At 39.6% G+C, this 244,550-nt stretch overlaps 118 non-coding genes across 118 annotated transcripts; all 118 read right to left on the bottom strand.

Moving 5' to 3' along the window:
* Positions 1-5,141: 5,141 nt before the first annotated feature.
* TRNAG-UCC (transfer RNA glycine (anticodon UCC)) lies at positions 5,142-5,213 on the bottom strand. The gene has a single exon. It is a non-coding gene; the product is annotated as a tRNA-Gly (tRNA).
* Positions 5,214-5,309: 96 nt separating this feature from the next.
* Positions 5,310-5,381, bottom strand: TRNAG-CCC (transfer RNA glycine (anticodon CCC)). The gene has a single exon. It is a non-coding gene; the product is annotated as a tRNA-Gly (tRNA).
* A 16,283-nt stretch (positions 5,382-21,664) lies between these two features.
* On the bottom strand, positions 21,665-21,736 carry TRNAG-CCC (transfer RNA glycine (anticodon CCC)). The gene has a single exon. It is a non-coding gene; the product is annotated as a tRNA-Gly (tRNA).
* A 2,771-nt stretch (positions 21,737-24,507) lies between these two features.
* On the bottom strand, positions 24,508-24,579 carry TRNAG-CCC (transfer RNA glycine (anticodon CCC)). Its single transcript has one exon. It is a non-coding gene; the product is annotated as a tRNA-Gly (tRNA).
* A 1,183-nt stretch (positions 24,580-25,762) lies between these two features.
* TRNAG-UCC (transfer RNA glycine (anticodon UCC)) lies at positions 25,763-25,834 on the bottom strand. Its single transcript has one exon. It is a non-coding gene; the product is annotated as a tRNA-Gly (tRNA).
* Positions 25,835-27,184: 1,350 nt separating this feature from the next.
* On the bottom strand, positions 27,185-27,256 carry TRNAG-UCC (transfer RNA glycine (anticodon UCC)). The gene has a single exon. It is a non-coding gene; the product is annotated as a tRNA-Gly (tRNA).
* Positions 27,257-28,606: 1,350 nt separating this feature from the next.
* On the bottom strand, positions 28,607-28,678 carry TRNAG-UCC (transfer RNA glycine (anticodon UCC)). Its single transcript has one exon. It is a non-coding gene; the product is annotated as a tRNA-Gly (tRNA).
* A 1,350-nt stretch (positions 28,679-30,028) lies between these two features.
* On the bottom strand, positions 30,029-30,100 carry TRNAG-UCC (transfer RNA glycine (anticodon UCC)). The gene has a single exon. It is a non-coding gene; the product is annotated as a tRNA-Gly (tRNA).
* Positions 30,101-31,449: 1,349 nt separating this feature from the next.
* On the bottom strand, positions 31,450-31,521 carry TRNAG-UCC (transfer RNA glycine (anticodon UCC)). The gene has a single exon. It is a non-coding gene; the product is annotated as a tRNA-Gly (tRNA).
* A 96-nt stretch (positions 31,522-31,617) lies between these two features.
* On the bottom strand, positions 31,618-31,689 carry TRNAG-CCC (transfer RNA glycine (anticodon CCC)). The gene has a single exon. It is a non-coding gene; the product is annotated as a tRNA-Gly (tRNA).
* Positions 31,690-32,872: 1,183 nt separating this feature from the next.
* On the bottom strand, positions 32,873-32,944 carry TRNAG-UCC (transfer RNA glycine (anticodon UCC)). The gene has a single exon. It is a non-coding gene; the product is annotated as a tRNA-Gly (tRNA).
* Positions 32,945-33,040: 96 nt separating this feature from the next.
* TRNAG-CCC (transfer RNA glycine (anticodon CCC)) lies at positions 33,041-33,112 on the bottom strand. Its single transcript has one exon. It is a non-coding gene; the product is annotated as a tRNA-Gly (tRNA).
* Positions 33,113-34,294: 1,182 nt separating this feature from the next.
* Positions 34,295-34,366, bottom strand: TRNAG-UCC (transfer RNA glycine (anticodon UCC)). Its single transcript has one exon. It is a non-coding gene; the product is annotated as a tRNA-Gly (tRNA).
* A 1,819-nt stretch (positions 34,367-36,185) lies between these two features.
* Positions 36,186-36,257, bottom strand: TRNAG-UCC (transfer RNA glycine (anticodon UCC)). Its single transcript has one exon. It is a non-coding gene; the product is annotated as a tRNA-Gly (tRNA).
* A 2,772-nt stretch (positions 36,258-39,029) lies between these two features.
* Positions 39,030-39,101, bottom strand: TRNAG-UCC (transfer RNA glycine (anticodon UCC)). Its single transcript has one exon. It is a non-coding gene; the product is annotated as a tRNA-Gly (tRNA).
* A 96-nt stretch (positions 39,102-39,197) lies between these two features.
* TRNAG-CCC (transfer RNA glycine (anticodon CCC)) lies at positions 39,198-39,269 on the bottom strand. Its single transcript has one exon. It is a non-coding gene; the product is annotated as a tRNA-Gly (tRNA).
* A 1,182-nt stretch (positions 39,270-40,451) lies between these two features.
* Positions 40,452-40,523, bottom strand: TRNAG-UCC (transfer RNA glycine (anticodon UCC)). Its single transcript has one exon. It is a non-coding gene; the product is annotated as a tRNA-Gly (tRNA).
* A 4,663-nt stretch (positions 40,524-45,186) lies between these two features.
* On the bottom strand, positions 45,187-45,258 carry TRNAG-UCC (transfer RNA glycine (anticodon UCC)). The gene has a single exon. It is a non-coding gene; the product is annotated as a tRNA-Gly (tRNA).
* A 96-nt stretch (positions 45,259-45,354) lies between these two features.
* TRNAG-CCC (transfer RNA glycine (anticodon CCC)) lies at positions 45,355-45,426 on the bottom strand. The gene has a single exon. It is a non-coding gene; the product is annotated as a tRNA-Gly (tRNA).
* A 1,183-nt stretch (positions 45,427-46,609) lies between these two features.
* Positions 46,610-46,681, bottom strand: TRNAG-UCC (transfer RNA glycine (anticodon UCC)). The gene has a single exon. It is a non-coding gene; the product is annotated as a tRNA-Gly (tRNA).
* A 96-nt stretch (positions 46,682-46,777) lies between these two features.
* On the bottom strand, positions 46,778-46,849 carry TRNAG-CCC (transfer RNA glycine (anticodon CCC)). Its single transcript has one exon. It is a non-coding gene; the product is annotated as a tRNA-Gly (tRNA).
* A 2,604-nt stretch (positions 46,850-49,453) lies between these two features.
* TRNAG-UCC (transfer RNA glycine (anticodon UCC)) lies at positions 49,454-49,525 on the bottom strand. Its single transcript has one exon. It is a non-coding gene; the product is annotated as a tRNA-Gly (tRNA).
* Positions 49,526-49,621: 96 nt separating this feature from the next.
* On the bottom strand, positions 49,622-49,693 carry TRNAG-CCC (transfer RNA glycine (anticodon CCC)). Its single transcript has one exon. It is a non-coding gene; the product is annotated as a tRNA-Gly (tRNA).
* Positions 49,694-50,876: 1,183 nt separating this feature from the next.
* Positions 50,877-50,948, bottom strand: TRNAG-UCC (transfer RNA glycine (anticodon UCC)). The gene has a single exon. It is a non-coding gene; the product is annotated as a tRNA-Gly (tRNA).
* A 1,514-nt stretch (positions 50,949-52,462) lies between these two features.
* Positions 52,463-52,534, bottom strand: TRNAG-CCC (transfer RNA glycine (anticodon CCC)). Its single transcript has one exon. It is a non-coding gene; the product is annotated as a tRNA-Gly (tRNA).
* A 1,183-nt stretch (positions 52,535-53,717) lies between these two features.
* Positions 53,718-53,789, bottom strand: TRNAG-UCC (transfer RNA glycine (anticodon UCC)). Its single transcript has one exon. It is a non-coding gene; the product is annotated as a tRNA-Gly (tRNA).
* A 1,351-nt stretch (positions 53,790-55,140) lies between these two features.
* TRNAG-UCC (transfer RNA glycine (anticodon UCC)) lies at positions 55,141-55,212 on the bottom strand. The gene has a single exon. It is a non-coding gene; the product is annotated as a tRNA-Gly (tRNA).
* Positions 55,213-55,308: 96 nt separating this feature from the next.
* TRNAG-CCC (transfer RNA glycine (anticodon CCC)) lies at positions 55,309-55,380 on the bottom strand. The gene has a single exon. It is a non-coding gene; the product is annotated as a tRNA-Gly (tRNA).
* A 1,351-nt stretch (positions 55,381-56,731) lies between these two features.
* Positions 56,732-56,803, bottom strand: TRNAG-CCC (transfer RNA glycine (anticodon CCC)). Its single transcript has one exon. It is a non-coding gene; the product is annotated as a tRNA-Gly (tRNA).
* Positions 56,804-57,986: 1,183 nt separating this feature from the next.
* Positions 57,987-58,058, bottom strand: TRNAG-UCC (transfer RNA glycine (anticodon UCC)). Its single transcript has one exon. It is a non-coding gene; the product is annotated as a tRNA-Gly (tRNA).
* Positions 58,059-58,154: 96 nt separating this feature from the next.
* TRNAG-CCC (transfer RNA glycine (anticodon CCC)) lies at positions 58,155-58,226 on the bottom strand. Its single transcript has one exon. It is a non-coding gene; the product is annotated as a tRNA-Gly (tRNA).
* Positions 58,227-59,408: 1,182 nt separating this feature from the next.
* TRNAG-UCC (transfer RNA glycine (anticodon UCC)) lies at positions 59,409-59,480 on the bottom strand. Its single transcript has one exon. It is a non-coding gene; the product is annotated as a tRNA-Gly (tRNA).
* Positions 59,481-60,998: 1,518 nt separating this feature from the next.
* On the bottom strand, positions 60,999-61,070 carry TRNAG-CCC (transfer RNA glycine (anticodon CCC)). Its single transcript has one exon. It is a non-coding gene; the product is annotated as a tRNA-Gly (tRNA).
* Positions 61,071-62,552: 1,482 nt separating this feature from the next.
* Positions 62,553-62,624, bottom strand: TRNAG-CCC (transfer RNA glycine (anticodon CCC)). The gene has a single exon. It is a non-coding gene; the product is annotated as a tRNA-Gly (tRNA).
* Positions 62,625-63,807: 1,183 nt separating this feature from the next.
* Positions 63,808-63,879, bottom strand: TRNAG-UCC (transfer RNA glycine (anticodon UCC)). The gene has a single exon. It is a non-coding gene; the product is annotated as a tRNA-Gly (tRNA).
* A 1,350-nt stretch (positions 63,880-65,229) lies between these two features.
* On the bottom strand, positions 65,230-65,301 carry TRNAG-UCC (transfer RNA glycine (anticodon UCC)). Its single transcript has one exon. It is a non-coding gene; the product is annotated as a tRNA-Gly (tRNA).
* Positions 65,302-65,397: 96 nt separating this feature from the next.
* TRNAG-CCC (transfer RNA glycine (anticodon CCC)) lies at positions 65,398-65,469 on the bottom strand. The gene has a single exon. It is a non-coding gene; the product is annotated as a tRNA-Gly (tRNA).
* Positions 65,470-66,817: 1,348 nt separating this feature from the next.
* On the bottom strand, positions 66,818-66,889 carry TRNAG-CCC (transfer RNA glycine (anticodon CCC)). Its single transcript has one exon. It is a non-coding gene; the product is annotated as a tRNA-Gly (tRNA).
* Positions 66,890-68,982: 2,093 nt separating this feature from the next.
* TRNAR-UCU (transfer RNA arginine (anticodon UCU)) lies at positions 68,983-69,054 on the bottom strand. The gene has a single exon. It is a non-coding gene; the product is annotated as a tRNA-Arg (tRNA).
* A 1,011-nt stretch (positions 69,055-70,065) lies between these two features.
* Positions 70,066-70,137, bottom strand: TRNAG-UCC (transfer RNA glycine (anticodon UCC)). The gene has a single exon. It is a non-coding gene; the product is annotated as a tRNA-Gly (tRNA).
* A 439-nt stretch (positions 70,138-70,576) lies between these two features.
* Positions 70,577-70,648, bottom strand: TRNAG-CCC (transfer RNA glycine (anticodon CCC)). Its single transcript has one exon. It is a non-coding gene; the product is annotated as a tRNA-Gly (tRNA).
* Positions 70,649-71,488: 840 nt separating this feature from the next.
* TRNAG-UCC (transfer RNA glycine (anticodon UCC)) lies at positions 71,489-71,560 on the bottom strand. Its single transcript has one exon. It is a non-coding gene; the product is annotated as a tRNA-Gly (tRNA).
* A 438-nt stretch (positions 71,561-71,998) lies between these two features.
* TRNAG-CCC (transfer RNA glycine (anticodon CCC)) lies at positions 71,999-72,070 on the bottom strand. The gene has a single exon. It is a non-coding gene; the product is annotated as a tRNA-Gly (tRNA).
* Positions 72,071-73,250: 1,180 nt separating this feature from the next.
* Positions 73,251-73,322, bottom strand: TRNAG-UCC (transfer RNA glycine (anticodon UCC)). Its single transcript has one exon. It is a non-coding gene; the product is annotated as a tRNA-Gly (tRNA).
* A 1,516-nt stretch (positions 73,323-74,838) lies between these two features.
* Positions 74,839-74,910, bottom strand: TRNAG-CCC (transfer RNA glycine (anticodon CCC)). The gene has a single exon. It is a non-coding gene; the product is annotated as a tRNA-Gly (tRNA).
* Positions 74,911-89,047: 14,137 nt separating this feature from the next.
* On the bottom strand, positions 89,048-89,119 carry TRNAG-UCC (transfer RNA glycine (anticodon UCC)). The gene has a single exon. It is a non-coding gene; the product is annotated as a tRNA-Gly (tRNA).
* Positions 89,120-89,215: 96 nt separating this feature from the next.
* TRNAG-CCC (transfer RNA glycine (anticodon CCC)) lies at positions 89,216-89,287 on the bottom strand. Its single transcript has one exon. It is a non-coding gene; the product is annotated as a tRNA-Gly (tRNA).
* Positions 89,288-90,636: 1,349 nt separating this feature from the next.
* On the bottom strand, positions 90,637-90,708 carry TRNAG-CCC (transfer RNA glycine (anticodon CCC)). Its single transcript has one exon. It is a non-coding gene; the product is annotated as a tRNA-Gly (tRNA).
* Positions 90,709-93,480: 2,772 nt separating this feature from the next.
* On the bottom strand, positions 93,481-93,552 carry TRNAG-CCC (transfer RNA glycine (anticodon CCC)). The gene has a single exon. It is a non-coding gene; the product is annotated as a tRNA-Gly (tRNA).
* A 2,603-nt stretch (positions 93,553-96,155) lies between these two features.
* Positions 96,156-96,227, bottom strand: TRNAG-UCC (transfer RNA glycine (anticodon UCC)). Its single transcript has one exon. It is a non-coding gene; the product is annotated as a tRNA-Gly (tRNA).
* Positions 96,228-96,323: 96 nt separating this feature from the next.
* On the bottom strand, positions 96,324-96,395 carry TRNAG-CCC (transfer RNA glycine (anticodon CCC)). Its single transcript has one exon. It is a non-coding gene; the product is annotated as a tRNA-Gly (tRNA).
* A 1,352-nt stretch (positions 96,396-97,747) lies between these two features.
* Positions 97,748-97,819, bottom strand: TRNAG-CCC (transfer RNA glycine (anticodon CCC)). The gene has a single exon. It is a non-coding gene; the product is annotated as a tRNA-Gly (tRNA).
* A 5,108-nt stretch (positions 97,820-102,927) lies between these two features.
* On the bottom strand, positions 102,928-102,999 carry TRNAG-UCC (transfer RNA glycine (anticodon UCC)). Its single transcript has one exon. It is a non-coding gene; the product is annotated as a tRNA-Gly (tRNA).
* A 10,327-nt stretch (positions 103,000-113,326) lies between these two features.
* Positions 113,327-113,398, bottom strand: TRNAG-UCC (transfer RNA glycine (anticodon UCC)). Its single transcript has one exon. It is a non-coding gene; the product is annotated as a tRNA-Gly (tRNA).
* A 96-nt stretch (positions 113,399-113,494) lies between these two features.
* On the bottom strand, positions 113,495-113,566 carry TRNAG-CCC (transfer RNA glycine (anticodon CCC)). The gene has a single exon. It is a non-coding gene; the product is annotated as a tRNA-Gly (tRNA).
* A 1,182-nt stretch (positions 113,567-114,748) lies between these two features.
* On the bottom strand, positions 114,749-114,820 carry TRNAG-UCC (transfer RNA glycine (anticodon UCC)). The gene has a single exon. It is a non-coding gene; the product is annotated as a tRNA-Gly (tRNA).
* Positions 114,821-116,168: 1,348 nt separating this feature from the next.
* TRNAG-UCC (transfer RNA glycine (anticodon UCC)) lies at positions 116,169-116,240 on the bottom strand. Its single transcript has one exon. It is a non-coding gene; the product is annotated as a tRNA-Gly (tRNA).
* A 97-nt stretch (positions 116,241-116,337) lies between these two features.
* Positions 116,338-116,409, bottom strand: TRNAR-CCU (transfer RNA arginine (anticodon CCU)). The gene has a single exon. It is a non-coding gene; the product is annotated as a tRNA-Arg (tRNA).
* Positions 116,410-117,591: 1,182 nt separating this feature from the next.
* Positions 117,592-117,663, bottom strand: TRNAG-UCC (transfer RNA glycine (anticodon UCC)). The gene has a single exon. It is a non-coding gene; the product is annotated as a tRNA-Gly (tRNA).
* A 96-nt stretch (positions 117,664-117,759) lies between these two features.
* On the bottom strand, positions 117,760-117,831 carry TRNAG-CCC (transfer RNA glycine (anticodon CCC)). The gene has a single exon. It is a non-coding gene; the product is annotated as a tRNA-Gly (tRNA).
* Positions 117,832-120,435: 2,604 nt separating this feature from the next.
* TRNAG-UCC (transfer RNA glycine (anticodon UCC)) lies at positions 120,436-120,507 on the bottom strand. Its single transcript has one exon. It is a non-coding gene; the product is annotated as a tRNA-Gly (tRNA).
* A 96-nt stretch (positions 120,508-120,603) lies between these two features.
* On the bottom strand, positions 120,604-120,675 carry TRNAG-CCC (transfer RNA glycine (anticodon CCC)). The gene has a single exon. It is a non-coding gene; the product is annotated as a tRNA-Gly (tRNA).
* Positions 120,676-121,857: 1,182 nt separating this feature from the next.
* TRNAG-UCC (transfer RNA glycine (anticodon UCC)) lies at positions 121,858-121,929 on the bottom strand. Its single transcript has one exon. It is a non-coding gene; the product is annotated as a tRNA-Gly (tRNA).
* A 96-nt stretch (positions 121,930-122,025) lies between these two features.
* Positions 122,026-122,097, bottom strand: TRNAG-CCC (transfer RNA glycine (anticodon CCC)). The gene has a single exon. It is a non-coding gene; the product is annotated as a tRNA-Gly (tRNA).
* Positions 122,098-123,279: 1,182 nt separating this feature from the next.
* Positions 123,280-123,351, bottom strand: TRNAG-UCC (transfer RNA glycine (anticodon UCC)). Its single transcript has one exon. It is a non-coding gene; the product is annotated as a tRNA-Gly (tRNA).
* Positions 123,352-123,446: 95 nt separating this feature from the next.
* On the bottom strand, positions 123,447-123,518 carry TRNAG-CCC (transfer RNA glycine (anticodon CCC)). The gene has a single exon. It is a non-coding gene; the product is annotated as a tRNA-Gly (tRNA).
* Positions 123,519-124,600: 1,082 nt separating this feature from the next.
* On the bottom strand, positions 124,601-124,672 carry TRNAG-UCC (transfer RNA glycine (anticodon UCC)). The gene has a single exon. It is a non-coding gene; the product is annotated as a tRNA-Gly (tRNA).
* A 96-nt stretch (positions 124,673-124,768) lies between these two features.
* Positions 124,769-124,840, bottom strand: TRNAG-CCC (transfer RNA glycine (anticodon CCC)). The gene has a single exon. It is a non-coding gene; the product is annotated as a tRNA-Gly (tRNA).
* Positions 124,841-125,111: 271 nt separating this feature from the next.
* TRNAG-UCC (transfer RNA glycine (anticodon UCC)) lies at positions 125,112-125,183 on the bottom strand. Its single transcript has one exon. It is a non-coding gene; the product is annotated as a tRNA-Gly (tRNA).
* Positions 125,184-127,947: 2,764 nt separating this feature from the next.
* Positions 127,948-128,019, bottom strand: TRNAG-UCC (transfer RNA glycine (anticodon UCC)). Its single transcript has one exon. It is a non-coding gene; the product is annotated as a tRNA-Gly (tRNA).
* Positions 128,020-130,955: 2,936 nt separating this feature from the next.
* On the bottom strand, positions 130,956-131,027 carry TRNAG-CCC (transfer RNA glycine (anticodon CCC)). Its single transcript has one exon. It is a non-coding gene; the product is annotated as a tRNA-Gly (tRNA).
* A 2,602-nt stretch (positions 131,028-133,629) lies between these two features.
* On the bottom strand, positions 133,630-133,701 carry TRNAG-UCC (transfer RNA glycine (anticodon UCC)). Its single transcript has one exon. It is a non-coding gene; the product is annotated as a tRNA-Gly (tRNA).
* A 2,429-nt stretch (positions 133,702-136,130) lies between these two features.
* On the bottom strand, positions 136,131-136,202 carry TRNAR-UCU (transfer RNA arginine (anticodon UCU)). Its single transcript has one exon. It is a non-coding gene; the product is annotated as a tRNA-Arg (tRNA).
* Positions 136,203-136,473: 271 nt separating this feature from the next.
* TRNAG-UCC (transfer RNA glycine (anticodon UCC)) lies at positions 136,474-136,545 on the bottom strand. Its single transcript has one exon. It is a non-coding gene; the product is annotated as a tRNA-Gly (tRNA).
* A 97-nt stretch (positions 136,546-136,642) lies between these two features.
* Positions 136,643-136,714, bottom strand: TRNAG-CCC (transfer RNA glycine (anticodon CCC)). The gene has a single exon. It is a non-coding gene; the product is annotated as a tRNA-Gly (tRNA).
* A 1,181-nt stretch (positions 136,715-137,895) lies between these two features.
* TRNAG-UCC (transfer RNA glycine (anticodon UCC)) lies at positions 137,896-137,967 on the bottom strand. Its single transcript has one exon. It is a non-coding gene; the product is annotated as a tRNA-Gly (tRNA).
* Positions 137,968-138,062: 95 nt separating this feature from the next.
* TRNAG-CCC (transfer RNA glycine (anticodon CCC)) lies at positions 138,063-138,134 on the bottom strand. Its single transcript has one exon. It is a non-coding gene; the product is annotated as a tRNA-Gly (tRNA).
* A 2,603-nt stretch (positions 138,135-140,737) lies between these two features.
* On the bottom strand, positions 140,738-140,809 carry TRNAG-UCC (transfer RNA glycine (anticodon UCC)). The gene has a single exon. It is a non-coding gene; the product is annotated as a tRNA-Gly (tRNA).
* A 439-nt stretch (positions 140,810-141,248) lies between these two features.
* TRNAG-UCC (transfer RNA glycine (anticodon UCC)) lies at positions 141,249-141,320 on the bottom strand. Its single transcript has one exon. It is a non-coding gene; the product is annotated as a tRNA-Gly (tRNA).
* A 1,351-nt stretch (positions 141,321-142,671) lies between these two features.
* On the bottom strand, positions 142,672-142,743 carry TRNAG-UCC (transfer RNA glycine (anticodon UCC)). The gene has a single exon. It is a non-coding gene; the product is annotated as a tRNA-Gly (tRNA).
* Positions 142,744-144,092: 1,349 nt separating this feature from the next.
* On the bottom strand, positions 144,093-144,164 carry TRNAG-UCC (transfer RNA glycine (anticodon UCC)). The gene has a single exon. It is a non-coding gene; the product is annotated as a tRNA-Gly (tRNA).
* A 1,351-nt stretch (positions 144,165-145,515) lies between these two features.
* Positions 145,516-145,587, bottom strand: TRNAG-UCC (transfer RNA glycine (anticodon UCC)). The gene has a single exon. It is a non-coding gene; the product is annotated as a tRNA-Gly (tRNA).
* A 96-nt stretch (positions 145,588-145,683) lies between these two features.
* On the bottom strand, positions 145,684-145,755 carry TRNAG-CCC (transfer RNA glycine (anticodon CCC)). Its single transcript has one exon. It is a non-coding gene; the product is annotated as a tRNA-Gly (tRNA).
* A 1,183-nt stretch (positions 145,756-146,938) lies between these two features.
* Positions 146,939-147,010, bottom strand: TRNAG-UCC (transfer RNA glycine (anticodon UCC)). The gene has a single exon. It is a non-coding gene; the product is annotated as a tRNA-Gly (tRNA).
* A 96-nt stretch (positions 147,011-147,106) lies between these two features.
* On the bottom strand, positions 147,107-147,178 carry TRNAG-CCC (transfer RNA glycine (anticodon CCC)). Its single transcript has one exon. It is a non-coding gene; the product is annotated as a tRNA-Gly (tRNA).
* A 1,351-nt stretch (positions 147,179-148,529) lies between these two features.
* TRNAG-CCC (transfer RNA glycine (anticodon CCC)) lies at positions 148,530-148,601 on the bottom strand. Its single transcript has one exon. It is a non-coding gene; the product is annotated as a tRNA-Gly (tRNA).
* A 1,182-nt stretch (positions 148,602-149,783) lies between these two features.
* On the bottom strand, positions 149,784-149,855 carry TRNAG-UCC (transfer RNA glycine (anticodon UCC)). Its single transcript has one exon. It is a non-coding gene; the product is annotated as a tRNA-Gly (tRNA).
* A 94-nt stretch (positions 149,856-149,949) lies between these two features.
* Positions 149,950-150,021, bottom strand: TRNAG-CCC (transfer RNA glycine (anticodon CCC)). Its single transcript has one exon. It is a non-coding gene; the product is annotated as a tRNA-Gly (tRNA).
* A 1,183-nt stretch (positions 150,022-151,204) lies between these two features.
* Positions 151,205-151,276, bottom strand: TRNAG-UCC (transfer RNA glycine (anticodon UCC)). Its single transcript has one exon. It is a non-coding gene; the product is annotated as a tRNA-Gly (tRNA).
* Positions 151,277-151,372: 96 nt separating this feature from the next.
* On the bottom strand, positions 151,373-151,444 carry TRNAG-CCC (transfer RNA glycine (anticodon CCC)). The gene has a single exon. It is a non-coding gene; the product is annotated as a tRNA-Gly (tRNA).
* Positions 151,445-152,626: 1,182 nt separating this feature from the next.
* TRNAG-UCC (transfer RNA glycine (anticodon UCC)) lies at positions 152,627-152,698 on the bottom strand. The gene has a single exon. It is a non-coding gene; the product is annotated as a tRNA-Gly (tRNA).
* A 96-nt stretch (positions 152,699-152,794) lies between these two features.
* TRNAW-CCA (transfer RNA tryptophan (anticodon CCA)) lies at positions 152,795-152,866 on the bottom strand. Its single transcript has one exon. It is a non-coding gene; the product is annotated as a tRNA-Trp (tRNA).
* Positions 152,867-154,048: 1,182 nt separating this feature from the next.
* Positions 154,049-154,120, bottom strand: TRNAG-UCC (transfer RNA glycine (anticodon UCC)). Its single transcript has one exon. It is a non-coding gene; the product is annotated as a tRNA-Gly (tRNA).
* Positions 154,121-154,213: 93 nt separating this feature from the next.
* Positions 154,214-154,285, bottom strand: TRNAG-CCC (transfer RNA glycine (anticodon CCC)). The gene has a single exon. It is a non-coding gene; the product is annotated as a tRNA-Gly (tRNA).
* A 3,791-nt stretch (positions 154,286-158,076) lies between these two features.
* On the bottom strand, positions 158,077-158,148 carry TRNAG-UCC (transfer RNA glycine (anticodon UCC)). The gene has a single exon. It is a non-coding gene; the product is annotated as a tRNA-Gly (tRNA).
* Positions 158,149-158,243: 95 nt separating this feature from the next.
* Positions 158,244-158,315, bottom strand: TRNAG-CCC (transfer RNA glycine (anticodon CCC)). Its single transcript has one exon. It is a non-coding gene; the product is annotated as a tRNA-Gly (tRNA).
* Positions 158,316-159,654: 1,339 nt separating this feature from the next.
* TRNAG-CCC (transfer RNA glycine (anticodon CCC)) lies at positions 159,655-159,726 on the bottom strand. The gene has a single exon. It is a non-coding gene; the product is annotated as a tRNA-Gly (tRNA).
* A 2,258-nt stretch (positions 159,727-161,984) lies between these two features.
* TRNAG-UCC (transfer RNA glycine (anticodon UCC)) lies at positions 161,985-162,056 on the bottom strand. Its single transcript has one exon. It is a non-coding gene; the product is annotated as a tRNA-Gly (tRNA).
* Positions 162,057-162,325: 269 nt separating this feature from the next.
* TRNAG-UCC (transfer RNA glycine (anticodon UCC)) lies at positions 162,326-162,397 on the bottom strand. The gene has a single exon. It is a non-coding gene; the product is annotated as a tRNA-Gly (tRNA).
* Positions 162,398-162,493: 96 nt separating this feature from the next.
* Positions 162,494-162,565, bottom strand: TRNAG-CCC (transfer RNA glycine (anticodon CCC)). Its single transcript has one exon. It is a non-coding gene; the product is annotated as a tRNA-Gly (tRNA).
* Positions 162,566-163,912: 1,347 nt separating this feature from the next.
* On the bottom strand, positions 163,913-163,984 carry TRNAG-CCC (transfer RNA glycine (anticodon CCC)). The gene has a single exon. It is a non-coding gene; the product is annotated as a tRNA-Gly (tRNA).
* A 2,770-nt stretch (positions 163,985-166,754) lies between these two features.
* On the bottom strand, positions 166,755-166,826 carry TRNAG-GCC (transfer RNA glycine (anticodon GCC)). Its single transcript has one exon. It is a non-coding gene; the product is annotated as a tRNA-Gly (tRNA).
* Positions 166,827-180,713: 13,887 nt separating this feature from the next.
* TRNAG-CCC (transfer RNA glycine (anticodon CCC)) lies at positions 180,714-180,785 on the bottom strand. Its single transcript has one exon. It is a non-coding gene; the product is annotated as a tRNA-Gly (tRNA).
* Positions 180,786-183,375: 2,590 nt separating this feature from the next.
* TRNAG-UCC (transfer RNA glycine (anticodon UCC)) lies at positions 183,376-183,447 on the bottom strand. Its single transcript has one exon. It is a non-coding gene; the product is annotated as a tRNA-Gly (tRNA).
* A 96-nt stretch (positions 183,448-183,543) lies between these two features.
* TRNAG-CCC (transfer RNA glycine (anticodon CCC)) lies at positions 183,544-183,615 on the bottom strand. Its single transcript has one exon. It is a non-coding gene; the product is annotated as a tRNA-Gly (tRNA).
* Positions 183,616-197,922: 14,307 nt separating this feature from the next.
* TRNAG-CCC (transfer RNA glycine (anticodon CCC)) lies at positions 197,923-197,994 on the bottom strand. The gene has a single exon. It is a non-coding gene; the product is annotated as a tRNA-Gly (tRNA).
* A 1,340-nt stretch (positions 197,995-199,334) lies between these two features.
* TRNAG-CCC (transfer RNA glycine (anticodon CCC)) lies at positions 199,335-199,406 on the bottom strand. Its single transcript has one exon. It is a non-coding gene; the product is annotated as a tRNA-Gly (tRNA).
* Positions 199,407-202,010: 2,604 nt separating this feature from the next.
* On the bottom strand, positions 202,011-202,082 carry TRNAG-UCC (transfer RNA glycine (anticodon UCC)). The gene has a single exon. It is a non-coding gene; the product is annotated as a tRNA-Gly (tRNA).
* Positions 202,083-203,600: 1,518 nt separating this feature from the next.
* Positions 203,601-203,672, bottom strand: TRNAG-CCC (transfer RNA glycine (anticodon CCC)). The gene has a single exon. It is a non-coding gene; the product is annotated as a tRNA-Gly (tRNA).
* A 2,604-nt stretch (positions 203,673-206,276) lies between these two features.
* Positions 206,277-206,348, bottom strand: TRNAG-UCC (transfer RNA glycine (anticodon UCC)). The gene has a single exon. It is a non-coding gene; the product is annotated as a tRNA-Gly (tRNA).
* Positions 206,349-207,866: 1,518 nt separating this feature from the next.
* Positions 207,867-207,938, bottom strand: TRNAG-CCC (transfer RNA glycine (anticodon CCC)). The gene has a single exon. It is a non-coding gene; the product is annotated as a tRNA-Gly (tRNA).
* A 2,773-nt stretch (positions 207,939-210,711) lies between these two features.
* On the bottom strand, positions 210,712-210,783 carry TRNAG-CCC (transfer RNA glycine (anticodon CCC)). The gene has a single exon. It is a non-coding gene; the product is annotated as a tRNA-Gly (tRNA).
* A 2,429-nt stretch (positions 210,784-213,212) lies between these two features.
* TRNAG-UCC (transfer RNA glycine (anticodon UCC)) lies at positions 213,213-213,284 on the bottom strand. Its single transcript has one exon. It is a non-coding gene; the product is annotated as a tRNA-Gly (tRNA).
* A 2,767-nt stretch (positions 213,285-216,051) lies between these two features.
* On the bottom strand, positions 216,052-216,123 carry TRNAE-UUC (transfer RNA glutamic acid (anticodon UUC)). Its single transcript has one exon. It is a non-coding gene; the product is annotated as a tRNA-Glu (tRNA).
* Positions 216,124-216,219: 96 nt separating this feature from the next.
* Positions 216,220-216,291, bottom strand: TRNAG-CCC (transfer RNA glycine (anticodon CCC)). The gene has a single exon. It is a non-coding gene; the product is annotated as a tRNA-Gly (tRNA).
* Positions 216,292-217,472: 1,181 nt separating this feature from the next.
* TRNAV-UAC (transfer RNA valine (anticodon UAC)) lies at positions 217,473-217,544 on the bottom strand. The gene has a single exon. It is a non-coding gene; the product is annotated as a tRNA-Val (tRNA).
* A 96-nt stretch (positions 217,545-217,640) lies between these two features.
* TRNAG-CCC (transfer RNA glycine (anticodon CCC)) lies at positions 217,641-217,712 on the bottom strand. Its single transcript has one exon. It is a non-coding gene; the product is annotated as a tRNA-Gly (tRNA).
* Positions 217,713-236,393: 18,681 nt separating this feature from the next.
* On the bottom strand, positions 236,394-236,465 carry TRNAG-UCC (transfer RNA glycine (anticodon UCC)). Its single transcript has one exon. It is a non-coding gene; the product is annotated as a tRNA-Gly (tRNA).
* Positions 236,466-244,550: the final 8,085 nt, after the last annotated feature.

Genomic DNA, 244,550 nt, shown 5'->3' with positions numbered 1-244,550 from the left:
CCAAATTCCCCCTAAAGACCTCTGCCATTTTTGGCATTTTTAACACTAACTCTAAAGTCAGAGGAGTTTTTGGAATCAGTTATGTAGCTTTTCCACCTCTGCCTACAAATTCACTCAATTAGCTTTGCTTTATGCCCACTAAGGTAGCTAAAGTGTTACCAAGAAAGAAATAAAAGCATAAGCCTTAGCACAGAAAGTGAAAAAGATTCCAAACACCACCAAATGCAAAAAAACAATGAGTTCTTCAAGAATTAAACTATGGCCTATTGTTTTAAAAGCAACTACACCCACCAGCATAACACCAATGTCAACCCTGACATTGCTTTCGTATTGGAGACTAACCCTACAAAGTATTTAATCAGCAACTGAAGAGCAGAAGATCAGTTAGATGAGACAGTTGAAAAAAAGCTAAGAAATATTCTCTTCAATTTTTTTCTCATTTTCGTGGTTGCTAAACTCTAAGAAGAAAGAAGAGCCTGAGACTTAACACGAAAAATTAAAACAGTCTAAAAGCATCACCAAATGTGAAAAACAATTCATGCGTTGGCTGAGAATCGAACTCAGGTCAACTACTTGGAAGGCAGCGATTCTTACCACTATACCACCAACACTTACAGAAGCCATGTTTTTTTCTTACATTTTCTGCACTAACAATACGAAATTATTAGTAAAAAGTAAGACGTGCCAGGAAAAAAAACCCCACATAAGTATTGCATTGACCAGGAATCAATCGCAGGTCAACTGCTTGGAAGGCAGGTTTGCTCACCACTATACCAAAAATGCTTAAGGTACCCAGCATTTTTTTCACATTTTCTGCACTAACCCTACAAAATTGTTAGTAAAAAGTATGACGTGCCTGAAAAAAAAAAACACCGATGTTTTGTATTGGCCGGGAATTGAACCCGGTTCAACTGCTTGGAAGGCAGCTATGCTCACCACTATACCACCAATGCTTACAGGGTCAGCTTTTTTTTTTACATTTTCTGCACTAACATTACAAAATAGTCTGTAAAATGTATGATATGCCAGAAATAAAACTACATAAGTATTGCATTGGCTGGAAATCGAACCCGGGTCAACTGCTTGGGAAGCAGCTATGCTCACCACTATACCATCACTGCATGAACCCACTTGACTGGTTTGGGATTTTGGCTGTTAAATCTGCTAAAGTTTTACTTAAAAAAGGAGGACTGAATATGTCTTGAAAGAGCCAATTACTAAAAAGTTTAAAAACAAGGCAAAGCATTGTCCAAAACTCAAAGATGAATTCTTGTGAATCAGCTTTGTAGCTTTTACACCAATTCTTACATTTCTCTCAATTATTTTCACTTTTTTGCCTATAAGGTAACTAAACTCTTACCAAGAAAGAAAGTACACTATGAGCCTTAGCTCAAACAGATTACAAAGATTCAACAGCAGCACCAAATTCCCCCTAAAGACCTCTGCCATTTTTGGCATTTTTAACACTAACTCTAAAGACAGAGGAGTTTTTGGAATCAGTTATGTAGCTTTTCCACCTCTGCCTACAAATTCTCTCAATTAGCTTTGCTTTTTGCCAACTAAGGTAGCTAAAGTGTTACCAAGAAAGAAATAAAAGCATAAGCCTTAGCACAGAAAGTGAAAAAGAGTCCAAACACCACCAAATGCAAAAAAACAATGAGTTCTTCAAGAATTAAACTATGGCCTATTGTTTTAAAAGCAACTACACCCACCAGCATAACACTAATGCCAACCCTGACATGGACTTCATATTGGAGACTAACCCTACAAAGTGTTTAATCAACAACTGAAGAGCAGAAGATCAGTTAGATGAGACAGTTGAAAAAAATCTAAGAAATATTCTCTTCAATTTTTTTCTCATTTTCGTGGTTGCTAAACTCTAAGAAGAAAGAAGAGCCTGAGACTTAACACGAAAAATTAAAACAGACTAAAAGCATCACCAAATGTGAAAAACAATTCATGCATTGGCTGAGAATCAAACTCGGGTCAACTACTTGGAAGGCAGAGATTCTTACCACTATACCACCAACAATTACAGAAGCCATGTTTTTTTCTTACATTTTCTGCACTAACAATACGAAATTATTAGTAAAAAGTAAGACGTGCCAGGAAAAAAACCCCCACATAAGTTTTACATTGACCAGGAATCAATCGCAGGTCAACTGCTTGGAAGGCAGGTTTGCTCACCACTATACCAAAAATGCTTAAGGTACCCAGCATTTTTTTCACATTTTCTGCAGTAACCCTACAAAATTGTTAGTAAAAAGTATGACGTGACTGAAAAAAAAAAACACCGATGTTTTGTATTGGCCGGGAATTGAACCCAGGTCAACTGCTTGGAAGGCAGCTATGCTCACCACTTTACCACCAATGCTTACAGGGTCAGCTTTTGTTTTTACATTTTCTGCACTAACATTACAAAATAGTTTGTAAAATGTATGATATGCCAGAAATAAAATTACATAAGTATTGCATTGGCTGGAAATCGAACATGGGTCAACTGCTTGGGAAGCAGCTATGCTCACCACTATACCACCAATGCACGAACCAACTTGACTGGTTTGGGATTTTGACTGTTAAATCTGCTAAAGTTTTACTTAAAAAAAGGATGACTGAATATGCCTTGAAAGAGCCAATTACTAAAAAGTTTAAAAACAAGGCAAAGCATTGTCCAAAACTCAAAGATGAATTCTTGTGAATCAGCTATGTAGCTTTTCCACCAATTCTTACATTTCTCTCAATTGTTTTCACTTTTTTGCCAATAAGGTAACTAAACTCTTACCAAGAAAGCAAGTACACAATGAGCCTTAGCTCTAAAGGATTACAAAGAGTCAGCACCAAATTCCCCCTAAAGACCTCTGCCATTTTTGGCATTTTTAACACTAACTCTAAAGACAGAGGAGTTTTTGGAATCAGTTATGTAGCTTTTCCACCTCTGCCTACAAATTCTCTTAATTAGCTTTGCTTTTTGCCAACTAAGGTAGCTAAAGTGTTACCAAGAAAGAAATAAAAGCATAAGCCTTAGCACAGAAAGTGAAAAAGAGTCCAAACACCACCAAATGCAAAAAAACAATGAGTTCTTCAAGAATTAAACTATGGCCTATTGTTTTAAAAGCAACTACACCCACCAGCATAACACCAATGCCAACCCTGATATTGCTTTCATATTGGAGACTAACCCTACAAAGTGTTTAATCGACAACTGAAGAACAGAAGATCAGTTAGATGAGACAGTTGAAAAAAAGCTAAGAAATATTCTCTTCAATTTTTTTCTCATTTTCGTGTTTGCTAAACTCTAAGAAGAAAGAAGAGCCAGAGACTTAAAACGAAAAATTAAAACAGACTAAAAGCATCGCCAAATGTGAAAAACAATTCATGCGTTGGCTGAGAATCGAACTCGGGTCAACTACTTTTAAGGCAGCGATTCTCACCACTATACCACCAACAATTACAGAAGCCATGTTTTTTTCTTACATTTTCTGCACTAACAATACGAAATTATTAGTAAAACGTAAGACGTGCCAGTTAAAAAAAACCCACATAAGTATTGCATTGACCAGGAATCAATCGCAGGTCAACTGCTTGGAAGGCAGGTTTGCTCACCACTATACCAAAAATGCTTAAGGTACCCAGCATTTTTTTCACATTTTCTGCACTAACCCTACAAAATTGTTAGTAAAAAGTATGACGTGACTGAAAAAAAAAAACACCGATGTTTTGTATTGGCCGGGAATTGAACCCAGGTCAACTGCTTGGAAGGCAGCTATGCTCACCACTTTACCACCAATGCTTACAGGGTCAGCTTTTTTTTTTACATTTTCTGCACTAACATTACAAAATAGTTTGTAAAATGTATGATATGCCAGAAATAAAATTACATAAGTATTGCATTGGCTGGAAATCGAACCTGGGTCAACTGCTTGGGAAGCAGCTATGCTCACCACTATACCACCAATGCACGAACCCACTTGACTGGTTTGGGATTTTGGCTGTTAAATCTGCTAAAGTTTTACTTAAAAAAAGGAGGACTGAATATGCCTTGAAAGAGCCAATTACTAAAAAGTTTAAAAACAAGGCAAAGCATTGTCCAAAACTCAAAGATGAATTCTTGTGAATCAGCTATGTAGCTTTTCCAAAAATTCTTACATTTCTCTCAATTATTTTCACTTTTTTACCAATAAGGTAACTAAACTCTTACCAAGAAAGAAAGTACACTATGAGCCTTAGCTCAAACAGATTACAAAGAGTCAGCACCAGCACCAAATTACCCCTAAAGACCTCTGCCATTTTTGGCATTTTTAACACTAACTCTAAAGACAGAGGAGTTTTTGTAATCAGTTATGTACCTTTTCCACCTCTGCCTACAAATTCTCTCAATTAGCTTTGCTTTCTGCCCACTAAGGTAGCTAAAGTGTTACCAAGAAAGAAATAAAAGCATAAGCCTTAGCACAGAAAGTGAAAAAGATTCCAAACACCACCAAATGCAAAAAAACAATGAGTTCTTCAAGAATTAAACTATGGCCTATTGTTTTAAAAGCAACTACACCCACCAGCATAACACCAATGCCAACCCTGACATTGCTTTCTTATTGGAGACTAACCCTACAAAGTATTTAATCAACAACTGAAGAGCAGAAGATCAGTTAGATGAGACAGTTGAAAAAAATCTAAGAAATATTCTCTTCAATTTTTTTCTCATTTTCGTGGTTGCTAAACTCTAAGAAGAAAGAAGAGCATGAGCCTTAACATGAAAAATTAAAACAGACTAAAAGCATCACCAAATGTGAAAAACAATTCATGCGTTGGCCAGGAAACGAACCCCGGTCAACTGTTTGGAAGGCAGCTTTGCTCACCACTATACCACCAACACTTACAGAAGTCATGTTTTTTTCTTACATTTTCTGCACTAACAATACAAAATTATTAGTAAAAAGTAAGACGTGCCAGGAAAAAAAAAACCCACATAAGTATTGCATTGACCAGGAATCAATCGCAGGTCAACTGCTTGGAAGGCAGGTTTGCTCACCACTATACCAAAAATGCTTAAGGTACACAGCATTTTTTTCACATTTTCTGCACTAACCCTACAAAATTGTTAGTAAAAATTATGACGTGCCTGAAAAAAAAACACACCTATGTTTTGCATTGGCCGGGAATCGAACCCGGGTCAACTGCTTGGAAGGCAGCTATGCTCACGACTATACCACCAATGCTTACAGGATCAGCTTTTTTTTTTACATTTTCTGCACTAACTTTACAAAATAGTTTGTAAAATGTATGATATGCCAGAAATAAAACTACATAAGTATTGCATTGGCCGGGTATCGAACCTGGGTCAACTGCTTGGGAAGCAGCTATGCTCACCACTATACCACCAATGCATGAACCTACTTGACTGGTTTGGGATTATGGCTGTTAAATCTGCTAAAGTTTTACTTAAAAAAAGGAGGACTGAATATGTCTTGAAAGAGCCAATTACTAAAAAGTTTAAAAACAAGGCAAAGCATTGTCCAAAACTCAAAGATGAATTCTTGTGAATCAGCTATGGAGCTTTTCCACCAATTCTTACAATTCTCTCAATTATTTTCACTTTTTTGCCAATAAGGTAACTAAACTCTTACCAAGAAAAAAAGTACACTATGAGCCTTAGCTCAAAAAGATTACAAAAAGTCAGCACTAGCACCAAATTACCCCTAAAGACCTCTGCTATTTTTGGCATTTTTAACACTAATTCTAAAGACAGAGGAGTTTTTGGAATCAGTTATGTAGCTTTTCCACCTCTGCCTACAAATTCTCTCAATTAGCTTTGCTTTTTGCCAACTAAGATAGCTAAAGTGTTACCAAGAAAGAAATAAAAGCATAAGCCTTAGCACAGAAAGTGAAAAAGAGTCCAAACACCACCAAATGCAAAAAAACAATGAGTTCTTCAAGAATTAAACTATGGCCTATTGTTTTAAAAGCAACTACACCCACCAGCATGACACCAATGCCCACCCTGACATTGCTTTCGTATTGGAGACTAACCCTACAAAGTATTTAATCAACAACTGAAGAGCAGAAGATCAGTTAGATGAGACAGTTGAAAAAAAGCTAAGAAATATTCTCTTCAATTTTTTTCTCATTTTCGTGGTTGCTAAACTCTAAGAAGAAAGAAGAGCATGAGCCTTAACACGAAAAATTAAAACAGACTAAAAGCATCACCAAATGTGAAAAGCAATACATGCATTGGCTGAGAATCGAACTCGGGTCAACTAATTGGAAGGCAGCGATTCTCACCACGATACCACCAACACTTACAGAAGCCATGTTTTTTTCTTACATTTTCTGCACTAACAATACGAAATTATTAGTAAAAAGTAAGACGTGCCAGGAAAAAAACCCCCACATAAGTATTGCATTGAACAGGAATCAATCGCAGGTCAACTGCTTGGAAGGCAAGTTTGCTCACCACTATACCAAAAATGCTTAAGGTACCCAGCATTTTTTTCACATTTTCTGCACTAACCCTACAAAATTGTTAGTAAAAAGTATGGCGTGACCGAAAAAAAAAACACCGATGTTTGGTATTGGCCGGGAATTGAACCCAGGTCAACTGCTTGGAAGGCAGCTATGCTCAACACTATACCACCAATGGTTACAGAGTCAGCTTTTTTTTTTTACATTTTCTGCACTAACATTACAAAATAGTTTGTAAAATGTATGATATGCCAGAAATAAAGATACATAAGTATTGCATTGGCTGGAAATCGAACCCGGGTCAACTGCTTGGGAAGCAGCTATGCTCACCACTATACCACCAATGCATGAACCCACTTGACTGGTTTGGGATTTTGGCTGTTAAATCTGCTAAAGTTTTACTTAGAAAAGGAGGACTGAATATGTCTTGAAAGAGCCAATTACTAAAAAGTTTAAAAACAAGGCAAAGCATTGTCCAAAACTCAAAGATGAATTCTTGTGAATCAGCTATGGAGCTTTTCCACCAATTCTTACATTTCTCTCAATTATTATCACTTTTTTGCCAATAAGGTAACTAAACTCTTACCAAGAAAGTACACTATGAGCCTTAGCTCAAACAGATTACAAAGAGTCAACAGCAGCATCAAATTCCCCCTAAAGACCTCTGCCATTTTTGGCATTTTTAACACTAACTCTAAAGACAGAGGAGTTTTTGGAATCAGTTATGTAGCTTTTCCACATCTGCCTACAAATTCTCTCAATTAGCTTTGCTTTCTGAACACTAAAGTAGCTAAAGTGTTACCAAGAAAGAAATAAAAGCATAAGCATTAGCACAGAAAGTGAAAAAGATTCCAAACACCACCAAATGCAAAAAAACAATGAGTTCTTCAAGAATTAAACTATGGCCTATTGTTTTAAAAGCAACTACACCCACCAGCATAACACCAATGCCAACCCTGACATTGCTTTCGTATTGGAGACTAACCCTACAAAGTATTTAATCAACAACTGAAGAGCAGAAGATCAGTTAGATGAGACAGTTGAAAAGAAGCTAAGAAATATTCTCTTCAATATCTTTCTCTTTTTCGTGGTTGCTAAACTCTAAGAAGACAGAAGAGCATGAGCCTTAACACGAAAAATTAAAACAGACTAAAAGCATGACCAAATGTGAAAAACAATTCATGCGTTGGCTGAGAATCCAACTCAGGTCAACTACTTGGAAGGCAGCGATTCTCACCACTATACCACCAACACTTACAGAAGCCATGTTTTTTTCTTACATTTTCTGCACTAACAATACGAAATTATTAGCAAAAAGTTAGACGTGCCAGGAAAAAAACCCACATAAGTATTGCATTGACCAGGAATCAATCGCAGGTCAACTGCTTGGAATGCAGGTTTGCTCACCACTATACCAAAAATGCTTAAGTTACCCAGCATTTTTTTCACATTTTCTGCACTAACCCTACAAAATTGTGAGTAAAAAGTATGACGTGCCTGATAAAAAAAATCACCGATGTTTAGTATTGGCCAGGAATTGAAACCTGGTCAACTGCTTGGAAGGCAGCTATGCTCACCACTATACCAGCAATGCTTACAGGATCAGCTTTTTTTTTTACATTTTCTGCACTAACATTACAAAATAGTTTGTAAAATGTATGATATGCCAGAAATAAAACTACATAAGTATTGCATTGGCTGGAAATTGAACCTGAGTCAACTGCTTGGGAAGCAGCTATGCTCACCACTATACCACCAATACATGAACCCACTTGACTGGTTTGGGATTTTGGCTGTTAAATCTGCTAAAGTTTTACTTAAAAAAGGAGGACTGAATATGTCTTGAAAGAGCCAATTACTAAAAAGTTTAAAAACAAGGCAAAGCATTGTCCAAAACTCAAAGATGAATTCTTGTGAATCAGCTATGGAGCTTTTCCACCAATTCTTACATTTCTCTCAATTATTTTCACTTTTTTGCCAATAAGGTAACTAAACTCTTACCAAGAAAGAAAGTACACTATGAGCCTTAGCTCCAACAGATTACAAAGAGTCTACAGCAGCACCAAATTACCCCTAAAGACCTCTGCCATTTTTGGCATTTTTAACACTAACTCTAAAGACAGAGGAGTTTTTGGAATCAGTTATGTAGCTTTTCCACCACTGCCTACAAATTCTCTCAATTACCTTTGCTTTCTGCCCACTAAGGTAGCTAAAGTGTTACCAAGAAAGAAATAAAAGCATAAGCCTTAGCACAGAAAGTGAAAAAGATTCCAAACACCACCAAATGCAAAAAAACAATGAGTTCTTCAAGAATTAAACTATGGCCTATTGTTTTAAAAGCAACTACACCCACCAGCATAACACCAATGCCAACCCTGACATTGCTTTCATATTGGAGACTAACCCTACAAAGTGTTTAATCAACAACTGAAGAGTAGTGTTGAGCCACCCCCGTAGTGTTTGAGTTCGGTTCGGTTCGTCGAACACCTTCGAACACCGTTAAAACCAATGGCAGGCAAACAAAAACACATAGAAACATATAGAAAACACCTTCAAAGGTGTCCAAAAGCTGACAAACTGCTCAGAAGACATAACTAACACATGGAAAAGTGACAAGTACATATAGTCATGCGAAAAGAAAAGAGGTGGAGGAGTAAAAGGAGGGGGAGACACAGATATAGGCATGTCATGCCCTTCTAAAATCCAAAAAGTGGGAAGCCGACACGGCCAGTCCGCTCCTGCCCGTGCCACCTCCGTGTCGCCGGGTTTGTGCCAGAGCCGCGGTGAACCCTGATGGCCAGCCCCCCTCTCCCAATACTGGTGCCTGTCCGCTGGTGGGTCGAGCGAGCCCCCCTGTGGTGGAGGCAGCTCTAAGCTTTTTAATTTAAATTGTCTCTCTAATTTGAATGAATACACTTTAAATCCATTTACAAGGATCTATTGGAGGGCAAGTCTCATGCCAGCAGCCGCGTAATTCCAGCTCCAGTAGCGTCCACTAAAGCTGCTGCAGTTAAAAAGCTTTTATAAGGATCGAGCTCGGCTGTCCACCGCAAGGCATCCTACTGCCAGTCCCAGCCCCTATGCCTTGGGGTGCCTCCTGATGCTCTTCACTGAGTATCCCGTGGTCCCGAAGCATTTCCTTTGAAAAAATTAAGTGTCCAAACTACAGGTGATGTAGCTTGCTTAACAGCCGGGATAATCCGCTGACTAGCAGACACTGCTACTAGGCACAAAGTATTTCCTGGGCTAGATGCAGTTAAAAATTTGTAATTAGATACTCTCGTTGGATGCTGAGAAAGCATTGCATAGAGTCTCCTGGCACGCCATATATGATTCTCTTAAAAAGCTTGGGGTAGGTGTCTAGGGGACCCTTTTATAGCCAAAATCACGGCCCTGTATCACAATACGTCACCTAGGCTGAAGATAAATGGAACTGTAGCACCCTGAGGGCTCGGTTGCTACAGAGGTATTGCACCTCACCCAGAGGTGTGATATCTCACTCTCAGGTAAGGATGGAGTGTGGATCAGGACCCGACACCTGCATGCATTACACCACATTGCCGTGGGGCAGGGCGACCAATATGCCCCTGAGATGGGCACGACAGTCCCTGTCCCTGGCTGGAGTGGGGGGAGAGAACACTGAGGAAGGGGAACCCTGTAGTGCAGGAGCAGGGAGGAAGCAGTTACTGGGTGCATTGAGAAGGGAGTATAAAAGGTGGGCACCATCTTAGTTCAGTGCAGAGAAGTCTGAGCAGAAGTGGCAGGGAGCAGGGGCTCTGCATGAGCTCTGCTCCGGAGGCGGGCCTAGTAACAGAGGCCCAGGCCTGGAAGAGGGAGAAGGAAGGAAGAGGAGCGGAGAAGGCTCCAGGAACGAGGAATGAAGGGATCCCAGGGGTGCGGACGGGCGAGTCACCAACGCACGCCCGAATCCACCTGCGTGGAGGGGTCAGGCCAAAGGGGGAGACCGGTCCCCGAACTAGTGGAGGCAGGAAACGACCCTCAGCTAGAAACCGGAGGCTCTGACATTTTATGTGGCGCAGCCCCTCGCTACACCCGCTAGGAAGGCACCACATAGGGTCAGGGAAACTGGCGCCAAGTTTACCAAGAGGAGGCCCGAGGCAGCCGGACAGAAGTGTTGGTAAGAAAGGCCAGACAAAGGACACACAAAGGGGGTCCTGTGAAGCGCTCCAAAGTTATCTGGGAGTTGTCTGAGCCCCTCACCTGGTGAGCACAGTACGACGTGGGCAGCCGTTACCTGCAGACGTGGTTTGGATAATAAGAACTGTGAGTAAAGGCCCTGAACTGCATCACTGACTCCGTGTCGTTACTGCTGCTGCCCTGCACCATCACCCCCATCCTCCGCATACACTGCCTTGAGGCTATACTCCTCCCGTGGGGAGTTATGCTACGCTCTGCTGCACCCACAACACCAGCCTCAGCGGTCTGCCCTGTAGCGGCAGTTCACTCTGACCGCAATCCACGGGTGGCGTAGTCGGACATTTAAACATCAAAACCACATAAATAGTTCCGCCACTGGTTTGACCACCCTGAGCCACGGAACCGGGTCACCGCCACGAAGACTACAACCACCAGCATCCACCAAAAAGGGTCCGGCTTCGGGTGTCCCCAAGGCCCAGGGGTGCATCAGAACATTTTCATCACCTTTCACAATCACCAATGGGACAAGGCAGGGAAGTCCTCTGTCCCCTCTCTTATACATCCTAGTGACGGAGCACCTGCTCTCATCAATTTGCCATAACCCCAATATTAGGTGGATTGAGGTGGGAGGCACCGAGTACAAGTGCTCTCTATTTGCTGATGATGTCCTAGTATATATCACTCAATCACATATATCCATCCATGCTGTTATGGCTGAAATAGATCACTTTGTTACATGGTCAAATTTTAAAATCAATGCAGCGAAGTCTGAGGCCCTCGATGTCTCCCTCCCCAAATCCATATAGGATTCCATCCAGTCCAACTTTCCCTTTGCCTGGCCCTCACAGGGTATCAAATACTTAGGAATTCCTATTCATAGAGACCTCTCCCATCTATGTTATCTTAATTTTGGGCCCTTTATTGAACAACTCCATACAGACCACGGTTGGCAAGTTAGAACTGTAAGATTCACTACGTGAACCACTGGTGTTTTGTGGAAAAGCACATGTACACTGTGTTCCAAATTATTATGCAAAAAGTGTTTAGGAGTGATAAGGGAAGAATTTGTTTGTTTGTCAGTTAAACTCATTGATGGTGATGTGTGTCAGGGCTCTTTATATCACTGTAAGCAATTGCAGACACCTGTGCTAATTAGTTTGGCAGGTGTGTCCATTGAAAGGCAAGACTACTTAAGAAGGCTCTCTCACATTATTAAGCAGCCTACATTTTCTGCCAAAATGGGAAAGAAAAAGGATGTGTCGGCTGCTGAGAAGCAACAAATTGTGGAGTGTTTAGGTCAAGGCATGACTACAATCAACATTGTGCGATGATCAGGATGAAGTGTCTTGGCAATCAAGAAGTATGTAGCTGATTCACAGTACACACGTGTGCGTGCTGATAAGGGCAAATTGAGGACTCTTTCCTACAGGCAATTACGTCAGGTTGAAAGAGCAGCGGCAAAAAAGCCTTGTCATAGCAGCAGACAAGTTTTTGAAGCTGCTTGTGCCTCCAACGTCCCCCGAACAACAAGATGCAGGGTCCTTCAGAGGTTTGCAGCTGTGCATACGCCATCCTGTCGACCTCCTCTATCCACTTCACACAAGCAGAAACGGCTCCAGTGGGCCAAACATTACATGAAGACTGATTTCAAAACTGTTTTGTTCACGGATGAGTGCCGTGCAGCGCTCGATGGTCCAGATGGATGGAGTGGAGGATGGCTGGTTGATGGACACCCCACGCAAACACGGCTACAGCGCCAACAAGGAGGAGGTGGAGTAATGTTTTGGGCTGGAATCATGGGGAGAGAGATTGTCGGCCCCTTTAGGATCCCTGAAGGCGCTAAAGATGAACTCCATAATGTATGTGGATTTTCTCAAACAGCACTTCCTGCCATGGTTCAAGAAGAAGAACCGTGTATTTCACAGCAAGATCATTTTTCTGCATGATAATGCACCATCTCATGCTGCACATAAAACATCTGCATCTCTGGCTGATATGGGCATAAAAGGGGACAAACTTATGGTGTGACCCCCATGCTCCCCTGACCTCTACCCCATTCAGAACCTTTGTAGCATCATTAAAAGGAGTGTCTATGATGGCGGGAGGCAGTTCACATCTAAGCAACAGCTCTGGGAGGGTATTCTGTCCTCATGCAAAACAATTGAAGCAGAAACCATCCAAAACCTGACAAATTCAATGGACGAGAGAGTTCAGAAGCTCCTTTCGAACAAGGGGTCCTATGTGAAAATGTAACATCACCTAGAATAAAGTTTTGAGTTGAAAACTGTTTGATTTCAGTTTCTAACAACCTGCTAATGCTTATAATTTCAAAAATGACCATTTTTTTGGTCTTTATTAAAATGAAAAGGTTGATCGAAAAGTTTGGGGGATCTAAGAGTGTGGCAACCCAGTAATCATGATTACTTCGAATTCTGACAATATGAGGGTCATGCTGCAGGTAGTGCAGCAAGAAGGCACTTATGTGTCTTGCGCATCTCGGAGCCCCAAAATTATTTTCCGGGCTAGATGCAGCTAAAAATTATTATTAATTTTAAATCTGGTGAAGCTTTAGTATAGATGGCCTAATAGGATCAGTGCTGCACACTGCTACAAAGCCCAAATTATTTTCCAGCCAAGATACAGATAAACATGATTAGTAATTTGAAAGCTTAAAACGGTTGGTAGGGTGATTTTAACCAATCATCAAGCTTTTACTCTCCCCAGGATGACACAGGGGTAGAAAAGTCGTTTCGGATCCATGATTTGTTCATCTTTATGAATGTGAGTCTGTCTACATTATCAGTGGAGAGCCGCGTGCGCTTATCTGTCAGCACACCACCAGCAGCGCTGAACACACGTTCAGACAGAACGCTGGCTGCGGGGCATGACAAGATCTCCAAGGCGTAAGTGGCTAGCTCCGGCCATTTATCCAGATTGGAAGCCCAAAAAGAGCAAGGGTCCAGTGACACAGTCGTGGCTTCAATGTTTACTTGGAGATACTCCTGTACCATCGTCTCTAGGCGTTGACTATGTGTCAGACTTCTTGTCTCCTGTGGCCTTGCAAAGGATAGGCTAAAAAAGTGGTGAAATGATTCCGCAAAATTGATGTTACCAGCAGATACTGTGGTTCTGTTACGGTTTGAGTGCTGAACACTTGACGGTCCCACGGTTGGCAAGTTGGAACTGTGAGATTCACTACGTGCACCACTGGTATTTTGTGGAAAAGCACATGTAAGATTCTGCAACAGTCTCTGCTGATACTCCTGCATGCGTGCATCCCTTTCTATGGCAGGAATAATTTCTGCAAATTTACTTTTGTACCGGGGATCTAACAGTGTGGCAACCCAGTAGTCAGGATTATTTCTAATTCTCACAATTCGAGGGTCATGTTGCAGGTAGTGCAGCAAGAAGGCACTCATGTGTGTTGCGCATCCAGGAGCACCAAGTCCCTGTTGTGTTGGTGGCGAGGTAACAATCATGCTTCCTTCCTCTGTCCTCTCCCCCCAACCTCGCACAACAAAAATGTGATCAAGGTCTCCCTCATCTGATGAGTCTTCCATCAGTTCGTCCTCCACTTCTTCCTGGGCTCCTGCACCTTCCTCACTAGTTTGGCTGCTACCATGCGCCCTGGTAAAACCATCTCCCCCACCCTCACATGCCTGCCGCCTTGGTGCTGCCGACCGTCTGGACCTTGCAGATGTTAGCCCTTCCGCATACAACTCCTCCTCCTCTACTTCCTCCACCTCCTCTTGTGCCACCACCTGACTCCAAATTCTGTTTAACATGTGCTCCAGCATGTAAATCACCGGAATAGTCATGCTGATAATGGCATCGTCAGCACTAAACATCTTCGTCGCCATTTCAAAACTGTGCAGAAGGGTGCATAGGTCCCTGATCTGAGACCACTCCTCCAGCGTGATTTGCCCCACCTCTGGATCTCGTTGGCCCAGGCTATACGTCAGAACGTATTGCACCAGGGCTTGTCGGTGCTGCCACAGTCGCTACAACATGTGCAGAGTTGAATTCCACCGGGTAGGCACATCGCATTTTTGCCGGTGAAGTGGCAGGCCCAACGACTTCTGTAGAGATGTAAGTCGCTGAGCTGTGGGCTGCGAACGGCGAAAGTGAGCACACAGCGACCGTGCCCTCTGCAGAAGGCCATCTAGTCTGGGATAGTGGGCTAAAAATTGCTGGACAACCAGGTTCAACACGTGAGCCATACAAGGCACGTGTGTGACATTGCCCCGGCGAAGGGCCGCACCCAGGTTTGCAGCATTGTCGCACACGGCCTTCCCTGGTTTCAGGTCCAGTGGAGACAACCATTCATGAAATTGGTTCTCCAGAGCTGACCACAACTCCTCAGCTGCGTGACTCACATTTCCCAGACATTTCAATGTAAAAACCGCCCGATGACGTTGAGCCCTACTGCCAGCATAGTAAGGAGGTGTGCATTATCCCTTCTGCGCAGTTAGAAAGCTTGTGGCATGACCAGACAGATTTTGGGTGCAGGTGGAAGACCGAGAGGAGGTTGAGGAGGCAGAAGCAGTGGAGGAACTTTGACATAAAGAGGATTGACGCACAACTCGTGGGGACGGCAAGACTTGGACAGCAGCCCCTTGTCCTGCTGTCACCATAGTTACCCAGTGCCCAGTCAGCGACATGTAACGCCCCTGTCCATGCCTATTCGTCCAAGTGTCTGTGGTGAAATGCACCCTGTCACACACAGAGTTTCTCAAAGAAGCGGTGATGTTGTGTGCGACATGCTGGTGGAGCGCAGGCACACCTTTCTTTGAGAAGTAGTGCCGACTGGGCATCTGGTACTGGGGCACTGCGACGGACATAAGGTCTCGAAAATCCTCTGTGTCCACCAGGCGGAAAGGCAGCATTTCTGTAGCCAAGAGCTTGCAGATGGTGAAATTCAACCTCTTAGCTTTCTCATGGCTAGGAGGAAATGGTCTTTTACTTGTCCACATCTGAGGGACCGAGGGCTGGCTATTGTGCTTAGACGGGGTTGATAAGGGTGTCCCCGGCAAACTGCCGGTCTGTGAGGAAGATGCAGGCGGATATGTTAGTTTGCCTTGATCCAAAGGTGGTGCTATCGATGTCGGACAGCACTCAACACCAGCTGGTGTTACCACCTCCAAAGAAAATGATGACCTGCCAATCACGCTGGCTGTTGCGGGTAAAGAGGTGGCAGGTGTGCGCCCCAAAACAGGTGTGACTGCTGTCCCCCCAGTCACAGAGGATGAAGAGGCCGTGGATGCACAAGATATGGCAGACGGTGGTTGGCCCGGCCGGCTAGGCCGCATTGTAGCACACTGAGCTTCCCACTGCAACTTATGCTTCATGTCCATGTGCCGGTTCATGCATGAAGTACTCAAACTATGTATTTTTTGGCCTCTACTTAGCTTTTGCTGACAAATGTTACAGATAACACGAGTTGGGTCATCTTTATCGATCTGAAAAAATGCCCAGGCTATGCAAGGCTTAGCACCCATGCGACCTGAAGAGCCACCACGACTTGTGGTGAGAGGCAGAGTTGTGTTTGAGGATGCAGTTGTTGACGTGCTTCCAGTACTATGTCTCTGTCCAGGAAGGCGCAACCTGACCTCGTCGTCACTAGCATCTTCCTCCACCTCCTCTGCTGACCTCATCTCTTGGCTGACTGTGGGTTGACAGTAAGTGGGATCTCCAACCTCATCATCATCACCCTGTGCGTTATCACACCCGTCGTCCTCAGAGCCAACCTGTTCCTGCCCTGACAAAAAACTAAAGTTGTCGCTCCAATCAGGTATTTGAGTCTTATCATCGTCTTCCTCATTGTCTCCACCAACAGGAGTTACAGTTTGGGAATGAGGGTCTACATTATGGTCAGAACCTTCTGCGTCTGGTCCTGTATCCGACTCATAAAGATTCTGGGCATCAGTGCAGATCATTTCCTCGTCTGGATTCACAGAAGCGCTGGAGTCGACCTCTGATTCCCAGGCTATAGTATGAGTAAACAGCTCTGCAGACTCAACCATCTGTTCTACCTCATACTCAGACGGGCAGCTGGAGATTTGGGAGCTGTGAGGAAGCACGTGCGATTGGGGTGACACCTTTGAGGACTGGAGTATTTGTGATGTTGAAGTTGATGTGGAGGAGAGCCCACTTAAAGGAGCACTTGATATCCGTTGAAGCACCTGCTGTTTTTGTGCCTCATCTGGAATTTGTAGCAATTGGCGTGGCCGTAAGAAAGGGATCTTATCACATTGTCCGCTAAAAGAAGTAGACATTTTAGTTTGGCTGGAAGATGGTCTTTCTTCTGCAGATGTTACTGTTGCTTTAACACCTACCCCACGGACACAACCTTTTTTCCCCTTCCCAACACGCCTATTACCCTTTCCACCAGCAGCAGGCCTTTTTCCACTCATTTTGGTGGTTAACTAATTAACAACTCTGGAGTTGTTTGCACAAAAAAACAATGGATGGGAACCGAGCAGAGCTGAGTGGCCAAACTGTGGTATTAGGCCAAAACTATTGGCTGGGTTAGATGCAGAAAAAAATTATATTCAATTTGCAACCTGATGGAGGTCAGTATAGATGGACTAATAGAGAAAGTCCCACACACTGCTAGAAGGCCAAATATTTTTTCAGAGCTAGATGCAGATAAAAATTATTTTTAATTTGCAACCTGATGGAGGTCAGTATAGATGGACTAATAGAGAAAGTCCCACACACAGCTAGAAGCCCAATATTTTTTCAGAGGTAGATGCAGAAAAAAAATATTTTTAATTTGCAACCTGATGGAGGTCAGTATAGATGGACTAATAGAGAAAGTCCCACACACAGCTAGAAGCCCAATATTTTTTCAGAGGTAGATGCAGAAAAAAATATATTCAGTTTGCAACCTGATGGAGGTCTGTATAGATGGATTAATAGAACAAGTCCCACACACAGCTAGAAGCCCAATATTTTTTCAGAGGTAGATGCAGAAAAAAATATATTCAGTTTGCAACCTGATGGAGGTCTGTATAGATGGATTAATAGAACAAGTCCCACACACAGCTAGAAGCCCAATATTTTTTCAGAGGTAGATGCAGAAAAAAATATATTCAGTTTGCAACCTGATGGAGGTCTGTATAGATGGATTAATAGAACAAGTCCCACACACAGCTAGAAGCCCAATATTTTTTCAGAGGTAGATGCAGAAAAAAATATATTCAGTTTGCAACCTGATGGAGGTCAGTATAGATGGACTAATACAACAAGTCCCACATATAGCTAGAAGCCCAATATTTTTTCAGAGGAAGATGCAGAAAAAAATATATTCAGTTTGCAACCTGATGGAGGTCTGTATAGGTGGATTAACCACACACAGCTAGAAGCCCAATATTTTTTCAGAGGTAGATGCAGAAAAAAATATATTCAGTTTGCAACCTGATGGAGGTCTGTATAGATGGATTAATAGAACAAGTCCCACACACAGCTAGAAGCCCAATATTTTTTCAGAGGTAGATGCAGAAAAAAATATATTCAGTTTGCAACCTGATGGAGGTCAGTATAGATGGACTAATACAACAAGTCCCACACACAGCTAGAAGCCCAATATTTTTTCAGAGGTAGATGCAGAAAAAAATATATTCAGTTTGCAACCTGATGGAGGTCTGTATAGATGGATTAATAGAACAAGTCCCACACACAGCTAGAAGCCCAATATTTTTTCAGAGGTAGATGCAGAAAAAAATATATTCAGTTTGCAACCTGATGGAGGTCTGTATAGATGGATTAATAGAACAAGTCCCACACACAGCTAGAAGCCCAATATTTTTTCAGAGGTAGATGCAGAAAAAAATATATTCAGTTTGCAACCTGATGGAGGTCTGTATAGATGGATTAATAGAACAAGTCCCACACACAGCTAGAAGCCCAATATTTTTTCAGAGGTAGATGCAGAAAAAAATATATTCAGTTTGCAACCTGATGGAGGTCTGTATAGATGGATTAATAGAACAAGTCCCACACACAGCTAGAAGCCCAATATTTTTTCAGAGGTAGATGCAGAAAAAAATATATTCAGTTTGCAACCTGATGGAGGTCAGTATAGATGGACTAATACAACAAGTCCCACACACAGCTAGAAGCCCAATATTTTTTCAGAGGTAGATGCAGAAAAAAATATATTCAGTTTGCAACCTGATGGAGGTCTGAATAGATGGATTAATAGAACAAGTCCCACACACAGCTAGAAGCCCAATATTTTTTCAGAGGTAGATGCAGAAAAAAATATATTCAGTTTGCAACCTGATGGAGGTCTGTATAGATGGATTAATAGAACAAGTCCCACACACAGCTAGAAGCCCAATATTTTTTCAGAGGTAGATGCAGAAAAAAATATATTCAGTTTGCAACCTGATGGAGGTCTGTATAGATGGATTAATAGAACAAGTCCCACACACAGCTAGAAGCCCAATATTTTTTCAGAGGTAGATGCAGAAAAAAATATATTCAGTTTGCAACCTGATGGAGGTCTGTATAGATGGATTAATAGAACAAGTCCCACACACAGCTAGAAGCCCAATATTTTTTCAGAGGTAGATGCAGAAAAAAATATATTCAGTTTGCAACCTGATGGAGGTCTGTATAGATGGATTAATAGAACAAGTCACACACACAGCTAGAAGCCCAATATTTTTTCAGAGGTAGATGCAGAAAAAAATGTATTCAGTTTGCAAACTGATGGAGGTCTGTATAGATGGATAATTAGAACAATCCCACACACTGCTAGAAGCCCAATATTTTTTCAGAGCTAGATGCAGAAAAAAATTATATTCAATTTGCAACCTGATGGAGGTCAGTATAGATGGACTAATAGAATGATGCTATGCCCAAAAGATTTTACTTCACTAGGTGCAGTAAAAAAATTGGTATTCTATACACAGTTGGTATATCTTGCAACACAGATAGGCTACTCCACTGACTAACACACTCTGCAATAGGCCAAGAAGGATTAGCTTTGCTAGATTCAGCCAAATGCTGTGAAAAAAACTTGCACAGCACTGGCACAGACCTGCCTGGCAAAAACTGATAGGAACTGATGTAACCTAGTCCTGAAAAGGACTCCAATTACAATTAGTCTTTACTCCCACAATCTATCTATTTAAGAGCACAGACCTGCCTGATAAAAGTCGTAGGAAATGCTGTAACCTAGTCCTTACAAGGACTGCAATCACAACTATTCCCTACTCCCAAGCTATCTGTAGATTTGTGCGAAAATTGGCTTGAAATTAACAAGGTATAGCGCACACAGCAACAGCGGTGCCGTCTAACACGCAGCTGCAGCAGTGAGAAAATGGTGGCGACGGGGAAAATGGCTTGGTCTTATAGGGCAAGGACATGTGACATACACTGCCAATGACACATGCCCTTGCTTATGTGAAAAAAAGCACTTCGCTCCGTGTGTGCGCTGCTGATAGGCTGACAGATTGCACCTCCCCACTGCAAATGCGGGAAAGAGAAAAAAAAATGGAGATCTTCATTGTTCCTGCAGAGATCCATCCCCTGCCCCTCCCCCCACCCCGCTGTACACTCAAACTGCGCATTAACATTAATTTTCATCATTACTGAGAAAAAATCCAGTTATGATTTTGGTGCACGAACAGTTATCGAACATAACCTCGAACAGCCGAATTTTTCTCAAATTGTTCGTGTTCGCCGAATGGTTCGAACACCGCCCAAAACAGCTCGAATTTGAGATTGGCGAACAGTTCGAGTAGAACAACGCTCATCTCTACTGAATATGTCTTGAAAGAGCCAATTACTGAAAAGTTAAAAACAAGGCAAAGCATTGTCCAAAACTCAAAGATGGATTCTTGTGAATCAGCTATGTAGCATTTCCACCAATTCTTACATTTCTCTCAATTATTTTCACTTTTTTGCCAATAAGGTAACTAAACTCTTACCAAGAAAGAAAGTACACTATGAGCCTTAGCTCAAACAGATTACAAAGAGTCAACAGCAGCACCAAATTCCCCCTAAAGACCTCTGCCATTTTTGGCATTTTTAACACTAACTCTAAAGACAGAGGAGTTTTTGGAATCAGTTATGTAGCTTTTCCACCTCTGCCTACAAATTCTCTCAATTAGCTTTGCTTTCTGCCCACTAAGGTAGCTAAAGTGTTACCAAGAAAGAAATAAAAGCATAAGCCTTAGCACAGAAAGTGAAAAAGATTCCAAACACCACCAAATGCAAAAAAACAATGAGTTCTTCAAGAATTAAACTATGGCCTATTGTTTTAAAAGCAACTACACCCACCAGCATAACACCAATGCCAACCCTGACATTGATTTCGTATTGGAGACTAACCTTACAAAGTATTTAATCAACAACTGAAGAGCAGAAGATCAGTTAGATGAGACAGTTGAAAAAAATCTAAGAAATATTCTCTTCAATTTTTTTCTCATTTTCGTGGTTGCTAAACTCTAAGAAGAAAGAAGAGCATGAGCCTTAACACGAAAAATTAAAACAGACTAAAAGCATCACCAAATGTGAAAAATAATTCATGCGTTGGCCAGCAATCGAACCCAGGTCAACTGCTTGGAAGGCAGCTATGCTCACCACTATACCACCAACACTTACAGAAGCCATGTTTTTTTCTTACATTTTCTGCACTAACAATACAAAATTATTAGTAAAAAGTAAGACGTGCCAGGAAAAAAAAACCCACATAAGTATTGCATTGACCAGGAATCAATCGCAGGTCAACTGATTGGAAGGCAGGTTTGCTCACCACTATACCAAAAATGCTTAAGGTACCCACCATTTTTTTCACATTTTCTCCACTAACCCTAAAAAATTGTTAGTAAAAAGTATGACGTGCCTGAAAAAAAAAAACACCTATGTTTTGCATTGGCCAGGAATTGAACCCAGGTCAACTGTTTGGAAGGTAGATATGCTCACCACTATACCACCAATGCTTACAGGGTCAGTTTTTTTTTTACATTTTCTGCACTAACATTACAAAATAGTTTGTAAAATGTATGATATGCCAGAAATAAAACTACATAAGTATTGCATTGGCCAGGAATCGAACCCGGGTCAACAGCTTGGGAAGCAGCTATGCTCACCACTATACCACCAATGCATGAACCAACTTAACTGGTTTGGGATTATGGCTGTTAAATCTGCTAAAGTTTTACTTAAAAAAAGGAGGACTGAATATGTCTTGAAAGAGCCAATTACTAAAAAGTTTAAAAACAAGGCAAAGCATTGTCCAAAACTCAAAGATGAATTCTTGTGAATCAGCTATGGAGCTTTTCCACCAATTCTTACAATTCTCTCAATTATTTTCACTTTTTTGCCAATAAGGTAACTAAACTCTTACCAAGAAAGAAAGTACACTATGAGCCTTAGCTCAAAAAGATTACAAAGAGTCAGCACCAGCACCAAATTACCCCTAAAGACCTCTGCCATTTTTGGCATTTTTAACACTAACTCTAAAGACAGAGGAGTTTTTGGAATCAGTTATGTAGCTTTTCCACCTCTGCCTACAAATTCTATCAATTAGCTTCGCTTTTTGCCAACTAAGGTAGCTAAAGTGTTACCAAGAAGAAATAAAAGCATAAGCCTTAGCACAAAAAGTGAAAAAGAGTCCAAACACCACCAAATGCAAAAAAACAATGAGTTCTTCAAGAATTAAACTATGGCCTATTGTTTTAAAAGCAACTACACCCACCAGCATAACACCAATGCCAACCCTGACATTGCTTTCAGATTGGAGACTAACCCTACAAAGTGTTTAATCAACAACTGAAGAACAGAAGATCAGTTAGATGAGACAGTTGAAAAAAATCTAAGAAATATTCTCTTCAATTTTTTTCTCATTTTCGTGGTTGCTAAACTCAAAGAAGAAAGAAGAGCCTGAGACTTAACACGAAAAATTAAAACAGACTAAAAGCATCACCAAATGTGAAAAACAATTCATGCGTTGGCCGGGAATCAAACGCGGGTCAACTACTTGGAAGGCAGCGATTCTCACCACTATACCACCAACACTTACAGAAGCCATGTTTTTTTCTTACATTTTCTGCACTAACAATGCGAAATTATTAGTAAAAAGTAAGACGTGCCAGGAAAAAAAAAACCACATAAGTATTGCATTGACCAGGAATCAATCGCAGGTCAACTGCTTGGAAGGGAGGTTTGCTCACCACTATACCAAAAATGCTTAAGGTACCGAGCATTTTTTTCACATTCTCTGCACTAACCCTACAAAATTGTTAGTAAAAAGTATGACGTGCCTGAAAAAAAAAAAACACCGATGTTTTGTATTGGCCGAGAATTGAACCCGGGTCAACTGCTTGGAAGGCAGCTATGCTCACCACTATACCACCAATGCTTACAGGGTCAGCTATTTTTTTTTACATTTTCTGCACTAACATTACAAAATAGTTTGTAAAATGTATGATATGCCAGAAATAAAACTACATAAGTATAGCATTGGCCGGGAATCAAACCTGGGTCAACTGGTTAGTAAGCAGCTATGCTCACCACTATACCACCAATGCATGAACCCACTTGACTGGTTTGGGATTTTGGCTGTTAAATCTGCTAAAGTTTTACTTAAAAAAGGAGGACTGAATATGTCTTGAAAGAGCCAATTAATAAAAAGTTTAAAAACAAGGCAAAGCATTGTCCATAACTCAAAGATGAATTCTTGTGAATCAGCTATGGAGCTTTTCCACCAATTCTTACATTTCTCTCAATTATTTTCACTTTTTTGCCAATAAGGTAACTAAACTCTTACCAAGAAAGAAAGTACATTATGAGCCTTAGCTCAAACAGATTACAAAGAGTCAACAGCAGCACCAAATTCCCCCTAAAGACCTCTGCCATTTTTGGCATTTTTAACACTAACTCTAAAGACAGAGGAGTTTTTGGAATCAGTTATGTAGCTTTTCCACCTCTGCCTACAAATTCTCTCAATTAGCTTTGCTTTCTGCCCACTAAGGTAGCTAAAGTGTTACCAAGAAAGAAATAAAAGCATAAGCCTTAGCACAGAAAGTGAAAAAGATTCCAAACACCACCAAATGGAAAAAAACAATGAGTTCTTCAAGAATTAAACTATGGCCTATTTTTTAAAAGCAACTACACCCACCAGCATAACACCAATGCCAACCCTGACATTGCTTTCGTATTGGAGACTAACCCTACAAAGTATTTAATCAACAACTGAAGAGCAGAAGATCAGTTAGATGAGACAGTTGAAAAAAATCTAAGAAATATTCTCTTCAATTTTTTTCTCATTTTCGTGGTTGCTAAACTCTAAGAAGAAAGAAGAGCATGAGCCTTAACACGAAAAATTAAAACAGACTAAAAGCATCACCAAATGTGAAAAACAATTCATGCATTGGCCAGGAATCGAACCTGGGTCAACAGCTTGGAAGGCAGCTATGCTCACCACTATACCACCAACACTTACAGAAGCCATGTTTTTTTCTTACATTTTCTGCACTAACAATACAAAATTATTAGTAAAAAGTAAGACGTGCCAGGAAAAAAAAACCCACATAAGTATTGCATTGACCAGGAATCAATCGCAGGTCAACTGCTTGGAAGGCAGGTTTGCTCACCACTATACCAAAAATGCTTAAGGTACCCAGCATTTTTTTCACATTTTCTGCACTAACCCTGCAAAATTGTTAGTAAAAATTATGACCTGCCTGAAAAAAAAACACACCTATGTTTTGCATTGGCCAGGAATCGGACCCGGGTCAACTGCTTGGAAGGCAGCTATGCTCACCACTATACCACCAATGCTTACAGGATCAGCTTTTTTTTTTACATTTTCTGCACTAACATTACAAAATAGTTTGTAAAATGTATGATATGCCAGAAATAAAACTACATAAGTATTGCATTGGCCGGGAATCGAACCCCGGTCAACTGCTTGGGAAGCAGCTATGCTCACCACTATACCACCAATGCATGAACAAACTTGACTGGTTTGGGATTATGGCCGTTAAATCTGCTAAAGTTTTACTTAGAAAAAGGAGGACTGAATATGTCTTGAAAGAGCCAATTACTAAAAAGTTTAAAAACAAGGCAAAGCTTTGTCCAAAACTCAGAGATGAATTCTTGTGAATCAGCTATGGCGCTTTTCCACCAATTCTTACAATTCTCTCAATTAGTTTCACTTTTTTGACAATAAGGTAACTAAACTCTTACCAAGAAAGAAAGTACACTATGAGCCTTAGCTCAAACAGATTACAAAGAGTCAACAGCAGCACCAAATTCCCCCTAAAGACCTCTGCCATTTTTGGCATTTTTAACACTAACTCTAAAGACAGAGGAGTTTTTGGAATCAGTTATGTAGCTTTTCCACCCCTGCCTACAAATTCTCTCAATTAGCTTTGCTTTCTGCCCACTAAGGTAGCTAAAGTGTTACCAAGAAAGAAATAAAAGCATAAGCCTTAGCACAGAAAGTGAAAAAGATTCCAAACACCACCAAATGGAAAAAAACAATGAGTTCTTCAAGAATTAAACTATGGCCTATTGTTTTAAAAGCAACTACACCCACCAGCATAACACCAATGCCAACCCTGACATTGCTTTCGTATTGGGGACTAACCCTACAAAGTATTTAATCAACAACTGAAAAGCAGAAGATCAGTTAGATGAGACAGTTGAAAAATATCTAAGAAATATTCTCTTCAATTTTTTTCTCATTTTCGTGGTTGCTAAACTCTAAGAAGAAAGAAGAGCATGAGCCTTAACACGAAAAATTAAAACAGACTAAAAGCATCACCAAATGTGAAAAACAATTCATGCGTTGGCCAGGAATTGAACCCGGGTCAACAGCTTGGAAGGCAGCTATGCTCACCACTATACCACCAACACTTACAGAAGCCATGTTTTTTTCTTACATTTTCTGCACTAACAATACAAAATTATTAGTAAAAAGTAAGACGTGCCAGGAAAAAAAAAACCCACATAAGTATTGCATTGACCAGGAATCAATCGCAGGTCAACTGCTTGGAAGGCAGGTTTGCTCACCACTATACCAAAAATGCTTAAGGTACCCAGCATTTTTTTCACATTTTCTGCACTAACCCTACAAAATTGTTAGTAAAAATTATGACGTGCCTGAATAAAAAACACACCCATGTTTTGCATTGGCCGGGAATCGAACCCGGGTCAACTGCTTGGAAGGCAGCTATGCTCACCACTATACCACCAATGCTTACAGGATCAGCTTTTTTTTTACATTTTCTGCACTAACATTACAAAATAGTTTGTAAAATGTATGATATGCCAGAAATAAAACTACATAAGTATTGCATTGGCCGGGAATAGAATCCGGGTCAACTGCTTGGGAAGCAGCTATGCTCACCACTATACCACCAATGCATGAACCAACTTGACTGGTTTGGGATTATGGCTGTTAAATCTGCTAAAGTTTTACTTAAAAAAAGGAGGACTGAATATGTCTTGAAAGAGCCAATTACTAAAAAGTTTAAAAACAAGGAAAAGCTTTGTCCAAAACTCAAAGATGAATTCTTGTGAATCAGCTATGGAGCTTTTCCACCAATTCTTACAATTCTCTCAATTAGTTTCACTTTTTTGACAATAAGGTAACTAAACTCTTACCAAGAAAGAAAGTACGCTATGAGCCTTAGCTCAAACAGATTACAAAGAGTCAACAGCAGCACCAAATTCCCCCTAAAGACCTCTGCAATTTTTGGCAATTTTAACACTAACTCTAAAGACAGAGGAGTTTTTGGAATCAGTTATGTAGCTTTTCCACCTCTGCCTACAAATTCTCTCAATTAGCTTTGCTTTCTGCCCACTAAGGTAGCTAAAGTGTTACCAAGAAAGAAATAAAAGCATAAGCCTTAGCACAGAAAGTGAAAAAGATTCCAAACACCACCAAATGGAAAAAAACAATGAGTTCTTCAAGAATTAAACTATGGCCTATTGTTTTAAAAGCAACTACACCCACCAGCATAACACCAATGCCAACCCTGACATTGCTTTCGTATTGGAGACTAACCCTACAAAGTATTTAATCAACAACTGAAAAGCAGAAGATCAGTTAGATGAGACAGTTGAAAAAAATCTAAGAAATATTCTCTTCAATTTTTTTCTCATTTTCGTGGTTGCTAAACTCTAAGAAGAAAGAAGAGCATGAGCCTTAACACGAAAAATTAAAACAGACTAAAAGCATCACCAAATGTGAAAAACAATTCATGCGTTGGCCAGGAATCGAACCCGGGTCAACAGCTTGGAAGGCAGCTATGCTCACCACTATACCACCAGCACTTACAGAAGCCAGGTTTTTTTCTTACATTTTCTGCACTAACAATACAAAATTATTAGTAAAAAGTAAGACGTGCCAGGAAAAAAAAAACCCACGTAAGTATTGCATTGACCAGGAATCAATTGCAGGTCAACTGCTTGGAAGGCAGGTTTGCTCACCACTATACCAAAAATGCTTATGATACCCAGCATTTTTTTCACATTTTCTGCACTAACCCTACATAATTGTTAGTAAAAATTATGACGTGCCTGAAAAAAAAACACACCTATGTTTTGCATTGGCCGGGAATCGAACCCGAGTCAACTGCTTGGAAGGCAGCTATGCTCACCACTATACCACCAATGCTTACAGGATCAGCTTTTTTTTTACATTTTCTGCACTAACATTACAAAATAGTTTGTAAAATGTATGATATGCCAGAAATAAAACTACATAAGTATTGCATTGGCCGGGAATAGAATCCGGGTCAACTGCTTGGGAAGCAGCTATGCTCACCACTATACCACCAATGCATGAACCAACTTGACTGGTTTGGGATTATGGCTGTTAAATCTGCTAAAGTTTTACTTAAAAAAAGGAGGACTGAATATGTCTTGAAAGAGCCAATTACTAAAAAGTTTAAAAACAAGGAAAAGCTTTGTCCAAAACTCAAAGATGAATTCTTGTGAATCAGCTATGGAGCTTTTCCACCAATTCTTACAATTCTCTCAATTAGTTTCACTTTTTTGACAATAAGGTAACTAAACTCTTACCAAGAAAGAAAGTACACTATGAGCCTTAGCTCAAACAGATTACAAAGAGTCAACAGCAGCACCAAATTCCCCCTAAAGACCTCTGCCATTTTTGGCAATTTTAACACTAACTCTAAAGACAGAGGAGTTTTTGGAATCAGTTATGTAGCTTTTCCACCTCTGCCTACAAATTCTCTCAATTAGCTTTGCTTTCTGCCCACTAAGGTAGCTAAAGTGTTACCAAGAAAGAAATAAAAGCATAAGCCTTAGCACAGAAAGTGAAAAAGATTCCAAACACCACCAAATGGAAAAAAACAATGAGTTCTTCAAGAATTAAACTATGGCCTATTGTTTTAAAAGCAACTACACCCACCAGCATAACACCAATGCCAACCCTGACATTGCTTTCGTATTGGAGACTAACCCTACAAAGTATTTAATCAACAACTGAAAAGCAGAAGATCAGTTAGATGAGACAGTTGAAAAAAATCTAAGAAATATTCTCTTCAATTTTTTTCTCATTTTCGTGGTTGCTAAACTCTAAGAAGAAAGAAGAGCATGAGCCTTAACACGAAAAATTAAAACAGACTAAAAGCATCACCAAATGTGAAAAACAATTCATGCGTTGGCCAGGAATCGAACCCGGGTCAACAGCTTGGAAGGCAGCTATGCTCACCACTATACCACCAGCACTTACAGAAGCCAGGTTTTTTTCTTACATTTTCTGCACTAACAATACAAAATTATTAGTAAAAAGTAAGACGTGCCAGGAAAAAAAAAACCCACGTAAGTATTGCATTGACCAGGAATCAATTGCAGGTCAACTGCTTGGAAGGCAGGTTTGCTCACCACTATACCAAAAATGCTTATGGTACCCAGCATTTTTTTCACATTTTCTGCACTAACCCTACATAATTGTTAGTAAAAATTATGACGTGCCTGAAAAAAAAACACACCTATGTTTTGCATTGGCCGGGAATCGAACCCGGGTCAACTGCTTGGAAGGCAGCTATGCTCACCACTATACCACCAATGCTTACAGGATCAGCTTTTTTTTTACATTTTCTGCACTAACATTACAAAATAGTTTGTAAAATGTATGATATGCCAGAAATAAAACTACATAAGTATTGCATTGGCCGGGAATAGAATCCGGGTCAACTGCTTGGGAAGCAGCTATGCTCACCACTATACCACCAATGCATGAACCAACTTGACTGGTTTGGGATTATGGCTGTTAAATCTGCTAAAGTTTTACTTAAAAAAAGGAGGACTGAATATGTCTTGAAAGAGCCAATTACTAAAAAGTTTAAAAACAAGGAAAAGCTTTGTCCAAAACTCAAAGATGAATTCTTGTGAATCAGCTATGGAGCTTTTCCACCAATTCTTACAATTCTCTCAATTAGTTTCACTTTTTTGACAATAAGGTAACTAAACTCTTACCAAGAAAGAAAGTACACTATGAGCCTTAGCTCAAACAGATTACAAAGAGTCAACAGCAGCACCAAATTCCCCCTAAAGACCTCTGCCATTTTTGGCAATTTTAACACTAACTCTAAAGACAGAGGAGTTTTTGGAATCAGTTATGTAGCTTTTCCACCTCTGCCTACAAATTCTCTCAATTAGCTTTGCTTTCTGCCCACTAAGGTAGCTAAAGTGTTACCAAGAAAGAAATAAAAGCATAAGCCTTAGCACAGAAAGTGAAAAAGATTCCAAACACCACCAAATGGAAAAAAACAATGAGTTCTTCAAGAATTAAACTATGGCCTATTGTTTTAAAAGCAACTGCACCCACCAGCATAACACCAATGCCAACCCTGACATTGCTTTCGTATTGGAGACTAACCCTACAAAGTATTTAATCAACAACTGAAGAGCAGAAGATCAGTTAGATGAGACAGTTGAAAAAAATCTAAGAAATATTCTCTTCAATTTTTTTCTCATTTTCGTGGTTGCTAAACTCTAAGAAGAAAGAAGAGCATGAGCCTTAACACGAAAAATTAAAACAGACTAAAAGCATCACCAAATGTGAAAAACAATTCATGCGTTGGCCAGGAATCGAACCCGGGTCAACAGCTTGGAAGGCAGCTATGCTCACCACTATACCACCAGCACTTACAGAAACCATGTTTTTTTCTTACATTTTCTGCACTAACAATACAAAATTATTAGTAAAAAGTAAGACGTGCCAGGAAAAAAAAAACCCACGTAAGTATTGCATTGACCAGGAATCAATTGCAGGTCAACTGCTTGGAAGGCAGGTTTGCTCACCACTATACCAAAAATGCTTATGGTACCCAGCATTTTTTTCACATTTTCTGCACTAACCCTACATAATTGTTAGTAAAAATTATGACGTGCCTGAAAAAAAAACACTCCCATGTTTTGCATTGGCCGGGAATCGAACCCGGGTCAACTGCTTGGAAGGCAGCTATGCTCACCACTATACCACCAATGCTTACAGGATCAGCTTTTTTTTTACATTTTCTGCACTAACATTACAAAATAGTTTGTAAAATGTATGATATGCCAGAAATAAAACTACATAAGTATTGCATTGGCCAGGAATAGAATCCGGGTCAACTGCTTGGGAAGCAGCTATGCTCACCACTATACCACCAATGCATGAACCAACTTGACTGGTTTGGGATTATGGCTGTTAAATCTGTTAAAGTTTACTTAAAAAAAGGAGGACTGAATAAGTCTTGAAAGAGCAAATTACTAAAAAGTTTAAAAACAAGGCAAAGCATTGTCCAAAACTCAAAGATGAATTCTTGTGAATCAGCTATGGAGCTTTTCCACCAATTCTTACAATTCTCTCAATTATTTTCACTTTTTTGCCAATAAGGTAACTAAACTCTTACCAAGAAAGAAAGTACACTATGAGCCTTAGCTAAAAACGATTACAAAGAGTCAGCACCAGCACCAAATTACCCCTAAAGACCTCTGCCATTTTTGGCATTTTTAACACTAACTCTAAAGACAGAGGAGTTTTTGGAATCAGTTATGTAGCTTTTCCACCTCTGCCTACAAATTCTCTCAATTAGCTTTGCTTTCTGCCCACTAAGGTAGCTAAAGTGTTACCAAGAAAGAAATAAAAGCATAAGCCTTAGCACAGAAAGTGAAAAAGATTCCAAACACCACCAAATGCAAAAAAACAATGAGTTCTTCAAGAATTAAACTATAGCCTATTGTTTTAAAAGCAACTACACCCACCAGCATAACACCAATGCCCACCCTGACATTGCTTTCGTATTGGAGACTAACCCTACAAAGTATTTAATCAACAACTGAAGAGCAGAAGATCAGTTAGATGAGACAGTTGAAAAAAATCTAAGAAATATTCTCTTCAATTTTTTTCTCATTTTCGTGGTTGCTAAACTCTAAGAAGAAAGAAGAGCATGAGCCTTAACACGAAAAATTAAAACAGACTAAAAGCATCACCAAATGTGAAAAACAATTCATGCGTTGGCCAGGAATCGAACCTGGGTCAACAGCTTGGAAGGCAGTTATGCTCACCACTATACCACCAACACTTACAGAAGCCATGTTTTTTTCTTACATTTTCTGCACTAACAATACAAAATTATTAGTAAAAAGTAAGACGTGCCAGGAAAAAAAAAACCCACATAAGTATTGCATTGACCAGGAATCAATCGCAGGTCAACTGCTTGGAAGGCAGGTTTGCTCACCACTATACCAAAAATGCTTAAGGTACCCAGCATTTTTTTCACATTTTCTGCACTAACCCTACAAAATTGTTAGTAAAAATTATGACGTGCCTGAAAAAAAAACAAACCCATGTTTTGCATTGGCCAGGAATCGAACCCGGGTCAACTGCTTGGAAGGCAGCTATGCTCACCACTATACCACCAATGCTTACAGGATCAGCTTTTTTTTTTACATTTTCTGCACTAACATTACAAAATAGTTTGTAAAATGTATGATATGCCAGAAATAAAACTACATAAGAATTGCATTGGCCGGGAATCGAACCCGGGTCAACTGCTTGGGAAGCAGCTATGCTCACCACTATACCACCAATGCATGAACCAGCTTGACTGGTTTGGGATTATGGCCGTTAAATCTGCTAAAGTTTTACTTAGAAAAAGGAGGACTGAATATGTCTTGAAAGAGCCAATTACTAAAAAGTTTAAAAACAAGGCAAAGCATTGTCCAAAACTCAAAGATGAATTCTTGTGAATCAGCTATGGAGCTTTTCCACCAATTCTTACAATTCTCTCAATTAGTTTCACTTTTTTGACAATAAGGTAACTAAACTCTTACCAAGAAAGAAAGTACACTATGAGCCTTAGCTCAAACAGATTACAAAGAGTCAACAGCAGCACCAAATTCCCCCTAAAGACCGCTGCCATTTTTGGCATTTTTAACACTAACTCTAAAGACAGAGGAGTTTTTGGAATCAGTTATGTAGCTTTTCCACCTCTGCCTACAAATTCTCTCGATTAGCTTTGCTTTCTGCCCACTAAGGTACCTAAAGTGTTACCAAGAAAGAAATAAAAGCATAAGCCTTAGCACAGAAAGTGAAAAAGATTCCAAACACCACCAAATGCAAAAAAACAATGAGTTCTTCAAGAATTAAACTATAGCCTATTGTTTTAAAAGCAACTACACCCACCAGCATAACACCAATGCCCACCCTGACATTGCTTTCGTATTGGAGACTAACCCTACAAAGTATTTAACCAACAACTGAAGAGCAGAAGATCAGTTAGATGAAACAGTTGAAAAAAATCTAAGAAATATTCTCTTCAATTTTTTTCTCATTTTCGTGGTTGCTAAACTCTAAGAAGAAAGAAGAGCATGAGCCTTAACACGAAAAATTAAAACAGACTAAAAGCATCACCAAATGTGAAAAACAATTCATGCGTTGGCCAGGAATCGAACCTGGGTCAACAGCTTGGAAGGCAGCTATGCTCACCACTATACCACCAACACTTACAGAAGCCATGTTTTTTTCTTACATTTTCTGCACTAACAATACAAAATTATTAGTAAAAAGTAAGACGTGCCAGGAAAAAAAAAACCCACATAAGTATTGCATTGACCAGGAATCAATCGCAGGTCAACTGCTTGGAAGGCAGGTTTGCTCACCACTATACCAAAAATGCTTAAGGTACCCAGCATTTTTTTCACATTTTCTGCACTAACCCTACAAAATTGTTAGTAAAAATTATGACGTGCCTGAAAAAAAACCACACCCATGTTTTGCATTGGCCGGGAATCGAACCCGGGTCAACTGCTTGGAAGACAGCTATGCTCATCACTGTACCACCAATGCTTACAGGATCAGCTTTTTTTTTTACATTTTCTGCACTAACATTACAAAATAGTTTGTAAAATGTATGATATGCCAGAAATAAAACTACATAAGTATTGCATTGGCCGGGAATCGAACCCGGGTCAACTGCTTGGGAAGCAGCTATGCTCACCACTATACCACCAATGCGTGAACCAGCTTGACTGGTTTGGGATTATGGCCGTTAAATCTGCTAAAGTTTTACTTAGAAAAAGGAGGACTGAATATGTCTTGAAAGAGCCAATTACTAAAAAGTTTAAAAACAAGGCAAAGCATTGTCCAAAACTCAAAGATGAATTCTTGTGAATCAGCTATGGAGCTTTTCCACCAATTCTTACAATTCTCTCAATTAGTTTCACTTTTTTGCAATAAGGTAACTAAACTCTTACCAAGAAAGAAAGTACACTATGAGCCTTAGCTCAAACAGATTACAAAGAGTCAACAGCAGCACTAAATTCCCCCTAAAGACCTCTGCCATTTTTGGCATTTTTAACACTAACTCTAAAGACAGAGGAGTTTTTGGAATCAGTTATGTAGCTTTTCCACCTCTGCCTACAAATTCTCTCAATTAGCTTTGCTTTCTGCCCACTAAGGTAGCTAAAGTGTTACCAAGAAAGAAATAAAAGCATAAGCCTTAGCACAGAAAGTGAAAAAGATTCCAAACACCACCAAATGGAAAAAAACAATGAGTTCTTCAAGAATTAAACTATGGCCTATTGTTTTAAAAGCAACTACACCCACCAGCATAACACCAATGCCAACCCTGACATTGCTTTCGTATTGGGGACTAACCCTACAAAGTATTTAATCAACAACTGAAAAGCAGAAGATCAGTTAGATGAGACAGTTGAAAAATATCTAAGAAATATTCTCTTCAATTTTTTTCTCATTTTCGTGGTTGCTAAACTCTAAGAAGAAAGAAGAGCATGAGCCTTAACACGAAAAATTAAAACAGACTAAAAGCATCACCAAATGTGAAAAACAATTCATGCGTTGGCCAGGAATCGAACCCAGGTCAACAGCTTGGAAGGCAGCTATGCTCACCACTATACCACCAACACTTACAGAAGCCATGTTTTTTTCTTACATTTTCTGCACTAACAATACAAAATTATTAGTAAAAAGTAAGACGTGCCAGGAAAAAAAAAACCCACATAAGTATTGCATTGACCAGGAATCAATCGCAGGTCAACTGCTTGGAAGGCAGGTTTGCTCACCACTATACCAAAAATGCTTAAGGTACCCAGCATTTTTTTCACATTTTCTGCACTAACCCTGCAAAATTGTTAGTAAAAATTATGACGTGCCTGAAAAAAAAACACACCTATGTTTTGCATTGGCCAGGAATCGAACCCGGGTCAACTGCTTGGAAGGCAGCTATGCTCACCACTATACCACCAATGCTTACAGGATCAGCTTTTTTTTTACATTTTCTGCACTAACATTACAAAATAGTTTGTAAAATGTATGATATGCCAGAAATAAAACTACATAAGTATTGCATTGGCCGGGAATCGAACCCGGGTCAACTGCTTGAGAAGCAGCTATGCTCACCACTATACCACCAATGCATGAAACAACTTGACTGGTTTGGGATTATGGCTGTTAAATCTGCTAAAGTTTTACTTAAAAAAAGGAGGACTGAATATGTCTTGAAAGAGCCAATTACTAAAAAGTTTAAAAACAAGGCAACGCATTGTCCAAAACTCAAAGATGAATTCTTGTGAATCAGCTATGGAACTTTTCCACCAATTCTTACAATTCTCTCAATTATTTTCACTTTTTTGCCAATAAGGTAACTAAACTCTTACCAAGAAAGAAAGTACACTATGAGCCTTAGCTCAAAAAGATTACAAAGAGTCAGCACCAGCACCAAATTACCCCTAAAGACCTCTGCCATTTTCTGCACTAACATTACAAAATAGTTTGTAAAGTGTATGATATGCCAGAAATAAAACTACATAAGTATTGCATTGGCTGGAAATCGAACCCGGGTCAACTGCTTGGGAAGCATTTATGCTCAACACTATACCACCAATGCATGAACCCACTTGACTGGTTTGGGATTTTGGCTGTTAAATCTGCTAAAGTTTTACTTAAAAAAGTAGCACTGAATATGTCTTGAAAGAGCCAATTACTAAAAAGTTTAAAAACAAGGCAAAGCATTGTCCAAAACTCAAAGATGAATTCTTGTGAATCAGCTATGGAGCTTTTCCACCAATTCTTACAATTCTCTCAATTATTTTCACTTTTTTGCCAATAAGGTAACTAAACTCTTACCAAGAAAGAAAGTACACTATGAGCCTTAGCTAAAAACGATTACAAAGAGTCAGCACCAGCACCAAATTACCCCTAAAGAACTCTGCCATTTTTGGCATTTTTAACACTAACTCTAAAGACAGAGGAGTTTTTGGAATCAGTTATGTAGCTTTTCCACCTATGCCTACAAATTCTCTCAATTAGCTTTGCTTTTTGCCAACTAAGGTAGCTAAAGTGTTACCAAGAAAGAAATAAAAGCATAAGCCTTAGCACAAAAAGTGAAAAAGAGTCCAAACACCACCAAATGCAAAAAAACAATGAGTTCTTCAAGAATTAAACTATGGCCTATTGTTTTAAAAGCAACTACACCCACCAGCATAACACCAATGCCAACCCTGACATTGCTTTCGTATTGGAGACTAACCCTACAAAGTATTTAATCAACAACTGAAGAGCAGAAGATCAGTTAGATGAGACAGTTGAAAAAAATCTAAGAAATATTCTCTTCAATTTTTTTCTCATTTTCGTGGTTGCTAAACTCTAAGAAGAAAGAAGAGCATGAGCCTTAACACGAAAAATTAAAACAGACTAAAAGCATCACCAAATGTGAAAAACAATTCATGCATTGGCCAGGAATCGAACCAGGTTCAACTACTTGGAAGGCAGCTATGCTCACCACTATACCACCAACACTTACAGAAGCCATGTTTTTTTCTTACATTTTCTGCACTAACAATACAAAATTATTAGTAAAAAGTAAGACGTGCCAGGAAAAAAAAAACCCACATAAGTATTGCATTGACCAGGAATCAATCGCAGGTCAACTGCTTGGAAGGCAGGTTTGCTCACCACTATACCAAAAATGCTTAAGGTACCCAGCATTTTTTTCACATTTTCTGCACTAACCCTACAAAATTGTTAGTAAAAATTATGACGTGTCTGAATAAAAAACACTCCCATGTTTTGCATTGGCCGGGAATCGAACCCGGGTCAACTGCTTGGAAGGCAGCTATGCTCACCACTATACCACCAATGTTTACAGGATCAGCTTTTTTTTTATACATTTTCTGCACTAACATTACAAAATAGTTTGTAAAATGTATGATATGCCAGAAATAAAACTACATAAGTATTGCATTGGCCGGGAATAGAATCCGGGTCAACTGCTTGGGAAGCAGCTATGCTCACCACTATACCACCAATGCATGAACCAACTTGACTGGTTTGGGATTATGGCTGTTAAATCTGCTAAAGTTTTACTTAAAAAAAGGAGGACTGAATATGTCTTGAAAGAGCCAATTACTAAAAAGTTTAAAAACAAGGAAAAGCTTTGTCCAAAACTCAAAGATGAATTCTTGTGAATCAGCTATGGAGCTTATCCACCAATTCTTACAATTCTCTCAATTATTTTCACTTTTTTGCAATAAGGTAACTAAACTCTTAACAAGAAAGAAAGTACACTATGAGCCTAAGCTCAAACAGATTACAAAGAGTCAAAAGCAGCACCAAATTCCCCCTAAAGACCTCTGCCATTTTTGGCATTTTTAACACTAACTCTAAAGACAGAGGAGTTTTTGGAATCAGTTATGTAGCTTTTCCACCTCTGCCTACAAATTCTCTCAATTAGCTTTGCTTTCTGCCCACTAAGGTAGCTAAAGTGTTACCAAGAAAGAAATAAAAGCATAAGCCTTAGCACAGAAAGTGAAAAAGATTCCAAACACCACCAAATGCAAAAAAACAATGAGTTCTTCAAGAATTAAACTATAGCCTATTGTTTTAAAAGCAACTACACCCACCAGCATAACACCAATGCCCACCCTGACATTGCTTTCGTATTGGAGACTAACCCTACAAAGTATTTAATCAACAACTGAAGAGCAGAAGATCAGTTAGATGAGACAGTTGAAAAAAATCTAAGAAATATTCTCTTCAATTTTTTTCTCATTTTCGTGGTTGCTAAACTCTAAGAAGAAAGAAGAGCATGAGCCTTAACACGAAAAATTAAAACAGACTAAAAGCATCACCAAATGTGAAAAACAATTCATGCGTTGGCCAGGAATCGAACCTGGGTCAACAGCTTGGAAGGCAGCTATGCTCACCACTATACCACCAACACTTACAGAAGCCATGTTTTTTTCTTACATTTTCTGCACTAACAATACAAAATTATTAGTAAAAAGTAAGACGTGCCAGGAAAAAAAAAACCCACATAAGTATTGCATTGACCAGGAATCAATCGCAGGTCAACTGCTTGGAAGGCAGGTTTGCTCACCACTATACCAAAAATGCTTAAGGTACCCAGCATTTTTTTCACATTTTCTGCACTAACCCTACAAAATTGTTAGTAAAAATTATGACGTGCCTGAATAAAAAACACACCCATGTTTTGCATTGGCCGGGAATCGAACCCGGGTCAACTGCTTGGAAGGCAGATATGCTCACCACTATACCACCAATGTTTACAGGATCAGCTTTTTTTTTATACATTTTCTGCACTAACATTACAAAATAGTTTGTAAAATGTATGATATGCCAGAAATAAAACTACATAAGTATTGCATTGGCCGGGAATAGAATCAGGGTCAACTGCTTGGGAAGCAGCTATGCTCACCACTATACCACCAATGCATGAACCAACTTGACTGGTTTGGGATTATGGCTGTTAAATCTGCTAAAGTTTTACTTACAAAAAGGAGGACTGAATATGTCTTGAAAGAGCCAATTACTAAAAAGTTTAAAAACAAGGAAAAGCTTTGTCCAAAACTCAAAGATGAATTCTTGTGAATCAGCTATGGAGCTTTTCCACCAATTCTTACAATTCTCTCAATTATTTTCACTTTTTTGCAATAAGGTAACTAAACTCTTACCAAGAAAGAAAGTACACTATGAGCCTTAGCTCAAACAGATTACAAAGAGTCAAAAGCAGCACCAAATTCCCCCTAAAGACCTCTGCCATTTTTGGCATTTTTAACACTAACTCTAAAGACAGAGGAGTTTTTGGAATCAGTTATGTAGCTTTTCCACCTCTGCCTACAAATTCTCTCAATTAGCTTTGCTTTCTGCCCACTAAGGTAGCTAAAGTGTTACCAAGAAAGAAATAAAAGCATAAGCCTTAGCACAGAAAGTGAAAAAGAATCCAAACACCACCAAATGCAAAAAAACAATGAGTTCTTCAAGAATTAAACTATGGCCTATTGTTTTAAAAGCAACTACACCCACCAGCATAACACCAATGCCAACCCTCACATTGCTTTCGTATTGGAGACTAACCCTACAAAGTATTTAATCAACAACTGAAGAGCAGAAGATCAGTTAGATGAGACAGTTGAAAAAATCTAAGAAATATTCTCTTCAATTTTTTTCTCATTTTCGTGTTTGCTAAACTCTAAGAAGAAAGAAGAGCATGAGCCTTAACACGAAAAATTAAAACAGACTAAAAGCATCACCAAATGTGAAAAACAATTCATGCGTTGGCCAGGAATTGAACCCGGGTCAACTGTTTGGAAGGCAGCTATGCTCACCACTATACCACCAACACTTACAGAAGCCATGTTTTTTTCTTACATTTTCTGCACTAACAATACAAAATTATTAGTAAAAAGTAAGACGTGCCAGGAAAAAAAAACCGACATAAGTATTGCATTGACCAGGAATCAATCGCAGGTCAACTGCTTGGAAGGCAGGTTTGCTCACCACTATACCAAAAATGCTTAAGGTATCCAGCATTTTTTTCACATTTTCTGCACTAACCCTACAAAATTGTTAGTAAAAATTATGACGTGCCTGAAAAAAAAACACACCCATGTTTTGCATTGGCCGGGAATCGAACCCGGGTCAACTGCTTGGAAGGCAGCTATGCTCACCACTATACCACCAATGCTTACAGGATCAGCTTTTTTTTTTACATTTTCTGCACTAACATTACAAAATAGTTTGTAAAATGTATGATATGCCAGAAATAAAACTACATAAGTATTGCATTGGCCGGGAATCGAACCCGGGTCAACTGCTTGGGAAGCAGCTATGCTCACCACTATACCACCAATGCGTGAACCAGCTTGACTGGTTTGGGATTATGGCCGTTAAATCTGCTAAAGTTTTACTTAGAAAAAGGAGGACTGAATATGTCTTGAAAGAGCCAATTACTAAAAAGTTTAAAAACAAGGCAAAGCATTGTCCAAAACTCAAAGATGAATTCTTGTGAATCAGCTATGGAGCTTTTCCACCAATTCTTACAATTCTCTCAATTAGTTTCACTTTTTTGCAATAAGGTAACTAAACTCTTACCAAGAAAGAAAGTACACGATGAGCCTTAGCTCAAACAGATTACAAAGAGTCAACAGCAGCACTAAATTCCCCCTAAAGACCTCTGCCATTTTTGGCATTTTTAACACTAACTCTAAAGACAGAGGAGTTTTTGGAATCAGTTATGTAGCTTTTCCACCTCTGCCTACAAATTCTCTCAATTAGCTTTGCTTTCTGCCCACTAAGGTAGCTAAAGTGTTACCAAGAAAGAAATAAAAGCATAAGCCTTAGCACAGAAAGTGAAAAAGATTCCAAACACCACCAAATGGAAAAAAACAATGAGTTCTTCAAGAATTAAACTATGGCCTATTGTTTTAAAAGCAACTACACCCACCAGCATAACACCAATGCCAACCCTGACATTGCTTTCGTATTGGGGACTAACCCTACAAAGTATTTAATCAACAACTGAAAAGCAGAAGATCAGTTAGATGAGACAGTTGAAAAATATCTAAGAAATATTCTCTTCAATTTTTTTCTCATTTTCGTGGTTGCTAAACTCTAAGAAGAAAGAAGAGCATGAGCCTTAACACGAAAAATTAAAACAGACTAAAAGCATCACCAAATGTGAAAAACAATTCATGCGTTGGCCAGGAATCGAACCCAGGTCAACAGCTTGGAAGGCAGCTATGCTCACCACTATACCACCAACACTTACAGAAGCCATGTTTTTTTCTTACATTTTCTGCACTAACAATACAAAATTATTAGTAAAAAGTAAGACGTGCCAGGAAAAAAAAAACCCACATAAGTATTGCATTGACCAGGAATCAATCGCAGGTCAACTGCTTGGAAGGCAGGTTTGCTCACCACTATACCAAAAATGCTTAAGGTACCCAGCATTTTTTTCACATTTTCTGCACTAACCCTGCAAAATTGTTAGTAAAAATTATGACGTGCCTGAAAAAAAAACACACCTATGTTTTGCATTGGCCAGGAATCGAACCCGGGTCAACTGCTTGGAAGGCAGCTATGCTCACCACTATACCACCAATGCTTACAGGATCAGCTTTTTTTTTACATTTTCTGCACTAACATTACAAAATAGTTTGTAAAATGTATGATATGCCAGAAATAAAACTACATAAGTATTGCATTGGCCGGGAATCGAACCCGGGTCAACTGCTTGAGAAGCAGCTATGCTCACCACTATACCACCAATGCATGAAACAACTTGACTGGTTTGGGATTATGGCTGTTAAATCTGCTAAAGTTTTACTTAAAAAAAGGAGGACTGAATATGTCTTGAAAGAGCCAATTACTAAAAAGTTTAAAAACAAGGCAACGCATTGTCCAAAACTCAAAGATGAATTCTTGTGAATCAGCTATGGAACTTTTCCACCAATTCTTACAATTCTCTCAATTATTTTCACTTTTTTGCCAATAAGGTAACTAAACTCTTACCAAGAAAGAAAGTACACTATGAGCCTTAGCTCAAAAAGATTACAAAGAGTCAGCACCAGCACCAAATTACCCCTAAAGACCTCTGCCATTTTCTGCACTAACATTACAAAATAGTTTGTAAAGTGTATGATATGCCAGAAATAAAACTACATAAGTATTGCATTGGCTGGAAATCGAACCCGGGTCAACTGCTTGGGAAGCATTTATGCTCAACACTATACCACCAATGCATGAACCCACTTGACTGGTTTGGGATTTTGGCTGTTAAATCTGCTAAAGTTTTACTTAAAAAAGTAGCACTGAATATGTCTTGAAAGAGCCAATTACTAAAAAGTTTAAAAACAAGGCAAAGCATTGTCCAAAACTCAAAGATGAATTCTTGTGAATCAGCTATGGAGCTTTTCCACCAATTCTTACAATTCTCTCAATTATTTTCACTTTTTTGCCAATAAGGTAACTAAACTCTTACCAAGAAAGAAAGTACACTATGAGCCTTAGCTAAAAACGATTACAAAGAGTCAGCACCAGCACCAAATTACCCCTAAAGAACTCTGCCATTTTTGGCATTTTTAACACTAACTCTAAAGACAGAGGAGTTTTTGGAATCAGTTATGTAGCTTTTCCACCTATGCCTACAAATTCTCTCAATTAGCTTTGCTTTTTGCCAACTAAGGTAGCTAAAGTGTTACCAAGAAAGAAATAAAAGCATAAGCCTTAGCACAAAAAGTGAAAAAGAGTCCAAACACCACCAAATGCAAAAAAACAATGAGTTCTTCAAGAATTAAACTATGGCCTATTGTTTTAAAAGCAACTACACCCACCAGCATAACACCAATGCCAACCCTGACATTGCTTTCGTATTGGAGACTAACCCTACAAAGTATTTAATCAACAACTGAAGAGCAGAAGATCAGTTAGATGAGACAGTTGAAAAAAATCTAAGAAATATTCTCTTCAATTTTTTTCTCATTTTCGTGGTTGCTAAACTCTAAGAAGAAAGAAGAGCATGAGCCTTAACACGAAAAATTAAAACAGACTAAAAGCATCACCAAATGTGAAAAACAATTCATGCATTGGCCAGGAATCGAACCAGGTTCAACTACTTGGAAGGCAGCTATGCTCACCACTATACCACCAACACTTACAGAAGCCATGTTTTTTTCTTACATTTTCTGCACTAACAATACAAAATTATTAGTAAAAAGTAAGACGTGCCAGGAAAAAAAAAACCCACATAAGTATTGCATTGACCAGGAATCAATCGCAGGTCAACTGCTTGGAAGGCAGGTTTGCTCACCACTATACCAAAAATGCTTAAGGTACCCAGCATTTTTTTCACATTTTCTGCACTAACCCTACAAAATTGTTAGTAAAAATTATGACGTGCCTGAATAAAAAACACACCCATGTTTTGCATTGGCCGGGAATCGAACCCGGGTCAACTGCTTGGAAGGCAGATATGCTCACCACTATACCACCAATGTTTACAGGATCAGCTTTTTTTTTATACATTTTCTGCACTAACATTACAAAATAGTTTGTAAAATGTATGATATGCCAGAAATAAAACTACATAAGTATTGCATTGGCCGGGAATAGAATCAGGGTCAACTGCTTGGGAAGCAGCTATGCTCACCACTATACCACCAATGCATGAACCAACTTGACTGGTTTGGGATTATGGCTGTTAAATCTGCTAAAGTTTTACTTACAAAAAGGAGGACTGAATATGTCTTGAAAGAGCCAATTACTAAAAAGTTTAAAAACAAGGAAAAGCTTTGTCCAAAACTCAAAGATGAATTCTTGTGAATCAGCTATGGAGCTTATCCACCAATTCTTACAATTCTCTCAATTATTTTCACTTTTTTGCAATAAGGTAACTAAACTCTTAACAAGAAAGAAAGTACACTATGAGCCTAAGCTCAAACAGATTACAAAGAGTCAAAAGCAGCACCAAATTCCCCCTAAAGACCTCTGCCATTTTTGGCATTTTTAACACTAACTCTAAAGACAGAGGAGTTTTTGGAATCAGTTATGTAGCTTTTCCACCTCTGCCTACAAATTCTCTCAATTAGCTTTGCTTTCTGCCCACTAAGGTAGCTAAAGTGTTACCAAGAAAGAAATAAAAGCATAAGCCTTAGCACAGAAAGTGAAAAAGATTCCAAACACCACCAAATGCAAAAAAACAATGAGTTCTTCAAGAATTAAACTATAGCCTATTGTTTTAAAAGCAACTACACCCACCAGCATAACACCAATGCCCACCCTGACATTGCTTTCGTATTGGAGACTAACCCTACAAAGTATTTAATCAACAACTGAAGAGCAGAAGATCAGTTAGATGAGACAGTTGAAAAAAATCTAAGAAATATTCTCTTCAATTTTTTTCTCATTTTCGTGGTTGCTAAACTCTAAGAAGAAAGAAGAGCATGAGCCTTAACACGAAAAATTAAAACAGACTAAAAGCATCACCAAATGTGAAAAACAATTCATGCGTTGGCCAGGAATCGAACCTGGGTCAACAGCTTGGAAGGCAGCTATGCTCACCACTATACCACCAACACTTACAGAAGCCATGTTTTTTTCTTACATTTTCTGCACTAACAATACAAAATTATTAGTAAAAAGTAAGACGTGCCAGGAAAAAAAAAACCCACATAAGTATTGCATTGACCAGGAATCAATCGCAGGTCAACTGCTTGGAAGGCAGGTTTGCTCACCACTATACCAAAAATGCTTAAGGTACCCAGCATTTTTTTCACATTTTCTGCACTAACCCTACAAAATTGTTAGTAAAAATTATGACGTGCCTGAATAAAAAACACACCCATGTTTTGCATTGGCCGGGAATCGAACCCGGGTCAACTGCTTGGAAGGCAGATATGCTCACCACTATACCACCAATGTTTACAGGATCAGCTTTTTTTTTATACATTTTCTGCACTAACATTACAAAATAGTTTGTAAAATGTATGATATGCCAGAAATAAAACTACATAAGTATTGCATTGGCCGGGAATAGAATCAGGGTCAACTGCTTGGGAAGCAGCTATGCTCACCACTATACCACCAATGCATGAACCAACTTGACTGGTTTGGGATTATGGCTGTTAAATCTGCTAAAGTTTTACTTACAAAAAGGAGGACTGAATATGTCTTGAAAGAGCCAATTACTAAAAAGTTTAAAAACAAGGAAAAGCTTTGTCCAAAACTCAAAGATGAATTCTTGTGAATCAGCTATGGAGCTTTTCCACCAATTCTTACAATTCTCTCAATTATTTTCACTTTTTTGCAATAAGGTAACTAAACTCTTACCAAGAAAGAAAGTACACTATGAGCCTTAGCTCAAACAGATTACAAAGAGTCAAAAGCAGCACCAAATTCCCCCTAAAGACCTCTGCCATTTTTGGCATTTTTAACACTAACTCTAAAGACAGAGGAGTTTTTGGAATCAGTTATGTAGCTTTTCCACCTCTGCCTACAAATTCTCTCAATTAGCTTTGCTTTCTGCCCACTAAGGTAGCTAAAGTGTTACCAAGAAAGAAATAAAAGCATAAGCCTTAGCACAGAAAGTGAAAAAGAATCCAAACACCACCAAATGCAAAAAAACAATGAGTTCTTCAAGAATTAAACTATGGCCTATTGTTTTAAAAGCAACTACACCCACCAGCATAACACCAATGCCAACCCTCACATTGCTTTCGTATTGGAGACTAACCCTACAAAGTATTTAATCAACAACTGAAGAGCAGAAGATCAGTTAGATGAGACAGTTGAAAAAATCTAAGAAATATTCTCTTCAATTTTTTTCTCATTTTCGTGTTTGCTAAACTCTAAGAAGAAAGAAGAGCATGAGCCTTAACACGAAAAATTAAAACAGACTAAAAGCATCACCAAATGTGAAAAACAATTCATGCGTTGGCCAGGAATTGAACCCGGGTCAACTGTTTGGAAGGCAGCTATGCTCACCACTATACCACCAACACTTACAGAAGCCATGTTTTTTTCTTACATTTTCTGCACTAACAATACAAAATTATTAGTAAAAAGTAAGACGTGCCAGGAAAAAAAAACCGACATAAGTATTGCATTGACCAGGAATCAATCGCAGGTCAACTGCTTGGAAGGCAGGTTTGCTCACCACTATACCAAAAATGCTTAAGGTATCCAGCATTTTTTTCACATTTTCTGCACTAACCCTACAAAATTGTTAGTAAAAATTATGACGTGCCTGAAAAAAAAACACACCCATGTTTTGCATTGGCCGGGAATCGAACCCGGGTCAACTGCTTGGAAGGCAGCTATGCTCACCACTATACCACCAATGCTTACAGGATCAGCTTTTTTTTTTACATTTTCTGCACTAACATTACAAAATAGTTTGTAAAATGTATGATATGCCAGAAATAAAACTACATAAGTATTGCATTGGCCGGGAATCAAACCCGGGTCAACTGCTTGGGAAGCAGCTATGCTCACCACTATACCACCAATGCATGAACCAACTTGACTGGTTTGGGATTATGGCCGTTAAATCTGCTAAAGTTTTACTTAGAAAAAGGAGGACTGAATATGTCTTGAAAGAGCCAATTACTAAAAAGTTTAAAAACAAGGCAAAGCATTGTCCAAAACTCAAAGATGAATTCTTGTGAATCAGCTATGGAGCTTTTCCAGAAATTCTTACAATTCTCTCAATTAGTTTCACTTTTTTGACAATAAGGTAACTAAACTCTTACCAAGAAAGAAAGTACACTATGAGCCTTAGCTCAAACAGATTACAAAGAGTCAACAGCAGCGCCAAATTCCCCCTAAACACCTCTGCCATTTTTGGCATTTTTAACACTAACTCTAAAGACAGAGGAGTTTTTGGAATCAGTTATGTAGCTTTTCCACCTCTGCCTACAAATTCTCTCAATTAGCATTGCTTTCTGCCCACTAAGGTAGCTAAAGTGTTACCAAGAAAGAAATAAAAGCATAAGCCTTAGCACAGAAAGTGAAAAAGATTCCAAACACCACCAAATGCAAAAAAACAATGAGTTCTTCAAGAATTAAACTATAGCCTATTGTTTTAAAAGCAACTACACCCACCAGCATAACACCAATGCCCACCCTGACATTGCTTTCGTATTGGAGACTAACCCTACAAAGTATTTAATCAACAACTGAAGAGCAGAAGATCAGTTAGATGAGACAGTTGAAAAAAATCTAAGAAATATTCTCTTCAATTTTTTTCTCATTTTCGTGGTTGCTAAACTCTAAGAAGAAAGAAGAGCATGAGCCTTAACACGAAAAATTAAAACAGACTAAAAGCATCACCAAATGTGAAGAACAATTCATGCGTTGGCCAGGAATCGAACCTGGGTCAACAGATTGGAAGGCAGCTATGCTCACCACTATACCACCAACATTTACAGAAGCCATGTTTTTTTCTTACATTTTCTGCACTAACAATACAAAATTATTAGTAAAAAGTAAGACGTGCCAGGAAAAAAAAAACCCACATAAGTATTGCATTGACCAGGAATCAATCGCAGGTCAACTGCTTGGAAGGCAGGTTTGCTCACCACTATACCAAAAATGCTTAAGGTACCCAGCATTTTTTTCACATTTTCTGCACTAACCCTACAAAATTGTTAGTAAAAATTATGACGTGCCTGAAAAAAAAATACTCCCATGTTTTGCATTGGCTGGGAATCGAACCCGGGTCAACTGCTTGGAAGGCAGCTATGCTCACCACTATACCACCAATGCTTACAGGATCAGCTTTTTTTTTTACATTTTCTGCACTAACATTACAAAATAGTTTGTAAAATGTATGATATGCCAGAAATAAAACTACATAAGTATTGCATTGGCCGGGAATCGAACCCGGGTCAACTGCTTGGGAAGCAGCTATGCTCACCACTATACCACCAATGCATGAACCCACTTGACTGGTTTGGGATTATGGCCGTTAAATCTGCTAAAGTTTTACTTAGAAAAAGGAGGACTGAATATGTCTTGAAAGAGCCAATTACTAAAAAGTTTAAAAACAAGGCAAAGCATTGTCCAAAACTCAAAGATGAATTCTTGTTAATCAGCTATGGAGCTTTTCCACCAATTCTTACAATTCTCTCAATTAGTTTCACTTTTTTGACAATAAGGTAACTAAACTCTTACCAAGAAAGAAAGTACACTATGAGCCTTAGCTCAAACAGATTACAAAGAGTCAACAGCAGCACCAAATTCCCCCTAAACACCTCTGCCATTTTTGGCATTTTTAACACTAACTCTAAAGACAGAGGAGTTTTTGGAATCAGTTATGTAGCTTTTCCACCTCTGCCTACAAATTCTCTCAATTAGCTTTGCTTTCTGCCCACTAAGGTAGCTAAAGTGTTACCAAGAAAGAAATAAAAGCATAAGCCTTAGCACAGAAAGTGAAAAAGATTCCAAACACCACCAAATGGAAAAAAACAATGAGTTCTTCAAGAATTAAACTATGGCCTATTGTTTTAAAAGCAACTACACCCACCAGCATAACACCAATGCCAACCCTGACATTGCTTTCGTATTGGAGACTAACCCTACAAAGTATTTAATCAACAACTGAAGAGCAGAAGATCAGTTACATGAGACAGTTGAAAAAAATCTAAGAAATATTCTCTTCAATTTTTTTCTCATTTTCGTGGTTGCTAAACTCTAAGAAGAAAGAAGAGCATGAGCCTTAACACGAAAAATTAAAACAGACTAAAGGCATCACCAAATGTGAAAAACAATTCATGCGTTGGCCAGGAATCGAACCTGGGTCAACAGCTTGGAAGGCAGCTATGCTCACCACTATACCACCAACACTTACAGAAGCCATGTTTTTTTCTTACATTTTCTGCACTAACAATACAAAATTATTAGTAAAAAGTAAGACGTGCCAGGAAAAAAAAAACCCACATGAGTATTGCATTGACCAGGAATCAATCGCAGGTCAACTACTTGGAAGGCAGGTTTGCTCACCACTATACCAAAAATGCTTAAGGTACCCAGCATTTTTTTCACATTTTCTGCACTAACCCTACAAAATTGTTAGTAAAAATTATGACGTGCCTGAAAAAAAGAACACACCCATGTTTTGCATTGGCTGGGAATCGAACCCGGGTCAACTGCTTGGAAGGCAGCTATGCTCACCACTATACCACCAGTGCTTACAGGATCAGCTTTTTTTTTTACATTTTCTGCACTAACATTACAAAATAGTTTGTAAAATGTATGATATGCCAGAAATAAAACTACATAAGTATTGCATTGGCCGGGAATAGAATCCGGGTCAACTGCTTGGGAAGCAGCTATGCTCACCACTATACCACCAATGCATGAACCGACTTGACTGGTTTGGGATTATGGCTGTTAAATCTGCTAAAGTTTTACTTAAAAAAAGGAGGACTGAATATGTCTTGAAAGAGCCAATTACTAAAAAGTTTAAAAACAAGGAAAAGCTTTGTCCAAAACTCAAAGATGAATTCTTGTGAATCAGCTATGGAGCTTTTCCACCAATTCTTACAATTCTCTCAATTATTTTCACTTTTTTGCAATAAGGTAACTAAACTCTTACCAAGAAAGAAAGTACACTATGAGCCTTAGCTCAAACAGATTACAAAGAGTCAAAAGCAGCACCAAATTCCCCCTAAAGACCTCTGCCATTTTTAGCATTTTTAACACTAACTCTAAAGACAGAGGAGTTTTTGGAATCAGTTATGTAGCTTTTCCACCTCTGCCTACAAATTCTCTCAATTAGCTTTGCTTTCTGCCCACTAAGGTAGCTAAAGTGTTACCAAGAAAGAAATAAAAGCATAAGCCTTAGCACAGAAAGTGAAAAAGATTCCAAACACCACCAAATGCAAAAAAACAATGAGTTCTTCAAGAATTAAACTATGGCCTATTGTTTTAAAAGCAACTACACCCACCAGCATAACACCAATGCCAACCCTCACATTGCTTTCGTATTGGAGACTAACCCTACAAAGTATTTAATCAACAACTGAAGAGCAGAAGATCAGTTAGATGAGACAGTTGAAAAAATCTAAGAAATATTCTCTTCAATTTTTTTCTCATTTTCGTGTTTGCTAAACTCTAAGAAGAAAGAAGAGCATGAGCCTTAACACGAAAAATTAAAACAGACTAAAAGCATCACCAAATGTGAAAAACAATTCATGCGTTGGCCAGGAACTGAACCCGGGTCAACTGTTTGGAAGGCAGCTATGCTCACCACTATACCACCAACACTTACAGAAGCCATGTTTTTTTCTTACATTTTCTGCACTAACAATACAAAATTATTAGTAAAAAGTAAGACGTGCCAGGAAAAAAAAACCCACATAAGTATTGCATTGACCAGGAATCAATCGCAGGTCAACTGCTTGGAAGGCAGGTTTGCTCACCACTATACCAAAAATGCTTAAGGTACCCAGCATTTTTTTCACATTTTCTGCACTAACCCTACAAAATTGTTAGTAAAAATTATGACGTGCCTGAAAAAAAAACACACCCATGTTTTGCATTGGCTGGGAATCGAACCCGGGTCAACTGCTTGGAAGGCAGCTATGCTCACCACTATACCACCAATGCTTACAGGATTAGCTTTTTTTTTTACATTTTCTGCACTAACATTACAAAATAGTTTGTAAAATGTATGATATGCCAGAAATAAAACTACATAAGTATTGCATTGGCCGGGAATCGAACCCGGGTCAACTGCTTGGGAAGCAGCTATGCTCACCACTATACCACCAATGCATGAACCAACTTGACTGGTTTGGGATTATGGCCGTTAAATCTGCTAAAGTTTTACTTAGAAAAAGGAGGACTGAATATGTCTTGAAAGAGCCAATTACTAAAAAGTTTAAAAACAAGGCAAAGCATTGTCCAAAACTCAAAGATGAATTCTTGTGAATCAGCTATGGAGCTTTTCCACCAATTCTTACAATTCTCTCAATTAGTTTCACTTTTTTGACAATAAGGTAACTAAACTCTTACCAAGAAAGAAAGTACACTATGAGCCTTAGCTCAAACAGATTACAAAGAGTCAACAGCAGCACCAAATTCCCCCTAAAGACCTCTGCCATTTTTGGCATTTTTAACACTAACTCTAAAGACAGAGGAGTTTTTGGAATCAGTTATGTAGCTTTTCCACCTCTGCCTACAAATTCTCTCAATTAGCTTTGCTTTCTGCCCACTAAGGTAGCTAAAGTGTTACCAAGAAAGAAATAAAAGCATAAGCCTTAGCACAGAAAGTGAAAAAGATTCCAAACACCACCAAATGGAAAAAAACAATGAGTTCTTCAAGAATTAAACTATGGCCTATTGTTTTAAAAGCAACTACACCCACCAGCATAACACCAATGCCAACCCTGACATTGCTTTCGTATTGGAGACTAACCCTACAAAGTATTTAATCAACAACTGAAGAGCAGAAGATCAGTTAGATGAGACAGTTGAAAAAAATCTAAGAAATATTCTCTTCAATTTTTTTCTCATTTTCGTGGTTGCTAAACTCTAAGAAGAAAGAAGAGCATGAGCCTTAACACGAAAAATTAAAACAGACTAAAAGCATCACCAAATGTGAAAAACAATTCATGCGTTGGCCAGGAATCGAACCTGGGTCAACAGCTTGGAAGGCAGCTATGCTCACCATTATACCACCAACACTTACAGAAGCCATGTTTTTTTCTTACATTTTCTGCACTAACAATACAAAATTATTAGTAAAAAGTAAGACGTGCCAGGAAAAAAAAAACCCACATAAGTATTGCATTGTCCAGGAATCAATCGCAGGTCAACTGCTTGGAAGGCAGGTTTGCTCACCACTATACCAAAAATGCTTAAGGTACCCAGCATTTTTTTCACATTTTCTGCACTAACCCTACAAAATTGTTAGTAAAAATTATGACGTGCCTGAACAAAAAACACACCCATGTTTTGCATTGGCCGGGAATCGAACCCGGGTCAACTGCTTGGAAGGCAGCTATGCTCACCACTATACCACCAATGCTTACAGGATCAGCTTTTTTTTTACATTTTCTGCACTAACATTACAAAATAGTTTGTAAAATGTATGATATGCCAGAAATAAAACTACATAAGTATTGCATTGGCCGGGAATAGAATCCTGGTCAACTGCTTGGGAAGCAGCTATGCTCACCACTATACCACCAATGCATGAACCAACTTGACTGGTTTGGGATTATGGCTGTTAAATCTGCTAAAGTTTTACTTAAAAAAAGGAGGACTGAATATGTCTTGAAAGAGCCAATTACTAAAAAGTTTAAAAACAAGGAAAAGCTTTGTCCAAAACTCAAAGATGAATTCTTGTGAATCAGCTATGGAGCTTTTCCACCAATTCTTACAATTCTCTCAATTATTTTCACTTTTTTGCAATAAGGTAACTAAACTCTTACCAAGAAAGAAAGTACACTATGAGCCTTAGCTCACACAGATTACAAAGAGTCAAAAGCAACACCAAATTCCCCCTAAAGACCTCTGCCATTTTTGGCATTTTTAACACTTACTCTAAAGACAGAGGAGTTTTTGGAATCAGTTATGGAGCTTTTCCACCTCTGCCTACAAATTCTCTCAATTAGCTTTGCTTTCTGCCCACTAAGGTAGCTAAAGTGTTACCAAGAAAGAAATAAAAGCATAAGCCTTAGCACAGAAAGTGAAAAAGATTCCAAACACCACCAAATGCAAAAAAACAATGAGTTCTTCAAGAATTAAACTATGGCCTATTGTTTTAAAAGCAACTACACCCACCAGCATAACACCAATGCCAACCCTCACATTGCTTTCGTATTGGAGACTAACCCTACAAAGTATTTAATCAACAACTGAAGAGCAGAAGATCAGTTAGATGAGACAGTTGAAAAAATCTAAAAAATATTCTCTTCAATTTTTTTCTCATTTTCGTGTTTGCTAAACTCTAAGAACAAAGAAGAGCATGAGCCTTAACACGAAAAATTAAAACAGACTAAAAGCATCACCAAATGTGAAAAACAATTCATGCGTTGGCCAGGAATTGAACCCGGGTCAACTATTTGGAAGGCAGCTATGCTCACCACTATACCACCAACACTTACAGAAGCCATGTTTTTTTCTTACATTTTCTGCACTAACAATACAAAATTATTAGTAAAAAGTAAGACGTGCCAGGAAAAAAAAACCCACATAAGTATTGCATTGACCAGGAATCAATCGCAGGTCAACTGCTTGGAAGGCAGGTTTGCTCACCACTATACCAAAAATGCTTAAGGTACCCAGCATTTTTTTCACATTTTCTGCACTAACCCTACAAAATTGTTAGTAAAAATTATGACGTGCCTGAAAAAAAAACACACCCATGTTTTGCATTGGCTGGGAATCAAACCGGGTCAACTGCTTGGAAGGCAGCTATGCTCACCACTATACCACCAATGCTTACAGGATCAGCTTTTTTTTTTACATTTTCTGCACTAACATTACAAAATAGTTTGTAAAATGTATGATATGCCAGAAATAAAACTACATAAGTATTGCATTGGCCGGGAATCGAACCCAGATCAACTGCTTGGGAAGCAGCTATGCTCACCACTATACCACCAATGCATGAACCAACTTGACTGGTTTGGGATTATGGCCGTTAAATCTGCTAAAGTTTTACTTAGAAAAAGGAGGACTGAATATGTCTTGAAAGAGCAAATTACTAAAAAGTTTAAAAACAAGGCAAAGCATTGTCCAAAACTCAAAGATGAATTCTTGTGAATCAGCTATGGAGCTTTTCCACCAATTCTTACAATTCTCTCAATTAGTTTCACTTTTTTGACAATAGGGTAACTAAACTCTTACCAAGAAAGAAAGCACACTATGAGCCTTAACTCAAACAGATTACAAAGAGTCAACAGCAGCACCAAATTCCCCCTAAAGACCTCTGCCATTTTTGGCATTTTTAACACTAACTCTAAAGACAGAGGAGTTTTTGGAATCAGTTATGTAGCTTTTCCACCTCTGCCTACAAATTCTCTCAATTAGCTTTGCTTTCTGCCCACTAAGGTAGCTAAAGTGTTACCAAGAAAGAAATAAAAGCATAAGCCTTAGCACAGAAAGTGAAAAAGATTCCAAACACCACCAAATGGAAAAAAACCATGAGTTCTTCAAGAATTAAACTATGGCCTATTGTTTTAAAAGCAACTACACCCACCAGCATAACACCAATGCCAACCCTGACATTGCTTTCGTATTGGAGACTAACCCTACAAAGTATTTAATCAACAACTGAAGAGCAGAAGATCAGTTAGATGAGACAGTTGAAAAAAATCTAAGAAATATTCTCTTCAATTTTTTTCTCATTTTCGTGGTTGCTAAACTCTAAGAAGAAAGAAGAGCATGAGCCTTAACACGAAAAATTAAAACAGACTAAAAGCATCACCAAATGTGAAAAACAATTCATGCGTTGGCCAGGAATCGAGCCTGGGTCAACAGCTTGGAAGGCAGCTATGCTCACCACTATACCACCAACACTTACAGAAGCCATGTTTTTTTCTTACATTTTCTGCACTAACAATACAAAATTATTAGTAAAAAGTAAGACGTGCCAGGAAAAAAAAAACCCACATAAGTATTGCATTGACCAGGAATCAATCGCAGGTCAACTGCTTGGAAGGCAGGTTTGCTCACCACTATACCAAAAATGCTTAAGGTACCCAGCATTTTTTTCACATTTTCTGCACTAACCCTACAAAATTGTTAGTAAAAATTATGACGTGCCTGAAAAAAAAATACACCCATGTTTTGCATTGGCCAGGAATCGAACCCGGGTCAACTGCTTGGAAGGCAGCTATGCTCACCACTATACCACCAATGCTTACAGGATCAGCTTTTTTTTTTACATTTTCTGCACTAACATTACAAAATAGTTTGTAAAATGTATGATATGCCAGAAATAAAACTACATAAGTATTGCATTGGCTGGGAATCGAACCCGGGTCAACTGCTTGGGAAGCAGCTATGCTCACCAATATACCACCAACGCATGAACCCACTTGACTGGTTTGGGATTATGGCCGTTAAATCTGCTAAAGTTTTACTTACAAAAAGGAGGACTGAATATGTCTTGAAAGAGCCAATTACTAAAAAGTTTAAAAACAAGGCAAAGCATTGTCCAAAACTCAAAGATGAATTCTTGTTAATCAGCTATGGAGCTTTTCCACCAATTCTTAAAATTCTCTCAATTAGTTTCACTTTTTTGACAATAAGGTAACTAAACTCTTACCAAGAAAGAAAGTACACTATGAGCCTTAGCTCAAACAGATTACAAAGAGTCAACAGCAGCACCAAATTCCCCCTAAACACCTCTGCCATTTTTGGCATTTTTAACACTAACTCTAAAGACAGAGGAGTTTTTGGAATCAGTTATGTAGCTTTTCCACCTTTGCCTACAAATTCTCTCAATTAGCTTTGCTTTCTGCCCACTAAGGTAGCTAAAGTGTTACCAAGAAAGAAATAAAAGCATAAGCCTTAGCACAGAAAGTGAAAAAGATTCCAAACACCACCAAATGGAAAAAAACAATGAGTTCTTCAAGAATTAAACTATGGCCTATTGTTTTAAAAGCAACTACACCCACCAGCATAACAACAATGCCAACCCTGACATTGCTTTCGTATTGGAGACTAACCCTACAAAGTATTTAATCAACAACTGAAGAGCAGAAGATCAGTTACATGAGACAGTTGAAAAAAATCTAAGAAATATTCTCTTCAATTTTTTTCTCATTTTCGTGGTTGCTAAACTCTAAGAAGAAAGAAGAGCATGAGCCTTAACACGAAAAATTAAAACAGACTAAAGGCATCACCAAATGTGAAAAACAATTCATGCGTTGGCCAGGAATCGAACCTGGGTCAACAGCTTGGAAGGCAGCTATGCTCACCACTATACCACCAACACTTACAGAAGCCATGTTTTTTTCTTACATTTTCTGCACTAACAATACAAAATTATTAGTAAAAAGTAAGACGTGCCAGGAAAAAAAAAACCCACATAAGTATTGCATTGACCAGGAATCAATCGCAGGTCAACTGCTTGGAAGGCAGGTTTGCTCACCACTATACCAAAAATGCTTAAGGTACCCAGCATTTTTTTCACATTTTCTGCACTAACCCTACAAAATTGTTAGTAAAAATTATGACGTGCCTGAAAAAAAAACACACCCATGTTTTGCATTGGCTGGGAATCGAACCCGGGTCAACTGCTTGGAAGGCAGCTATGCTCACCACTATACCACCAATGCTTACAGGATCAGCTTTTTTTTTTACATTTTCTGCACTAACATTACAAAATAGTTTGTAAAATGTATGATATGCCAGAAATAAAACTACATAAGTATTGCATTGGCCGGGAATCGAACCCGGGTCAACTGCTTGGGAAGCAGCTATGCTCACCACTATACCACCAATGCATGAACAAACTTGACTGGTTTGGGATTATGGCCGTTAAATCTGCTAAAGTTTTACTTAGAAAAAGGAGGACTGAATATGTCTTGAAAGAGCCAATTACTAAAAAGTTTAAAAACAAGGCAAAGCATTGTCCAAAACTCAAAGATGAATTCTTGTGAATCAGCTATGGAGCTTTTCCACCAATTCTTACAATTCTCTCAATTAGTTTCACTTTTTTGACAATAAGGTAACTAAACTCTTACCAAGAAAGAAAGTACACTATGAGCCTTAGCTCAAACAGATTACAAAGAGTCAACAGCAGCACCAAATTCCCCCTAAAGACCTCTGCCATTTTTGGCATTTTTAACACTAACTCTAAAGACAGAGGAGTTTTTGGAATCAGTTATGTAGCTTTTCCACCTCTGCCTACAAATTCTCTCAATTAGCTTTGCTTTCTGCCCACTAAGGTAGCTAAAGTGTTACCAAGAAAGAAATAAAAGCATAAGCCTTAGCACAGAAAGTGAAAAAGATTCCAAACACCACCAAATGCAAAAAAACAATGAGTTCTTCAAGAATTAAACTATAGCCTATTGTTTTAAAAGCAACTACACCCACCAGCATAACACCAATGCCCACCCTGACATTGCTTTCGTATTGGAGACTAACCCTACAAAGTATTTAATCAACAACTGAAGAGCAGAAGATCAGTTAGATGAAACAGTTGAAAAAAATCTAAGAAATATTCTCTTCAATTTTTTTCTCATTTTCGTGGTTGCTAAACTCTAAGAAGAAAGAAGAGCATGAGCCTTAACACGAAAAATTAAAACAGACTAAAAGCATCACCAAATGTGAAAAACAATTCATGCGTTGGCCAGGAATCGAACCTGGGCCAACAGCTTGGAAGGCAGCTATGCTCACCACTATACCACCAACACTTACAGAAGCCATGTTTTTTTCTTACATTTTCTGCACTAACAATACAAAATTATTAGTAAAAAGTAAGACGTGCCAGGAAAAAAAAAACCTACATAAGTATTGCATTGACCAGGAATCAATCGCAGGTCAACTGCTTGGAAGGCAGGTTTGCTCACCACTATACCAAAAATGCTTAAGGTACCCAGCATTTTTTTCACATTTTCTGCACTAACCCTACAAAATTGTTAGTAAAAATTATGACGTGCCTGAAAAAAAAACACACCCATGTTTTGCATTGGCCAGGAATCGAACCCGGGTCAACTGTTTGGAAGGCAGCTATGCTCAACACTATACCACCAATGCTTACAGGATCAGTTTTTTTTTTTACATTTTCTGCACTAACATTACAAAATAGTTTGTAAAATGTATGATATGCCAGAAATAAAACTACATAAGTATTGCATTGGCCGGGAATCGAACCCGGGTCAACTGCTTGGGAAGCAGCTATGCTCACCACTATACCACCAATGCATGAACCAGCTTGACTGGTTTGGGATTATGGCCGTTAAATCTGCTAAAGTTTTACTTAGAAAAAGGAGGATTGAATATGTCTTGAAAGAGCCAATTACTAAAAAGTTTAAAAACAAGGCAAAGCATTGTCCAAAACTCAAAGATGAATTCTTGTGAATCAGCTATGGAGTTTTTCCACCAATTCTTACAATTCTCTCAATTAGTTTCACTTTTTTGACAATAAGGTAACTAAACTCTTACCAAGAAAGAAAGTAAACTATGAGCCTTAGCTCAAACAGATTACAAAGAGTCAACAGCAGCACCAAATTCCCCCTAAAGACCGCTGCCATTTTTGGCATTTTTAACACTAACTCTAAAGACAGAGGAGTTTTTGGAATCAGTTATGTAGCTTTTCCACCTCTGCCTACAAATTCTCTCAATTAGCTTTGCTTTCTGCCCACTAAGGTACCTAAAGTGTTACCAAGAAAGAAATAAAAGCATAAGCCTTAGCACAGAAAGTGAAAAAGATTCCAAACACCACCAAATGCAAAAAAACAATGAGTTCTTCAAGAATTAAACTATAGCCTATTGTTTTAAAAGCAACTACACCCACCAGCATAACACCAATGCCCACCCTGACATTGCTTTCGTATTGGAGACTAACCCTACAAAGTATTTAACCAACAACTGAAGAGCAGAAGATCAGTTAGATGAAACAGTTGAAAAAAATCTAAGAAATATTCTCTTCAATATTTTTCTCATTTTCGTGGTTGCTAAACTCTAAGAAGAAAGAAGAGCATGAGCCTTAACACGAAAAATTAAAACAGACTAAAAGCATCACCAAATGTGAAAAACAATTCATGCGTTGGCCAGGAATCGAACCTGGGTGAGCAGCTTGGAAGGCAGCTATGCTCACCACTATACCACCAACACTTACAGAAGCCATGTTTTTTTCTTACATTTTCTGCACTAACAATACAAAATTATTAGTAAAAAGTAAGACGTGCCAGGAAAAAAAAAACCCACATAAGTATTGCATTGACCAGGAATCAATCGCAGGTCAACTGCTTGGAAGGCAGGTTTGCTCACCACTATACCAAAAATGCTTAAGGTACCCAGCATTTTTTTCACATTTTCTGCACTAACCCTACAAAATTGTTAGTAAAAATTATGACGTGCCTGAAAAAAAAACACACTCATGTTTGGCATTGGCCGGGAATCGAACCCGGGTCAACTGCTTGGAAGGCAGCTATGCTCACCACTATACCACCAATGCTTACAGGATCAGCTTTTTTTTTTACATTTTCTGCACTAACATTACAAAATAGTTTGTAAAATGTATGATATGCCAGAAATAAAACTACATAAGTATTGCATTGGCCGGGAATCGAACCCGGGTCAACTGCTTGGGAAGCAGCTATGCTCACCACTATACCACCAATGCATGAACCAGCTTGACTGGTTTGGGATTATGGCCGTTAAATCTGCTAAAGTTTTACTTAGAAAAAGGAGGACTGAATATGTCTTGAAAGAGCCAATTACTAAAAAGTTTAAAAACAAGGCAAAGCATTGTCCAAAACTCAAAGATGAATTCTTGTGAATCAGCTATGGAGCTTTTCCACCAATTCTTACAATTCTCTCAATTAGTTTCACTTTTTTGCAATAAGGTAACTAAACTCTTACCAAGAAAGAAAGTACACTATGAGCCTTAGCTCAAACAGATTACAAAGAGTCAACAGCAGCACCAAATTCCCCCTAAAGACCTCTGCCATTTTTGGCATTTTTAACACTAACTCTAAAGACAGAGGAGTTTTTGGAATCAGTTATGTAGCTTTTCCACCTCTGCCTACAAATTCTCTCAATTAGCTTTGCTTTCTGCCCACTAAGGTAGCTAAAGTGTTACCAAGAAAGAAATAAAAGCATAAGCCTTAGCACAGAAAGTGAAAAAGATTTCAAACACCACCAAATGCAAAAAAACAATGAGTTCTTCAAGAATTAAACTATGGCCTATTGTTTTAAAAGCAACTACACCCACCAGCATAACACCAATGCCAACCCTGACATTGCTTTCGTATTGGAGACTAACCCTACAAAGTATTTAATCAACAACTGAAGAGCAGAAGATCAGTTAGATGAGACAGTTGAAAAAAATCTAAGAAATATTCTCTTCAATTTTTTTCTCATTTTCGTGGTTGCTAAACTCTAAGAAGAAAGAAGAGCATGAGCCTTAACACGAAAAATTAAAACAGACTAAAAGCATCACCAAATGTGAAAAACAATTCATGCATTGGCCGGGAATCAAACCCGGGTCAACAGCTTGGAAGGCAGCTAATCTCACCACTATACCACCAACACTTACAGAAGCCATGTTTTCTTCTTACATTTTCTGCACTAACAATACAAAATTATTAGTAAAAAGTAAGACGTGCCAGGAAAAAAAAAACCCACAGAAGTATTGCATTGACCAGGAATCATTCGCAGGTCAACTGCTTGGAAGGCAGGCTTGCTCACCACTATACCAAAAATGCTTAAGGTACCCAGCATTTTTTTCACATTTTCTGCACTAACCCTACAAAATTGTTAGTAAAAATTATGACGTGCCTGAAAAAAAAACACACCCATGTTTTGCATTGGCCGGGAATCGAACCCAGGTCAACTGCTTGGAAGGCAGCTATGCTCACCACTATACCACCAATGCTTACAGGATCAGCTTTTTTTTTTACATTTTCTGCACTAACATTACAAAATAGTTTGTAAAATGTATGATATGCCAGAAATAAAACTACATAAGTATTGCATTGGCCGGGATTTGAACCTGGGTCAACTGCTTGGGAAGCAGCTATGCTCACCACTATACCATCAATGCATGAACCAATTTGTCTGGTTTGGGATTATGGCCGTTAAATCTGCTAAAGTTTTACTTAGAAAAAGGAGGACTGAATATGTCTTGAAAGAGCCAATTACTAAAAAGTTTAAAAGCAAGGCAAAGCATTGTCCAAAACTCAAAGATGAATTCTTGTGAATCAGCTATGGAGTTTTTCCACCAATTCTTACAATTCTCTCAATTAGTTTCACTTTTTTGACAATAAGGTAACTAAACTCTTACCAAGAAAGAAAGTACACTATGAGCCTTAGCTCAAACAGATTACAAAGAGTCAACAGCAGCACCAAATTCCCCCTAAAGACCTCTGCCATTTTTGGCATTTTTAACACTAACTCTAAAGACAGAGGAGTTTTTGGAATCAGTTATGTAGCTTTTCCACCTCTGCCTACAAATTCTCTCAATTAGCTTTGCTTTCTGCCCACTAAGGTAGCTAAAGTGTTACCAAGAAAGAAATAAAAGCATAAGCCTTAGCACAGAAAGTGAAAAAGAGTCCAAACACCACCAAATGGAAAAAAACAATGAGTTCTTCAAGAATTAAACTATGGCCTATTGTTTTAAAAGCAACTACACCCACCAGCATAACACCAATGCCAACCCTGACATTGCTTTCATATTGGAGACTAACCCTACAAAGTATTTCATCAACAACTGAAGAGCAGAAGATCAGTTAGATGAGACAGTTGAAAAAAATCTAAGAAATATTCTCTTCAATTTTTTTCTCATTTTCGTGGTTGCTAAACTCTAAGAAGAAAGAAGAGCATGAGCCTTAACACGAAAAATTAAAACAGACAAAAAGCATCACCAAATGTGAAAAACAATTCATGCGTTGGCCGGGAATCAAACCCGGGTCAACAGCTTGGAAGGCAGCTATGCTCACCACTATACTACCAACACTTACAGAAGCCATGTTTTTTTCTTACATTTTCTGCACTAACAATACAAAATTATTAGTAAAAAGTAAGACGTGCCAGGAGAAAAAACCACACATAAGTATTGCATTGACCAGGAATCAATCGCAGATCAACTGCTTGGAAGGCAGGTTTGCTCACCACTATACCAAAAATGCTTAAGGTACCCAGCATTTTTTTCACATTTTCTGCACTAACCCTACAAAATTGTTAGTAAAAATTATGACGTGCCTGAAAAAAAAACACACCCATGTTTTGCATTGGCCAGGAATTGAACCCGGGTCAACTGCTTGGAAGGCAGCTATGCTCACCACTATACCGCCAATGCTTACAGGATCAGCCTTTTTTTTTACATTTTCTGCACTAACATTACAAAATAGTTTGTAAAATGTATGATATGCCATAAATAAATCTACATAAGTATTGCATTGGCCGGGAATCGAACCCGGGTCAACTGCTTGGGAAGCAGCTATGCTCACCACTATACCATCAATGCATGAACCAACTTGACTGGTTTAGGATTATGGCCGTTAAATCTGCTAAAGTTTTACTTAGAAAAAGGAGGACTGAATATGTCTTGAAAGAGCCAATTACTAAAAAGTTTAAAAACAAGGCAAAGCATTGTCCAAAACTCAAAGATGAATTCTTGTGAATCAGCTATGGTGTTTTTCCACCAATTCTTACAATTCTCTCAATTAGTTTCACTTTTTTGACAATAAGGTAACTAAACTCTTACCAAGAAAGAAAGTACACTATGAGCCTTTGCTCAAAAAGACTACAAAGAGTCAGCACCAGCACCAAATTCCCCCTAAAGACCTCTGCCATTTTTGGCATTTTTAACACTAACTCTAAAGACAGAGGAGTTTTTGGAATCAGTTATGTAGCTTTTCCACCTCTGCCTACAAATTCTCTCAATTAGCTTTGCTTTTTGCCAACTAAGGTAGCTAAAGTGTTACCAAGAAAGAAATAAAAGCATAAGCCTTAGCATAGAAAGTGAAAAAGAGTCCAAACACCACCAAATGCACTCTGCCTACAAATTCTCTCAATTAGCTTTGCTTTTTGCCAACTAAGGTAGCTAAAGTGTTACCAAGAAAGAAATAAAAGCATAAGCCTTAGCACAGAAAGTGAAAAAGAGTCCAAACACCACCAAATGCAAAAAAACAATGAGTTCTTCAAGAATTAAACTATGGCCTATTGTTTTAAAAGCAACTACACCCACCAGCATAACACCAATGCCAACCCTGACATTGCTTTCGTATTGGAGACTAACCCTAGAAAGTATTTAATCAACAACTGAAGAGCAGAAGATCAGTTAGATGAGACAGTTGAAAAAAATCTAAGAAATATTCTCTTCAATTTTTTTCTCATTTTCGTGGTTGCTAAACTCTAAGAAGAAAGAAGAGCCTGAGACTTAACACGAAAAATTAAAACAGACTAAAAGCATCACCAAATGTGAAAAACAATTCATGCATTGGCCGGGAATCAAACCCGGGTCAACAGCTTGGAAGGCAGCTATTCTCACCACTATACCACCAACACTTACAGAAGCCATGTTTTCTTCTTACATTTTCTGCACTAACAATACAAAATTATTAGTAAAAAGTAAGACGTGCCAGGAAAAAAAAAACCCACAGAAGTATTGCATTGACCAGGAATCAATCGCAGGTCAACTGCTTGGAAGGCGGGCTTGCTCACCACTATACCAAAAATGCTTAAGGTACCCAGCATTTTTTTCACATTTTCTGCACTAACCCTACAAAATTGTTAGTAAAAATTATGACGTGCCTGAAAAAAAAACACACCCATGTTTTGGATTGGCCGGGAATCGAACCCAGGTCAACTGCTTGGAAGGCAGCTATGCTCACCACTATACCACCAATGCTTACAGGATCAGCTTTTTTTTTTACATTTTCTGCACTAACATTACAAAATAGTTTGTAAAATGTATGATATGCCATAAATAAATCTACATAAGTATTGCATTGGCCGGGAATCGAACCCGGGTCAACTGCTTGGGAAGCAGCTATGCTCACCACTATACCATCAATGCATGAACCAACTTGACTGGTTTAGGATTATGGCCGTTAAATCTGCTAAAGTTTTACTTAGAAAAAGGAGGACTGAATATGTCTTGAAAGAGCCAATTACTAAAAAGTTTAAAAACAAGGCAAAGCATTGTCCAAAACTCAAAGATGAATTCTTGTGAATCAGCTATGGTGTTTTTCCACCAATTCTTACAATTCTCTCAATTAGTTTCACTTTTTTGACAATAAGGTAACTAAACTCTTACCAAGAAAGAAAGTACACTATGAGCCTTTGCTCAAAAAGACTACAAAGAGTCAGCACCAGCACCAAATTCCCCCTAAAGACCTCTGCCATTTTTGGCATTTTTAACACTAACTCTAAAGACAGAGGAGTTTTTGGAATCAGTTATGTAGCTTTTCCACCTCTGCCTACAAATTCTCTCAATTAGCTTTGCTTTTTGCCAACTAAGGTAGCTAAAGTGTTACCAAGAAAGAAATAAAAGCATAAGCCTTAGCACAGAAAGTGAAAAAGAGTCCAAACACCACCAAATGCAAAAAAACAATGAGTTCTTCAAGAATTAAACTATGGCCTATTGTTTTAAAAGCAACTACACCCACCAGCATAACACCAATGCCAACCCTGACATTGCTTTCGTATTGGAGACTAACCCTACAAAGTATTTAATCAACAACTGAAGAGCAGAAGATCAGTTAGATGAGACAGTTGAAAAAAATCTAAGAAATATTCTCTTCAATTTTTTTCTCATTTTCGTGGTTGCTAAACTCTAAGAAGAAAGAAGAGCCTGAGACTTAACACGAAAAATTAAAACAGACTAAAAGCATCACCAAATGTGAAAAACAATTCATGCATTGGCCGGGAATCAAACCCGGGTCAACTGCTTGGAAGGCAGCTATTCTCACCACTATACCACCAACACTTACAGAAGCCATGTTTTCTTCTTACATTTTCTGCACTAACAATACAAAATTATTAGTAAAAAGTAAGACGTGCCAGGAAAAAAAAAACCCACAGAAGTATTGCATTGACCAGGAATCAATCGCAGGTCAACTGCTTGGAAGGCGGGCTTGCTCACCACTACACCAAAAATGCTTAAGGTACCCAGCATTTTTTTCACATTTTCTGCACTAACCCTACAAAATTGTTAGTAAAAATTATGACGTGCCTGAAAAAAATACACACCCATGTTTTGCATTGGCCGGGAATCGAACCCAGGTCAACTGCTTGGAAAGCAGCTATGCTCACCACTATACCACCAATGCTTACAGGATCAGCTTTTTTTTTTACATTTTCTGCACTAACATTACAAAATAGTTTGTAAAATGTATGATATGCCAGAAATAAAACTACATAAGTATTGCATTGGCCGGGAATCGAACCTGGGTCAACTGCTTGGGAAGCAGCTATGCTCACCACTATACCATCAATGCATGAACCAATTTGACTGGTTTGGGATTATGGCCGTTAAATCTGCTAAAGTTTTACTTAGAAAAAGGAGGACTGAATATGTCTTGAAAGAGCCAATTACTAAAAAGTTTAAAAACAAGGCAAAGCATTGTCCAAAACTCAAAGATGAATTCTTGTGAATCAGCTATGGAGTTTTTCCACCAATTCTTACAATTCTCTCAATTAGTTTCACTTTTTTGACAATAAGGTAACTAAACTCTTACCAAGAAAGAAAGTAAACTATGAGCCTTAGCTCAAACAGATTACAAAGAGTCAACAGCAGCACCAAATTCCCCCTAAAGACCTCTGCCATTTTTGGCATTTTTAACACTAACTCTAAAGACAGAGGAGTTTTTGGAATCAGTTATGTAGCTTTTCCACCTCTGCCTACAAATTCTCTCAATTAGCTTTGCTTTCTGCCCACTAAGGTAGCTAAAGTGTTACCAAGAAAGAAATAAAAGCATAAGCCTTAGCACAGAAAGTGAAAAAGAGTCCAAACACCACCAAATGGAAAAAAACAATGAGTTCTTCAAGAATTAAACTATGGCCTATTGTTTTAAAAGCAACTACACCCACCAGCATAACACCAATGCCAACCCTGACATTGCTTTCGTATTGGAGACTAACCCTACAAAGTATTTCATCAACAACTGAAGAGCAGAAGATCAGTTAGATGAGACAGTTGAAAAAAATCTAAGAAATATTCTCTTCAATTTTTTTCTCATTTTCGTGGTTGCTAAACTCTAAGAAGAAAGAAGAGCATGAGCCTTAACACGAAAAATTAAAACAGACAAAAAGCATCACCAAATGTGAAAAACAATTCATGCGTTGGCCGGGAATCAAACCCGGGTCAACAGCTTGGAAGGCACCTATGCTCACCACTATACTACCAACACTTACAGAAGCCATGTTTTTTTCTTACATTTTCTGCACTAACAATACAAAATTATTAGTAAAAAGTAAGACGTGCCAGGAAAAAAAACCCCACATAAGTATTGCATTGACCAGGAATCAATCGCAGATCAACTGCTTGGAAGGCAGGTTTGCTCACCACTATACCAAAAATGCTTAAGGTACCCAGCATTTTTTTCACATTTTCTGCACTAACCCTACAAAATTGTTAGTAAAAATTATGACGTGCCTGAAAAAAAAACACACCCATGTTTTGCATTGGCCAGGAATTGAACCCGGGTCAACTGCTTGGAAGGCAGCTATGCTCACCACTATACCACCAATGCTTACAGGATCAGCCTTTTTTTTTACATTTTCTGCACTAACATTACAAAATAGTTTGTAAAATGTATGATATGCCATAAATAAATCTACATAAGTATTGCATTGGCCGGGAATCGAACCCAGGTCAACTGCTTGGGAAGCAGCTATGCTCACCACTATACCATCAATGCATGAACCAACTTGACTGGTTTAGGATTATGGCCGTTAAATCTGCTAAAGTTTTACTTAGAAAAAGGAGGACTGAATATGTCTTGAAAGAGCCAATTACTAAAAGTTTGAAAACAAGGCAAAGCATTGTCCAAAACTCAAAGATGAATTCTTGTGAATCAGCTATGGTGTTTTTCCACCAATTCTTACAATTCTCTCAATTAGTTTCACTTTTTTGACAATAAGGTAACTAAACTCTTACCAAGAAAGAAAGTACACTATGAGCCTTTGCTCAAAAAGACTACAAAGAGTCAGTACCAGCACCAAATTCCCCCTAAAGACCTCTGCCATTTTTGGCATTTTTAACACTAACTCTAAAGACAGAGGAGTTTTTGGAATCAGTTATGTAGCTTTTCCACCTCTGCCTACAAATTCTCTCAATTAGCTTTGCTTTTTGCCAACTAAGGTAGCTAAAGTGTTACCAAGAAAGAAATAAAAGCATAAGCCTTAGCACAGAAAGTGAAAAAGAGTCCAAACACCACCAAATGCAAAAAAACAATGAGTTATTCAAGAATTAAACTATGGCCTATTGTTTTAAAAGCAACTACACCCACCAGCATAACACCAATGCCAACCCTGACATTGCTTTCATATTGAAGACTAACCCTACAAAGTGTTTAATCAACAACTGAAGAGCAGAAGATCAGTTAGATGAGACAGTTGAAAAAAAGCTAAGAAATATTCTCTTCAATTTTTTTCTCATTTTCGTGGTTGCTAAACTCTAAGAAGAAAGAAGAGCCTGAGACTTAACACGAAAAATTAAAACAGACTAAAAGCATCACCAAATGTGAAAAACAATTCATGTGTTGGCTGAGAATCGAAGTAGGGTCAACTGCTTGGAAGGCAGCGATTCTCACCAATATACCACCAACACTTACAGAAGCCATGTTTTTTTCTTACATTTTCTGCACTAACAATACAAAATTATTAGTAAAAAGTAAAACGTGCCAGGAAAAAAAAACCCACATAAGTATAGCATTGACCAGGAATCAATCACAGGTCAACTGCTTGGAAGGCAGGTTTGCTCACCACTATACCAAAATGCTTAAGGTACCCAGCATTTTTTTCACATTTTCTGCACTAACCCTACAAAATTGTTAGTTAAAATTATGACGTGCCTGAAAAAAAAACACACCCATGTTTTGCATTGGCCGGGAATCGAACCCGGGTCAACTGCTTGGAAGGAAGCTATGCTCACCACTATACCACCAATACTTACAGGATCAGCTTTTATTTTTACATTTTCTGCACTAACATTACAAAATAGTTTGTAAAATGTATGATATGCCAGAAATAAAACTACATAAGTATTGCATTGGCCGGGAATTGAACCCGGGTCAACTGCTTGGGAAGCAGCTATGCTCACCACTATACCACCAATGCATGAACCAACTTGACTGGTTTGGGATTATGGCTGCTAAATCTACTAAAGTTTTACTTAAAAAAAGGAGGACTGAATATGTCTTGAAAGAGCCAATTACTAAAAAGTTTAAAAACAAGGCAAAGCATTGTCCAAAACTCAAAGATGAATTCTTGTGAATCAGCTATGGAGCTTTTCCACCAATTCTTACATTTCTCTCAATTATTTTCACTTTTTTGCCAGTAAGGTAACTAAACTCTTACCAAGAAAGAAATTACACTATGACCCTTAGCTCAAACAGATTACAAAGAGTCAACAGCAGCACCAAATTCCCCCTAAAGACCTCTGCCATTTTTGGCATTTTTAACACTAAATCTAAAGACAGAGGAGTTTTTGGAATCAGTTATGTAGCTTTTCCACCTCTGCCTACAAATTCTCTCAATTAGCTTTGCTTTCTGCCCACTAAGGTAGCTAAAGTGTTACCAACAAAGAAATAAAAGCATAAGATTAGCACAGAAAGTGAAAAACATTCCAAACACCACCAAAACAATGAGTTCTTCAAGAATTAAACTATGGCCTATTGTTTTAAAAGCAACTACACCCACCAGCATGACACCAATGCCAACCCTGACATTGCTTTCGTATTGGAGACTAACCCTACAAAGTATTTAATCAACAACTGAAGAGCAGAAGATCAGTTAGATGAGACAGATGAAAAAAATCTAAGAAATATTCTCTTCAATTTTTTTCTCATTTTCGTGGTTGCTTACAAGGACAGCTTTTTTTTTTACATTTTCTGCACTAACATTACAAAATAGTTTGTAAAATGTATGATATGCCAGAAATAAAACTACATAAGTATTGCTTTGGCTGGAAATCGAACCCGGGTCAACTGCTTGGGAAGCAGCTATGCTCACCACAATACCACCAATGCATGAACCCACTTGACTGGTTTGGGATTTTGGCTGAAAAATCTGCTACAGTTTTACTTAAAAAAGGAGGACTGACTATGTCTTGAAAGAGCCAATTACTAAAAAGTTTAAAAACAAGGCAAAGCATTGTCCAAAACTCAAAGATGAATTCTTGTGAATCAGCTATGTAGCTTTTCCACCAATTCTTACATTTCTCTTAATTATTTTCACTTTTTTGCCAATAAGGTAACTAAACTCTTACAAAGAAAGAAAGTACACTATGAGCCTTAGCTCAAAAAGATTACAAAGAGTCAGCACCAGCAACAAATTACCCCTAAAGACCTCTGCCATTTTTGGCATTTTTAACACTAACTCTAAAGACAGTGGAGTTTTTGGAATCAGTTATGTAGCTTTTCCACCTCTGCCTACAAATTCTCTCAATTAGCTTTGCTTTTTGCCAACTAAGGTAGCTAAAGTGTTACCAAGAAAGAAATAAAAGCATAAGCCTTAGCACAGAAAGTGAAAAAGAGTCCAAACACCACCAAATGCAAAAAAACAATGAGTTCTTCAAGAATTAAACTATGGCCTATTGTTTTAAAAGCAACTACACCCACCAGCATAACACCAATGCCAACCCTGACATTGCTTTCATATTGGAGACTAACCCTACAAAGTGTTTAATCAACAACTGAAGAGCAGAAGATCAGTTAGATGAGACAGTTGAAAAAAATCTAAGAAATATTCTCTTCAATTTTTTTCTCATTTTCGTGGTTGCTAAACTCTAAGAAAAAAGAAGAGCATGAGCCTTAACACGAAAAATTAAAACAGACTAAAAGCATCACCAAATGTGAAAAACAATTCATGAGTTGGCCAGGAATTGAACCTGGGTCAACTGCTTGGAAGGCAGCTATGCTCACCACTATAAGACCAACACTTACAGACGCCATGTTTTTTTCTTACATTTTCTGCACTAACAATAAAAAATTATTAGTAAAAAGTAAGACGTGCCAGGAAAAAAAAACCCACATAAGTATTGCACTGACCAGGAATCAATCGCAGGTCAACTGCTTGGAAGGCAGGTCTGCTCACCACTATACCAAAAATGATTAAGGTACCCAGCATTTTTTTCACATTTTCTGCACTAACCCTACAAAATTGTTAGTAAAAATTATGACGTGACTGAAAAAAAAAAAACACCCATGTTTTGCATTGGCCAGGAATCGAACCCAGGTCAACTGCTCAGAAGACAGCTATGCTCACCACTATACCACCAATGCTTACAGGGTCAGCTTTTTTTTTTTTTTACATTTTCTGAACTAACATTACAAAATAGTTTGTAAAATGTATGATATGCCAGAAATAAAACTACATAAGTAATGCATTGGCTGGAAATCGAACCTGGGTAAACTGCTTGGGAAGCAGCTATGCTCACCACTATACCACCAATGCATGAACCCACTTGACTGGTTTGGGATTTTGGCTGTTAAATCTGCTAAAGTTTTACTTAAAAAAGGAGGACTGAATATGTCTTGAAAGAGCCAATTACTAAAAAGTTTAAAAACAAGGCAAAGCATTGTCCAAAACTCAAAGTTGAATTCTTGTGAATCAGCTATGTAGCTTTTCCACCAATTCTTACATTTCTCTCAATTATTTTCACTTTTTTGCCAATAAGGTAACTAAACTCTTACCAAGAAAGAAAGTACACAATGAGCCTTAGCTCAAACAGATTACAAAGAGTCAACAGCAGCACCAAATTCCCCCTAAAGACCTCTGCCATTTTTGGCATTTTTAACACTAACTCTAAAGACAGAGAAGTTTTTGGAATCAGTTATGTAGCTTTTCCACCTCTGCCTACAAATTCTCTCAATTAGCTTTGCTTTCTGCCCACTAAGGTAGCTAAAGTGTTATCAAGAAAGAAATAAAAGCATAAGCCTTAGCACAGAAAGTGAAAAACATTCCAAACACCACCAAATGCAAAAAAACAATGAGTTCTTCAAGAATTAAACTATGGCCTATTGTTTTAAAAGCAACTACACCCACCAGCATGACACCAATGCCAACCCTGACATTGCTTTCGTATTGGAGACTAACCCTACAAAGTATTTAATCAACAACTGAAGAGCAGAAGATCAGTTAGATGAGACAGATGAAAAAAATCTAAGAAATATTCTCTTCAATTTTTTTCTCATTTTCGTGGTTGCTAAACTCTAAGAAGAAAGAAGAGCATGAGCCTTAACACGAAAAATTAAAACAGACTAAAAGCATCACCAAATGTGAATAACAATTCATGTGTTGGCCGGGAATCGAACCCGGGTCAACTGCTTGGAAGGCAGCTATGCTCACCACTATACCACCAACACTTACAGAAGCCATGTTTTTTTCTTACATTTTCTGCACTAACAATAAAAAATTATTAGTAAAAAGTAAGACGTGCCAGGAAAAAAAACCACACATAAGTATTGCATTGACCAGGAATTAATCGCAGGTCAACTGCTTGGAGGGCAGGCTTGCTCACCACTATACCAAAAATGCTTAAGGTACCCAGCATTTTTTTCACATTTTCTGCACTAACCCTACAAAATTGTTAGTAAAAAGTATGGCGTGACCGAAAAAAAAAAACACCGATGTTTGGTATTGGCCGGGAATTGAACCCGAGTCAACTGCTTGGAAGGCAGCTATGCTCACCACTATACCACCAATGCTTACAGGGTCAGCTTTTTTTTTTTACATTTTCTGCACTAACATTACAAAATAGTTTGTAAAATGTATGATATGCCAGAAATAAATCTACATAAGTATTGCATTGGCCGGGAATCGAACCCGGGTCAACTGCTTGGGAAGCAGTTATGCTCACCACTATACCACCAATGCATGAACCAACTTGACTGGTTTGGGATTATGGCTGTTAAATCTGCTAAAGTTTTACTTAAAAAAAGGAGGACTGAATATGTCTTGAAAGAGCCAATTACTAAAAAGTTTAAAAACAAGGCAAAGCATTGTCCAGAACTCAAAGATGAATTCTTGTGAATCAGCTATGGAGCTTTTCCACCAATTCTTACAATTCTCTCAATTATTTTCACTTTTTTGCCAATAAGGTAACTAAACTCTTACCAAGAAAGAAAGTAAACTATGAGCCTTAGCTCAAACAGATTACAAAGAGTCAACAGCAGCACCAAATTCCCCCTAAAGACCTCTGCCATTTTTGGCATTTTTAACACTAACTCTAAAGACAGAGGAGTTTTTGGAATCAGTTATGTAGCTTTTCCACCTCTGCCTACAAATTCTCTCAATTAGCTTTGCTTTCTGCCCACTAAGGTAGCTAAAGTGTTACCAAGAAAGAAATAAAAGCATAAGCCTTAGCACAGAAAGTGAAAAACATTCCAAACACCACCAAATGCAAAAAAACAATGAGTTCTTCAAGAATTAAACTATGGCCTATTGTTTTAAAAGCAACTACACCCACCAGCATGACACCAATGCCAACCCTGACATTGCTTTCGTATTGGAGACTAACCCTACAAAGTATTTAATCAACAACTGAAGAGCAGAAGATCAGTTAGATGAGACAGATGAAAAAAATCTAAGAAATATTCTCTTCAATTTTTTTCTCATTTTCGTGGTTGCTAAACTCTAAGAAGAAAGAAGAGCATGAGCCTTAACACGAAAAATTAAAACAGACTAAAAGCATCACCAAATGTGAATAACAATTCATGTGTTGGCCGGGAATCGAACCCGGGTCAACTGCTTGGAAGGCAGCTATGCTCACCACTATACCACCAACACTTACAGAAGCCATGTTTTTTTCTTACATTTTCTGCACTAACAATACAAAATTATTAGTAAAAAGTAAGACGTGCCAGGAAAAAAAACCCCACATAAGTATTGCATTGACCAGGAATTAATCGCAGGTCAACTGCTTGGAAGGCAGGTTTGCTCACCACTATACCAAAAATGCTTAAGGTACCCAGCATTTTTTTCACATTTTCTGCACTAACCCTACAAAATTGTTAGTAAAAAGTATGGCGTGACCGAAAAAGAAAACACCGATGTTTGGTATTGGCTGGGAATTGAACCCGAGTCAACTGCTTGGAAGGCAGCTATGCTCACCACTATACCACCAATGCTTACAGGGTCAGCTTTTTTTTTTTACATTTTCTGCACTAACATTACAAAATAGTTTGTAAAATGTATGATATGCCAGAAATAAATCTACATAAGTATTGCATTGGCCGGGAATCGAACCCGGGTCAACTGCTTGGGAAGCAGTTATGCTCACCACTATACCACCAATGCATGAACCAACTTGACTGGTTTGGGATTATGGCTGTTAAATCTGCTAAAGTTTTACTTAAAAAAAGGAGGACTGAATATGTCTTGAAAGAGCCAATTACTAAAAAGTTTAAAAACAAGGCAAAGCATTGTCCAGAACTCAAAGATGAATTCTTGTGAATCAGCTATGGAGCTTTTCCACCAATTCTTACAATTCTCTCAATTATTTTCACTTTTTTGCCAATAAGGTAACTAAACTCTTACCAAGAAAGAAAGTACACTATGAGCCTTAGCTCTAAAAGATTACAAAGAGTCAGCACCAGCACCAAATTACCCCTAAAGACCTCTGCCATTTTTGGCATTTTTAACACTAACTCTAAAGACAGAGGAGTTTTTGGAATCAGTTATGTAGCTTTTCCACCTCTGCCTACAAATTCTCTCAATTAGCTTTGCTTTCTGCCAACTAAGGTAGCTAAAGTGTTACCAAGAAAGAAATAAAAGCATAAGCCTTAGCACAGAAAGTGAAAAAGAGTCCAAACACCACCAAATGCAAAAAAACAATGAGTTCTTCAAGAATTAAACTATGGCCTATTGTTTTAAAAGCAACTACACCCACCAGCATAACACCAATGCTAACCCTGACATTGCTTTCATATTGGAGACTAACCCTACAAAGTGTTTAATCAACAACTGAAGAGCAGAAGATCAGTTAGATGAGACAGTTGAAAAAAAGCTAAGAAATATTCTCTTCAATTTTTTTCTCATTTTTGTGGTTGCTAAACTCTAAGAAGAAAGAAGAGCATGAGCCTTAACACGAAAAATTAAAACAGACTAAAAGCATCACCAAATGTGAAAAACAATTCATGTGTTGGCTGAGAATCAAACTCGGGTCAACTACTTGGAAGGCAGCGATTCCCACCACTATACCACCAACACTAACAGAAGCCACGTTTTTTTCTTACATTTTCTGCACTAACAATACGAAATTATTAGTAAAAAGTAAGACGTGCCAGGAAAAAAAACCCACATAAGTATTGCATTGACCAAGAATCAATCGCAGGTCAACTGCTTGGAAGGCAGGTTTGCTCACCACTATACCAAAAATGCTTAAGGTACCCAGCATTTTTTTCACATTTTCTGCACTAAACCTACAAAATTGTTAGTAAAAAGTATGAGGTGCCTGAAAAAAAAAAAAACGATGTTTTGTATTGGCCGGGAATTGAACCCGGGTCAACTGCTTGGAAGGCAGCTATGCTCACCACTATACCACCAATGCTTACAGGGTCAGCTTTTTTTTTTACATTTTCTGCACTAACATTACAAAATAGTTTGTAAAATGTATGATATGCCAGAAATAAAACTACATAAGTATTGCATTGGCTGGAAATCGAACCCGGGTCAACTGCTTGGGAAGCAGCTATGCTCACCACTATACCACCAATGCACGAACCCACTTGACTGGTTTGGGATTTTGGCTGTTAAATCTGCTAAAGTTTTACTTAAAAAATAAGGACTGAATATGTCTTGAAAGAGCCAATTACTAAAAAGTTTAAAAACAAGGCAAAGCATTGTCCAAAACTCAAAGTTGAATTCTTGTGAATCAGCTATGTAGCTTTTCCACCAATTCTTACATTTCTCTCAATTATTTTCACTTTTTTGCCAATAAGGTAACTAAACTCTTACCAAGAAAGAAAGTACACTATGAGCCTTAGCTCAAACAGATTACAAAGAGTCAACAGCAGCACCAAATTCCCCCTAAAGACCTCTGCCATTTTTGCCATTTTTAACACTAACTCTAAAGACAGAGGAGTTTTTGGAATCAGTTATGTAGCTTTTCCACCTCTGCCTACAAATTCTCTCAATTAGCTTTGCTTTCTGCCCACTAAGGTAGCTAAAGTGTTACCAAGAAAGAAATAAAAGCATAAGCCTTAGCACAGAAAGTGAAAAACATTCCAAACACCACCAAATGCAAAAAAACAATGAGTTCTTCAAGAATTAAACTATGGCCTATTGTTTTAAAAGCAACTACACCCACCAGCATGACACCAATGCCAACCCTGACATTGCTTTCGTATTGGAGACTAACCCTACAAAGTATTTAATCAACAACTGAAGAGCAGAAGATCAGTTAGATGAGACAGATGAAAAAAATCTAAGAAATATTCTCTTCAATTTTTTTCTCATTTTCGTGGTTGCTAAACTCTAAGAAGAAAGAAGAGCATGAACCTTAACACGAAAAATTAAAACAGACTAAAAGCATCACCAAATGTGAATAACAATTCATGTGTTGGCCGGGAATCGAACCCGGGTCAACTGCTTGGACGGCAGATATGCTCACCACTATACCACCAACACTTACAGAGGCCATGTTTTTTTCTTACATTTTCTGCACTAACAATACAAAATTATTAGTAAAAAGTAAGACTTGCCAGGAAAAAAAACCCCACATAAGTATTGCATTGACCAGGAATTAATCGCAGGTCAACTGCTTGGAAGGCAGGTTTGCTCACCACTATACCAAAAATGCTTAAGGTACCCAGCATTTTTTTCACATTTTCTGCACTAACCCTACAAAATTGTTAGTAAAAATTATGACGTGCCTGAAAAAAAAACACACCCATATTTTGCATTGGCCAGGAAGCGAACCCTGGTCAACTGCTTGGAAGGCAGCTATGCTCACCCCTATACCACCAATGCTTACAGGATCAGCTTTTTTTTTACATTTTCTGCACTAACATTACAAAATAGTTTGTAAAATGTATGATATGCCAGAAATAAAACTACATAAGTATTGCATTGGCCGGGAATCGAACCCGGGTCAACTGCTTGGGAAGCAGCTATGCTCACCACTATACTACCAATGCAAGAACCAACTTGACTGGTTTGGGATTATGGCTGTTAAATCTGCTAAAGTTTTACTTAAAAAAAGGAGGACTGAATATGTCTTGAAAGAGCCAATTACTAAAAAGTTTAAAAACAAGGCAAAGCATTGTCCAAAACTCAAAGATGATTTCTTGTGAATCAGCTATGGAGCTTTTCCACCAATTCTTACAATTCTCTCAATTATTTTCACTTTTTTGCAATAAGGTAACTAAACTCTTACCAAGAAAGAAAGTACACTATGAGCCTTAGCTCAAAAAGATTACAAAGAGTCAGCACCAGCAACAAATTCCCCCTAAAGACCTCTGCCATTTTTGGCATTTTTAACACTAACTCTAAAGACAGAGGAGTTTTTGGAATCAGTTATGTAGCTTTTCCACCTCTGCCTACAAATTCTCTCGATTAGCTTTGCTTTTTGCCAACTAAGGAAGCTAAAGTGTTAACAAGAAAGATATAAAAGCATAAGCCTTAGCACAGAAAGTGAAAAAGAGTCCAAACACCACCAAATGCAAAAAAACAATGAGTTCTTCAAGAATTAAACTATGGCCTATTGTTTTAAAAGCAACTACACCCACCAGCATAACACCAATGCCAACCCTGACATTGCTTTCATATTGGAGACTAACCCTACAAAGTGTTTAATCAACAACTGAAGAGCAGAAGATCAGTTAGATGAGACAGTTGAAAAAAAGCTAAGAAATATTCCCTTCAATTTTTTTCTCATTTTCGTGGTTGCTAAACTCTAAGAAGAAAGAAGAGCCTGAGACTTAACACGAAAAATTAAAACAGACTAAAAACATCACCAAATGTGAAAAACAATTCATGCGTTGGCTGAGAATCGAACTCGGGTGAACTACTTGGAAAGCAGCGATTCTCACCACTATACCACCAGCACTTACAGAAACCATGTTTTTTTCTTACATTTTCTGCACTAACAATACGAAATTATTAGTAAAAAGTAAGACGTGCCAGGAAAAAAAAACCCACATAAGTATTGCATTGACCAGGAATCAATCGCAGGTCAACTGCTTGGAAGGCAGGTTTGCTCACCACTATACCAAAAATGCTTAACGTACCCAGCATTTTTTTCACATTTTCTGCACTAACCCTACAAATTTGTTAGTAAAAAGTATGGCGTGACCGAAAAAAAAAACACCAATGTTTGGTATTGGCCGGGAATTGAACCCGAGTCAACTGCTTGGAAGGCAGCTATGCTCACCACTATACCATCAATGCTTACAGGGTCAGCTTTTTTTTTTACATTTTCTGCACTAACATTACAAAATAGTTTGTAAAATGTATGATATGCCAGAAATAAAGCTACAAAAGTATTGCATTGGCTGGAAATCGAACCCGGGTCAACTGCTTGGGAAGCAGCTATGCTCACCACTATACCACCAATGCATGAACCCACTTGACTGGTTTGGGATTTTGGCTGTTAAATCTGCTAAAGTTTTACTTAAAAAAGGAGGACTGAATATGTCTTGAAAGAGCCAATTACTAAAAAGTTTAAAAACAAGGCAAAGCATTGTCCAAAACTCAAAGTTGAATTCTTGTGAATCAGCTATGTAGCTTTTCCACCAATTCTTACATTTCTCTCAATTATTTTCACTTTTTTGCCAATAAGGTAACTAAACTCTTACCAAGAAAGAAAGTACACTATGAGCCTTAGCTCAAACAGATTACAAAGAGTCAACAGCAGCACCAAATTCCCCCTAAAGACCTCTGCCATTTTTGGCAGTTTTAACACTAACTCTAAAGACAGAGGAGTTTTTGGAATCAGTTATGTAGCTTTTCCACCTCTGCCTACAAATTCTCTCAATTAGCTTTGCTTTTTGCCCACTAAGGTAGCTAAAGTGTTACCAAGAAAGAAATAAAAGCATAAGCCTTAGCACAGAAAGTGAAAAAGATTCCAAACACCACCAAATGGAAAAAAACAATGAGTTCTTCAAGAATTAAACTATGGCCTATTGTTTTAAAAGCAACTACACCCACCAGCATAACACCAATGCCAACCCTGACATTGCTTTCATATTGGAGACTAACCCTACAAAGTGTTTAATCAACAACTGAAGAGTAGTGTTGAGCCACCCCCATAGTGTTCGAGTTCGGTTCGGTTCGTCGAACACCCGTGTGTTCGCCGAACTGTTCGTCGAACACTTTAGAACACCGTCGAACACCGTTAAAACCAATGGCAGGCAAACAAAAACACATAGAAACACATAGAAAACACCTTCAAAGGTGTCCAAAAGCTGACAAACTGCTCAGAAGACATAACTAACACATGGAAAAGTGACAAGTACATATAGTCATGCGAAAATAAAAGAGGTGGAGGAGTAAAAGGAGGGGGAGACACAGATATAGGCATGTCATGCCCTTCTAAAATCCAAAAAGTGAGAAGCCGACACGGCCAGTCCGCTCCTGCCCGTGCCACCTCCGTGTCGCCGGGTTTGTGCCAGAGCCGCGGTGAACCCTGATGGCCAGCCCCCCTCTCCCATTACTGGTGCCTGTCCGCTGGTGGGTCGAGCGAGCCCCCCTGTGGTGGAGGCAGCTCTAAGCTTTTTAATTTAAATTGTCTCTCTAATTTGAATGAATACACTTTAAATCCATTTACAAGGATCTATTGGAGGGCAAGTCTAATGCCAGCAGCCGCGTAATTCCAGCTCCAGTAGCGTCCACTAAAGCTGCTGCAGTTAAAAAGCTTTTATAAGGATCGAGCTCGGCTGTCCACCGCAAGGCACCCTACTGCCAGTCCCATCCCCTATGCCTTGGGGTGCCTCCTGATGCTCTTCACTGAGTATCCCGTGGTCCCGAAGCATTTCCTTTGAAAAAATTAAGTGTCCAAACTACAGGTGGTGTAGCTTGCTTAACAGCCGGGATAATCCGCTGACTAGCAGACACTGCTACTAGGCACAAAGTATTTCCTGGGCTAGATGCAGTTAAAAATTTGTAATTAGATACTCTCGTTGGATGCTGAGAAAGCATTCCATAGAGTCTCCTGGCACGCCATATATGATTCTCTTAAAACGCTTGGGGTAGGGGTCTAGGGGACCATTTTATAGCCAAAATCACGGCCCTGTATCACAATACGTCACCTAGGCTGAAGATAAATGGAACTGTAGCACCCTGAGGGCTCGGTTGCTACAGAGGTATTGCACCTCACCCAGAGGTGTGATATCTCACTCTCAGGTAAGGATGGAGTGTGGATCAGGACCCGACACCTGCATGCATTACACCACATTGCCGTGGGGCAGGGCGACCAATATGCCCCTGAGATGGGCACGACAGTCCCTGTCCCTGGCTGGAGTGGGGGGAGGGAGCACTGAGGAAGGGGAACCCTGTAGTGCAGGAGCAGGGAGGAAGCAGTTCCTGGGTGCATTGAGAAGGGAGTATAAAAGGTGGGCACCATCTTAGTTCAGTGCAGAGAAGTCTGAGCAGAAGTGGCAGGGAGCAGGGGCTCTGCATGAGTAACAGAGGCCCAGGCCTGGAAGAGGGAGAAGGAAGGAAGAGGAGCGGAGAAGGTTCCAGGAACGAGGAATGAAGGGATCCCAGGGGTGCGCCACCTCACGCCCGAATCCACCTGCATGGAGGGGTCAGGCCAAAGGGGGAGACCGGTCCCCGAACTAGTGGAGGCAGGAAACGACCCTCAGCTAGAAACCGGAGGCTCTGACATTTTATGTGGCGCAGCCCCTCGCTACACCCGCTAGGAAGGCACCACATAGGGTCAGGGAAACTGGCGCCAAGTTTACCAAGAGGAGGCCCGAGGCAGCCGGACAGAAGTGTTGGTAAGAAAGGCCAGACAAAGGACACACAAAGGGGGTCCTGTGAAGTGCTCCAAAGTTATCTGGGAGTTGTCTGAGCCCCTCACCTGGTGAGCACAGTACGACGTGGGCAGCCGTTACCTGCAGATGTGGTCTGGATAATAAGAACTGTGAGTAAAGGCCCTGAACTGCATCACTGACTCCGTGTCGTTACTGCTGCTGCCCTGCCCTGCACCATCACCCCCATCCTCCGCATACACTGCCCTGAGGCTATACTCCTCCCGTGGGGAGTTATGCTACGCTCTGCTGCACCCACAACACCAGCCTCAGCGGTCTGCCCTGTAGCGGCAGTTCACTCTGACCGCAATCCACGGGTGGCGTAGTCGGACATTTAAACATCAAAACCACATAAATAGTTCCGCCACTGGTTTGACCACCCTGAGCCACGGAACCGGGTCGCCGCCACGAAGACTACAACCACCAGCATCCACCAAAAAGGGTCCGGCTTCGGGTGTCCCAAGGCCCAGGGAGTGCATCAGAACATTTTCATCACCTTTCACAATCACCAATGGGACAAGGCAGGGATGTCCTCTGTCCCCTCTCTTACAGATCCTAGTGACGGAGCACCTGCTCTCATCAATTCGCCATAACCCCAATATTAGGTGGATTGAGGTGGGAGGCACCGAGTACAAGTGCTCTCTATTTGCTGATGATGTCCTAGTATATATCACTCAATCACATATATCCATCCATGCTGCTATGGCTGAAATAGATCACTTTGTTACATGGTCAAATTTTAAAATCAATGCAGCGAAGTCTGAGGCCCTCGATGTCTCCCTCCCCAAATCCATATAGGATTCCATATAGGATTCCATCCAGTCCAACTTTCCCTTTGCCTGGCCCTCACAGGGTATCAAATACTTAGGAATTCCTATTCATAGAGACCTCTCCCATCTATGTTATCTTAATTTTGGGCCCTTTATTGAACAACTCCATACAGACCACGGTTGGCAAGTTAGAACTGTAAGATTCACTACGTGAACCACTGGTGTTTTGTGGAAAAGCACATGTACACTGTGTTCCAAATTATTATGCAAAAAGTGTTTAGGAGTGATAAGGGAAGAATTTGTTTGTTTGTCAGTTAAACTCATTGATGGTGATGTGTGTCAGGGCTCTTTATATCACTGTAAGCAATTGCAGACACCTGTGCTAATTAGTTTGGCAGGTGTGTCCAATGAAAGGCAAGACTACTTAAGAAGGCTCTCTCACATTATTAAGCAGCCTACATTTTCTGCCAAAATGGGAAAGAAAAAGGATGTGTCGGCTGCTGAGAAGCAACAAATTGTGGAGTGTTTAGGTCAAGGCATGACTACAATCAACATTGTGCGATGATCAGGATGAAGTGTCTTGGCAATCAAGAAGTATGTAGCTGATTCACAGTACACATGTGTGCGTGCTGATAAGGGCAAATTGAGGACTCTTTCCTACAGGCAATTACGTCAGGTTGAAAGAGCAGCGGCAAAAAAGCCTTGTCATAGCAGCAGACAAGTTTTTGAAGCTGCTTGTGCCTCCAACGTCCCCCGAACAACAAGATGCAGGGTCCTTCAGAGGTTTGCAGCTGTGCATACGCCATCCTGTCGACCTCCTCTATCCACTTCACACAAGCAGAAACGGCTCCAGTGGGCCAAACATTACATGAAGACTGATTTCAAAACTGTTTTGTTCACGGATGAGTGCCGTGCAGCGCTCGATGATCCAGATGGATGGAGTGGAGGATGGCTGGTTGATGGACACCCCACGCAAACACGGCTACAGCGCCAACAAGGAGGAGGTGGAGTAATGTTTTGGGCTGGAATCATGGGGAGAGAGATTGTCGGCCCCTTTAGGATCCCTGAAGGCGCTAAAGATGAACTCCATAATGTATGTGGATTTTCTCAAACAGCACTTCCTGCCATGGTTCAAGAAGAAGAACCGTGTATTTCACAGCAAGATCATTTTTCTGCATGATAATGCACCATCTCATGCTGCACATAAAACATCTGCATCTCTGGCTGATATGGGCATAAAAGGGGACAAACTTATGGTGTGACCCCCATGCTCCCCTGACCTCTACCCCATTCAGAACCTTTGGAGCATCATTAAAAGGAGTGTCTATGATGGCGGGAGGCAGTTCACATCTAAGCAACAGCTCTGGGAGGGTATTCTGTCCTCATGCAAAACAATTGAAGCAGAAACCATCCAAAACCTGACAAATTCAATGGACGAGAGAGTTCAGAAGCTCCTTTCGAACAAGGGGTCCTATGTGAAAATGTAACATCACCTAGAATAAAGTTTTGAGTTGAAAACTGTTTGATTTCAGTTTCTAACAACCTGCTAATGCTTATAATTTCAAAAATGACCATTTTTTTGGTCTTTATTAAAATGAAAAGGTTGATCGAAAAGTTTGGGGGATCTAAGAGTGTGGCAACCCAGTAGTCATGATTACTTCGAATTCTGACAATATGAGGGTCATGCTGCAGGTAGTGCAGCAAGAAGGCACTTATGTGTCTTGCGCATCTCGGAGCCCCAAAATTATTTTCCGGGCTAGATGCAGCTAAAAATTATTATTAATTTTAAATCTGGTGAAGCTTTAGTATAGATGGCCTAATAGGATCAGTGCTGCACACTGCTACAAAGCCCAAATTATTTTCCAGCCAAGATACAGATAAACATGATTAGTAATTTGAAAGCTTAAAACGGTTGGTAGGGTGATTTTAACCAATCATCAAGCTTTTACTCTCCCCAGGATGACACAGGGGTAGAAAAGTCGTTTCGGATCCATGATTTGTTCATCTTTATGAACGTGAGTCTGTCTACATTATCAGTGGAGAGCCGCGTGCGCTTATCTGTCAGCACACCACCAGCAGCGCTGAACACACGTTCAGACAGAACGCTGGCTGCGGGGCATGACAAGATCTCCAAGGCGTAAGTGGCTAGCTCCGGCCATTTATCCAGATTGGAAGCCCAAAAAGAGCCAGGGTCCAGTGACACAGTCGTGGCTTCAATGTTTACTTGGAGATACTCCTGTACCATCGTCTCTAGGCGTTGACTATGTGTCAAACTTCTTGTCTCCTGTGGCCTTGCAAAGGATGGGCTAAAAAAGTGGTGAAATGATTCCGCAAAATTGATGTTACCAGCAGATACTGTGGTTCTGTTACGGTTTGAGTGCTGAACACTTGACGGTCCCACGGTTGGCAAGTTGGAACTGTGAGATTCACTACGTGCACCACTGGTATTTTGTGGAAAAGCACATGTAAGATTCTGCAACAGTCTCTGCTGATACTCCTGCATGCGTGCATCCCTTTCTATGGCAGGAATAATTTCTGCAAATTTACTTTTGTACCGGGGATCTAACAGTGTGGCAACCCAGTAGTCAGGATTATTTCTAATTCTCACAATTCGAGGGTCATGTTGCAGGTAGTGCAGCAAGAAGGCACTCATGTGTGTTGCGCATCCAGGAGCACCAAGTCCCTGTTGTGTTGGTGGCGAGGTAACAATCATGCTTCCTTCCTCTGTCCTCTCCCCCCAACCTCGCACAACAAAAATGTGATCAAGGTCTCCCTCATCTGATGAGTCTTCCATCAGTTCGTCCTCCACTTCTTCCTGGGCTCCTGCACCTTCCTCACTAGTTTGGCTGCTACCATGCGCCCTGGTAAAACCATCTCCCCTACCCTCACATGCCTGCCGCCTTGGTGCTGCCGACCGTCTGGACCTTGCAGATGTTAGCCCTTCCGCATACAACTCCTCCTCCTCTACTTCCTCCACCTCCTCTTGTGCCACCACCTGACTCCGAATTCTGTTTAACATGTGCTCCAGCATGTAAATCACCGGAATAGTCATGCTGATAATGGCATCGTCAGCACTAAACATCTTCGTCGCCATTTCAAAACTGTGCAGAAGGGTGCATAGGTCCCTGATCTGAGACCACTCCTCCAGCGTGATTTGCCCCACCTCTGGATCTCGTTGGCCCAGGCTATACGTCAGAACGTATTGCACCAGGGCTTGTCGGTGCTGCCACAGTCGCTGCAACATGTGCAGAGTTGAATTCCACCGGGTAGGCACATCGCATTTTAGCCGGTGAAGTGGCAGGCCCAACGACTTCTGTAGAAATGTAAGTCGCTGAGCTGCGGGCTGCGAACGGCGAAAGTGAGCACACAGCGACCGTGCCCTCTGCAGAAGGCCATCTAGTCTGGGATAGTGGTCTAAAAATTGCTGGACAACCAGGTTCAACACGTGAGCCATACAAGGCACGTGTGTGACATTGCCCAGACGAAGGGCCGCACCCAGGTTTGCAGCATTGTCGCACACGGCCTTCCCTTGTTTCAGGTCCAGTGGAGACAACCATTCATGAAATTGGTTCTCCAGAGCTGACCACAACTCCTCAGCTGTGTGACTCAAATTTCCCAGACATTTCAATGTAAAAACCGCCTGATGACGTTGAGCCCTACTGCCAGCATAGTAAGGAGGTGTGCAGAATCCCTTCTGCGCAGTTAGAAAGCTTGTGGCATGACCAGACAGGCTTTGGGTGCAGGTGGAAGACCGAGAGGAGGTTGAGGAGGCAGAAGCAGTGGAGGAACTTTGACATAAAGAGGATTGACGCACAACTCGTGGGGACGGCAAGACTTGGACAGCAGCCCCTTGTCCTGCTGTCACCATAGTTACCCAGTGACCAGTCAGCGACATGTAACGCTCCTGTCCATGCCTACTCGTCCAAGTGTCTGTGGTGAAATGCACCCTGTCACACACAGAGTTTCTCAAAGAAGCGGTGATGTTGTGTGCGACATGCTGGTGGAGCGCAGGCACACCTTTCTTTGAGAAGTAGTGCCGACTGGGCATCTGGTACTGGGGCACTGCGACGGACATAAGGTCTCGAAAATCCTCTGTGTCCACCAGGCGGAAAGGCAGCATTTCTGTAGCCAAGAGCTTGCAGATGGTGAAATTCAACCTCTTAGCTTTCTCATGGCTAGGAGGAAATGGTCTTTTACTTGTCCACATCTGAGGGACCGAGGGCTGGCTATTGTGCTTAGACGGGGTTGATAAGGGTGTCCCTGGCAAACTGCCAGTCTGTGAGGAAGATGCAGGCGGACATGTTAGGTTGCCTTGATCCAAAGGTGGTGCTATCGATGTCGGACAGCGCTCAACACCAGCTGGTGTTACCACCTCCAAAGAAAATGATGACCTGCCAATCACGCTGGCTGTTGCGGGTAAAGAGGTGGCAGGTGTGCGCCCCAAAACAGGTGTGACTGCTGTCCCCCCAGTCACAGAGGATGAAGAGGCCGCGGATGCACAAGATATGGGAGACGGTGGTTGGCCCGGCCGGCTAGGCCGCATTGTAGCACACTGAGCTTCCCACTGCAACTTATGCTTCATGTCCATGTGGCGGTTCATGCATGAAGTACTCAAACTATGTATTTTTTGGCCTCTACTTAGCTTTTGCTGACAAATGTTACAGATAACACGAGTTGGGTCATCTTTATCGATCTGAAAAAATGCCCAGGCTATGCAAGGCTTAGCACCCATGCGACCTGAAGAGCCACCACGACTTGTGGTGAGAGGCAGAGTTGTGTTTGAGGATGCAGTTGTTGACGTGCTTCCAGTACTACGTCTCTGTCCAGGAAGGCGCAACCTGACCTCGTCGTCACTAGCATCTTCCTCCACCTCCTCTGCTGACCTCATCTCTTGGCTGACTGTGGGTTGACAGTAAGTGGGATCTCCAACCTCATCATCATCACCCTGTGCGTTATCACACCCGTCGTCCTCAGAGCCAACCTGTTCCTGCCCTGACAAAAAACTAAAGTTGTCGCTCCAATCAGGTATTTGAGTCTTATCATCGTCTTCCTCATTGTCTCCACCAACAGGAGTTACAGTTTGGGAATGAGGGTCTACATTATGGTCAGAACCTTCTGCGTCTGGTCCTGGATCCGACTCATAAAGATTCTGGGCATCAGTGCAGATCATTTCCTCGTCTGGATTCACAGAAGCGCTGGAGTCGACCTCTGATTCCCAGGCTATAGTATGAGTAAACAGCTCTGCAGACTCAACCATCTGTTCTACCTCATACTCAGACGGGCAGCTGGAGATTTGGGAGCTGTGAGGAAGCAAGTGCGATTGGGGTGACACCTTTGAGGACTGGAGTATTTGTGATGTTGAAGTTGATGTGGAGGAGAGCCCACTTAAAGGAGCACTTGATATCCGTTGAAGCACCTGCTGTTTTTGTGCCTCATCTGGAATTTGTAGCAATTGGCGTGGCCGTAAGAAAGGGATCTTATCACATTGTCCGCTAAAAGAAGTAGACATTTTAGTTTGGCTGGAAGATGGTCTTTCTTCTGCAGATGTTACTGTTGCTTTAACACCTACCCCACGGACACAACCTTTTTTCCCCTTCCCAACACGCCTATTCCCCTTTCCACCAGCAGCAGGCCTTTTTCCACTCATTTTGGTGGTTAACTAATTCACAACTCTGGAGTTGTTTGCACAAAAAAACAATGGATGGGAACCGAGCAGAGCTGAGTGGCCAAACTGTGGTATTAGGCCAAAACTATTGGCTGGGTTAGATGCAGAAAAAAATTATATTCAATTTGCAACCTGATGGAGGTCAGTATAGATGGACTAATAGAGAAAGTCCCACACACTGCTAGAAGGCCAAATATTTTTTCAGAGCTAGATGCAGATAAAAATTATTTTTAATTTGCAACCTGATGGAGGTCAGTATAGATGGACTAATAGAGAAAGTCCCACACACAGCTAGAAGCCCAATATTTTTTCAGAGGTAGATGCAGAAAAAAATTATTTTTAATTTGCAACCTGATGGAGATCAGTATAGATGGACTAATAGAGAAAGTCCCACACACAGCTAGAAGCCCAATATTTTTTCAGAGGTAGATGCAGAAAAAAATATATTCAGTTTGCAACCTGATGGAGGTCTGTATAGATGGATTAATAGAACAAGTCCCACACACAGCTAGAAGCCCAATATTTTTTCAGAGGTAGATGCAGAAAAAAATATATTCAGTTTGCAACCTGATGGAGGTCTGTATAGATGGATTAATAGAACAAGTCCCACACACAGCTAGAAGCCCAATATTTTTTCAGAGGTAGATGCAGAAAAAAATATATTCAGTTTGCAACCTGATGGAGGTCTGTATAGATGGATTAATAGAACAAGTCCCACACACAGCTAGAAGCCCAATATTTTTTCAGAGGTAGATGCAGAAAAAAATATATTCAGTTTGCAACCTGATGGAGGTCAGTATAGATGGACTAATACAACAAGTCCCACACACAGCTAGAAGCCCAATATTTTTTCAGAGGTAGATGCAGAAAAAAATATATTCAGTTTGCAACCTGATGGAGGTCTGTATAGATGGATTAATAGAACAAGTCCCACACACAGCTAGAAGCCCAATATTTTTTCAGAGGTAGATGCAGAAAAAAATATATTCAGTTTGCAACCTGATGGAGGTCTGTATAGATGGATTAATAGAACAAGTCCCACACACAGCTAGAAGCCAAATATTTTTTCAGAGGTAGATGCAGAAAAAAATATATTCAGTTTGCAACCTGATGGAGGTCTGTATAGATGGATTAATAGAACAAGTCCCACACAAAGCTAGAAGCCCAATATTTTTTCAGAGGTAGATGCAGAAAAAAATATATTCAGTTTGCAACCTGATGAAGGTCTGTATAGATGGATTAATAGAACAAGTCCCACACACAGCTAGAAGCCCAATATTTTTTCAGAGGTAGATGCAGAAAAAAATATATTCAGTTTGCAACCTGATGGAGGTCAGTATAGATGGACTAATACAACAAGTCCCACACACAGCTAGAAGAACAATATTTTTTCAGAGGTAGATGCAGAAAAAAATATATTCAGTTTGCAACCTGATGGAGGTCTGTATAGATGGATTAATAGAACAAGTCTCACACACAGCTAGAAGCCCAATATTTTTTCAGAGGTAGATGCAGAAAAAAATATATTCAGTTTGCAACCTGATGGAGGTCTGTATAGATGGATTAATAGAACAAGTCCCACACACAGCTAGAAGCCCAATATTTTTTCAGAGGTAGATGCAGAAAAAAATATATTCAGTTTGCAACCTGATGGTGGTCAGTATAGATGGACTAATACAACAAGTCCCACACACAGCTAGAAGCCCAATATTTTTTCAGAGGTAGATGCAGAAAAAAATATATTCAGTTTGCAACCTGATGGAGGTCTGTATAGATGGATTAATAGAACAAGTCCCACACACAGCTAGAAGCCCAATATTTTTTCAGAGGTAGATGCAGAAAAAAATATATTCAGTTTGCAACCTGATGGAGGTCTGTATAGATGGATTAATAGAACAAGTCCCACACACAGCTAGAAGCCCAATATTTTTTCAGAGGTAGGTGCAGAAAAAAATATATTCAGTTTGCAACCTGATGGAAGTCTGTATAGATGGATTAATAGAACAAGTCCCACACACAGCTAGAAGCCCAATATTTTTTCAGAGGTAGATGCAGAAAAAAATATATTCAGTTTGCAACCTGATGGAGGTCTGTATAGATGGATTAATAGAACAAGTCCCACACACAGCTAGAAGCCCAATATTTTTTCAGAGATAGATGCAGAAAAAAATATATTCAGTTTGCAACCTGATGGAGGTCTGTATAGATGGATTAATAGAACAAGTCCCACACACAGCTAGAAGCCCAATATTTTTTCAGAGGTAGATGAAGAAAAAAATATATGCAGTTTCCAACTGATGGAGGTCAGTATAGATGGACTAATACAACAAGTCCCACACACAGCTAGAAGCCCAATATTTTTTCAGAGCTAGATGCAGAAAAAAATTATATTCAATTTGCAACCTGATGGAGGTCAGTATAGATGGACTAATAGAATGATGCTATGCCCAAAAGATTTTACTTCACTAGGTGCAGTAAAAAAATTGGTGTTCTATACACAGTTGGTATATCTTGCAACACAGATAGGCTACTCCACTGACTAACACACTCTGCAATAGGCCAAGAAGGATTAGCTTTGCTAGATTCAGCCAAATGCTGTGAAAAAAACTTGCACAGCACTGGCACAGACCTGCCTGGCAAAAACTGATAGGAACTGATGTAACCTAGTCCTGAAAAGGACTCCAATTACAATTAGTCTTTACTCCCACAATCTATCTATTTAAGAGCACAGACCTGCCTGATAAAAGTCGTAGGAAATGCTGTAACCTAGTCCTTAAAAGGACTGCAATCACAACTATTCCCTACTCCCAAGCTATCTGTATATTTGTGCGAAACTTGGCTTGAAATTAACAAGGTATAGTGCACACAGCAACAGCGGTGCCGTCTAACACGCAGCTGCAGCAGTGAGAAAATGGTGGCGACGGGGAAAATGGCTTGGTCTTATAGGGCAAGGACATGTGACATACACTGCCAATGACACATGCCCTTGCTTGTGTGAAAAAAAGCACTTCGCTCCGTGTGTGCGCTGCTGATGGGCTGACAGATTGCACCTCCCCACTGCAAATGCGGGAAAGAGAAAAAAAAATGGAGATCTTCATTGTTCCTGCAGAGATCCATCCCCTGCCCCTCCCCCCACCCCGCTGTACACTCAAACTGCGTATTAACATTAATTTTCATCATTACTGAGAAAAAATCCAGTTATGATTTTGGTGCACGAACAGTTATCGAACATAACCTCGAACAGCCGAATTTTTCTCAAATTGTTCGTGTTCGCCAAACGGCTCGAACACCGCCCAAAACAGCTCGAATTTGAGATTGGCGAACATTTCGAGTAGAACAACGCTCATCTCTACTGAAGAGCAGAAGATCAGTTAGATGAGACAGTTGAAAAAAATCTAAGAAATATTCTCTTCAATTTTTTTCTCATTTTCGTGGTTGCTAAACTCTAAGAAGAAAGAAGAACCTGAGACTTAACACGAAAAATTAAAACAGACTAAAAGCATCACCAAATGTGAAAATCAATTCATGCCTTGGCTGAGAATCAAACTCGGGTCAACTACTTGGAAAGCAACGATTCTCACCACTATACCACCAACACTTACAGAAGCCATGTTTTTTTCTTACATTTTCTGCACTAACAATACGAAATTATTAGTAAAAAGTAAGACGTGCCAGGAAAAAAAAACCCACATAAGTATTGCATTGACCAGGAATCAATCGCAGGTCAACTGCTTGGAAGGCAGGTTTGCTCACCACTATACCAAAAATGCTTAAGGTACCCAGCATTTTTTTCACATTTTCTGCACTAACCCTACAAAATTGTTAGTAAAAAGTATGACGTGCCTGAAAAAAAAAAACACCGATGTTTTGTATTGGCTGGGAATTGAACCCAGGTCAACTGCTTGGAAGGCAGCTATGCTCACCACTATACCACCAATGCTTACAGGGTCAGCTTTTTTTTTTACATTTTCTGCACTAACATTACAAAATAGTTTGTAAAATGTATGATATGCCAGAAATAAAACTACATAAGTATTGCATTGGCTGGGAATCGAACCCAGGTCAACTGCTTGGGAAGCAGCTATGCTCACCACTATACCACCAATGCATGAACCAACTTGACTGGTTTGGGATTATGGCTGTTAAATCTGCTAAAGTTTTACTTAAAAAAAGGAGGACTGAATATGCCTTGAAGGAGCCAAATACTAAAAAGTTTAAAAACAAGGCAAAGCATTGTCCAAAACTCAAAGATGAATTCTTGTGAATCAGCTATGGAGCTTTTCCACCAATTCTTACAATTCTCTCAATTATTTTCACTTTTTTGCCAATAAGGTAACTAAACTCTTACCAAGAAAGAAAGTACACTATGAGCCTTAGCTCAAAAAGATTACAAAGAGTCAGCACCAGCAGCAAATGCCCCCTAAAGACCTCTGCCATTTTTGGCATTTTTAACACTAACTCTAAAGACAGAGGAGTTTTTGGAATCAGTTATGTAGCTTTTCCACCTCTGCCTACAAATTCTCTCAATAAGCTTTGATTTCTGCCCACTAAGGTAGCTAAAGTGTTACCAAGAAAGAAATAAAAGCATAAGCCTTAGCACAGAAAGTGAAAAAGATTCCAAACACCACCAAATGCAAAAAAACAATGAGTTCTTCAAGAATTAATCTATGGCCTATTGTTTTAAAAGCAACTACACCCACCAGCATAACACCTATGGCAACCTGACATTGCTTTCGTATTGGAGACTAACCCTACAAAGTATTTAATCAACAACTGATGAGCAGAAGATCAGTTAGATGAGACAGTTGAAAAAAAGCTAAGAAATATTCTCTTCAATTTTTTTCTCATTTTCGTGGTTGCTAAACTCTAAGAAGAAAGAAGAGCATGAGCCTTAACACGAAAAATTAAAACAGACTAAAAGCATCACCAAATGTGAAAAACAATTCATGCGTTGGCCAGAAATCGAACCCGGGTCAACTGCTTGGAAGGCAGCGATTCTCACCACTATACCACCAACACTTACAGAAGCCATGTTTTTTTCTTACATTTTCTGCACTAACAATACGAATTTATTAGTAAAAAGTAAGACGTGCCAGGAAAAAAAACCCCGCATAAGTATTGCATTGACCAGGAATCAATCGCAGGTCAACTGCTTGGAAGGCAGGTTTGCTCACCACTATACCAAAAATGCTTAAGGTACCCAGCATTTTTTTCACATTTTCTGCACTAACCCTACAAAATTGTTAGTAAAAAGTATGACGTGCCTGAAAAAAAAAAACACCGATGTTTTGTATTGGCTGGGAATTGAACCCAGGTCAATTGCTTGGAAGGCAGCTATGCTCACCACTATACCACCAATGCTTACAGGGTCAGCTTTTTTTTTTACATTTTCTGCACTAACATAACAAAATAGTTTGTAAAATGTATGATATGCCAGAAATAAAACTACATAAGTATTGCATTGGCTGGGAATCAAACCCGGGTCAACTGCTTGGGAAGCAGCTATGCTCACCACTATACCACCAATGCATGAACCAACTTGACTGGTTTGGGATTATGGCTGTTAAATCTGCTAAAGTTTTACTTAAAAAAAAGAGGACTGAATATGCCTTGAAGGAGCCAAATACTAAAAAGTTTAAAAACAAGGCAAAGCATTGTCCAAAACTCAAAGATGAATTCTTGTGAATCAGCTATGGAGCTTTTCCACCAATTCTTACAATTGTCTCAATTATTTTCACTTTTTTGCCAATAAGGTAACTAAACTCTTACCAAGAAAGAAAGTACACTATGAGCCTTAGCTCAAAAAGATTACAAAAAGTCAGCACCAGCACCAAATTACCCCTAAAGACCTCTGCCATTTTTGGCATTTTTAACACTAACTCTAAAGACAGAGGAGTTTTTGGAATCAGTTATGTAGCTTTTCCAACTCTGCCTACAAATTCTCTCAATTAGCTTTGCTTTTTGCCAACTAAGGTAGCTAAAGTGTTACCAAGAAAGAAATAAAAGAATAAGCCTTAGCACAGAAAGTGAAAAAGAGTCCAAACACCACCAAATGCAAAAAAACAATGAGTTCTTCAAGAATTAAACTAAGGCCTATTGTTTTAAAAGCAACTACACCCACCAGCATAACACCAATGCCAACCCTGACATTGCTTTCATATTGGAGACTAACTCTACAAAGTGTTTAATCAACAACTGAAGAGCAGAAGATCAGTTAGATGAGACAGTTGAAAAAAAGCTAAGAAATATTCTCTTCAATTTTTTTCTCATTTTCGTGGTTGCTAAACTCTAAGAAGAAAGAAGAGCCTGAGACTTAACACGAAAAATTAAAACAGACTAAAAGCATCACCAAATGTGAAAAACAATTCATACGTTGGCTGAGAATCGAACTCAGGTCAACTACTTGGAAGGCAGCGATTCTCACCACTATACCACCAATACTTACAGACGCCATGTTTTTTTCTTACATTTTCTGCACTAACAATACGAAATTATTAGTAAAAAGTAAGACGTGCCAGGAAAAAAAACCTCACATAAGTATTGCATTGACCAGAAATCAATCGCAGGTCAACTGCTTGGAAGGCAGGTTTGCTCACCACTATACCAAAAATGCTTAAGGTACCCAGCATTTTTTTCACATTTTCTGCACTAACCCTGCAAAATTGTTAGTAAAAAGTATGATGTGCCTGAAAAAAAAAACACTTATGTTTTGTATTGGCCGGGAATTGAACCCAGGTCAACTGCTTGGAAGGCAGCTATGCTCACCACTATACCACCTATGCTTATAGTGTCAGCTTTTTTTTTTACATTTTCTGCACTAACATTACAAAATAGTTTGTAAAATGTATGATATGCCAGAAATAAAACTACATAAGTATTGCATTGGCTGGAAATTGAACATGGGTCAACTGCTTGGGAAGCAGCAATGCTCACCACTATACCACCAATGCATGAACCCACTTGACTGGTTTGGGATTTTGGCTGTTAAATCTGCTAAAGTTTTACTTAAAAAAGGAGGACTGAATAAGTCTTGAAAGAGCCAATTACTAAAAAGTTTAAAAACAAGGCAAAGCATTGTCCAAAACTCAAAGATGAATTCTTGTCAATCAGCTATGGAGCTTTTCCACCAATTCTTACAATTCTCTCAATTATTTTCACTTTTTTTTTGCAATAAGGTAACTAAACTCTTACCAAGAAAGAAAGTACACTATGAGCCTTAGCTCAAAAAGATTACAAAGAGTCAGCACCAGCACCAAATTACCCCTAAAGACCTCTGCCATTTTTGGCATTTTTAACACTAACTCTAAAGACAGAGGAGTTTTTGGAATCAGTTATGTAGATTTTCCATCTCTGCCTACAAATTCTCTCTATTAGATTTGCTTTTTGCCAACTAAGGTAGCTAAAGTGTTACCAAGAAAGAAATAAAAGCATAAGCCTTAGCACAGAAAGTGAAAAAGAGTCCAAACACCACCAAATGCAAAAAAACAATGAGTTCTTCAAGAATTAAACTAAGGCCTATTGTTTTAAAAGCAACTACACCCACCAGCATGACACCAATGCCAACCTTGACATTGCTTTCATATTGGAGACTAACCCTACAAACTGTTTAATCAACAACTGAAGAGCAGAAGATCAGTTAGATGAGACAGTTGAAAAAAAGCTAAGAAATATTCTCTTCAATTTTTTTCTCATTTTCGTGGTTGCTAAACTCTAAGAAGAAAGAAGAGCCTGAGACTTAACACGAAAAATTAAAACAGACTAAAAGCATCACCAAATGTGATAAACTATTCATGCGTTGGCTGAGAATCAAATTCGGGTCAACTACTTGGAAGGCAGCGATTCTCACCACTATACCACCAACACTTACAGAAGCCATGTTTTTTTCTTACATTTTCTGCACTAACAATACGAAATTATTAGTAAAAAGTAAGACGTGCCAGGAAAAAAAACCCCGCATAAGTATTGCATTGACCAGGAATCAATCGCAGGTCAACTGCTTGGAAGGCAGGTTTGCTCACCACTATACCAAAAATGCTTAAGGTACCCAGCATTTTTTTCACATTTTCTGCACTAACCCTACAAAATTGTTAGTAAAAAGTATGACGTGCCTGAAAAAAAAAAACACCGATGTTTTGTATTGGCTGGGAATTGAACCCGGGTCAACTGCTTGGAAGGCAGCTATGCTCACCACTATACCACCAATGCTTACAGGTTCAGCTTTTTTTTTTACATTTTCTGCACTAACATTACAAAATAGTTTGTAAAATGTATGATATGCCAGAAATAAAACTACATAAGTATTGCATTGGCTGGGAATCAAACCCGGGTCAACTGCTTGGGAAGCAGCTATGCTCACCACTATACCACCAATGCATGAACCAACTTGACTGGTTTGGGATTATGGCTGTTAAATCTGCTAAAGTTTTACTTAAAAAAAAGAGGACTGAATATGCCTTGAAGGAGCCAAATACTAAAAAGTTTAAAAACAAGGCAAAGCATTGTCCAAAACTCAAAGATGAATTCTTGTGAATCAGCTATGGAGCTTTTCCACCAATTCTTACAATTCTCTCAATTATTTTCACTTTTTTGCCAATAAGGTAACTAAACTCTTACCAAGAAAGAAAGTACACTATGAGCCTTAGCTCAAAAAGATTACAAAGAGTCAGCACCAGCACCAAATTACCCCTAAAGACCTCTGCCATTTTTGGCATTTTTAACACTAACTCTAAAGACAGAGGAGTTTTTGGAATCAGTTATGTAGCTTTTCCACCTCTGCCTACAAATTCTCTCAATTAGCTTTGCTTTTTGCCAACTAAGGTAGCTAAAGTGTTAAAAGAAAGAAATAAAAGAATAAGCCTTAGCACAGAAAGTGAAAAAGAGTCCAAACACCACCAAATGCAAAAAAACAATGAGTTCTTCAAGAATTAAACTAAGGCCTATTGTTTTAAAAGCAACTACACCCACCAACATAACACCAATGCCAACCCTGACATTGCTTTCATATTGGAGACTAACCCTACAAAGTGTTTAATCAACAACTGAAGAGCAGAAGATCAGTTAGATGAGACAGTTGAAAAAAAGCTAAGAAATATTCTCTTCAATTTTTTTCTCATTTTCGTGGTTGCTAAACTCTAAGAAGAAAGAAGAGCCTGAGACTTAACACGAAAAATTAAAACAGACTAAAAGCATCACCAAATGTGAAAAACAATTCATATGTTGGCTGAGAATCGAACTCGGGTCAACTACTTGGAAGGCAGCGATTCTCACCACTATACCACCAATACTTACAGAAGCCATGTTTTTTTCTTACATTTTCTGCACTAACAATACGAAATTATTAGTAAAAAGTAAGACGTGCCAGGAAAAAAAACCTCACATAAGTATTGCATTGACCAGAATTCAATCGCAGGTCAACTGCTTGGAAGGCAGGTTTGCTCACCACTATACCAAAAATGCTTAAGGTACCCAGCATTTTTTTCACATTTTCTGCACTAACCCTGCAAAATTGTTAGTAAAAAGTATGATGTGCCTGAAAAAAAAAAACACTGATGTTTTGTATTGGCCAGGAATCGAACCCAGGTCAACTGCTTGGAAGGCAGCTATGCTCACCACTATACCACCTATGCTTATAGTGTCAGCTTTTTTTTTACATTTTCTGCACTAACATTACAAAATAGTTTGTAAAATGTATGATATGCCAGAAATAAAACTACATAAGTATTGCATTGGCTGGAAATCGAACCTGGGTCAACTGCTTGGGAAGCAGCAATGCTCACCACTATACCACCAATGCATGAACCCACTTGACTGGTTTGGGATTTTGGCTGTTAAATCTGCTAAAGTTTTACTTAAAAAAGGAGGACTGAATAAGTCTTGAAAGAGCCAATTACTAAAAAGTTTAAAAACAAGGCAAAGCATTGTCCAAAACTCAAAGATGAATTCTTGTGAATCAGCTATGGAGCTTTTCCACCAATTCTTACAATTCTCTCAATTATTTTCACTTTTTTTTTGCAATAAGGTAACTAAACTCTTACCAAGAAAGAAAGTACACTATGAGCCTTAGCTCAAAAAGATTACAAAGAGTCAGCACCAGCACCAAATTACCCCTAAAGACCTCTGCCATTTTTAGCATTTTTAACACTAACTCTAAAGACAGAGGAGTTTTTGGAATCAGTTATGTAGATTTTCCATCTCTGCCTACAAATTCTCTCAATTAGCTTTGCTTTTTGCCAACTAAGGTAGCTAAAGTGTTACCAAGAAAGAAATAAAAGCATAAGCCTTAGCACAGAAAGTGAAAAAGAGTCCAAACACCACCAAATGCAAAAAAACAATGAGTTCTTCAAGAATTAAACTAAGGCCTATTGTTTTAAAAGCAACTACACCCACCAGCATGACACCAATGCCAACCTTGACATTGCTTTCATATTGGAGACTAACCCTACAAACTGTTTAATCAACAACTGAAGAGCAGAAGATCAGTTAGATGAGACAGTTGAAAAAAAGCTAAGAAATATTCTCTTCAATTTTTTTCTCATTTTCGTGGTTGCTAAACTCTAAGAAGAAAGAAGAGCCTGAGACTTAACACGAAAAATTAAAACAGACTAAAAGCATCACCAAATGTGATAAACTATTCATGCGTTGGCTGAGAATCAAATTCGGGTCAACTACTTGGAAGGCAGCGATTCTCACCACTATACCACCAACACTTACAGAAGCCATGTTTTTTTCTTACATTTTCTGCACTAACAATACGAAATTATTAGTAAAAAGTAAGACGTGCCAGGAAAAAAACCCCCGCATAAGTATTGCATTGACCAGGAATCAATCGCAGGTCAACTGCTTGGAAGGCAGGTTTGCTCACCACTATACCAAAAATGCTTAAGGTACCCAGCATTTTTTTCACATTTTCTGCACTAACCCTACAAAATTGTTAGTAAAAAGTATGACGTGCCTGAAAAAAAAAAACACCGATGTTTTGTATTGGCCGGGAATTGAACCCGGGTCAACTGCTTGGAAGGCAGCTATGCTCACCACTATACCACCAATGCTTACAGGTTCAGCTTTTTTTTTTACATTTTCTGCACTAACATTACAAAATAGTTTGTAAAATGTATGATATGCCAGAAATAAAACTACATAAGTATTGCATTGGCCGGGATTCGAATCCAGGTCAACTGCTTGGGAAGCAGCTATGCTCACCACTATACCACCAATGCATGAACCAACTTGACTGGTTTGGAATTATGGCTGTTAAATCTGCTAAAGTTTTACTTAAAAAAAGGAGGACTGAATATGTCTTGAAAGAGCCAATTACTAAAAAGTTTAGAAACAAGGAAAAGCATTGTCCAAAACTCAAAGATGAATTCTTGTGAATCAGCTATGGAGCTTTTCCACCAATTCTTACAATTCTCTCAATTATTTTCACTTTTTTTTTGCAATAAGGTAACTAAACTCTTACCAAGAAAGAAAGTACACTATGAGCCTTAGCTCAAAAAGATTACAAAGAGTCAGCACCAGCACCAAATTACCCCTAAAGACCTCTGCCATTTTTAGCATTTTTAACACTAACTCTAAAGACAGAGGAGTTTTTGGAATCAGTTATGTAGATTTTCCACCTCTGCCTACAAATTCTCTCAATTAGCTTTGCTTTTTGCCAACTAAGGTAGCTAAAGTGTTACCAAGAAAGAAATAAAAGCATAAGCCTTAGCACAGAAAGTGAAAAAGAGTCCAAACACCACCAAATGCAAAAAAACAATGAGTTCTTCAAGAATTAAACTAAGGCCTATTGTTTTAAAAGCAACTACACCCACCAGCATGACACCAATGCCAACCTTGACATTGCTTTCATATTGGAGACTAACCCTACAAACTGTTTAATCAACAACTGAAGAGCAGAAGATCAGTTAGATGAGACAGTTGAAAAAAAGCTAAGAAATATTCTCTTCAATTTTTTTCTCATTTTCGTGGTTGCTAAACTCTAAGAAGAAAGAAGAGCCTGAGACTTAACACGAAAAATTAAAACAGACTAAAAGCATCACCAAATGTGATAAACTATTCATGCGTTGGCTGAGAATCGAATTCGGGTCAACTACTTGGAAGGCAGCGATTCTCACCACTATACCACCAACACTTACAGAAGCCATGTTTTTTTCTTACATTTTCTGCACTAACAATACGAAATTATTAGTAAAAAGTAAGACGTGCCAGGAAAAAAAACCACGCATAAGTATTGCATTGACCAGGAATCAATCGCAGGTCAACTGCTTGGAAGGCAGGTTTGCTCACCACTATACCAAAAATGCTTAAGGTACCCAGCATTTTTTTCACATTTTCTGCATTAACCCTACAAAATTGTTAGTAAAAAGTATGACGTGCCTGAAAAAAAAAAACACCGATGTTTTGTATTGGCTGGGAATTGAACCCGGGTCAACTGCTTGGAAGGCAGCTATGCTCACCACTATACCACCAATGCTTACAGGTTCAGCTTTTTTTTTTACATTTTCTGCACTAACATTACAAAATAGTTTGTAAAATGTATGATATGCCAGAAATAAAACTACATAAGTATTGCATTGGCCGGGATTCGAATCCAGGTCAACTGCTTGGGAAGCAGTTATGCTCACCACTATACCACCAATGCATGAACCAACTTGACTGGTTTGGAATTATGGCTGTTAAATCTGCTAAAGTTTTACTTAAAAAAAGGAGGACTGAATATGTCTTGAAAGAGCCAATTACTAAAAAGTTTAGAAACAAGGAAAAGCATTGTCCAAAACTCAAAGATAAATTCTTGTGAATCAGCTATGGAGCTTTTCCACCAATTATTACAATTCTCTCAATTATTTTCACTTTTTTGCTAATAAGGTAACTAAACTCTTACCAAGAAAGAAAGTACACTATGAGCCTTAGCTCAAAAAGATTACAAAGAGTCAGCACCAGCACCAAATTACCCCTAAAGACCTCTGCCATTTTTGGCATTTTTAACACTAACTCTAAAGACAGAGGAGTTTTTGGAATCAGTTATGTAGCTTTTCCACCTCTGCCTACAAATTCTCTCAATTAGCTTTGCTTTTTGCCAACTAAGGTAGCTAAAGTGTTACAAAGAAAGAAATAAAAGCATAAGCCTTAGCACAGAAAGTGAAAAAGAGTCCAAACACCACCAAATGCAAAAAAACAATGAGTTCTTCAAGAATTAAACTATGGCCTATTGTTTTAAAAGCAACTACACCCACCAGCATAACACCAATGCCAACCCTGACATTGCTTTCGTATTGGAGACTAACCCTACAAAGTGTTTAATCAACAACTGAAGAGCAGAAGATCAGTTAGATGAGACAGTTGAAAAAAAGCTAAGAAATATTCTCTTCAATTTTTTTCTCATTTTCGTGGTTGCTAAACTCTAAGAAGAAAGAAGAGTTTTAGACTTAACACGAAAAATTAAAGCAGACTAAAAGCATCACCAAATGTGAAAAACAATTCATGCGTTGGCTGAAAATCGAACTAGGGTCAACTACTTGGAAGGCAGCAATTCTCACCACTATACCACCAACACTTACAGAAGCCATGGTTTTTTCTTACATTTTCTGCACTAACAATATGAAATTATTAGTAAAAAGTAAGACGTGCCAGGAAAAAAAACCCCACATAAGTATTGCATTGACCAGGAATCAATCGCAGGTCAACTGCTTGGAAGGCAGGTTTGCTCACCACTATACCAAAAATGCTTAAGGTACCCAGCATTTTTTTCACATTTTCTGCACTAACCCTACAAAATTGTAAGTAAAAAGTATGACGTGCCTGAAAAAAAAAAACACCAATGTTTTGTATTGGCCGAGAATTGAACCCGGGTCAACTGCTTGGAAGGCAGCTATGCTCACCACTATACCACCAACACTTACAGAAGCCAAGTTTTTTTCTTACGTTTTCTGCACTAACAATACAAAATTATTAGTCAAAAGTAAGTCGTGCCAGGAAAAAAAAAAAAACACATAAGTATTGCATTGACCAGGAATCAATCGCAGGTCAACTGCTTGTAAGGCAGGCTTGCTCACCACTATACCAAAAATTCTTAAGGTACCCAGCATTTTTTTCACATTTTCTGCACTAACCCTACAAAATTGTTAGTAAAAATTATGACGTGCCTGAAAAAAAAACACACCCATGTTTTGCATTGGCCGGGAATCGAACCCAAGTCAACTGCTTGGAAGGCAGCTATGCTCACCACTATACCACCAATGCTTACAGGGTCAGCTTTTTCATTTTACATTTTCTGCACTAACATTACAAAATAGTTTGTAAAATGTATGATATGCCAGAAATAAAACTACATAAGTATTGCATTGGCTGGAAATTGAACCCGGGTCAACTGCTTGGGAAGCAGCTATGCTCACCACTATACCACCAATGCATGAACCCACTTGACTGGTTTGGGATTTTGGCTGTTAAATCTGCTAAAGTTTTACTTAAAAAAGGAGGACTGAATATGTCTTGAAAGAGCCAATTACTAAAAAGCTTAAAAACAAGGCAAAGCATTGTCCAAAGCTCAAAGATGAATTCTTGTGAATCAGCTATGGAGCTTTTCCACCAATTCTTACATTTCTCTCAATTATTTTCACTTTTTTGCCAATAAGGTATCTAAACTCTTACCAAGAAAGAAAGTACACTATGAGCCTTAGCTCAAACAGATTACAAAGAATCAGCACCAGCACCAAATTACCCCTAAAGACCTCTGCCATTTTTGGCATTTTTAACACTAACTCTAAAGACAGAGGAGTTTTTGGAATCAGTTATGTAGCTTTTCCACCTCTGCCTACAAATTCTCTCAATTAGCTTTGCTTTTTGCCAACTAAGGTAGCTAAAGTGTTACCAAGAAAGAAATAAAAGCATAAGCTTTAGCACAGAAATTGAAAAAGATTCCAAACACTACCAAATGCAAAAAAACTATGAGTTCTTCAAGAATTAAACTATGGCCTATTGTTTAAAAAGCAACTACACCCACCAGCATAACACCAATGCCCACCCTGACATTGCTTTCATTTTGGAGACTAACCCTACAAAGTGTTTAATCAACAACTGAAGAGCAGAAGATCAGTTAGATGAGACAGTTGAAAAAAAGCTAAGAAATATTCTCGTCAATTTTTTTCTCATTTTCGTGGTTGCTAAACTCTAAGAAGAAAGAAGAGCATGAGCCTTAACACGAAAAATTAAAACAGACTAAAAGCATCACCAAATGTGAAAAACAATTCATGCGTTTACTGAGAATCGAACCCGGGTCAACTGCTTGGAAGGCAGCTATGCTCACCACTATACCACCAATGCTTACAGGATTAGCTTTTTTTTTTACATTTTCTGCACTAACATTACAAAATAGTTTGTAAAATGTATGATATGCCAGAAATAAAACTACATAAGTATTGCATTGGCTGGGAATCGAGCCCAGGTCAACTGCTTGGGAAGCAGCTATAACTCACCACTATACCACCAATGCATGAACCAACTTGACTGGTTTGGAACTATGGCTGTTAAATCTGCTAAAGTTTCACTTAAAAAAGGAGGACTGAATATGTCTTGAAAGAGCCAATTACTAAAAAGTTTAAAAACAAGGCAAAGCATTGTCCAAAACTCAAAGATGAATTCTTGTGAATCAGCTATGGAGCTTTTCCACCAATTCTTACAATTCTCTCAATTATTTTCACTTTTTTGCCAATAAGGTAACTAAACTCTTACCAAGAAAGAAAGTACACTATGAGCCTTAGCTCAAAAAGATTACAAACAGTCAGCACCAGCACCAAATTACCCCTAAAGACCTCTGCCATTTTTGGCATTTTTAACACTAACTCTAAAGACAGAGGAGTTTTTGGAATCAGTTATATAGCTTTTGCACCTCTGCCTACAAATTCTCTCAATTAGCTTTGCTTTTTGCCAACTAAGGTAGCTAAAGTGTTACCAAGAAAGAAATAAAAGCATAAGCCTTAGCACAGAAAGTGAAAAAGAGTCCAAACACCACCAAATGCAAAAAAACATTGAGTTCTTCAAGAATTAAACTATGGCCTATTGTTTTAAAAGCAACTACACCCACCAGCATAACACCAATGCCAACCCTGACATTGCTTTCGTATTGGAGACTAACCCTACAAAGTGTTTAATCAACAACTGAAGAGCAGAAGATCAGTTAGATGAGACAGTTGAAAAAAAGCTAAGAAATATTCTCTTCAATTTTTTTCTCATTTTCGTGGTTGCTAAACTCTAAGAAGAAAGAAGAGCCTGAGACTTAACACGAAAAATTAAAACAGACTAAAAGCATCACCAAATGTGAAAAACAATTCATGCGTTGGCTGAGAATCAAACTCGTGTCAAATACTTGGAAAGCAGCGATTCTCACCACTATACCACCAACACTTAGAGAAGCCATGTTTTTTTCTTACATTTTCTGCACTAACAATACGAAATTATTAGTAAAACGTAAGACGTGCCGGGAAAAAAAAACCCACATAAGTATTGCATTGACCAGGAATCAATCGCAGGTCAACTGCTTGGAAGGCAGGTTTGCTCACCACTATACCAAAAATGCTTAAGGTACCCAGCATTTTTTTCACATTTTCTGCACTAACCCTACAAAATTGTTAGTAAAAAGTATGACGTGCCTGAAAAAAAAAAACACCGATGTTTTGTATTGGCCAGGAATTGAACCCGGGTCAACTGCTTGGAAGACAGCTATGCTCACCACTATACCACCAATGCTTACAGGGTCAGCTTTTTTTTTTACATTTTCTGCACTAACATTACAAAATAGTTTGTAAAATGTATGATATGCCAGAAATAAAACTACATAAGTATTGCATTGGCTGGAAATTGAACCCGGGTCAACTGCTTGGGAAGCAGCTATGCTCACCACTATACCACCAATGCATGAACCAACTTGACTGGTTTGGGATTATGGCTGTTAAATCTGCCAAAGTTTTACTTAAAAAAAGGAGGACTGAATATGTCTTGAAAGAGCCAATTACTAAAAAGTTTAAAAACAAGGCAAAGCATTGTCCAAAACTCAAAGATGAATTCTTGTGAATCAGCTATGGAGCTTTTCCAACAATTCTTACAATTCTCTCAATTATTTTCACTTTTTTGCCAATAAGGTAACTAAACTCTTACCAAGAAAGAAAGTACACTATGAGCCTTAGCTCAAAAAGATTACAAAGAGTCAGCACCAGCACCAAATTACCCCTAAAGACCTCTGCCACTTTTGGCATTTTTAACACTAACTCTAAAGACAGAGGAGTTTTTGGAATCAGTTATGTAGCTTTTCCACCTCTGCCTACAAATTCTCTCAATTAGCTTTGCTTTTTGCCCATTAATGCAGCTAAAGTGTTACCAAGAAAGAAATAAAAGCATAAGCCTTAGCACAGAAAGTGAAAAAGATTTCAAACACCACCAAATGCAGAAAAACAATGAGTTCTTCAAGAATTAAACTATGGCCTATTGTTTTAAAAGCAACTACACCCACCAGCATAACATCAATGCCAACCCTGACATTGCTTTCGTATTGGAGACTAACCCTACAAAGTATTTAATCAACAACTGAAGAGCAGAAGATCAGTTAAATGAGACAGTTGAAAAAAAGCTAAGAAATATTCTCTTCAATTTTTTTCTCATTTTCGTGGTTGCTAAACTCTAAGAAGAAAGAAGAGCATGAGCCTTAACACGAAAAATTAAAACAGACTAAAAACATCACCAAATGTGAAAAACAATTCATGCGTTGGCCGGGAATCGAACCCGGGTCAACTGCTTGGAAGGCAGCTATGCTCACCACTATACCACCAACACTTACCGAAGCCATGTTTTTTTCTTACATTTTCTGCACTAACAATACAAAATTATTAGTAAAAAGTAAGACGTGCCAGGAAAAAAAAACCCACATAAGTATTGCATTAACCAGGAATCAATCGCAGGTCAACTGCTTGGAAGGCAGATTTGCTCACCACTATACCAAAAATGCTTAAGGTACCCAGCATTTTTTTCACATTTTCTGCACTAACCCTACAAAATTGTTAGTAAAAATTATGACGTGCCTGAAAAAAAAAACACTAATGTTATGTATTGGCTGGGAATTAAACCCAGGTCAACTGCTTGGAAGGCAGCTATGCTCACCACTATACCACCAATGCTTACAGGGTCAGCTTTTTTTTTTACATTTTCTGCACTAACATTACAAAATAGTTTGTAAAATGTATGATATGCCAGAATTAAAATTACATAAGTATTGCATTGGCTGGAAATTGAACCCGGGTCAATTGCTTGGGAAGCAGCTAGGCTCACCACTATACCACCAATGCATGAACCCACTTGACTGGTTTGGGATTATGGCTGTTAAATCTGCTAAAGTTTTACTTAAAAAAAGGAGGACTGAATATGTCTTGAAAGAGCCAATTACTAAAAAGTTTAAAAACAAGGCTAAGCATTGTCCAAAACTCAAAGATGAATTCTTGTGAATCAGCTATGGAGCTTTTCCACCAATTCTTACAATTCTCTCAATTATTTTCACTTTTTTGCCAATAAGGTAACTAAACTCTTACCAAGAAAGTTAGATGAGACAGTTGAAAAAAAGCTAAGAAATATTCTCTTCAATTTTTTTCTCATTTTCGTGGTTGCTAAACTCTAAGAAGAAAGAAGAGCCTGAGACTTAACACGAAAAATTAAAACAGACTAAAAGCATCAGCAAATGTGAAAAACAATTCATGCGTTGGCTGAGAATCAAACTCGGGTCAACCACTTGGAAGGCAGCGATTCTCACCACTATACCACCAACACTTACAGAAGCCATGTTTTTTTCTTACATTTTCTGCACTAACAATACAAAATTATTAGTAAAAAGTAAGACGTGCCAGGAAAAAAAACCCACATAAGTATTGCATTGACCAGGAATCAATCGCAGGTCAACTGCTTGGAAGGCAGGTTTGCTCACCACTATACCAAAAATGCTTAAGGTACCCAGCATTTTTTTCACATTTTCTGCACTAACCCTACAAAATTGTTAGTAAAAATTATTACTTGCCTGAAAAAAAAACACACCCATGTTTTGCATTGGCCAAGAATCGAACCCGGGTCAACTGCTTGGAAGGCAGCTATGCTGACCACTATACCACCAATGCTTACAGGGTCAGCTTTTTTTTTTACATTTTCTGCACTAACATTACAAAATAGTTTGTAAAATGTATGATATGCCAGAAATAAAACTACATAAGTATTGCATTGGCTGGAAATCGAACCCGGGTCAACTGCTTGGGAAGCAGCTATGCTCACCACTATACCACCAATGCATGAACCCACTTGACTGGCTTGAGATTTTGGCTGTTAAATCTGCTAAAGTTTTACTTAAAAAAAGGAGGACTGAATATGTCTTGAAAGAGCCAATTACTAAAAAGTTTAAAAACAAGGCAAAGCATTGTCCAAAACTCAAAGATGAATTCTTGTGAATCAGCTATGTAGCTTTTCCAACAATTCTTACATTTTTCTCAATTATTTTCACTTTTTTGCCAATAAGGTAACTAAACTCTTACCAAGAAAGAAAGTACACTATGAGCCTTAGCTCAAACAGATTACAAAAAGTCAACAGCAGCACCAAATTCCCCCTAAAGACCTCTGCCATTTTTGGCATTTTTAACACTAACTCTAAAGACAGAGGAGTTTTTGGAATCAGTTATGTAGCTTTTCCACCTCTGCCTACAAATTCTCTCAATTAGCTTTGCTTTTTGCCAACTAAGGTAGCTAAAGTGTTACCAAGAAAGAAATAAAAGCATAAGCCTTAGCACAGAAAGTGAAAAAGATTCCAAACACCACCAAATGCAAAAAAACAATGAGTTCTTCAAGAATTAAACTATGGCCTATTGTTTTAAAAGCAACTACACCCACCAGCATAACACCAATGCCAACCCTGACATTGCTTTCGTATTGGAGACTAACTCTACAAAGTGTTTAATCAACAACTGAAGAGCAGAAGATCAGTTAGATGAGACAGTTGAAAAAAAGCTAAGAAATATTCTCTTAAATTTTTTTCTCATTTTCGTGGTTGCTAAACTCTAAGAAGAAAGGAGAGCCTGAGACTTAACACGAAAAATTAAAACAGACTAAAAGCATCAGCAAATGTGAAAAACAATTCATGCGTTGGCTGAGAATCAAACTCGGGTCAACCACTTGGAAGGCAGCGATTCTCACCACTATACCACCAACACTTACAGAAGCCATGTTTTTTTCTTACATTTTCTGCACTAACAATACAAAATTATTAGTAAAAAGTAAGACGTGCCAGGAAAAAAAACCCACATAAGTATTGCATTGACCAGGAATCAATCGCAGGTCAACTGCTTGGAAGGCAGGTTTGCTCACCACTATACCAAAAATGCTTAAGGTACCCAGCATTTTTTTCACATTTTCTGCACTAACCCTACAAAATTGTTAGTAAAAATTATTACTTGCCTGAAAAAAAAACACACCCATGTTTTGCATTGGCCAAGAATCGAACCCGGGTCAACTGCTTGGAAGGCAGCTATGCTGACCACTATACCACCAATGCTTACAGGGTCAGCTTTTTTTTTTACATTTTCTGCACTAACATTACAAAATAGTTTGTAAAATGTATGATATGCCAGAAATAAAACTACATAAGTATTGCATTGGCTGGAAATCGAACCCGGGTCAACTGCTTGGGAAGCAGCTATGCTCACCACTATACCACCAATGCATGAACCCACTTGACTGGCTTGAGATTTTGGCTGTTAAATCTGCTAAAGTTTTACTTAAAAAAAGGAGGACTGAATATGTCTTGAAAGAGCCAATTACTAAAAAGTTTAAAAACAAGGCAAAGCATTGTCCAAAACTCAAAGATGAATTCTTGTGAATCAGCTATGGAGCTTTTCCACCAATTCTTACAATTCTCTCAATTATTTTCACTTTTTTGCCAATAAGGTAACTAAACTCTTACCAAGAAAGTTAGATGAGACAGTTGAAAAAAAGCTAAGAAATATTCTCTTCAATTTTTTTCTCATTTTCGTGGTTGCTAAACTCTAAGAAGAAAGAAGAGCCTGAGACTTAACACGAAAAATTAAAACAGACTAAAAGCATCAGCAAATGTGAAAAACAATTCATGCGTTGGCTGAGAATCAAACTCGGGTCAACCACTTGGAAGGCAGCGATTCTCACCACTATACCACCAACACTTACAGAAGCCATGTTTTTTTCTTACATTTTCTGCACTAACAATACAAAATTATTAGTAAAAAGTAAGACGTGCCAGGAAAAAAAACCCACATAAGTATTGCATTGACCAGGAATCAATCGCAGGTCAACTGCTTGGAAGGCAGGTTTGCTCACCACTATACCAAAAATGCTTAAGGTACCCAGCATTTTTTTCACATTTTCTGCACTAACCCTACAAAATTGTTAGTAAAAATTATTACTTGCCTGAAAAAAAAACACACCCATGTTTTGCATTGGCCAAGAATCGAACCCGGGTCAACTGCTTGGAAGGCAGCTATGCTGACCACTATACCACCAATGCTTACAGGGTCAGCTTTTTTTTTTACATTTTCTGCACTAACATTACAAAATAGTTTGTAAAATGTATGATATGCCAGAAATAAAACTACATAAGTATTGCATTGGCTGGAAATCGAACCCGGGTCAACTGCTTGGGAAGCAGCTATGCTCACCACTATACCACCAATGCATGAACCCACTTGACTGGCTTGAGATTTTGGCTGTTAAATCTGCTAAAGTTTTACTTAAAAAAAGGAGGACTGAATATGTCTTGAAAGAGCCAATTACTAAAAAGTTTAAAAACAAGGCAAAGCATTGTCCAAAACTCAAAGATGAATTCTTGTGAATCAGCTATGTAGCTTTTCCAACAATTCTTACATTTCTCTCAATTATTTTCACTTTTTTGCCAATAAGGTAACTAAACTCTTACCAAGAAAGAAAGTACACTATGAGCCTTAGCTCAAACAGATTACAAAAAGTCAACAGCAGCACCAAATTCCCCCTAAAGACCTCTGCCATTTTTGGCATTTTTAACACTAACTCTAAAGACAGAGGAGTTTTTGGAATCAGTTATGTAGCTTTTCCACCTCTGCCTACAAATTCTCTCAATTAGCTTTGCTTTTTGCCAACTAAGGTAGCTAAAGTGTTACCAAGAAAGAAATAAAAGCATAAGCCTTAGCACAGAAAGTGAAAAAGATTCCAAACACCACCAAATGCAAAAAAACAATGAGTTCTTCAAGAATTAAACTATGGCCTATTGTTTTAAAAGCAACTACACCCACCAGCATAACACCAATGCCAACCCTGACATTGCTTTCGTATTGGAGACTAACTCTACAAAGTGTTTAATCAACAACTGAAGAGCAGAAGATCAGTTAGATGAGACAGTTGAAAAAAAGCTAAGAAATATTCTCTTAAATTTTTTTCTCATTTTCGTGGTTGCTAAACTCTAAGAAGAAAGGAGAGCCTGAGACTTAACACGAAAAATTAAAACAGACTAAAAGCATCAGCAAATGTGAAAAACAATTCATGCGTTGGCTGAGAATCAAACTCGGGTCAACCACTTGGAAGGCAGCGATTCTCACCACTATACCACCAACACTTACAGAAGCCATGTTTTTTTCTTACATTTTCTGCACTAACAATACAAATTATTAGTAAAAAGTAAGACGTGCCAGGAAAAAAAACCCACATAAGTATTGCATTGACCAGGAATCAATCGCAGGTCAACTGCTTGGAAGGCAGGTTTGCTCACCACTATACCAAAAATGCTTAAGGTACCCAGCATTTTTTTCACATTTTCTGCACTAACCCTACAAAATTGTTAGTAAAAATTATTACTTGCCTGAAAAAAAAACACACCCATGTTTTGCATTGGCCAAGAATCGAACCCGGGTCAACTGCTTGGAAGGCAGCTATGCTGACCACTATACCACCAATGCTTACAGGGTCAGCTTTTTTTTTTACATTTTCTGCACTAACATTACAAAATAGTTTGTAAAATGTATGATATGCCAGAAATAAAACTACATAAGTATTGCATTGGCTGGAAATCGAACCCGGGTCAACTGCTTGGGAAGCAGCTATGCTCACCACTATACCACCAATGCATGAACCCACTTGACTGGCTTGAGATTTTGGCTGTTAAATCTGCTAAAGTTTTACTTAAAAAAAGGAGGACTGAATATGTCTTGAAAGAGCCAATTACTAAAAAGTTTAAAAACAAGGCAAAGCATTGTCCAAAACTCAAAGATGAATTCTTGTGAATCAGCTATGGAGCTTTTCCACCAATTCTTACAATTCTCTCAATTATTTTCACTTTTTTGCCAATAAGGTAACTAAACTCTTACCAAGAAAGTTAGATGAGACAGTTGAAAAAAAGCTAAGAAATATTCTCTTCAATTTTTTTCTCATTTTCGTGGTTGCTAAACTCTAAGAAGAAAGAAGAGCCTGAGACTTAACACGAAAAATTAAAACAGACTAAAAGCATCAGCAAATGTGAAAAACAATTCATGCGTTGGCTGAGAATCAAACTCGGGTCAACCACTTGGAAGGCAGCGATTCTCACCACTATACCACCAACACTTACAGAAGCCATGTTTTTTTCTTACATTTTCTGCACTAACAATACAAAATTATTAGTAAAAAGTAAGACGTGCCAGGAAAAAAAACCCACATAAGTATTGCATTGACCAGGAATCAATCGCAGGTCAACTGCTTGGAAGGCAGGTTTGCTCACCACTATACCAAAAATGCTTAAGGTACCCAGCATTTTTTTCACATTTTCTGCACTAACCCTACAAAATTGTTAGTAAAAATTATTACTTGCCTGAAAAAAAAACACACCCATGTTTTGCATTGGCCAAGAATCGAACCCGGGTCAACTGCTTGGAAGGCAGCTATGCTGACCACTATACCACCAATGCTTACAGGGTCAGCTTTTTTTTTTACATTTTCTGCACTAACATTACAAAATAGTTTGTAAAATGTATGAAAGGCCAGAAATAAAACTACATAAGTATTGCATTGGCTGGAAATCGAACCCGGGTCAACTGCTTGGGAAGCAGCTATGCTCACCACAATACCACCAATGCATGAACCCACTTGACTGGCTTGAGATTTTGGCTGTTAAATCTGCTAAAGTTTTACTTAAAAAAAGGAGGACTGAATATGTCTTGAAAGAGCCAATTACTAAAAAGTTTAAAAACAAGGCAAAGCATTGTCCAAAACTCAAAGATGAATTCTTGTGAATCAGCTATGTAGCTTTTCCAACAATTCTTACATTTTTCTCAATTATTTTCACTTTTTTGCCAATAAGGTAACTAAACTCTTACCAAGAAAGAAAGTACACTATGAGCCTTAGCTCAAACAGATTACAAAAAGTCAACAGCAGCACCAAATTCCCCCTAAAGACCTCTGCCATTTTTGGCATTTTTAACACTAACTCTAAAGACAGAGGAGTTTTTGGAATCAGTTATGTAGCTTTTCCACCTCTGCCTACAAATTCTCTCAATTAGCTTTGCTTTTTGCCAACTAAGGTAGCTAAAGTGTTACCAAGAAAGAAATAAAAGCATAAGCCTTAGCACAGAAAGTGAAAAAGATTCCAAACACCACCAAATGCAAAAAAACAATGAGTTCTTCAAGAATTAAACTATGGCCTATTGTTTTAAAAGCAACTACACCCACCAGCATAACACCAATGCCAACCCTGACATTGCTTTCGTATTGGAGACTAACTCTACAAAGTGTTTAATCAACAACTGAAGAGCAGAAGATCAGTTAGATGAGACAGTTGAAAAAAAGCTAAGAAATATTCTCTTAAATTTTTTTCTCATTTTCGTGGTTGCTAAACTCTAAGAAGAAAGGAGAGCCTGAGACTTAACACGAAAAATTAAAACAGACTAAAAGCATCAGCAAATGTGAAAAACAATTCATGCGTTGGCTGAGAATCAAACTCGGGTCAACCACTTGGAAGGCAGCGATTCTCACCACTATACCACCAACACTTACAGAAGCCATGTTTTTTTCTTACATTTTCTGCACTAACAATACAAAATTATTAGTAAAAAGTAAGACGTGCCAGGAAAAAAAACCCACATAAGTATTGCATTGACCAGGAATCAATCGCAGGTCAACTGCTTGGAAGGCAGGTTTGCTCACCACTATACCAAAAATGCTTAAGGTACCCAGCATTTTTTTCACATTTTCTGCACTAACCCTACAAAATTGTTAGTAAAAATTATTACTTGCCTGAAAAAAAAACACACCCATGTTTTGCATTGGCCAAGAATCGAACCCGGGTCAACTGCTTGGAAGGCAGCTATGCTGACCACTATACCACCAATGCTTACAGGGTCAGCTTTTTTTTTTACATTTTCTGCACTAACATTACAAAATAGTTTGTAAAATGTATGATATGCCAGAAATAAAACTACATAAGTATTGCATTGGCTGGAAATCGAACCCGGATCAACTGCTTGGGAAGCAGCTATGCTCACCACTATACCACCAATGCATGAACCCACTTGACTGGCTTGAGATTTTGGCTGTTAAATCTGCTAAAGTTTTACTTAAAAAAAGGAGGACTGAATATGTCTTGAAAGAGCCAATTACTAAAAAGTTTAAAAACAAGGCAAAGCATTGTCCAAAACTCAAAGATGAATTCTTGTGAATCAGCTATGTAGCTTTTCCAACAATTCTTACATTTTTCTCAATTATTTTCACTTTTTTGCCAATAAGGTAACTAAACTCTTACCAAGAAAGAAAGTACACTATGAGCCTTAGCTCAAACAGATTACAAAAAGTCAACAGCAGCACCAAATTCCCCCTAAAGACCTCTGCCATTTTTGGCATTTTTAACACTAACTCTAAAGACAGAGGAGTTTTTGGAATCAGTTATGTAGCTTTTCCACCTCTGCCTACAAATTCTCTCAATTAGCTTTGCTTTTTGCCAACTAAGGTAGCTAAAGTGTTACCAAGAAAGAAATAAAAGCATAAGCCTTAGCACAGAAAGTGAAAAAGATTCCAAACACCACCAAATGCAAAAAAACAATGAGTTCTTCAAGAATTAAACTATGGCCTATTGTTTTAAAAGCAACTACACCCACCAGCATAACACCAATGCCAACCCTGACATTGCTTTCGTATTGGAGACTAACTCTACAAAGTGTTTAATCAACAACTGAAGAGCAGAAGATCAGTTAGATGAGACAGTTGAAAAAAAGCTAAGAAATATTCTCTTAAATTTTTTTCTCATTTTTGTGGTTGCTAAACTCTAAGAAGAAAGAAGAGCCTGAGACTTAACACGAAAAATTAAAACAGACTAAAAGCATCACCAAATGTGAAAAACAATTCATGCGTTGGCTGAGAATCGAACTCGGGTCAACTTCTTGGAAGGCAGCAATTCTCACCACTATACCACCAACACTTACAGAAGCCATGTTTTTTTCCAAAATTTTCTGCACTAACAATACGAAATTATTAGTAAAAAGTAAGACGTGCCAGGAAAAAAAATCCCACATAAGTATTGCATTGACCAGGAATCAATCGCAGGTCAACTGCTTGGAAGGCAGGTTTGCTCACCACTATACCAAAAATGCTTAAGGTACCCAGCATTTTTTTGCACATTTTCTGCACTAACCCTACAAAATTGTTAGTAAAAAGTATGACGTGCCTGAAAAAAAAAACACTAATGTTATGTATTGGCTGGGAATTAAACCCGGGTCAACTGCTTGGAAGGCAGCTATGCTCACCACTATACCACCAATGCTTACAGGGTCAGCTTTTTTTTTTACATTTTCTGCACTAACATTACAAAATAGTTTGTAAAATGTATGATATGCCAGAATTAAAATTACATAAGTATTGCATTGGCTGGAAATTGAACCCGGGTCAATTGCTTGGGAAGCAGCTAGGCTCACCACTATACCACCAATGCATGAACCCACTTGACTGGTTTGGGATTTTGGCTGTTAAATCTGCTAAAGTTTTACTTAAAAAAGGAGGACTGAATATGTCTTGAAAGAGCCAATTACTAAAAAGTTTAAAAACAAGGCAAAGCATTGTCCAAAACTCAAAGATGAATTCTTGTGAATCAGCTATGGAGCTTTTCCACCAATTCTTACAATTCTCTCAATTATTTTCACTTTTTTGCATATAAGGTAACTAAACTCTTACCAAGAAAGAAAGTACACTATGAGCCTTAGCTCAAAAAGATTACAAAGAGTCAGCACCAGCACCAAATTACCCCTAAAGACCTCTGCCATTTTTGGCATTTTTAACACTAACTCTAAAGACAGAGGAGTTTTTGGAATCAGTTATGTAGCTTTTCCACCTCTGCCTACAAATTCTCTCAATTAGCTTTGCTTTCTGCCCACTAAGGTAGCTAAAGTGTTACCAAGAAAGAAATAAAAGCATAAGCCTTAGCACAGAAAGTGAAAAAGATTCCAAACACCACCAAATGCAAAAAAACAATGAGTTCTTCAAGAATTAAACTATGGCCTATTGTTTTAAAAGCAACTACACCCACCAGCATAACACCAATGCCAACCCTGACATTGCTTTCGTATTGGAGACTAACCCTACAAAGTATTTAATCAACAACTGAAAAGCAGAAGATCAGTTAGATGAGACAGTTGAAAAAAATCTAAGAAATATTCTCTTCAATTTTTTTCTCATTTTCGTGGTTGCTAAACTCTAAGAAAAAAGAAGAGCATGAGCCTTAACACGAAAAATTAAAACAGACTAAAAGCATCACCAAATGTGAAAAACAATTCATGCGTTGGCCAGGAATCGAACCCGGGTCAACAGCTTGGAAGGCAGCTATGCTCACCACTATAACACCAGCACTTACAGAAGCCATGTTTTTTTCTTACGTTTTCTGCACTAACAATACGAAATTATTAGTAAAAAGTAAGACGTGCCAGGAAAAAAAAAACCCACGTAAGTATTGCATTGACCAGGAATCAATTGCAGGTCAACTGCTTGGAAGGCAGGTTTGCTCACCACTATACCAAAAATGCTTATGGTACCCAGCATTTTTTTCACATTTTCTGCACTAACCCTACATAATTGTTAGTAAAAATTATGACGTGCCTGAAAAAAAAACACACCCATGTTTTGCATTGGCCGGGAATCGAACTCGGGTCAACTGCTTGGAAGGCAGCTATGCTCACCACTATACCACCAATGCTTACAGGATCAGCTTTTTTTTTTACATTTTCTGCACTATCATTACAAAATAGTTTGTAAAATGTATGATATGCCAGAAATAAAACTACATAAGGATTGCATTGGCCGGGAATAGAACCCGGGTCAACTGCTTGGGAAGCAGCTATGCTCACCACTATACCACCAATGCATGAACCAACTTGACTGGTTTGGGATTATGGCTGTTAAATCTGCTAAAGTTTACTTAAAAAAAGGAGGACTGAATATGTCTTGAAAGAGCCAATTACTAAAAAGTTTAAAAACAAGGCAAAGCATTGTCCAAAACTCAAAGATGAATTCTTGTGAATCAGCTATGGAGCTTTTCCACCAATTCTTACAATTCTCTCAATTATTTTCACTTTTTTGCCAATAAGGTAACTAAACTCTTACCAAGAAAGAAAGTACACTATGAGCCTTAGCTAAAAAAGATTACAAAGAGTCAGCACCAGCACCAAATTACCCCTAAAGAACTCTGCCATTTTTGGCATTTTTAACACTAACTCTAAAGACAGAGGAGTTTTTGGAATCAGTTATGTAGCTTTTCCACCTATGCCTACAAATTCTCTCAATTAGCTTTGCTTTTTGCCAACTAAGGTAGCTAAAGTGTTACCAAGAAAGAAATAAAAGCATAAGCCTTAGCACAAAAAGTGAAAAAGAGTCCAAACACCACCAAATGCAAAAAAACAATGAGTTCTTCAAGAATTAAACTATGGCCTATTGTTTTAAAAGCAACTACACCCACCAGCATAACACCAATGCCAACCCTGACATTGCTTTCATATTGGAGACTAACCCTACAAAGTGTTTAATCAACAACTGAAGAACAGAAGATCAGTTAGATGAGACAGTTGAAAAAAATCTAAGAAATATTCTCTTCAATTTTTTTCTCATTTTCGTGGTTGCTAAACTCAAAGAAGAAAGAAGAGCCTGAGACTTAACACGAAAAATTAAAACAGACTAAAAGCATCACCAAATGTGAAAAACAATTCATGCGTTGGCCGGGAATCAAACGCGGGTCAACTACTTGAAAGGCAGCGATTCTCACCACTATACCACCAACACTTACAGAAGCCATGTTTTTTTCTTACATTTTCTGCACTAACAAAGCGAAATTATTAGTAAAAAGTAAGACGTGCCAGGAAAAAAAAAACCACATAAGTATTGCATTGACCAGGAATCAATCGCAGGTCAACTGCTTGGAAGGCAGGTTTGCTCACCAATATACCAAAAATGCTTAAGGTACCGAGCATTTTTTTCACATTTTCTGCACTAACCCTACAAAATTGTTAGTAAAAAGTTTGACGTGCCTGAAAAAAAAAAAACACCAATGTTTTGTATTGGCCGGGAATTGAACCCGGGTCAACTGCATGGAAGGCAGCTATGCTCACCACTATACCACCAATGCTTACAGGGTCAGCTTTTTTTTTCATTTTCTGCACTAACATTACAAAATAGTTTGTAAAATGTATGATATGCCAGAAATAAAACTACATAAGTATTGCATTGGCCGGGAATCAAACCCGGGTCAACTGGTTAAGAAGCAGCTATGCTCACCACTATACCACCAATGCATGAACCCACTTGACTGGTTTGGGATTTTGGCTGTTAAATCTGCTAAAGTTTTACTTAAAAAAGGAGGACTGAATATGTCTTGAAAGAGCCAATTACTAAAAAGTTTAAAAACAAGGCAAAGCATTGTCCAAAACTCAAAGATGAATTCTTGTGAATCAGCTATGGAGCTTTTCCACCAATTCTTACATTTCTCTCAATTATTTTCACTTTTTTGCCAATAAGGTAACTAAACTCTTACCAAGAAAGAAAGTACACTATGAGCCTTAGCTCAAACAAATTACAAAGAGTCAACAGCAGCAACAAATTCCCCCTAAAGAACTCTGCCATTTTTGGCATTTTTAACACTAACTCTAAAGACAGAGGAGTTTTTGGAATCAGTTATGTAGCTTTTCCACCTATGCCTACAAATTCTCTCAATTAGCTTTGCTTTTTGCCAACTAAGGTAGCTAAAGTGTTACCAAGAAAGAAATAAAAGCATAAGCCTTAGCACAAAAAGTGAAAAAGAGTCCAAACACCACCAAATGCAAAAAAACAATGAGTTCTTCAAGAATTAAACTATGGCCTATTGTTTTAAAAGCAACTACACCCACCAGCATAACACCAATGCCAACCCTGACATTGCTTTCGTATTGGAGACTAACCCTACAAAGTGTTTAATCAACAACTGAAGAACAGAAGATCAGTTAGATGAGACAGTTGAAAAAAATCTAAGAAATATTCTCTTCAATTTTTTTCTCATTTTCGTGGTTGCTAAACTCAAAGAAGAAAGAAGAGCCTGAGACTTAACACGAAAAATTAAAACAGACTAAAAGCATCACCAAATGTGAAAAACAATTCATGCGTTGGCCGGGAATCAAACGCGGGTCAACTACTTGGAAGGCAGCAATTCTCACCACTATACCACCAACACTTACAGAAGCCATGTTTTTTTCTTACATTTTCTGCACTAACAATGCGAAATTATTAGTAAAAAGTAAGACGTGCCAGGAAAAAAAAAAACACATAAGTATTGCATTGACCAGGAATCAATCGCAGGTCAACTGCTTGGAAGGCAGGTTTGCTCACCACTATACCAAAAATGCTTAAGGTACCGAGCATTTTTTTCACATTTTCTGCACTAACCCTACAAAATTGTTAGTAAAAAGTTTGACGTGCCTGAAAAAAAAAAAACACCGATGTTTTGTATTGGCCGGGAATTGAACCCGGGTCAACTGCTTGGAAGGCAGCTATGCTCACCACTATACCACCAATGCTTACAGGGTCAGCTTTTTTTTTTTACATTTTCTGCACTAACATTACAAAATAGTTTGTAAAATGTATGATATGCCAGAAATAAAACTACATAAGTATTGCATTGGCCGGGAATCAAACCCGGGTCAACTGGTTAGGAAGCAGCTATGCTCACCACTATACCACCAATGCATGAACCCACTTGACTGGTTTGGGATTTTGGCTGTTAAATCTGCTAAAGTTTTACTTAGAAAAAGGAGGACTAAATATGTCTTGAAAGAGCCAATTACTAAAAAGTTTAAAAACAAGGCAAAGCATTGTCCAAAACTCAAAGATGAATTCTTGTGAATCAGTTATGGAGCTTTTCCACCAATTCTTACAATTCTCTCAATTAGTTTCACTTTTTTGACAATAAGGTAACTAAACTCTTACCAAGAAAGAAAGTACACTATGAGCCTTAGCTCAAACAGATTACAAAGAGTGAACAGCAGCACCAAATTCCCACTAAAGACCTCTGCCATTTTTGGCATTTTTAACACTAACTCTAAAGACAGAGGAGTTTTTGGAATCAGTTATGTAGCTTTTCCACCTCTGCCTACAAATTCTCTCAATTAGCTTTGCTTTCTGCCCACTAAGGTAGCTAAAGTGTTACCAAGAAAGAAATAAAAGCATAAGCCTTAGCACAGAAAGTGAAAAAGATTCCAAACACCACCAAATGGAAAAAAACAATGAGTTCTTCAAGAATTAAACTATGGCCTATTGTTTTAAAAGCAACTACACCCACCAGCATAACACCAATGCCAACCCTGACATTGCTTTCGTATTGGAGACTAACCCTACAAAGTATTTAATCAACAACTGAAAAGCAGAAGATCAGTTAGATGAGACAGTTGAAAAAAATCTAAGAAATATTCTCTTCATTTTTTTTCTCATTTTCGTGGTTGCTAAACTCTAAGAAGAAAGAAGAGCATGAGCCTTAACACGAAAAATTAAAACAGACTAAAAGCATCACCAAATGTGAAAAACAATTCAGGCGTTGGCCAGGAATCGAACCCGGGCCAACAAATTGGAAGGCAGCTATGCTCACCACTGTACCACCAACACTTACAGAAGCCATGTTTTTTTCTTACATTTTCTGCACTAACAATACAAAATTATTAGTAAAAAGTAAGACATGCCAGGAAAAAAAAACCCACATAAGTATTGCATTGACCAGGAATCAATTGCAGGTCAACTGCTTGGAAGGCAGGTTTGCTCACCACTATACCAAAAATGCTTAAGGTACCCAGCATTTTTTTCACATTTTCTGCACTAACCCTACAAAATTGTTAGTAAAAATTATGACGTGCCTGAAAAAAAAACACACCCATGTTTTGCATTGGCCGGGAATCGAACCCAGGTCAACTGCTTGGAAGGCAGCTATGCTCACCACTATACCACCAATGCTTACAGGATCAGCTTTTTTTTTTACATTTTCTGCACTATCATTACAAAATAGTTTGTAAAATGTATGATATGCCAGAAATAAAACTACATACGTATTGCATTGGCCGGGAATAGAACCCGGGTCAACTGCTTGGGAAGCAGCTATGCTCACCACTATACCACCAATGCATGAACCAACTTGACTGGTTTGGGATTATGGCCGTTAAATCTGCTAAAGTTTTACTTAGAAAAAGGAGGACTGAATATGTCTTGAAAGAGCCAATTACTAAAAAGTTTAAAAACAAGGCAAAGCATTGTCCAAAACTCAAAGATGAATTCTTGTGAATCAGCTATGTAGCTTTTCCACCAATTCTTACAATTCTCTCAATTATTTTCACTTTTTTGCAATAAGGTAACTAAACTCTTACCAAGAAAGAAAGTACACTATGAGCCTTAGCTCAAACAGATTACAAAGAGTCAAAAGCAGCACCAAATTCCCCCTAAAGACCTCTGCCATTTTTGGCATTTTTAACACTAACTCTAAAGACAGAGGAGTTTTTGGAATCAGTTATGTAGCTTTTCCACCTCTGCCTACAAATTCTCTCAATTAGCTTTGCTTTCTGCCCACTAAGGTAGCTAAAGTGTTACCAAGAAAGAAATAAAAGCATAAGCCTTAGCACAGAAAGTGAAAAAGATTCCAAACACCACCAAATGCAAAAAAAACAATGAGTTCTTCAAGAATTAAACTATGGCCTATTGTTTTAAAAGCAACTACACCCACCAGCATAACACCAATGCCAACCCTCACATTGCTTTCGTATTGGAGACTAACCCTACAAAGTATTTAATCAACAACTGAAGAGCAGAACATCAGTTAGATGAGACAGTTGAAAAAAATCTAAGAAATATTCTCTTCAATTTTTTTCTCATTTTCGTGGTTGCTAAACTCTAAGAAGAAAGAAGAGCATGAGCCTTAACACGAAAAATTAAAACAGACTAAAAGCATCACTAAATATGAAAAAGAATTCATGCGTTGGCTGAGAATCGAACTCAGTTCAACTACTTGGAAGGCAGCTATGCTCACCACTATACCACCAACACTTACAGAAGCCATGTTTTTTTCTTACATTTTCTGCACTAACAATACAAAATTATTAGTAAAAAGTAAGACGTGCCAGGAAAAAAAAAACCCACATAAGTATTGCATTGACCAGGAATCAATCGCAGGTCAACTGCTTGGAAGGCAGGTTTGCTCACCACTATACCAAAAATGCTTAAGGTACCCAGCATTTTTTTCACATTTTCTGCACTAACCCTACAAAATTGTTAGTAAAAATTATGACGTGCCTGAATGAAAAACACACCCATGTTTTGCATTGGCCGGGAATCAAACCCGGGTCAACTGCTTGGAAGGCAGATATGCTCACCACTATACCACCAATGCTTACAGGATCAGCTTTTTTTATACATTTTCTGCACTAACATTACAAAATAGTTTGTAAAATGTATGATATGCCAGAAATAAAACTACATAAGTATTGCATTGGCCGGGAATAGAATCCGGGTCAACTGCTTGGGAAGCAGCTATGCTCACCACTATACCACCAATGCATGAACCAACTTGACTGGTTTGGGATTATGGCCGTTAAATCTGCTAAAGTTTTACTTAGAAAAAGGAGGACTGAATATGTCTTGAAAGAGCCAATTACTAAAAAGTTTAAAAACAAGGCAAAGCATTGTCCAAAACTCAAAGATGAATTCTTGTGAATCAGCTATGGAGCTTTTCCACCAATTCTTACAATTCTCTTAATTAGTTTCACTTTTTTGCAATAAGGTAACTAAACTCTTACCAAGAAAGAAAGTACACTATGAGCCTTAGCTCAAACAGATTACAAAGAGTCAACAGCAGCACCAAATTCCCCCTAAAGACCTCTGCCATTTTTGGCATTTTTAACACTAACTCTAAAGACAGAGGAGTTTTTGGAATCAGTTATGTAGCTTTTCCACCTCTGCCTACAAATTCTCTCAATTAGCTTTGCTTTCTGCCCACTAAGGTAGCTAAAGTGTTACCAAGAAAGAAATAAAAGCATAAGCCTTAGCACAGAAAGTGAAAAAGATTCCAAACACCACCAAATGGAAAAAAACAATGAGTTCTTCAAGAATTAAACTATAGCCTATTGTTTTAAAAGCAACTACACCCAACAGCATAACACCAATGCCCACCCTGACATTGCTTTCGTATTGGAGACTAACCCTACAAAGTATTTAATCAACAACTGAAGAGCAGAAGATCAGTTAGATGAGACAGTTGAAAAAAATCTAAGAAATATTCTCTTCAATTTTTTTCTCATTTTCGTGGTTGCTAAACTCTAAGAAGAAAGAAGAGCATGAGCCTTAACACGAAAAATTAAAACAGACTAAAAGCATCACCAAATATGAAAAACAATTCATGCGTTGGCCAGGAATCGAACCTGGGTCAACAGCTTGGAAGGCAGCTATGCTCACCACTATACCACCAACACTTACAGAAGCCATGTTTTTTTCTTACATTTTCTGCACTAACAATACAAAATTATTAGTAAAAAGTAAGACGTGCCAGGAAAAAAAAAACCCACATAAGTATTGCATTGACCAGGAATCAATCGCAGGTCAACTGCTTGGAAGGCAGGTTTGCTCACCACTATACCAAAAATGCTTAAGGTACCCAGCATTTTTTTCACATTTTCTGCACTAACCCTACAAAATTGTTAGTAAAAATTATGACGTGCCTGAAAAAATAACACACCCATGTTTTGCATTGGCCGGGAATCGAACCCGGGTCAACTGCTTGGAAGGCAGCTATGCTCACCACTATACCACCAATGCTTACAGGATCAGCTTTTTTTTTTACATTTTCTGCACTAACATTACAAAATAGTTTGTAAAATGTATGATATGCCAGAAATAAAACTACATAAGTATTGCATTGGCCGGGAATCGAACCTGGGTCAACTGCTTGGGAAGCAGCTATGCTCACCACTATACCACCAATGCATGAACCAACTTGACTGGTTTGGGATTATGGCCGTTAAATCTGCTAAAGTTTTACTTAGAAAAAGGAGGACTGAATATGTCTTGAAAGAGCCAATTACTAAAAAGTTTAAAAACAAGGCAAAGCATTGTCCAAAACTCAAAGATGAATTCTTGTGAATCAGCTATGGAGCTTTTCCACCAATTCTTACAATTCTCTTAATTAGTTTCACTTTTTTGCAATAAGGTAACTAAACTCTTACCAAGAAAGAAAGTACACTATGAGCCTTAGCTCAAACAGATTACAAAGAGTCAACAGCAGCACCAAATTCCCCCTAAAGACCTCTGCCATTTTTGGCATTTTTAACACTAACTCCAAAGACAGAGGAGTTTTTGGAATCAGTTATGTAGCTTTTCCACCTCTGCCTACAAATTCTCTCAATTACCTTTGCTTTCTGCCCACTAAGGTAGCTAAAGTGTTACCAAGAAAGAAATAAAAGCATAAGCCTTAGCACAGAAAGTGAAAAAGATTCCAAACACCACCAAATGGAAAAAAACAATGAGTTCTTCAAGAATTAAACTATGGCCTATTGTTTTAAAAGCAACTACACCCACCAGCATAACAACAATGCCAACCCTGACATTGCTTTCGTATTGGAGACTAACCCTACAAAGTATTTAATCAACAACTGAAGAGCAGAAGATCAGTTACATGAGACAGTTGAAAAAAATCTAAGAAATATTCTCTTCAATTTTTTTCTCATTTTCGTGGTTGCTAAACTCTAAGAAGAAAGAAGAGCATGAGCCTTAACACGAAAAATTAAAACAGACTAAAAGCATCACCAAATGTGAAAAACAATTCATGCGTTGGCCTGGAATTGAACCCGGGTCAACTGTTTGGAAGGCAGCTATGCTCACCACTATACCAACAACACTTACGGAAGCCATGTTTTTTTCTTACATTTTCTGCACTAACAATACAAAATTATTAGTAAAAAGTAAGACGTGCCAGGAAAAAAAAAACCCACATAAGTATTGCATTGACCAGGAATCAATCGCAGGTCAACTGCTTGGAAGGCAGGTTTGCTCACCACTATACCAAAAATGCTTAAGGTACCCAGCATTTTTTTCACATTTTCTGCACTAACCCTACAAAATTGTTAGTAAAAATTATGACGTGCCTGAAAAAAAAACACACCCATGTTTTGCATTGGCCGGGAATCGAACCCGGGTCAACTGCTTGGAAGGCAGCTATGCTCACCACTATACCACCAATGCTTACAGGATCAGCTTTTTTTTTTACATTTTCTGCACAAACATTACAAAATAGTTTGTAAAATGTATGATATGCCAGAAATAAAACTACATAAGTATTGCATTGGCCGGGAATCGAACCTGGGTCAACTGCTTGGGAAGCAGCTATGCTCACCACTATACCACCAATGCATGAACCAACTTGACTGGTTTGGGATTATGGCCGTTAAATCTGCTAAAGTTTTACTTAGAAAAAGGAGGACTGAATATGTCTTGAAAGAGCCAATTACTAAAAAGTTTAAAAACAAGGCAAAGCATTGTCCAAAACTCAAAGATGAATTCTTGTGAATCAGCTATGGAGCTTTTCCACTAATTCTTACAATTCTCTCAATTAGTTTCACTTTTTTGACAATAAGGTAACTAAACTCTTACCAAGAAAGAAAGTACACTATGAGCCTTAGCTCAAACAGATTACAAAGAGTAAACAGCAGCACCAAATTCCCCCTAAAGACCTCTGCCATTTTTGGCATTTTTAACACTAACTCTAAAGACTGAGGAGTTTTTGGAATCAGTTATGTAGCTTTTCCACCTCTGCCTACAAATTCTCTCAATTAGCTTTGCTTTCTGCCCACTAAGGTAGCTAAAGTGTTACCAAGAAAGAAATAAAAGCATAAGCCTTAGCACAGAAAGTGAAAAAGATTCCAAACACCACCAAATGCAAAAAAACAATGAGTTCTTCAAGAATTAAACTATGGCCTATTGTTTTAAAAGCAACTACACCAACCAGCATAACACCAATGCCAACCCTGACATTGCTTTCGTATTGGAGACTAACCCTACAAAGTATTTAATCAACAACTGAAGAGCAGAAGATCAGTTAGATGAGACAGTTGAAAAAAATCTAAGAAATATTCTCTTCAATTTTTTTCTCATTTTCGTGGTTTCTAAACTCTAAGAAGAAAGAAGAGCATGAGCCTTAACACGAAAAATTAAAACAGACTAAAAGCATCACCAAATGTGAAAAACAATTCATGCATTGGCCGGGAATCAAACCCGGGTCAACAGCTTGGAAGGCAGCTATTCTCACCACTATACCACCAACACTTACAGAAGCCATGTTTTCTTCTTACATTTTCTGCACTAACAATGCAAAATTATTAGTAAAAAGTAAGACGTGCCAGGAAAAAAAAACCCACATAAGTATTGCATTGACCAGGAATCAATCGCAGGTCAACTGCTTGGAAGGCAGGTTTGCTCACCACTATACCAAAAATGCTTAAGGTACCCAGCATTTTTTTCACATTTTCTGCACTAACCCTACAAAATTGTTAGTAAAAATTATGACGTGCCTGAAAAAAAAACACACCCATGTTTTGCATTGGCCGGGAATCGAACCCAGGTCAACTGCTTGGAAGGCAGCTATGCTCACCACTACACCACCAATGCTTACAAGATCAGCTTTTTTTTTACATTTTCTGCACTAACATTACAAAATAGTTTGTAAAATGTATGATATGCCAGAAATAAAACTACATAAGTATTGCATTGGCCGGGAATCAAACCCTGGTCAACTGCTTGGGAAGCAGCTATGCTCACCACTATACCACCAATGCATGAACCAACTTGACTGGTTTGGGATTATGGCCGTTAAATCTGCTAAAGTTTTACTTAGAAAAAGGAGGACTGAATATGTCTTGAAAGAGCCAATTACTAAAAAGTTTAAAAACAAGGCAAAGCATTGTCCAAAACTCAAAGATGAATTCTTGTGAATCAGCTATGGAGCTTTTCCACCAATTCTTACAATTCTCTCAATTATTTTCACTTTTTTGACAATAAGGTAACTAAACTCTTACCAAGAAAGAAAGTACACTATGAGCCTTAGCTCAAAATATTACAAAGAGTGAGCACCAGCACCAAATTCCCCCTAAAGACCTCTGCCATTTTTGGCATTTTTAACACTAACTCTAAAGACAGAGGAGTTTTTGGAATTAGTTATGTAGCTTTTCCACCTCTGCCTACAAATTCTCTCAATTAACTTTGCTTTCTGCCCACTAAGGTAGCTAAAGTGTTACCAAGAAAGAAATAAAAGCATAAGCCTTAGCACAGAAAGTGAAAAAGAGTCCAAACACCAACAAATGCAAAAAAACAATGAGCTCTCCAAGAATTAAACTATGGCCTATTGTTTTAAAAGCAACTACACCCACCAGCATAACACCAATGCCAACCCTGACATTGCTTTCGTATTGGAGACTAACCCTACAAAGTATTTAATCAACAACTGAAGAGCAGAAGATCAGTTAGATGAGACAGTTGAAAAAAATCTAAGAAATATTCTCTTCAATTTTTTTCTCATTTTCGTGGTTGCTAAACTCTAAGAAGAAAGAAGAGCATGAGCCTTAACACGAAAAATTAAAACAGACTAAAAGCATCACCAAATGTGAAAAACAATTCATGCGTTGGCCAGGAATTGAACCTGGGTCAACAGCTTGGAAGGCAGCTATGCTCACCACTATACCACCAACACTTACAGAAGCCATGTTTTTATCGCAGGTCAACTGCTTGGAAGGCAGGTTTGCTCACCACTATACCAAAAATGCTTAAGGTACCCAGCATTTTTTTAACATTTTCTGCACTAACCCTACAAAATTGTTAGTAAAAATTATGACGTGCCTGAAAAAAAAAAACTCCCATGTTTTGCATTGGCCGGGAATCGAACCCGGGTCAACTGCTTGGAAGGCAGCTATGCTCACCACTATACCACCAATGCTTACAGGATCAGCTTTTTTTTTTACATTTTCTGCACTAACATTACAAAATAGTTTGTAAAATGTATGATATGCCAGAAATAAAACTACATAAGTATTGCATTGGCCGGGAATCGAACCCGGGTCAACTGCTTGGGAAGCAGCTATGCTCACCACTATACCACCAACACTTAAAGAAGCCATGTTTTTTTCTTACATTTTCTGCACTAACAATACAAAATTATTAGTAAAAAGTAAGACATGCCAGGAAAAAAAAACCCACATAAGTATTGCATTGACCAGGAATCAATCGCAGGTCAACTGCTTGGAAGGCAGGTTTGCTCACCACTATACCAAAAATGCTTAAGGTACCCAGCATTTTTTTCACATTTTCTGCACTAACCCTACAAAATTGTTAGTAAAAATTATGACGTGCCTGAAAAAAAAAAAACAACCATGTTATGTATTGGCCGGGAATTGAACCCAGGTCAACTGCTTGGAAGGCAGCTATGCTCACCACTATACCACCAATGCTTACAGGGTCAGCTTTTTTTTTTACATTTTCTGCACTAACATTACAAAATAGTTTGTAAAATGTATGATATGCCAGAAATAAAACTACATAAGTATTGCATTGGCTGGAAATCAAACCCGGGTCAACTGCTTGGGAAGCAGTTATGCTCACCACTATACCACCAATGCATGAACCCACTTGACTGGTTTGGGATTTTGGCTGTTAAATCTGCTAAAGTTTTACTTAAAAAAGGAGGACTGAGTATGTCTTGAAAGAGCCAATTACTAAAAAGTTTAAAAACAAGGCAAAGCATTGTCCAAAACTCAAAGATGAATTCTTGTGAATCAGCTATGGAGCTTTTCCACCAATTCTTACAATTCTCTCAATTATTTTCACTTTTTTGCCAATAAGGTAACTAAACTCTTACCAAGAAAGAAAGTACACTATGAGCCTTAGCTCAAAAAGATTACAAAGTGTCAGCACCAGCACCAAATTACCCCTAAAGACCTCTGCCATTTTTGGCATTTTTAACACTAACTCTAAAGACAGAGGAGTTTTTGGAATCAGTTATGTAGCTTTTCCACTTCTGCCTACAAATTCTGTCAATTAGCTTTGCTTTCTGCCAACTAAGGTAGCTAAAGTGTTACCAAGAAAGAAATAAAAGCATAAGCCTTAGCACAGAAAGTGAAAAAGAGTCCAAACACCACCAAATGCAAAAAAACAATGAGTTCTTCAAGAATTAAACTATGGCCTATTGTTTTAAAAGCAACTACACCCACCAGTATAACACCAATGCCAACCCTGACATTGCTTTTGTATTGGAGACTAACCCTACAAAGTGTTTAATCAACAACTGAAGAGCAGAAGATCAGTTAGATGAGACAGTTGAAAAAAAGCTAAGAAATATTCTCTTCAATTTTTTTCTCATTTTCGTGGTTGCTAAACTCTAAGAAGAAAGAAGAGCCTGAGACTTAACATGAAAAATTAAAACAGACTAAAAGCATCACCAAATGTGAAAAACAATTCATGCGTTAGCTGAGAATCGAACTCGGGTCAACTACTTGGAAGGCAGCGATTCCCACCACTATACCACCAACACTTACAGAAGCCATGTTTTTTTCTTACATTTTCTGCACTAACAATACGAAATTATTAGTAAAAAGTAAGACGTGCCAGGAAAAAAAAACCCACATAAGTATTGTATTGACCAGGAATCAATCGCAGGTCAACTGCTTGGAAGGCAGGTTTGCTCACCACTATACCAAAAATGCATAAGGTACCCAGCATTTTTTTCACATTTTCTGCACTAACCCTACAAAATTGTTAGTAAAAAGTATGACATGCCTGAAAAAAAAAAACACCAATGTTTTGTATTGCCCGGGAATTGAACCTGGGTCAACTGCTTGGAAGGCAGCAATGCTCACCACTATACCACCAATGCTTACAGGGTCAGCTTTTTTTTTTACATTTTCTGAACTAACATTACAAAATAGTTTGTAAAATGTATGATATGCCAGAAATAAAACTACATAAGTATTGCATTGGCTGGAAATCGAACACGGGTCAACTGCTTGGGAAGCAGCTATGCTCACCACTATACCACCAATGAATGAACCCACTTGACTGGTTTGGGACTTTGGCTGTTAAATCTGCTAAAGTTTTACTTAAAAAAGGAGGACTGAATATGTCTTGAAAGAGACAATTACTAAAAAGTTTAAAAACAAGGCAAAGCATTGTCCAAACCTCAAAGATGAATTCTTGTGAATCAGCTATGGAGCTTTTCCACCAATTCTTACAATTCTCTCAATTATTTTCACTTTTTTGCCAATAAGGTAACTAAACTCTTACCAAGAAAGAAAGTACACTATGAGTCTTAGCTCAAAAAGATTACAAAGAGTCAGCACCAGCACCAAATTACCCCTTAATGCCATTTTTGGCATTTTTAACACTAACTCTAAAGACAGAGGAGTTTTTGGAATCAGTTATGTAGCTTTTCCACCTCTGCCTACAAAATCTCTCAATTAGCTTTGCTTTCTGCCCACTAAGGTAGCTAACGTGTTACCAAGAAAGAAATAAAAGCATAAGCCTTAGCACAGAAAGTGAAAAAGATTCCAAACACCACCAAATGCAAAAAAACAATGAGTTTTTCAAGAATTAAACTATGGCCTATTGTTTTAAAAGCAACTACACCCACCAGCATAACACCAATGCCAACCCTGACATTGCTTTCGTATTGGAGACTAACCCTACAAAGTATTTAATCAACAACTGAAGAGCAGAAGATCAGTTAGATGAGACAGTTGAAAAAAAGCGAAGAAATATTCTCTTCAATTTTTTTCTCATTTTCGTGGTTGCTAAAATCTAAGAAGAAAGAAGAGCCTGAGACTTAAAACGAAAAATTAAAACAGACTAAAAGCATCACCAAATGTGAAAAACAATTCATGCGTTGGCTGAGAATCGAACTCGGTTCAACTACTTGGAAGGCAGCGATTCTCACCACTATGCCACCAACACTTACAGAAGCCATGTTTTTTTCTTACATTTTCTGCACTAACAATGCGAAATTATTAGTAAAAAGTAAGACGTGGCAGGAAAAAAACCCCCACATAAGTATTGCATTGACCAGGAATCAATCGCAGGTCAACTGCTTGGAAGGCAGGTTTGCTCACCACTATACCAAAAATGCTTAAGGTACCCAGCATTTTTTTCACATTTTCTGCACTAACCCTTCAAAATTGTTAGTAAAAAGTATGACGTGACTGAAAAAAAAAAACACCGATGTTTTGTATTGGCCGGGAATTGAACCCGGGTCAACTGCTTGGAAGGCAGCTATGCTCACCACTATACCACCAATGCTTACAGGGTCAGCTATTTTTTTTACATTTTCTGCACTAACATTACAAAATAGTTTGTAAAATGTATAATATGCCAGAAATAAAACTACATAAGTATTGCATTGGCTGGGAATTGAAACCGTGTCAACTGCTTGGGAAGCTGCTATGCTCACCACTATACCACCAATGCATGAACCAACTTGACTGGTTTGGGATTATGGCTGTTAAATCTGCTAAAGTTTTACTTAAAAAAAGGAGGACTGAATATGTCTTGAAAGAGCCAATTACTAAAAAGTTTAAAAACAAGGCAAAGCATTGTCCAAAACTCAAAGATGAATTCTTGTGAATCAGCTATGGAGCTTTTCCACCAATTCTTACAATTCTCTCAATCATCTTCACTTTTTGCCAATAAGGTAACTAAACTCTTACCAAGAAAGAAAGTACACTATGAGCCTTAGCTCAAAAAGATTACAAAGAGTCAGCACCAGCACCAAATTACCCCTAAAGACCTCTGCCATTTTTGGCATTTTTAACACTAACTCTAAAGACAGGGGAGTTTTTGGAATCAGTTATGTAGCTTTTCCACCTCTGCCTACAAATTCTCTCAATTAGCTTTGCTTTTTGCCAACTAAGGTAGCTAAAGTGTTACCAAGAAAGAAATAAAAGCATAAGCCTTAGCACAGAAAGTGAAAAAGAGTCCAAACACCACCAAATGCAAAAAAACAATGAGTTCTTCAAGAATTAAACTATGGCCTATTGTTTTAAAAGCAACTACACCCACCAGCATAACACCAATGCCAACCCTGACATTGCTTTCATATTGGAGACTAACCCTACAAAGTGTTTAATCAACAACTGAAGAGCAGAAGATCAGTTAGATGAGACAGTTGAAAAAAAGCTAAGAAATATTCTCTTCATTTTTTTTCTCATTTTCGTGGTTTCTAAACTCTAAGAAGAAAGAAGAGCCTGAGACTTAACACGAAAAATTAAAACAGACTAAAAGCATCACCAAATGTGAAAAACAATTCATACATTCGCTGAGAATCAAACTCGGGTCAACTACTTGGAAGGCAGCGATTCTCACCACTATACCACCAACACTTACAGAAGCCATGTTTTTTTCTTACATTTTCTGCACTATCAATACGAAATTATTAGTAAAAAGTAAGACGTGCCAAGAAAAAACCCCCCACATAAGTATTGCATTGTCCAGGAATCAATCGCAGGTCAACTGCTTGGAAGGCAGGTTTGCTCACCACTATACAAAAAATGCTTAAGGTACCCAGCATTTTTTTCACATTTTCTGCACTATCCCTACAAAATTGTTAGTAAAAAGTATGACGTGCCTGAAAAAAAAAACACCAATGTTTAGTATTGGCCGGGAATTGAACCCAGGTCAACTGCTTGGAAGGCAGCTATGCTCACCACTATACCACCAATGCTTATAGGGTCAGCTTTTTTTTTTACTTTTTCTGCATTAACATTACAAAATAGTTTGTAAAATGTATGATATGCCAGAAATAAAGCTACATAAGTATTGCATTGGCTGGAAATCAAACCCAGGTCAACTGCTTGGGAAGCAGCTTTGCTCACCACAATATCACCAAAGCATGAACCAACTTGACTGGTTTGGGATTATGGCTGTTAAATCTGCTAAAGTTTTACTTAAAAAAAGGAGGACTGAATATGTCTTGAAAGAGCCAATTACTGAAAAGTTTAAAAACAAGGCAAAGCATTGTCCAAAACTCAAAGATGAATTCTTGTGAATCAGCTATGGAGCTTTTCCACCAATTCTTGCAATTCTCTCAATTATTTTCACTTTTTTGCCAATAAGGTAACTAAACTCTTACCAAGAAAGAAAGTACACTATGAGCCTTAGCTCAAAAAGATTACAAAGAGTCAGAACCAGCACCAAATTACCCCTAAAGACCTCTGCCATTTTTGGCATTTTTAACACTAACTCTAAAGACAGAGGAGTTTTTGGAATCAGTTATGTAGCTTTTCCACCTCTGCCTACAAATTCTCTCAATTAGCTTTGCTTTTTGCCAACTAAGGTAGTTAAAGTGTTACCAAGAAAGAAATAAAAGCATAAGCCTTAGCACAGAAAGTGAAAAAGAGTCCAAACACCACCAAATGCAAAAAAACATTGAGTTCTTCAAGAATTAAACTATGGCCTATTGTTTTAAAAGCAACTACACCCACCAGCATAACACCAATGCCAACCCTGACATTGATTTCGTATTGGAGACTAACCCTACAAAGTGTTTAATCAACAACTGAAGAGCAGAAGATCAGTTAGATGAGACAGTTGAAAAAAATCTAAGAAATATTCTCTTCAATTTTTTCTCATTTTCGTGGTTGCTAAACTCCAAGAAGAAAGAAGAGCATGAGCCATAACACGAAAAATTAAAACAGACTAAAAGCATCACCAAATGTGAAAAACAATTCATACGTTGGCCGGGAATTGAACCCGGGTCAACTGCTTGGAAGGCAGCTATGCTCACCACTATACCACCAACACTTACAGAAGCCATGTTTTTTTCTTACATTTTCTGCACTAACAATACAAAATTATTAGTAAAAAGTAAGACGTGCCAGGAAAAAAAAACCCACATAAGTATTGCATTGACAAGGAATCAATCGCAGGTCAACTGCTTGGAAGGCAGGTTTGCTCACCACTATACCAAAAATGCTTAAGGTACCCAGCATTTTTTTCACATTTTCTACACTAACCCTACAAAATTGTTAGTAAAAATTATGACGTGCCTGAAAAAAAAACACACCTATGTTTTGCATTGGCCAGGAATCGAACCCAGGTCAACTGTTTGGAAGGCAGCTATGCTCACCACTATACCACCAATGCTTACAGGATCAGCTTTTTTTTTACATTTTCTGCACTAACATTACAAAATAGTTTGTAAAATGTATGTTATGCCAGAAATAAAACTACATAAGTATTGCATTGGCCGGGAATCGAACCCGGGTCAACTGCTTGGGAAGCAGCTATGCTCACCACTATACCACCAATGCATGAACCAACTTGACTGGTTTGGGATTATGGCTGTTAAATCTGCTAAAGTTTTACTTAAAAAAAGGAGGACTGAATATGTCTTGAAAGAGCCAATTACTAAAAAGTTTAAAAACAAGGCAAAGCATTTTCCAAAACTCAAAGATGAATTCTTGTGAATCAGCTATGGAGCTTTTCCACCAATTCTTACAATTCTCTCAATTATTTTCACTTTTTTGCCAATAAGGTAACTAAACTCTTACCAAGAAAGAAAGTACACTATGAGCCTTAGCTCAAAAAGATTACAAAGAGTCAGCACCAGCACCAAATTACCCCTAAAGACCTCTGCCATTTTTGGCATTTTTAACACTAACTCTAAAGACAGAGGAGTTTTTGGAATCAGTTATGTAGCTTTTCCACCTCTGCCTACAAATTCTCTCAATTAGCTTTGCTTTCTGCCCACTAAGTTAGCTAAAGTGTTACCAAGAAAGAAATCAAAGCATAAGCCTTAGCACAGAAAGTGAAAAAGAGTCCAAACACCACCAAATGCAAAAAAACAATGAGTTCTTCAAGAATTAAACTATGGCCTATTGTTTTAAAAGCAACTACACCCACCATTATAACACCAATGCCAACCCTGACATTGCTTTTATATTGGAGACTAACCTTACAAAGTGTTTAATCAACAACTGAAGAGCAGAAGATCAGTTAGATGAGACAGTTGAAAAAAAGCTAAGAAATATTCTCTTCAATTTTTTTCTCATTTTCGTGGTTGCTAAACTCTAAGAAGAAAGAAGAGCCTGAGACTTAACACGAAAAATTAAAACAGACTAAAAGCATCACCAAATGTGAAAAACAATTCATGCGTTGGCTGAGAATCGAACTTGGATCAACTACTTGGAAAGCAGCGATTCTCACCACTATACCACCAACACTTACAGAAGCCATGTTTTTTTCTTACATTTTCTGCACTAGCAATACGAAATTATTAGTAAAAAGTAAGACGTGCCAGGAAAAAAAACCCCACATAAGTATTGCATTGACCAGGAATCAATCGCAGGTCAACTGCTTGGAGGGCTGGTTTGCTCACCACTATACCAAAAATGCTTAAGGTACCCAGCATTTTTTTCACATTTTCTGCACTAACCCTACAAAATTGTTAGTAAAAAGTATGACGTGCCTGAAAAAAAAAAACACAGATGTTTTGTATTGGCAGGAAATTGAACACGGGTCAACTGCTTGGAAGGCAGCTATGCTCACCACTATACCACCAATGCTTACAAGACCAGGTTTTTTTTTTACATTTTCTGCACTAACATTACAAAATAGTTTGTAAAATGTATGATATGCCAGAAATAAATCTACATAAGTATTGCAATGGCCGGGAATCAAACCCGGGTCAACTGGTTAGGAAGCAGCTATGCTCACCACTATACCACCAATGCATGAATCCACTTGACTGGTTTGGGATTTTGGCTGTTAAATCTGCTAAAGTTTTACTTAAAAAAGGAGGACTGAATATGTCTTGAAAGAGCCAATTACTAAAAAGTTTAAAAACAAGGCAAAGCATTGTCCAAAACTCAAAGATGAATTCTTGTGAATCAGCTATGGAGCTTTTCCACCAATTCTTACATTTCTCTCAATTATTTTCACTTTTTTGCCAATAAGATAACTAAACTCTTACCAAGAAAGAAAGTACACTATGAGCCTTAGCTCAAACAGATTACAAAGAGTCAACAGCAGCACCAAATTCCCCCTAAAGACCTCTGCCATTTTTGGCATTTTTAACACTAACTCTAAAGACAGAGGAGTTTTTGGAATCAGTTATGTAGCTTTTCCACCTCTGCCTACAAATTCTCTCAATTAGCTTTGCTTTCTGCCCACTAAGGTAGCTAAAGTGTTACCAAGAAAGAAATTAAAGCATAAGCCTTAGCACAGAAAGTGAAAAAGATTCCAAACACCACCAAATGCAAAAAACAATGAGTTCTTCAAGAATTAAACTATGGCCTATTGTTTAAAAAGCAACTACACCCACCAGCATAACACCAATGCCAACCCTGACATTGCTTTCGTATTGGAGACTAACCCTACAAAGTATTTAATCAACAACTGAAGAGCAGAAGATCAGTTAGATGAGACAGTTGAAAAAAATCTAAGAAATATTCTCTTCAATTTTTTTCTCATTTTCGTGGTTGCTAAACTCTAATAAGAAAGAGGAGCATGAGCCTTAACACGAAAAATTAAAACAGACTAAAAGCATCACCAAATGTGAAAAACAATTCATGCGTTGGCAGGGAATGGAACCCGGGTCAAATGCTTGGAAGGCAGATATGCTGACCACTATACCACCAACACTTTCAGAAGTCATGTTTTTTTCTTACATTTTCTGCACTAACAATACAAAATTATTAGTAAAAAGTAAGACGTGCCAGGAAAAAAAAACCCACATAAGTATTGCATTGACCAGGAATCAATCGCAGGTCAACTGCTTGGAAGGCAGGTTTGCTCACCACTATACCAAAAATGCTTAAGGTACCCAGCATTTTTTTCACATTTTCTGCACTAACCCTACAAAATTGTTAGTAAAAATTATGACGTGCCTGAAAAAAAAACACACCCATGTTTTGCATTGGCCAGGAATCGAACCAGGGTCAACTGCTTGGAAGGCAGCTATGCTCACCACTATACCACCAATGCTTACAGGACCAGCTTTTTTTTTTACATTTTCTGCACTAACATTACAAAATAGTTTGTAAAATGTATGATATGCCAGAAATAAAACTACATATGTATTGCATTGGCCGGGAATCGAACCCAGGTTAACTGCTTGGGAAGCAACTATGCTCTCCACTATACCACCAATGCATGAACAAACTTGAGGGATTTGGGATTATGGCTGTTAAATCTACTAAAGTTTTACTTAAAAAAAGGAGGACTGAATATGTCTTGAAAGAGCCAATTACTAAAAAGTTCAAAAACAAGGCAAAGCATTGTCCAAAACTCAAAGATGAATTCTTGTGAATCAGCTATGGAGCTTTTCCACCAATTCTTACAATTCTCTCAATTATTTTCACTTTTTTACCAATAAGATAACTAAACTCTTACCAAGAAAGAAAGTACACTATGATCCTTAGCTCAAAAAGATTACAAAGAGTCTGCACCAGCACCAAATTACCCCTAAAGACCTCTGCCATTTTTGGCATTTTTAACACTAACTCTAAAGACAGAGGAGTTTTTGGAATCAGTTATGTAGCTTTTCCACCTCTGCCTACAAATTCTCTCAATTAGCTTTGCTTTCTGCCCACTAAGGTAGCTAAAGTGTTACCAAGAAAGAAATAAAAGTATAAGCTTTAGCACAGAAAGTGAAAAAGAGTCCAAACACCACCAAATGCAAAAAAACAATGAGTACTTCAAGAATTAAACTATGGCCTATTGTTTTAAAAGCAACTACACCCACCAGCATAACACCAATGCCAACCCTGAAATTGCTTTCGTATTGGAGACTAACCCTACAAAGTATTTAATCAACAACTGAAGAGCAGAAGATCAGTTAGATGAGACAGTTGAAAAAAAGCTAAGAAATATTCTCTTCAATTTTTTTCTCATTTTCGTGGTTGCTAAACTCTAAGAAGAAAGAAGAGCCTGAGACTTAACACGAAAAATTAAAACAGACTAAAAGCATCACCAAATGTGAAAAACAATTCAAGCGTTGGCTGAGAATCAAACTTGGATCAACTACTTGGAAAGCAGCGATTCTCACCACTATACCACCAACACTTACAGAAGCCATGTTTTTTTCTTACATTTTCTGCACTATCAATACGAAATTATTAGTAAAAAGTAAGACGTGCCAGGAAAAAAACCCCCACATAAGTATTGCATTGACCAGGAATCAATCGCAGGTCAACTGCTTGGAGGGAAGGTTTGCTCACCACTATACCAAAAATGCTTAAGGTACCCAGCATTTTTTTCACATTTTTTGCACTAACCCTACAAAATTGTTAGTAAAAAGTATGACGTGCCTGAAAAAAAAAAACACAGATGTTTTTCATAGGCAGGGAATTGAACCCGGGTCAACTGCTTGGAAGGCAGCTATGCTCACCACTATACCACCAATGCTTACTTGGTCAGCTTTTTTTTTTACATTTTCTGCACTAACATTACAAAATAGTTTGTAAAATGTATGATATGCCAGAAATAAAACTACATAAGTATTGCATTGGCTGGAAATCAAACCCGGGTCAACTGCTTGGGAAGCAGCTATGCTCACCACTATACCACCAATGAATGAACCAACTTAACTGGTTTGGGATTTTGGCTGTTAAATCTGCTAATGTTTTACTTAAAAAAGGAGGACTGAATATGTCTTGAAAGAGCTAATTACTAAAAAGTTTAAAAACAAGGCAAAGCATTGTCCAAAACTCAAAGATGAATTCTTGTGAATCAGCTATGTAGCTTTTCCACCAATTCTTACATTTCTCTCAATTATTTTCACTTTTTTGCCAATAAGGTAACTAAACTCTTACCAAGAAAGAAAGTACACTATGAGCCTTAGCTCAAACAGATTACAAAGAGTCAACAGAAGCACCAAATTCCCCCTAAAGACCTTTGCCATTTTTGGCATTTTTAACACTAACTCTAAAGACAGAGGAGTTTTTGGAATCAGTTATGTAGCTTTTCCACCTCTGCCTACAAATTCTCTCAATTAGCTTTGCTTTTTGCCAACTATGGTAGCTAAAGTGTTACCAAGAAAGAAATAAAAGCATAAGCCTTAGCACAGAAAGTGAAAAAGAGTCCAAACACCACCAAATGCAAAAAAACAATGAGTTCTTCAAGAATTAAACTATGGCCTATTGTTTTAAAAGCAACTACACCCACCAGCATAACACCAATGCCAACCCTGACATTGCTTTCATATTGGAGACTAACCCTACAAAGTGTTTAATCAACAACTGAAGAGCAGAAGATCAGTAAGAATGGACAGTTGAAAAAAAGCTAAGAAATATTCTCTTCAATTTTTTTCTAATTTTCGTGGATGCTAAACTCTAAGAAGAAAGAAGAGCCTGAGACTTAACACGAAAAATTAAAACAGACTAAAAGCATCACCAAATGTGAAAAACAATTCATGCGTTGGCCGGGAATCGAACCCAGGTCAACTGCTTAGAAGGCAGCTATGCTCACCACTATGCCACCAACACTTACAAAAGCCATGTTTTTTTCTTACATTTTCTGCACTAACAATACAAAATTATTAGTAAAAAGTAAGACGTGCCAGGAAAAAAAAACTCACATAAGTATTGCATTGACCAGGAATCAATCGCAGGTCAACTGCTTGGAAGGCAGGTTTGCTCACCACTATGCCAAAAATGCTTAAGGTACCCAGCATCTTTTTCACATTTTCTGCACTAACCCTACAAAATTGTTAGTAAAAAGTATGACGTGCCTGAAAAAAAAAAAACACCGATGTTTTGTATTGGCCGGGAATTGAACCCGGGTCAACTGCTTGGAAGGCAGCTATGCTCACCACTATACCACCAATGCTTACAGGGTCAGTTTTTTTTTTTTACATTTTCTGCACTAACATTACAAAATAGTTTGTAAAATGTATGATATGCCAGAAATAAAACTACATAAGTATTGCATTGGCCGGGAATCGAACCCGGGTCAACTGCTTGGGAAGCAGCTATGCTCACCACTATACTACCAATGCAGGAACAAACTTGACTGGTTTGGGATTATGGCCGTTAAATCTGCTAAAGTTTTACTTAGAAAAAGGAGGACTGAATATGTCTTGAAAGAGCCAATTACTAAAAAGTTTAAAAACAAGGCAAAGCATTGTCCAAAACTCAAAGATGAATTCTTGTGAATCAGCTATGGAGCTTTTCCACCAATTCTCACAATTCTCTCAATTAGTTTCACTTTTTTGCAATAAGGTAACTAAACTCTTACCAAGAAAGAAAGTACACTATGAGCCTAAGCTCAAACAGATTACAAAGAGTCAAAAGCAGCACCAAATTCCCCCTAAAGACCTCTGCCATTTTTGGCATTTTTAACACTAACTCTAAAGACAGAGGAGTTTTTGGAATCAGTTATGTAGCTTTTCCACCTCTGCCTGCAAATTCTCTCAATTAGCTTTGCTTTCTGCCCACTAAGGTAGCTAAAGTGTTACCAAGAAAGAAATAAAAGCATAAGCCTTAGCACAGAAAGTGAAAAAGATTCCAAACACCACCAAATTCAAAAAAACAATGAGTTCTTCAAGAATTAAACTATGGCCTATTGTTTTAAAAGCAACTACACCCACCAGCATAACACCAATGCCAACCCTCACATTGCTTTCGTATTGGAGACTAACCCTACAAAGTATTTAATCAACAACTGAAGAGCAGAAGATCAGTTAGATGAGACAGTTGAAAAAAATCTAAGAAATATTCTCTTCAATTTTTTTCTCATTTTCGTGGTTGCTAAACTCTAAGAAGAAAGAAGAGCATGAGCCTTAACACGAAAAATTAAAACAGACTAAAAGCATCACTAAATGTGAAAAACAATTCATGCGTTGGCCAGGAATCGAACCCGGGTCAACAGCTTGGAAGGCAGCTATGCTCACCACTATACCACCAACACTTACAGAAGCCATGTTTTTTTCTTACATTTTCTGCACTAACAATACAAAATTATTAGTAAAAAGTAAGACGTGCCAGGAAAAAAAAACACACATAAGTATTGCATTGACCAGGAATCAATCGCAGGTCAACTGCTTGGAAGGCAGGTTTGCTCACCACTATACCAAAAATGCTTAAGGTACCCAGCATTTTTTTCACATTTTCTGCACTAACCCTGCAAAATTGTTAGTAAAAATTCTGACGTGCCTGAAAAAAAAACACACCTATGTTTTGCATTGGCCAGGAATCGAACCCGGGTCAACTGCTTGGAAGGCAGCTATGCTCACCACTATACCACCAATGCTTACAGATCAGCTTTTTTTTTTACATTTTCTGCACTAACATTACAAAATAGTTTGTAAAATGTATGATATGCCAGAAATAAAACTACATAAGTATTGCATTGGCCGGGAATCGAACCCGGGTCAACTGCTTGGGAAGCAGCTATGCTCACCACTATACCACCAATGCAGGAACCAACTTAACTGGTTTGGGATTATGGCTGTTAAATCTGCTAAAGTTTTACTTAAAAAAAGGAGGACTGAATATGTCTTGAAAGAGCCAATTACTAAAAAGTTTAAAAACAAGGAAAAGCTTTGTCCAAAACTCAAAGATGAATTCTTGTGAATCAGCTATGGAGCTTTTCCACCAATTCTTACATTTCTCTCAATTAGTTTCACTTTTTTGACAATAAGGTAACTAAACTCTTACCAAGAAAGAAAGTACACTATGAGCCTTAGCTCAAACAGATTACAAAGAGTCAACAGCAGCACAAAATTCCCCCTAAAGACCTCTGCCATTTTTGGCATTTTTAACACTAACTCTAAAGACAGAGGAGTTTTTGGAATCAGTTATGTAGCTTTTCCACCTCTGCCTACAAATTCTCTCAATTAGCTTTGCTTTCTGCCCACTAAGGTAGCTAAAGTGTTACCAAGAAAGAAATAAAAGCATAAGCCTTAGCACAGAAAGTGAAAAAGATTCCAAACACCACCAAATGGAAAAAAACAATGAGTTCTTCAAGAATTAAACTATGGCCTATTGTTTTAAAAGCAACTACACCCACCAGCATAACACCAATGCCAACCCTGACATTGCTTTCGTATTGGAGACTAACCCTACAAAGTGTTTAATCAACAACTGAAGAGCAGAAGATCAGTTACATGAGACAGTTGAAAAAAATCTAAGAAATATTCTCTTCAATTTTTTTCTCATTTTCGTGGTTGCTAAACTCTAAGAAGAAAGACGAGCATGAGCCTTAACACGAAAAATTAAAACAGACTAAAGGCATCACCAAATGTGAAAAACAATTCATGCGTTGGCAAGGAATCGAACCTGGGTCAACAGCTTGGAAGGCAGCTATGCTCACCACTATACCACCAACACTTACAGAAGCCATGTTTTTTTCTTACATTTTCTGCACTAACAATACAAAATTATTAGTAAAAAGTAAGACGTGCCAGGAAAAAAAAAACCCACATAAGTATTGCATTGACCAGGAATCAATCGCAGGTCAACTGCTTGGAAGGCAGGTTTGCTCACCACTATACCAAAAATGCTTAAGGTACCCAGCATTTTTTTCACATTTTCTGCACTAACCCTACCAAATTGTTAGTAAAAATTATGACGTGCCTGAAAAAAAAACACACCCATGTTTTGCATTGGCTGGGAATCGAACCCGGGTCAACTGCTTGGAAGGCAGATATGCTCACCACTATACCACCAGTGCTTACAGGATCAGCTTTTTTTTTTACATTTTCTGCACTAACATTACAAAATAGTTTGTAAAATGTATGATATGCCAGAAATAAAACTACATAAGTATTGCATTGGCCGGGAATAGAATCCAGGTCAACTGCTTGGGAAGCAGCTATGCTCACCAATATACCACCAATGCATGAACCAACTTGACTGGTTTGGGATTATGGCTGTTAAATCTGCTAAAGTTTTACTTAAAAAAAGGAGGACTGAATATGTCTTGAAAGAGCCAATTACTAAAAAGTTTAAAAACAAGGAAAAGCTTTGTCCAAAACTCAAAGATGAATTCTTGTGAATCAGCTATGAAGCTTTTCCACCAATTCTTACAATTCTCTCAATTATTTTCACTTTTTTGCAATAAGGTAACTAAACTCTTACCAAGAAAGAAAGTACACTATGAGCCTTAGCTCAAACAGATTACAAAGAGTCAAAAGCAGCACCAAATTCCCCCTAAAGACCTCTGCCATTTTTGGCATTTTTAACACTAACTCTAAAGACAGAGGAGTTTTTGGAATCAGTTATGTAGCTTTTCCACCTCTGCCTACAAATTCTCTCAATTAGCTTTGCTTTCTGCCCACTAAGGTAGCTAAAGTGTTACCAAGAAAGAAATAAAAGCATAAGCCTTAGCACAGAAAGTGAAAAAGATTCCAAACACCACCAAATGCAAAAAAACAATGAGTTCTTCAAGAATTAAACTATGGCCTATTGTTTTAAAAGCAACTACACCCACCAGCATAACACCAATGCCAACCCTCACATTGCTTTCGTATTGGAGACTAACCCTACAAAGTATTTAATCAACAACTGAAGAGCAGAAGATCAGTTAGATGAGACAGTTGAAAAAATCTAAGAAATATTCTCTTCAATTTTTTTCTCATTTTCGTGGTTGCTAAACTCTAAGAAGAAAGAAGAGCCTGAGACTTAACACGAAAAATTAAAACAGACTAAAAGCATCACCAAATGTGAAAAACAATTCATGCGTTGGCAGGGAATTGAACCCGGGTCAACTGTTTGGAAGGCAGCTATGCTCACCACTATACCACCAACACTTACAGAAGCCATGTTTTTTTCTTACATTTTCTGCACTAACAATACAAAATTATTAGTAAAAAGTAAGACGTGCCAGGAAAAAAAAACCCACATAAGTATTGCATTGACCAGGAATGAATCGCAGGTCAACTGCTTGGAATGCAGGTTTGCTCACCACTATACCAAAAATGCTTAAGGTACCCAGCATTTTTTTCACATTTTCTGCACTAACCCTACAAAATTGTTAGTAAAAATTATGACGTGCCTGAAAAAAAAACACACCCATGTTTTGCATTGACCGGGAATCGAACCCGGGTCAACTGCTTGGAAGGCAGCTATGCTCACCACTATACCACCAATGCTTACAGGATCAGCTTTTTTTTTTACATTTTCTGCACTAACATTACAAAATAGTTTGTAAAATGTATGATTTGCCAGAAATAAAACTACATAAGTATTGCATTGGCCGGGAATAGAATCCGGGTCAACTGCTTGGAAGGCAGCTATGCTCACCACTATACCACCAACACTTACAGAAGCCATGTTTTTTTCTTACATTTTCTGCACTAACAATACAAAATTATTAGTAAAAAGTAAGACGTGCCAGGAAAAAAAAAACCCACATAAGTATTGCATTGACCAGGAATCAATCGCAGGTCAACTGCTTGGAAGGCAGGTTTGCTCACCACTATGCCAAAAATGCTTAAGGTACCCAGCATTTTTTTCACATTTTCTGCACTAACCCTACAAAATTGTTAGTAAAAATTATGAAGTCCCTGAATAAAAAACACACCCATGTTTTGCATTGGCCGGGAATCGAACCCAGGTCAACTGCTTGGAAGGCAGCTATGCTCACCACTATACCACCAATGCTTACAGGATCAGCTTTTTTTTTACATTTTCTGCACTAACATTACAAAATAGTTTGTAAAATGTATGATATTCCAGAAATAAAACTACATAAGTATTGCATTGGCCGGGAATAGAATCCGGGTCAACTGCTTGGGAAGCAGCTATGCTCACCACTATACCACCAATGCATGAACCAACTTGACTGGTTTGGGATTATGGCTGTTAAATCTGCTAAAGTTTTACTTAAAAAAAGGAGGACTGAATATGTCTTGAAAGAGCCAATTACTAAAAAGTTTAAAAACAAGGAAAAGTTTTGTCCAAAACTCAAAGATGAATTCTTGTGAATCAGCTATCGAGCTTTTCCACCAATTCTTACAATTCTCTCAATTAGTTTCACTTTTTTTGACAATAAGGTAACTAAACTCTTACCAAGAAAGAAAGCACACTTTGAGCCTTAGCTCAAACAGATTACAAAGAGTCAACAGCAGCACCAAATTCCCCCTAAAGACCTCTGCCATTTTTGGCATTTTTAACACTAACTCTAAAGACAGAGGAGTTTTTGGAATCAGTTATGTAGCTTTTCCACCTCTGCCTACAAATTCTCTCAATTAGCTTTGCTTTCTGCCCACTAAGGTAGCTAAAGTGTTACCAAGAAAGAAATAAAAGCATAAGCCTTAGCACAGAAAGTGAAAAAGATTCCAAACACCACCAAATGCAAAAAAACAATGAGTTCTTCAAGAATTAAACTATGGCCTATTGTTTTAAAAGCAACTACACCCACCAGCATAACACCAATGCCAACCCTGACATTGCTTTCGTATTGGAGACTAACCCTACAAAGTATTTAATCAACAACTGAAGAGCAGAAGATCAGTTAGATGAGACAGTTGAAAAAAATCTAAGAAATATTCTCTTCAATTTTTTTCTCATTTTCGTGGTCGCTAAACTCTAAGAAGAAAGAAGAGCATGAGCCTTAACACGAAACATTAAAACAGACTAAAAGCATCACCAAATGTGAAAAACAATTCATGCGTTGGCCAGGAATTGAACCCAGGTCAACAGCTTGGAAGGCAGCTATGCTCACCACTATACCACCAACACTTACAGAAGCCATCTTTTTTTCTTACATTTTCTGCACTAACAATACAAAATTATTAGTAAAAAGTAAGACGTGCCAGGAAAACAAAAACCCACATAAGTATTGCATTGACCAGGAATCAATCGCTGGTCAACTGCTTGGAAGGCAGGTTTGCTCACCACTATACCAAAAATGCTTAAGGTACCCAGCATTTTTTTCACATTTTCTGCACTAACCCTACAAAATTGTTAGTAAAAATTTTGAAGTCCCTGAATAAAAAACACACCCATGTTTTGCATTGGCCGGGAATCGAACCCAGGTCAACTGCTTGGAAGGCAGCTATGCTCACCACTATACCACCAATGCTTACAGGATCAGCTTTTTTTTTACATTTTCTGCACTAACATTACAAAATAGTTTGTAAAATGTATGATATGCCAGAAATAAAACTACATAAGTATTGCATTGGCCGGGAATAGAATCCGGGTCAACTGCTTGGGAAGCAGCTATGCTCACCACTATACCACCAATGCATGAACCAACTTGACTGGTTTGGGATTATGGCTGTTAAATCTGCTAAAGTTTTACTTAAAAAAAGGAGGACTGAATATGTCTTGAAAGAGCCAATTACTAAAAAGTTTAAAAACAAGGAAAAGCTTTGTCCAAAACTCAAAGATGAATTCTTGTGAATCAGCTATGGAGCTTTTCCACCAATTCTTACAATTCTCTCAATTATTTTCACTTTTTTGCAATAAGGTAACTAAACTCTTACTAAGAAAGAAAGTACACTATGAGCCTTAGCTCAAACAGATTACAAAGAGTCAAAAGCAGCACCAAATTCCCCCTAAAGACCTCTGCCATTTTTGGCATTTTTAACACTAACTCTAAAGACAGAGGAGTTTTTGGAATCAGTTATGTAGCTTTTCCACCTCTGCCTACAAATTCTCTCAATTAGCTTTGCTTTTTGCCCACTAAGGTAGCTAAAGTGTTACCACGAAAGAAATAAAAGCATAAGCCTTAGCACAGAAAGTGAAAAAGATTCCAAACACCACCAAATGCAAAAAAACAATGAGTTCTTCAAGAATTAAACTATGGCCTATTGTTTTAAAAGCAACTACACCCACCAGCATAACACCAATGCCAACCCTCACATTGCTTTCGTATTGGAGACTAACCCTACAAAGTATTTAATCAAAAACTGAAGAGCAGAAGATCAGTTAGATGAGACAGTTGAAAAAAATCTAAGAAATATTCTCTTCAATTTTTTTCTCATTTTCGTGGTTGCTAAACTCTAAGAAGAAAGAAGAGCATGAGCCTTAACACGAAAAATTAAAACAGACTAAAAGCATCACCAAATGTGAAAAACAATTCATGCGTTGGCCAGGAATTGAACCCGGGTCAACTGCTTGGAATGCAGCTATTCTCACCACTATACCACCAACACTTACAGAAGCCATGTTTTTTTCTTACATTTTCTGCACTAACAATACAAAATTATTAGTAAAAAGTAAGAAATGCCAGGAAAAAAAAAACCCACATAAGTATTGCATTGACCAGGAATCAATCGCAGGTCAACTGCTTGGAAGGCAGGTTTGCTCACCACTATACCAAAAATGCTTAAGGTACCCAGCATTTTTTTCACATTTTCTGCACTAACCCTACAAAATTGTTAGTAAAAATTATGACGTGCCTGAAAAAAAAACACACCTATGTTTTGTATTGGCCGGGAATCGAACCCGGGTCAACTGCTTGGAAGGCAGCTATGCTCACCACTATACCACCAATGCTTACAGGATCAGCTTTTTTTTTAACATTTTCTGCACTAACATTACAAAATAGTTTGTAAAATGTATGATATGCCAGAAATAAAACTACATAAGTATTTCATTGGCCAGGAATCAAACCCGGGTCAACTGCTTAGGAAGCAGCTATGCTCACCACTATACCACCAATGCATGAACCAACTTGACTGTTTTGGGACTATGGCCGTTAAATCTGCTAAAGTTTTACTTAGAAAAAGGAGGACTGAATATGTCTTGAAAGAGCCAATTACTAAAAAGTTTAAAAACAAGGCAAAGCATTGTTCAAAACTCAAAGATGAATTCTTGTGAATCAGCTATGGAGCTTTTCCACCAATTCTTACAATTCTCTCAATTAGTTTCACTTTTTTGACAATAAGGTAACTAAACTCTTACCAAGAAAGAAAGTACACTATGAGCCTTAGCTCAAACAGATTACAAAGAGTCAGCACCAGCACCAAATTCCCCCTAAAGACCTCTGCCATTTTTGGCATTTTTAACACTAACTCTAAAGACAGAGGAGTTTTTGGAATCAGTTATGTAGCTTTTCCACCTCTGCCTACAAATTCTCTCAATTAGCTTTGCTTTCTGCCCACTAAGGTAGCTAAAGTGTTACCAAGAAAGAAATAAAAGCATAAGCCTTAGCACAGAAAGTGAAAAAGATTCCAAACACCACCAAATGCAAAAAAACAATGAGTTCTTCAAGAATTAAACTATAGCCTATTGTTTTAAAAGCAACTACACCCACCAGCATAACACCAATGCCAACCCTGACATTGCTTTCATATTGGAGACTAACCCTACAAAGTATTTAATCAACAACTGAAGAGCAGAAGATCAGTTAGATGAGACAGTTGAAAAAAATCTAAGAAATATTCTCTTCAATTTTTTTCTCATTTTCGTGGTTGCTAAACTCTAAGAAGAAAGAAGAGCATGAGCCTTAACACGAAAAATTAAAACAGACTAAAAGCATCACCAAATGTGAAAAACATTTCATGCATTGGCCGGGAATCAAACCCGGGTCAACAGCTTGTAAGGCAGCTATTCTCACCACTATTCCACCTACACTTACAGAAGCCATGTTTTTTTCTTACATTTTCTGCACTAACAATACAAAATTATTAGTAAAAAGTAAGACGTGCCAGGAAAAAAAAAACCCACATAAGTATTGCATTGACCAGGAATCAATCGCAGGTCAACTGCTTGGAAGGCAGGTTTGCTCACCACTATACCAAAAATGCTTAAGGTACCCAGCATTTTTTTCACATTTTCTGCACTAACCCTACAAAATTGTTAGTAAAAATTATGACGTGCCTGAAAAAAAAACACACCCATGTTTTGCATTGGCCGGGAATTGAACCCAGGTCAACTGCTTGGAAGGCAGCTATGCTCACCACTATACCACCAATGCTTACAGGATCAGCTCTTTTTTTTACATTTTCTGCACTAACATTACAAAATAGTTTGTAAAATGTATGATATGCCAGAAATAAAACTACATAAGTTTTGCATTGGCCGGGAATCGAACCCGGGTCAACTGCTTGGGAAGCAGCTATGCTCACCACTATACCACCAATGCATGAACCAACTTGACTGGTTTGGGATTATGGCCGTTAAATCTGCTAAAGTTTTACTTAGAAAAAGGAGGACTGAATATGTCTTGAAAGAGCCAATTACTAAAAAGTTTAAAAACAAGGCAAAGCATTGTCCAAAACTCAAAGATGAATTCTTGTGAATCAGCTATGGAGCTTTTCCACCAATTCTTACAATTCTCTCAATTAGTTTCACTTTTTTGACAATAAGGTAACTAAACTCTTACCGAGAAAGAAAGTACACTATGAGCCTTAGCTCAAAAAGATTACAAAGAGTCAGCACCAGCACCAAATTCCCCCTAAAGACCTCTGCCATTTTTGGCATTTTTAACACTAACTCTAAAGACAGAGGAGTTTTTGGAATCAGTTATGTAGCTTTTCCACCTCTGCCTACAAATTCTCTCAATTAGCTTTGCTTTCTGCCCACTAAGGTAGCTAAAGTGTTACCAAGAAAGAAATAAAAGCATAAGCCTTAGCACAGAAAGTGAAAAAGATTCCAAACACCACCAAATGGAAAAAAACAATGAGTTCTTCAAGAATTAAACTATGGCCTATTGTTTTAAAAGCAACTACACCCACCAGCATAACACCAATGCCAACCCTGACATTGCTTTCGTATTGGAGACTAACCCTACAAAGTATTTAATCAACAACTGAAGAGCAGAAGATCAGTTAGATGAGACAGTTGAAAAAAATCTAAGAAATATTCTCTTCAATTTTTTTCTCATTTTCGTGGTTGCTAAACTCTAAGAAGAAAGAAGAGCATGAGCCTTAACACGAAATATTAAAACAGACTAAAAGCATCACCAAATGTGAAAAACAATTCATGCATTGGCCGGGAATCGAACCCAGGTCAACTGCTTGGAAAGCAGCTATGCTCACCACTATACCACCAACACTTACAGAAGCCATTTTTTTTTCTTACATTTTCTGCACTAACAATACAAAATTATTAGTAAAAAGTAAGACGTGCCAGGAAAAAAAAAACCCACATAAGTATTGCATTGACCAGGAATCAATCGCAGGTCAACTGCTTGGAAGGCAGGTTTGCTCACCACTATACCAAAAATGCTTAAGGTACCCAGCATTTTTTTCACATTTTCTGCACTAACCCTACAAAATTGTTAGTAAAAATTATGACGTGCCTGAAAAAAAAACACACCCATGTTTTGCATTGGCCGGGAATCGAACCCGGGTCAACTGCTTGGAAGGCAGCTATGCTCACCACTATACCACCAATGCTTACAGGATCAGCTTTTTTTTTTACATTTTCTGCACTAACATTACACAATAGTTTGTAAAATGTATGATATGCCAGAAATAAAACTACATAAGTATTGCATTGGCCGGGAATCGAACCCAGGTTAACTGCTTGGGAAGCAGCTATGCTCACCACTATACCACCAATGTATGAACCAACTTGACTGGTTTGGGATTATGGCCGTTAAATCTGCTAAAGTTTTACTTAGAAAAAGGAGGACTGAATATGTCTTGAAAGAGCCAATTACTAAAAAGTTTAAAAACAAGGCAAAGCATTGTCCAAAACTCAAAGATGAATTCTTGTGAATCAGCTATGGAGCTTTTCCACCAATTCTTACAATTCTCTCAATTAGTTTCACATTTTTGACAATAAGGTAACTAAACTCTTACCGAGAAAGAAAGTAAACTATGAGCCTTAGCTCAAACAGATTACAAAGAGTCAACAGTAGCACCAAATTCCCCCTAAAGACCTCTGCCATTTTTGGCATTTTTAACACTAACTCTAAAGACAGAGGAGTTTTTGGAATCAGTTATGTAGCTTTTCCACCTCTGCCTACAAATTCTCTCAATTAGCTTTGCTTTCTGCACACTAAGGTAGCTAAAATGTTACCAAGAAAGAAATAAAAGCATAAGCCTTAGCACAGAAAGTGAAAAAGATTCCAAACACCACCAAATGGAAAAAAACAATGAGTTCTTCAAGAATTAAACTATGGCCTATTGTTTTAAAAGCAACTACACCCACCAGCATAACACCAATGCCAACCCTGACATTGCTTTCGTATTGGAGACTAACCCTACAAAGTATTTAATCAACAACTGAAGAGCAGAAGATCAGTTAGATGAGACAGTTGAAAAAAATCTAAGAAATATTCTCTTCAATTTTTTTCTCATTTTCGTGGTTGCTAAACTCTAAGAAGAAAGAAGAGCATGAGCCTTAACACGAAAAATTAAAACAGACTAAAAGCATCACCAAATGTGAAAAACAATTCATGCGTTGGCCAGGAATTGAACCCAGGTCAACAGCTTGGAAGGCAGCTATGCTCACCACTATACCACCAACACTTACAGAAGCCATTTTTTTTTCTTACATTTTCTGCACTAACAATACAAAATTATTAGTAAAAAGTAAGACGTGCCAGGAAAAAAAAAACCCACATAAGTATTGCATTGACCAGGAATCAATCGCAGGTCAACTGCTTGGAACGCAGGTTTGCTCACCACTATACCAAAAATGCTTAAGGTACCCAGCATTTTTTTCACATTTTCTGCACTAACCCTACAAAATTGTTAGTAAAAATTATGACGTGCCTGAAAAAAAAACACACCCATGTTTTGCATTGGCCGGGAATCAAACCCGGGTCAACTGCTTGGAAGGCAGCTATGCTCACCACTATACCACAAATGCTTACAGGATCAGCTTTTTTTTTTACATTTTCTGCACTAACATTACAAAATAGTTTGTAAAATGTATGATATGCCAGAAATAAAACTACATAAGTATTGCATTGGCCGGGAATCGAACCCGGGTCAACTGCTTGGGAAGCAGCTATGCTCACCACTATACCACCAATGCATGAACCAACTTGACTGGTTTGGGATTATGGCCGTTAAATCTGCTAAAGTTTTACTTAGAAAAAGGAGGACTGAATATGTCTTGAAAGAGCCAATTACTAAAAAGTTTAAAAACAAGGCAAAGCATTGTCCAAAACTCAAAGATGAATTCTTGTGAATCAGCTATGGAGCTTTTCCACCAATTCTTACAATTCTCTCAATTAGTTTCACTTTTTTGACAATAAGGTAACTAAACTCTTACCAAGAAAGAAAGTAAACTATGAGCCTTAGCTCAAACAGATTACAAAGAGTCAACAGTAGCACCAAATTCCCCCTAAAGACCTCTGCCATTTTTGGCATTTTTAACACTAACTCTAAAGACAGAGGAGTTTTTGGAATCAGTTATGTAGCTTTTCCACCTCTGCCTACAAATTCTCTCAATTAGCTTTGTTTTCTGCCCACTAAGGTAGCTAAAGTGTTACCAAGAAAGAAATAAAAGCATAAGCCTTAGCACAGAAAGTGAAAAAGAGTCCAAACACCACCAAATGGAAAAAAACAATGAGTTCTTCAAGAATTAAACTACGGCCTATTGTTTTAAAAGCAACTACACCCACCAGCATAACACCAATGCCAACCCTGACATTGCTTTCGTATTGGAGACTAACCCTACAAAGTATTTCATCAACAACTGAAGAGCAGAAGATCAGTTAGATGAGACAGTTGAAAAAAATCTAAGAAATATTCTCTTCAATTTTTTTCTCATTTTCGTGGTTGCTAAACTCTAAGAAGAAAGAAGAGCATGAGCCTTAACACGAAAAATTAAAACAGACTAAAAGCATCACCAAATGTGAAAAACAATTCATGCATTGGCCGGGAATCAAACTCGGGTCAACAGCTTGGAAGGCAGCTATGCTCACCACTATACCACCAACACTTACAGAAGCCATGTTTTTTTCTTACATTTTCTGCACTAACAATACAAAATTATTAGTAAAAAGTAAGACGTGCCAGGAAAAAAAAACCCACATAAGTATTGCATTGACCAGGAATCAATCGCAGGTCAACTGCTTGGAAGGCAGGTTTGCTCACCACTATACCAAAAATGCTTAAGGTACCCAGCATTTTTTTCACATTTTCTGCACTAACCCTACAAAATTGTTAGTAAAAATTATGACGTGCCTGAAAAAAAAACACACCCATGTTTTGCATTGGCCAGGAATCGAACCCGGGTCAACTGCTTGGAAGGCAGCTATGCTCACCACTATACCACCAATGCTTACAGGATCAGCTTTTTTTTACATTTTCTGCACTAACATTACAAAATAGTTTGTAAAATGTATGATATGCCAGAAATAAAACTACATAAGTATTGCATTGGCCGGGAATCGAACCCGGGTCAACTGCTTGGGAAGCAGCTATGCTCACCACTATACCACCAATGCATGAACCAACTTGACTGGTTTGGGATTATGGCCGTTAAATCTGCTAAAGTTTTACTTAGAAAAAGGAGGACTGAATATGTCTTGAAAGAGCCAATTACTAAAAAGTTTAAAAACCAGGCAAAGCATTGTCCAAAACTCAAAGATGAATTCTTGTAAATCAGCTATGGAGCTTTTCCACCAATTCTTACAATTCTCTCAATTAGTTTCACTTTTTTGACAATAAGGTAACTAAACTCTTACCAAGAAAGAAAGTACACTATGAGCCTTAGCTCAAAAAGATTACAAAGAGTCAGCACCAGCACCAAATTCTCCCTAAAGACCTCTGCCATTTTTGGCATTTTTAACACTAACTCTAAAGACAGAGGAGTTTTTGGAATCAGTTATGTAGCTTTTCCACCTCTGCCTACAAATTCTCTCAATTAGCTTTGCTTTCTGCACACTAAGGTAGCTAAAGTGTTACCAAGAAAGAAATAAAAGCATAAGCCTTAGCACAGAAAGTGAAAAAGATTCCAAACACCACCAAATGGAAAAAAACAATGAGTTCTTCAAGAATTAAACTATGGCCTATTGTTTTAAAAGCAACTACACCCACCAGCATAACACCAATGCCAACCCTGACATTGCTTTCGTATTGGAGACTAACCCTACAAAGTATTTAATCAACAACTGAAGAGCAGAAGATCAGTTAGATGAGACAGTTGAAAAAAATCTAAGAAATATTCTCTTCAATTTTTTTCTCATTTTCGTGGTTGCTAAACTCTAAGAAGAAAGAAGAGCATGAGCCTTAACACGAAAAATTAAAACAGACTAAAAGCATCACCAAATGTGAAAAACAATTCATGCATTGGCCGGGAATCGAACCCAGGTCAACTGTTTGGAAGGCAGCTATGCTCACCACTATACCACCAACACTTACAGAAGCCATTTTTTTTTCTTACATTTTCTGCACTAACAATACAAAATTATTAGTAAAAAGTAAGACGTGCCAGGAAAAAAAAAACCCACATAAGTATTGCATTGACCAGGAATCAATCGCAGGTCAACTGCTTGGAAGGCAGGTTTGCTCACCACTATACCAAAAATGCTTAAGGTACCCAGCATTTTTTTCACATTTTCTGCACTAACCTTACAAAATTGTTAGTAAAAATTATGACGTGCCTGAAAAAAAAACACACCCATGTTTTGCATTGGCCGGGAATCAAACCCGGGTCAACTGCTTGGAAGGCAGCTATGCTCACCACTATACCACCAATGCTTACAGAATCTGCTTTTTTTTTTACATTTTCTGCACTAACATTACAAAATAGTTTGTAAAATGTATGATATGCCAGAAATAAAACTACATAAGTATTGCATTGGCCGGGAATCGAACCCGGGTCAACTGCTTGGGAAGCAGCTATGCTCACCACTATACCACCAATGCATGAACCAACTTGACTGGTTTGGGATTATGGCCGTTAAATCTGCTAAAGTTTTACTTAGAAAAAGGAGGACTGAATATGTCTTGAAAGAGCCAATTACTAAAAAGTTTAAAAACAAGGCAAAGCATTGTCCAAAACTCAAAGATGAATTCTTGTGAATCAGCTATGGAGCTTTTCCACCAATTCTTACAATTCTCTCAATTAGTTTCACTTTTTTGACAATAAGGTAACTAAACTCTTACCAAGAAAGAAAGTAAACTATGAGCCTTAGCTCAAACAGATTACAAAGAGTCAACAGTAGCACCAAATTCCCCCTAAAGACCTCTGCCATTTTTGGCATTTTTAACACTAACTCTAAAGACAGAGGAGTTTTTGGAATCAGTTATGTAGCTTTTCCACCTCTGCCTACAAATTCTCTCAATTAGCTTTGCTTTCTGCCCACTAAGGTAGCTAAAGTGTTACCAAGAAAGAAATAAAAGCATAAGCCTTAGCACAGAAAGTGAAAAAGAGTCCAAACACCACCAAATGGAAAAAAACAATGAGTTCTTCAAGAATTAAACTACGGCCTATTGTTTTAAAAGCAACTACACCCACCAGCATAACACCAATGCCAACCCTGACATTGCTTTCGTATTGGAGACTAACCCTACAAAGTATTTAATCAACAACTGAAGAGCAGAAGATCAGTTAGATGAGACAGTTGAAAAAAATCTAAGAAATATTCTCTTCAATTTTTTTCTCATTTTCGTGGTTGCTAAACTCTAAGAAGAAAGAAGAGCATGAGCCTTAACACGAAAAATTAAAACAGACTAAAAGCATCACCAAATGTGAAAAACAATTCATGCATTGGCCGGGAATCGAACCCAGGTCAACTGTTTGGAAGGCAGCTATGCTCACCACTATACCACCAACACTTACAGAAGCCATTTTTTTTTCTTACATTTTCTGCACTAACAATACAAAATTATTAGTAAAAAGTAAGACGTGCCAGGAAAAAAAAACCCACATAACTATTGCATTGACCAGGAATCAATCGCAGGTCAACTGCTTGGAAGGCAGGTTTGCTCACCACTATACCAAAAATGCTTAAGGTACCCAGCATTTTTTTCACATTTTCTGCACTAACCCTACAAAATTGTTAGTAAAAATTATGACGTGCCTGAAAAAAAAACACACCCATGTTTTGCATTGGCCGGGAATCAAACCCGGGTCAACTGCTTGGAAGGCAGCTATGCTCACCACTATACCACCAATGCTTACAGGATCGGTTTTTTTTTTTACATTTTCTGCACTAACATTACAAAATAGTTTGTAAAATGTATGATATGCCAGAAATAAAACTACATAAGTATTGCATTGGCCGGGAATCGAACCCGGGTCAACTGCTTTGGAAGCAGCAATGCTCACCACTATACCACCAATGCATGAACCAACTTGACTGGTTTGGGATTATGGCCGTTAAATCTGCTAAAGTTTTACTTAGAAAAAGGAGGACTGAATATGTCTTGAAAGAGCCAATTACTAAAAAGTTTAAAAACAAGGCAAAGCATTGTCCAAAACTCAAAGATGAATTCTTGTGAATCAGCTATGGAGCTTTTCCACCAATTCTTACAATTCTCTCAATTAGTTTCACTTTTTTGACAATAAGGTAACTAAACTCTTACCAAGAAAGAAAGTAAACTATGAGCCTTAGCTCAAACAGATTACAAAGAGTCAACAGCAGCACCAAATTCCCCCTAAAGACCTCTGCCATTTTTGGCATTTTTAACACTAACTCTAAAGACAGAGGAGTTTTTGGAATCAGTTATGTAGCTTTTCCACCTCTGCCTACAAATTCTCTCAATTAGCTTTGCTTTCTGCCCACTAAGGTAGCTAAAGTGTTACCAAGAAAGAAATAAAAGCATAAGCCTTAGCACAGAAAGTGAAAAAGAGTCCAAACACCACCAAATGGAAAAAAACAATGAGTTCTTCAAGAATTAAACTACGGCCTCTTGTTTTAAAAGCAACTACACCCACCAGCATAACACCAATGCCAACCCTGACATTGCTTTCGTATTGGAGACTAACCCTACAAAGTATTTCATCAACAACTGAAGAGCAGAAGATCAGTTAGATGAGACAGTTGAAAAAAATCTAAGAAATATTCTCTTCAATTTTTTTCTCATTTTCGTGGTTGCTAAACTCTAAGAAGAAAGAAGAGCATGAGCCTTAACACGAAAAATTAAAACAGACTAAAAGCATCACCAAATGTGAAAAACAATTCATGCATTGGCCGGGAATCAAACCCGGGTCAACAGCTTGGAAGGCAGCTATGCTCACCACTATACCACCAACACTTACAGAAGCCATGTTTTTTTCTTACATTTTCTGCACTAACAATACAAAATTATTAGTAAAAAGTAAGACGTGCCAGGAAAAAAAAACCCACATAAGTATTGCATTGACCAGGAATCAATCGCAGGTCAACTGCTTGGAAGGCAGGTTTGCTCACCACTATACCAAAAATGCTTAAGGTACCCAGCATTTTTTTCACATTTTCTGCACTAACCCTACAAAATTGTTAGTAAAAATTATGACGTGCCTGAAAAAAAAACACACCCATGTTTTGCATTGGCCGGGAATCGAACCCGGGTCAACTGCTTGGAAGGCAGCTATGCTCACCACTCTACCACCAATGCTTACAGGATCAGCTTTTTTTACATTTTCTGCACTAACATTACAAAATAGTTTGTAAAATGTATGATATGCCAGAAATAAAACTACATAAGTATTGCATTGGCCGGGAATCGAACCCGGGTCAACTGCTTGGGAAGCAGCTATGCTCACCACTATACCACCAATGCATGAACCAACTTAACTGGTTTGGGATTATGGCCGTTAAATCTGCTAAAGTTTTACTTAGAAAAAGGAGGACTGAATATGTCTTGAAAGAGCCAATTACTAAAAAGTTTAAAAACAAGGCAAAGCATTGTCCAAAACTCAAAGATGAATTCTTGTGAATCAACTATGGAGCTTTTCCACCAATTCTTACAATTCTCTCAATTAGTTTCACTTTTTTGACAATAAGGTAACTAAACTCTTACCAAGAAAGAAAGTACACTATGAGCCTTAGCTCAAACAGATTACAAAGAGTCAACAGCAGCACCAAATTCCCCCTAAAGACCTCTGCCATTTTTGGCACTTTTAACACTAACTCTAAAGACAGAGGAGTTTTTGGAATCAGTTATGTAGCTTTTCCACCTCTGCCTACAAATTCTCTCAATTAGCTTTGCTTTTTGCCAACTAAGGTAGCTAAAGTGTTACCAAGAAAGAAATAAAAGCATAAGCCTTAGCACAGAAAGTGAAAAAGAGTCCAAACACCACCAAATGCAAAAAAACAATGAGTTATTCAAGAATTAAACTATGGCCTATTGTTTTAAAAGCAACTACACCCACCAGCATAACACCAATGCCAACCCTGACATTGCTTTCATATTGGAGACTAACCCTACAAAGTGTTTAATCAACAACTGAAGAGCAGAAGATCAGTTAGATGAGACAGTTGAAAAAAATCTAAGAAATATTCTCTTCAATTTTTTTCTCATTTTCGTGGTTGCTAAACTCTAAGAAGAAAGAAGAGCATGAGCCTTAACACGAAAAATTAAAACAGACTAAAAGCATCACCAAATGTGAAAAACAATTCATGCGTTGGCCAGGAATCGAACCTGGGTCAACAGCTTGGAAGGCAACTTTGCTCACCACTATACCACCAACACTTACAGAAGCCATGTTTTTTTCTTACATTTTCTGCACTAACAATACAAAATTATTAGTAAAAAGTAAGACGTGCCAGGAAAAAAAAAACCCACATAAGTATTGCATTGGCCAGGAATCAATCGCAGGTCAACTGCTTGGAAGGCAGGTTTGCTCACCATTACACCAAAAATGCTTAAGGTACCCAGCATTTTTTTCACATTTTCTGCACTAACCCTACAAAATTGTTAGTAAAAATTATGACGTGCCTGAAAAAAAAACACACCCATGTTTTGCATTGGCCAGGAATCGAACCCAGGTCAACTGCTTGGAAGGCAGCTATGCTCACCACTATACCACCAATGCTTACAGGGTCAGCTTTTTTTTTACATTTTCTGCACTAACATTACAAAATAGTTTGTAAAATGTATGATATGCCAGAAATAAAACTACATAAGTATTGCATTGGCTGGAAATCAAACCCGGGTCAACTGCTTGGGAAGCAGTTATGCTCAACACTATACCACCAATGCATGAACCCACTTGACTGGTTTGGGATTTTGGCTGTTAAATCTGCTAAAGTTTTACTTAAAAAAGGAGGACTGAGTATGTCTTGAAAGAGCCAATTACTAAAAAGTTTAAAAACAAGGCAAAGCATTGTCCAAAACTCAAAGATGAATTCTTGTGAATCAGCTATGGAGCTTTTCCACCAATTCTTACAATTCTCTCAATTATTTTCACTTTTTTGCCAATAAGGTAACTAAACTCTTACCAAGAAAGAAAGTACACTATGAGCCTTAGCTCAAAAAGATTACAAAGAGTCAACACCAGCACCAAATTACCCCTAAAGACCTCTGCCATTTTTGGCATTTTTAACACTAACTCTAAAGACAGAGGAGTTTTTGGAATCAGTTATGTAGCTTTTCCACTTCTGCCTACAAATTCTCTCAATTAACTTTGCTTTCTGCCAACTAAGGTAGCTAAAGTGTTACCAAGAAAGAAATAAAAGCATAAGCCTTAGCACAGAAAGTGAAAAAGAGTCCAAACACCACCAAATGCAAAAAAACAATGAGTTCTTCAAGAATTAAACTATGGCCTATTGTTTTAAAAGCAACTACACCCACCAGTATAACACCAATGCCAACCCTGACATTGCTTTCGTATTGGAGACTAACCCTACAAAGTGTTTAATCAACAACTGAAGAGCAGAAGATCAGTTAGATGAGACAGTTGAAAAAAAGCTAAGAAATATTCTCTTCAATTTTTTTCTCATTTTCGTGGTTGCTAAACTCTAAGAAGAAAGAAGAGCCTGAGACTTAACACGAAAAATTAAAACAGACTAAAAGCATCACCAAATGTGAAAAACAATTCATGCGTTAGCTGAGAATCGAACTCGGGTCAACTACTTGGAAGGCAGCGATTCCCACCACTATACCACCAACACTTACAGAAGCCATGTTTTTTTCTTACATTTTCTGCACTAACAATACGAAATTATTAGTAAAAAGTAAGACGTGCCAGGAAAAAAAAACTCACATAAGTATTGTATTGACCAGGAATCAATCGCAGGTCAACTGCTTGGAAGGCAGGTTTGCTCACCATTACACCAAAAATGCTGAAGGTACCCAGCATTTTTTTCACATTTTCTGCACTGACCCTATAAAATTGTTAGTAAAAAGTATGACGTGCCTGAAAAAAAAACACACCTAAGTTTTGCATTGGCCAGGAATCGAACCCTGGTCAACTGCTTGGAAGGCAGCTATGCTCACCACTATACCACCAATGCTTACAGGATCAGCCTTTTTTTTTACATTTTCTGCACTAACATTACAAAATAGTTTGTAAAATGTATGATATGTAAGATGAATTCTTGTGAATCAGCTATGTAGCTTTTCCACCAATTCTTACATTTCTCTCAATTATTTTCACTTTTTTGCCAATAAGGTAGCTAAACTCTTTCCAAGAAAGAAAGTACACTATGAGCCTTAGCTCAAACAGATTACAAAGAGTCAACAGCAGCACCAAATTCCCCCTAAAGACCTCTGCCATTTTTGGCATTCTTAACACTAACTCTAAAGACAGAGGAGTTTTTGGAATGAGTTATGTAGCTTTTCCACCTCTGCCTACAAATTCTCTCAATTAGCTTTGCTTTCTGCCCACTAAGGTAGCTAAAGTGTTACCAAGAAAGAAATAAAAGCATAAGCCTTACCACAGAAAGTGAAAAAGATTCCAAACACCACCAAATACAAATAAACAATGCGTTCTTCAAGAATTAAACTATGGCCTATTGTTTTAAAAGCAACTACACCCACCAGCATAACACCAATGCCAACCCTGACATTGCTTTCGTATTGGAGACTAACCCTACAAAGTATTTAATCAACAACTGAAGAGCAGAAGATCAGTTAGATGAGACAGTTGAAAAAAATCTAAGAAATATACTCTTCAATTTTTTTCTCATTTTCGTGGTTGCTAAACTCTAAGATGACAGAAGAGCATGAGCCATAACACGAAAAATTAAAACAGACTAAACGCATCACCAAATGTGAAAAACAATTCATGCATTGGCTGGGAATCGAACCGGGGTCAACTGCTTGGAAGGCAGCTATACTCACCACTATACCACCAACACTTACAAAAGCCATGTTTTTTTCTTACATTTTCTGCACTAACAATACAAAATTATTAGTAAAAAGTAAGACGTGCCAGGAAAAAAAAACCCACATAAGTATTGCATTGACCAGGAATCAATCGCAGGTCAACTGCTTGGAAGGCAGGTTTGCTCACCACTATACCAAAAATGCTTAAGGTACCCAGCATTTTTTTCACATTTTCTGCACTAACCCTACAAAATTGTTAGTAAAAAGTATGACGTGCCTGAAAAAAAAAAACACCGATGTTTAGCATTGGCTGGGAATTGAACCCAGGTCAACTGCTTGGAAGGCAGCTATGCTCACCCCTATACCACCAATGCTTACAGGGTCAGCTTTTTTTTTACATTTTCTGCACTAACATTACAAAATAGTTTGTAAAATGTATGGTATGCCAGAAATAAAACTACATAAGTATTGCATTGGCTGGAAATCGAACCCAGGTCAACTGCTTGGGAAGCAGCTATGCTCACCACTATACCACCAATGCATGAACCCACTTGACTCGTTTGGGATTATGGCTGTTAAATGTGCTAAAGATTTACTTAAAAAAGGAGGACTTGAAAGAGCCAATTACTAAAAAGTTTAAAAACAAGACAAAGCATTGTCCAAAACTCAAAGATGAATTCTTGTGAATCAGCTATGTAGCTTTTCCACCAATTCTTACATTTCTCTCAATTATTTTCACTTTTTTGCCAATAAGGTAACTAAACTCTTACCAAGAAAGAAAGTACACTATGAGCCTTAGCTCAAACAGATTACAAAGAGTCAACCGCAGCACCAAATTCCCTCTAAAGACCTTTGCCATTTTTGGCATTTTTAACACTAACTCTAAAGACAGAGGAGTTTTTGGAATCAGTTATGTAGCTTTTCCACCTCTGCCTACAAATTCTCTCAATTAGCTTTGCTTTCTGCCCACTAAGGTAGCTAAAGTGTTACCAAGAAAGAAATAAAAGCATAAGCCTTAGCACAGAAAGTGAAAAAGATTCCAAACACCACCAAATGCAAAAAACAATGAGTTCTTCAAGAATTAAACTATGGCCTATTGTTTTAAAAGCAACTACACCCACCAGCATAACACCATTGCCAACCCTGACATTGCTTTCGTATTGGATACTAACCCTACAAAGTATTTAATCAACAACTGAAGAGCAGAAGATCAGTTAGATGAGACAGTTGAAAAAAATCTAAGATATATTCTCTTCAATTTTTTTCTCATTTTCGTGGTTGCTATACTCTAAGAAGAAAGAAGAGCATGAGCCTTAACAAGAAAAATTAAAACAGACTAAAAGCATCACCAAATGTGAAAAACAATTCATGCTTTGGCCGGGAAGCGAACCAGGATCAACTGCTTGGAAGGCAGCTATGCTCACCACGATAATACCAACACTTACAGAAGCCATGTTTTTTTCTTACATTTTCTGCACTAACAATACAAAATTATTAGTAAAAAGTAAGACGTGCCAGGGAAAAAAAACCCACATAAGTATTGCATTGACCAGGAATCAATCGCAGGTCAACTGCTTGGAAGGCAGGTTTGCTCACCACTATACCAAAAATGCTTAAGGTACCCAGCATCTTTTTCACATTTTCTGCACTAACCCTACAAAATTGTTAGTAAAAATTATGACGTGCCTGAAAAAAAAACACACCCATGTTTTGCATTGGCCAGGAATCAAACCCGGGTCAACTGCTTGGAAAGCAGCTATGCTCACCACTATACCACCAATGCTTACAGGATCAGCTTTTTTTTTTTACATTTTCTGCACTAACATTACAAAATAGTTTGTAAAATGTATGATAAGCCAGAAATAAAACTACATAAGTATTGCATTGGCCGGGAATCAAACCCGGGTCAACTGCTTGGGAAGCAGCTATGCTCACCACTATACCACCAATGCATGAACCAACTTGAATGGTTTGGGATTATAGCTGTTAAATCTGCTAAAGTTTTACTTAAAAAATGGAGGACTGAATATGTCTTGAAAGAGCCAATTACTAAAAAGTTTAAAAACAAGGCAAACCATTGTCCAAAACTCAAAGATGAATTCTTGTGAATCAGCTATGGAGCTTTTCCACCAATTCTTACAATTCTCTCAATTATTTTCACTTTTTTGCCAATAAGGTAACTAAACTCTTACCAAGAAAGAAAGTACACTATGAGCCTTAGTTCAAACAGATTACAAAGAGTCAGCACCTGCAACAAATTACCCGTAAAGACCTCTGCCATTTTTGGCATTTTTAACACTAACTCTAAAGACAGAGTAGTTTTTGGAATCAGTTATGTAGCTTTTCCACCTCTGCCTACAAATTCTCTCAATTAGCTTTGCTTTTTGCCAACTAAGGTAGCTAAAGTGTTACCAAGAAAGAAATAAAAGCATAAGCCTTAGCACAGAAAGTGAAAAAGAGTCCAAACACCACCAAATGCAAAAAAACAATGAGTTCTTCAAGAATTAAACTATGGCCTATTGTTTTAAAAGCAACTACACCCACCAGCATAACACCAATGCCAACCCTGACATTGCTTTCATATTGGAGACTAACCCTACAAAGTGTTTAATCAACAACTGAAGAGCAGAAGATCAGTTAGATGAGACAGTTGAAAAAAAGCTAAGAAATATTCTCTTCAATTTTTTTCTCATTTTCGTGGTTGCTAAACTCTAAGAAGAAAGAAGAGCCTGAGACTTAACACGAAAAATTAAAACAGACTAAAAGCATCACCAAATGTGAAAAACAATTCATGCGTTGGCTGAGAATCAAACTCGGGTCAACTACTTGGAAGGCAGCGATTCTCACCACTATACCACCAACACTTACAGCAACCAAGTTTTTTTCTTACATTTTCTGCACTAACAATACGAAATTATTAGTAAAAATAAGACGTGCCAGGAAAAAAAAACCCACATAAGTATTGCATTGACCAGGAATCAATCGCAGGTCAACTGCTTGGAAGGCAGGTTTGCTCACCACTATACCAAAAATGCTTAAGGTACCCAGCATTTTTTTCACATTTTCTGCACTAACCCTACAAAATTGTTAGTAAAAAGTATGACGTGCCTGAAAAAAAAAAACACCACTGTTTTGTATTGGCCGGGAATTGAACCCGGGTCAACTGCATGGAAGGAAGATATGCTCACCCCTATACCACCAATGCTTACAGGATCAGCTTTTTTTTACATTTTCTGCACTAACATTACAAAATAGTTTGTAAAATGTATGATATGCCAGAAATAAAACTACATCAGTATTGCATTGGCTGGAAATCGAACCCGGGTCGTCTGCTTGGGTAACAGCTATGCTCACCACTATACCACCAATGCATATACCCGCTTGACTGGTTTGGGATTTTGGCTGTTAAATCTGCTAAAGTTTTACTTAAAAAAGGAGGACTGAATATGTCTTGAAAGAGCCAATTACTAAAAAGTTTAAAAACAAGGCAAAGCATTGTCCAAAACTCAAAGATGAATTCTTGTGAATCAGCTATGGAGCTTTTCCACCAATTCTTACATTTCTCTCAATTATTTTCACTTTTTTGCCAATAAGGTAACTAAACTCTTACCAAGAAAGAAAGTACACTATGAGCCTTAGCTCAAACAGATTACAAAGAGTCAACAGCAGCACCAAACTCCCCCTAAAGACCTCTGCCATTTTTGGCATTTTTAACACTAACTCTAAAGACAGAGGAGTTTTTGGAATCAGTTATGTAGCTTTTCCACCTCTGCCTACAAATTCTCTCAATTAGTTTTGCTTTCTGCCCACTAAGGTAGCTAAAGTGTTACCAAGAAAGAAATAAAAGCATAATCCTTAGCACAGAAAGTGAAAAAGATTCCAAACACCACCAAATGCAAAAAAACAATGAGTTCTTCAAGAATTAAACTATGGCCTATTGTTTTAAAAGCAACTACACTTACCAGCATAACACCAATACCAACCCTGACATTGCTTTCGTATTGGAGACTAACCCTACAAAGTATTTAATCAACAACTGAAGAGCAGAAGATCAGTTAGATGAGACAGTTGAAAAAAATCTAAGAAATATTCTCTTCAATTTTTTTCTTATTTTTGTTGTTGCTAAACTCTAAGAAGAAAGAAGAGCATGAGCCTTAACACGAAAAATTAAAACAGACTAAAAGCATCACCAAATGTGAAAAACAATTCATGTGTTGGCCGGGAATCGAACCCGGGCCAACTGCTTGGAAGGCAGCTAAGCTCACCACTATACCACCAACACTTACAGAGGCCATGTTTTTTTCTTACATTTTCTGCACTAACAAAACAAAATTATTAGTAAAAAGTAAGACGTGCCAGGAAAAAATACCCACATAAGTATTGCATTGACCAAGAATCAATCGCAGGTCAACTGCTTGGAAGGCAGGTTTGCTCACCACTATACCAAAAATGCTTAAGGTACCCAGCATTTTTTTCACATTTTCTGCACTAACCCTACAAAATTGTTAGTAAAAATTATGAAGTGCCTGAAAAAAAAACACACCCATGTTTTGCATTGGCCAGGAATCGAACCCGGGTCAACTGCTTGGAAGGCAGCTATGCTCACCACTATACCACCAATGCTTACAGGATCAGCTTTTTTTTTTACATTTTCTGCACTAACATTACAAAATAGTTTGTAAAATGTATGATATGCCAGAAATAAAACTACATAAGTATTGCATTGGCCGGGAATTGAACCTGGGTCAACTGCTTGGGAAGCAGCTATGCTCACCACTATACCACCAATGCATGAATGAACCTGACTGGTTTGGGATTTTGGCTGTTAAATCTGCTAAAGTTTTACTTAAAAAAGGAGGACTGAATATGTCTTGAAAGAGCCAATTACTAAAAAGTTTAAAAACAAGGCAAAGCATTGTTCAAAACTCAAAGATGAATTCTTGTGAATCAGCTATGTAGCTTTTCCACCAATTCTTACATTTCTCTCAATTATTTTCACTTTTTTGCCAATAAGGTAACTAAACTCTTACCAAGAAGGAAAGTACACTATGAGCCTTAGCTCAAACAGATTACAAAGAGTCAACAGCAGCACCAAACTCCCCCTAAAGACCTCTGCCATTTTTGGCATTTTTAACACTAACTCTAAAGACAGAGGAGTTTTTGGAATCAGTTATGTAGCTTTTCCACCTCTGCCTACAAATTCTCTCAATTAGCTTTGCTTTCTGCCCACTAAGGTAGCTAAAGTGCTACCAAGAAAGAAATAAAAGCATAATCCTTAGCACAGAAAGTGAAAAAGATTCCAAACACCACCAAATGCAAAAAAACAATGAGTTCTTCAAGAATTAAACTATGGCCTATTGTTTTAAAAGCACTACACTTACCAGCATAACACCAATACCAACCCTGACATTGCTTTCGTATTGGAGACTAACCCTACAAAGTATTTAATCAACAACTGAAGAGCAGAAGATCAGTTAGATGAGACAGTTGAAAAAAATCTAAGAAATATTCTCTTCAATTTTTTTCTTATTTTTGTTGTTGCTAAACTCTAAGAAGAAAGAAGAGCATGAGCCTTAACACGAAAAATTAAAACAGACTAAAAGCATCACCAAATGTGAAAAACAATTCATGTGTTGGCCGGGAATCGAACCCGCGCCATCTGCTTGGAATGCAGCTAAGCTCACCACTATACCACCAACACTTACAGAGGCCATGTTTTTTTCTTACATTTTCTGCACTAACAATACAAAATTATTAGTAAAAAGTAAGACGTGCCAGGAAAAAATACCCACATAAGTATTGCATTGACCAGGAATCAATCGCAGGTCAGCTGCTTGGAAGGCAGGTTTGCTCACCACTATACCAAAAATGCTTAAGGTACCCAGCATTTTTTTCACATTTTCTGCACTAACCCTACAAAATTGTTAGTAAAAATGATGAAGTGCCTGAAAAAAAAACACACCCATGTTTTGCATTGGCCAGGAATCAAACCCGGGTCAACTGCTTGGAAGGCAGCTATGCTCACCACTATACCACCAATGCTTACAGGATCAGCTTTTTTTTTTACATTTTCTGCACTAACATTACAAAATAGTTTGTAAAATGTATGATATGCCAGAAATAAAACTACATAAGTATTGCATTGGCCGGGAATTGAACCTGGGTCAACTGCTTGGGAAGCAGCTATGCTCACCACTATACCACCAATGCATGAACCAACTTGACTGGTTTGGGATTTTGGCTGTTAAATCTGCTAAAGTTTTACTTAAAAAAGGAGGACTGAATATGTCTTGAAAGAGCCAATTACTAAAAAGTTTAAAAACAAGGCAAAGCATTGTTCAAAACTCAAAGATGAATTCTTGTGAATCAGCTATGTAGCTTTTCCACCAATTCTTACATTTCTCTCAATTATTTTCACTTTTTTGCCAATAAGGTAACTAAACTCTTACCAAGAAGGAAAGTACACTATGAGCCTTAGCTCAAACAGATTACAAAGAGTCAACAGTAGCACCAAGTTCCCCCTAAAGACCTCTGACATTTTTGGCATTTTTAACACTAACTCTAAAGACAGAGGAGTTTTTGGTATCAGTTTTGTAGCTTTTCCACCTCTGCCTACAAATTCTCTCTATTAGCTTTGCTTTCTGCCCACTAAGGTAGCTGAAGTGTTACCAAGAAAGAAATAAAAGCATAAGCCTTAGCACAGAAAGTGAAAAAGATTCCAAACACCACCTAATGCAAAAAACAATGAGTTCTTCAAGAATTAAACTATGGCCTATTGTTTTAAAAGCAACTACACCCACCAGCATAACACCAATGCCAAACCTGACATTGCTTTCGTATTGGAGACTAACCCTACAAAGTATTTAATCAACAACTGAAGAGCAGAAGATCAGTTAGATGAGACAGTTGAAAAAAATCTAAGAAATATTCTCTTCAATTTTTTTCTCATTTTAGTTGTTGCTAAACTCTAAGAAGAAAGAAGAGCATGAGCCTTAACACGAAAAATTAAAACAGACTAAAAGCATCACTAAATATGAAAAACAATCCATGCGTTGGCTGTGATTCAAACCTGGGTCAACTGCTTGGAAGGGAGCAATTCTCACCACTATACCACCAACACTTACAGAAGCCATGTTTTTTTCTTACATTTTCTGCACTAACAATACGAAATTATTAGTAAAAAGTAAGATGTGCCAGGAAAAAAAAACCCACATAAGTATTGCATTGACCAGGAATCAATCGCAGGTCAACTGCTTGGAAGGCAGGTTTGCTCACCACTATACCAAAAATGCTTAAGGTACCCAGCATTTTTTTCACATTTTCTGCACTAACCCTACAAAATTGTTAGTAAAAAGTATGACGTGCCTGAATAAAAAAACCACCAATGTTTTGTATTGGCCAGGAATTGAACCCGGGTCAACTGCTTGGAAGGCAGCTATGCTCACCACTATACCACCAATGCTTACAGGGTCAGCTTTTTTTTTTACATTTTCTGCACTAACATTACAAAATAGTTTTAAAATGTATGATATGCCAGAAATAAAACTACATAAGTATTGCATTGGCTGGAAATTGAACCCGGGTCAACTGCTTGGGAAGCAGCTATGCTCACCACTATATCTCCAATGCATGTAACCGCTTGACTGGTTTGGGATTTTGGCTGTTAAATCTGCTAAAGTTTTACTTAAAAAAGGAGGACTGAATATGTCTTGAAAGAGCCAATTACTAAAAAGTTTAAAAACAAGGCAAAGCATTGTCCAAAACTCAAAGATGAATTCTTGTGAATCAGCTATGTAGCTTTTCCACCAATTCTTACATTTCTCTCAATTATTTTCACTTTTTTGCCAATAAGGTAACTAAACTCTTACCAAGAAAGAAAGTACACTATGAGCCTTAGATCAAACAGATTACAAAGAGTCAACAGCAGCACCAATATCCCCCTAAAGACCTCTGCCATTTTTGGCATTTTTAACATTAACTCTAAAGACAGAGGAGTTTTTGGAATCAGTTATGTAGCTTTTCCACCTCTGCCTACAAATTCTCTCAAATAGCTTTGCTTTCTGCCCACTAAGGTAGCTAAAGTGTTACCAAGAAAGAAATAAAAGCATAAGCCTTAGCACAGAAAGTGAAAAAGAGTCCAAACACCACCAAATGCAAAAAAACAATGAGTACTTCAAGAATTAAATTATGGCCTATTGTTTTAAAAGCAACTACACCCACCAGCATAACACCAATGCCAACCCTGAAATTGCTTTCGTATTGGAGACTAACCCTACAAAGTATTTAATCAACAACTGAAGAGCAGAAGATCAGTTAGATGAGACAGTTGAAAAAAATCTAAGAAATATTCTCTTCAATTTTTTTCTCATTTTCGTGGTTGCTAAACTCTAAGAAGAAAGAAGAGCATGAACCTTAACATGAAAAATTAAAACAGACTAAAAGCATCACCAAATGTGAAAAACAATTCATGCATTGGCCGGGAATGAAACCCGGGTCAACTGCTTGGAAGGCAGCTATGCTCACCACTATACCACCAACACTTACAGAAGCCATGTTTTTTTCTTACATTTTCTGCACTAACAATACAAAATTATTAGTAAAAAGTAAGACGTGCCAGGAAAAAAAAACCCACATAAGTATTGCATTGACCAGGAATCAATCGCAGGTCAACTGCTTGGAAGGCAGGTTTGCTCACCACTATACCAAAAATGATTAAGGTACCCAGCATTTTTTTCACATTTTCTGCACTAACCCTACAAAATTGTTAGTAAAAATTATGACGTGCCTGAAAAAAAAACACACCCATGTTTTGCATTTGCCAGGAATCGAACCCAGGTCAACTGCTTGGAAGGCAGCTATGCTCACCACCAGACCATCAATGCTTACAGGATCAGCTTTTTTTTTTTTACATTTTCTGCACTAACATTACAAAATAGTTTGTAAAATGTATGATATGCCAGAAATAAAACTACATAAGTATTGCATTGGCCGGGAATCGAACCCGGGTCAACTGCTTGGCAAACAGCTATGCTCACCACTATACCACCAATGCATGAACCAACTTGACTGGTTTGGGATTATGGCTGTTAAATCTGCTAAAGTTTTACTTAAAAAAAGGAGGACTGAATATGTCTTGAAAGAGCCAATTACTAAAAAGTTTAAAAACAAGGCAATGCATTGTCCAAAACTCAAAGATGAATTCTTGTGAATCAGCTATGGAGCTTTTCCACCAATTCTTACAATTCTCTCAATTATTTTCACTTTTTTGCCAATAAGGTAACTAAACTCTTACCAAGAAGGAAAGTACACTATGAGCCTTAGCTCAAAAAGATTACAAAGAGTCAGCACCAGCACCAAATTACCCCTAAAGACCTCTGCCATTTTTGGCATTGTTAACACTAACTCTAAAGACAGAGGAGTTTTTGGAATCAGTTATGTAGCTTTTCCACCTCTGCCTACAAATTCTCTCAATTAGCTTTGCTTTTTGCCAACTAAGGTAGCTAAAGTGTTACCAAGAAAGAAATAAAAGCATAAGCCTTAGCACAGAAAGTGAAAAAGATTCCAAACACCACCAAATGCAAAAAAACAATGAGTTCTTCTAGAATTAAACTATGGCCTATTGTTTTAAAAGCAACTACACCCACCAGCATAACACCAATGCCAACCCTGACATTGCTTTCGTATTGGAGACAAACCCTACAAAGTGTTTAATCAACAACTGAAGAGCAGAAGATCAGTTAGATGAGACAGTTGAAAAAAAGCTAACAAATATTCTCTTCAATTTTTTTCTCATTTTCGTGGTTGCTAAACTCTAAGAAGAAAGAAGAGCCTGAGACTTAACACGAAAAATTAAAACAGACTAAAAGCATCACCAAATGTGAAAAACAATTCATGCGCTGGCTGAGAATCGAACTCAGATTAACTACTTGGAATGCAGCGTTTCTCACCACTATGCCACCAACACTTACAGAAGCCATGTTTTTTTCTTACATTTTCTGCACTAACAATACGAAATTATTAGTAAAAAGTAAGACATGCCAGGGAAAAAAAACCCACATAAGTATTGCATTGACCAGGAATCAATCGCAGGTCAACTGCTTGGAAGGCAGGTTTGCTCACCACTATACCAAAAATGCTTAAGGTACCCAGCATTTTTTTCACATTTTCTGCACTAACCCTACAAAATTGTTAGTAAAAAGTATGATGTGCCTGAAAAAAAAAACCACCAATGTTTTGTATTGGCCGGGAATTGTACCCGGGTCAACTGTTTGGAAAGCAGCTATGGTCACCAATGCTTACAGGGTCAGCTTTTTTTTTTACATTTTCTGCACTAACATTACAAAATAGTTTGTAAAATGTATGATATGAGAGAAATAAAACTACATAAGTTTTGCATTGGCTGGAAATCGAACCCGGGTCAACTGCTTGGGAAGCAGCTATGCTCACCACTATACCACCAATGCATGAACCCACTTGACTAGTTTGGGATTTTGGCTGTTAAATCTGCTAAAGTTTTCCTAAAAAAGGAGGACTGAATATGTCTTGAAAGAGCCAATTACTAAAAAGTTTAAAAACAAGGCAAAGCATTGTCCAAAACTCAAAGATGAATTCTTGTGAATCAGCTATGTAGCTTTTCCACCAATTCTTACATTTCTCTCAATTATTTTCACTTTTTTGCCAATAAGGTAACTAAACTCTTACCAAGAAAGAAAGTACACTATGAGCCTTAGCTCCAACAGATTTCAAAGAGTCTACAGCAGCACCAAATTCCCCCTAAAGACCTCTGCCATTTTTGGCATTTTTAACACTAACTCTAAAGACAGAGGAGTTTTTGGAATCAGTTATGTAGCTTTTCCACCTCTGCCTACAAATTCTCTCAATTACCTTTGCTTTCTGCCCACTAAGGTAGCTAAAGTGTTACCAAGAAAGAAATAAAAGCATAAGCCTTAGCACAGAAAGTGAAAAAGATTCCAAACACCACCAAATGCAAAAAAACAATGAGTTCTTCAAGAATTAAACTATGGCCTATTGTTTTAAAAGCAACTACACCCACCAGCATAACACCAATGCCAACCCTGACATTGCTTTCATATTGGAGACTAACCCTACAAAGTGTTTAATCAACAACTGAAGAGTAGTGTTGAGCCACCCCCGTAGTATTCGAGTTCGGTTCAGTTCGTCGAACACCCGTGTGTTCGCCGAACTGTTCGTCGAACACCTTCGAACACCATTAAAACCAATGGCAGGCAAACAAAAACACATAGAAACACATAGAAAACACCTTCCAAGGTGTCCAAAAGCTGACAAACTGCTCAGAAGACATAACAAACACATGGAAAAGTGACAAGTACATATAGTCATGCGAAAATACAAGAGGTGGAGGAGTAAAAGGAGGGGGAGACACAGATATAGGCATGTCATGCCCTTCTAAAATCCAAAAAGTGAGAAGCCGACACGGCCAGTCCGCTCCTGCCCGTGCCACCTCCGTGTCGCCGGGTTTGTGCCAGAGCCGCGGTGAACCCTGATGGCCAGCCCCCCTCTCCCAATACTGGTGCCTGTCTGCTGGTGGGTCGAGCGAGCCCCCCTGTGGTGGAGGCAGCTCTAAGCTTTTTAATTTAAATTGTCTCTCTAATTTGAATGAATACACTTTAAATCCATTTACCAGGATCTATTGGAGGGCAAGTCTCATGCCAGCAGCCACGTAATTCCAGCTCCAGTAGCGTCCACTAAAGCTGCTGCAGTTAAAAAGCTTTTATAAGGATCGAGCTCGGCTGTCCACCGCAAGGCATCCTACTGCCAGTCCCAGCCCCTATGCCTTGGGGTGCCTCCTGATGCTCTTCACTGAGTATCCCGTGGTCCCGAAGCATTTCCTTTGAAAAAATTAAGTGTCCAAACTACAGGTGGTGTAGCTTGCTTAACAGCCGGGATAATCCGCTGACTAGCAGACACTGCTACTAGGCACAAAGTATTTCCTGGGCTAGATGCAGTTAAAATTTGTAATTAGATACTCTCGTTGGATGCTGAGAAAGCATTCCATAGAGTCTCCTGGCACGCCATATATGATTCTCTTAAAAAGCTTGGGGTAGGGGTCTAGGGGACCCTTTTATTGCCAAAATCACGGCCCTATATCACAATACGTCACCTAGGCTGAAGATAAATGGAACTGTAGCACCCTGAGGGCTCGGTTGCTACAGAGGTATTGCACCTCACCCAGAGGTGTGATATCTCACTCTCAGGTAAGGATGGAGTGTGGATCAGGACCCGACACCTGCATGCATTACACCACATTGCCGTGGGGCAGGGCGACCAATATGCCCCTGAGATGGGCACGACAGTCCCTGTCCCTGGCTGGAGTGGGGGGAGGGAACACTGAGGAAGGGGAACCCTGTAGTGCAGGAGCAGGGAGGAAGCAGTTCCTGGGTGCATTGAGAAGGGAGTATAAAAGGTGGGCACCATCTTAGTTCAGTGCAGAGAAGTCTGAGCAGAAGTGGCAGGGAGCAGGGGCTCTGCATGAGCTCTGCTCCGGAGGCGGGCCTAGTAACAGAGGCCCAGGCCTGGAAGAGGGAGAAGGAAGGAGGAGGAGCGGAGAAGGCTCCAGGAACGAGGAATGAAGGGATCCCAGTGGTGCGGACGGGCGAGTCGCCACCGCACGCCCGAATCCACCTGCGTGGAGGGGTCAGGCCAAAGGGGGAGACCGGTCCCCGAACTAGTGGAGGCAGGAAACGACCCTCAGCTAGAAACCGGAGGCTCTGACATTTTATGTGGCGCAGCCCCTCGCTACACCCGCTAGGAAGGCACCACATAGGGTCAGGGAAACTGGCGCCAAGTTTACCAAGAGGAGGCCCGAGGCAGCCAGACAGAAGTGTTGGTAAGAAAGGCCAGACAAAGGACACACAAAGGGGGTCCTGTGAAGCGCTCCAAAGTTATCTGGGAGTTGTCTGAGCCCCTCACCTGGTGAGCACAGTACGACGTGGGCAGCCGTTACCTGCAGACGTGGTCTGGATAATAAGAACTGTGAGTAAAGGCCCTGAACTGCATCACTGACTCCGTGTCGTTACTGCTGCTGCCCTGCACCATCACCCCCATCCTCCGCATACACTGCCCTGAGGCTATACTCCTCCCGTGGGGAGTTATGCTACGCTCTGCTGCACCCACAACACCAGCCTCAGCAGTCTGCCCTGTAGCGGCAGTTCACTCTGACCGCAATCCACGGGTGGCGTAGTCAGACATTTAAACATCAAAACCACATAAATAGTTCCGCCACTGGTTTGACCACCCTGAGCCACGGAACCGGGTCGCCGCCACGAAGACTACAACCACCAGCATCCACCAAAAAGGGTCCGGCTTCGGGTGTCCCAAGGCCCAGGGGGTGCATCAGAACATTTTCATCACCTTTCACAATCACCAATGGGACAAGGCAGGGATGTCCTCTGTCCCCTCTCTTATACATCCTAGTGACGGAGCACCTGCTCTCATCAATTCGCCATAACCCCAATATTAGGTGGATTGAGGTGGGAGGCACCGAGTACAAGTGCTCTCTATTTGCTGATGATGTCCTAGTATATATCACTCAATCACATATATCCATCCATGCTGTTATGGCTGAAATAGATCACTTTGTTACATGGTCAAATTTTAAAATCAATGCAGCGAAGTCTGAGGCCCTCGATGTCTCCCTCCCCAAATCCATATAGGATTCCATCCAGTCCAACTTTCCCTTTGCATGGCCCTCACAGGGTATCAAATACTTAGGAATTCCTATTCATAGAGACCTCTCCCATCTATGTTATCTTAATTTTGGGCCCTTTATTGAACAACTCCATACAGACCACGGTTGGCAAGTTAGAACTGTAAGATTCACTACGTGAACCACTGGTGTTTTGTGGAAAAGCACATGTACACTGTGTTCCAAATTATTATGCAAAAAGTGTTTAGGAGTGATAAGGGAAGAATTTGTTTGTTTGTCAGTTAAACTCATTGATGGTGATGCGTGTCAGGGCTCTTTATATCACTGTAAGCAATTGCAGACACCTGTGCTAATTAGTTTGGCAGGTGTATCCAATGAAAGGCAAGACTACTTAAGAAGGCTCTCTCACATTATTAAGCAGCCTACATTTTCTGCCAAAATGGGTAAGAAAAAGGATGTGTCGGCTGCTGAGAAGCAACAAATTGTGGAGTGTTTAGGTCAAGGCATGACTACAATCAACATTGTGCGATGATCAGGATGAAGTGTCTTGGCAATCAAGAAGTATGTAGCTGATTCACAGTACACATGTGTGCGTGCTGATAAGGGCAAATTGAGGACTCTTTCCTACAGGCAATTACGTCAGGTTGAAAGAGCAGCGGCAAAAAAGCCTTGTCATAGCAGCAGACAAGTTTTTGAAGCTGCTTGTGCCTCCAACGTCCCCAGAACAACAAGATGCAGGGTCCTTCAGAGGTTTGCAGCTGTGCATACGCCATCCTGTCGACCTCCTCTATCCACTTCACACAAGCAGAAACGGCTCCAGTGGGCCAAACATTACATGAAGACTGATTTCAAAACTGTTTTGTTCACGGATGAGTGCCGTGCAGCGCTCGATGGTCCAGATGGATGGAGTGGAGGATGGCTGGTTGATGGACACCCCACGCAAACACGGCTACAGCGCCAACAAGGAGGAGGTGGAGTAATGTTTTGGGCTGGAATCATGGGGAGAGAGATTGTCGGCCCCTTTAGGATCCCTGAAGGCGCTAAAGATGAACTCCATAATGTATGTGGATTTTCTCAAACAGCACTTCCTGCCATGGTTCAAGAAGAAGAACCGTGTATTTCACAGCAAGATCATTTTTCTGCATGATAATGCACCATCTCATGCTGCACATAAAACATCTGCATCTCTGGCTGATATGGGCATAAAAGGGGACAAACTTATGGTGTGACCCTCATGCTCCCCTGACCTCTACCCCATTCAGAACCTTTGGAGCATCATTAAAAGGAGTGTCTATGATGGCGGGAGGCAGTTCACATCTAAGCAACAGCTCTGGGAGGGTATTCTGTCCTCATGCAAAACAATTGAAGCAGAAACCATCCAAAACCTGACAAATTCAATGGACGAGAGAGTTCAGAAGCTCCTTTCGAACAAGGGGTCCTATGTGAAAATGTAACATCACCTACAATAAAGTTTTGAGTTGAAAACTGTTTGATTTCAGTTTCTAACAACCTGCTAATGCTTATAATTTCAAAAATGACCATTTTTTTGGTCTTTATTAAAATGAAAAGGTTGATCGAAAAGTTTGGGGGATCTAAGAGTGTGGCAACCCAGTAGTCATGATTACTTTGAATTCTGACAATATGAGGGTCATGCTGCAGGTAGTGCAGCAAGAAGGCACTTATGTGTCTTGCGCATCTCGGAGCCCCAAAATTATTTTCCGGGCTAGATGCAGCTAAAAATTATTATTAATTTTAAATCTGGTGAAGCTTTAGTATAGATGGCCTAATAGGATCAGTGCTGCACACTGCTACAAAGCCCAAATTATTTTCCAGCCAAGATACAGATAAACATGATTAGTAATTTGAAAGCTTAAAACGGTTGGTAGGGTGATTTTAACCAATCATCAAGCTTTTACTCTCCCCAGGATGACACAGGGGTAGAAAAGTCGTTTCGGATCCATGATTTGTTCATCTTTATGAACGTGAGTCTGTCTACATTATCAGTGGAGAGCCGCGTGCGCTTATCTGTCAGCACACCACCAGCAGCGCTGAACACACGTTCAGACAGAACGCTGGCTGCGGGGCATGACAAGATCTCCAAGGCGTAAGTGGCTAGCTCCGGCCATTTATCCAGATTGGAAGCCCAAAAAGAGCAAGGGTCCAGTGACACAGTCGTGGCTTCAATGTTTACTTGGAGATACTCCTGTACCATCGTCTCTAGGCGTTGACTATGTGTCAGACTTCTTGTCTCCTGTGGCCTTGCAAAGGATGGGCTAAAAAAGTGGTGAAATGATTCCGCAAAATTGATGTTACCAGCAGATACTGTGGTTCTGTTACGGTTTGAGTGCTGAACACTTGACGGTCCCACGGTTGGCAAGTTGGAACTGTGAGATTCACTATGTGCACCACTGGTATTTTGTGGAAAAGCACATGTAAGATTCTGCAACAGTCTCTGCTGATACTCCTGCATGCGTGCATCCCTTCCTATGGCAGGAATAATTTCTGCAAATTTACTTTTGTACCGGGGATCTAACAGTGTGGCAACCCAGTAGTCAGGATTATTTCTAATTCTCACAATTCGAGGGTCATGTTGCAGGTAGTGCAGCAAGAAGGCACTCATGTGTGTTGCGCATCCAGGAGCACCAAGTCCCTGTTGTGTTGGTGGCGAGGTAACAATCATGCTTCCTTCCTCTGTCCTCTCCCCCCAACCTCGCACAACAAAAATGTGATCAAGGTCTCCCTCATCTGATGAGTCTTCCATCAGTTCGTTCTCCACTTCTTCCTGGGCTCCTGCACCTTCCTCACTAGTTTGGCTGCTACCATGCGCCCTGGTAAAACCATCTCCCCCACCCTCACATGCCTGCCGCCTCGGTGCTGCCGACCGTCTGGACCTTGCAGATGTTAGCCCTTCCGCATACAACTCCTCCTCCTCTACTTCCTCCACCTCCTCTTTTGCCACCACCTGTCTCCGAATTCTGTTTAACATGTGCTCCAGCATGTAAATCACCGGAATAGTCATGCTGATAATGGCATCGTCAGCACTAAACATCTTCGTCGCCATTTCAAAACTGTGCAGAAGGGTGCATAGGTCCCTGATCTGAGACCACTCCTCCAGCGTGATTTGCCCCACCTCTGGATCTCGTTGGCCCAGGCTATACGTCAGAACGTATTGCACCAGGGCTTTTCGGTGCTGCCACAGTCGCTGCAACATGTGCAGAGTTGAATTCCACCGGGTAGGCACATCGCATTTTAGCCGGTGAAGTGGCAGGCCCAACGACTTCTGTAGAGATGTAAGTCGCTGAGCTGCGGGATGCGAATGGCGGAAGTGAGCACACAGCGACCGTGCCCTCTGCAGAAGGCCATCTAGTCTGGGATAGTGGGCTAAAAATTGCTGGACAACCAGGTTCAACACGTGAGCCATACAAGGCACGTGTGTGACATTGCCCCGGCGAAGGGCCGCACCCAGGTTTGCAGCATTGTCGCACACGGCCTTCCCTGGTTTCAGGTCCAGTGGAGACAACCATTCATGAAATTGGTTCTCCAGAGCTGACCACAACTCCTCAGCTGTGTGACTCACATTTCCCAGACATTTCAATGTAAAAACCACCTGATGACGTTGAGCCCTACTGCCAGCATAGTAAGGAGGTGTGCAGGATCCCTTTTGCGCAGTTAGAAAGCTTGTGGCATGACCAGACAGGCTTTGGGTGCAGGTGGAAGACCGAGAGGAGGTTGAGGAGGCAGAAGCAGTGGAGGAACTTTGACATAAAGAGGATTGACGCACAACTCGTGGGGACGGCAAGACTTGGACAGCAGCCCCTTGTCCTGCTGTCACCATAGTTACCCAGTGCCCAGTCAGCAACATGTAACGCCCCTGTCCATGCCTACTCGTCCAAGTGTCTGTGGTGAAATGCACCCTGTCACACACAGAGTTTCTCAAAGAAGCGGTGATGTTGTGTGCGACATGCTGGTGGAGCGCAGGCACATCTTTCTTTGAGAAGTAGTGCCGACTGGGCATCTGGTACTGGGGCACTGCGACGGACATAAGGTCTCGAAAATCCTCTGTGTCCACCAGGCGGAAAGGCAGCATTTCTGTAGCCAAGAGCTTGCAGATGGTGAAATTCAACCTCTTAGCTTTCTCATGGCTAGGAGGAAATGGTCTTTTACTTGTCCACATCTGAGGGACCGAGGGCTGGCTATTGTGCTTAGACGGGGTTGATAAGGGTGTCCCCGGCAAACTGCCGGTCTGTGAGGAAGATGCAGGCGGACATGTTAGGTTGCCTTGATACAAAGGTGGTGCTATCGATGTCGGACAGCGCTCAACACCAGCTGGTGTTACCACCTCCAAAGAAAATGATGACCTGCCAATCACGCTGGCTGTTGCGGGTAAAGAGGTGGCAGGTGTGCGCCCCAAAATAGGTGTGACTGCTGTCCCCCCAGTCACAGAGGATGAAGAGGCCGCGGATGCACAAGATATGGCAGACGGTGGTTGGCCCGGCCGGCTAGGCCGCATTTTAGCACACTGAGCTTCCCACTGCAACTTATGCTTCATGTCCATGTGCCGGTTCATGCATGAAGTACTCAAACTATGTATTTTTTGGCCTCTACTTAGCTTTTGCTGACAAATGTTACAGATAACACGAGTTGGGTCATCTTTATCGATCTGAAAAAATGCCCAGGGTATGCAAGGCTTAGCACCCATGCGAACTGAAGAGCCACCACGACTTGTGGTGAGAGGCAGAGTTGTGTTTGAGGATGCAGTTGTTGACGTGCTTCCAGTACTACGTCTCTGTCCAGGAAGGCGCAACCTGACCTCGTCGTCACTAGCATCTTCCTCCACCTCCTCTGCTGACCTCATCTCTTGGCTGACTGTGGGTTGACAGTAAGTGGGATCTCCAACCTCATCATCATCACCCTGTGCGTTATCACACCCGTCGTCCTCAGAGCCAACCTGTTCCTGCCCTGACAAAAAACTAAAGTTGTCGCTCCAATCAGGTATTTGAGTCTTATCATCGTCTTCCTCATTGTCTCCACCAACAGGAGTTACAGTTTGGGAATGAGGGTCTACATTATGGTCAGAACCTTCTGCGTCTGGTCCTGGATCCGACTCATAAAGATTCTGGGCATCAGTGCAGATCATTTCCTCGTCTGGATTCACAGAAGCGCTGGAGTCGACCTCTGATTCCCAGGCTATAGTATGAGTAAACAGCTCTGCAGACTCAACCATCTGTTCTACCTCATACTCAGACGGGCAGCTGGAGATTTGGGAGCTGTGAGGAAGCAAGTGCGATTGGGGTGACACCTTTGAGGACTGGAGTATTTGTGATGTTGAAGTTGATGTGGAGGAGAGCAAACTTAAAGGAGCAATTGATATCCGTTGAAGCACCTGCTGTTTTTGTGCCTCATCTGGAATTTGTAGCAATTGGCGTGGCCGTAAGAAAGGGATCTTATCACATTGTCCGCTAAAAGAAGTAGACATTTTAGTTTGGCTGGAAGATGGTCTTTCTTCTGCAGATGTTACTGTTGCTTTAACACCTACCCCACGGACACAACCTTTTTTCCCCTTCCCAACACGCCTATTCCCCTTTCCACCAGCAGCAGGCCTTTTTCCACTCATTTTGGTGGTTAACTAATTAACAACTCTGGAGTTGTTTGCACAAAAAAACAATGGATGGGAACCGAGCAGAGCTGAGTGGCCAAACTGTGGTATTAGGCCAAAACTATTGGCTAGGTTAGATGCAGAAAAAAATTATATTCAATTTGCAACCTGATGGAGGTCAGTATAGATGGACTAATAGAGAAAGTCCCACATACTGCTAGAAGGCCAAATATTTTTTCAGAGCTAGATGCAGATAAAAATTATTTTTAATTTGCAACCTGATGGAGGTCAGTATAGATGGACTAATAGAGAAAGTCCCACACACAGCTAGAAGCCCAATATTTTTTCAGAGGTAGATGCAGAAAAAAATTATTTTTAATTTGCAACCTGATGGAGATCAGTATAGATGGACTAATAGAGAAAGTCCCACACACTGCTAGAAGGCCAAATATTTTTTCAGAGCTAGATGCAGATAAAAATTATTTTTAATTTGCAACCTGATGGAGGTCAGTATAGATGGACTAATAGAGAAAGTCCCACACACAGCTAGAAGCCCAATATTTTTTCAGAGGTAGATGCAGAAAAAAATTATTTTTAATTTGCAACCTGATGGAGGTCAGTATAGATGGACTAATAGAGAAAGTCCCACACACAGCTAGAAGCCCAATATTTTTTCAGAGGTAGATGCAGAAAAAAATATATTCAGTTTGCAACCTGATGGAGGTCTGTATAGATGGATTAATAGAACAAGTCCCACACACAGCTAGAAGCCCAATATTTTTTCAGAGGTAGATGCAGAAAAAAATATATTCAGTTTGCAACCTGATGGAGGTCTGTATAGATGGATTAATAGAACAAGTCCCACACACAGCTAGAAGCCCAATATTTTTTCAGAGGTAGATGCAGAAAAAAATATATTCAGTTTGCAACCTGATGGAGGTCTGTATAGATGGATTAATAGAACAAGTCCCACACACAGCTAGAAGCCCAATATTTTTTTCAGAGGTAGATGCAGAAAAAAATATATTCAGTTTGCAACCTGATGGAGGTCAGTATAGATGGACTAATACAACAAGTCCCACACACAGCTAGAAGCCCAATATTTTTTCAGAGGTAGATGCAGAAAAAAATATATTCAGTTTGCAACCTGATGGAGGTCAGTATAGATGGACTAATACAACAAGTCCCACACACAGCTAGAAGCCCAATATTTTTTCAGAGGTAGATGCAGAAAAAAATATATTCAGTTTGCAACCTGATGGAGGTCTGTATAGATGGATTAATAGAACAAGTCCCACACACAGCTAGAAGCCCAATATTTTTTCAGAGGTAGATGCAGAAAAAAATATATTCAGTTTGCAACCTGATGGAGGTCTGTATAGATGGATTAATAGAACAAGTCCCACACACAGCTAGAAGCCCAATATTTTTTCAGAGGTAGATGCAGAAAAAAATATATTCAGTTTGCAACCTGATGGAGGTCTGTATAGATGGATTAATAGAACAAGTCCCACACACAGCTAGAAGCCCAATATTTTTTCAGAGGTAGATGCAGAAAAAAATATATTCAGTTTGCAACCTGATGGAGGTCTGTATAGATGGATTAATAGAACAAGTCCCACACACAGCTAGAAGCCCAATATTTTTTCAGAGGTAGATGCAGAAAAAAATATATTCAGTTTGCAACCTGATGGAGGTCTGAATAGATGGATTAATAGAACAAGTCCCACACACAGCTAGAAGCCCAATATTTTTTCAGAGGTAGATGCAGAAAAAAATATATTCAGTTTGCAACCTGATGGAGGTCTGTATAGATGGATTAATAGAACAAGTCCCACACACAGCTAGAAGCCCAATATTTTTTCAGAGGTAGATGAAGAAAAAAATATATGCAGTTTGCAACCTGATGGAGGTCAGTATAGATGGACTAATACAACAAGTCCCACACACAGCTAGAAGCCCAATATTTTTTCAGAGCTAGATGCAGAAAAAAATTATATTCAATTTGCAACCTGATGGAGGTCAGTATAGATGGACTAATAGAATGATGCTATGCCCAAAAGATTTTACTTCACTAGGTGCAGTAAAAAAATTGGTATTCTATACACAGGTGGTATATCTTGCAACACAGATAGGCTACTCCACTGACTAACACACTCTGCAATAGGCCAAAAAGGATTAGCTTTGCTAGATTCAGCCAAATGCTGTGAAAAAAACTTGCACAGCACTGGCACAGACCTGCCTGGCAAAAACTGATAGGAACTGATGTAACCTAGTCCTGAAACGGACTCCAATTACAATTAGTCTTTACTCCCACAATCTATCTATTTAAGAGCACAGACCTGCCTGATAAAAGTCGTAGGAAATGCTGTAACCTAGTCCTTACAAGGACTGCAATCACAACTATTCCCTACTCCCAAGCTATCTGTAGATTTGTGCGAAAATTTGCTTGAAATTAACAAGGTATAGCGCACACAGCAAGAGCGGTGCCGTCTAACACGCAGCTGCAGCAGTGAGAAAATGGTGGCGACGGGGAAAATGGCTTGGTCTTATAGGGCAAGGACATGTGACATACACTGCCAATGACACATGCCCTTGCTTGTGTGAAAAAAAGCACTTCGCTCCGTGTGTGCGCTGCTGATGGGCTGACAGATTGCACCTCCCCACTGCAAATGCGGGAAAGAGAAAAAAAAATGGAGATCTTCATTGTTCCTGCAGAGATCCATCCCCTGCCCCTCCCCCCACCCCGCTGTACACTCAAACTGCGTATTAACATTAATTTTCATCATTACTGAGAAAAAATCCAGTTATGACTTTGGTGCACGAACAGTTATCGAACATAATCTCGAACAGCCGAATTTTTCTCAAATTGTTGTGTGTTCGCCGAACGGCTCAAACACTGCCCAAAACAGCTCGAATTTGAGATTGGCGAACAGTTCGAGTAGAACAACGCTCATCTCTACTGAAGAGCAGAAGATCAGTTAGATGAGACAGTTGAAAAAAATCTAAGAAATATTCTCTTCAATTTTTTTCTCATTTTCGTGGTTGCTAAACTCTAAGAAGAAAGAAGAGCCTGAGACTTAACACGAAAAATTAAAAGAGACTAAAAGCATCACCAAATGTGAAAAACAATTCATGCATTTTCATGCGTTGGCCAGGAATCGAACCCGGGTCAACTACTTGGAAGGAAGCGATTCTCACCACTATACCACCAACACTTACAGAAGCCATGTTTTTTTCTTACATTTTCTGCACTAACAATACGAAATTATTAGTAAAAAGTAAGACGTGCCAGGAAAAAAAAACCCACATAAGTATTGCATTGACCAGGAATTAATCGCAGGTCAACTGCTTGGAAGGCAGGTTTGCTCACCACTATACCAAAAATGCTTAAGGTACCCAGCATTTTTTTCACATTTTCTGCACTAACCCTTCAAAATTGTTAGTAAAAATTATGACGTGCCTGAAAAAAAAACACACCCATGTTTTACATTGGCCAGTTATCAAACCCGGGTCAACTGCTTGGAAGGCAGCTATGCTCACCACTATACCACCAATGCTTACAGGAACAGCTTTTTTTTTTACATTTTCTGCACTAACATTACAAAATAGTTTGTAAAATGTATGATATGCCAGAAATAAAACTACATAAGTATTGCATTGGCTGGGAATCAAACCCGGGTCAACTGCTTGGGAAGCAGCTATGCTCACCACTATACCACCAATGCATGAACCAACTTGACTGGTTTGGGATTATGTCTGTTAAATCTGCTAAAGTTTTACTTAAAAAAAAGGAGGACTGAATATGTCTTGAAAGAGCCAAATACTAAAAAGTTTAAAAACAAGGCAAAGCATTGTCCAAAACTCAAAGATGAATTCTTGTGAATCAGCTATGGAGCTTTTCCGCCAATTCTTACAATTCTCTCAATTATTTTCACTTTTTTGCCAATAAGGTAACTAAACTCTTACCAAGAAAGAAAGTACACTATGAGCCTTAGGTCAAACAGATTACAAAGAGTGAACAGCAGCACCAAATTCCCCCTAAAGATCTCTGCCATTTTTGGCATTTTTAACACTAACGCTAAAGACAGAGGAGTTTTTGGAATCAGTTATGTAGCTTTTCCACCTCTGCCTACAAATTCTCTCAATTAGCTTTGCTTTTTGCCCACTAAGGTAGCTAAAGTGTTACCAAGAAAGAAATAAAAGCATAAGCCTTAGCACAGAAAGTGAAAAAGAGTCCAAACACCACCAAATGCAAAAAAACAATGAGTTCTTCAAGAATTAAACTATGGCCTATTGTTTTAAAAGCAACTACACCCACCAGCATAACACCAATGCAAACACTGACATTGCTTTCATATTGGAGACAAACCCTACAAAGTATTTAATCAACAACTGAAGAGCAGAAGATCAGTTAGATGAGACAGTTGAAAAAAAGCTAAGAAATATTCTCTTCAATTTTTTTCTCATTTTCGTGGTTGCTAAACTCTAAGAAGAAAGAAGAGCCTGAGACTTAACACGAAAAATTAAAACAGACTAAAAGCATCACCAAATGTGAAAAACATTTCATGCGTTGGCTGAGAATCAAACTCGGGTCATCTACTTGGAAAGCAGCGATTCTCACCACTATACCACCAACACTTACAGAAGCCATGTTTTTTTCTTACATTTTCTGCACTAACAATACGAAATTATTAGTAAAAAGTAAGACGAGCCAGGAAAAAAAAACCCACATAAGTATTGCATTGACCAGGAATCAATCGCAGGTCAACTGCTTGGAAGGCAGGTTTGCTCACCACTATACCAAAAATGCTTAAGGTACCCAGCATTTTTTTCACATTTTCTGCACTAACCCTACAAAATTGTTAGTAAAAAGTATGACATGCCTGAAAAAAAAAAACACCAATGTTTTGTATTGCCCGGGAATTGAACCAGGGTCAACTGCTTGGAAGGCAGCAATGCTCACCACTATACCACCAATGCTTACAGGGTCAGCTTTTTTTTTTACATTTTCTGCACTAACATTACAAAATAGTTTGTAAAATGTATGATATGCCAGAAATAAAACTACATAAGTATTGCATTGGCTGGAAATCGAACCCGGGTCAACTGCTTGGGAAGCAGCTATGCTCACCACTATACCACCAATGAATGAACCCACTTGACTGGTTTGGGATTTTGGCTGTTAAATCTGCTAAAGTTTTACTTAAAAAAGGAGGACTGAATATGTCTTGAAAGAGCCAATTACTAAAAAGTTTAAAAACAAGGCAAAGCATTGTCCAAACCTCAAAGATGAATTCTTGTGAATCAGCTATGGAGCTTTTCCACCAATTCTTACAATTCTCTCAATTATATTCACTTTTTTGCCAATAAGGTAACTAAACTCTTACCAAGAAAGAAAGTACACTATGAGTCTTAGCTCAAAAAGATTACAAATAGTCAGCACCAGCACCAAATTACCCCTTAATGCCATTTTTAACACTAACTCTAAAGACAGAGAAGTTTTTGGAATCAGTTATGTAGCTGTTCCACCTCTGCCTACAAATTCTCTCAATTAGCTTTGCTTTCTGCCCACTAAGGTAGCTAAAGTGTTACCAAGAAAGAAATAAAAGCATAAGCCTTAGCACAGAAAGTGAAAAAGATTCCAAACACCACCAAATGCAAAAAAACAATGAGTTCTTTAAGAATTAAACTATGGCCTATTGTTTTAAAAGCAACTACACCCACCAGCATAACACCAATGCCAACCCTGACATTGCTTTCATATTGGAGACTAACCCTACAAAGTATTTAATCAACAACTGAAGAGCAGAAGATCAGTTAGATGAGACAGTTGAAAAAAATCTAAGAAATATTCTCTTCAATGTTTTTCTCATTTTCGTGGTTGCTAAACTCTAAGAAGAAAGAAGAGCATGAGACTTAACACAAAAAATTAAAGCAGACTAAAAGCATCACCAAATGTGAAAAACAATTCTTGCGTTGGCTGAGAATCAAACTCGGGTCAACTACTTGGAAGGCAGCGATTCTCACCACTATACCACCAACACTTACAGAAGCCATGTTTTTTTCTTTACATTTTCTGTACTAACAATACGAAATTATTAGTAAAAAGTAAGACGTGCCAGGAAAAAACCCCCCACATAAGTATTGCATTGACCAGGAATCAATCGCAGGTCAACTGCTTGGAAGGCAGGTTTACTCACCACTATACCAAAAATGCTTAAGGTACCCAGCATTTTTTTCACATTTTCTGCACTAACCCTACAAAATTGTTAGTAAAAATTATGATGTGCCTGAAAAAAAAACACACCAATGTTTTGCATTAGCCAGGAATCAAACCTGGGTCAACTGCTTGGAAGGCAGCTATGCTCACCACTATACCACCAATGCTTACAGGATCAGCTTTTTTTTTTACATTTTCTGCACTAACATTACAAAATAGTTTGTAAAATGTATGATATGCCAGAAATAAAACTACATAAGTATTGCATTGGCCGGGAATCGAACCCGGGTCAACTGCTTGGGAAGCAGCTATGCTCACCACTATACCACCAATGCATGAACCAACTTGACTGGTTTGGGATTATGGCTGTTAAATCTGCTAAAGTTTTACTTAAAAAAAGGAGGACTGAATATGTCTTGAAAGAGCCAATTACTAAAAAGTTTAAAAACAAGGCAAAGCATTGTCCAAAACTCAAAGATGAATTCTTGTGAATCAGCTATGGAGCTTTTCCACCAATTCTTACAATTCTCTCAATTATTTTCACTTTTTGCCAATAAGGTAACTAAACTCTTACCAAGAAAGAAATTACACTATGAGCCTTAGCTCAAAAAGATTACAAAGAGTCAGCACCAGCACCAAAAAACCCCTAAAGACCTCTGCCATTTTTGGCATTTTTAACACTAACTCTAAAGACAGAGGAGTTTTTGGAATCAGTTATGTAGCTTTTCCACCTATGCCTACAAATTCTCTCAATTAGCTTTGCTTTTTGCCAACTAAGGTAGCTAAAGTGTTACCAAGAAAGAAATAAAAGCATAAGCCTTAGCACAGAAAGTGAAAAAGAGTCCAAACACCACCAAATGCAAAAAAACAATGAGTTCTTCAAGAATTAAACTATGGCCTATTGTTTTAAAACCAAATACACCCACCAGCATAACACCAATGCCAACCCTGACATTGCTTTCATATTGGAGACTAACCCTACAAAGTGTTTAATCAACAACTGAAGAGCAGAAGATCAGTTAGATGAGACAGTTGAAAAAAAGCTAAGAAATATTCTCTTAAATTTTTTTCTAATTTTCGTGGTTGCTAAACTCTAAGAAGAAAGAAGAGCCTGAGACTTAACACGAAAAATTAAAACAAACTAAAAGCATCACCAAGTGTGAAAAACAATTCATGTGTTGGCTGAGAATCGAACTCGGGTCAACTACTTGGAAGGCAGCAGTTCTCACCACTATACCACCAACACTTACAGAAGCCATGTTTTTTTCTTACATTTTCTGCACTAACAATACGAAATTATTAGTAAAAAGTAAGACGTGCGAGGAAAAAAAAACCCACATAAGTATTGCATTGACCAGGAATCAATCGCTGGCCAACTGCTTGGAAGGCAGGTTTGCTCACCACTATACCAAAAATGCTTAACGTACCCAGCATTTTTTTCACATTTTCTGCACTAACCCTACAAATTTGTTAGTAAAAAGTATGGCGTGACCGAAAAAAAAAAACACCAATGTTTGGTATTGGCCGGGAATTGAACCCGAGTCAACTGCTTGGAAGGCAGCTATGCTCACCACTATACCATCAATGCTTACAGGGTCAGCTTTTTTTTTTACATTTTCTGCACTAACATTACAAAATAGTTTGTAAAATGTATGATATGCCAGAAACAAAGCTACATAAGTATTGCATTGGCTGGAAATCGAACCCGGGTCAACTGCTTGGGATGCAGCTATGCTCACCACTATACCACCAATGCATGAACCCACTTGACTGGTTTGGGATTTTGGCTGTTAAATCTGCTAAAGTTTTGCTTAAAAAAGGAGGACTGAATATGTCTTGAAAGAGCCAATTACTAAAAAGTTTAAAAACAAGGCAAAGCATTGTCCAAAACTCAAAGATGAATTCTTGTGAATCAGCTATGTAGCTTTTCCACCAATTCTTACATTTCTCTCAATTATTTTCACTTTTTTGCCATTAAGGTAACTAAACTCTTACCAAGAAAGAAAGTACACTATGAGCCTTAGCTCAAACAGATTACAAAGAGTCAACAGCAGCACCAAATTCCCCCTAAAGACCTCTGCCATTTTTGGCATTTTTAACACTAACTCTAAAGACAGAGGAGTTTTTGGAATCAGTTATGTAGCTTTTCCACCTCTGCCTACAAATTCTCTCAATTAGCTTTGCTTTTTGCCCACTAAGGTAGCTAAAGTGTTACCAAGAAAGAAATAAAAGCATAAGCCTTAGCACAGAAAGTGAAAAAGATTCCAAACACCACCAAATGGAAAAAAACAATGAGTTCTTCAAGAATTAAACTATGGCCTATTGTTTTAAAAGCAACTACACCCACCAGCATAACACCAATGCCAACCCTGACATTGCTTTCATATTGGAGACTAACCCTACAAAGTGTTTAATCAACAACTGAAGAGTAGTGTTGAGCCACCCCCATAGTGTTCGAGTTCGGTTCGGTTCGTCGAACACCCGTGTGTTCGCCGAACTGTTCGTCGAACACTTTAGAACACCGTCGAACACCGTTAAAACCAATGGCAGGCAAATAGAAACACATAGAAAACACCTTCAAAGGTGTCCAAAAGCTGACAAACTGCTCAGAAGACATAACTAACACATGGAAAAGTGACAAGTACATATAGTCATGCGAAAATAAAAGAGGTGGAGGAGTAAAAGGAGGGGGAGACACAGATATAGGCATGTCATGCCCTTCTAAAATCCAAAAAGTGAGAAGCCGACACGGCCAGTCCGCTCCTGCCCGTGCCACCTCCGTGTCGCCGGGTTTGTGCCAGAGCCGCGGTGAACCCTGATGGCCAGCCCCCCTCTCCCAATACTGGTGCCTGTCCGCTGGTGGGTCGAGCGAGCCCCCCTGTGGTGGAGGCAGCTCTAAGCTTTTTAATTTAAATTGTCTCTCTAATTTGAATGAATACACTTTAAATCCATTTACAAGGATCTATTGGAGGGCAAGTCTAATGCCAGCAGCCGCGTAATTCCAGCTCCAGTAGCGTCCACTAAAGCTGCTGCAGTTAAAAAGCTTTTATAAGGATCGAGCTCGGCTGTCCACCGCAAGGCACCCTACTGCCAGTCCCATCCCCTATGCCTTGGGGTGCCTCCTGATGCTCTTCACTGAGTATCCCGTGGTCCCGAAGCATTTCCTTTGAAAAAATTAAGTGTCCAAACTACAGGTGGTGTAGCTTGCTTAACAGCCGGGATAATCCGCTGACTAGCAGACACTGCTACTAGGCACAAAGTATTTCCTGGGCTAGATGCAGTTAAAAATTTGTAATTAGATACTCTCGTTGGATGCTGAGAAAGCATTCCATAGAGTCTCCTGGCACGCCATATATGATTCTCTTAAAAAGCTTGGGGTAGGGGTCTAGGGGACCATTTTATAGCCAAAATCACGGCCCTGTATCACAATACGTCACCTAGGCTGAAGATAAATGGAACTGTAGCACCCTGAGGGCTCGGTTGCTACAGAGGTATTGCACCTCACCCAGAGGTGTGATATCTCACTCTCAGGTAAGGATGGAGTGTGGATCAGGACCCGACACCTGCATGCATTACACCACATTGCCGTGGGGCAGGGCGACCAATATGCCCCTGAGATGGGCACGACAGTCCCTGTCCCTGGCTGGAGTGGGGGGAGGGAGCACTGAGGAAGGGGAACCCTGTAGTGCAGGAGCAGGGAGGAAGCAGTTCCTGGGTGCATTGAGAAGGGAGTATAAAAGGTGGGCACCATCTTAGTTCAGTGCAGAGAAGTCTGAGCAGAAGTGGCAGGGAGCAGGGGCTCTGCATGAGTAACAGAGGCCCAGGCCTGGAAGAGGGAGAAGGAAGGAAGAGGAGCGGAGAAGGCTCCAGGAACGAGGAATGAAGGGATCCCAGGGGTGCGGACGGGCGAGTCGCCACCTCACGCCCGAATCCACCTGCATGGAGGGGTCAGGCCAAAGGGGGAGACCGGTCCCCGAACTAGTGGAGGCAGGAAACGACCCTCAGCTAGAAACCGGAGGCTCTGACATTTTATGTGGCGCAGCCCCTCTCTACACTCGCTAGGAAGGCACCACATAGGGTCAGGGAAACTGGCGCCAAGTTTACCAAGAGGAGGCCCGAGGCAGCCGGACAGAAGTGTTGGTAAGAAAGGCCAGACAAAGGACACACAAAGGGGGTCCTGTGAAGTGCTCCAAAGTTATCTGGGAGTTGTCTGAGCCCCTCACCTGGTGAGCACAGTACGACGTGGGCAGCCGTTACCTGCAGACGTGGTCTGGATAATAAGAACTGTGAGTAAAGGCCCTGAACTGCATCACTGACTCCGTGTCGTTACTGCTGCTGCCCTGCACCATCACCCCCATCCTCCGCATACACTGCCCTGAGGCTATACTCCTCCCGTGGGGAGTTATGCTACGCTCTGCTGCACCCACAACACCAGCCTCAGCGGTCTGCCCTGTAGCGGCAGTTCACTCTGACCGCAATCCACGGGTGGCGTAGTCGGACATTTAAACATCAAAACCACATAAATAGTTCCGCCACTGGTTTGACCACCCTGAGCCACGGAACCGGGTCGCCGCCACGAAGACTACAACCACCAGCATCCACCATAAAGGGTCCGGCTTCGGGTGTCCCAAGGCCCAGGGGGTGCATCAGAACATTTTCATCACCTTTCACAATCACCAATGGGACAAGGCAGGGATGTCCTCTGTCCCCTCTCTTATAGATCCTAGTGACGGAGCACCTGCTCTCATCAATTCGCCATAACCCCAATATTAGGTGGATTGAGGTGGGAGGCACCGAGTTCAAGTGCTCTCTATTTGCTGATGATGTCCTAGTATATATCACTCAATCACATATATCCATCCATGCTGCTATGGCTGAAATAGATCACTTTGTTACATGGTCAAATTTTAAAATCAATGCAGCGAAGTCTGAGGCCCTCGATGTCTCCCTCCCCAAATCCATATAGGATTCCATATAGGATTCCATCCAGTCCAACTTTCCCTTTGCCTGGCCCTCACAGGGTATCAAATACTTAGGAATTCCTATTCATAGAGACCTCTCCCATCTATGTTATCTTAATTTTGGGCCCTTTATTGAACAACTCCATACAGACCACGGTTGGCAAGTTAGAACTGTAAGATTCACTACGTGAACCACTGGTGTTTTGTGGAAAAGCACATGTACACTGTGTTCCAAATTATTATGCAAAAAGTGTTTAGGAGTGATAAGGGAAGAATTTGTTTGTTTGTCAGTTAAACTCATTGATGGTGATGTGTGTCAGGGCTCTTTATATCACTGTAAGCAATTGCAGACACCTGTGCTAATTAGTTTGGCAGGTGTGTCCAATGAAAGGCAAGACTACTTAAGAAGGCTCTCTTACATTATTAAGCAGCCTATATTTTCTGCCAAAATGGAAAAGAAAAAGGATGTGTCGGCTGCTGAGAAGCAACAAATTGTGGAGTGTTTAGGTCAAGGCATGACTACAATCAACATTGTGCGATGATCAGGATGAAGTGTCTTGGCAATCAAGAAGTATGTAGCTGATTCACAGTACACATGTGTGCGTGCTGATAAGGGCAAATTGAGGACTCTTTCCTACAGGCAATTACATCAGGTTGAAAGAGCAGCGGCAAAAATGCCTTGTCATAGCAGCAGACAAGTTTTTGAAGCTGCTTGTGCCTCCAACGTCCCCCGAACAACAAGATGCAGGGTCCTTCAGAGGTTTGCAGCTGTGCATACGCCATCCTGTCGACCTCCTCTATCCACTTCACACAAGCAGAAACGGCTCCAGTGGGCCAAACATTACATGAAGACTGATTTCAAAACTGTTTTGTTCACGGATGAGTGCCGTGCAGCGCTCGATGGTCCAGATGGATGGAGTGGAGGATGGCTGGTTGATGGACACCCCACGCAAACACGGCTACAGCGCCAACAAGGAGGAGGTGGAGTAATGTTTTGGGCTGGAATCATGGGGAGAGAGATTGTCGGCCCCTTTAGGATCCCTGAAGGCGCTAAAGATGAACTCCATAATGTATGTGGATTTTCTCAAACAGCACTTCCTGCCATGGTTCAAGAAGAAGAACCGTGTATTTCACAGCAAGATCATTTTTCTGCATGATAATGCACCATCTCATGCTGCACATAAAACATCTGCATCTCTGGCTGATATGGGCATAAAAGGGGACAAACTTATGGTGTGACCCCCATGCTCCCCTGACCTCTACCCCATTCAGAACCTTTGGAGCATCATTAAAAGGAGTGTCTATGATGGCGGGAGGCAGTTCACATCTAAGCAACAGCTCTGGGAGGGTATTCTGTCCTCATGCAAAACAATTGAAGCAGAAACCATCCAAAATCTGACAAATTCAATGGACGAGAGAGTTCAGAAGCTCCTTTCGAACAAGGGGTCCTATGTGAAAATGTAACATCACCTAGAATAAAGTTTTGAGTTGAAAACTGTTTGATTTCAGTTTCTAACAACCTGCTAATGCTTATAATTTCAAAAATGACCATTTTTTTGGTCTTTATTAAAATGAAAAGGTTGATCGAAAAGTTTGGGTGATCTAAGAGTGTGGCAACCCAGTAGTCATGATTACTTCGAATTCTGACAATATGAGGGTCATGCTGCAGGTAGTGCAGCAAAGAAGGCACTTATGTGTCTTGCGCATCTCGGAGCCCCAAAATTATTTTCCGGGCTAGATGCAGCTAAAAATTATTATTAATTTTAAATCTGGTGAAGCTTTAGTATAGATGGCCTAATAGGATCAGTGCTGCACACTGCTACAAAGCCCAAATTATTTTCCAGCCAAGATACAGATAAACATGATTAGTAATTTGAAAGCTTAAAACGGTTGGTAGGGTGATTTTAACCAATCATCAAGCTTTTACTCTCCCCAGGATGACACAGGGGTAGAAAAGTCGTTTCGGATCCATGATTTGTTCATCTTTATGAACGTGAGTCTGTCTACATTATCAGTGGAGAGCCGCGTGCGCTTATCTGTCAGCACACCACCAGCAGCGCTGAACACACGTTCAGACAGAACGCTGGCTGCGGGGCATGACAAGATCTCCAAGGCGTAAGTGGCTAGCTCCGGCAATTTATCCAGATTGGAAGCCCAAAAAGAGCCAGGGTCCAGTGACACAGTCGTGGCTTCAATGTTTACTTGGAGATACTCCTGTACCATCGTCTCTAGGCGTTGACTATGTGTCAGACTTCTTGTCTCCTGTGGCCTTGCAAAGGATGGGCTAAAAAAGTGGTGAAATGATTCCGCAAAATTGATGTTACCAGCAGATACTGTGGTTCTGTTACGGTTTGAGTGCTGAACACTTGACGGTCCCACGGTTGGCAAGTTGGAACTGTGAGATTCACTACGTGCACCACTGGTATTTTGTGGAAAAGCACATGTAAGATTCTGCAACAGTCTCTGCTGATACTCCTGCATGCTTGCATCCCTTTCTATGGCAGGAATAATTTCTGCAAATTTACTTTTGTACCGGGGATCTAACAGTGTGGCAACCCAGTAGTCAGGATTATTTCTAATTCTCACAATTCGAGGGTCATGTTGCAGGTAGTGCAGCAAGAAGGCACTCATGTGTGTTGCGCATCCAGGAGCACCAAGTCCCTGTTGTGTTGGTGGCGAGGTAACAATCATGCTTCCTTCCTCTGTCCTCTCCCCCCAACCTCGCACAACAAAAATGTGATCAAGTGTCTCCCTCATCTGATGAGTCTTCCATCAGTTCGTCCTCCACTTCTTCCTGGGCTCCTGCACCTTCCTCACTAGTTTGGCTGCTACCATGCGCCCTGGTAAAACCATCTCCCCCACCCTCACATGCCTGCCGCCTTGGTGCTGCCGACCGTCTGGACCTTGCAGATGTTAGCCCTTCCGCATACAACTCCTCCTCCTCTACTTCCTCCACCTCCTCTTGTGCCACCACCTGACTCCGAATTCTGTTTAACATGTGCTCCAGCATGTAAATCACCGGAATAGTCATGCTGATAATGGCATCGTCAGCACTAAACATCTTCGTCGCCATTTCAAAACTGTGCAGAAGGGTGCATAGGTCCCTGATCTGAGACCACTCCTCCAGCGTGATTTGCCCCACCTCTGGATCTCGTTGGCCCAGGCTATACGTCAGAACGTATTGCACCAGGGCTTGTCGGTGCTGCCACAGTCGCTGCAACATGTGCAGAGTTGAATTCCACCGGGTAGGCACATCGCATTTTAGCCGGTGAAGTGGCAGGCCCAACGACTTCTGTAGAGATGTAAGTCGCTGAGCTGCGGGCTGCGAATGGCGAAAGTGAGCACACAGCGACCGTGCCCTCTGCAGAAGGCCATCTAGTCTGGGATAGTGGGCTAAAAATTGCTGGACAACCAGGTTCAACACGTGAGCCATACAAGGCACGTGTGTGACATTGCCCAGACGAAGGGCCGCACCCAGGTTTGCAGCATTGTCGCACACGGCCTTCCCTTGTTTCAGGTCCAGTGGAGACAACCATTCATGAAATTGGTTCTCCAGAGCTGACCACAACTCCTCAGCTGTGTGACTCAAATTTCCCAGACATTTCAATGTAAAAACCGCCTGATGACGTTGAGCCCTACTGCCAGCATAGTAAGGAGGTGTGCAGGATCCCTTCTGCGCAGTTAGAAAGCTTGTGGCATGACCAGACTGGCTTTGGGTGCAGGTGGAAGACCGAGAGGAGGTTGAGGAGGCAGAAGCAGTGGAGGAACTTTGACATAAAGAGGATTGACGCACAACTCGTGGGGACGGCAAGACTTGGACAGCAGCCCCTTGTCCTGCTGTCACCATAGTTACCCAGTGCCCAGTCAGCGACATGTAACGCTCCTGTCCATGCCTACTCGTCCAAGTGTCTGTGGTGAAATGCACCCTGTCACACACAGAGTTTCTCAAAGAAGCGGTGATGTTGTGTGCGACATGCTGGTGGAGCGCAGGCACACCTTTCTTTGAGAAGTAGTGCCGACTGGGCATCTGGTACTGGGGCACTGCGATGGACATAAGGTCTCGAAAATCCTCTGTGTCCACCAGGCGGAAAGGCAGCATTTCTGTAGCCAAGAGCTTGCAGATGGTGAAATTCAACCTCTTAGCTTTCTCATGGCTAGGAGGAAATGGTCTTTTACTTGTCCACATCTGAGGGACCGAGGGCTGGCTATTGTGCTTAGACGGGGTTGATAAGGGTGTCCCCGGCAAACTGCCGGTCTGTGAGGAAGATGCAGGCGGACATGTTAGGTTGCCTTGATCCAAAGGTGGTGCTATCGATGTCGGACAGCGCTCAACACCAGCTGGTGTTACCACCTCCAAAGAAAATGATGACCTGCCAATCACGCTGGCTGTTGCGGGTAAAGAGGTGGCAGGTGTGCGCCCCAAAACAGGTGTGACTGCTGTCCCCCCAGTCACAGAGGATGAAGAGGCCGCGGATGCACAAGATATGGGAGACGGTGGTTGGCCCGGCCGGCTAGGCCGCATTGTAGCACACTGAGCTTCCCACTGCAACTTATGCTTCATGTCCATGTGCCGGTTCATGCATGAAGTACTCAAACTATGTATTTTTTGGCCTCTACTTAGCTTTTGCTGACAAATGTTACAGATAACACGAGTTGGGTCATCTTTATCGATCTGAAAAAATGCCCAGGCTATGCAAGGCTTAGCACCCATGCGACCTGAAGAGCCACCACGACTTGTGGTGAGAGGCAGAGTTGTGTTTGAGGATGCAGTTGTTGACGTGCTTCCAGTACTACGTCTCTGTCCAGGAAGGCGCAACCTGACCTCGTCGTCACTAGCATCTTCCTCCACCTCCTCTGCTGACCTCATCTCTTGGCTGACTGTGGGTTGACAGTAAGTGGGATCTCCAACCTCATCATCATCACCCTGTGCGTTATCACACCCGTCGTCCTCAGAGCCAACCTGTTCCTGCCCTGACAAAAAACTAAAGTTGTCGCTCCAATCAGGTATTTGAGTCTTATCATCGTCTTCCTCATTGTCTCCACCAACAGGAGTTACAGTTTGGGAATGAGGGTCTACATTATGGTCAGAACCTTCTGCGTCTGGTCCTGGATCCGACTCATAAAGATTCTGGGCATCAGTGCAGATCATTTCCTCGTCTGGATTCACAGAAGCGCTGGAGTTGACCTCTGATTCCCAGGCTATAGTATGAGTAAACAGCTCTGCAGACTCAACCATCTGTTCTACCTCATACTCAGACGGGCAGCTGGAGATTTGGGAGCTGTGAGGAAGCAAGTGCGATTGGGGTGACACCTTTGAGGACTGGAGTATTTGTGATGTTGAAGTTGATGTGGAGGAGAGCCCACTTAAAGGAGCACTTGATATCCGTTGAAGCACCTGCTGTTTTTGTGCCTCATCTGGAATTTGTAGCAATTGGCGTGGCCGTAAGAAAGGGATCTTATCACATTGTCCGCTAAAAGAAGTAGACATTTTAGTTTGGCTGGAAGATGGTCTTTCTTCTGCAGATGTTACTGTTGCTTTAACACCTACCCCACGGACACAACCTTTTTTCCCCTTCCCAACACGCCTATTCCCCTTTCCACCAGCAGCAGGCCTTTTTCCACTCATTTTGGTGGTTAACTAATTCACAACTCTGGAGTTGTTTGCACAAAAAAACAATGGATGGAAACCGAGCAGAGCTGAGTGGCCAAACTGTGGTATTAGGCCAAAACTATTGGCTGGGTTAGATGCAGAAAAAAAATTATATTCAATTTGCAACCTGATGGAGGTCAGTATAGATGGACTAATAGAGAAAGTCCCACACACTGCTAGAAGGCCAAATATTTTTTCAGAGCTAGATGCAGATAAAAATTATTTTTAATTTGCAACCTGATGGAGGTCAGTATAGATGGACTAATAGAGAAAGTCCCACACACAGCTAGAAGCCCAATATTTTTTCAGAGGTAGATGCAGAAAAAAATTATTTTTAATTTGCAACCTGATGGAGATCAGTATAGATGGACTAATAGAGAAAGTCCCACACACAGCTAGAAGCCCAATATTTTTTCAGAGGTAGATGAAGAAAAAAATATATTCAGTTTGCAACCTGATGGAGGTCTGTATAGATGGATTAATAGAACAAGTCCCACACACAGCTAGAAGCCCAATATTTTTTCAGAGGTAGATGCAGAAAAAAATATATTCAGTTTGCAACCTGATGGAGGTCTGTATAGATGGATTAATAGAACAAGTCCCACACACAGCTAGAAGCCCAATATTTTTTCAGAGGTAGATGCAGAAAAAAATATATTCAGTTTGCAACCTGATGGAGGTCTGTATAGATGGATTAATAGAACAAGTCCCACACACAGCTAGAAGCCCAATATTTTTTCAGAGGTAGATGCAGAAAAAAATATATTCAGTTTGCAACCTGATGGAGGTCTGTATAGATGGATTAATAGAACAAGTCCCACACACAGCTAGAAGCCCAATATTTTTTCAGAGGTAGATGCAGAAAAAAAAATATTCAGTTTGCAACCTGATGGAGGTCTGTATAGATGGATTAATAGAACAAGTCCCACACACAGCTAGAAGCCCAATATTTTTTCAGAGGTAGATGCAGAAAAAAATATATTCAGTTTGCAACCTGACGGAGGTCTGTATAGATGGATTAATAGAACAAGTCCCACACACAGCTAGAAGCCCAATATTTTTTCAGAGGTAGATGCAGAAAAAAATATATTCAGTTTGCAACCTGATGGAGGTCAGTATAGATGGACTAATACAACAAGTCCCACACACAGCTAGAAGAACAATATTTTTTCAGAGGTAGATGCAGAAAAAAATATATTCAGTTTGCAACCTGATGGAGGTCTGTATAGATGGATTAATAGAACAAGTCCCACACACAGCTAGAAGCCCAATATTTTTTCAGAGGTAGATGCAGAAAAAAATATATTCAGTTTGCAACCTGATGGAGGTCTGTATAGATGGATTAATAGAACAAGTCCCACACACAGCTAGAAGCCCAATATTTTTTCAGAGGTAGATGCAGAAAAAAATATATTCAGTTTGCAACCTGATGGAGGTCTGTATAGATGGATTAATAGAACAAGTCCCACACACAGCTTGAAGCCCAATATTTTTTCAGAGGTAGATGCAGAAAAAAATATATTCAGTTTGCAACCTGATGGAGGTCTGTATAGATGGATTAATAGAACAAGTCCCACACACAGCTAGAAGCCCAATATTTTTTCAGAGGTAGATGCAGAAAAAAATATATTCAGTTTGCAACCTGATGGAGGTCAGTATAGATGGACTAATACAACAAGTCCCACACACAGCTAGAAGCCCAATATTTTTTCAGAGGTAGACGCAGAAAAAAATATATTCAGTTTGCAACCTGATGGAGGTCTGTATAGATGGTTTAATAGAACAAGTCCCACACACAGCTAGAAGCCCAATATTTTTTCAGAGGTAGATGCAGAAAAAAAAATATTCAGTTTGCAACCTGATGGAGGTCTGTATAGATGGATTAATAGAACAAGTCCCACACACAGCTAGAAGCCCAATATTTTTTCAGAGGTAGATGCAGAAAAAAATATATTCAGTTTGCAACCTGATGGAAGTCTGTATAGATGGATTAATAGAACAAGTCCCACACACAGCTAGAAGCCCAATATTTTTTCAGAGGTAGATGCAGAAAAAAATATATTCAGTTTGCAACCTGATGGAGGTCTGTATAGATGGATTAATAGAACAAGTCCCACACACAGCTAGAAGCCCAATATTTTTTCAGAGGTAGATGCAGAAAAAATATATTCAGTTTGCAACCTGATGGAGGTCTGTATAGATGGATTAATAGAACAAGTCCCACACACAGCTAGAAGCCCAATATTTTTTCAGAGGTAGATGAAGAAAAAAATATATGCAGTTTGCAACCTGATGGAGGTCAGTATAGATGGACTAATACAACAAGTCCCACACACAGCTAGAAGCCCAAAATTTTTTCAGAGCTAGATGCAGAAAAAAATTATATTCAATTTGCAACCTGATGGAGGTCAGTATAGATGGACTAATAGAATGATGCTATGCCCAAAAGATTTTACTTCACTAGGTGCAGTAAAAAAATTGGTATTCTATACACAGGTGGTATATCTTGCAACACAGATAGGCTACTCCACTGACTAACACACTCTGCAATAGGCCAAGAAGGATTAGCTTTGCTAGATTCAGCCAAATGCTGTGAAAAAAACTTGCACAGCACTGGCACAGACCTGCCTGGCAAAAACTGATAGGAACTGATGTAACCTAGTCCTGAAAAGGACTCCAATTACAATTAGTCTTTACTCCCACAATCTATCTATTTAAGAGCACAGACCTGCCTGATAAAAGTCGTAGGAAATGCTGTAACCTAGTCCTTAAAAGGACTGCAATCACAACTATTCCCTACTCCCAAGCTATCTGTATATTTGTGCGAAAATTGGCTTGAAATTAACAAGGTATAGTGCACACAGCAACAGCGGTGCCGTCTAACACGCAGCTGCAGCAGTGAGAAAATGGTGGCGACGGGGAAAATGGCTTGGTCTTATAGGGCAAGGACATGTGACATACACTGCCAATGACACATGCCCTTGCTTGTGTGAAAAAAAGCACTTCGCTCCGTGTGTGCGCTGCTGATGGGCTGACAGATTGCACCTCCCCACTGCAAATGCGGGAAAGAGAAAAAAAAATGGAGATCTTCATTGTTCCTGCAGAGATCCATCCCCTGCCCCTCCCCCCACCCCGCTGTACACTCAAACTGCGTATTAACATTAATTTTCATCATTACTGAGAAAAAATCCAGTTATGATTTTGGTGCATGAACAGTTATCGAACATAACCTCGAACAGCCGAATTTTTCTCAAATTGTTCGTGTTCGCCGAACGGCTCGAACACCGCCCAAAACAGCTCGAATTTGAGATTGGCGAACAGTTCGAGTAGAACAACGCTCATCTCTACTGAAGAGTAGAAGATCAGTTAGATGAGACAGTTGAAAAAAATCTAATAAATATTCTCTTCAATTTTTTTCTCATTTTCGTGGTTGCTAAACTCTAAGAAGAAAGAAGAGCCTGACACTTAACACGAATAATTAAAACAGACTAAAAGCATCACCAAATGTGAAAAACAATTCATGCGTTGGCCAGGAATCAAACCCGGGTCAATTACTTGGAAGGCAGCGATTCTCACCACTATACCACCAACACTTACAGAAGCCATGTTTTTTTCTTACATTTTCTGCACTAACAATACGAAATTATTAGTAAAAAGTAAGACGTGCCAGGAAAAAAAAACCCATATAAGTATTGCATTGACCAGGAATTAATCGCAGGTCAACTGCTTGGAAGGCAGGTTTGCTCACCACTATACCAAAAATGCTTAAGGTACCCAGCATTTTTTTCACATTTTCTGCACTAACCCTTCAAAATTGTTAGTAAAAATTATGACGTGCCTGAAAAAAAAACACACCCATGTTTTGCATTGGCCAGGAATCAAACCCGGGTCAACTGCTTGGAAGGCAGCTATGCTAACCACTATACCACCAATGCTTACAGGATCAGCTTTTTTTTTTACATTTTCTGCACTAACATTACAAAATAGTTTGTAAAATGTATGATATGCCAGAAATAAAACTACATAAGTATTGCATTGGCTGGGAATCGAACCCGGGCCAACTGCTTGGGAAGCAGCTATGCTCACCACTATACCACCAATGCATGAACAAACTTGACTGGTTTGGGATTATGGCTGTTAAATCTGCTAAAGTTTTACTTAAAAAAAGAGGACTGAATATGTCTTGAAAGAGCCAAATACTAAAAAGTTTAAAAACAAGGCAAAGCATTGTCCAAAACTCAAAGATGAATTCTTGTGAATCAGCTATGGAGCTTTTCCGCCAATTCTTACAATTCTCTCAATTATTTTCACTTTTTTGCCAATAAGGTAACTAAACTCTTACCAAGAAAGAAAGTACACTATGAGCCTTAGCTCAAAAAGATTACAAAGAGTCAGCACCAGCGCCAAATTACCCCTAAAGACCTCTGCCATTTTTAACACTAATTCTAAAGACAGAGGAGTTTTTGGAATCAGTTATGTAGCTTTTCCACCTCTGCCTACAAATTCTCTCAATTAGCTTTGCTTTTTGCCCACTAAGGTAGCTAAAGTGTTACCAAGAAAGAAATAAAAGCATAAGCCTTAGCACAGAAAGTGAAAAAGAGTCCAAACACCACCAAATGCAAAAAAACAATGAGTTCTTCAAGAATTAAACTATGGCCTATTGTTTTAAAAGCAACTACACCCACCAGCATAACACCAATGCCAACCCTGACAATGCTTTTATATGGGAGACTAACCCTACAAAGTGTTTAATCAACAACTGAAGAGCAGAAGATCAGTTAGATGAGACAGTTGAAAAAAAGCTAAGAAATATTCTCTTCAATTTTTTTCTAATTTTCGTGGTTGCTAAACTCTAAGAAGAAAGAAGAACCTGAGACTTAACACGAAAAATTAAAACAGACTAAAAGCATCACCAAATGTGAAAATCAATTCATGCGTTGGCTGAGAATCAAACTCGGGTCAACTACTTGGAAAGCAACGATTCTCACCACTATACCACCAACACTTACAGAAGCTATGTTTTTTTCTTACATTTTCTGCACTAACAATACGAAATTATTAGTAAAAAGTAAGACGTGCCAGGAAAAAAAAACCCACATAATTATTGCATTGACCAGGAATCAATCGCAGGTCAACTGCTTGGAAGGCAGGTTTGCTCACCACTATACCAAAAATGCTTAAGGTACCCAGCATTTTTTTCACATTTTCTGCACTAACCCTAAAAAATTGTTAGTAAAAAGTATGACGTGCCTGAAAAAAAAAAACACCGATGTTTTGTATTGGCTGGGAATTGAACCAGGGTCAACTGCTTGGAAGGCAGCTATGCTCACCACTATACCACCAATGCTTACAGGGTCAGCTTTTTTTTTTACATTTTCTGCACTAACATTACAAAATAGTTTGTAAAATGTATGATATGCCAGAAATAAAACTACATAAGTATTGCATTGGCTGGGAATCGAACCCGGGTCAACTGCTTGGGAAGCAGCTATGCTCACCACTATACCACCAATGCATGAACCAACTTGACTGGTTTGGGATTATGGCTGTTAAATCTGCTAAAGTTTTACTTAAAAAAAGGAGGACTGAATATGCCTTGAAGGAGCCAAATACTAAAAAGTTTAAAAACAAGGCAAAGCATTGTCCAAAACTCAAAGATGAATTCTTGTGAATCAGCTATGGAGCTTTTCCACCAATTCTTACAATTCTCTCAATTATTTTCACTTTTTTGCCAATAAGGTAACTAAACTCTTACCAAGAAAGAAAGTACACTATGAGCCTTAGCTCAAAAAGATTACAAAGAGTCAGCACCAGCACCAAATTCCCCCTAAAGACCTCTGCCATTTTTGGCATTTTTAACACTAACTCTAAAGACAGAGGAGTTTTTGGAATCAGTTATGTAGCTTTTCCACCTCTGCCTACAAATTCTCTCAATAAGCTTTGATTTCTGCCCACTAAGGTAGCTAAAGTGTTACCAAGAAAGAAATAAAAGCATAAGCCTTAGCACAGAAAGTGAAAAAGATTCCAAACACCACCAAATGCAAAAAAACAATGAGTTCTTCAATGAATTAATCTATGGCCTATTGTTTTAAAAGCAACTACACCCACCAGCATAACACCTATGGCAACCCTGACATTGCTTTCGTATTGGAGACTAACCCTACAAAGTGTTTAATCAACAACTGAAGAGCAGAAGATCAGTTAGATGAGACAGTTGAAAAAAAGCTAAGAAATATTCTCTTCAATTTTTTTCTCATTTTCGTGGTTGCTAAACTCTAAGAAGAAAGAAGAGCATGAGCCTTAACACGAAAAATTAAAACAGACTAAAAGCATCACCAAATGTGAAAAACAATTCATGCGTTGGCCAGAAATCGAACCCGGGTCAAGTGCTTGGAAGGCAGCGATTCTCACCACTATACCACCAAAACTTACAGAAGCCATGTTTTTTTCTTACATTTTCTGCACTAACAATACGAAATTATTAGTAAAAAGTAAGACGTGCCAGGAAAAAAAACCCCGCATAAGTATTGCATTGACCAGGAATCAATCGCAGGTAAACTGCTTGGAAGGCAGGTTTGCTCACCACTATACCAAAAATGCTTAAGGTACCCAGCATTTTTTTCACATTTTCTGCACTAACCCTACAAAATGGTTAGTAAAAAGTATGACGTGCCTGAAAAAAAAAAACACCGATGTTTTGTATTGGCTGGGAATTGAACCCAGGTCAATTGCTTGGAAGGCAGCTATGCTCACCACTATACCACCAATGCTTACAGGGTCAGCTTTTTTTTTTACATTTTCTGCACTAACATAACAAAATAGTTTGTAAAATGTATGATATGCCAGAAATAAAACTACATAAGTATTGCATTGGCTGGGAATCGAACCCGAGTCAACTGCTTGGGAAGCAGCTATGCTCACCACTATACCACCAATGCATGAACCAACTTGACTGGTTTGGGATTATGGCTGTTAAATCTGCTAAAGTTTTACTTAAAAAAAGGAGGACTGAATATGCCTTGAAGGAGCCAAATACTAAAAAGTTTAAAAACAAGGCAAAGCATTGTCCAAAACTCAAAGATGAATTCTTGTGAATCAGCTATGGAGCTTTTCCACCAATTCTTACAATTCTCTCAATTATTTTCACTTTTTTGCCAATAAGGTAACTAAACTCTTACCAAGAAAGAAAGTACACTATGAGCCTTAGCTCAAAAAGATTACAAAGAGTCAGCACCAGCACCAAATTACCCCTAAAGACCTCTGCCATTTTTGGCATTTTTAACACTAACTCTAAAGACAGAGGAGTTTTTGGAATCAGTTATGTAGCTTTTCCACCTCTGCCTACAAATTCTCTCAATTAGCTTTGCTTTTTGCCAACTAAGGTAGCTAAAGTGTTACCAAGAAAGAAATAAAAGCATAAGCCTTAGCACAGAAAGTGAAAAAGAGTCCAAACACCACCAAATGCAAAAAAACAATGAGTTCTTCAAGAATTAAACTAAGGCCTATTGTTTTAAAAGCAACTACACCCACCAGCATAACACCAATGCCAACCCTGACATTGCTTTCATATTGGAGACTAACCCTACAAAGTGTTTAATCAACAACTGAAGAGCAGAAGATCAGTTAGATGAGACAGTTGAAAAAAAGCTAAGAAATATTCTCTTCAATTTTTTTCTCATTTTCGTGGTTGCTAAACTCTAAGAAGAAAGAAGAGCCTGAGACTTAACACGAAAAATTAAAACAGACTAAAAGCATCACCAAATGTGAAAAACAATTCATACGTTGGCTGAGAATCAAACTCGGGTCAACTACTTGGAAGGCAGCGATTCTCACCACTATACCACCAATACTTACAGAAGCCATGTTTTTTTCTTACATTTTCTGCACTAACAATATGAAATTATTAGTAAAAAGTAAGACGTGCCAGGAAAAAAAACCCCACATAAGTATTGCCTTGACCAGGAATCAATCGCAGGTCAACTGCTTGGAAGGCAGGTTTGCTCACCACTATACCAAAAATGCTTAAGGTACCCAGCATTTTTTTCACATTTTCTGCACTAACCCTACAAAATTGTTAGTAAAAAGTATGATGTGCCTGAAAAAAAAAACACTGATGTTTTGTATTGGCCGGGAATTGAACCCAGGTCAACTGCTTGGAAGGCAGCTATGCTCACCACTATACCACCAATGCTTATAGTGTCAGCTTTTTTTTTACATTTTCTGCACTAACATTACAAAATAGTTTGTAAAATGTATGATATGCCAGAAATAAAACTACATAAGTATTGCATTGGCTGGAAATCGAACCTGGGTCAACTGCTTGGGAAGCAGCAGTGCTCACCACTATACCACCAATGCATGAACCCACTTGACTGGTTTGGGATTTTGGCTGTTAAATCTGCTAAAGTTTTACTTAAAAAAGGAGGACTGAATATGTCTTGAAAGAGCCAATTACTAAAAAGTTTAAAAACAAGGCAAAGCATTGTCCAAAACTCAAAGATGAATTCTTGTGAATCAGCTATGGAGCTTTTCCACCAATTCTTAGAATTCACTCAATAATTTTCACTATTTTTTTGCAATAAGGTAACTAAACTCTTACCAAGAAAGAAAGTACACTATGAGCCTTAGCTCAAAAAGATTACAAAGAGTCAGCACCAGCACCAAATTACCCCTAAAGACCTCTGCCATTTTTGGCATTTTTAACACTAACTCTAAAGACAGAGGAGTTTTTGGAATCAGTTATGTAGCTTTTCCACCTCTGCCTACAAATTCTCTCAATTAGCTTGGCTTTTTGCCAACTAAGGTAGCTAACGTGTTACCAAGAAAGAAATAAAAGCATAAGCCTTAGCACAGAAAGTGAAAAAGAGTCCAAACACCACCAAATGCAAAAAAACAATGAGTTCTTCAAGAATTAAACTATGGCCTATTGTTTTAAAAGCAACTACACCCACCAGCATAACACCAATGCCAACCCTGACAATGCTTTCATATGGGAGACTAACCCTACAAAGTGTTTAATCAACAACTGAAGAGCAGAAGATCAGTTAGATGAGACAGTTGAAAAAAAGCTAAGAAATATTCTCTTCAATTTTTTTCTAATTTTCGTGGTTGCTAAACTCTAAGAAGAAAGAAGAACCTGAGACTTAACACGAAAAATTAAAACAGACTAAAAGCATCACCAAATGTGAAAATCAATTCATGCGTTGGCTGAGAATCAAACTCGGGTCAACTACTTGGAAAGCAACGATTCTCACCACTATACCACCAACACTTACAGAAGCTATGTTTTTTTCTTACATTTTCTGCACTAACAATACGAAATTATTAGTAAAAAGTAAGACGTGCCAGGAAAAAAAAACCCACATAATTATTGCATTGACCAGGAATCAATCGCAGGTCAACTGCTTGGAAGGCAGGTTTGCTCACCACTATACCAAAAATGCTTAAGGTACCCAGCATTTTTTTCACATTTTCTGCACTAACCCTAAAAAATTGTTAGTAAAAAGTATGACGTGCCTGAAAAAAAAAAACACCGATGTTTTGTATTGGCTGGGAATTGAACCAGGGTCAACTGCTTGGAAGGCAGCTATGCTCACCACTATACCACCAATGCTTACAGGGTCAGCTTTTTTTTTTACATTTTCTGCACTAACATTACAAAATAGTTTGTAAAATGTATGATATGCCAGAAATAAAACTACATAAGTATTGCATTGGCTGGGAATCGAACCCGGGTCAACTGCTTGGGAAGCAGCTATGCTCACCACTATACCACCAATGCATGAACCAACTTGACTGGTTTGGGATTATGGCTGTTAAATCTGCTAAAGTTTTACTTAAAAAAAGGAGGACTGAATATGCCTTGAAGGAGCCAAATACTAAAAAGTTTAAAAACAAGGCAAAGCATTGTCCAAAACTCAAAGATGAATTCTTGTGAATCAGCTATGGAGCTTTTCCACCAATTCTTACAATTCTCTCAATTATTTTCACTTTTTTGCCAATAAGGTAACTAAACTCTTACCAAGAAAGAAAGTACACTATGAGCCTTAGCTCAAAAAGATTACAAAGAGTCAGCACCAGCACCAAATTCCCCCTAAAGACCTCTGCCATTTTTGGCATTTTTAACACTAACTCTAAAGACAGAGGAGTTTTTGGAATCAGTTATGTAGCTTTTCCACCTCTGCCTACAAATTCTCTCAATAAGCTTTGATTTCTGCCCACTAAGGTAGCTAAAGTGTTACCAAGAAAGAAATAAAAGCATAAGCCTTAGCACAGAAAGTGAAAAAGATTCCAAACACCACCAAATGCAAAAAAACAATGAGTTCTTCAATGAATTAATCTATGGCCTATTGTTTTAAAAGCAACTACACCCACCAGCATAACACCTATGGCAACCCTGACATTGCTTTCGTATTGGAGACTAACCCTACAAAGTGTTTAATCAACAACTGAAGAGCAGAAGATCAGTTAGATGAGACAGTTGAAAAAAAGCTAAGAAATATTCTCTTCAATTTTTTTCTCATTTTCGTGGTTGCTAAACTCTAAGAAGAAAGAAGAGCATGAGCCTTAACACGAAAAATTAAAACAGACTAAAAGCATCACCAAATGTGAAAAACAATTCATGCGTTGGCCAGAAATCGAACCCGGGTCAAGTGCTTGGAAGGCAGCGATTCTCACCACTATACCACCAAAACTTACAGAAGCCATGTTTTTTTCTTACATTTTCTGCACTAACAATACGAAATTATTAGTAAAAAGTAAGACGTGCCAGGAAAAAAAACCCCGCATAAGTATTGCATTGACCAGGAATCAATCGCAGGTAAACTGCTTGGAAGGCAGGTTTGCTCACCACTATACCAAAAATGCTTAAGGTACCCAGCATTTTTTTCACATTTTCTGCACTAACCCTACAAAATGGTTAGTAAAAAGTATGACGTGCCTGAAAAAAAAAAACACCGATGTTTTGTATTGGCTGGGAATTGAACCCAGGTCAATTGCTTGGAAGGCAGCTATGCTCACCACTATACCACCAATGCTTACAGGGTCAGCTTTTTTTTTTACATTTTCTGCACTAACATAACAAAATAGTTTGTAAAATGTATGATATGCCAGAAATAAAACTACATAAGTATTGCATTGGCTGGGAATCGAACCCGAGTCAACTGCTTGGGAAGCAGCTATGCTCACCACTATACCACCAATGCATGAACCAACTTGACTGGTTTGGGATTATGGCTGTTAAATCTGCTAAAGTTTTACTTAAAAAAAGGAGGACTGAATATGCCTTGAAGGAGCCAAATACTAAAAAGTTTAAAAACAAGGCAAAGCATTGTCCAAAACTCAAAGATGAATTCTTGTGAATCAGCTATGGAGCTTTTCCACCAATTCTTACAATTCTCTCAATTATTTTCACTTTTTTGCCAATAAGGTAACTAAACTCTTACCAAGAAAGAAAGTACACTATGAGCCTTAGCTCAAAAAGATTACAAAGAGTCAGCACCAGCACCAAATTACCCCTAAAGACCTCTGCCATTTTTGGCATTTTTAACACTAACTCTAAAGACAGAGGAGTTTTTGGAATCAGTTATGTAGCTTTTCCACCTCTGCCTACAAATTCTCTCAATTAGCTTTGCTTTTTGCCAACTAAGGTAGCTAAAGTGTTACCAAGAAAGAAATAAAAGCATAAGCCTTAGCACAGAAAGTGAAAAAGAGTCCAAACACCACCAAATGCAAAAAAACAATGAGTTCTTCAAGAATTAAACTAAGGCCTATTGTTTTAAAAGCAACTACACCCACCAGCATAACACCAATGCCAACCCTGACATTGCTTTCATATTGGAGACTAACCCTACAAAGTGTTTAATCAACAACTGAAGAGCAGAAGATCAGTTAGATGAGACAGTTGAAAAAAAGCTAAGAAATATTCTCTTCAATTTTTTTCTCATTTTCGTGGTTGCTAAACTCTAAGAAGAAAGAAGAGCCTGAGACTTAACACGAAAAATTAAAACAGACTAAAAGCATCACCAAATGTGAAAAACAATTCATACGTTGGCTGAGAATCAAACTCGGGTCAACTACTTGGAAGGCAGCGATTCTCACCACTATACCACCAATACTTACAGAAGCCATGTTTTTTTCTTACATTTTCTGCACTAACAATATGAAATTATTAGTAAAAAGTAAGACGTGCCAGGAAAAAAAACCCCACATAAGTATTGCCTTGACCAGGAATCAATCGCAGGTCAACTGCTTGGAAGGCAGGTTTGCTCACCACTATACCAAAAATGCTTAAGGTACCCAGCATTTTTTTCACATTTTCTGCACTAACCCTACAAAATTGTTAGTAAAAAGTATGATGTGCCTGAAAAAAAAAACACTGATGTTTTGTATTGGCCGGGAATTGAACCCAGGTCAACTGCTTGGAAGGCAGCTATGCTCACCACTATACCACCAATGCTTATAGTGTCAGCTTTTTTTTTACATTTTCTGCACTAACATTACAAAATAGTTTGTAAAATGTATGATATGCCAGAAATAAAACTACATAAGTATTGCATTGGCTGGAAATCAAACCTGGGTCAACTGCTTGGGAAGCAGCAGTGCTCACCACTATACCACCAATGCATGAACCCACTTGACTGGTTTGGGATTTTGGCTGTTAAATCTGCTAAAGTTTTACTTAAAAAAGGAGGACTGAATATGTCTTGAAAGAGCCAATTACTAAAAAGTTTAAAAACAAGGCAAAGCATTGTCCAAAACTCAAAGATGAATTCTTGTGAATCAGCTATGGAGCTTTTCCACCAATTCTTAGAATTCACTCAATAATTTTCACTATTTTTTTGCAATAAGGTAACTAAACTCTTACCAAGAAAGAAAGTACACTATGAGCCTTAGCTCAAAAAGATTACAAAGAGTCAGCACCAGCACCAAATTACCCCTAAAGACCTCTGCCATTTTTGGCATTTTTAACACTAACTCTAAAGACAGAGGAGTTTTTGGAATCAGTTATGTAGCTTTTCCACCTCTGCCTACAAATTCTCTCAATTAGCTTGGCTTTTTGCCAACTAAGGTAGCTAACGTGTTACCAAGAAAGAAATAAAAGCATAAGCCTTAGCACAGAAAGTGAAAAAGAGTCCAAACACCACCAAATGCAAAAAAACAATGAGTTCTTCAAGAATTAAACTATGGCCTATTGTTTTAAAAGCAACTACACCCACCAGCATAACACCAATGCCAACCCTGACAATGCTTTCATATGGGAGACTAACCCTACAAAGTGTTTAATCAACAACTGAAGAGCAGAAGATCAGTTAGATGAGACAGTTGAAAAAAAGCTAAGAAATATTCTCTTCAATTTTTTTCTAATTTTCGTGGTTGCTAAACTCTAAGAAGAAAGAAGAACCTGAGACTTAACACGAAAAATTAAAACAGACTAAAAGCATCACCAAATGTGAAAATCAATTCATGCGTTGGCTGAGAATCAAACTCGGGTCAACTACTTGGAAAGCAACGATTCTCACCACTATACCACCAACACTTACAGAAGCTATGTTTTTTTCTTACATTTTCTGCACTAACAATACGAAATTATTAGTAAAAAGTAAGACGTGCCAGGAAAAAAAAACCCACATAATTATTGCATTGACCAGGAATCAATCGCAGGTCAACTGCTTGGAAGGCAGGTTTGCTCACCACTATACCAAAAATGCTTAAGGTACCCAGCATTTTTTTCACATTTTCTGCACTAACCCTAAAAAATTGTTAGTAAAAAGTATGACGTGCCTGAAAAAAAAAAACACCGATGTTTTGTATTGGCTGGGAATTGAACCAGGGTCAACTGCTTGGAAGGCAGCTATGCTCACCACTATACCACCAATGCTTACAGGGTCAGCTTTTTTTTTTACATTTTCTGCACTAACATTACAAAATAGTTTGTAAAATGTATGATATGCCAGAAATAAAACTACATAAGTATTGCATTGGCTGGGAATCGAACCCGGGTCAACTGCTTGGGAAGCAGCTATGCTCACCACTATACCACCAATGCATGAACCAACTTGACTGGTTTGGGATTATGGCTGTTAAATCTGCTAAAGTTTTACTTAAAAAAAGGAGGACTGAATATGCCTTGAAGGAGCCAAATACTAAAAAGTTTAAAAACAAGGCAAAGCATTGTCCAAAACTCAAAGATGAATTCTTGTGAATCAGCTATGGAGCTTTTCCACCAATTCTTACAATTCTCTCAATTATTTTCACTTTTTTGCCAATAAGGTAACTAAACTCTTACCAAGAAAGAAAGTACACTATGAGCCTTAGCTCAAAAAGATTACAAAGAGTCAGCACCAGCACCAAATTCCCCCTAAAGACCTCTGCCATTTTTGGCATTTTTAACACTAACTCTAAAGACAGAGGAGTTTTTGGAATCAGTTATGTAGCTTTTCCACCTCTGCCTACAAATTCTCTCAATAAGCTTTGATTTCTGCCCACTAAGGTAGCTAAAGTGTTACCAAGAAAGAAATAAAAGCATAAGCCTTAGCACAGAAAGTGAAAAAGATTCCAAACACCACCAAATGCAAAAAAACAATGAGTTCTTCAATGAATTAATCTATGGCCTATTGTTTTAAAAGCAACTACACCCACCAGCATAACACCTATGGCAACCCTGACATTGCTTTCGTATTGGAGACTAACCCTACAAAGTGTTTAATCAACAACTGAAGAGCAGAAGATCAGTTAGATGAGACAGTTGAAAAAAAGCTAAGAAATATTCTCTTCAATTTTTTTCTCATTTTCGTGGTTGCTAAACTCTAAGAAGAAAGAAGAGCATGAGCCTTAACACGAAAAATTAAAACAGACTAAAAGCATCACCAAATGTGAAAAACAATTCATGCGTTGGCCAGAAATCGAACCCGGGTCAAGTGCTTGGAAGGCAGCGATTCTCACCACTATACCACCAACACTTACAGAAGCCATGTTTTTTTCTTACATTTTCTGCACTAACAATACGAAATTATTAGTAAAAAGTAAGACGTGCCAGGAAAAAAAACCCCGCATAAGTATTGCATTGACCAGGAATCAATCGCAGGTAAACTGCTTGGAAGGCAGGTTTGCTCACCACTATACCAAAAATGCTTAAGGTACCCAGCATTTTTTTCACATTTTCTGCACTAACCCTACAAAATGGTTAGTAAAAAGTATGACGTGCCTGAAAAAAAAAAACACCGATGTTTTGTATTGGCTGGGAATTGAACCCAGGTCAATTGCTTGGAAGGCAGCTATGCTCACCACTATACCACCAATGCTTACAGGGTCAGCTTTTTTTTTTACATTTTCTGCACTAACATAACAAAATAGTTTGTAAAATGTATGATATGCCAGAAATAAAACTACATAAGTATTGCATTGGCTGGGAATCGAACCCGAGTCAACTGCTTGGGAAGCAGCTATGCTCACCACTATACCACCAATGCATGAACCAACTTGACTGGTTTGGGATTATGGCTGTTAAATCTGCTAAAGTTTTACTTAAAAAAAGGAGGACTGAATATGCCTTGAAGGAGCCAAATACTAAAAAGTTTAAAAACAAGGCAAAGCATTGTCCAAAACTCAAAGATGAATTCTTGTGAATCAGCTATGGAGCTTTTCCACCAATTCTTACAATTCTCTCAATTATTTTCACTTTTTTGCCAATAAGGTAACTAAACTCTTACCAAGAAAGAAAGTACACTATGAGCCTTAGCTCAAAAAGATTACAAAGAGTCAGCACCAGCACCAAATTACCCCTAAAGACCTCTGCCATTTTTGGCATTTTTAACACTAACTCTAAAGACAGAGGAGTTTTTGGAATCAGTTATGTAGCTTTTCCACCTCTGCCTACAAATTCTCTCAATTAGCTTTGCTTTTTGCCAACTAAGGTAGCTAAAGTGTTACCAAGAAAGAAATAAAAGCATAAGCCTTAGCACAGAAAGTGAAAAAGAGTCCAAACACCACCAAATGCAAAAAAACAATGAGTTCTTCAAGAATTAAACTAAGGCCTATTGTTTTAAAAGCAACTACACCCACCAGCATAACACCAATGCCAACCCTGACATTGCTTTCATATTGGAGACTAACCCTACAAAGTGTTTAATCAACAACTGAAGAGCAGAAGATCAGTTAGATGAGACAGTTGAAAAAAAGCTAAGAAATATTCTCTTCAATTTTTTTCTCATTTTCGTGGTTGCTAAACTCTAAGAAGAAAGAAGAGCCTGAGACTTAACACGAAAAATTAAAACAGACTAAAAGCATCACCAAATGTGATAAACTATTCATGCGTTGGCTGAGAATCGAATTCGGGTCAACTACTTGGAAGGCAGCGATTCTCACCACTATACCACCAACACTTACCGAAGCCATGTTTTTTTCTTACATTTTCTGCACTAACAATACGAAATTATTAGTAAAAAGTAAGACGTGCCAGGAAAAAAAACCCCGCATAAGTATTGCATTGACCAGGAATCAATCGCAGGACAACTGCTTGGAAGGCAGGTTTGCTCACCACTATACCAAAAATGCTTAAGGTACCCAGCATTTTTTTCACATTTTCTGCACTAACCCTACAAAATTGTTAGTAAAAAGTATGACGTGCCTGAAAAAAAAAAACACCGATGTTTTGTATTGGCTGGGAATTGAACACGGGTCAACTGCTTGGAAGGCAGCTATGCTCACCACTATACCACCAATGCTTACAGGTTCAGCTTTTTTTTTTACATTTTCTGCACTAACATTACAAAATAGTTTGTAAAATGTATGATATGCCAGAAATAAAACTACATAAGTATTGCATTGGCCGGGATTCGAATCCAGGTCAACTGCTTGGGAAGCAGCTATGCTCACCACTATACCACCAATGCATGAACCAACTTGACTGGTTTGGAATTATGGCTGTTAAATCTGCTAAAGTTTTACTTAAAAAAAGGAGGACTGAATATGTCTTGAAAGAGCCAATTACTAAAAAGTTTAGAAACAAGGAAAAGCATTGTCCAAAACTCAAAGATAAATTCTTGTGAATCAGCTATGGAGCTTTTCCACCAATTATTACATTTCTCTCAATTATTTTCACTTTTTTGCCAATAAGGTAACTAAACTCTTACCAAGAAAGAAAGTGCACTATGAGCCTTAGCTCAAACAGATTACAAAGAGTCAACAGCAGCACCAAATTCCCCCTAAAGACCTCTGCCATTTTTGGCATTTTAAACACTAACTCTAAAGACAGAGGAGTTTTTGGAATCAGTTATGTAGCTTTTCCACCTCTGCCTACAAATTCTCTCAATTAGCTTTGCTTTCTGCCCACTAAGGTAGCTAAAGTGTTACCAAGAAAGAAATAAAAGCATAAGCCTTAGCACAGAAAGTGAAAAAGATTCCAAACACCACCAAATGCAAAAAAACAATGAGTTCTTCAAGAATTAAACTTTGGCCTATTGTTTTAAAAGCAACTACACCAAACAGCATAACACCAATGCCAACCCTGACATTGTTTTCGTATTGGAGACTAACCCTATAAAGTATTTAATCAACAACTGAAGAGCAGAAGATCAGTTAGATGAGACAGTTGAAAAAAAGCTAAGAAATATTCTCTTCAATTTTTTTCTCATTTTCGTGGTTGCTAAACTCTAAGAAGAAAGAAGAGCATGAGCCTTAACACGAAAAATTAAAACAGACTAAAAGCATCACCAAATGTTAAAAACAATTCATGCGTTGGCCAGGAATCGAACCCTGGTTAACTGCTTGGAAGGCAGCTATGCTCACCACTATACAAAAATGCTTAAGGTACCCAGCATTTTTTTCACATTTACTGCACTAACCCTACAAAATTGTTAGTAAAAAGTATGACGTGCCTGAAAAAAAAAACACCGATGTTTTGTATTGCCCAGTAATCGAACCCGGGTCAACTGCTTGGAAGGCAGCTATGCTCACTACTATACCACCAATGCTTACAGGATCAGCTTTTTTTTTTACATTTTCTGCACTAACATTACAAAATAGTTTGTAAAATGTATGATATGCCAGAAATAAAACTACATAAGTATTGCATTGGCTGGGAATCGAGCCCAGGTCAACTGCTTGGGAAGCAGCTATAACTCACCACTATACCACCAATGCATGAACCAACTTGACTGGTTTGGAACTATGGCTGTTAAATCTGCTAAAGTTTCACTTAAAAAAGGAGGACTGAATATGTCTTGAAAGAGCCAATTACTAAAAAGTTTAAAAACAAGGCAAGCATTGTCCAAAACTCAAAGATGAATTCTTGTGAATCAGCTATGGAGCTTTTCCACCAATTCTTACAATTCTCTCAATTATTTTCACTTTTTTGCCAATAAGGTAACTAAACTCTTACCAAGAAAGAAAGTACACTATGAGCCTTAGCTCAAAAAGATTACAAAGAGTCAGCACCAGCACCAAAATACCCCTAAAGACCTCTGCCATTTTTGGCATTTTTAACACTAACTCTAAAGACAGAGGAGTTTTTGGAATCGGTTATGTAGCTTTTCCACCTCTGCCTACAAATTCTCTCAATTAGCTTTGCTTTTTGCCAACTAAGGTAGCTAAAGTGTTACCAAGAAAGAAATAAAAGCATAAGCCTTAGCACAGAAAGTGAAAAAGAGTCCAAACACCACCAAATGCAAAAAAACAATGAGTTCTTCAAGAATTAAACTATGGCCTATTGTTTTAAAAGCAACTACACCCACCAGCATAACACCAATGCCAACCCTGACATTGCTTTCATATTGGAGACTAACCCTACAAAGTGTTTAATCAACAACTGAAGAGCAGAAGATCAGTTAGATGAGACAGTTGAAAAAAAGCTAAGCAATATTCTCTTCAATTTTTTTCTCATTTTCGTGGTTGCTAAACTCTAAGAAGAAAGAAGAGCCTGAGACTTAACATGAAAAATTAAAACAGACTAAAAGCATCACCAAATGTGAAAAACAATTCATGCGTTGGCTGAGAATCAAATTCGGGTCAACTACTTGGAAGGCAGAGATTCTCACCACTATACCACCAACACTTACAGTAGCCATCTTTTTTTCTTACATTTTCTGCACTAACAATACGAAATTATTAGTAAAAAGTAAGACGTGCCAGGAAAAAAAACCCCACATAAGTATTGCATTGACCAGAAATCAATCGCAGGTCAACTGCTTGGAAGGCAGGTTTGCTCACCACTATACCAAAAATGCTTAAGGTACCCAGCATTTTTTTCACATTTTCTGCACTAACCCTACAAAATTGTTAGTAAAAAGTATGACGTGCCTGAAAAAAAAACACAGAAATGTTTTGCATTGGCCAGGAATTGAACCAGGGTCAACTGCTTGGAAGGCAGCTATGCTCACCACTATACCACCAATGCTTACAGGGTCAGCTTTTTTTTTTACATTTTCTGCACTAACATTACAAAATAGTTTGTAAAATGTATGATATGCCAGAAATAAAACTACATAAGTATTGCATTGGCTGGAAATTGAACCCGGGTCAACTGCTTGGGAAGCAGCTATGCTCACCACTATACCACCAATGCTTGAACCCACTTGACTGGTTTGGGATTTTGGCTGTTAAATCTGCTAAAGTTTTACTTAAAAAAGGAGGACTGAATATGTCTTGAAAGAGCCAATTACTAAAAAGTTTAAAAACAAGGCAAAGCATTGTCCAAAACTCAAAGATGAATTCTTGTGAATCAGCTATGTAGCTTTTCCACCAATTCTTACATTTCTCTCAATTATTTTCACTTTTTTGCCAATAAGGTATCTAAACTCTTACCAAGAAAGAAAGTACACTATGAGCCTTAGCTCAAACAGATTACAAAGAGTCAGCACCAGCACCAAATTACCCCTAAAGACCTCTGCCATTTTTGGCATTTTTAACACTAACTCTAAAGACAGAGGAGTTTTTGGAATCAGTTATGTAGCTTTTCCACCTCTGCCTACAAATTCTCTCAATTAGCTTTGCTTTTTGCCAACTAAGGTAGCTAAAGTGTTACCAAGAAAGAAATAAAAGCATAAGCCTTAGCACAGAACGTGAAAAAGAGTCCAAACACCACCAAATGCAAAAAAACAATGAGTTCTTCAAGAATTAAACTATTGCCTATTGTTTTAAAAGAAACTACACCCACCAGCATAACACCAATGCCAACCCTGACATTGCTTTCCTACTGGAGACTAACCCTACAAAGTGTTTAATCAACAACTGAAGAGCAGAAGATCAGTTAGATGAGACAGTTGAAAAAAAGCTAAGAAATATTCTCTTCAATTTTTTTCTCATTTTCGTGGTTGCTAAACTCTAAGAAGAAAGAAGAGCCTGAGACTGAACACGAAAAACTAAAACAGACTAAAAGCATCACCAAATGTGAAAAGCAATTCATGCGTTGGCTGAGAATCGAACTTGGGTCAACTACTTGGAAGGCAGCGATTCTCACCACTATACCACCACACTTACAGAAGCCATGTTTTTTTCTTACATTTTCTGCACTAACAATACAAAATTATTAGTAAAAAGTAAGACTAGCCAGGAAAAAAAAACCCACAAAAGTATTGCATTGACCAGGAATCAATCGCAGGTCAACTGCTTGGAAGGCAGGTTTGCTCACCACTATACCAAAAATGCTTAAGGTACCCAGCATTTTTTTCACATTTTCTGCACTAACCCTACAAAATTGTTAGTAAAAAGTATGACGTGCCTGAAAAAAAAAACACCAATGTTTTATATTGGCCGGGAATAGAACCTGGGTCAACTGCTTGGAAGGCAGCTATGCTCACCACTATACCACCAATGATTACAGGGTCAGCTTTTTTTTTTACATTTTCTGCACTAACATTACAAAATAGTTTGTAAAATGTATGATATGCCAGAAATAAAACTACATAAGTATTGCATTGGCTGGAAATTGAACCCGAGTCAACTGCTTGGGAAGCAGCTATGCTCACCACTATACCACCAATCCATGAACCAACTTGACTGGTTTGGGATTTTGGCTGTTAATTCTGCTAAAGTTTTACTTAAAAAAGGAGGACTGAATATGTCTTGAAAGAGCCAATTACTAAAAAGTTTAAAAACAAGGCAAAGCATTGTCCAAAACTCAAAGATGAATTCTTGTGAATCAGTTATGTAGCTTTTCCACCAATTCTTACATTTCTCTCAATTGTTTTCACTTTTTTGCCAATAAGGTAACTAAACTCTTACCAAGAAAGAAAGTACACTAAGAGCATTAGCTCAAACAGATTACAAAGAGTCAACAGCAGCACGAAATTTCCCCTATGACCTCTGCCATGTTTGGCATTTTTAACACTAACTCTAAAGACAGAGGAGTTTTTGGAATCAGTTATTTAGCTTTTCCACCTCTGCCTACAAATTCTCTCAATTAGCTTTGCTTTCTGCCCACTAAGGTAACTAAAGTGTTACCAAGAAAGAAATAAAAGCATAAGCCTTAGCACAGAAAGTGAAAAAGATTCCAAACACCACCAAATGCAAAAAAACAATGAGTTCTTCAAGAATTAAACTATGGCCTATTGTTTTAAAAGCAACTACACCCACCAGCATAACACCAATGCCAACCCTGACATTGCTTTCATATTGGAGACTAACCCTACAAAGTATTTAATCAACAACTGAAGAGCAGAAGATCAGTTAGATGAGACAGTTGAAAAAAATCTAAGAAATATTCTCTTCAATTTTTTTCTCATTTTCGTGGTTGCTAAACTCTAAGAAGAAAGAAGAGCATGAGCCTTAACACGAAAAATTAAAACAGACTAAAAGCATCACCAAATGTCAAAAACAATTCATGCGTTGGCCAGGAATCGAACCCAGGTCAACTGCTTGGAAGGCAGCTATGCTCACCACTATACCACCAACACTTACAGAAGCTAGGTTTTTTTTCTTACATTTTCTGCACTAACAATACAAAATTATTAGTAAAAAGTAAGACGTGCCAGGAAAAAAAACCCACATAAGTATTGCATTGACCAGGAATCAATCGCAGGTCAACTGCTTGGAAGGCAGGTTTGCTCACCACTATACCAAAAATGCTTAAGGTACCCAACATTTTTTTCACATTTTCTGCACTAACCCTGCAAAATTGTTAGTAAAAATTATGACGTGCCTGAAAAAAAAACACACCTATGTTTTGCATTGGCCAGGAATCGAACCCGGGTCAACTGCTTGAAAGGCAGCTATGCTCACCACTATACCACCAATGCTTACTGGATCAGCTTTTTTTTTTACATTTTCTGCACTAACATTACAAAATAGTTTGTAAAATATATGATATGCCAGAAATAAAACTACATAAGTATTGCATTGGCCAGGAATCGAACCCGGGTCAACTGCTTGGGAAGCAGATATGCTCACCACTATACCACCAATGCATGAACCAACTTGACTGGTTTGGGATTATGGCCGTTAAATCTGCTAAAGTTTTACTTAGAAAAAGGAGGACTGAATATGTCTTGAAAGAGCCAATTACTAAAAAGTTTAAAAACAAGGCAAAGCATTGTCCAAAACTCAAAGATGAATTCTTTTGAATCAGCTATGGAGCTTTTCCACCAATTCTTACAATTCTCTCAATTATTTTCACTTTTTTGCCAATAAGGTAACTAAACTCTTACCAAGAAAGAAAGTACACTATGAGCCTTAGCTCAAACAGATTACAAAGAGTCAACAGCAGCACCAAATTCCCCCTAAAGACCTCTGCCATTTTTGGCATTTTTAACACTAACTCTAAAGACAGAGGAGTTTTTGGAATCAGTTATGTAGCTTTTCCACCTCTGCCTACAAATTCTCTCAACTAGCTTTGCTTTCTGCCCACTAAGGTAGCTAAAGTGTTACCAAGAAAGAAATAAAAGCATAAGCCTTAGCACAGAAAGTGAAAAAGATTCCAAACACCACCAAATGCAAAAAAACAATGAGTTCTTCAAGAATTAAACTATGGCCTATTGTTTTAAAAGCAACTACACCCACCAGCATAACACCAATGCCAACCCTGACATTGCTTTCATATTGGAGACTAACCCTACAAAGTATTTAATCAACAACTGAAGAGCAGAAGATCAGTTAGATGAGACAGTTGAAAAAAATCTAAGAAATATTCTCTTCAATTTTTTTCTCATTTTCGTGGTTGCTAAACTCTAAGAAGAAAGAAGAGCATGAGCCTTAACACGAAAAATTAAAACAGACTAAAAGCATCACCAAATGTGAAAGACAATTCATGCGTTGGCCGGGAATCGAACCCGGGTCAAATGCTAGGAAGGCAGCTATGCTCACCACTATACCACCAACACTTACAGAAGCCATGTTTTTTTCTTACATTTTCTGCACTAACAATACAAAATTATTAGTAAAGAGTAAGACGTGCCAGGAAAAAAAAACCCACATAAGTATTGCATTGACCAGGAATCAATCGCAGGTCAACTGCTTGGAAGGCAGGTTTGCTCACCACTATACCAAAATGCTTAAGGTACCCAGCATTTTTTTAACATTTTCTGCACTAACCCTACAAAATTGTTAGTAAAAATTATGACGTGCCTGAAAAAAAAACACACCCATGTTTTGCATTGGCCGGGAATCAAACCCGGGTCAACTGCTTGTAAGGCAGCTATGCTCACCACTATACCACCAATGCTTACAGGATCAGCTTTTTTTTTTACATTTTCTGCACTAACATTACAAAATTGTTTGTAAAATGTATGATATGCCAGAAATAAAACTACATAAGTATTGCATTGGCCGGGAATCGAACCCGGGTCAACTGCTTGGGAAGCAGCTATGCTCACCACTATACCACCAATGCATGAACCAACTTGACTGGTTTGGGATTATGGCTGTTAAATCTGCTAAAGTTTTACTTAGAAAAACGAGGACTGAATATGTCTTGAAAGAGCCAATTACTAAAAAGTTTAAAAACAAGGCAAAGCATTGTCCAAAACTCAAAGATGAATTCTTGTGAATCAGCTATGGAGCTTTTCCACCAATTCTTACAATTCTCTCAATTATTTTCATTTTTTGCCAATAAGGTAACTAAACTCTTACCAAGAAAGAAAGTACACTATGAGCCTTAGCTCAAACAGATTACAAAGAGTCAACAGCAGCACCAAATTCCCCCTAAAGACCTCTGCCATTTTTGGCATTTTTAACACTAACTCTAAAGACAGAGGAGTTTTTGGAATCAGTTATGTAGCTTTTCCACCTCTGCCTACAAATTCTCTCAATTAGCTTTGCTTTCTGCCCACTAAGGTAGGTAAAGTGTTACCAAGAAAGAAATAAAAGCATAAGCCTTAGCACAGAAAGTGAAAAAGATTCCAAACACCACCAAATGCAAAAAACAATGAGTTCTTCAAGAATTAAACTATGGCCTATTGTTTTAAAAGCAACTACACCCACCAGCATAAAACCAATGCCATCCCTGACATTTCTTTCGTATTGGAGACTAACCCTACCAAGTATTTAATCAACAACTGAAGAGCAGAAGATCAGTTAGATGAGACAGTTGAAAAAAATCTAAAAAATATTCTCTTCAATTTTTTTCTCATTTTCGTGGTTGCTAAACTCTAAGAAGAAAGAAGAGCATGAGCCTTAACAAGAAAAATTAAAACAGACTAAAAGCATCACCAAATGTCAAAAACAATTCATGCGTTGGCTGAGAATCGAACACAAGTCAACTACATGGAAAGGCAGCGATTCTCACCACTATACCACCAACACTTACAGAAGCCATGTTTTTTTCTTACATTTTCTGCACTAACAATACGAAATTATTAGTAAAAAGTAAGACGTGCCAGGAAAAAAACTCGCGCATAAGTATTGCATTGACCAGGAATCAATCGCAGGTCAACTGCTTGGAAGGCAGGTTTGCTCACCACTACACCAAAAATGCTTAAGGTACCCAGCATTTTTTTCACATTTTCTGCACTAACCCTACAAAATTGTTAGTAAAAAGTATGACGTGCCTGAAAAAATAAAACACCAGGGTTTTGTATTGTCCGGGAATTGAACCCGGGTCAACTGCTTGGAAGGCAGCTATGCTCACCATTATACCACCAATGCTTACAAGGTCAGCTTTTTTTTTTTACATTTTCTGCACTAACATTACAAAATAGTTTGTAAAATGTATGATATGCCAGAAATAAAACTACATAAGTATTGCATTGGCTGGAAATCGAACCCGGGTCGACTGCTTGGGAAGCAGCTATGCTCACCACTATACCACCAATGCATGAACCCACTTGACTGGTTTGGGATTTTGGCAGTTAAATCTGCTAAAGTTTTACTTAAAAAAGGAGGATTGAATATGTCTTGAAAGAGCCAATTACTAAAAAGTTTAAAAACAAGGCAAAGCATTGTCCAAAACTCAAAGATGAATTCTTGTGAATCAGCTATATAGCTTTTCCCCCAATTCTTACAATTCTCTCAATTATTTTCACTTTTTTGCCAATAAGGTAACTAAACTCTTACCAAGAAAGAAAGTACACTATGAGCCTTAGCTCCAACAGATTTCAAAGAGTCAGCACCAGCACCAAATTCCCCCTAAAGACCTCTGCCATTTTTGGCATTTTTAACACTAACTCTAAAGACAGAGGAGTTTTTGGAATCAGTTATGTAGCTTTTCCACCTCTGCCTACAAATTCTCTCAATTACCTTTGCTTTCTGCCCACTAAGGTAGCTAAAGTGTTACCAAGAAAGAAATAAAAGCATAAGCCTTAGCACAGAAAGTGAAAAAGATTCCAAACACCACCAAATGCAAAAAAACAATGAGTTCTTCAAGAATTAAACTATGGCCTATTGTTTTAAAAGCAACTACACCCACCAGCATAACACCAATGCCAACCCTGACATTGCTTTCATATTGGAGACTAACCCTACAAAGTGTTTAATCAACAACTGAAGAGTAGTGTTGAGCCACCCCCGTAGTGTTCGAGTTCGGTTCGGTTCGTCGAACACCCGTGTGTTCGCCGAACTGTTCGTCGAACACCTTCGAACACCATTAAAACCAATGGCAGGCAAACAAAAACACATAGAAACACATAGAAAACACCTTCAAAGGTGTCCAAAAGCTGACAAACTGCTCAGAAGACATAACAAACACATGGAAAAGTGACAAGTACATATAGTCATGCGAAAATACAAGAGGTGGAGGAGTAAAAGGAGGGGGAGACACAGATATAGGCATGTCATGCCCTTCTAAAATCCAAAAAGTGAGAAGCCGACACGGCCAGTCCGCTCCTGCCCGTGCCACCTCCGTGTCGCCGGGTTTGTGCCAGAGCCGCGGTGAACCCTGATGGCCAGCCCCCCTCTCCCAATACTGGTGCCTGTCTGCTGGTGGGTCGAGCGAGCCCCCCTGTGGTGGAGGCAGCTCTAAGCTTTTTAATTTAAATTGTCTCTCTAATTTGAATGAATACACTTTAAATCCATTTACCAGGATCTATTGGAGGGCAAGTCTCATGCCAGCAGCCGCGTAATTCCAGCTCCAGTAGCGTCCACTAAAGCTGCTGCAATTAAAAAGCTTTTATAAGGATCGAGCTCGGCTGTCCACCGCAAGGCATCCTACTGCCAGTCCCAGCCCCTATGCCTTGGGGTGCCTCCTGATGCTCTTCACTGAGTATCCCGTGGTCCCGAAGCATTTCCTTTGAAAAAATTAAGTGTCCAAACTACAGGTGGTGTAGCTTGCTTAACAGCCGGGATAATCCGCTGACTAGCAGACACTGCTACTAGGCACAAAGTATTTCCTGGGCTAGATGCAGTTAAAAATTTGTAATTAGATACTCTCGTTGGATGCTGAGAAAGCATTCCATAGAGTCTCCTGGCACGCCATATATGATTCTCTTAAAAAGCTTGGGGTAGGGGTCTAGGGGACCCTTTTATAGCCAAAATCACGGCCCTGTATCACAATACGTCACCTAGGCTGAAGATAAATGGAACTGTAGCACCCTGAGGGCTCGGTTGCTACAGAGGTATTGCACCTCACCCAGAGGTGTGATATCTCACTCTCAGGTAAGGATGGAGTGTGGATCAGGACCCGACACCTGCATGCATTACACCACATTGCCGTGGGGCAGGGTGACCAATATGCCCCTGAGATGGGCACGACAGTCCCTGTCCCTGGCTGGAGTGGGGGGAGGGAACACTGAGGAAGGGGAACCCTGTAGTGCAGGAGCAGGGAGGAAGCAGTTCCTGGGTGCATTGAGAAGGGAGTATAAAAGGTGGGCACCATCTTAGTTCAGTGCAGAGAAGTCTGAGCAGAAGTGGCAGGGAGCAGGGGCTCTGCATGAGCTCTGCTCCGGAGGCAGGCCTACTAACAGAGGCCCAGGCCTGGAAGAGGGAGAAGGAAGGAGGAGGAGCGGAGAAGGCTCCAGGAACGAGGAATGAAGGGATCCCAGTGGTGCGGACGGGCGAGTCGCCACCGCACGCCCGAATCCACCTGCGTGGAGGGGTCAGGCGAAAGGGGGAGACCGGTCCCCGAACTAGTGGAGGCAGGAAACGACCCTCAGCTAGAAACCGGAGGCTCTGACATTTTATGTGGCGCAGCCCCTCGCTACACCCGCTAGGAAGGCACCACATAGGGTCAGGGAAACTGGCGCCAAGTTTACCAAGAGGAGGCCCGAGGCAGCCGGACAGAAGTGTTGGTAAGAAAGGCCAGACAAAGGACACACAAAGGGAGTCCTGTGAAGCACTCCAAAGTTATCTGGGAGTTGTCTGAGCCCCTCACCTGGTGAGCACAGTACGACGTGGGCAGCCGTTACCTGCAGACGTGGTCTGGATAATAAGAACTGTGAGTAAAGGCCCTGAACTGCATCACTGACTCCGTGTCGTTACTGCTGCTGCCCTGCACCATCACCCCCATCCTCCGCATACACTGCCCTGAGGCTATACTCCTCCCATGGGGAGTTATGCTACGCTCTGCTGCACCCACAACACCAGCCTCAGCAGTCTGCCCTGTAGCAGCAGTTCACTCTGACCGCAATCCACGGGTGGCGTAGTCGGACATTTAAACATCAAAACCACATAAATAGTTCCGCCACTGGTTTGACCACCCTGAGCCACGGAACCGGGTCGCCGCCACGAAGACTACAACCACCAGCATCCACCAAAAAGGGTCCGGCTTCGGGTGTCCCAAGGCCCAGGGGGTGCATCAGAACATTTTCATCACCTTTCACAATCACCAATGGGACAAGGCAGGGATGTCCTCTGTCCCCTCTCTTATACATCCTAGTGACGGAGCACCTGCTCTCATCAATTCGCCATAACCCCAATATTAGGTGGATTGAGGTGGGAGGCACCGAGTACAAGTGCTCTCTATTTGCTGATGATGTCCTAGTATATATCACTCAATCACATATATCCATCCATGCTGTTATGGCTGAAATAGATCACTTTGTTACATGGTCAAATTTTAAAATCAATGCAGCGAAGTCTGAGGCCCTCGATGTCTCCCTCCCCAAATCCATATAGGATTCCATCCAGTCCAACTTTCCCTTTGCCTGGCCCTCACAGGGTATCAAATACTTAGGAATTCCTATTCATAGAGACCTCTCCCATCTATGTTATCTTAATTTTGGGCCCTTTATTGAACAACTCCATACAGACCACGGTTGGCAAGTTAGAACTGTAAGATTCACTACGTGAACCACTGGTGTTTTGTGGAAAAGCACATGTACACTGTGTTCCAAATTATTATGCAAAAAGTGTTTAGGAGTGATAAGGGAAGAATTTGTTTGTTTGTCAGTTAAACTCATTGATGGTGATGCGTGTCAGGGCTCTTTATATCACTGTAAGCAATTGCAGACACCTGTGCTAATTAGTTTGGCAGGTGTGTCCAATGAAAGGCAAGACTACTTAAGAAGGCTCTCTCACATTATTAAGCAGCCTACATTTTCTGCCAAAATGGGAAAGAAAAAGGATGTGTCGGCTGCTGAGAAGCAACAAATTGTGGAGTGTTTAGGTCAAGGCATGACTACAATCAACATTGTGCGATGATCAGGATGAAGTGTCTTGGCAATCAAGAAGTATGTAGCTGATTCACAGTACACACGTGTGCGTGCTGATAAGGGCAAATTGAGGACTCTTTCCTACAGGCAATTACGTCAGGTTGAAAGAGCAGCGGCAAAAAAGCCTTGTCATAGCAGCAGACAAGTTTTTGAAGCTGCTTGTGCCTCCAACGTCCCCAGATCAACAAGATGCAGGGTCCTTCAGAGGTTTGCAGCTGTGCATACGCCATCCTGTCGACCTCCTCTATCCACTTCACACAAGCAGAAACGGCTCCAGTGGGCCAAACATTACATGAAGACTGATTTCAAAACTGTTTTGTTCACGGATGAGTGCCGTGCAGCGCTCGATGGTCCAGATGGATGGAGTGGAGGATGGCTGGTTGATGGACACCCCACGCAAACACGGCTACAGCGCCAACAAGGAGGAGGTGGAGTAATGTTTTGGGCTGGAATCATGGGGAGAGAGATTGTCGGCCCCTTTAGGATCCCTGAAGGCGCTAAAGATGAACTCCATAATGTATGTGGATTTTTCTCAAACAGCACTTCCTGCCATGGTTCAAGAAGAAGAACCGTGTATTTCACAGCAAGATCATTTTTCTGCATGATAATGCACCATCTCATGCTGCACATAAAACATCTGCATCTCTGGCTGATATGGGCATAAAAGGGGACAAACTTATGGTGTGACCCCCATGCTCCCCTGACCTCTACCCCATTCAGAACCTTTGGAGCATCATTAAAAGGAGTGTCTATGATGGCGGGAGGCAGTTCACATCTAAGCAACAGCTCTGGGAGGGTATTCTGTCCTCATGCAAAACAATTGAAGCAGAAACCATCCAAAACCTGACAAATTCAATGGACGAGAGAGAGTTCAGAAGCTCCTTTCGAACAAGGGGTCCTATGTGAAAATGTAACATCACCTAGAATAAAGTTTTGAGTTGAAAACTGTTTGATTTCAGTTTCTAACAACCTGCTAATGCTTATAATTTCAAAAATGACCATTTTTTTGGTCTTTATTAAAATGAAAAGGTTGATCGAAAAGTTTGGGGGATCTAAGAGTGTGGCAACCCAGTAGTCATGATTACTTCGAATTCTGACAATATGAGGGTCATGCTGCAGGTAGTGCAGCAAGAAGGCACTTATGTGTCTTGCGCATCTCGGAGCCCCAAAATTATTTTCCGGGCTAGATGCAGCTAAAAATTATTATTAATTTTAAATCTGGTGAAGCTTTAGTATAGATGGCCTAATAGGATCAGTGCTGCACACTGCTACAAAGCCCAAATTATTTTCCAGCCAAGATACAGATAAACATGATTAGTAATTTGAAAGCTTAAAACGGTTGGTAGGGTGATTTTAACCAATCATCAAGCTTTTACTCTCCCCAGGATGACACAGGGGTAGAAAAGTCGTTTCGGATCCATGATTTGTTCATCTTTATGAACGTGAGTCTGTCTACATTATCAGTGGAGAGCCGCGTGCACTTATCTGTCAGCACACCACCAGCAGCGCTGAACACACGTTCAGACAGAACGCTGGCTGCGGGGCATGACAAGATCTCCAAGGCGTAAATGGCTAGCTCCGGCCATTTATCCAGATTGGAAGCCCAAAAAGAGCAAGGGTCCAGTGACACAGTCGTGGCTTCAATGTTTACTTGGAGATACTCCTGTACCATCGTCTCTAGGCGTTGACTATGTGTCAGACTTCTTGTCTCCTGTGGCCTTGCAAAGGATGGGCTAAAAAAGTGGTGAAATGATTCCGCAAAATTGATGTTACCAGCAGATACTGTGGTTCTGTTACGGTTTGAGTGCTGAACACTTGACGGTCCCACGGTTGGCAAGTTGGAACTGTGAGATTCACTATGTGCACCACTGGTATTTTGTGGAAAAGCACATGTAAGATTCTGCAACAGTCTCTGCTGATACTCCTGCATGCGTGCATCCCTTTCTATGGCAGGAATAATTTCTGCAAATTTACTTTTGTACCGGGGATCTAACAGTGTGGCAACCCAGTAGTCAGGATTATTTCTAATTCTCACAATTCGAGGGTGATGTTGCAGGTAGTGCAGCAAGAAGGCACTCATGTGTGTTGCGCATCCAGGAGCACCAAGTCCCTGTTGTGTTGGTGGCGAGGTAACAATCATGCTTCCTTCCTCTGTCCTCTCCCCCCAACCTCGCACAACAAAAATGTGATCAAGGTCTCCCTCATCTGATGAGTCTTCCATCAGTTCGTTCTCCACTTCTTCCTGGGCTCCTGCACCTTCCTCACTAGTTTGGCTGCTACCATGCGCCCTGGTAAAACCATCTCCCCCACCCTCACATGCCTGCCGCCTCGGTGCTGCCGACCGTCTGGACCTTGCAGATGTTAGCCCTTCCGCATACAACTCCTCCTCCTCTACTTCCTCCACCTCCTCTTTTGCCACCACCTGTCTCCGAATTCTGTTTAACATGTGCTCCAGCATGTAAATCACCGGAATAGTCATGCTGATAATGGCATCGTCAGCACTAAACATCTTCGTCGCCATTTCAAAACTGTGCAGAAGGGTGCATAGGTCCCTGATCTGAGACCACTCCTCCAGCGTGATTTGCCCCACCTCTGGATCTCGTTGGCCCAGGCTATACGTCAGAACGTATTGCACCAGGGCTTGTCGGTGCTGCCACAGTCGCTGCAACATGTGCAGAGTTGAATTCCACCGGGTAGGCACATCGCATTTTAGCCGGTGAAGTGGCAGGCCCAATGACTTCTGTAGAGATGTAAGTCGCTGAGCTGCGGGATGCGAATGGCGGAAGTGAGCACACAGCGACCGTGCCCTCTGCAGAAGGCCATCTAGTCTGGGATAGTGGGCTAAAAATTGCTGGACAACCAGGTTCAACACGTGAGCCATACAAGGCACGTGTGTGACATTGCCCCGGCGAAGGGCCGCACCCAGGTTTGCAGCATTGTCGCACACGGCCTTCCCTGGTTTCAGGTCCAGTGGAGACAACCATTCATGAAATTGGTTCTCCAGAGCTGACCACAACTCCTCAGCTGTGTGACTCACATTTCCCAGACATTTCAATGTAAAAACCGCCTGATGACGTTGAGCCCTACTGCCAGCATAGTAAGGAGGTGTGCAGGATCCCTTCTGCGCAGTTAGAAAGCTTGTGGCATGACCAGACAGGCTTTGGGTGCAGGTGGAAGACCGAGAGGAGGTTGAGGAGGCAGAAGCAGTGGAGGAACTTTGACATAAAGAGGATTGACGCACAACTCGTGGGGACGGCAAGACTTGGACAGCAGCCCCTTGTCCTGCTGTCACCATAGTTACCCAGTGCCCAGTCAGCGACATGTAACGCCCCTGTCCATGCCTACTCGTCCAAGTGTCTGTGGTGAAATGCACCCTGTCACACGCAGAGTTTCTCAAAGAAGCGGTGATGTTGTGTGCGACATGCTGGTGGAGCGCAGGCACACCTTTCTTTGAGAAGTAGTGCCGACTGGGCATCTGGTATTGGGGCACTGCGACGGACATAAGGTCTCGAAAATCCTCTGTGTCCACCAGGCGGAAAGGCAGCATTTCTGTAGCCAAGAGCTTGCAGATGGTGAAATTCAACCTCTTAGCTTTCTCATGGCTAGGAGGAAATGGTCTTTTACTTGTCCACATCTGAGGGACCGAGGGCTGGCTATTGTGCTTAGACGGGGTTGATAATGGTGTCCCCGGCAAACTGCCGGTCTGTGAGGAAGATGCAGGCGGACATGTTAGGTTGCCTTGATACAAAGGTGGTGCTATCGATGTCGGACAGCGCTCAACACCAGCTGGTGTTACCACCTCCAAAGAAAATGATGACCTGCCAATCACGCTGGCTGTTGCGGGTAAAGAGGTGGCAGGTGTGCGCCCCAAAATAGGTGTGACTGCTGTCCCCCCAGTCACAGAGGATGAAGAGGCCGCGGATGCACAAGATATGGCAGACGGTGGTTGGCCCGGCCGGCTAGGCCGCATTGTAGCACACTGAGCTTCCCACTGCAACTTATGCTTCATGTCCATGTGCCGGTTCATGCATGAAGTACTCAAACTATGTATTTTTTGGCCTCTACTTAGCTTTTGCTGACAAATGTTACAGATAACACGAGTTGGGTCATCTTTATCGATCTGAAAAAATGCCCAGGGTATGCAAGGCTTAGCACCCATGCGACCTGAAGAGCCACCACGACTTGTGGTGAGAGGCAGAGTTGTGTTTGAGGATGCAGTTGTTGACGTGCTTCCAGTACTACGTCTCTGTCCAGGAAGGCGCAACCTGACCTCGTCGTCACTAGCATCTTCCTCCACCTCCTCTGCTGACCTCATCTCTTGGCTGACTGTGGGTTCACAGTAAGTGGGATCTCCAACCTCATCATCATCACCCTGTGCGTTATCACACCCGTCGTCCTCAGAGCCAACCTGTTCCTGCCCTGACAAAAAACTAAAGTTGTCGCTCCAATCAGGTATTTGAGTCTTATCATCGTCTTCCTCATTGTCTCCACCAACAGGAGTTACAGTTTGGGAATGAGGGTCTACATTATGGTCAGAACCTTCTGCGTCTGGTCCTGGATCCGACTCATAAAGATTCTGGGCATCAGTGCAGATCATTTCCTCGTCTGGATTCACAGAAGCGCTGGAGTCGACCTCTGATTCCCAGGCTATAGTATGAGTAAACAGCTCTGCAGACTCAACCATCTGTTCTACCTCATACTCAGACGGGCAGCTGGAGATTTGGGAGCTGTGAGGAAGCAAGTGCGATTGGGGTGACACCTTTGAGGACTGGAGTATTTGTGATGTTGAAGTTGATGTGGAGGAGAGCCCACTTAAAGGAGCAATTGATATCCGTTGAAGCACCTGCTGTTTTTGTGCCTCATCTGGAATTTGTAGCAATTGGCGTGGCCGTAAGAAAGGGATCTTATCACATTGTCCGCTAAAAGAAGTAGACATTTTAGTTTGGCTGGAAGATGGTCTTTCTTCTGCAGATGTTACTGTTCCTTTAACACCTACCCCATGGACACAACCTTTTTTCCCCTTCCCAACACGCCTATTCCCCTTTCCACCAGCAGCAGGCCTTTTTCCACTCATTTTGGTGGTTAACTAATTAACAACTCTGGAGTTGTTTGCACAAAAAAACAATGGATGGGAACCGAGCAGAGCTGAGTGGCCAAACTGTGGTATTAGGCCAAAACTATTGGCTGGGTTAGATGCAGAAAAAAATTATATTCAATTTGCAACCTGATGGAGGTCAGTATAGATGGACTAATAGAGAAAGTCCCACATACTGCTAGAAGGCCAAATATTTTTTCAGAGCTAGATGCAGATAAAAATTATTTTTAATTTGCAACCTGATGGAGGTCAGTATAGATGGACTAATAGAGAAAGTCCCACACACAGCTAGAAGCCCAATATTTTTTCAGAGGTAGATGCAGAAAAAAATTATTTTTAATTTGCAACCTGATGGAGATCAGTATAGATGGACTAATAGAGAAAGTCCCACACACTGCTAGAAGGCCAAATATTTTTTCAGAGCTAGATGCAGATAAAAATTATTTTTAATTTGCAACCTGATGGAGGTCAGTATAGATGGACTAATAGAGAAAGTCCCACACACAGCTAGAAGCCCAATATTTTTTCAGAGGTAGATGCAGAAAAAAATTATTTTTAATTTGCAACCTGATGGAGGTCAGTATAGATGGACTAATAGAGAAAGTCCCACACACAGCTAGAAGCCCAATATTTTTTCAGAGGTAGATGCAGAAAAAAATATATTCAGTTTGCAACCTGATGGAGGTCTGTATAGATGGATTAATAGAACAAGTCCCACACACAGCTAGAAGCCCAATATTTTTTCAGAGGTAGATGCAGAAAAAAATATATTCAGTTTGCAACCTGATGGAGGTCTGTATAGATGGATTAATAGAACAAGTCCCACACACAGCTAGAAGCCCAATATTTTTTCAGAGGTAGATGCAGAAAAAAATATATTCAGTTTGCAACCTGATGGAGGTCTGTATAGATGGATTAATAGAACAAGTCCCACACACAGCTAGAAGCCCAATATTTTTTCCGAGGTAGATGCAGAAAAAAATATATTCAGTTTGCAACCTGATGGAGGTCAGTATAGATGAACTAATACAACAAGTCCCACACACAGCTAGAAGCCCAATATTTTTTCAGAGGTAGATGCAGAAAAAAATATATTCAGTTTGCAACCTGATGGAGGTCAGTATAGATGGACTAATACAACAAGTCCCACACACAGCTAGAAGCCCAATATTTTTTCAGAGGTAGATGCAGAAAAAAATATATTCAGTTTGCAACCTGATGGAGGTCTGTATAGATGGATTAATAGAACAAGTCCCACACACAGCTAGAAGCCCAATATTTTTTCAGAGGTAGATGCAGAAAAAAATATATTCAGTTTGCAACCTGATGGAGGTCTGTATAGATGGATTAATAGAACAAGTCCCACACACAGCTAGAAGCCCAATATTTTTTCAGAGGTAGATGCAGAAAAAAATATATTCAGTTTGCAACCTGATGGAGGTCTGTATAGATGGATTAATAGAACAAGTCCCACACACAGCTAGAAGCCCAATATTTTTTCAGAGGTAGATGCAGAAAAAAATATATTCAGTTTGCAACCTGATGGAGGTCTGTATAGATGGATTAATAGAACAAGTCCCACACACAGCTAGAAGCCCAATATTTTTTCAGAGGTAGATGCAGAAAAAAATATATTCAGTTTGCAACCTGATGGAGGTCTGTATAGATGGATTAATAGAACAAGTCCTACACACAGCTAGAAGCCCAATATTTTTTCAGAGGTAGATGCAGAAAAAAATATATTCAGTTTGCAACCTGATGGAGGTCTGTATAGATGGATTAATAGAACAAGTCCCACACACAGCTAGAAGCCCAATATTTTTTCAGAGGTAGATGAAGAAAAAAATATATGCAGTTTGCAACCTGATGGAGGTCAGTATAGATGGACTAATACAACAAGTCCCACACACAGCTAGAAGCCCAATATTTTTTCAGAGCTAGATGCAGAAAAAAATTATATTCAATTTGCAACCTGATGGAGGTCAGTATAGATGGACTAATAGAATGATGCTATGCCCAAAAGATTTTACTTCACTAGGTGCAGTAAAAAAATTGGTATTCTATACACAGGTGGTATATCTTGCAACACAGATAGGCTACTCCACTGACTAACACACTCTGCAATAGGCCAAAAAGGATTAGCTTTGCTAGATTCAGCCAAATGCTGTGAAAAAAACTTGCACAGCACTGGCACAGACCTGCCTGGCAAAAACTGATAGGAACTGATGTAACCTAGTCCTGAAAAGGACTCCAATTACAATTAGTCTTTACTCCCACAATCTATCTATTTAAGAGCACAGACCTGCCTGATAAAAGTCGTAGGAAATGCTGTAACCTAGTACTTACAAGGACTGCAATCACAACTATTCCCTACTCCCAAGCTATCTGTAGATTTGTGTGAAAATTGGCTTGAAATTAACAAGGTATAGCGCACACAGCAAGAGCGGTGCCGTCTAACACGCAGCTGCAGCAGTGAGAAAATGGTGGCGACGGGGAAAATGGCTTGGTCTTATAGGGCAAGGACATGTGACATACACTGCCAATGACACATGCCCTTGCTTGTGTGAAAAAAAGCACTTCGCTCCGTGTGTGCGCTGCTGATGGGCTGACAGATTGCACCTCCCCACTGCAAATGCGGGAAAGAGAAAAAAAAATGGAGATCTTCATTGTTCCTGCAGAGATCCATCCCCTGCCCCTCCCCCCACCCCGCCGTACACTCAAACTGCGTATTAACATTAATTTTCATCATTACTGAGAAAAAATCCAGTTATGATTTTGGTGCACGAACAGTTATCGAACATAACCTCGAACAGCCGAATTTTTCTCAAATTGTTCGTGTTCGCCGAACGGCTCAAACACTGCCCAAAACAGCTCGAATTTGAGATTGGTGAACAGTTAAAGTAGAACAACGCTCATCTCTACTGAAGAGCAGAAGATCAGTTAGATGAGACAGTTGAAAAAAATCTAAGAAATATTCTCTTCAATTTTTTTCTCATTTTCGTGGTTGCTAAACTCTAAGAAGAAAGAAGAGCCTGAGACTTAACACGAAAAATTAAAAGAGACTAAAAGCATCACCAAATGTGAAAAACAATTCATGCGTTTTCATGCGTTGGCCAGGAATCGAACCCGGGTCAACTACTTGGAAGCAAGCGATTCTCACCACTATACCACCAACACTTACAGAAGCCATGTATTTTTCTTACATTTTCTGCACTATCAATACGAAATTATTAGTAAAAAGTAAGACGTGCCAAGAAAAAACCCCCCACATAAGCATTGCATTGACCAGGAATCAATCGCAGGTCAACTGCTTGGAAGGCAGGTTTGCTCACCACTATACCAAAAATGCTTATGGTACCCAGCGTTTTTTTCACATTTTCTGCACTAACCCTACAAAATTGTTAGTAAAAAGTATGACGTGCCTGAAAAAAAAAACCCCACATAAGTATTGCATTGACCAGGAATCAATCGCAGGTCAACTGCTTGGAAGGCAGGTTTGCTCACCACTATACCAAAAATGCTTAAGGTACCCAGCATTTTTTTCAAATTTTCTGCACTAACCCTTCAAAATTGTTAGTAAAAAGTATGACGTGACTGAAAAAAAAAAACACCGATGTTTTGTATTGGCCGGGAATCAAACTCGGGTCAACTACTTGGAAGGCAGCGATTCTCACCACTATACCACCAACACTTACAGAAGCCATGTTTTTTTCTTACATTTTCTGCACTATCAATACGAAATTATTAGTAAAAAGTAAGACGTGCCAAGAAAAACCCCCCCCACATAAGTATTGCATTGACCAGGAATCAATCGCAGGTCAACTGCTTGGAAGGCAGGTTTGCTCACCACTATACAAAAAATGCTTAAGGTACCCAGCATTTTTTTCACATTTTCTGCACTAACCCTACAAAATTGTTAGTAAAAAGTATGACGTGTCTGAAAAAAAAAACACCAATGTTTAGTATTGGCCGGGAATTGAACCCAGGTCAACTGCTTGGAAGGCAGCTATGCTCACCACTATACCACCAATGCAAATAGGGTCAGCTTTTTTTTTACATTTTCTGCATTAACATTACAAAATAGTTTGTAAAATGTATGATATGCCAGAAATAAAGCTACATAAGTATTGCATTGGCTGGAAATCAAACCCAGGTCAACTGCTTGGGAAGCAGCTATGCTCACCACAATACCACCAAAGCATGAACCAACTTGACTGGTTTGGGATTATGGCTGTTAAATCTGCTAAAGTTTTACTTAAAAAAAGGAGGACTGAATATGTCTTGAAAGAGCCAATTACTGAAAAGTTTAAAAACAAGGCAAAGCATTGTCCAAAACTCAAAGATGAATTCTTGTGAATCAGCTATGGAGCTTTTCCACCAATTCTTGCAATTCTCTCAATTATTTTCACTTTTTTGCCAATAAGGTAACTAAACTCTTACCAAGAAAGAAAGTACACTATGAGCCTTAGCTCAAAAAGATTACAAAGAGTCAGAACCAGCACCAAATTACCCCTAAAGACCTCTGCCATTTTTGGCATTTTTAACACTAACTCTAAAGACAGAGGAGTTTTTGGAATCAGTTATGTAGCTTTTCCACCTCTGCCTACAAATTCTCTCAATTAGCTTTGCTTTTTGCCAACTAAGGTAGTTAAAGTGTTACCAAGAAAGAAATAAAAGCATAAGCCTTAGCACAGAAAGTGAAAAAGAGTCCAAACACCACCAAATGCAAAAAAACATTGAGTTCTTCAAGAATTAAACTATGGCCTATTGTTTTAAAAGCAACTACACCCACCAGCATAACACCAATGCCAACCCTGACATTGATTTCGTATTGGAGACTAACCCTACAAAGTGTTTAATCAACAACTGAAGAGCAGAAGATCAGTTAGATGAGACAGTTGAAAAAAATCTAAGAAATATTCTCTTCAATTTTTTCTCATTTTCGTGGTTGCTAAACTCCAAGAAGAAAGAAGACCATGAGCCATAACACGAAAAATTAAAACAGACTAAAAGCATCACCAAATGTGAAAAACAATTCATACGTTGGCCAGGAATTGAACCCTGGTCAACTGCTAGGAAGGAAGCTATGCTCACCACTATACCACCAACACTTACAAAAGCCATGTTTTTTTCTTACATTTTCTGCACTAACAATACAAAATTATTAGTAAAAAGTAAGACGTGCCAGGAAAAAAAAACCCACATAAGTATTGCTTTGACAAGGAATCAATCGCAGGTCAACTGCTTGGAAGGCAGGTTTGCTCACCACTATACCAAAAATGCTTAAGGTACCCAGCATTTTTTTCACATTTTCTGCACTAACCCTACAAAATTGTTAGTAAAAAGTATGACGTGCCTGAAAAAAAAAAACACCGATGTTTTGTATTGGCCGGGAATTTAACCCGGGTCAACTGCTTGGAAGGCAGCTATGCTCACCACTATACCACCAATGCTTACAGGGTCAGCTTTTTTTTTTACATTTTCTGCACTAACATTACAAAATAGTTTGTAAAATGTATGATATGCCAGAAATAAAACTACATAAGTACTGCATTGGCTGGGAATCGAAACCGTGTCAACTGCTTGGGAAGCTGCTATGCTCACCACTATACCACCAATGCATGAACCAGCTTGACTGGTTTGGGATTATGGCTGTTAAATCTGCTAAAGTTTTACTTAAAAAAAGGAGGACTGAATATGTCTTGAAAGAGCCAATTACTAAAAAGTTTAAAAACAAGGCAAAGCATTGTCCAAAACTCAAAGATGAATTCTTGTGAATCAGCTATGGAGCTTTTCCACCAATTCTTACAATTCTCTCAATCATCTTCACTTTTTTGCCAATAAGGTAACTAAACTCTTACCAAGAAAGAAAGTACACTATGAACCTTAGCTCAAAAAGATTACAAAGAGTCAGCACCAGCACCAAATTACCCCTAAAGACCTCTGCCATTTTTGGCATTTTTAACACTAACTCTAAAGACAGGGGAGTTTTTGGAATCAGTTATGTAGCTTTTCCACCTCTGCCTACAAATTCTCTCAATTAGCTTTGCTTTTTGCCAACTAAGGTAGCTAAAGTGTTACCAAGAAAGAAATAAAAGCATAAGCCTTAGCACAGAAAGTGAAAAAGAGTCCAAACACCACCAAATGCAAAAAAACAATGAGTTCTTCAAGAATTAAACTATGGCCTATTGTTTTAAAAGCAACTACACCCACCAGCATAACACCAATGCCAACCCTGACATTGCTTTCATATTGGAGACTAACCCTACAAAGTGTTTAATCAACAACTGAAGAGCAGAAGATCAGTTAGATGAGACAGTTGAAAAAAAGCTAAGAAATATTCTCTTCATTTTTTTTCTCATTTTCGTGGTTGCTAAACTCTAAGAAGAAAGAAGAGCCTGAGACTTAACACGAAAAATTAAAACAGACTAAAAGCATCACCAAATGTGAAAAACAATTCATACATTGGCTGAGAATCAAACTCGCGTCAACTACTTGGAAGGCAGCGATTCTCACCACTATACCACCAACACTTACAGAAGCCATGTTTTTTTCTTACATTTTCTGCACTATCAATACGAAATTATTAGTAAAAAGTAAGACGTGCCAAGAAAAAACCCCCCACATAAGTATTGCATTGACCAGGAATCAATCGCAGGTCAACTGCTTGGAAGGCAGGTTTGCTCACCACTATACCAAAAATGCTTAAGGTACCCAGCATTTTTTTCACATTTTCTGCACTAACCCTACAAAATTGTTAGTAAAAAGTATGACGTGCCTGAAAAAAAAAAACCCACATAAGTATTGCATTGACCAGGAATTAATCGCAGGTCAACTGCTTGGAAGGCAGGTTTGCTCACCACTATACCAAAAATGCTTTAGGCACCCAGCATTTTTTTCACATTTTCTGCACTAACCCTACAAAATTGTTAGTAAAAAGTATGACGTGCCTGAAAAAAAAAACACCAATGTTTAGTATTGGCCGGGAATTGAACCCAGGACAACTGTTTGGAAGGCAGCTATGCTCACCACTATACCACCAATGCTTATAGGGTCAGCTTTTTTTTTTACATTTTCTGCACTAACATTACAAAATAGTTTGTAAAATGTATGATATGCCAGAAATAAAACTACATAAGTATTGCATTGGCTGGAAATCGAACCCGGGTCAACTGCTTGGGAAGCAGCTATGCTCACCACTATACCACCAATGCATGAACCAACTTGACTGGTTTGGGATTATGGCTGTTAAATCTGCTAAAGTTTTACTTAAAAAAGGAGGACTGAATATGTCTTGAAAGAGCCAATTACTGAAAAGTTTAAAAACAAGGCAAAGCATTGTCCAAAACTCAAAGATGAATTCTTGTGAATCAGCTATGGAGCTTTTCCACCAATTCTTACAATTCTCTCAATTATTTTCACTTTTTTGCCAATAAGGTAACTAAACTCTTACCAAGAAAGAAAGTACACTATGAGCCTTAGCTCAAAAAGATTACAAAGAGTCAGCACCAGCACCAAATTACCCCTAAAGACCTCTGCCATTTTTGGCATTTTTAACACTAACTCTAAAGACAGAGGAGTTTTTGGAATCAGTTATGTAGCTTTTCCACCTCTGCCTACAAATTCTCTCAATTAGCTTTGCTTTTTGCCAACTAAGGTAGCTAAAGTGTTACCAAGAAAGAAATAAAAGCATAAGCCTTAGCACAGAAAGTGAAAAAGAGTCCAAACACCACCAAATGCAAAAAAACATTGCGTTCTTCAAGAATTAAACTATGGCCTATTGTTTTAAAAGCAACTACACCCACCAGCATAACACCAATGCCAACCCTGACATTGATTTCGTATTGGAGACTAACCCTACAAAGTGTTTAATCAACAACTGAAGAACAGAAGATCAGTTAGATGAGACAGTTGAAAAAAAGCTAAGAAATATTCTCTTCAATTTTTTTCTCATTTTCGTGGTTGCTAAACTCTAAGAAGAAAGAAGAGCCTGAGAATTAACACGAAAAATTAAAACAGACTAAAAGCATCACCAAATGTGAAAAACAATTCACACGTTGGCTGAGAATCGAACTCGGGTCAAATACTTGGAAGGCAGCGATTCTCACCACTATACCACCAACACTTACAGAAGCCATGTTTTTTTCTTACATTTTCTGCACTAACAATACGAAATTATTAGTAAAACGTAAGACGTGCCAGGAAAAAAACCCCCACATAAGTATTGCATTGACCAGGAATCAATCGCAGGTCAACTGCTTGGAAGGCAGGTTTGCTCACCACTATACCAAAAATGCTTAAGGTACCCAGCATTTTTTTCACATTTTCTGCACTAACCCTACAAAATTGTTAGTAAAAATTATGACGTGCCTGAAAAAAAAACACACCCATGTTTTGCATTGGTCAGGAATCGAACCTGAGTCAACTGCTTGGAAGGCAGTTATGCTCACCACTATACCACCAATGCTTACAGGATCAGCTTTTTTTTTACATTTTCTGCACTAACATTACAAAATAGTTTGTAAAATGTATGATATGCCAGAAATAAAACTACATAAGTATTGCATTGGACGGGAATCAAACACGGGTCAACTGGTTAGAAAGCAGCTATGCTCAGCACTATACCACCAATGCATGAACCCATCAAATATTCACCATCAAATACCGGGCAGGACGCTCCAATGCCAACGCGGATGCCCTGTCTAGAATGCCGAACTTACCGGACGTAGGGGAAGATCCAGAAGATCTGGAAGAAGTTGAGCTCCCTGCGTTCCACCGTCATGGGATTACCCTGTATTCCCACCGTGTGAAGGGCAGGCGCTCCGCGACGTTCAATCCCTTGCCCCACTACAACTGGGCGGAGACGCAAGACAGTGATCCCGCAGTCCGTCTGGTGAAGGAAATGCTGACCCAAGCCGATGCCAGTCTGGACCCAGACGCCCCAGAGGAGACTAAGCAACTGTGGAAGGAGAAAAGTAGGCTGTTCCTCTACAGGGAGAAGTTGTGCCGGAGAATGGTTAACTCTCGAACGCATGAGTTGACCTGGCAGGTAGTGGTCCCCAGACGAGACGCGGCTATGATTCTGGAGGCGTACCACAACGGAGCAGGACATTTCGGGTGGAAGAAGCTGGAGTTCTTATTGCGTGAACGGTTCTACTGGGTAGGCATGAGAGGAGCCATCGAGAGGTGGTGCAGAGACTGTGGACCGTGCCACCTAAGAAGGAAGGACCGTGCCAGCCAGAAGACTCCCTTGCAGCCCATCATCACCCGACAGCCACTGGAACTGGTAGCCCTGGACCATGTGAAACTGGCTCCAAGCAGATCTGGGTATGTCTACGCCCTCACAATCGTAGATCATTACTCCCGGTTCCTGGTGGTGGTCCCGGTCAAGGACTTAACGGCTCAAACAGCAGCTAGAGCCTTCCAACAGCACTTCTGCCGTCCACACGGGTACCCGGACCAAGTGCTGACAGACCAAGGGCCAGCCTTTGAAGCGGAAGTCTTCCAGGAGTTCTGCAACCTGTATGGCTGCACGAAGATTAGAACAACGCCCTATCACCCACATACTAATGGACTCTGCGAGAAGATGAACCAGGTGGTGATAGACCTCCTGAAAACATTGCCCCTGGAAGAACGCAGTCTGTGGCCTGAGAAGCTGCCTGATCTGGTGGACCTATACAACCACATCCCTGTAGGTTCTACCAACTGTACCCCGGCTTACCTAATGAGAGCGAGGCCTGGTAAGCTGCCTATCGACCTGGATATGGGAGTCCTGACGCCCGAGGACACCTCGCCAGAGGCAGACTGGGATACAAGACGGCAGCAGCAGTATCGGAAAGTGCAGGAGAGCGTGGAGCGAAGTCTGTCTCAAGCTAGAGAAAGGCAAGAGAGGGCTTATAATCAGTATGCTCCCGCTGTTCCCCTGGTACCTGGAGAGCAGGTCTTGAAGAGGAAAAGACGGCTCCACAAGTTGGACGACCAGTGGGAGAAGGACCCGTACACCGTACTGCCATCAAGCCATGAGAACCCAAAGATTTGCGTGATCAGTAAGGATGGAGGAGAAACCACAGCCGTTGTCTCCAGAGACCACCTGAAGAAGTGTCCCGAGCAGCTGCAAAACCCTGAAGAAGAAGATCAAGAAAACCCTCGACCCGCAGAGGTAAGGGAAGAAATGATCAGGACTGTACTCGGAGACTTCCCCCGGTCTTGGACACAAGTAAACGGTGCTGTTGTGGTACCCGTCCTCACCTTTCTCCAGCCAGCCCCGCAAGTGCCTACAGAAGAACAAGTAGAGCTGGAAGAGCAGCCGGCCCAAGAGGCAGAAGAGTCCACACCAGCAGTACAGGAGGATCAACCCTCTGCTAGTAGTGAGCCTGCCGTGCCCTTAGTGAGCCAAAGAGTGCGCAGAAAGCTGCCCAGCCTGCCCATAACATCTCCTACACCCTGTAGTGCAGCACCAGTTAGTGAGCTCCGTAGGTCCACTAGGGTTACCAGAGGCCAGATGCCCGTACGTTGGAGAATCTAAGTTGGCTAATTGCTTTAACTATTTTACGTTTACCTGTTTTGTTGTAGCCGTTGCTAATTATGTTTTTCAGTTACACATTTCTTTATATGGACTGACAGGTTATGGACAGTGAGTAACCGGAACTCTGTTGTAAATATGTTTGGAGCGTAACCCAGGAATGAACTACAGACTGTTAAAGACTCGGGGCAGTACAGACCCCTACCTGGTTACAGCTCCCTGTTCTTTGGTGAAATGGACACCCTTATTGCTTCCCGGTTACGGACACGCCGTGACCATCTCATGTATTTAATTGTTATTGTTTATACCCTGTTATGTTTTCAAAAATATGTTTAGTCCGGGAGTACTAAATTTCACTAGGGGGGAATGTGGCACCCCAGGGGTCTGGTTTCCACAGTAATAGCAATATTACGTCTGTGAGCAGGTGGGAGGTCTCCTGGGCAGGAATCCTAAGCATGCCACACCTCCTGCCCAGTCCTGGGAGGGGAAGAACTTCCCCTACATAAACTGGGGCTGAGGCAGGGTTAGGAGAGAGGAGTTCCAGACAGAGACGGAGTCTGGTCTGGACACGCAGAAACAGGGACAGATAGACATCAGGAGCTCTGTAGGAGCCAAGGAGAAGCGCCAGGGGCTGGAGCTGTGCAGAGCTCGCCCTGGGAGAAGGTACTAAAACCGGACACAGGAGTCCGAGGCTGTGGGGACTAAGATATACCCAGCAGCAGAATCCATCCGGCAGGGGATTCCAGGTCCTCTGGCCATAAAAGCCCGGAGGCTCAGTCACAACGAAGGGACCAGCACCGCCATCCCGGAGCGGAGGCTAACAGGAGGCCCCAGGTCACCAGCCATACGGGTGAGCACCACACGGTATACCCAGGGACGTGGGCTACTTGTAACCACCGAAAGCAGGGTAGCCAGGAAGGGTACAGACTAACGGGAAGGCCTACAACTCCACCTGGCCAGGGGAACTCCGGCTTACTCGCAGACTAACCAGGCCCCAACTACTAGCCAGTACTCCCGAGGGAATTTGCCTTGTACCATCAGTAAAGACCCTGAACTGTACCCTCGCGTCTCCGTGCTTCCTTGTCGCACCATTAGTGCTGGGACATCCACACCATCACTCCCAACATCAACCTCATCCTCTGCCCTGAGGCCATACCCCTCCCGTTGGGGGTTATACCATCCACGCTGCACATCCGTACCACCGGCCTCAGCGGACTGCCCTGCAGCGGCGGCTTCATAGCCGCATTCAACAGGTGGCGTAGTCGGACACTAATACCATCATACCAATAACTGCCACTTAGTTTGACCACCCTGGGCATGGACCGGGTCACCGCCACACGAAGACTACTACCCCCATCGGATCCGGCTCCGGGTATTCCCCGCGCGCACGCGCGCCGCACTACAGCACTGGCCCAGGGGGCGCGTCATATGCAGTGAGTCCAACGGCTGACAATTTTTAGGAAAAACACCACTAAGAATTTAAAGACACATAGAGCAGGACCGCAGTAACCACAAATTCCCATTAGAAAGGAGAGAGTCTGCTATATAGTTATAGGGTATGCAGTGAGTCCAATGGCTGACCAAATTTAGGAAAAACCTCACTAAGAATTTAAAGATACATTGAGCTGGGCTACAGTAACAAGTATGATATGTTCCCATTAGAAAGGAGAGGGTCTGCTATACAGTTATAGGGTATGCAGTGAGTCCAATGGCTGACCAAATTTAAGAAAAACCCCACTAAGAATTAAAAGACACAAAGAGCAGGGCCACAGTAATGACAAATTCCCATTAGAAAGGAGAGGGTCTGCTATACAGTTATAGGGTATGCAGTGAGTCCAACGGCTGACCAATTTTAGGAAAAACCCCAGTAAGAATTTAAAGACACATAGAGCAGGGCCACAGTAATGACAAATTCCCATTAGAAAGGAGAAAGTCTGCTAAACAGTTAAAGGGTATGCAGTGAGTCCAACGACTGACCAATTTTAGGAAAAACCCCACAAAGAATTAAAAGACACATAGAGCAGGGCCACAGTAACCACAAATTCCCATTAGAAAGGAGAAAGTCTGCTAAACAGTTAAAGGGTATACAGTGAGTCCAATGGCTGACCAATTTTAGGAAAAACTCCACTAAGAATTTAAAGACACATAGAGCAGGGCCACAGTAACCACAAATTCCCATTAGAAAGGAGAGGGTCTGCTATACAGTTACAGGGTATGCAGTGAGTCCAATGGCTGACCAATTTTAAGAAAACCCCACGAATTTAAAGACACATAGAGCAGACCCACAGTAACGACAAACTCCCATTAGAAAACAGAGGGTCTCCCAAAGTGTTGTCCTATTCAGTGAATGCAAGGGCAGCCAAAATATGGGAGGCACTCCAATGCCTCTTGGAAGAGACTTAGAGGGTCTCATAAAAAAATGTTCCCATTAGAAAGGAGCAGGTCTCGTATACTTGGAATGCCCATGCAGTAAGTGTATGGGCTGACAAACATTTACCCCTGGGGGGTGTGCATGAACATACTGTATAATTTTTTTTTTACAGGCATCATAAACACCTTTTAAAAAAATGATGTGGGTTTTACATCACAGACCACGATCACCCTGGTGATATGGTGCTGGAGGATGTGGATGAGGAGAAGGAGGAGGACAAGAGCAAATAGCCAAAATCAGGAAGCGTATACCCATGTGTGTGTGAAGAGGTGCATGGGAACACACCTCCCAAAAAATGACACTGGATTTGAGTTTAGGTTACGCTGCTATCATTCAGTGGTGTTGAGAAGTCTGGTCCAATCCAGCCCTTGTTCATTTTAATAATAGTCAGCCTGTCAGCATTTTCAGTTGACAGGTGGATATGCTTATCAGTTATATTTCCACCAGTGGCACTAAAAACCCGCTCTGATAAAACGCTGGCGGCAGGGCAGCCCAGGACCTCTAAGGCGTAGAGAGCCAGTTCATACCACGTATCTAGCTTGAATACCCAATAATTAAAAGGCATAGAGGAATCACGGAGGACCTTGGTACAGTTGGCAAGGTAATCTCTCAGCATCTTCCCAAACTTTTCACTCCTTGTGAGAGTACCCTGCACCTCAGGGCCTGTGCAATGGGAGGGTCTGAGAAAACTGTCCCAGAACTTTGACAGTGTTCCCCTGCCTCTGCTGGATTGCATTTGTGTCTCTCTCGCCTGTACTCCTTGGTTGACCAACGAACTGTGCCCTCTGCCACCAGCGTTTTCAGATGGGAATTTTTTTAATAGTCCCGCAACAAGAGCCTTCTGGTACAGCCCCATTTTTGTAGACCTGTCAACCTCAGGAATAAGAGATATAAAGTTCTCCTTGTAGCGTGGGTCTAGAAGTGTCACCAACCAGTAATGACTGTCACCCAAAATTTTGAGAACGCGAGGATCATGGGAAAGGCAGCGTAGCATAAACTCAGCCATGCGTGCCAGACTGCTAACAGGCAAGACTTCCGTGTCCTCACGAAGTGGAAGACTGACCATGCTCTCCTCCTCCTCTTCCTCTCTGTCCTCTGGCCATCCACGCTGAACAGACTGTATGACAGTTGTGCAGGTAGAACTGTCTATATCGCATGAAACTAGCTCCTGTTCTTCCTCCTCCTCCTCTTCCTCATTGTCAACCAATCCACGTTAGGATGAGATGAGGCTGGGCTGTGTGTAATTACCCTGCATGGTTCCTTACTCCATCTCATCGTGCTCTGCCTGCAATGCATCCTCTTTGATTGTGAGCAGAGAGCATTTCAGAAGACAGAGAATCGGGATGGTGACGCTAATTATGGCATCATCGCCGCTCACCATCTTGGTGGAGTCCTCAAAGTTTTGGAGGATGGTACATATGTCTGACATCCATGTCCACTCCTGAGGTCTTACGTGTGGAGTCTGAACTGAATACTGACGGCCTTGTTGATGCTGGTACGCAACAACTGCCCTCTTCTGCTCACAAATCCTTCCCAACATCTGCAGTGCAGAATTCCAACGCGTGGGGACATCACATATCAGTCTGTGAGCCAGAAGCTACAAACGCTGCTGAAACACGGCAAGGGAAGCGAAAGCTGTAGGTGAATTTCTAAAATGGACACACAGGCGGCGTATTTTAACAAGCAGATCCGGCAGCTCCGGGTAGGATTTGAGAAACAGCTGAACCACGAGGTTAAGCATATGGGCCAGGCATGGTACGTGTGTGAGCTCGCCTCGCCTCAGAGCCACCACCAGGTTCCGGCCATTGTCACACACAACCATGCCTGGCTGTAGGTTCAGTGGTGTGAGCCACAGATCTGCCTTCTCTTTCAGAGCTGTCCACAACTCTTCAGCATTGTGCGGTTTGTCACCTATGCATATTAGCTTCAGCACAGCCTGTTGCCGCTTGGCCGAGGCAGGGCTGCAGTGCTTCCAGCTTGTGACTGATGTGGTCATTTTGGAGATGGAGGCTGAAGAGGAGGAGGAGGCTGAGGAGGATGAAGTGCAGGAGGTGTAGACTGTGGGGGCAACCCTGATTGACCTAGGGCCCACAATCCTTGGCGTCAGGAGGACGTGTTCCGTCCCAAGGTCTGACTGGGTCCCGGCTTCCACTATGTTAACCCAGTGTGCCATCAGCGAGATGTACCATCCCTGCCCACAAGCACTTAGGTGGACTTTCCCAGTAACTGCGTTGTTGAGGGCACAGCTAATGTTTTGGGACACGTGCTTGTTTAATGCTGGGATGGCACACCAAAAGAAATGGTGGCGGCTGGGGACCGAGTACCGAGGGACGACTGCCGCCATCAGGTTGCGGAATGCTTCCGTCTCCACGAGCCTAAAAGGCAACATTTCGAGCGCAAGCAGTCGTGAAATGTGGGAATTTAGCACTGTGGCATGTGGTGCGTTGGCTGAGTATTTGCACATGCATTTCAAAGACTGCGGTATGGACAACTGAACGCTGCACTTGGACAAGGACGTGGACTTGCTTCCTGATGCTGCTACTTGAGAGTGTGCAGTGACAGGTGTAGGGCAGGATGCATCTTCGCATGCACCATGGACAGGGGATTTTCTTGCATGCACAACAGAGGAAGAAGCAATGGTGCCACACGCAGACACTGTTACTGGACCCTGGGGTTCGGCCCACAAAGTCGGGTGCTTTGCTGCCTTGTGCCTGATCATGCTGGTGGTGGTCAGGCTGGTCGTTTTGCCACCCCTGCTGATGCTGGCCTGACAGGTGGTGCAAATGGCCTTTTTGGGGTTATCGGCAGAGTCTTTAAAAATCAATCAGACTCGGGAAGACCTAACAGTTGTACTAGCAACTTCCTTCATGCTGGGGTTACGGGGAACGGTTGCCTGCCTTCTTTCTGCGGCCACCACACTGCTTCTGCCTGCCTGTTGGGGTGCTCTGCCTTCCTCCCTCTGTGTGCTGCTCTCCTCACTCTGCATGTCTTCCTGCTAGGTTGTGTCAGTTACTATATCATCCACCACCTCGTCTTCCACTTCCGCACCCTGGTCCTCTTCCTGACTTTCTGCAATTGTGCCTCATCATCATCCACCTCTTGTTACGCTTTCCCACCGTCGTCTATGTGTGACCGTGGCTGCTCAAATATTTGGGCATTGCTACATGCGATCTCCTCTTGCCCCACTTCAAGTGGACCGGGCGAGAGACCCGAATCTATTAATGGAAAAGTGAACAGCTCTTCAGAGTGTCCAATTGTGGGATCAGTTGTCTCTGGGCTCTCGGCATGGTGGGAGGAAGGAGGATCAGGGTAAGGAATATGCGGTCCAGACTCATAGCTACTGAGACTTGACCGTGTGGAAGACAAGGTGGTGGTGGTGGCTAAGTGACTGGAAGCATTATCCGCTATCCAACCAACAACCTTTTCACACTGCTTTGTGTTCAATAGTGGTGTTCTGCGGTCCCCTATTAATTGGGACAGGAAGGTCGAGCGAGAAGATGTGGGTGTTTGTTGTGGCACAATTTCATCTTTCCCACGGCCTCGGCTTCTGCATGCACCATCATCACCATCACGTCCAGTTCCCCGTCCCTTGCCACGTG

This window comes from Phyllobates terribilis, unplaced genomic scaffold (assembly GCF_046119375.1).
Source record: "Phyllobates terribilis strain yellow unplaced genomic scaffold, ASM4611937v1 Scaffold_3__8_contigs__length_932513732, whole genome shotgun sequence".
NCBI lineage: Eukaryota > Metazoa > Chordata > Amphibia > Anura > Dendrobatidae > Phyllobates > Phyllobates terribilis.
This window is presented reverse-complemented; position numbering and strand designations above follow the sequence as displayed.